The following is a 287,636-nucleotide window of genomic DNA, read 5'->3' as shown; positions in this document are numbered from 1 at the left end:
ACCAGAAGTCTGTGCCTGGAAACATGTTTGTAATGATTGCAGGGAGCGTATGCTTGGGTGCTGTTTCTTGGATGTGTATGGAATGAATCCGATATGAATCGGTCAAACAAACCGAATCTTATATGAGCCGATCGCATGAAATTAATCTGACAAAACCCGTTTTAGAGTGTATGAATTTAATCTAATATATAAGAGACTGTGGAGAGTACGGGATGAACCCGGTGCGACTCAATTTGCCGCTGGGGCGACTGGAATTGAAACGGGTTGTAGCGTGTATGAAAATGAAACTGACACGAATCTTTGTAACTATATGTAACAAATCCTGATAGGAACCGATCGTAAGATGTATGAAAGGAAACCAAGATGCATTGGATTGTGCGACTATCAGGGGGAGTAGTAGTGCGGTGAAGGTTTTAACAAACGAATCGAGACCCTTGGCTGAAATTCGAAGCACGAAGGATCGATCTATAGTGAGTGTCGGACTTGGAGGAATGACAGGCAACATGCGAACGATACCTGTAATGCTGACGTGACGGGTGCGAACCAATGTATTGTTGGTATGAGTGGATTAGACTCAAGTGACAAGAGTGTGCAGTGAATGAGTGAAATGTTTGCTGTGACATAGGCTGATTGCGATAACCGACGTTTCAGACGAAAAGTGATGAGATGAACTGTGGAGCATGTAACGAAATGCGACCGAGCCAATTCGGAACAAAACAATTGGAGCACACCGGAACAAATCGGTGCCTCACGGATGCGACTGACTCGAATCGGGGCACGGTATATGACGGTCAAATTAATGAAATATGTGTTATGACAGAAGCATAAGTCGAACGTGCCGCGACTGCGACTGATGAGGTACCGGACCCTGGAGTATGCACTGAAATTAGGTTAAAGCACTGGGGCACACCGTAACGAATCGGTGCATTACGTATGCAACCGGATTCGAAACGGAGTGCGGTACGTGGCGGCGAAATTATTTTGATTGCCATGACAGAGGCACGAATCGATCATGCCGCTGTTGCGACTGACCGTTAACCGTGTACGCTCTGGAGCATGTACTGAAATGTGGCTGAAATACCTGGGGCGCGCCGAGACGAATTAGCGCACGATGCGACTGGATTCGTATCGGAAGCGTGATACGTGACAGTGAACCGATTTCCCATGACAGAGACATGAATCAGAGAACCGAAACCTACAACCAACAATGAATCCTGACTCTGGAGCATGTACTGAAATGAGGCCGTAACAACTGGGGCACATCGGAACGAATCGGTGCATCATAGATGTGACTAGATTCGAATCGGAGCGCGGTAGGTGACAGTGAAATGAGTGACAAAAGTTTGCCATGACAGAGGCCCGAACCGGTCGTGCCGCGATTGCGACTGACAACGAACGGGACTCTGGAGCATGTACTGAAATGAGGCCGAAAAATACCTGGGGCCGTCCGGACGAATCGATGCACGGGGATGCGACCGGATTCGAACTGAACGTACTATGTGACAATGAAATGTTTCCCATGATAGAGCTACGAATCGGAGAGGACGCAACCTGCGACCGTCAACGAACGGGCTCTAGAGCATGTACCGAAATGAGGCCAACGCAACTGGGAAACGTCGATCGAACCTGTGCGTTTTGAGAAAAGCGACTGGTTTCGATTCGAACGTAATAGGTGAGGTGAAATGACTCCCATGACAGAGACCCGGGTCGTTTTAACAACGAGCGGGCTCTGGAGCATGTACCGAAATGAGGCCGAGCAAGTTAGGGGCACACCAGAACGAAACGGCGCATTTAGTGGATGCGACTGGCTTCGAATCGGAGCGCCGTGCGTGACAGAAATGAGTGAAATGATGAAATGACCTACGTGAGCCAGCTATGGCAGAGGTACGAGTCGTTGTGCCGTGAGACACGACTGGCAACGATTTTGACTGTGGAACACGGTAACGAGACTATATAACAAGTACTAAAACAGTGCAGTTTTTTCCTACCAGCAATATCTACCGAAATGATGCCCGTGAAATGAAGGGCGCTGCGAAATTAGAGCGTATTGAGTGATAACAACCGTTATCTTAACGAGCGATTCGATATTTCAGGTTTTAACGACACTAAAAATAGTACAGGAAGGTCAATCGAGACCCTTACCTGCGGCAGTCGAGCTGGCGACGTTGTACAGAGCCGGCGACGTTGTACAAAACGAACGGGAAAGAAAACCACGAGAGAGACGTTTGTCCGAATGGAAACGAAACACGAGCCGTCGGCCTAGTGACGTAGTGCCGCGCACCGGAAACCGACAAAGACCACAGGCGAGCGGGCTGGTTAAATGCCCTCCGGGCTCCTCCCATAAATTCAGGCCACCATACTGGCCTTCCTACATATATATATATATATATATATAAATCACTTTTGGTATTTAAAGCGGTAGTAAACCCGCTGAAAAAAATGTTTTTTCAGTCCTGTAAGGGAAAAGGCATAATGAGCTAGTATGCACTGCATACTAACTCATTATGAAATACTTACCTTAGCACGAGGCCCAGACATCTTACCCAATACACGCCAAGGGAGCTGACATGTTCCCTCGGCGTGTCTTCCGGATATCGTGGCTCCGGCGCTGTGATTGGCCCGAGCAGTGATATCGTCACTCCAGCGCGTGCACGCGGGAGATTTCTTTCCAGCAGGGTCTGGCGCCTGCTGGGCTGCAGTCAGCGGCTCATTGCGAGGGGAATATCTCCTAAACCATACAGGTAAGCCTTATTATAGGCATACCTGTAGGTAAAAGTAAAAAAGAAAGACTATACAACCGCTTTAAAGTAATGGCAACGTTATGGCCAAATAATTGGTTCAAATATGTAACGGGTTACAAATGGTACTATCCTTAAAATAAAAGAATATTATTTTCTTTGTAACAGGAAGAAAATTTCTATTCAAATAAGACACCTAAGAAAACAAATGTAAAGGCTCATCAATAAAATGACAATCAGTCTGCAAATGTACTTAGCAGAACAGCCAATAACCAGCAGGACACTATGCTAACAAGTAAACCCTGCTTTAAAAGGTGACTAAAATCACACTGAGAAGTAGTTCCTGGAGCACTGTCTCGACAGAGTATAATATTCAATATAGATTTTTTACAGGCCAAGCATTATTTGTTCTAAAACTTGTAACTCAAATTGTTACATAATTTCTGTATTTCTGTGCAGCACAGAACAAGAATCCTGAAGCTAAATTGTGATTTTATGGGATTGTTCTCCATACAGTAATTAAAACAATTCTCTGCACAGGATTTAGCTATGTCTCGAACCAAAAAAGATTTTTCAGAGATTCTAAAAATCAAATTTTTAAAATTGACTTCAAAAGGGCTATTTGATTTAAAAGAAACATGCCAATGGTTAAAAATGGTGACTGTTCTTGCTGAGCTCTCTTTCTGAAAATATTAGCTGCCTGACTTCAGTATTTGGCATCACTGACCTGAAACAAGTATACTGACAAGGTATTGACTTTTCTCCAACTTTCTTGATGTGCGTTAGGGATGGTCCCGATGTTCGGCCGTTCGGCAAAGACCGAGCATTATGAGGCTTTTGCGACCAAATTCGAGTGCCGTGGAATGCTACATAATGCACTGTGAGATTGCAGTGCATTGATGTCTGATGATTTGTCAAAGCATGCACCTGAGCTGCATGCTTTGGCCAATCACAGCACACTCGGCTGTAAGAGCCATGATTGGCTAAAGGCACCCTGCCTTTAGCCAATCATGGCTCTCACAGGGGGGCTAAGTCCACACTATATAAGGCTACTTACACAGTGGCCATATATAGTGTTATGAATGAGAAAAGTTAGAGGCAGGTTAGTTAGTGGGGGGGTGCCTTGGGGAAGGGGGGGCCGTGTGGCCCCCCACCCCAAAGCACCTTGTCCCCATGTTGATGAGGACAAGGGCCTCTTCCCGACAACCCTGGCCGTTGGTTGTTGGGGTCTGTGGGTGGGGGGCTTATCGGAATCCGGGGGCACCCTTTAATAAGGGGGCCCCCAGATCCCGGCCCCCCACCCTATGTGAATGAGTATGGGGTACAATGTACCCCTACCCATTCACCTGTGAAAAAAAAGTAAAAAAAAAAACACAACACACAAGGGTTAAAATAGTTTATTGCACAGCTCCGGGGGTCTTCTTCCGTCTTCGGGGGTCCTCTCGCTGGACCCCTCCGCTATCTTCTGCTCTTTTGCTAGCTCTTTCACTAGCGGAGGAGCCCGGCTTTCTTCTTCGCCGCCGCCCTCTTCTTCCGACTTCAGGGGTCTTGTCCCCCTCTTCGGTTCTTCTTGCCGGGCCACCGCGCCTTCTTCTAGCCATTTTACAAGCGGTGGCCCGGTCTTCTGTCGCTGCTGTCTTCTGTTCTTCTCTTCTGTTCTTCTCTTCTGGAGATGTTGCCTCGTCGCTGTCTTCAGTCACAATGGCAGGGACGCGGCGTGCGGCGACTTATATAGGGACATCACCGGATGATGTCCCTGTCCATTATGATGTCACAGTCCCAGAGGATGCTAAGGGCCTGGTATGCTCTCGGAGGGGGAACCCGTGCTGTTTTTTTTTTTTTTTTTTGGCGTGGAGTTACCCTTTGAGAGCTCATTCTCTGATTGGCCATGGCAAAAGTCACCTGGCCTGGGGCAACTTAAAGTCGTGTTGTAAGCCGTGTTGCCCCTGTGTGAACCAAGCCTTACTATTGCTTTTTCAAGGCAGGGATTGAGGGGAAATCTCTCTAGACACAGACAGCAAACAAAATGCCCTGACCAAGGTTTCGACCCTCCTTTTCTCTGCCAGACAAAACAAAGAAAAATGACTGGCTATACATAAACTTTAAATGACAGCCATTTCAATAGAATCATGTTCATTTTTATGAGCTGCAAATGACATGACTGCCAACTAGTGGTTAAATCTCTCAGTTGCAAAGAGCTCTAATTGCCTATGTAGCTCTGGCCTAAAGCTGGCCATACATGTTCTTTTCTTCATTTACCCGTCACTGCCAGAATACACTAATCAGTGGCTGCAGCTGCTGATCAATGTAAATAAATTCCAGCGATTGAAATTGTGTTTCTATTTATATCAATACCTTCCCAAGACACATGTACCACCAGAGTGTTTATGGCCATATGAATACACTCTGGTACAAGTGTCACAGAAATATCTTGATATGAACAATAAAAAACAATACATATACAGTATATATATATATATATATATATATATATATATATACAGTGGCGGTGCGTCTATAAAGGGCGCAGGAGCGCCGCCCCCTCTCCTGTCACTCTCTAATCATCATAGATAGATTCATGCATTTCATGAATCTATCTATGGTTGCTGCTGACACCCCCTATTCAGGTGCCCGGCCCCTTTTCAGTCACCGGGCACCTGAATTACAGCGGTGGGGGTGTTTTTTGGAATCACCTGATTAGAGCTGTAAGCTCTAATAGGCGTCCAAAACAGTGACAAGCGGGTGCAACGCTGTGCGTTCCTTGTCACTCAGCTCAATGTTAGCAAAGCCGAGGGAATTCGCTTTGCTAACATTGACTTGCCTCTCAGCCAATCAGATGGCCAGGTCTGTTACTGGTTGCCTGATTGGCTGAAACGTCAGGCGCTGTGATTGGATGCCTATCAGGCATCCAATCATAGGAGAGGACTGAAGGAGAGGATAACAGGAGAAGACACATGGAGGGGAGAAGACGCATGAAGGACAACACTCGCTGTCACCAGCTGCCCCGCCGAGACAGGGTAAGTGCCCAGCAGGGGCAAAGGGGGATCACATTGGCAGCATTGGATGGCACAGTGGCAGCATTGGATAGGACAGTGGCAGCATTGGATGGCACAGTGGGAACATTTGATGGCACAGTGGCATTACTGGGAGCATTTGATGGCACAGTGACAGCATTGGATGGCACAGTGGGAGCATTTTATGGCACAGTAGCAGCATTGGGAGCATTTGATGGCACAGTGGCAACATTGGATGACACGGTGGCAGTGTTTGATGGCACAGTGGCACCGTTTGATGGTTACAGTGGCTGCAACTGAGCGGCACAGTGGCTGCGTTTGATGGCACAGTGGCAGTATTTGATGGGCACAGTGGCTGCATTTGATGGCACAGTGGCTGCATTTGGTGGCACAGTGGTACCGTTTGATGGGCACAGGCACAGTGGCGGTATTTGATGGCACAGTGGCAGTATTTGATGGCACAGTGAGGCTGCAATTGATGTTTTTTTGTTTTTTTTTAGAATTTTTTAATTTGTTTGCGCCCCCAAAAAAAATTGGAGCACCAGCTGCCACTGGTGGTGACAGGTTTTCACTTAAACCAAGATATTTTTCTTCCTTCTTACTTCCCAGAGCCTCGATCTAGGGAAGAAAAGGCACTACATTGCCTTGATATAGTGAGAGCGGACAGAGTGTATTCAAAGGTGACCGCTCAGGTTCGTAAAACAGATGTTTTATTTGTACTGCCAGATGGTCCAAAGAGAGGACAGGCAGCGTCAAAATCCACTATTTCCAAGTGGATTCTTCAAGTCGTTATTCAGGCTTATGGTTTAAAGAAGAAAATTCTTCCTTGTCATGTTAAAGCACACTCAACCATTAAGGCTGCGATTTGGTCTTCAGTTCATACGTTTACCAGATTTTATCAAATCAATGTTAAAGGTCATGAGGATATTGCCTTCGGGCGCAGTGTGCTGCAGGCTGCAGTATGAGTCCTCTGACTTCCTTTCTTTTTGTTGCGTCTCCCCCCCTTCAGTTGCTATTGCTATGGGACATCCCACATAGTAATTACTATGGCTCTGTGTCCCCTGATGTAAGAAAAGAAAATAGGATTTTTAAAAACAGCTTACCTGTAAAATCCTTTTCTTTGATGTACATCATCGGACACAGAGGACCCTCCCTTCTTGGTATACACTTGTATTGCTTGACTACAAAACTGAGGACTTCCAGTAATTGGAGGGGTTATATAGGGGGGTACATGCCTTAGGGGCGTGCCAGTGTCCAGCACCTGTCGGTTCAATATAACCCACATAGTAATTACAGTGGCTCTGTGTCCCCTGATGTACATCAAAGAAAAGGATTTTACAGGTAAGCTGTTTTTAAAAATCCTATTTTTGATATGTGTTTTTTTTTGGTTTTTATATTGTATAGATGCTATGTACTTGAATTGCTTTGCAGGGCTATGGGATTTATGGGGGCAGTAACATCAGTGTTAGATGTGCTTCACCTGCAGCCTCAGAGCTATAAGCCGGCATGTAACCCTCAGTTAATCATCAATGACTAAGCACAGGTATGTGAAACGCGTTTGCTGAACTTTTTGAGCTGGCTGCATGTCATGTCCTAGTTTTTAATGGAATTTCAATAAAATAACTATTTTATGCTGGAAATGCCGCCACCCTTTTTCATCATTCTGCATATTTTGGCTCTGGACCAAGGCTGGCACCCAGCTTGCTTTATAGTAGTGGAGACCTTATGATTTGCCTGGAGCAATACAATCCCTTTGTTTAACTATGTTTTACACTATGTATTGGACTTAATTTGATACTACGGTGGTACCTTGGATTACGAACATAATTAGTTCCAGAAGAATGTTTATAATCCAAAGCACTTGTATATCAAAGCGAATTTTAGCATAGGAGTCAATGGAAACTCAGATAATTTGTTCCACAGTGACTGCTATTGTATGCAGTACCACATGTGGCCAGAGGTGGGGGGGGCACTGGAGACACTCGGAAACACTGGGAAACCATTCGGAGCCACTCGGATTCACGCGGAGACACTAGGGAACTGAGTGTTTCCGAGTATCTCAGAGCAGCTCTGTGCGACGCTGAGTATCACCAGCACCCCGCACCTCTGGCCAAATGCGGTACTGCACACCCCAGAGGTCTTGTGAGACAACGCTCACAAACAGTTAGGATTTTTTTTAAATAATGGCTTGTATTGCGAAACGCTTGTAAACTGCGCTACTCGAAATTCGAGGTATTACTGTACTTTAATATCTTGATCAATACATAATATTATTGTGTCTGTCTGAAACCTTAAAAAGTTTGTCAAGAGACACGTATATCTGTTTGCTTTTCAAAGATAAGTGGGCTGTTTGGTCTCTAGATTTACATATTGCTGTACTGCCTATAAGTAGTTTAGAGGACTGTGACATATTGGGGGTTATTTACAAAAGGCAAATCCACTTTGCACTACAAGTGCAAAGTGTACTTTAAATTGGACTGAAAGTGCACTTGGAAGTGCAGTCGCTGTAGATCTGAGGGTGACATGCAAGGAAAATAAAAAAACTGCATTTTAGCTGGCACATGATTGGATGATAAAATCAGCAGAGCTTCCCCTCATTTCAGATTTACTCCTCAGATTTACAGCGACTGCAATTCCAAGTGCACTTTCAGTGCAATTTCAAGTGTACTTTGCACTTGTAGTTTGCACTTGTAGTGCAAAGTGGATTTGAATTTCGTAAATAACCCCCCATTGTGTCGTGAACATGACTCCAATTAATGCTCAACCTGCTACTAGCTGTACCTTTTGGACACTTAATGACAACCCTCTTAGAAATAATGATGTGCTGTGGACTAACAATGAAGACAATGGAGTTGATTTACTAAAGGCAAATCCACTTTGCACTACAAGTGCACTGAAAGTGCAATCGCTGTAGATTGATGTAGATCTGATGGTAAGCTCTAAAATTGATTTTATCATCTAATCATGTGCAAGCAAAAATAATGTTTTTTATTTTCCTTGCACAACTTTGAATTGCCTGATGAGGCATTGAGGAAAAAATGGACTGACACTTTATCTGAGTGCTCATTCAATTTAATGCGCATTGTAATCGAATATAAAACTACGGAGATTGACAGATTGCAGAATGAAATTCAAACACTACAACAGGACATTTTACCTCTTAAAGTCCTTGTGCAATTTGAGGATTTGGACAAAGAAACTGGATGGTGAGATGACACAATTGGATAAAAAAAAGAGAACATGACGAGAGATAAACTAGATTATGAGACGAATAAAGTATACATTTGGAAAAGAAACCACTCTTGGGGGTCGTGGCTCCTATACCCCTAAAAAAAGAGTCAGTTTCTCTGACACTGAAACTGAGTTTATTGATGAGATCACAATGTCGGGGTCTCATAATTCCAACGGGTTCTTACCTCTGAAGAGGCATCTTTACTATCCAGGGGATTGAATCTGTGCCCTTTGATCTTTTTGGTACCTTGCTTGACATCAATAGATTTATATGTAATGTTACCATTAGTGACTCCCTACTGTAACCCCAATAGCTTGAAATTTTCTTTTCAGGAACACTGTATTTCCATGGATTTGACTAATTTAGCAGAGGAAAGTTCACATATTTCTTTCAGGGTCAACTTTAACACACGTTCTGAGTTTTACCCTGTTCGATCACGGCCCCCAGGATGGACAGGTTTCAGAAATGTGTTGAACGTGACCTATTCAGTCTAGCAAGATGTTCTATGGCTTTCAACATTGATATACACAATCTTAATGCACAAGAGAGGTCTGCTTTGCGTGATCTCCAGAGTGATACTTCTATTGTGATACGGAATGCAGACAAGGGGGGTCTAGTGGTAGTTATTGATGGTAATGGTTATAGGGAGGAAGCCCTCAGACAATTGTCCAACAGTAATACATATTGTACACTTAGGGGTGACCCCACTAAGTTGTACAGGGGTACTTTGTGGAATTTGGTACAGAAGGGGGTTTATTTGAGAGTTTTCAGCATCATGGAAGCACAGACATTAATTCCTGAGCACCCAGTATTGCCCACCTTTCATCACCTTCCTAAGATGCAAAATGGTCTACAGGGCAGACCAATTATCACTGGCATAGGGTCACTCAATTAGCGCCTGGGACAGTGGTTAGAGGGCCAACTACAGCCCCTGGTACAGTTTTTGCCTAGACACCTCAAGGATACTAACCATCTTTTGAATTTAATGGAAGATGTGTGGAAGTCAGAATTTTGTGAGTTAAGTGTGACGTCACTAGTCTTTATTTCAATATTTCACATAATCTGGCAAAAGAGGCAGTGTCATTCTTTCTAGAATTCCACATGGATCTACCATCTGTTCAACATGCTTACATCCTTGAAGTATTAGACTATGTACTTACACACAATTTTTCCATTTTGATGGTATCTACTACCTCCAACGATGTGGGGCCGTGATGGGGGCCAAAATTTCACCATTTCTCGCCAACCTCTTCATGGGTTGGTGGGAGTTGTCCCTCATTTATGGCATTTCCATCCATTTAGACCTTACATACATTTCTTCTGTCGCTACTCGCTACATAGACAATTCATTGTTCATTTGTGACATGAGGATGGGGGAATTTGTCCTTTTTGAATTTTAATACCTGCAATTTGTTATTTACAGGTCAAATTGATTATCAGGAGATTCCCTTTTTGGATGTTTTACCAGTAGCATCAGGAAATTGGGTTATAACATGACTATATCGTAAACCGGAGGAGAATCTATAGTGAAGATGCAGACTTTGAGAAGGAGTCAGTCTGGCTATTCAACAGATTCAGAAAACGGGGTTACCGTTTGAGTAATTGCTCAAATGTAGTGAGTCATTATAATGAGTGTCATGATGGAGACATAGAGTTTGTGTCAGTTCAAATTATTGAGAGTCAAACTCACTGTCGGGGGGGGGGGGGGTGATTTGTTTTGGTTATTATGCAGCAGGGAGGTGTTTTGGATCTTCCATTTATAGACCCGAATACCTGACAGTTTGAATTTTTAGTGATCCTACACCTACCGTACTTTCTGCATATTTTTGTTCCCGTGGATGGGTCTAATATTATTCCCTAGGTAGACATATATGCAGCTGGGACTTTGATGCACATTATGCAATATGATAGGGCTAAATTCACCCATATTTCTGATGATTTGGATGGCTGGGTTAAGCTGGGACCCCCAACAAACAAATAAATAGCAAATGGTCTTGTTGTTTATGAAGGATAGGGTAAATTTTACTCCGTTTAGTGACATTGTATATGTATGTGTATATATATATATATATATATATCATTTTATTTTTTTTCCATCTTTTTTCCAGTGATAGCCTTTTTCTATTCCTCCTTGTCATCTAATATAATGTCTTTATTGTTAATCTTTACAGGGAGTCTGCATTACGTGGAGGGTATAATTCTAAGATATATAAATATTTGATTAGTACTAAAACGGTGGGATTAAGGGCCGGTTCACACAGGGGGCGACACGAGGCGACACGACTTGCCTCGCCGCGACCTGCCGCGACCTCAGCGGCGACTTGCAAATGACTTCTGTATAGAAGTCAATGCAAGTCGCCCCGAGGTCGCTCAAAAGTAGTACAGGAACCTTTTTTCTTAGTCGGAGCGACTCGAGTCGCTCCTCTTAGAACGGTTCCATTGTACAGAACGGGGGCGACTTGTCAGGTCGCGGCACGGCAAGTCGTGTCGCCTCGTGTCGCCCCCTGTGTGAACCGGCCCTAAAAAAAAAATTTTTTCTCTTTTAGATACATTGAAAAGTTACTCTCTTTTATATTTTAGGGAAGTAATAAAATTCCTGTGAGCCTCAATCAACCCAGCCTAAAGCCTAATAGATATCACTAACCAGCTGCAAGCGTTACACAAGTCCCATAAGCTGGTGCAGATAGAAAAATATAGTAAATTATACGCTGCGCTTTAGAATATTACACAATAAATGCGTGCTGCAAATTGAAACAAACACATGTAGTGTTAACGTGATGTAAGTGACATATGTGACATAGATGTGATATGACAAAAATAAACAATAACTATGTCAATTAAAACATTAATAATAAAGCTTTCATGTGCATCCACGTGCACATGAGTGTACCATTCCAAAACCAGCCACTGTAATATTTCATGCCATACACATAATTGTGCACTGTCGCACCTGGTATATGTGAGTACCCTGTTGGGGGATTGTTCTTATTTGTTTAAATAAAACGTTTAAAGCGATATCACACTATCGAGGCTTTTTATTCCCCATTATGCCCGAGATACTGCATGGGAAGCCCAGGATCCTCTTACCATTGTAGAACCCAGGGGTGGTTCACAAGCGTGTATTGACTGAGCGTAATTGCTAAGTCACACCCTCCAAGGTGAGCATTCAATACCTAGGGAGTCACTGGAATAAGTGTACAAATGCATGATCTGCAACACCTGTCAATTTTTTCTAGATGCATGGATTTATAAGCATGTCATTAGTGCTGTTACTGGATACCACGCATATGCACTTTTTTCAACAGGACTGTCAAGCATTGTTTTATAAAAAGACTTTTTTTTTGCACAATAGCACTTTTTGCTATTTAAAGTGGGACTAGTGTTGTTCCCTATATACCACCGGACACTTATATCTGTGTTACAAAGCACTTGGATGCACATGAGCACTTTATTATTAATGTTTTAATTGACATATTTACTGTTTTATTTTTGTCATATCACATCTATGTCACTTTCAGCACACATTTATTGTGTAATATTCTAAAGTGCAGCGTTTAATTTACAATTTTTTTATTTTATATTTTGTATCTTACAATTAGTATCCACATATAATGTATACATGTCTATGGAATTTTTTTAACACATAGGATTGTTTAATCGGTTGGATCTGCCTGTGTGTAGTGCTGCATGTGGGTGGGGGTTAGTTTTCCTTTCCTTCTCCCTGCAGCTCCCCTCACGGGTATTCCGTTTGTTTAATTTGAAGCTTTTCTATTGTGGATATTTTTCATTTTTCTAGCAATATATACACATTTGGTTTATATATTAAACAGGAAGTAAACAGTGATGGGTTTTAATTCCTCTTTTGCTCCCTGTATAGCCTGCAAATGAAAAGCATAATGGGCTTACCTGCAAAAGAATCCAGCGATGTCCCCTGTGTAGGCAGCATCCATCTTCAAGCCCCTCTTCCTTCTGGGTTGCGGACTCCGGCTCTGTGATTCCCCAGAGCCGTGTGACGTCACTCCCACGCATGCGCACAGTAACGGCACACGCTAGGGAAGAAACGGCATGGAGTTTCGTTTCTTCCCCGCACATGCACCATTCACTTTTTCAGTGGACTACAAGTCAAATATCTCCTAAACGGCACACGTTTAGGAGATATTCCCACTACATATAGGTAAGCCTTATTCTAGGCTTACCTATAGGTAGAAGTCCCAAAAAAGGGTTTACAACCACTTTAATGGTTATATACACTTGATCTATTCATGTATTGGTATACACATTATATTTTTTCTTTGATATTTTCTTTTGATATGTGTTTGGTTTTTATATTGTTTAGATGCTATGTACCTGAATTGCCTTGCGGGCTATGAGGTTTATGGGGCAGTAACATCAGTGTGCTTCCCCTGCAGCCTCAGAGCTATAAGCCGGCATGTAACCCTGAGTTAATCATCAATGACTAAGCACAGGTGTGTGAAACGTGCTTGCTGAACTTTTTGAGCTGGCTGCATGTCATGTCATTGTCTATTTTTTAAAGGAATTTCAATAAAGTAATTATTTTATGCTGGAAGTGCCACCACCATTTTCTCCATCATTCCAGACCTAAGAGAGGCTCCCAAGGAGGGCGGAGAATTCAAAGGAAAAAGGAGAACATGGCCTGTCAAGGAATGTTTAACCTTAGTAACAAAGAATTAAACAAAGATGAAAAGATGATTCTGGATAAGGGTCTTAAATTTGCTCCTTTTAAGAAATTGTACAAGTTTATACATAAATATATCAGAAAGATTAACATTCAATGCTATCTGATCACCAACCCTTTAAGGGATCATCAAGAACTGCTCCTTCTAGAACAGTTCATTCTGGTCTGTTAAACCCATCTCTTTTTAATCCACCAGTTCCTATGGCTCCCACCATTAACCACTTGCCGACCAGCTGATGTCATTATACTGTGGCAGGTCGGCACGTTCCTACGACGGTCCCTTTAGGTGGGATAGCAGGCGCGCACACGCCTGCTGCTTTTCTGGGGTGCTGATACGCGTGATGACCACTGGCCACGTGATTATATGCGTGATGACTGCCGGACGCGCGTATTCGCGAGCACGAGAGCCATAACAGGGACATGTGTGTGTAAACATGCAAATCCCTGTTCTGTGAGGAGAGGAGAGACAGTTTGTGAGTTCCTCTAGTCAGTCCCATTCCCCTAAAGTTAGAACACACACAAGGGAACACAGTTAACCCCTTGAACGCCCCCTAGTGTTAACCTCTTCCCTGGCAGTGACATTTACAAAGTAATCAGTGCATTTGTAGAGCACTGATCACTGTATAAATGACAATGGTCCCAAAAATGTGTCAAAAGTGTCCGATCTGTCTGCCATAATGTCACAGTCCCGATAAAAATCACTGATCATCGCCATTACTAGTGAAAAATAAATATAATAATAAAAATGCCATAAATCTTTCCCCTATTTTGTAGACGCTATAACTTTTGCATAAACCAATCAATATACACTTATTGAGATTTTTATTACCAAACAAATGTAGAAGAATACATATCGGCCTAAACTGAGGAAAAAATTTCCTTTTTTAAAAAAAAAAATTGGGGATATTTATTATAGCAAAAAGTACAAAATATTGAGTTTTTTCAAAATAGTTTTTCGTTTATAGCGCTAAAAAAAACGCAGAGATGATCAAATACCATCAAAAGAAAGCTCTAATTGTGTGAAAAAAGGACATAAATTTTGTTTGGGTACAACGTCGCACGACCGTGCAATTGTCAGTTAAAGTGACATTGGTCATTGAGCAGCCAAATCTTCCGGGGTTGAAGTGGTTAATGTATATAGGGACTTGGTTCTTAACCACTTCCCGCCTAAGGTACGTCCAGGGACATCCTTGACTTTCCGGGGGTATATCTGAACGATGCCTGAGGCCACAGACATCATTCAGATATCGGCGTTTTCAGCCGGCGATTCCCTGCACCATAAGAACGATCATAGCGGCTGTTCCCGCCGCTTGATCGTTCTTACGGGAGGCGCCCGCCCTCCGGTGCTTCTACCGACTCACTGCTTCCATCGGCAAGCCGGTCACAGGATCCGCCGGCCCCCAGATAATACCATAGAGATTTCCGGCAGACCAGATCGTCCCCGGAGTCTCTATGATCGTTCGGAGGCCGGTCACGATGTTATGACGTCACGCCCGGCCTCTGCATTCAAAATAACGGCGCCGATTTGGCTAGGAAGCCAGGATCATTTTTTTTATTTTTTTTATTTTAGGCTTCCCAGCCTAGAGGTGAGATATGGGGTCTTATTGACCCCATATCTCACTGTATATAGGTCCGATCATGCCATATTTCTATTACAAGGGATGTTTACATATGTTTTCATATAAGCCCAATTTAAATACAGAACAAATGCTGTCTAAGTGTGGTTTAACCGTTATTGGTTTCACCCCCTTTCTTTTTTTTAATTTGAGGGTTGGTAATATAATTTCTGGGTGTTTATTGATGAAATGGGCCAGTAACATTGCGGATGTACATGTCAGCCCAATTTTCAGAACAAGGCTTGACCCGCACATGTTCGAGCCATTTTTCCATCCAGGAAGCAAGGTGCCGATGATGTGACAGATGTAGCTTGATTTTCAGAATGAGGCTTGATCTGTACGCGTCCACGCCATCTTGCTATCCATGAAGCAATTGTATAATTACACACACACAGTGTCACAGGTTGGTAATCTATCTGGGGGCCATATTTTCTATTTAAGCGCAATGACCATGACATCACATCCTAGATGATGTCTGTTGAGACAAAACGCGGCAGATTGAGACATTGGGTTCTACTAGTTGCTACATGAAAGATTATTTGTCAAGGGCTTTTTATCTATGGAAATGTGGGTGTTCTGGATTTTATTTCTGTAATAAATGTTATACCCTACAGTTTTACATGTGGAGCATTTTGTCTCTTTTGGAAATACTGTTTGAGTGGTTTAAGGAAGACACTGCCCAGCCTTTGGTCTGAGGTTGCCAGTCCTATACAGTTGTCTCATGACTGAGCCATGGAACGGATGGAGGGCTCATCCCCTATAGTGACCAGGAAGAAGTGGTGTGTAAGCTCCATCTCATTGGTGTATTTACACCTCCTGCATGTGTTGGGTCATTGGGCATAAGCCTGACTGATTCCACACGTTACGGTAAGCCTCCTCATAGCTGCTGGTGGTTGAATCTTCTGCAGTGGTGATTCTTACTGTTGCCATTGGGACTCATCTTCCTTCCTTCTGGATCACTTATTTGAACATTTGTTTTTCACTTTATTTGGACCTAATAGGACTCTTTCTCTCTTGCTATTGCACTTTTTTTGTCATTTCTTATGTATGTTTATTTAACTCTCAAGATCACATGTTTGAAAATGTATGAATATGAGGTTATATACTATTCATGACATTGTTTATATGTTTATCACATCACTGATTTTTATTGATTGGTTTACACTTTAGCTTACCTTGTAGCATTACAGGTACTTCTCATTTAGATTAGCGTTGCACATACCTTATCAGATCTATGTACATTGCAAGGATTTCAACAAACTTTTTTGCAGATTCCTACCTTTTGTTATTCAGAAGCTATCCCTGTGTGTTTGTCTGTGTCCATGTTTTAAATTAATTTAATGGGAGTGGTTTCATAATCATCAATCAGCTTCTGCACCTGCAGGGCTCTATTCAGGAAAATTGCAGGGTGTGCATCCCTTTAGACATGATTTCCTATTGGGAGTATCTCACTTTTTTGCAGAGGATGCCTGAAATTTGACTTATATTTGAGTGCAGATTTCTAGGAAAATCAGTAAGCCAATCACACAAGCAGAAAATGATATTTCTGGGGGGTGTTCTGTACATATTTGGTGCACAGAACATCTCCAGGTAGCCATATTGCATGCATTTTACAGAAAAGTACCATGCATTTTACAGAAAATTACAGTGGCTGCAGATTGAAAAGGAAAGGTAATTTTTAATAACATTCAATTACAATATGACTTGTGTCGCAATTGTATACGCTGTATATATATATATATATTTTTTTATTTGCTGTTTTTTTTCTCCCACGAAAGTGGAGTTACCCTTTAAGGGATGTCTATGTTTCTATTCACCTTTCACATGAAAAAATTCCCATTAAATCTATAAGCAGTTTAAATTTAGCAGATGATCAGCTAGGGGAATTATCATTAACAGCAACATCTCTGACTAAAAAATTCTGTGTGCCAGGCTGTACAAAAGCAAATCATGTCAAATGTATCTCTTTATTGAATCTATGTTAATAATTTAGCCATGATCAATCTTTTTTTTATTAGGTGTATGTTTACCGTTCCCTCACACGGTGTAGCATGCACTTAGGGAACATTTTTTTTCCCTTTAAAATACAATATGTTAACAATATATGATTTTAAGCACAAAGCCCTGTGCCCCTTTCTCAAATAGAGAGAAACAGAGGAGACGAGTGAGGGCATAGAATACAAAGAAAGCGAACCGCCTCCTCAATTTTATGGTTGCTATAGCAACAGCACAATTTCTGAGCCCTACTAAATTTATAAATATTTATAGTTGTCTGATTTTAAAAGGTAATCGTCATGATTACACTTATAATGTCATTTCATAGAAACAGACCCACCTGAACGCAGCCCGGGAGGCAGCTAATCACTTGTTCTTTCTAGAATGTCCAACGGAAATGATTAATGTAAAACAAAAAAATAAAAAAGCGTGTGTGTGCGTGGAGGGGGCAGTATTTTATATGGCTTACAATGCCAGAAATAATGTTGGAGTAGGTCCCAGGTAGCAAAAAAAAAAAAATTATGTAGAAATGTATAGATTAAGCTTTGCTTGATATACTGTTTACAGAACTGCATTTTCTCTATGACGTTTGCTGTCAGAAAAATGTGAAGCTGACTTGAATCTTGGAGAAGAGTTGACTGTTGCATTTAGAGCTGTCAGCTACCCTCCAATTCAAGAGACACTGACAGTTTTTGGAGGATTAGGCCACGTTTTTTAGCTTGTCCCTGAAATGCTTTTGGTTTAGGAAAACTACTTTCCTCTCTGAAGATGAAGTTGTCACTACAGTGTCAAAATAGAAAAAAAAGACATGCCTGAAAAAATAAGTGGCATTATACCTACCCTTCTGGTGGCTAGGCATTCACACAGCTGGAGATATGGAATGCCTGTAGTGGCTGAAGAGCAGCGGCGCTTCAAGACACAGGCCAAAGGAAAGGTAAGCATAGTGTTTTTATTTTATTTTTTATTTTATGTTTTATTTTTTGTGATTTTAATTACAGGTGTAGTGCTACCCCCCAGGAGCTGGATAGGATGGGTCCTCTGTTCTTTGCCTGGACCTTCTCAGGAACCTCAACCCCTCTGACACAACAGGTTGATTGTACAAACTTGCAATATCATAGGGAGTCACCAAATGTAATACTTAGTACCCAATAGTAGTGCTAAATCGAAGAAAATAGGCACCAAAACAGGGTAGTAAGGACAAACTTAATATATTGTCACCCAATATGGTTAGTAACTAGGCAAGAGCGTTGATGTGCTTAACCTGCATTGATGTCCCAGTTAACCTGCATGCAGTATAGGTACAGTATAGTCTTGGCACAGGTATGTGGTAGATGCATGGTTCAGATGCAGTAAAGGTGCGGTATTGTCAGGGGACTAACCAAAAGAGGAATGAGCAAAGACCTGGCATATGTACCAATCTCCAACATGGTCGTTATAATCTGCGCAGGAACGTGTGTGCACGCTGTGTGCGTTAAAATAGTTTTTAACTAGTAAACACAGAGTCTGAAAAAGAGGCCCACCCGGCTGACTTCTCAGGAGATCTCCCATGCCTCCGGGAAGGGGATCCTTCCAGCACCCGATCCCAGGCCAAAGTTACCCCCCCCCCCCCCAGACTACGGGATGCCATGTGGGCCTCAGACAGATTCCTCAGCACTCTATCTCCATCTTCCACCCAACTGCCCCTGCTGACATGACTCATTCCTATTTCTGAGGTGGCCCTCATAAATATGCCAAGCAGCTCAGACTAGCCTCCTCCCACTACATCTGGAGCTTCTCCAATGTTCCAGAACAGGGAGAGGCACCAAAGATTCTGCTTTCTGAGTCATTCAGCCTGCCCGAATCACTCAACCCTGACCCTGATTCAGCCCAGGCCTGTCTCTCAGCCAAGCCAATTTACTTACACTAACAGCTAACTATTTACCCCTATCACACCAGCTAGAGGGTGCTACATCTTTTAATGCACAACTTTTTCTCCTTTAATGGGGATTCCTACCTCTAGAGGTGCCTGTTTTTCCACCTCTCGCCCAACTATATATGGGTTGGTGCGAAAGGGGCCGCATCTTTGGAGGTATAAATCCTTTGATGAAACCATTCACCTAATTTTATTGTTGCTACAATAATGACCTATTGTTATACTGTATATTCTTGTAGATAGGCTAGAAAGTCTTCAAAATTGCCCAATTTGAATAAAAATCACTTGAATCTGAAATTTAGTGTACAAATGAGTCAGGATTCAGTCTCCTTTCTTGATGTTATACTTTGGGGTGGAGAGGGATGGATTATGTCTGGCCTTTACAGGAAACCTATTTCTAGCAATACAGTTTTACCTGCCAAATCTGGGCATACCATTCATAGCATAAGGGGGATACCAGTAGGCCAATTAGAAACATAGAAAAGTGACGGCAGAACAAGGACTGAGCAGTCCATTGAGTTTGCCCATTTTTCTTGTTTGTTTGTTTGTTTTTTGTGTTAACTTTTATGTCTATACATAGATCTAAGTTTTTTCCCAAACATGTTTGAAGCAATGTACTGTTGACTGTCTCACTACCTCTGCAGAAGTTTATTCTAAGCATCAACTACCCTTTCAGTAAAATAATTATTTCTAAAATTTCATATTGAAAAAACTGCCCTCCTGAACCTTATTCACCTGATATATTTAAAGGCTTCAATCATGTCTCCCCTTTCCCTTTTTTCCTCCGTCTGTACATGGTGAACACAATATACAGGGATATGGGAAATAATTGTCGACATGAACACACACCCACACAGGTTTAAATGCCATCTTCCAAACTATCAAACTACATATTAACCACGTCAGTCCCGGAAGGCTTACCCCCGCTTCATGACCAGGCCATGTTTTGCGATATGGCACTGTGTACTGTAACTAGGGATGAGCTTCGTGTTCGAGTCGAACATACGTTCGAGTTGAACATCGGCTGTTCGCCCGTTCGGCGAATTCCGAGCGTTATGGGCCGTTCGCGCCAAATTCGTGTGGCGCTCACGGCCCACAATGCACTGCGATGGCGCAGTGCATTGCTGGCTCCTGATTGGCCAAGCATGCACTGTGACCCCGCATGCTTGGCCAATCACAGCGCCGGCAGCGAGGAGAGCCATGATTGGCCACAGGCAGAATGCCTATGGCCAATCATAGCTCAGGCTGTGTAGTACACGCCCCACACTATATAAGGCCGCCAGCGCGGCGGCCTTGTGTAGTGTGTTGGCGTCTGAAGCAGTTAGTGGGTGTTCTGTGTACCTTCAACACAGTATATACCGATCGTTATCGGCCGATTTTTCGATCTTGCTCTTCTGTAGTGGTTGTTGTCTACGTGCCCTGACCGCAGTATACACCGCTATATTCACCTCACCAATATAGATAGCGATATATCTATCTATTACAATAGAGCTTGCAGTCAGTGTTAGGAGCTTGTGCGTGCTGTCTGCGTGCTCTGTACCCAGTACACACTATATCCACCTACATAGCTCTTCTCTATTTGAGCCATCTGCAGGAGTTATTGGAAGTTGTGTGTGCCTCCAGCACAGCACAGTATACATCTGTATTTACCCTTTATTGCTGGTGTTCTATAATAAAGGCATCTGCAGGAGTTAGTGGGTGTTGTGTGCCTCCAGCACAATATACACCTGTATCTACCCTTTATTGCTGTTCTCTAATAGAGCCATCTGCAGGGCTTAGTGGGTGTTGTGTGCCTCCAGTACAGTATACCCCTTTATCTACCCTTTATTGCTGGTGTTCTATAATAAAGACATCTGCAGGAGTTAGTGGGTGTTGTGTGCCTCCAGCACAATATACACTACCCAATTGCTGTTTTACCCAACTCCCTTCAGGCCATTACCATGTCTGGAAGGCCAGCAAGGAGAGGCAGACAGGCGCAAGCCGATAAAAGAGGGCAAGCAGGCTCTGTGTCTAGAGACAACAGTGCTGGTCGTGGACGCGGTGCATCGTCATCATCAGCACGTGGCCATGGGACACGCTTGTCCTTCTTTTCGGCAGCTGGACATGTTGAGCCGCAACATGCCAACGACTTGGTAGAGTGGATGACCAAGCCCTCTTCATCCTCCTCATCCTCTCTCACCCAGTCTCAGGGTACTAGCAAAGCAGCTGCCAAAGCATCGTCTTCCCTCGTCTCAATGTCATCATCAGTGACTCCTTCCCTAGACCCACCACGTCCTCCTGAGGAGTCTCCTGAACTCTTTGAGCACAGTGTTGGGTACATGCTCCAGGAGGATGCCCAGGGTTTTGTAAGCTCTGATGATGATACTCAGCTAGAGGAAGGCAGTAGCGTGAATGCAGAGAGAGGGGATGCTCAAGAAGGACAGCAATCTGGCAGTCATGTTTCACAAGCTGCAGCATACTGCCAGGTTTGCTACAGTGATGAAGAGGGAGGGGATGATGAGGGCACTGACTCCACGTGGGTGCCTGGTAGGAGAGAGGAGGAGGAGGAGGAGGCACATGTCCAACGAGGCAGGATGCCCTCCGGGGGCCAGGTTAGGGGCAGCACACTGGCTGAATCACACCGCAGAGCTCCGCCTGTGCAGGGCGCTGCCTCTGCGCGTTATTCTAAAAGTTCTTTGGTGTGGGCCTTTTTTGAGACAAGTGCATCAGATCGCACCGCTGCTATTTGCAACATATGTCTCAACCGCTTGGGCACCACATGCTTGACCAGACATATGTTGACCTGCCATGCAGCTCGTTGGCAAGCGTACCTCAAAGACCCACACCAAAGAACAAAGCGGACCTCTCCTTGCTCCTCATCAGCTGGCATCTCCAACCCCACTAGACCTTCAGTCCTCTCTGAAACCTGCTCTGAGAGGAATGAAGGTGTAGAATTAGGTGTGTCACAGCCAAGTGCTTCCGGGCACTCTGCTAGCAGTACACCCACGTACGATTATAGCAGGCAAATGTCCCTGCCCCAGCTGCTGGACCGGCGAAAGAAGTTCACTCCCAGCCATCCACATGCTCAGCGGTTGAATGCTAGCTTGGCTAAATTGCTAGCACTTCAACTGCTGCCTTTTCAGTTGGTAGACTCGGCCCCCTTCCGTGAGTTTGTACAATGTGCGGTTCCTCAGTGGCAGGTCCCCAAACGCCACTTTTTCTCACAGAAGGCGATTCCGGCTCTCTACCGGCATGTGGAAGGCAATGTCCTTGCCTCGCTGGACAGGGCGGTCAGCGGTAAGGTGCATATTACCGCTGACTCATGGTCCAGCAGGCATGGACAGGGACGTTACCTGTCTTTCACGGCCCATTGGGTCACTCTTCTGGCAGCTGGGAAGGATGCAGGACAAGGTGCAGAAGTGTTGGAGGTTGTTCCGCCACCACGCCTCCAAAATGCTGACACACCTCTCTCCTCCACCCCCTCCTCTTCTTCTTCCTCCATGGCCTCTTCCAGTGCTCTGTCCTCAGAACCAGCAGTGCCATGTCAGCGTTCCAGGGGCTACGCAAGTACGCAGGCAAAACGATGCCATGCCGTGCTTGCGCTGGTTTGTTTGGGGGACAGGAGCCACACTGGGGTGGATGTTTTGTCAGCTTTGCAGGGGCAGGCCGAGAGGTGGTTGACGCCACGCCAGCTTAAGCCAGGAATGGTGGTTTGCGACAATGGCACCAACCTCCTCTCCGCCCTCCGACAGGGACAACTGACCCATGTGCCCTGTGTAGCTCACGTCCTTAACCTGGTGATGCAGCGGTTCTTGGGCAGGTACCCGGCCTTACAGGATGTCCTGAAGCAGGCCAGGAAAGTCTGTGTGCATTTCCGCCGATCATTTAATGCCTGTGCTCGGCTGGCTGAGCTCCAAAAGGAGTTGAACCTGCCCAAGAACCGCCTTATATGTGACATGCCCACCAGATGGAACTCAACGTTGGCCATGCTGCAGCGGCTGCACACGCAGCAGAGGGCCATCAATGAGTACCTGTGCGACTACGGCACCAGGACAGGGTCAGGGGAGCTCGGCTTTTTCTCACCACGCCAGTGGGGCATGATCAGGGATGCATGCACTGTCCTGTCACCGTTGGAGGAGGAGGCCACAAGGATGGTGAGCAGTGACAGTGCATGCATCAGTGACACTGTACCTCTTGTCCACCTCTTGGAGCATACGCTGCGTGGAATAATGGACAGGGCACTTGAGGCAGAACAGAGGCAGGAAGAGGAGGACTTCCTTGCCTCTCAAGGCCCCATTTATCCAGACAGTATTCCTGCTGTGCCACCCATCACACAGGAAGAGGATGAGGAGGAGGAAGAGGAGGAGGAGGATGATGATGATTGTGTCAGCATGGAGGTGGAGGCTGGCACTCAGCATCAGCAGCAGCAGCAGTCTTGTAGGGATGATTTACAGTCCCAAGAAACCCGTGGACTTGTACGTGGCTGGGAGGAGGTAGCTGCGGATCATGTTGTCCTTAGTGACCCAGAGGACTCCGGACCGAATGCCTCAGCTAACCTACGCTGCATGGCCTCCCTGATCCTGCAAAGCCTGCGGAAGGATCCTCGTATTCTTCGGATCAAGGAGAGGGACCATTACTGGCTGGCCACTCTCCTTGATCCACGGTACAAGGGTAAGGTTGCCAACCTTATCTTGCCGTCGCAGAGGGAGCAGAGGATGAGACATCTCCGGGAAGGCCTTGCAGAAAGGTCTGTGCAACGCGTTCCCAGAGACTGGGAGGTTACAAACTCCTGGTCCTGGACAACATGTTGCTGAGGCATCGGTCAGAAGGAGCGGTGGAGAAGGTGGCCGTCTGACTGATGCCTTCAGACAATTTTTTAGTCCGCAGCCCCAAGGTATGATCGGTTCCAGCAACCATCGCCAGCGTCTGATTTACATGGGGCAGGAATACCTAGGGGCAAGGTCAGACTTGGACACCTTTCCCACCGAAAATGCTCTGGCTTACTAGGTCTTGAGGATGGATCACTGGCCAGAGCTTGCACAGTATGCAATTGAGCTACTGGCCTGTCCTGCATCCAGCGTTCTTTCGGAACGCACCTTCAGTGCTGCTGGTGGCTTTGTTACCGATCACAGGGTGCGCCTGTCCACCGAATCAGTTGATCGACTGACCTTCATCAAGATGAATCAGTCTTGGATAACCCACAGCTACCAAGCACCTGAAGCTGATGTAACCGAATAATTTATTTTGAAATATCACATCCCTTCAAGACTGCCTATGCTGATGCTGAGTGATTGTCCTGTTATGTTGATTGTCTATCCTCTTCCTCCTCCGCTGATATGTTGGAAGAACATTTCTGGTTCTGGGTGATGCCATCAGCCCAATTTTTCTGCCCCTGTTTAACAGGGGCGTTTAATTACAATTTTTGATGCAATGCTTTGCAGCAGGGCTAATTCCTGCAATAAAACTAGAGTATATGGGAGAGGTTGCAGTGTCGTGGCACCAGCACCTAAGGCCCAATTTTTCTGCCCCTGTTTAACAGGGGCATTTAATTACAATTTTTGATGCAATGCTTTGCAGCAGGGCTAATTCCTGTAATAAGACTAGAGTATATGGGAGAGGTTGCAGTGTCGTGGCACCAGCACCTAAGGCCCAATTTTTCTGCCCCTGTTTAACAGGGGCATTTAATTACAATTTTTGATGCAATGCTTTGCAGCAGGGCTAATTCCTGCAATAAGACTAGAGTATATGGGAGAGGTTGCAGTGTTGTGGCACCAGCACCTGTGCCTAAGGCCCAATTTTTCTGACCCTGTTTAACAGGGACATGTAATTACAATTCTTGATATAATATTTCACAGGAGGGCCCGTTCCTGTGCCCACCCAGAGTAACTGTGAGGACTTATAGTGTTGTGGCACCAGCACCACAACCACCAAAGGTAAATTTTTCTACCACTGTTCAACAATGGCATGTAATTACAATTCTTGATATAATCGTTCACAGCAGGGCGCTCCAGCGCCCACCAAGAGTCACTTTGAGGGCTTACAATGTTGTGGCAAAACCAACACCTTGTTCCGCCATTTCTGCAGAGCATATAGGGCAGGCCCCTACTTTCAAACATCCAACTTACAAACATATCCTACTTGCAAACGGAAGGAGACAACAGCAAGTGAGATGAAAAAAGATGGACGACAAAACAAATTATACAGGGGTGTTAACCCTTCCCTATGTTTTCCAAAAAGCTTAAAAATAGTTTTTTTGACTGGAGCTACACTTTAATAATGTACCAGTTGAAAATTACAAACAGATTCAACTTAACACAACAAACCTACACAGTCCCTGTCTTGTTTGCACCACTTGTATACTGCTGCGTATATAGGGCCTGGGGGCCACACGCATTTCCTTTTTTTAATATGGGTACGGGGTTCCCCTTAATATGCGTACAAGACCCAAAGGGGCTGGTAATGGGCAGGGAGGGCTACCCATGCCATTTTTCTCAATGATTTTCAACCATATTGCAGGAACCAGATATAACATTAAAACCGCAAGCAGTTTTAAATGATGTTATTTCCGTTTAATGTCATTTTGTGCAGGGACTGTTCTAAACACGGGAAACACGTGGCACTTCACAGGCATACTACAGACACCCCCAGGCACGATATTTAACCACTTCCCGACCAGCGCACGACGATGTACGTCGACAGAATGGCACGGGCAGGCATATTGGCGTACAGGTACGTCCAATATTCAATGCCGCCCTGCCATCGGGAGCGCGCCGGCGGCGGCGCGCTCCCGCGCTGGTCGGGACCCCCGTGAGTCCGGTCGCGGGTCCCGCGGACTCGATCGCCGCGGGCATCCCCGCGATCGTCTCACGGAGCGGCCGAATGGAGGAAATGCCGAGTAAACAGCATTTCTCCATTCTGCCTAGCAACTAGTGACGCTGATCTCTGCTCCATGTGATTGGAGCAGAGATCAGTGTTCACTAAATGAAAGTCCAACCCCCCCACAGTTAGTAACACACCCCTAGGAACACTTAACCCCTACACTGCCACCCACTGGTTAACCCCTTCACTGCCAGTGTCATTTACACAGGAATCACTGCATTTATATAGCAGTGATTACTGTATAAATAACAATGGTCCCAAAAATGTGTCAAAAATGTCCGATGGGTCCCCCACAATGTCGCAGTCACAATAAAAATCGCTGATCGCCACCATTACTAGTAAAAAAAAAAATAATAAAAAGTTATTAATAAAAATGCTATAAAACTATCCCTATTTTGTAAACGCTATAACTTTTGCGCAAACCAATCAATAATCGCTTATTGCGATTTTTTTTTTACAAAAAATATGTAGAAGAATACGTATCGGCCTAAACTGAGGGAAAAAATGTTTTTTTATATATTTTTGGGGGATATTTATTATAACAAAAAGTAAAAAATAATGCGTTTTTTTCAAAATTGTCGCTCTATTTTTGTTTATAGCGCAAAAAATAAAAAACGCAGGGGTGATCAAATACCACCAAAAGAAAGCTCTATTTGTGGGAAAAAAAGGACATCAATTTTGTTTGGGAGACACGTTGCACGTCCGTGCAATTGTCAGTTAAAGCGACGCAGTGCCGAATCGCAAAAAGTGGTCTGGTCTTTGACCAGCAAATTGGTCCGGTCTGAAAGTGGTTAAAGGAATATTTCACTTTTTTTTTCACTTTAATCATCATTAAAATCAGTGCTCCCGCCAAAACGGCCATTTTTAAAACATTTTAGGCATTGACCCATGTCCCCTGGGGCAGGAGCCAGGTCCCCAAACCATTTTTAGGACAGCATCTTGCATATTAGCCGTTAAAATTAGCACTTTTAATTTCGAACGTTCGAGTCCCATAGACTTCAATGGGGTTCTAAAGTTCGTACGAATTTGGGGTCCGTTCGAAAGTTCTGGTGCAAACCGAACCGGGGGTGTTCAGCTCATCCCTAACTGTAACTAACAATTGTGTGGTTGTGCAAAGTTGTACCCAAATAAAATTGATGTCTTTTTTTCCCCCACAAATAGAGCTTTTTTTATGGTATTTGATCACCTCTGCGGTTATTTTTTGCGCTATAAACAAAAAAAAATGACATTTTGGGAAAAACACAATATTTTTTACTTTCTGCTATAAAAAAAAAACACCCCAAAAATTTATAAAAATCTAATTTCATCAGTTTAGGCCAATATGTATTCTGCTACATGTTTTTGGTAAAAAAAATAAAAAATCCCAGTAAGAGTATATTGATTGGTTTGCGCAAAAGTTATAGCGTCTACAAAATATGGGATATTTTTCTGGAATTTTTATTTATTTATTTTTTCTAGTAATGGCAGCAATCAGCAACTTATAGTGGGACTGCGACATTGTGGCAGACAAATCAGACACTAAGTGACACTTTTTGAGGACCAGTGACACCAATACAGTTATTAGTGCTAAAAAATATGCACTGTCACTATACTAATGACATTGTCTGGAAGGGGTTAACATCAGGGGCAATCAAAGGATTATATGTGTCCCTAGAAAGTGCTTTCTGTGTGGGGGTGCTTGTACTGTCTCTGTCTTCCCTTGTGACAGAATAGCGATCTGCCTTGTTTACATAGGCAGACCAGCCACTCTGCCTCTGTCGGGAATGATCAATGGATCCCGATGGACATCGGGTACGTCGGACCCACTGTGTCCAATTATTACTATCTTTTTGTAAGTGAGGTCTCCAGAACTGGACACAGTATTCTAAATTAGGTCTCACTAAAGATCCACATGGGGGATCAGAACCTCCTTCTTCCTGCTGGTGATCCCTCTAGTAATGCTTCCTATAATTCTACTGTATTTTCCCACTGCCTGGTCACACTGTTTGCTCATTATGCAATCATCTGTAATAAGTACCCCCAAATCATTTTCTTCTGTAGTGCTGGCTAACACTGTACCCCCAGTGTTGTACTCTCTAAAGGGATTCTTTTTCCCTAGGGGCATTATTTTACATTTAAAAACATTGAACTGCAGTCTCCGCTGCTTTGACCAATCATCCAGCAATGCCAGGTCATGTTCCATGTTACAGACATCTCCAGGGATATCAACCCTATTACACACCTTTGTATCATTAGCAAAAAGACATAGCTTGTTCAACAAACCTTCAATTATATCACTTACATAAAGATTAAATAGAACAGGACCAAGTACAGAGCCTTGTGGTACACCATTAGTGACTGGTAGAGTTAGACCGAACACCACCCGCCCCCCCCCCCTCCCCCCCGGTTTGCGCCAGAACTCTTGAACATCACAAAAGTTCGGAGCCATACCTCTAACTCCTGACCCCATCAGAAGTCTCCATTTTAGAGGCTTATATGCAAGTTATTGGCCATAAAAAGGGTATGGGGGCCTGAATATGTATCAATGCATACAATAGGATTTTTGTACTCACCGTAAAATCCTTTTCTCTGAAGCTCACTGACTGACACAGCTCCATTAATCTTGACCGTAGAGTTATTAAGCCACCTTCAGGAGAGGACTAGAGAGGACTAGGCAGAACATGTCATACATGTGAAAAAAACAGAGCTTTACAGTTCTGCCCAGGGGACAGTCCCTCTGGTAATAACCCCTCAGCCTGCTTCCTGCAGCTCAGTATGGCAACAAGCAGTATAACGTAAACCAATAGGAGGGGAGGGTGCTGTGTCAGTCAGTGAACTTCAAAGAAAAGGATTTTACGGCGAGTACAAAAATCATATTTTCTCTATCGTTTACTGACTGACACAGCTCCATTAATCTTGACCATAGGGACGTCCCAAAGCAGTCTCATATCAAGGGGTGGGAACAGCATAAAACTTCACCCACAACCAACAGTGCTCCCTAACAGGGGAGTCACCATCTTAACTAACTGCATCAGAACTTGTGGTCAACAAATGCAACAGTGCATTAATACTCAAAGTAACTGTATTTTGTAAAACAAAGAAAAGAGTGCAGAATTGCAACATTACACGGCCGCCTGCAAAACTTTGCGGCCAAAGCAGGCATCAGACGATTCGCTTACATCCACTGTGTAGAATTTGGTAAAAGTGTGAATGGATGACAAGTCGCCGCCTTACACACTTGAGTGACTGACGCTTAATGTCGGAAAGCCCAAGAGGTTCCAATTGCCCTGGTGGAATGGGCCGTGACAGGAAAGAGGGCCACCTGCCACTTTAAGGCATAGGCCTGTGCCACAATCTATTTTAGATAAGTGTGCTAAAAAATGTGTAAACAACCAGCCCTAATGGCACACTGCTCAGCGCTTATGGATAAATAAATAAATTAATAAATGAATATAAATAAGTAAATAAAAAATTAGCAATCATTCAATTTTAAACCAATTATATAACGAAAGCAGCTGCTTTTTTGCCAATGTTTAAAAATATATATATAAAAAATTTAAATCTTAACACGAAGAGTCCACTTTTTATATATAGCAGCACATAGACACTTCCATCCAAAGTGAATAATTATTAATATCTTCCGGTGTTCAGAAAATAATGGTGCTCGATGAAACAGTTCTTATTGTGATCTAAAGTAGAGGAAAACAGCTTCCACCACACGATACACCGCTTGTGATTCAATCGATCCCCCTTTGGGGATGGACTCACCAAATGCCTGTAATAATGAGCCTTCAATGTACCAATTAACCAACTCTTCTTTGGCCACTAGATGTCTCTGCTATCGGTATGGGGGTCCAGTTTATCACATAAAAGGAATAAAACATGCAGACATAGCGTAATCCTGCTTTCCACCATTTATTATAAAAAAAGTCCCCAAACCAATATGCGTACCAAATAAAAAGTATAACAACAGCGTTAAAATGTGTGTACTGTGCCTTATTTCTGGATCCCAGGATGTTAGAGGAACAACGGTCATCTGCTGTGTACAGCAGCGGTTCACTTCCTACTTCCTCGGCTTACTGGAACGCAGAGTCTGGAGCGCACGCATCACTTCCGGTACGATTACTCCCTGTCACGTTTCGTAATTTCCGACTTCGTCTGAGGGCGTAATCAATAATACCGGAAGTGTTCTTTTATCTATGTCTAGCTAAGTTCAATCCGCATCAACCGCAGCGTGATGGAAAGGGCATCTCTTCAATCGTAACCAATGCCTACAAACATCTATGTTTAATATACCGCAGCGGTTGTAAACAATGCGAACCTTCTCCTAAACAGTCGAGCTATACAGGATGTATGATGTTATCTATAATCCTTAAAGATATGTTTTATATTCATGTCACTATATTTCAATGTAATAGTGTTTAGATTAACTATTTCCAAACACAACCCAGGATGACATAAAACAATTCAATACAATAAAACCATTATTCAGTACAATAAACACTAAAAGAACGAGAAAAGTCTGATTCTTTTATATTTGTGCAAAAAGTGTTGCGCTAGAAAACATGTACAATGTGAAAGTGTACTAATAGTGACTAAATGTCTTACCCATTCAAATTTTTAAAAATAATAAACATCTGAAACAATACCTAATACAAAGTAACTATAGACAAATAAGTATAAACAGAAGAAAGTCCTTTTCTAGAAGATCAAAATTGTGCTCGCCCTTGGTGCAAACATGGAGAGATGAAAATATTCATTCAGTCCATAGAATGTTTGATCAAAAAACACCCTGGTGCTGACACCGCCACACACAGAAGAAGGATGTAAGCTTACCGACTCCAAATGACCCCGGCGAGCATACGCTCCAAGGGTCAAATACGCTTTTCTGTCATACAGGTAAGAAATCCTCAGGTCATAGAAGATGAGCCCTCAATGATGAAGGTCACTCCACACTTGTTCAAACTGAATTGGACACGGAGCCAATGCTCACGGAAAAGATCCCACTCCCCTCAAGGAACCATGCGGAATAAAAAGATTGGGCCAAATAGCGTAATTCCGTAAAGTAAACAAATTTATTAAAAATTAAATCACACTTACATTTAAGCAGTGAATTAAGCGCTTCTCAGATAAAAAGGCAGCAGTAGAGTTCTCCCGATGCGTTTTGTCTCCTTGGACATCGTCTGGGGTCTTATATTACCTTATCTTATAAACATTTATTCCTAATTTATTGTGTATATATATATTATCATTTACCCCTGGAATGTTAATTTTCATGGCTTATGATTTTTAAAAAACAGTGATAATATTTGATCGATCAATCTGATTGTTCGTGTATGGGGAAAATACTAGATATTTTTATTTTTTTGGAATCATATTTAATCCAGCAATTTAAAATAAATCTAAAATGATAGAGCTATTTAGTAAATAGGGAATGATTGTCAAATTCTAAAAATTAAATAATAAAATAGGGCGCTCGTTTGAAATTTTCTATTATTTGTTTATGAAAATTATAGACCTAATCTATATCAAGATTCTATATAAAAATATATATTTATATTATGCACAAATGGATATGTGCAAAGGACCTATATGAAACTGAAATGATTAAAAAATTCAAAAATATAGATTAAAAAACATGGGGACAAAATTTTATAAAAAATATTATGTTAAAATATGTTATATATAGACACATACACATAATTAGAGCCAGCAAAATTATCCCTATTTATTCTTAACTTGCAATTAGGTGTCACTTATAAAGCAATTTATGTCTAGCTCTATATTAAGGCCTTTAGGGCTTAAAACATCAATTAAGTATATCCATTGAGTTTCGTGTTTTGATAGCTCGCGTACCAAGTTGATACCCCTCCAATGAGGTTTAATTTGTTCTATTCCCCAAAATTGGAGCCCTGTGGCGTCCATATTGTGTTTGAGTTTAAAATGCAGCGACACGTTATGATCTTTATATCCAATCTTGATGTTGTGTATGTGTTCAGCAATTCTTACTCTCAGTTTTCTCTATGTTCTTCCAATGTACATCAAGCCGCAGGGGCATGTTAAAGCATATACAACGTGAGTACTATTACACGTAATGAACTGTTTGATGGTGAACACACAATTATTTGATGGCGAAGAGAAATTTTCCAAAAATCTGACAGGTCTCGACATGCTTTACATTTGCGACAGGCAAAAAAAAACATTTAGATCCCAAAAAGTGGGAGGAGGCCCCGGGGGATCAATGACATTTTTTATGATTTTGTCACCAACACTTGGTGCTTTTCTATAAATGAATTGAGGTTGGGATGGTAGTGCCAGATTTAACTTTTTATCAAGTAACAGGATAGGCCAATGTTTGAAAATATCTTCCACCTCCTTGTACTGTATGTGGAAGTCGGAGATGAATCCCCATTCCTTATCCCTTTTGGTCGCACCCTGATCCTCTGATACTGTAATGTTTTTTTTTAGCTTTTTGTCTTGTAGGCACACTGATCTGGAGGTGTTACCCACATCATCAATCACTTTTTTCAGTTCCTGATGGTTATACCCTCTAGCAGAAAATCTATCAGCTTCAAACAACATTGACCTATCCTGTTACTTGATAAAAAAGTTAAATCCGGCACTACCATACCATTACTGGAATCCCCTCGGCCTCCACTCCGTGGAGCAGACGTGGTAACAGTTTTAGCAGAGGAAAGGCATAGATCAGTTGGTACTGACCCCACGGAGCCACCAGCACATCTGCCCAAGGATCTCTTGTCCTGGATACAAATCTCAGCACCTTCCAATTGAGATGTGAGGCCAGGAGATCCACGTCTGGTGTGCCCCACCACAGGCACAGTAGCCTGAACACCTCTGGATGCAACGCCCATTCTCCTGGGTCCAGCATCTAGCGACTTAGATAGTCCACCTGCCAGTTTTATACTCCCGGGATGTAAATGGCCGGCAAAGCCGGTACATGCCACTCTGCTCACTGAAGGATGTGAGCGACCTCCCGTGCTGCAGCCGAGCTTCTTGTTCCTCCTTGATGGTTGACATATGCCACCGCCATGGCGTTGTCTGACTGGATCCTGATCGGATGCCCTCTTAGTCTCATCGACCATGTGGAGAGGCATAGCCTGATCGCTCGGAGCTCGAGCACATTGATCGGCAACTTGGATTCCACCCCTGACCAGAGGCCCTGGGTCGACTGTACTCCCATTACTCCACCCCAGCTGGTCAGGCTGGCGTCTGTTGTGATCACTGTCCAATATATATTGGTAGGAACGACTTCCCGGACTGAAGTGCTGGGGACCTCAGCCACCAGAGTAGGGAGTCCCTGACTGACTGGCTCACCCGAATCTGCCAATCCAGGGATAACAGAGATTTGTCCCATTTTGTCAATATCTCCTTCTGCAAAACTCTGGTGTGAAACTGGGCGTACGGTACCGCCTCGAAGGAGGCCACCACGAGGCCCAGAACTCGCATGCAGAAGCACAGCGACGACCACCTGCAGTTCATCAATAGTTTTACCGCAGCTCTGAGAGTCAGTAGTTTGTCTGAAGGGAGAAAACCTCTCGCTTCCATGGAGTCCAGCAGTAAGCCTAGGTACTCCAAGCGCTGAGTCAGTATGAACACCGACTTTTTTAAGTTCAACAGCCTCCCAAATTCCTGCAGGGTTTGCATGGTGATCGCCACATCCTCCTTTAATTCTGAGGTGGAAGACACTCTCAGGAGGAGATAGTTTAGGTAACCTACAATTGCGATCCCAAGTTGTTGAAACAACGCCAAAATTGGAGCCAATACCTTGGTAAAGACTCGGGGTGCTGATGCCAAGCCAAAAGAGAGAGCCACAAACTGGTAGTGTGCTTCCCCAACTACAAATCACAGAAACCTCTGATGCCCGAGGCATATGGGTATGTGCAGGTACGCATCCTGGATGTCCAAAGGTGCCAGGGATTTGCCTTGATGGAGTGCAGCAACTACTAAGCGATCCGATTCCATTCTGAACCTCTGTACAAAGCAATTGAGCGCTTTCAGGTCCAAGATTAGATGTACCCCTTCCTTTTTTGGGGACTACAAACAGATTGGAGTAGAACCCCTGGAACCTTTCCGACTCCGGAACAGGCACTATCACCCCGTGGCTTAGTAGGTCCCTTACTGCCCCCAATAGGGCCTCCCGGTGAGCCGGGAGTAAGGGTATGCTGGAGAGGAACTCTATCTTGAAGCAAGAGGAAATCAGTTCGCAAGACCCATTGGTTAGACAGCCGAGAGGCCCACCAGGTTGCAAACTCCCGAAGGCTACCCCCCACCCAAGAGACGGCTGGGGGCAAACCTTCATGTGGTAGCACTTTTGCTCGCAGGCTTGTGGTTCCAGGGAAGCTTTTGTCTCTCTGAGGTCGTCCTGTCAGACTGAGAGCGTTTAGCCAAAGTCCCGGATGGACGAAAAAGCCACACACTGTGACAAGGACATCGGTAGTCCGGTCATATGTGTGCCCCGGAGCGTTGCGCTCACCGGCTGCTCCTGGAGCCTGAGGGGCATGTCGTGGCTGACCCAGCGCGATGGCCAGGCTGGGGAGACAACAACGATCTAGATTATCCAGCCTGTTACCCACCCGGCTGTTGATAGCAGATCACAGGATCTTAATATCTAGCGCAAAAGGCAAAATTCAACAAAAAAATCCCGCAGGGAGCCTAGGTCCATCTCTTTCACTAGGCAGAGAAAAAAACTGAGCTGCAGGAAGCAGGCTGAGGGGTTATTACCAGAGGGACCGCCCCCCGGGCGGAACTGTAAAGTTCAGTTTTTTTCACATGTATAACATGTTCTGCCTCTCCTGAAGGTGGCGTAATAACCCTACGGTCAAGATTAATGGAGCTGTGTCAGTCAGTGAACGAAATATATATATTTTTAAAGATCGTTTTTACAGCAGTGATTTTAATGATGCTTAATATGAAACAATAAAAATGAAAAATTTCTTTAACCACTTGCCGACCAGCGCACGACGATGTACGTCGACAGAATGGCACGGGCAGGCAAATGGGCGTACATGTACGTCCCTTTAAATTTGCCGCCCTGCCATCGGGAGCGCGCCGCCGGCGGCGCACTCCCGCGCTAGTCGGGACCCCCGTGAGTCCGGTCGCGGGACCCGCGGACTCGATCGCCGCGGGCATCCCCGCGATCGTCTCACGGAGCGGTCGAATGGAGAAGTGCCGTTGTAAACAACATTTCTCCATTCTGCCTAGCAACTAGTGACGCTGATCTCTGCTCCATGTAATTGGAGCAGAGATCATTGTTCACTAAATGAAAGCCCAACCCCCCCACAGTTAGTAACACACCCCTAGGAACACTTAACCCCTACACTGCCACCCACTGGTTAACCCCTTCACTGCCAGTGTCATTTACACAGGAATCACTGCATTTATATAGCAGTGATTACTGAATAAATGACAATGGTCCCAAAAATGTGTCAAAAATGTCCGATGGGTCCCCCACAATGTCGCAGTCACAATAAAAAATCGCTGATCGCCGCCATTACTAGTAAAAATAGTTATTATAATAACTATAACTATAACTATAAAATAATAAAATAAATTATTAATAAAATTGCTATAAAACTATCCCTATTTTGTAAACGCTATAACTTTTGCGCAAACCAATCAATCGCTTATCACGTTTTTTTTTACCAAAAATATGTAGAAGAATACGTATCGGCCTAAACTGAGGGAAAAAAAATTTTTTTTATATATTTTTGGGGGATATTTATTATAACAAAAAGTAAAAAATAATGCGTTTTTTTCAGAATTGTCGCTCTATTTTTGTTTATAGCGCAAAAAATAAAAACCGCAGGGGTGATCAAATACCACCAAAAGAAAGCTCTATTTGTGGGGAAAAAAAGGACGTCAATTTTGTTTGGGAGCCACGTCGCACGACCGCGCAATTGTCAGTTAAAATGACGCAGTGCCGAATCGCAAAAAGTGGTCTGGTCTTTGACCAGCAAATTGGTCCGGTCTGAAAGTGGTTAAATATAGTGCCTGGGAGGTCCCCTTATTCTGCCTATAAAGTGGCACATCTGTACCGTGTATAGAACCTGCTCCTGTAAAACTGACATTTATAAAGAAAAAATTTTTTAATTTAAATTGCCAGCAATACAATTATTTATTTATTTTTTAAATGGCATATGCAAGGTACAGATGCACTTTACATGCAGACTATGAGGAGCCCCCCAGACACTATATTTAACCGCTTGAGATCAGCGCTATAGCCGAATGACGGCTACAGCGCGGACCTGCTTTGCCGGGACTACGCCTATTGACGTCTTCCCGCGCACGAGGGGGCCCATGCGACGGCGCTCTGTGATCAGCGAGTCTATGAGACTCGTCTGATCACGGATCAGAGCAAGGGGTCGATCCTGACCCCTTACCACGTGATCAGCTGTCAGCCAATGACAGCTGATCATGTGATCACAACAGAGCCAGTAATCGGCTATTTTTACGATCACCGGCGGCCGTGAGAGGGACTTCAGTCCCGATCACGGCCAAGTCATCAGTGCCCACCTGCCCCCTGCCAGTGCAACCTACTTATAGTAAAAGTGCCACCCATCAGTACCACCTCTTAGTGCCCATAGTGCCACCTATCAGTGCCCACAGTGCCACCTATCAGTGCCCACAATCTGCCTCAACAACAGTGCTGCACCTCATATGCCACATATCTCTGCCCATCAGTGTCATCTACCAGTGCCCATCAGTGTCGCCCATCAGTGCTACCTATCAGTGCCCATCAGTCCCATCTATCAGTGGTACCTATCCGTGCCACCCATCCGTGCCATCTCATCTGTGCCCATCTTTGCCGCCTTATCTGTGCCCATCAGTGCTGCCTTATCTGTGCCTATCAGTACCGCCTTATCTGTGCCTATTAGTGCCCACCAGTGCCGCCTCATCAGCGCATTTCAATGGAGAAAAATGACCTGTTTGCAAAATTGTTTTGTTTGTTTAGCAAAAAATAAAACTCCCAGATGTAATTAAATACCACCAAAAGAAAGCTCTATTTGTGGGGAAAAAATTATAAAAATTTAATTTGGGTACGGTGTTGTATGACCGCGCAATTGTCATTCAAAGTGCATCAGCGCTGAAAGCTGAAAATTGGTCTGGGCAGGAGGGGGGTTTAAGTGCCCAGTGAGCAAGTGGTTAAAGTGGTGCACCTGTTCCATGTATAGAAATTGCTGCAGCAAAACTGACATACATACACACACATATATATATATATAAAAAAAAAAAAAAAAAAAATAAATATATATATATATATATATATATATATATATATATATATATATATATATATATATATATATATATATAAAAATACATTTAGTTTGTCGGCAATACAATACCATTGCCACCAATAGAAAAATGTGAATTGTTTTTTTAAATACCCCAAAGGACCTTGTCCCCATTGACAATTGCGCGGTCATGCTACACTGTACCCAAACAGAATTTTTATCATTTTGTTTCCACAAATAGAGATTTAATTTGGTGGTATTTGATCACTTCTGCATTTTTTTATTTTTTTGCTAAACAAATAAAAAGACCTAAAATTTTGACAAAAAAAAGTTTTTCTTTTGTTTGTTATAAAATTTTGTAAATAAGTAAGTTTTCACCTTCACTGATGGGCACTGAAAGGCTGCACTGATGGGTACTTATGGGTGGCACTGATAGGCAGCACTGCTAGGCACGGATACATGGCACTGATAGATGGCATTGTTAGGTATCACTGATGGCACTGGCAGGCATTGGGGATGAACACTGATTGGCATTTCCCTGGTGGTCTAGGGTGGCATACTTGGTGGTCCAGTGTGGAGGACCATCTCTGGTGGTCCTGGCGGCATCCTGGTGTTCCTGGGTGGGCATCCAAGGGAGGCTGCACTGATAAACAATCAGCAGACCCCCCGTCAGGAGAACAGCCGATCAGCTCTCCTCTACACGTGTCTGTCAGAAGCAGTGATTGGACACGGCTGAACACGTGGTAAAGAGCCTCCGTCTTTACTGAGATCAGTGTAGCAGTATGTCAGACTGACGCACCTGGTCACAGATTGCTGTGATGCGTGCGAGAGTGGTCGTTTTGACGGCCGGTGGGTGGGAAGCAGTTAAAGAAAACACCTTCCCAGAAATGTTGCGAGCCCTGAGAAAGAAAACTATTTCTTTACACAAGAAAGGTGAAGGCTACAAGAGGATCATCAAAGTTTTACTTATCAGCCACATACTGTAGCAAAATTAATGCAAAAATTTAACAAAGATGGAACTGCAACCATCTCACAGAGACGTCCAGCCCATCCACAGAAGTTACCACCTCGACAGGAGTATCTTCTGATAAGAAGGGTTGAAGAAACTCACCATACAAGTTCACTACAGTTAAAGAAGTAGAAAGCCAAACTGGGGTGATTGTTTCCCATGGCATAATACGGCTTATACTGCAGAGGAATGGCATGCATGGGTGTCCTCAACAAAGGAAGACCCACCCATGCAGAAAAAAAATCCTGTCTAGAATTTGCCAGGGCTCATGCTGAAAAAGAAGAATATTGGCACTCTGTACTTTGTAGCGATACAAACAAGATAAATGTTCTTGGAACTAATGGCTTCAAAACTGTATGGCGTTGCAAAGGCTACGAGTACAAAGAAAAATGCATGGTACCTACAGTGAAACATAGTGGTGGCAGTGTCCTTCTGTGGGGCTGCATGAGTGCTGCTGGTGTAAGGGAGCTGCATTTCATTTATGCCATCATGAATTCACAGATGCACTGCTCTATATTGAAATAGAAGATGCTACCATCACTCCATGCCTTTGGTCGTCGTGCACTTTTCCAACATGACAATGATCCAAAACACACTAAGGCCATTGTTGCAATTCTGAAGAAGAACAGGGTGAAAGTGGGTTCAGATCAGGAGACATACTTGGCCACTGAATCAAACACCTATGGGGAATTCTGAAGACAAGTTTAGCATCACTCTCCACCCAGGCTCTAAAAGAGGTCATTCTTGAAGAATGGAAAAAGATAGATGTTGCCAACTTGTTCATTTCATGCCTAGAAGACTTGGTGCTATCCCTATAAATCATGGAGGTCATACAAAATACTAGATGTAGTAGTTTTTGTTGTGGGGTGTATTCATTTTTGCATCGACTGAGTAAAACTGAAGGTTTTGTAATCTAAGGTATATTAGTAGAGAATGGAGAAAGGGAGGTGGGATTTTGAATGAAGCACATAAGTGTAGAACAACAAAATGTAATAATTATATCAGTACTATGGGACATAATAGTAGTCATGATACATAGCCAGCTTATCAGGTCTCTGACTCACACAAAGTCCCAAATTGTTCTTTTCTTTATAATAAGGTATATTAACCTTACTTTCATGTAATGAGCTGAACAAATGCTCTATAAAACTCAAGTCTACTTACAGGACAGAAGCAACATCAAGACATATAAAAATCTGCGGTTCACATGTTTATGTCTTGATGTTGCTTCTGTCGTCCTGAAAGTAGACTATAATAAATTCTCAAGTGTTTTACCCTTTTGGGCTTCACTATTGCTGCTTTTTTTTCTTTATTGCGGTTTACATTCTGATGATGATTTCCTAATCCATTTTCTGGTGTGAGTCCTGATACTCCTGATATTGAAGGTATCAGGTTAACTTTATGATTCATCTATCAAGTTTGGAGTGTGCCATCCAAGTTCCCTATTCACCATTTGCATTGTACGATTACATGCCTGTTTTCATATTATTCTGGTAAGCAGATTGAGAGCACGTGGGTGTGGTGTGCTTTTTTTATATGCACATTGAAACTTGGTGGAGGATCTACATCATCTTGATTTTTATATGGACAAAAACGTTTAATATTCAATTGAATTTTTTCACATTTGTTTCACATGGACAATCACATTTAATTTTTTTATTTATTTCAGCGCTGCACTTTGGACTTTTTTTTTTTTTTTGAGAGTATGAGTTTACAAAGCACGAGACAATGATCTGACGATAGACAGTACATACAGGAGAGGAGTGTATGATGGTGGCCAATATGGGCAGAAGAGGAGTGCAGAGGGTTTGAGGATGGACAGGAGTGCAGAGTATATGACTGGGCAGTGTATTTAGGAGAGCAATGCAAACGGTATGACAGCAGATAGTATGTAAAGTTTATGACAATATAGAGGAGAGGAGTGCACAGGGTATGACATGGAGCACTGTGGTCAGACGTGTGTGTGAAGGGTATGACATGGAGCACTAAGTTTAGGAGAGGTTTGTGAAGGTATGATAGAGAGCAGTATGTGCAGGAGAAGTGTGGAGAGTATGACATAAAGCAGTACAGTGGGAAAAATTATTATTTGATCCCCTGCAGATTTTGTAAGTTTTCTCACTGATAGACCCTTCATTTATTTGTATCAGAGGTGCATTTTAAATGCTAGAGATAGACTAGCAACCAAAAATCCAGAAAACAAAAAAAAAAAAAAAAAACACAATACAAATGTTATAAAGGGAGTTGCAGTTCAGTGAGTAAGTATTTGATCCCCAAGCAAAACATGACTTGTGGTGTTCTTAGGGTCATGGTCAGCATTTTTCTTCCTCCAAAACACGGAGAGTAAGTTCATGCCAAAGAGCTCAATTTTGACCACAGCACACTCTCCCAATCATTTAGATGTCCATTGCCTAACTTTAGACGGGCCTGTACATGTGCCTTCTTGAGGAGGGGGACCTTGCGGGCACTGCAGGATTTCAATCCATGGCAGCGTATTGTGTTACCAATGGTTGGTTTGTTGATTGTGGTCCCAACTGCCTTCAGATCATTCACAAGCTCTTCCCGTGTGCTGGGCTGACCTCTCACTTTTCTCATAATCATCCTTACCCCATGAGGCAAAATCTTGCATGGAGCTCAAGACCGAGGACAATTGATGGTTATTTTGTATTTCTTCCATTTGCAAATAATCGCTCTAGCAGTTGTCTCCTTCTCACCAAGCTTCTTGCTGATGGTCTTGTAACCCATTGCAGCCTTGTGCATGTCTACAATCCTGTTTCTGATGTCATTTGACAGCTCTTTGTTCTTGCCCATGATGGTGAGGTTTTAAAGGAAGAAAGATTCTATGGACAGGTGTCTTTTATACATGTAATGAGTTGTTGTTCGGAGCACCTTCTTAAACTGACAGTACTCATCTGTATACCACATGTGCACACTGTAGCCAGTCTGTGGGAGTCAGAATTATTGCTGGTTGGTAGGGGATCAAATACTTATTTTACTCACTAAACTGCAACTTAATTTATAACATTGGTATCCTGTGGTTTTTTTTTCTGGATTTTTGGTTGATATTCTGTCTCTATCATTTAAAATACACCTATGATAACAATCAGTCCTTTAATTTTTTTGTGGGCAACCTTACTAAAACTGCAGGGGATCAATTATTTTTGCCACTGTATGTTCAGAAAAGAAGTACAGTGAGTACTTGATGGTGATGGTATGATGGTGGGTAGCAGGACTGCTGATAAGGGGGTATACCACCGGCCCCCCTGTATGGGGCCTGGGTCCCATCAGTTGATCAAGAGGCCCAGGCAGCTGACCAGCAGAAAGGAGGAAAACCTAGACAGGAGGGGTGGCATGGACTGAAACCGATCCCCTGTAGCAGATGAAAGCTCTCCCTCCTAGCTGGTTTCAGCTTCTGCAGGGAGAGACTACAGGAAATCTGTACTAGTAAATGCTTCCTTCCTTCTACTACAGGAGAGTGGGTGGGGGAGGGGGCTAGTGAATAGGTTATATATCTCTGTTTAGAAAGTGAGACATCAGGAATTTGTTTAAACCCCTGATATTTCCCCAAAGACCCCCAAAAAATTGTAAAAAATAAAAATAAAAAAATAAAATGAAAAACCGTGTAATTAAGGGCTTATTCACAGGTTCTCTGGCCCATACATCGTGAATGAGCCGCCAGTTACTCAATGGGGACACAGTGGCTGTATGAACAATTCGACAGGTGTGCAGATGTGGGGTGATTGGCACTGAATGCACACTGTCCGTGTTCAGGGCCATACATTTGCATCCACACACCTGTCAATTTAAGACCTGTGGCTGTGTTCATACAGTTGCTGTGTCCCCACAGTATAACATAGGCTGCCTGAACACTGCTCCAGTCAATCAAAAAAAAGCCAATTCATGCTGTACAGGCCACAGTGCCCATGTGAATGACCCTCAAGAACTCACACCACAGAGCTATTATTTATTAACTCAATACAGTTTTATCTTTTAGATTTGGCAGGAATTTTGTAAGTTATGTTGTATTTGTGTACACCATTAATGATTTTAGCAAAAAACTTTTGTGTGTGTGTGTGATGTTACTATCAGGGGTAGGCTTTATGGGGCTCCGATTTCTAAAAGGGGCCTTGGTGGATAGTATGTACATAAGACCGTGGTGATGGGTACGATAGAAGACAGTATGTGTAGGAGGGGAGTGCATAGGGTAGCATATGATAGGACAGTTTGTGCAGTGGTTCCTTCAGCGGACCTGCTTGCCACTGCTGTACTCTTATGCACAAAGGGCAGCAGTAGGAACCAGCGAGAGCTGTGGGAGGGACTAAATCTCTTATATACTGTATATTCGTCAAAATTAGGACATAAAATAACTGAACTAAAAAGGCAGACACAATAGAAAAGAGCTAGACATTTTGGAATGAAAAGCCTATCCAGTCTCAGGCATAGGCTACCTTGTAAGTAAAACAGTCCATGCAGACACAGAGCCCCAGTATATTAACATGCACGGTCTCTTTTTGCAAAGTATGTGATTAGCATATGTGCTTAGCATATGTGCTTAGCATACTCGTAGGCCTCTGTTGGCACCCCTGAAGCCTGGCCGATGTACCCCAATAATGTTTACCTTTATGTGTCCCTAATATAATAGCTTCCAGGAAACAGCAGAGCTTGGATGTTCGTCCTTAGTGTCACAACAGCACATGGTGCTTATTCAAAAGTGGGTGTGTGCTTTTGGAGAGACGTGCGGTGTCATAATGCTGAGAATGAGTATTGGATAGGCTTTGGAGAATGCCAGCATAGACCTACAAGTATCCCAAGCACATTACACTGTTGTGCAAAAAGGCACAGTGCACTGTAATATAACTGGGGCCCCTTGTTTGCGTGGGCTGTTTTACTCAACCCTTGAAAAAAAATACTTACCTTGCTTTAAATATCAGTCCAACATTATTTCCAGAATTAATGCAATGTGACCTTGTAAAGTTATTTGCGGTACTGTGACTGTGGTCACTTGCATTATACATTGTATAATCCCCTAGAGATTTACCAACTATTAATGCAGCGGTCTTTCTAAACAACCCATTCAATTTACATCAGGTTATCTTTATACTTACAGCTGCTGATAAAGCTGAGGAAGATTGCAATATGTGTGGCCAGCTTATGTCAACAATCACATGATATTAAAAAAACTTGAATATATATTTTTAAAAATGTGTTAATTTTTATATTTCATGTTCATACTCCTTCATGACTGTAGAGCTTTTAGTCATTCATGACTGTGGATTCTGTCCATGATGCTCTATACTTTTTTTGCTTTTAACCACTTAATAACCGCCCTATAGCCGAATGACGGCTTTAGGGCGGTTTCTTAACTGTGGGAGGCCGTCATATGACGTCCTCCCAGAATTCCGCTCTCGCGCGCCCCCTGGGGCGCACACTCGAGAGCATCCGTGACCGCCGGGTCCACAGGACCCGGCGCATCACGGATCACGGTAAACGGCCGCTCGTCGCGGCCGTTTACCACGTGATCACTCCGTCAAATGACGGAGTGATCACTTGTAAACAAACCGGCGTCATGTTATGACGCCGGTTCCTCCCTCCCCCTCTCTGTACCGATCGGAACAGCGGAGGGGGAGGAGATCGGCATCAGCAGCGATGTGGGCTGCATCTGCAGTGCCCACATCGCTGCTCACCGAAAATTAACCCCTCAATTCCCTGCAATACCCTGCAATACCCTGCAATACCCTGCAATACCCTGCAATACCCTGCAATACCCTGCAATACTCTGCAATACTCTGCAACACCCTGCAACGCTCTGCAACGCTCTGCAACGCTCTGCAACACTCTGCAACACTCTGCAACACTCTGCAACACTCTGCAACGCTCTGCAACACTCTGCAACGCTCTGCAATGCTCTGCAACACTCTGCAATGCTCTGCAACACTCTGCAATGCTCTGCAACACTCTGCAATGCTCTGCAACACTCTGCAACGCTCTGCAATGCTCTGCAACACCCGCCAATACCGTGCAACACTCTGCAATGCTCTGCAACACCCTCCAATATCCTGCAATGCTCTGCAACACCCGCCAATACCCTGCAACACTCTGCAATGCTCTGCAACACGCTGCAACACTCTGCAATGCTCTGCAACACCCACCAATACCCTGCAATGCTCTGCAACACCCGCCAATACCGTGCAACACTGCAATGCTCTGCAACACCCTCCAATATCCTGCAATGCTCTGCAACGCAATACTCTGCAACGCCATACTCTGAGATACCCAGCCATACTCTGATATACCCAGCCATACCCAGCCATAGTCGGTGATACCCTGCAATACCCAGCCATAGACACCCCCCCCCCCCCTCCTCCCGCCGCCCTCCGGTGCTTCTACCGACTCGCCAATACTATCAAATCCAGAATCTTTTTTTTTTTTTTTCAGGCTTCCCAGCTTAGAGGTGAGATGCGGGGTCTTATTGACCCCACATCTCACTGTAAAGAGGACCTGTCATGCCATATTCCTATTACAAGGGATGTTTACATTCCTTGTAATAGGAATAAAAGTGATCAAAAAATTTATTTTTGGGGAAAAAAATGTCAAACTAAAATAAATAAAGTAAAATGAACAATAAAATATATATATTTTTTTTAAAGCGCCCCTGTCCCCATGTGCTCGCATGCAGAAGCGAACGCATACGTAAGTCCCGCCCACATATGAAAACGGTGTTCAAACCACACATGTGAGGTATCGCTGCGTACGTTGGAGCGAGAGCAATAATTCTAGCCCTAGACCTCCTCTGTAACTCAAAACATATAACCAGTAAAAAAAAAAAAAAATCGTCGCCTATGGGGATTTTTAAGTAGCGACGTTTGGCGCCATTCCACGAGCCTGTGCAATTTTGAAGAGTGACATGTTAGGTATCGGTTTACTCGGTGTAACCTCATCTTTCACATTATGCAAAAATTGGGCTAACTTTACTGTGCTTTTTTTTTTTTTTTAAGCACAAAACAGTTTCCAAAAAAAAGCATTCGAAAAATTGCTGCGCAAATACTGTGCGAGATAAAAAGTTGCAACGACCACCATTGTATTCTCCAGGGTGTTTGCTAAAAAAACATATATAATGTTTTGGGATTCGATGTAATTTTCTAGCAAATAAATGATGATTTTTACATGTAGGAGAGAAATGTCAGAATTGTCCTGGGTGCTCCAGAACGCCTGATGGCGCTCCCTGCATGTTGGGCCTCTGTATGTGGCCGCACTGTGTAAAAGTCTCACACATGTGGTATCGCCGTACACGGGAGTAATAGCAGAATGTGTTTTGGGGTGTAATTTGTGGTATGCATATGCTGTGTGAGAAATAAACTGATAATATGACAATTTTGTGAAAAAAAAAAAAAAAAAAAAAGTAAAAAAAAATCTTGATTTTGCAAAGAATTGTGGGAAAAAATGACAACTTCAAAAAACTCATCATGCCTCTTACTAAATACCTTGGAATGTCTTCTTTCCAAAAAGGGGTCATTTGGGGGGTATTTGTACTTTTCTGGCATGTTAGGGTCTCAAGAATTGAAATAGGCCGTCAGTACTTCAGGTGTGATCAATTTTCAGATATTGGCACCATAGCTTGTGGACTCTATAACTTTCACAAAGACCAAATAATATCCACCAATTTGTACTTATTTTTACCAAAGATATGTAGTGGTATAAATTTTGGCCAAAATTTATGAAGAAAAAATTACTAATCTGCTAAATTTTATAACAGAAATGAAGAAAAATTCATTTTTTTACAGAATTTTCTGTATTTTTTCTTTTATAGCACAAAAAATAAAAAACCCAGCGGTGATTAAATACCACCAAAAGAAAGCTCCATTTGTGTGAAAAAAAGGACAAAAATTTCATATAGGTCCAGTGTTGCATGACTGAGTAATTGTCATTCAAAATGTGAGCACCGAAAGCTGAAAATTGGTCTGGTTATTAAGGGTGTTTAAGTGCCCAGTGGTCAAGTGGTTAAATAAAAGGGCTTGGGTTGTCTGATGCACTGCTTAACCACAGATAATGGTAGAAGCGGACCTTCAAAATCAATACTTCGGGTATATTCATAAAGCAGTAAATATGACATTCACCAAAAATTACTGCAGGTATATTTTCCTGGTGCATTCCTAGTTATTGTAAGAAAACAGGAAGCAAAATGGCCTTTTAGAGCCCGTTTACACTGATCTGTAACCCGCACAGCTATTTGGGCTTCAGAGCAGTGTGGCAGGGGGTGGTTTGATTTGTGTTTTATTGTGAAATCGAATTCAGGCCTCATTCACACCATTTGTGCAGAAAAGCTGTTGAAGAAAAAACATGCAGATTTCCCTTTTAGAGACACAAGTTTACAAGAGTTTTCATGTGCGTTTCAGTGAGTTTTTATGCACATTGACAGTTTTTTTTTTTCATGCGCATTTTCTTTATGTACAGATTCACACCACATCCTGTGTCATTTTCTCTTCCCTTTTGTGGATAGAGAAGAGGACAGTTTTGATTGTTTACTGCCAGTATTATTGCAGAGCCTTGCTTTACATTATAGTCCCTAACAGATCATCCCTTTACATTAGAGTCCTCATCAAACTCCTTCAAAGTCCTCCTCATTAATAACCTCATTCATTAGAGCCCCCTCATCAGTGTCCACCTTCATCAGAGCTTCCTCTACAGTGTCCCCTTTCTCACAGCCCTCCATCAGTGTCCCTCTTCATCAGAGCCCACTCTGTGTCCCCTGTTTATCATAGACACTCCCCTCCCCATTAGTATCCATCAGAGCCCCATTCTTCAGTGTCCCCTTCCTCACAACCCCCCCCCCCCCTCCATCAGAGCCCCCACGGTGTCCCCTGTTTATCAGAGCCCCCCCCATTAGTGTCCATCAGAGCCCCCTCATCAATGTCCCCATTCCTCTGAGCCCTCATCAGGGTCCCCTTCCTCAAAGCCCCCTCAACAGGTTCTGCCTTAATCTGAACATCCCCTTCATCAGAGACCCCTCATTAACTGCTTGCTGACTCAAGGCAAATCAAGTTTCAAGTATGCATCATCGAGTTCAATGTAGTTGACATTATACAAACACATATGCAAAATTAGGTTTTCCCATATGGAATGAATAACACAAAACCAACAATATTAAATGGTTGGATCCAGACTCCTTTATTAACACACGAGCACAGTCTGTACAGTGTTGTGCTTTCAGAACAGTACTAAACATGAAAAAAAAGAAAAGAAAGCTTTGTGGCAAGTAATGAAAAGATGGGCACAAGGAGTCGAAGTAGTGAGCAACAGAATAAAAAAAGTAATCTGTGTGCACACAACCTTCCCTCTTACTCCATCAACCTACCAGCAGGAGCTTATGATCCAAGAACAAGGCATGTCACCCCCACATCCAGGGAATAAATAGGAGCACAAAGCAACTTAATAATATGAAGGGGAGGAGAGTGCTACAGAGGAAAATATGCCCGCCTGCCCTGTGGGGTTGTGCAGGGGTACTTAGGGTTAATTATTGCCATAAGTTTCTATTTTTGTTTCCTCAAAAAAAAAAAAAAAAAAAAAAAAAAAAAGCTGCAGGAACAAGTTACAAAGATATAACTACAACAAGAAATCCTTTCTGCATCCTCTCTGCAATCCGAACGCAAAAGGCAGTCGGCACAGGCTGGTCAAAAAAAAAAGAAAAAAAGAAAAAAAAAAAAAGTTATATTTATATATATACTTTTAAAAAATCCATCCAGTAACACTGATGGAGCCAGGCATCAGGCTGTGGCTCCTGGCTCTGATACATGAGTTCTGCTCAATCTACGGGGGTAATTGCACTTCCCCATGTATTTGTCAAACAAAGCAGAGAGGTGCCAGCAATGCTGGTTTATTAGAATATATAGAAAAAGAATAACTGAAAGGTGGGGGAGTGACAGCCTGTCTCCCACCCTCAAAATTCTCAAATGGCGGTAAAGTGTGGGGGGAAACAGGCAGGGTCTTATTAGCATGGCTCCAGCAGGGGCAAAAGCCTCAGCCATTACTACAATACTTTGCTGTTACACGGCTGTGTCACATTTTTTTTTCTTGATCACGTGTTCTGGGCACGTGTGAGAAAGACAAAATTTACTAAGCACTTTCACCGAAACCACCTCCTTCTTCATCATCATCTTCTTCCATCACAGGGTCAGAGTCCCAACATGTAATATCAATTTCTGAAAAACATGAAGCACAGGCACATGATTACAGCTGCAAACGAATAAAGATTCACTATAGTTATCAAGGCCCTGATCCATCAAACTATGACAGCACTGAAATCATGATAAACAGACTTCCTAAAATTCTCCCAGAGAGGTCACCCTAAGGGCCGGTTCACACAGGGGGCGACATGAGGCGACACGACTTGCCGTGCCGCGACCTGACAAGTCGCCCCCGTTCTGTACAATGGAACCGTTCTAAGAGGAGCGACTCGAGTCGCTCCGACTCAGAAAAAAGGTTCCTGTACTACTTTTGGGCGACCTCGGGGCGACTTGCATTGACTTCTATACAGAAGTCATTTGCAAGTCGCCGCTGAGGTCGCGGCGAGGCAAGTCGTGTCGCCTCGCATCGCCCCCTGTGTGAACCGGCCCTAAGTGCCCTTACAACTTAATGGATCAGGTCCAACATGTCAGATAGGAACTGTCTGAAATTTCATCTGTACAGTGAAATGACAGCTGTAACGTGAATGACTGATGGATCCAGTACAGCAAAGTTTTTATTCGGGCAAAACAAAATAAACAAAAAAAAAAAAAAAAAAAAACCAACTCATTTGTGCACAAAGCAAACACGCAAATGTGGTGCCAGGGGACTTTCACAAAGCCACTCCTGTTGACTGATGCATGGAAAAGATTTCTGCCATGAGCATTACAGCTAAGCATTCCTACTCTGCCAATCCTTTACAAACACCCACGACGACTGTTAAAGGGCAAGTGGGGATGATGCAATATGGAAGTTGCACTACTCCGAGGCAAGTAAATATATATACACATGAAAAAAAATCTCCATAAACACAAAAACCGATAAGTACCACATTTGGATTCTTAAAGCTCAACTGTGCTTTCATATAAAGAAAATTTATCCTGCCCATGGTCCCATACAGCCTACCTGACAGCCACCCCCAATAAAAAAATATAAAAACAGTGCCTTGAAAAAGTATTCATACCCTTTGAAATGTTCCACATTTTGTTACAACCAAAAACGTAAATGTATTTTATTGGAATTTTATGTGATAGACCAACATAAAGTGGCACATAATTGTGAAGTGGAAGGAAGACGATAAATGGTTTTAATTTTTTTTTTTACAAATAAATATGTTAAAAGTGTGGTGTGCATTTGTATTCAGCCCTCGAGTCAATATTTTGTAGAACCACCTTTCACTGCAATTACAGCTGCACGTCTTTTTGGGTATGACTCTACCAACTTTGCACATCTAGAGTGACATTTTTGCACATTCTTCTTTGAAAAATAGCAAAAGCTTTGTCAAATTGGATGGAGAGCATCTGAACAGCAATTTTCAAATCTTGCCACAGATTCTCAATTGGATTTAGGTCTGGACTTTGACTGGGCCATTGCAACACATGAATATGCTTGGATCTAAACTGGGGGTTGGCAACCCATCGACCCTGGGTAGGCGACAGGTAGACCAGGAACAGGCGTGCGCCCTTGACCCCCACCCCCAACTGCAATCAACCTCCTCCACTATGCCTTTGGTCCTCCTTCCTCCCTACCCTCCTGCCTCCTCTGCCACTGTCATCAGTAAACAGCAGAGAGCGAGAGGCAGCACAGCACAGGACGCAGGGTGGGCAGAGGAGCTGGCCAAGTTAACCCGCAGGCGATTGGTTGCTAGGTCCTATGCAACCAACCACCAGCATATTAATATGAAAAGGAATTCGACCAGCTCCTCCTCCCTCTGTCCAGATTAGTGCTGCTTCTCAGTTTCATGTGCAGAGGTAGGATGTAATGGAACACTTTAATGGGGGGGGGGGGGATGTGTCCTTTAGATTTTGTTTTATATTTTTATATTTATTTATTTTTTTCCACAATGGAATTGGGGTGGGGGGGGGCTTTGGTAAAATAAATAGTCCCTTGATGTCTCACTTGGGACTTTTTCTGCAGCCGCAATGGACAGTGAATGAGCAGAAAGTGCTCCTGTTCATTCACAAACTGAAGCATAGTAAACACAGTTTACTTAAGTACTGATCATGTATTGCATTCATTAACAAAAGAAAGGGGCTGGTGGTAGAGGGGAGGAGGGAAGCAAGCAGTGTTGTAGGGTGAGGGGGCACACAGACATGGAGGGTGATCGGTTTAGTGGGGAGGGGCAGTTACAGGAACCAATCCCCTGTGGGTCTTTTACTGTGTAGCTAAAAGTAAACAGGAGGGTAAAACACAGGAACAGATCGATCCCCTACGCGTCTCTTTCTGTGTGGCTAAAAGACAGTGGGAGGACAGAAAAACAGGGCATCTGTTCCTGTAATTACTCCAACCACTCCCCCTTTTCCTTACTGCAAACATCCTATTCCCCTGTTGGCCTGGTACAGGACGTCTGGTGCTACCCCTTCATTGGTGGCTCTGATCCTGCCTAGCACTCTTATGTAGGTGCCTTCCTTTGCTCCAGATGCATACTTATCGGAATCCACAACCTCAGCCTTCCCACAGGTTTAAAGCTGGAATTGTAATGCTGCTGCCTGTTCTGTGGGTCCCCAGACATCTATGGGTTCATCTCCTGTTGGATTTAAACACTAGGCCATGGAATTCAGGTTTAAATAAATATGCATCTGGGGCATAGAAGGGTGGTAATGTTACTTATGAAATGATCAGTAGTCAAATCCTCATGTTTTTGGCTTTAAGCAGATCACCAGCCAAACGTCCAAAAACATCCCCTGATAGAAGACTAAAGCGTCCAGAGGCTGAACACAAATATATAGAGAGTGATCTTCTAGTAAAAGTCTATGTTCCCCCAATACTCATTTCATCTAAAAAAGTGATCATTAGAAAAAAACGGACATTGATCCTGTATATATTACCTGGTGGCTTGTTGTAAAACACTGGTGCAGTAGCTTTTGCTGACACATCATCGGTCTGAGCAAAGTCTTCATCTTGAGATTGGCTGAAATATCCTTCACTTGCCTAAAAAGTAAGAAAAAACAAACTCATTTAATACAGAAGTATTTTTCCCACATTATTAAAATGGTATTCTTCCTAATGTCAAACTATAAAATGTGTTAACCAAAACACAGAGAACTTGTGTACTTTAACTAGGCCATACAAGGTAAGAATAGTCAGTTTAAACAATCATGAAATATGAAGTCATCAGATAAGACACTATCTCTATGAACTTTATTCACCCCCCCTCCCCATGTTTGTGTGGGTTCCCACTTGGTGTCTGCATTTCTGACACTCCATCATGAAACACCAGTTTGACGCAGACCGTCATGTAGGCTGGAATAGATGGGGGCAGCAGGCTCATTGGCCCTTTATTTATAGTGTGCCGCTTCTTGGGGTAATGTGCAAAGCAAAATAAGTATTCAAACTCAAAAATACTCTAATGACAAATGGTAAATTACTCCATAGCTTACTTTCAGCAAGCACATATTTAGGGTTGTTACTGTGATGTTTACCGAGCAGACCTTTAAGTGCATTTTGCAAATCCACCCTCCGATCCACCTCCACCCTACTAAATATAAGCACGTAGCTCAGATGCACTAAAGAGCTACTTTTACACTACCTGCTTTATGATGTGGTAGGAGAAGCTAAAAAACAATAGTGCTCTCTGTGGTTTATCATGGGAGAGGAATGGCCATTTTGGATTTCAAAAACTAAAAAAGTCCATGTCCACAGAATGTATACCTATATCCTATTTGCTCCACAACCTAGCTGCACACTAACCAGGCCCTCAAAAGCATAGGACTTCTATAGAGCAATCTGCTACCTAGGAAGATGGTCCCATAGGAATTCATGGGGGGGGGGGGGGGATTTACTGAGAAAACAAGGGCAGGGGAAAAAGCCCAGACTGGTAGTAGCAAACTTTACACCAGGCTATAGTTGCCTAAAACCAGTAGGCATGGAGCTAGGGTGGAGAACGCAGATTTAAGCCTGGTTCACACTAGCGTGATTTCAGATGCAACGCGAGTTGCACAGAACCGCATGCCAATGGAAATCACATTACAAAGAATGAAGCGTCCCATAAGCCACACATCACAACAAAACTCTGTATCTAGAACGTGAAAGACTCTGTATCTAGAAAGTGTGTGGTCTGGGCTCCATCCAGGCCACACATCCCAATGCGTTTCATCCTGCCCAGGGGGCTTAATCATAGGGCATGGTGAAAATCATTGGAAGCGTGGCCTAGATGGAGCCCGGGCTGAGGCTCTTTTCACTGTCTACATACAGGGTTTTGTTGCGATGTACAGCTTATGTTACGCTTCTTTCTTCATATCGGTATCCACGGAGCCTGCATTCAAGTGGCTGATAATAGAAGGGAACCTGTTGGAGCCTAGAGCAGCACGCTTACCCTTAGTGTTGGGATTGGTTCACAAGGGAACGTGTATTGTTTTCAATGGTGTCCATTCATATCAATGTGACACAGCACAGAGAAATTTTGGAAAAGGTTTCTGTATTACTTTGGTGCAATTCCAGCACCATTTTGGCCCCATAGAATATGCAAACCACATCAAAGTAGCGTGCAAATAGCATCCACAAGTAGCACTACATAAATCGCACTAAAAGTCAGATGAAAATCACGTTACAGTAGTGTAAACCTAGCCCAAGTTAAAGTCAGGTGGGGGGTTAAGCAAAATGGGCAAGTATACTGGGTAATTGTACCCTGTAAAGCGCAACTGTTGGAACTGCCTGTGCGGCCAAACATCAGCCATATGGAGACTACATTGTTTTCACTCGTGGTTCAACCACAAGTTTATTTGGATGGACTGGTGTCTTTTTTCCCACCTTACCGACTATAACTGTGTGATTTGTAAACTTTTGTTTTGAGAGACTGAATCCATATGGGTTGTAGGTGAGGCATTTTGACAGAATACCAACCACCCTCCTGAAGAGCAATTTATTGACATGGCACTAGCATAACTGCTGCAAACATCATACTGTCAGTTTTCCCACATTGTCACTGCTGCTTAGAGGAGTACTTGGCCATTAATACACTGAATTAGACCTTAGACCTGTTTACAAGACACTTACTGGAGGACCCTTTTACAGCAATTATGAACCCAGGCTACAGCACAACAACTAAGCAGCAATTACTAAAATCAAATATGGCTGCCCACACATATATGTATATCTGATGCTACCAAAATCACATTTTTCAACACGACCAAGCATTAATATTTACATCATGACTTTTTTTCAAAAATAAATAAAAAAAAAAAAGCTTAGTTTTCCTTTTAAACGTTGAGCACCGTTGCACATGACAGGAGCGACCTGACTGAAGGACCAGTATGATGTTAAACACGTAAATCTGTTTTTTCACTTGGAGCAAACACTGACAAATAGGGAAAACATCTGACTTTTATAACATCTAGGTGACAATTTTCAGTTTAGGAACGCCAGACACCTTCCCTCTAACAAAACACGTGGTATTTTCACATTGCAGGCACCTGCACTTTAGATGAGAACAGTAAACAGGACAAATAGAGATGAAATCTTCTTAAGGCCCCTTTCACACTTATGCAACATGTCCTGCGACTTGGGAATGCAAAGTCACATGACAAGTTGTACCCCATGATTTCCAATGAGTACCGTTCATATCTGTGCGACTTGAAGTCCCTGCACTACTTTGGTCTGACTTTGATGCAACTTGAGGCCCATAAACCTCAATATTACACAAGCATTGCTTCAAGTCGTGTCAAAGTTGCATGACTTTCAGATCTTACAAGGGTACAGACCACAACAAAAACTGACAGTTATTCCAACCCCTCTCCAGTCTGTCCAAAAAACATTTGCCTTTAGTTACACTTGAATTCTATCAGACCTAATGGAATTGTGCACTGCTACTGCAACCCGCAGCTACAAACTAAATAATTATTTTTGAATTGGAGAGCAAAAAAAGTCTACATTCATTTAATGGTTTCTCATTATCAGTTACAGAGCATTTTACGCATCTGCACCATTAAAAAAAATATACTGAAAAATATTCAGAACTGACAGTAGACTGTCGCAATGCGTGTAAAATGATGTGTTCCAACATCTGACTGATCTACATTTGAGTATTGGATTAATGGAACAGAAAATCAGGCCGCAAGATGTTCATGTATGCGGTAATCAAAAGACACCATTATTTTGTCTCCAAATTACACAAGAGCTGACCATACACTATACAATTTGATTGCAAAATGTCCTTTAGATCTAACAAGAACTATGTAATGTAAGGGCCTGCACATTGAATTCAAACTGAATGTATGGTTTATGTTTGCCCTCATATTACATAGTTTGAGAAAGGTACAATAATTGTTATGTGTGTGGTCACTTACAGTTGCAGCCCTGTTATTAAGATAAAAAAAAAAAAAAGTAATCATATGCAGTTGTGTATGAAATCATTGTAGAATCACTGTTACTTTTGCCTTCAAAGGATTCTATTTGTTACAGCCATACTATGCCATTCAGACTGATCTCCACAATTCCCAGGACTGGCGCATCTGTCTGAATTAGGTGTCGGCCTTACTGATTGCAATGGACAATCATGTCACACAGACAGGAAGGAACAGAGAAATTCATATAAGGCGGCTACATTACCTGACAAAGCTTGACTTCCTAAAAAACTGGAATCTGATAAGACTGACAACAAAGCCTTTTTCTGCACATATGAAATAAGTCCAGACTAAGGCTTCATTCCCATGTGGTGGATCCGCTGCCTTGCAGTCCGCCAGCTCAGCGGGAGATCTCTCCATTGATCTCTGCTGAGCCGGCGGGAGGACAGGTCCCCCTCTGCTCACTGAGCGGGGAGGGGCTAGTCGAGCGCTGCTGGTTTCTACAGAGATCAGATGAAAATGGACAGCATGTCCGTTTTCATCCGATCTAACCCGATCCAATAGTGACCGATCCGAACGTAGGGCCATCAGTCTGCTTTTGGCGGATCGGATGTCAGCAGACATGTCACTGCTGACATCCGTCGCTCCACAGACCAGCATGGAGCGCCCGTTCAGGTCTGCCGTCAAAACTGACAGATGGACCTGAACAATCCAACAGTGTGAAACTTCTACCCGCAAGACCCCTTTCAGATGGTGCAGACTCCAGCAGCGGATCCACCTGCTGATCCCCACTGAGCAGGCAGATGACCAGTCCATGCCTGCTACGCTTATCCAGAGCAGACATGGACACAGCCCGCTGTTGTCTATGGGTGGTCAGATAGAAATGGGCTGCATGTTCATTACATAGCTTCCAACTGTCCCTGATATGGAGGAACTGTCCCCGATTTGGAGCAATGTCCCTCTGTCCCTCATTCTTCCTCATTTTGATCTGATCTATATAGATGTATATAAAATGCACTTTATCTTTCAAAAAGTGTTTTCCAGTTCTAAACCTTTCATCCAAATTATAAATGGCTGCATTTGTAAATTTTAAAGGCCAATATAAAGGAATAGTAGTGTTTAAAAAAAAAAAAAAAAAAAAAAAACAAGGGTCCCTTGTGGATTTAATTAACTTTTTTTTGGTTATTTCTCCTTTAAGGGGGCATGGCAGGGGGGTGTACCCTATGCCTACATACAGTTGCTAGTAGGTGTCCCTCATTCCCATCTCAAAATGTTGGGAGGTATGTCATTACCCTCTGATCCGCCAGACAGATGGGAAACAGATTCCCATTTGTCTGTTTTTAGCGGACAAGATGGAATGCTCCAATCAGGGCAATGGAGGGTCTGCCTAAAGAACCAACAGTGGAACCGATCAATCCGCTCGTGTGAAAGGGGCCCAACAGTATTGTTGCACCGATTTGCTGCTGGAAGTTGATTTTAAAGTACATCTAATTAAGGATTTGAGAAAGCTGCTTGAAAACTGCTTTGCAAAAGGTTGCCGAGTTTCAAAGCAATGCTCATTAATGCGCCTATAGCATTTATGATGCGTTTATGAAGCATTGACAATGCTTTAAGAATACTTGATAAATGACCATGAAGGTGTTGCTTTTCTAGTGGCAAGTGCTTAAAGGGGAAGTGATGTAGAGGAAATTATCTACTTGAGGTGGGGGATAGGTTGTGGTGTGATAGCAGACATTTTTATTAATTCTCTGCAAGATGGATTTATATACTTTGATCTTTAGGACACTTGGCTTGATCAAGCTCAACTTTTCTGAAACAAAAAGCTTTGCCTCTGCTCCTACCTGGCACTGTCAGCATTGCTGGCTGGTTGACACATTTACCTTCCAATAGAAGCAAATGGCGTTACCACATGGCAGCCCTTAACCAAGAGAAAGTGGCTGCTGCTGCTCTGTGCTAGTTCTCCATTATTTCCCAGTGCATTCTGGGATAGTGGAACCTCCACTGTCTCTCCCCCAGAGCATAGATAACAGTTTACAAATGTTTCACCAACGCACCATAAATGCGGTGTTGTTAAAGTGCGGTTACAGAGCGTTTCCATTGAAATGACAAGCTGGTGACAAGTGTTGATGCCTCATTAAAGTGACATGCTGCTTAAAGTGCTCCTAAACACTTAAAAAAAATAAAGTAAAAAGTAAACAAACATGTTTATACCTACCTTCTCTGCGCAATGGAAGTACCCCTATAGAAAGCTGCTTGCTCATGCAAACTCGCTTCTGAGTCTCACGGTCTGCGTCTAAAGACACAGACAGCAGGGCTCAAGCCCTACCCCCAACTCCCTCATCACTGATTTTGATTGGCAGCAGTGGGAGCCATTTGCCCCCACTGCCTCAGCAAAGCCAGTGAGATCAGGAAGTAATGGGAGAGAAGAGCTACAGATGGGCACACCACTGGATCGATGAGGGCTCAGGTAAGTATGGGGGGGGGAGCGTTTATGATGTCTAAACATTTAAAGAAATGCATTAAGGTGAAAAATGTTTAGGCTTTATTTTTACATCCATATCTGCCGTCTTCAGCTTTATATACAGTTTAGAAAGTGCATGTGTTCTGAGACTCTCTCTTCCTGTTCAGCACTGCAGTGAAGTCTGGGCATACAGCCAAGACAGCTGATTGGAGGAAAGGCACACGCCCCCTCTCCTCAAAAGGTAGAGACATTCAGAGCGGATCTTTGAATAGTTGGGGGGGGTCTGCATCCTCCCCAACACAAAAACTTGCAAACTAGTCAGGAATTATCAGGCTGATAGAAGAATGGAGCAGGAGACTGCTACAGGACAGTGCTTTGAAGAGAGATAAGAAATCACTACAAATATATGTGCCCTACTCAAATTGAATGAATCGGGTTTACATCCACTTTAACGCAACGCTATGCTACTGCTCCTGTGTGAACAGCATTGTGTGGTGCCCATTGTAATATTTTTAGGCAGGCATTGAAGTCAAATTATAAAGCTTTAAAAAAAAAAAATGCTGAATAGATGCCATGTGTGGGTTTTGGCAGGCATGTGAACGCGCCATTATACAAGCTGAAGCCCATGTGAAACAGACCATACACTAAACTATATTACATTTTTGCTTTTGGATTTATACATAGTAAAACCAGCTGTTTAAGCTGCTCAGTGCTCTTGTGGGAAGAGCAACCAAGTCCACACTGTTGTCACGGTTCAAAAAACAATTTTGAAATTAAATAAATAAAACCACCCAAGGTTGAAAGTTACTCTGAATCCCCAAACTACTAATTTTTCAGACTCCAGTGGTAGGATTTCAACATCCCTCACCCCTCTGGCTGCTGCAAAGCCAAACTATTCCTCCTGTCTCCTTATTTACCTGCTAGCAAAAGTAAGGCAATACATTATGCAATTTTATGGTTGGAGCTACCAAAACCATGTAATACGAGGTCAAACCTAAACACTTAAAAAAAAAAAAAAAAAAAAAGTGGTGGAGCCTGGAAAGTATCGCACCTGCGATCAGCAGATTATGAGTGCCATGCAGGACTCTGGCAGACTTGTCTGTGTATCTGTCTGCTTATACAGGCAGATACACACTGACAAGAGGAGAGAATGAACTACCAAAGCAATCAACAGTACCCACGGTAGTTCATTGACACTACAAGCCAACGCTGGCAAAGGCTGTCGGTACTTGTAGTTTCCCCATTCATAGAGAACTGTGAATGAATGACTTGGACAGGCAGGTGGAGGCCCACATGGTTAAATTATTTTCAAATAGTGACAGAGGGCACCCAGAAAAGATGCGTACTCGCTGTCTCTGAGGAGGGGCTGCAGCTGCTGGAACATGTTACATGTTCCACCATAAATATGGGTGGAACATGTAACATGTTCCAAAAGGTGAGCGCTTGTGACCCCTTTTCAGCAGACAGCGGGCTGACATCACAGAGCTGGTCCAGGCTTGGGCAAGATCGCTAAAATAAATCCCTCCACCTCCACAGCCCAGCGCTCCAGTGAGTGGTGTTGGGGGGGGGGGGGGGGGCAGAACAGAGAGAAGTGACAGTCAACAGCTCGCTGCTCACGGAGCTCTGAGAACCGAGCGACCAGCAGTGTTTGATCACTCGTTTCTTAGTCTTAGAGCCGGCGGGGGAACAATGCTGCATCCACCTAGGTAAGTGTGATTTTGAAAAAACAAACAAGGCAGCAACTATTGAGTGCCGTATGATTCGCTATTAGACAATAATAATAATAATAATAATAATAAAAAAAGGCACCCTCACCTGGTTATTTTTTTGTTTCCCTTTGTTGTTACTGCTTACACCATGTTAGAGGCATATTAGTTTGTGGTATATATGTTGTCATTCTTATACCACTCAGCTATTGGACTAGGCGTTTGTTCACTGGTTTTGAGAGTTTGTCTTAATTAAATAAAAATATTGTGAAAGAAAAAACAAACCCAAACGTCTCTTTAGGCATCATGCACATATGGATGTTTAAAAAAACAGCAGCACTGCTGCCAGTAAAAAGCAGCATTAAAAACACACTGTTAGCTCAGTTTCTGAATAATGCTGTACAAAAAGTGGGGTCAGTGGTGCTATCTATGATATGGGCATATGTATTAGTTCCCACCGGGCATACCGTATATGTATACCCTAGGATTCTCATGCAACAACCCTATATATACTCTCATGAAAGGTGGTAACAAGACTGTAGTGAGCCCCCCAGACAGCTCAATGTCCTCCAACTCTCCCCTATTAGGAGTGGCTATATTAATACTATATGGATATAGGTGTATATTAATTCTCCATAGCAGTGTGACCTATCTAGGTGAATTCATATCAATATCAGATATGCAATGTTACAAAAGTTGAAACAGTGCACAAAAGTTTATACGTGATATGATGTGTGTCAGTGCATATAAACATCCAGAAAACAAAAATCACATCCCAATGAAAATTGAAAGTCAATTGAAGTGATCAAATAATCAAAAAAAAAAAAATCAAAAAATCAATCAGTCAAAAAAAACACAAGAAAAAAGAAACACCAGGGCAAACTATATGCGACCTATATGTAATATGGTCAACTTATGCAGTGACTTGCGTGCATACACCCATAAAAATGTTATGTAGTTTCTGAATAATGTTTACAGGCTTTTTTTCCAGTAAAAACTCTCCCTACAATGTAAAAAAGTCTAAAAACGCCAAACGCGGCTAAATGCGGCTAACAGTTTGTTACAGTGTTTAGGGGCGTTTTTCATTTTTACAGTTTAGCAGCCTCTGCTCCTGGATGCACAAGCTGTTTTTTTTTCTACTGCCCCTAAACGCTTTTGCCTCGAAACGCCTCTGACAGTTTATGTGTGCATGGACACATAGGCCAACATGGAGGGGCATTGAAGGGCAGTTAAAAAAAAAAAAAAATGTCAGATTCTCTTAACAGCAGCTCTAAAAATGCCCTGTGTGCATGAGCCCTTAAAGAGGAAGTAAACCCTGATGGGTGTTACTTCCTCTTTGATTCCCTGCAAAGGCAAAGCATAATGGACTACTATGCATTGCATAGTAGTCCATTATGTGTCACTTACCTGACACAGGAGCCAGCGATGTCACCGCTGTCCCCTGTAGTTCTGAGCGTCCATCTTCTTGGTGGGTCTCGCTGCTCCGGCGCTGTGATTCGCTGGAGAAGCGATTACGTCACTCCCACGCATGTCGCCGCGATCTGCGGCCTGCCCAGTGCACCTGCTCGCCATAGACAGTGGTGGCTGTCTTCGGGTAAATATCTCCTAAACCGTATAGGTTTAGGAGATATTTCTTGGACCTACAGGTAAGCCTTAATCTAGGCTTACCTGTAGGTCAAAGTGGTTTGTAAGGGTTTACAACCACTTTAAGATCTTGCACAATTTAAAAATCAAAATATTGGTCCTCGGGAAGTTGTAAAAAAATGTCCAGGGCAGCCATTACCAAGTTTGTCACATGGGAAAAAGAAAATCTATTTGACAAGGGTAGATTTTGGATGTAAAAAAGTAACCTCTCAAAGACCATTATTTAGATATAACTCTCAATGACCACATAGTATATAAATTCCCATTTGGAGCACCAACTGTGACATCACTGTGCAAAGAGCAGAGCTGTAGGTGGGACCCAGCAGGCACTTCTTTTACAGGATGCCTGAAAATAACTAACTACAGGATAGGGATAAAAGACCCATCATGCTGCACGGGAGAGAGAGCAGCCATATCCATGCTTTATTACAGTACATTAGTATTGCACAGAGGCAAACTACAGATGTTTTTAATGCTGGATTTTTGCACACATATGGAAGAAACACAGATGGGACACCAAGATTCAAATATTATTGTCAGGCCTTTCATATTCTGGCAATATTTGTTTAGCCTAGATTGCAGTTTTAAAGCTGAAGTTTAGGCTGGAGAAAGTTCCACTGCTTACTCATTTTTCCCAGGGGCAAAAAGCGATTCTCTTTGTTGCCCGACTTGTCTTTGCCCTTCAGCCCCATCGTATACAATACAGAAGTTCGATTAGACCGCAACATTGTACGTGAGGACACGCTGACATCCCTGGAGCATCCTTACAGTGTGTAGTGTAAATCAATGCATAGGAAAGTTTGTCTTCAGCTTCAAATGAGAAGTCCAGCCTGAGCTTGTTTGGTTGGGCTTCTCCTATGGGTCTGAAGTCCGCTCTCTGCTGACATCAAATAAGTCCAGCCAACGCGTCATACCTACTCTGGGAGTCTGGATCCGCCAGGCGCCTGGACTGATAGCCACCTCAGCCTCTCAGCGAGCCGCCGAGATGGCCACTCCACGCCCCTCCACAGCTCAGCGCTCCAGTGAGTGTGGAGGAGCCGAGAGGAGAGATGCTGATCGACAGGCAGCAGCCCTCTGCTCCGGGAGCCGAGAGAACTGAGCCATCGGCGGTGTTCCATGGCTCAGTTCTCAGTGCAGAGAGATGCCGGGGGACAGATGCAACATCGGACCAATGCTGCATCCACCTAGGCAAGTATAATGGGGGAAAAAAATAAAATAAAAAAACAGATTCCCATACTTCTCCTTTAATATAAATATCTACCTTGTTTTTTACATTGAACATACTTTTAACCTTTTTGCGTGAGGTTTTCAACCACTTATTTATTTAGCTGCCCGTCTTTGAATCCTCTTCAAAGCTTCTATGCCCTTTTGACAGTATGGTGCCAACAACTGGACCAAATATACACTGCTCCTTCTAGCTGTCACAGCAACTTTAAAGAGGCTGAATTTGACAGACACCAGTCTTTTCCAACCTGACTATATAACTTAGCAAGATAAAAAAGTTAATGTATGATCCAGGAAACTGGTATACACTGACATCCAATCAAAAGGTAATTATTATTTCTGACTCCTTATCACAAATAACAGAATATTGGCACACCTGAGTTCCTTCTCTCTGTGAAGTTTCACCATTTGTCAGAAGAGAGTCTGTTAGCTCTGGCTGGTGGCAAGAGGCTTCTTGTAGTGCATGTTGATAGCTCAAAGTCATCTGATGAGGACCCTCAATGTGAATGATGCTTTGGGGATCCTCCTCTGCTTCCATGTCACAGAATGTGGGTGGTGGTTGTGGTAGCTCCTCAAAGTTCAGGAGGTTTTCTTCAGGGACATGATGGCAGGCCTCCATTTCTGAGGGTTTTTGCTCTGTTTGGACGTCCTCATGTGAAGTCATGGTGTTTCCATCTGTCCAGGTAGTTTCTTGGGGCCCGCTGTTTTGCCATAGATCTAGCAGGTCTGAAGCTTCCTGTGGTGGCTCTGGATGTGCGTCTGGCATCAGGCTGGCCTCCCCCATTTCCATAACAGCTTCATCTTCGCACCCAGTCAACTGAGGAGCATCAGGGAAGCCTGCATCCTCATCACGTGTCTCCATAAAAACATCTTCTGTGAGCCCCTGTTGTGCCCATGTACCATCTTGGACAGGTTGGTCTAAATTTAAGCCCTTGTTCCAATCTTCACCTAGACTGCTACGACGTTCTTTATCAGGAGTACGAGGAGGACCTGCTTCTGAAGAGCTTCTCACTGCTGCAAGAGTAAGTATGAAGGCATTATAAGCAACTCAAACTGAAATAAATAATACAGATTATTATGCTACACTTATTAAGGTAATAACTAATGTCTTGAAATGGAAGGAAAACTCTCTGGGAAGGGTTAGAAATTGAGGTTTTTATTGAAGATGTCCTTTTTTGGGAAAGTATCACCTAATTATATAGATGAATGCCACTAGAGGGATCCAAAATCAAGCTGACTGGTCACACATAGGCAGATACAAGTCTTGCAAGGGCTGTGGAGCAGCCAAGTGATTACCAAACACCTCTAAGATTCCTCGAGCCATTCTGTGAGCTAGATTTCTTGCATTATCTTATTTCTGACTGCAGCACACCCCCAACTTATATACACAACTTAGGGTTGCATGCCATGACCTGAACTTTGTCAGCTGACTGGTCTGATACACAACCATACATACTACACAAACATCCCTATTGAAAGATCTGTTAACACATACAGAGTGACAGTAATCTGCATGCAATTCACAGAAACACAATACAATTTGATATAGAACAAATGACCTACTGTATGCAGACTCTGGTAAGATATTGCAAAGGTATAAAAAAAAAAAAAAAAAAAAAAAAAAAAAAAACACATGGTATAATGATAAAATGACAAAGATGTGGGCTACTTGGTATGAAAATAAAAAAAGGGAGAAAAAAAACCTTTACCATTTTGCACAGTATAGCCTACTGGTGGAAGCTCTTTGAGAAAGTTTCAGCAATCAGCCTTGTTCAAAACAGGCTCTATATGAATTACTCATTCTCATTGTTAATCATTAGTCATTTTTTATGCTGCTCAGTTTAAATATGGATGTGGGCTGGAGCTTGGACAATCATCTTTGAAGATGTTAATTCACCTGGGGTTAAGGTTCTGGTCTTAAAATTAATGGACCAGCCAGTACTGATGGCTGGGTCAGGATGCAGTCCACGCATCATATGGCAGGTGCGAGCATATAGCCATTTCAATGGTCCTAGGTTCTGTACAACCAGGGCTAGCCCTACATACTAATACGTGCTATCGGAAGTAGTAGTTTTCATCTATTTGTGTAATATTTTGGATTCTATTAGAGATTCTACATAGTGCTTCTAATCTTTAGCAAAATAACAATTGTTTGAAGACAGCTCGGAGACTAAGTTTGTACAGCCCTCTTCTCCCCTGCTGAGTTTTGTAGCCAACAAGTCTAAAGATTCTTTCAGGACTGGCTAGGTGACAGCTGGTTTTCCCTTATCCATGACCATAAGCCTGCAGGATCTGGTCACAGATTCGTTAGCATGAGGTTATATAGGCTGCTCCAATGCCCAGACCTGAGCAACCTTTTCAAAGGTTAACAAATGAACTCACTTCTCTATTTTAATGCCACACTCTCTTTCCTCTGCTTTGTAAGGGAATCTCCCCAACAAGCAACAAGGACAAAAACTGGATCCAACTTCCTACCCTTTAAAAAAAAAAAAATTGCCTACAGTGCCAGCTTAAAAGTCCTTATTAAGGAAGATATCTGGATGACACTGTGACATCACTCATCCAGTGTGCTCTCACTTGTGTACAATAATTAAAAGTATGGATTCAAGGTTTGCTTAATTCTAAAGGAAAGTGTTTAGGACTTCACAGTGTGTCCAGAAAAACAAAACAGTAGATACCCTATATGTCCTTAGTAGCCCATGAAATTGCATAATGCAAACTAAGATGCACACAAATATGAATGTACACACATACCTGTCCGAGGAGTCAGCAATGAGGTATTGACATCTGATGAGGCTTTCTCTTGCTGTTTGAAGAATTCCCGTGGGTTCTCTGTACGCTGTGCAATGATGGCAGCAGCCTCCTGTTGAGAAGAAATCTATTCAGCATTGTTAAATATTGTAGTAATATACACATATACAAATATGGCTGCATTCTGTTAGTTGTTAGTCTGTCTATGCATCTGCAAGTATAATGCAATGAATAGAACCATTACAACGTACTAGAACTAGGCATGTTACTTAAAAGTGATTATCTATAAAGATGGTTCCTCAACCTTTTTATGCAGGGACACAGAGGATATGTACATCTCTCAATTATGTGGTTTGTTTCCTAGTGGATTCAAGTATGTTTATATAGAAAAGGGCAGTGTTGCCAGTTTATATCAGAGGACAGGGTGCAGAAAAATTAGACCAGGGACATCTTGGGCTACCACACTGGCTACACACAAGGTTCTAAAACATCTGGGGCAGTTTTATGTTAGATCTGTATTTTTTTTTTTTTCAGGCCACACTGAAAACCAAAACAATATTGTTAGATATTATCGGCTTCCAGACTGCTGAAGTAGCAACTCACAAAAGGCCCCTTTCACCTTAGCAGACAAAATAAAGTTTTTCTTGATTTAAAAGGATAAGTTCACCTGTAACATGTTTCACCCCTAATTTAGGGTGTTATATGTAACAATACAGCACCTGCCTGAATTGGCCACGCCATTCATTCACAGAGTTCTATGGGTGAATAAAATTACAAGTACTATCAGCCGCTGTGGCAGACAGCTTGTAGTTCTCAATGGCTACTACAAGGGCACTGGTGAGCATGCTTATAGTTCATTGTTTCTTCCTGCAGTTCAATAACTGCTTGCCCGTATGGGAGGTACAGGTATACAGCTGACAGTTTTCCTGACCCGGGCATTGTACCCACGATCTGCTGGTCGCAGATACAATGCTTCACAGGCTGCAGTATAAAAATAAAATACACTTTTTTTTTACCTGCAAAAAGATGTGCATTTTTTTATAAAAGGTGAACCTGTCCTTAAAAAAATAAAAATAAAAATCTTCAACATAAGATAAGGCAACACCAAAAGGGACTTTTACAGGTTTAAAGAACCAATGATAACAATTTAAAGCATCCTCAGTGTTGTCTGACTAGACAACATTAACTGAAATCTGGTTGACTGCATAAATTATGGAATTTCACACATTACAGATTTTTACATTAAAGTGGAAAACAATCTCTTTAAAAGATATATCCAGTTTGCCAGCTGACCTATATACCGTGGTTGACCAGGTAGCTATATGGCAAACGAGGTTTCAGTATTAATACATGTAAAAAGGGCAAAGTGACAGCTGTTCTACATCTCATTCAGGCTAAGCTTACTCATGTTAGTCATTTAGTTCAGAACGTATATTCTTTTAACTTTAAAAACAAAACACTTCATTACAAAGTAAAAACACAGGACTATTTTCTAACAGATTACATGCAAAATTATCTAACGAACAATTAGGACCCATGCACACTGCAGCTCTTCTAAATGGCTTTCTTCTGGCAGGAGAAAGCAGTGTTAAAAACGTGCCAAAACCTATATTTTTCAAACGCATTTAGACACGTTCAGGCGCATCAAGCGTTTTGGCAAGCATCTATTTCAGTGGCCAGAATATTCATTTATTCAGTATAGCAATACATACAGTATCGCAACTAAGAAATACTGAAAATAAAATTCATAGGAATACATTTATCACATTGCATTTTATTTTCAGTATGTCTTAGTTGCTTTAATGCAGAGAGAGGAAACCTTTGAGAGGTGGAGATCTAACTGAACAACATGAAAGATCAAAGATCAGCTCTATTTGTTTTTTTAAAGAAATGAACTAGCAAGGCCTAACTAAATAGTAAAGAAAACCTAGAAAAAAAATATCTAATAATACAAATGTCACTGTAAAAATATAAACGTTCACTACCTTACAAGTGGATAGTGTCCGTGGAGCAGTGGACAGTGTGTGTGAAGGCAGTCAGTAGGGTAGGGGATGCAATCAGTAGGGAAGACAAAAACTAGCTAATCACAGGCCCATGTACACTGAAATCTGATTGGATGCTATGGATTCCTGTACTTTGCATGTCATCAACACTTTAAACTGTGATACTATCGGGTAAGAATTTACCTCCACTTCACTTTCTGTCCTCTTCTGCTCGACTGCCTCATCCTCATCTCTCTGGTCCATCTGGCAGGGTATAAACAGACAGTTCTATTAACAATAATAAAGCACTGCTGGCCACATACAGGAGATGAAAAAGGTGGGACACTCAAAAGACTGACTCACAAATATTGAGTTGCTCTGTAAGCGCTTTTTTGCCTCCTCTGCCTCTTCATCTTGAAGCTTCTTTCTGTCAGTAAAACAGACAACACAATATTATACTATTGTAAGATAAAACGATCCTCTAAAAAAAGTTCTAAGTGACCAGGTTTTATACAGTGCCTTGAAAATTTCCACATTTTGTCATGTTACAACCAAAAACGTAGATGTATTTTATTGGGATTTTATGTGATAGACTAACACAAAGTGGCACATAATTGTGAAAGGAAAATGATTAATGGCTTTCAAAATATTTCCAGCTCTGTCAGATTGTCTGAACAGAATTGTCAAGTCTTGCCACAGATTCTCAATTAGATTTAGGTCTGGACTTTGACTGGGATATTCTAACATATGAATATGCTTTGATCTAAACCATTCCATTGTAACTCTGGCTGCATGTTTCTGGTCATTGTCCGGCTGGAAGGTGAACCTCTGCCACAGTCTCAAGTCTTTTCTAAGATTGCCCTGTATTTGGCCCCATCCATCTTCCCATCAACTTTGACCAGCTTCCCTATCCCTGCTGAAGAAAAGCATCCCCACAACACGATGCTTCCACCACCATGTTTCACGGTGGGGATGGTATGTTCAGGGTGATGTGCAGTGTCCATTTACCGCCACACAGAACATTTTGTCTTTCAGCCAAAAAGTTAAATTTTGGTCTCATCTAACCAGGGCACCACCTTCCCCATGTTTACTGTGTCCTCCCCATGGCTTCTCGCAAACTGTAAACAGGAAATCTTATGGCTTATATTCAAACAATGACTTTCTACTTGCCACTCTTCCATAAAGGCCAGATTTGTGGAGTGCACAACTAATAGTTGTCCTGTGGACAGATTCTCCCACCTGAGCTGTGGATCTCTGGAACTCTTCCAGGGGTACCATGGGCCTGTTGGCTGCTTCTCTAATGCTCTACTTGCCCAGCCTGTCAGTTTAGGTGGACGGCCATGTCTTTGTAGGTTTGCAATTGTGCCAGACTCTTTCCATTTTCAAATGATGGATTCAACAGTGCTCCATGAGATGTTTAAAGCTTGGGATATTTTTTTTTTTTATAACCTAACCCTGCTTTAACAGCTTCAGCCCTGGAAGATTTTACCCCCTTCCTGACCAGAGCACTTTTTGCGATTTGGCACTGCATCGCTTTAACTGACAATTGCGTGGTCGTGCAACATGGTTCCCAAACAAAATTGACGTCGTCCTTTTTTTCCCCACAAATAGGGCTATCTTTTGGTGGTATTTGATCAGCACTGCGGTTTTTATTTTTTGCGCTATAAACAAAAAAAAGAGCCACAATGTTTTTTTGTTTTGTTTTTTCCCCCAAAACACATTTTGCTATAAATATCCCCAAAAATATATATATAAAAAAAAAATTTCCCCTCGGTTTAGGCCGATATGTATTCTTCTACATATTTTTGGGAAAAAAAAAAAAATCACAATAAACGTTTGTTGATTGGTTTGCGCAAAAGTTATAGCGTTTACAACATAGGGGATAGTTTTATGGCTTTTTTCTTTTTTACTAGTAATAGCGGTGATCTGCGATTTTTATCATGACTGCAACATTATGATGGACACGTCGGACACATTTTTGGGCCCACTGTCATTTATACAGCAATCAGTGCTATACAAATGGACTGTTTCCTGTGTAAATGACACTGCCAGTGAAGGGGTTAACCACTAGGGGGAAGGGTAAGGGTTAAGTGTGTCCTAGGGCGTGGCTACGTGAGACACGTCACTGATCTCTGCTCCCGATCACAGAGAGTAGAGATCAGCGACACGGTCACTAGGCAGAATGGGAAGATGCTCATTTACATTAGCATCTTCCAGTTCTTCCTCCCTGTGAGGCGATTGCAGGTATCGGACTCACGGAAGTCCCGGGTGCCACGAGCACTGCCGGCACGCATGCGATAGCACGGCGGCAAATTTAAAAGGGACGTACCTGTACGGCCATTCGCCAGTGTCCGTGCCATTCTGCCGATGTACCTCGGCGTGCGCCAGTTAAACTTCTCCACAGCTTTTTCCCTGACCTTTCTGGTGTGTTCCTTGGCCTTCATGATGCTGTCTGTTCACTAAGGCTGCTTTCACACTGGGGCGGTATTCAGGCGTTACAGCGCAAAAAATAGCGCCTGTGTAACGCCTGAAAAAAACCGGCCCCTTTAACTCCAGTGTGAAAGCCGGAGGGCTTTCACACTGGAGCGATGCGCTGGCAGGACGGTGAAAAAAGTCCTGCCAGCCGCATCTTTGCAGCGGTGAAGGAGCGGTGTATTCACCGCTCCTATACCGCTGCTACCCATTGAAATCAATGGGACACCGCGGCAATACCGCCGGCAAAGCGCCGCTGCAGCGGCGCTTTGCGGGCGGGTTTAACCCCTTTTCGGCCGCTAGCGGGGGTTAAAACCACCCCGCTAGCGCCCGCGCACCGCCGCTAAAACGACGGTAAAGCGCCGCTAAAAATAGCGGCGCTTTACCGCCGACGCTGCTCTCGCCCCAGTGTGAAAGCAGCCTTAGGTTCTCTAACAAACCTCTGAGGGCTTCACAGAACAGCTGTATTTATACTGAGACTAAAATTACACACAGGTAGACTTGATTTACTAATTAGGCGACTTCTGAAGGCAATTGGTTCCACTAAATTTTAGTTTGGGGTATCAGAGTAAAAGGGGGCTGAATACATGAAAGCGCACCGCACTTTTCCAATATTTCGTTGTTAAAAAAAATTGATAAAACTACATTTATCATTTTCCTTTCACTTAACAATTATGTGCCACTTTGTGTTGGTCTATCACATAAAATAAATTTATGTTTTTTGAAAAACTTTGGAAAATGTCTAGAGGTATGAATACTTTCAAGGCACTGTATAGAAACACACTAAATTAATTTAAAAAATGCCTTTTAAAAAAAAAAAAATCCTACCCAAAATATACTGACCCTTACCTTGACACTGGCCTAGATCAAGCTGTGATCTAGCTATTTTTTTCTTATTTTTTTTTAAATTTTATACACCTTTGCCTGTTTACATCCCTCTCTCCTTGCCAGGGGAGAAAGATGCAATGTACCTCTCTCTAGTCTAGAAGAAAAAAAAAAAAACACATGGGCAGGCTGCACAGTGACTGATCACTGTGGTGGCCAATTAGAGGCTATGATAGCAATCGGGAACAGGAAGTCCCAGATCCCGATCATTAGTGTGAGACCTGGGGTTCTCAATGAGAACCTGGTCTCTAGGCTGGGAATGATTTGTACAGAGTGCTTCCAGCACAAACAATGGTTTGTACAAGCCGCGGTAAGGGGTTAAAAAAAATCCAAATCCCCAGCCACTTCCGCTCCTCTATCCTGGGGCCCTAAGGCAGATGCCTAGGCAGCCTTAAGCTCATGCAGGCCCTGGTTCTCAGATTAGTGTCTCAAAGTACTGCACCCAGAAACAGCCAAATACTGAATGCAGAGAGAATTTTTCCCTCCCTTTCCTGATGGGAAGGCCCTGCAGCTCTGGTGAAAATCACGGCACTTCGGAGTACATGTTCTCACTGTCCCAAACTCAGCCGTAAAACAATGCTCAGTCCCTGTGTAATCAAAAGCCTGTCTGGGGCAGGTTACATGGCGACCAAGAGACTAACCTAGCGGAGTCGCAACAGTCAAGGCAAGTAAAGCACTGGGGTGGCTTAAAATGTTATTGTGAAATTAACCCTTTCACTGCCAGAGTTTTCTGGAGTCTTTATTGCACGTTTAAAAAACTACTTTAGGTCTGAAGCCAAAACATATTTTCCAAAAGCAGACACCCTAGAGCAGCCCTCAAAAATTCCACTCGCCTGCTCGTATTTTGCGAGTGGATTTTGAGGGCTGGCGAGCTATGGCTGCCTGGGAGCGGGGGAGGGGCTGTATTTGACGATGCGTGGCTGAAAACACACAGCTATTGAAATGAAAGCGGTTATGTTGCTGGCGCTCTGATCATCCAGGCGGCGGCTCTCCTCTCTCCCCCTGCACGGGCAGGCTGCATTGGTGGGCACGGGCAGGCTGCATCGGTGGACACGGATAAAGTTGTTAATATTTTTATAACCCAATTCTGCATAAAACATTTAAGTTTCCCTTTATGAGATAATTTATGAGGGTGTATTTAGGGGCGTAATTAGGGGCGTGGTAGGGGATGGGCGTGGCAACTGGTGGAAAGTAACCATTCAAGGCGTGGATAGTAGCTCAGGACTTGAAATTTTGAGCCCTGCCTTAGAGAATGAAACAGTTGTAATGCCACTTTTTAATGTCACACAATATTTAGTGCAATGGTTTATCAAGTACCAAATTCCATAAAAAAAAAAAAAAAAAACACAAACACACCAACATTAATTTTAAGGCATACAATTGCAAAAAATATTCCTCAATTTTTGATAAAAATATAAATGATGAGGTTGCATTGGGTAAATGGATACCCAGCACGTGAAGCCTTAAAACTGTGCATGTTCTTCAAACAGTAAACTTCAGTACCCTACATTTTTCATAGGCAACACTTTAAAACCACCTGTGAATAGTACTGAATCAAAGTACTGACGTGCGGGTACGGCAATTTGCGTGAAGTGGTTAATAAGACCTCAGGGGTTTATTAGAGCCTCAATGTCATACCTGACTTCAAACAAAGCCAACGGAGTGCAGATCGCAAGTTGCAGCCTGACCCAGAAGCGTAATTTTACATGTCACTTCTGGGTTCTTAGTAGGAAGGGGAGATCAGGGAACGGAGAACAATGTTTCATATACATCAGTGGCAGGAAAAGGGTCAATATATCAAATGTTGCCTACAATAGCCCTGTACTGGTGCAGTTAAAGCATCCATCTACATGCTAGGACAAGATGAGCAACTGCCAGTTACCTGTGTTCCTCTATTTGCTGCTCTCTTTCCTGGTAACGTTTCTCTCGCTCTTCTTGCTCTTTACGCTCCTGTTCCATGCGCTCTTGCTCAAAACGAAGCCTCTCCTCCACGGCTTTCTGCCTCTCCTCCTCCTTCCTTTCCTCTTCCTCTCTCTGACAAGCAGGAGACAGTAACAGTGGTTAGTGACCAGGAAATAACATGGCAATGAAAGTACAAAACAAAATGGAGAGCAAGCAGTGGAATGACCTATATCATACAACATACGGTATGCATATTATCTACCTGAAATACGCACTGGTACGTTAAAATAATTTACCCAATGTTTTAATGACCCAATTCCTAATTCCAGTGGTTTTGCACAGAGCAGCCCCGATCCTCCACTTCTCTGGTCCCTCGCTGGTGCTCTTGGCCCCTCCCTCCTGCTGAGGAGGCCAAGAGCAAGCAGCTTGCAATGGGGGCACCCTAGCAGGCTCATTTATGAGCCATGGCTCTGCCTGTCCATTCACACACAGAGCCATGGCTTGGCCCTAACCCCTCTCTCTCCTCATTGGCTGTGATTGACAGCAGCAGGAGAGCCCTTGGAGAGCCGAGGCACTCTTGCACATCGCTGTATCGAGATGGGGCTCAGGTAAGTAATAGTGGGGCATAGAATGTATAAACATTTTCTGAAAACAAAGGCCTGAGGGGGGAATAAATAAATATTGGTTGTTGCAATTTTAGGTTACACGATATTTGTGCATTTTTTTTTATTATTTTTTTATTTTTTAGAAAAATTACACTTTCATTTACTGCACACAAACAATATAATGCCCTATTGTTTTTCAACATCTATAAGATGAGGTTATGCTGATTAAATCGATACCCAACACGTCACGCTTTAAAATTACATGTGCCCGTGGAAAGATGACATACTACGGTACTTAAAATTGTTCATAAGCAATGCTTTACAAGCCCACTGGTTACCAGAGTTTAGAGTCGCTATAAATTATTGCTCTCACTGAGATGTTCATGGCAATACTGCACGTGTGGTGTGATTGCTGTTTACATGTGTGCCGGACCAGCGCACGCATTCACATTTGTGCATGAGCACAAGGGGATGGAGGTGCTTGCTTTTTTTTTTTTTTTTCATTTAAATGTATTTTTTTTTTTTTTACAGGATTTCTATTTTTTTTTTTTTTTTTATTTATTGCTATCACAAGGGATGACCCAGGTCTCGCCTCTACTCTCAAAAGCATCTGATCAAACCAAGATTGATTTGATCTGATGCTTTCACAACTGGTAATGGCTTGTAAAGCACAAACCGAAAGTGACTAAATGCTTGTCGCTTCTGTGCTTTCATAGACCATGGAGATGATCAAAGAAGGCTTGCACCAGAATACTAGGTTTGCTTGGATTATAGGAACTGGGGCTGCTATAGGTGACACTACACTGAGCTATATTCCCTGGCTACTCGTTTAGAGGCGACCATTACAGTACATTGGCTTGAACACAATTGGTTGATTTCCATACGCTAATAAAGTCTCACACACGTGGTACCCTCATACTCAGGGAGTAGCAGCAGAATCTGTTTTGGGGTGTGATTCTAAGTACGCCCATGCTGTGTGTGAGAAATATCTTATTAAAATTGCCAATTTTGCATTAAAAATAAAGTGTGTGTGTATAATATATTATATTATATATATATAGCCACATACATACAGTGCCTTGAAAACGTATTCAACCCTTTGGCATTTTGTTCGTGTTTTGTTGCCTCAAAACCTGGATTGTTTGAGGATTTGCATCATTTAATTTACAGAACATGCCCACAACTTTGAAGATTGTTTTTATTTTCATTGTGAAGCAAACAAATAGCACAAAATAACAGGAAAAAAAACAATGTGCATAACTATTCACCCCCCTAAAGTGAATACTTTGTAGAGCCACCTATCACAGTTCCAAGTCGCTTTGGATAAGTCTCTATGATCTTGCCACATCTTACCACTGGGATTTTTGCCCATTACTCCTTACCAAACTGCTCCAGCTCCTTTAAGTTGGATGGTTTGCACTTGTGAACAGCAATCTAAGTTTGACCACAGATTTTCTATTGGATTGAGGTCTGGGCTTTGACTAGGCCATGCCAACTTATTTACATGTTTCCCTTTAAACCACTCAAGTGTTGCTTTAGCAATGTGTTTGTGGTCTGTCTTGCTGGAAGGTGAACCTCTGTCCTCGTCTCAAATCACACAGAGTGGTACAGGTTTTGCTCAAGAATATCCCTGTATTTAGCACCATCCATCTTTCCCTCAACTCTGAGCAGTTTCCCAGTCCCGACTGCTGCAAAACATCCCCACAGCATGATGCTGCCACCACCATGTTTCACTGTGGGGATGGTGTTCTTTGGGTGATGTGATGTGTTGGGTTTGCGCCAGACATAGCGTTTTCTTTGATGGCCACAAGTTACATTTTAGCCTCATCAGACCAGAGCACCCTCTTCCATACATTTTGGGAATCTCCCAGATGCCTTTTCGCAAACTCAAAATGTGACAATTAGTTTTTTTCTGAAAGTAATGGCTTTTTCTGGCCACTCTGCCATAAAGCCCAACTCTATGGAATGTACGGCCTATTATCGTCCTATGTACAGATAATCCAGTCTCTGCTGTGGAACTCTGCAGGTCCTACAGGGTTACCTTAGGTCTCTGTGCTGCCTCTCTGATTAATGCCCTCCTTGCCCGGTCTGAGTTTTGGTGTGCGGCCGTCTCTTGGCAGGTTTGCTGTTGTGTCATGTTCTTTGCATTTGGTTATGATAGATTTGATGGTGCTCCTAGGGATCATCAAAGATTTGGATATTTTTTTTATAACCTAACCATGACTTGTACTTCTCAACATTTTCCCTTACTTGTTTGGAGAGTTTCTTGGTCTTCATGGCAGTGTTTGGTTAGTGGTGCCTCTTGCTTAGGTGCTGCAGCCTCTGGGGCCTTTCAAAAAAAGGTGTGTATATGTAATGACAGATCATGCGACACTTAGATTGCACACAGGTGGACATCATTTCACTAAATTATGTGACTGGTTGCACCAGAGATTTTTTATGGGCTTCATAATAAAGGGCATGAATACATACGCACATGCCAATTATCAGTTTATTTCAGAAAAATTGTTTTATGTATATATTTCTCAAATTTTACTTCATCAACTTACACTATTGTGATCCATCACATAGAACTCAGATTAAAAAAACATTGAACTAAAGGCTGTAATGTAACAAAATAGGTAAAAAGCCAAGGGGGTGAATACTTTTGCAAGGCACTGTATAGTTGCACATTTTCCAAAAGCTTGTGGTCATTTTGTGGGTTTGCTTAGCAAAATGTTTTCTTTCCAAAATGTGGTAATTTGTGGGTGTTTTCATTGTTCTGGTGCTCCAGGGAATCCAAAAATGCAGTAAGTAGTCAGGAAATTAGATGTGCCTGGAAGGCCTGAAGGTGCTCCTTGGATTGTGGGCCCCTCTATGCATCTACAGTAGGTTGTGAAAAAGTCTCACATATGTGGTATCTTTGGGGTGTAATTGTAAGTATGTCAATCCTGTGTGTGAGAAAAAACTTCTACAACTTTGTGAAAAAACAAAAAAAACATTTTATTTAATTCCACAAAATTTAATGACAGAAATTTACAACTTCAAAAAAAAACTCACTATGCCTCTTAATACATTGGACAGTCTACCTTTCAAAAGGAGGTAATTTGTACTGTCTTGGCATGTCACTACATCAGGATTGATCAATTTTCATATCGGTCTCAAAAAAATTATAAAAAAACTTAAATTTGGTACAGTGTTGCATGCCTGAGTAATTGGCATTCTAATTGTGACAGTGCTGAAAGCTGAAAATTGCCCTGGACTGGAAAGGGGGTGAAAGTGTCTGGATGTGTGGTTAAAATTAGTCACTGTTGATTGAGGGAGTGAAGTTCTGCTTTACATAGCCTACCAGTTCTCTTTTCCTGGATAATGGCTTCCGCAGCGTTTTACTTTTAACATTGTAAAGCCTACACCTCAATTTAATCAAGTGTCATTAGGGAACGATGAAAAATATTAAATAAATTAGTGGAAATACTTCTTACAGTAAACCTATACCTCTTCTCCCAGGCAAGGAAAATTGAAAAATGTTTAATTTAATAGTAACAGAATTACCGCAGCAGCAAAAGTAACAGTTCCGCACTTCCATTCCCCATAAATAAATTAAAAAGTAACAATCCGACAGACTGGGTCCCCTCCCCACAACAGGTGTGCAGACCTGGGTACTCCATTGCAGTGCTCTCAATAGTGGAGACCTGAGATATACAAGAACTTAAGTGATCCTACTCTAGTATTTATCAAAACTGTTCTGGGAGAAGATTCCACATCCACCGCAATGTCTTGATAGCAGAAGACACACTGTAACTTGGCACATGTTGACAAATTGAGCCTGACATTTCAAATACACCAAGTAATATAGCCCCATTACAAGAGCCACTAGTTACCAGGTGCTAAAGCATGCATGAAGAAATGTCATTACATTTTATACAATACTGCAATTGCCAGAGCTGCCCTGAGTGATACGATCATGTAGGAGAGTTCTGTATGAGTAGGTCAGCATCCGAGTGAATATACAAGAATATTTAACGAACAGTGTGACATTTAAACTAGAACACCAAATGAAACACACTAATGCAAAGCATTTTCTTTTAGTTTTCGAGAGGGTCCAGGCTTGGAATGGTGGTGTTTTTACATACATTTTTTGTTGCTGTAGATGTGCTATACAGAGATCATGTGGGCATCACAGTGGCTGCCACCTAACAGCACTAGGGTTGTTGGTTTGAATCCCAACCATGGCACTACCTGCATGGAGTTTGCATGATCTCACTGTGCCTGCGTGGATTTCCTCCAGGTACTCTGGTTTCCTCCCACACTCCAAAGACATGCTAAATAGGTTAATTGACTCCTGTCTAAATTGGCCCCGATATATGAATAAATGTGGGTTAAGCTGGTCATACATGGATTGAATCTCACTTCAGCAGGGACCATCCAAGATTCGATCAATGTATAGGCAGGCTGGTTATACTAAAGTCGATCGATGGATCAACTTCAATACAACCAGCCTGTCGGATTTTTGGTATGCAATTACTGCCTGCGGCGCTAGCAGTAATCACTGAGCTGTGCCAACCGAGAAGGCTCCCTGTGACACCCATCCCCGCCAGCAGGACACACCATTTCATTTATTTATTTCAGGTACTTCTATAGCGCTGTCAACGTATGCAGCACTTCCCATATATATTGCATATTTACACAAACACTTTCCCCAATCAACACTGTGTTAATGGGGGAAATTAAGTGGTTTTCTTTCCTGCAATCCCATGGTGGCAGACAGGACTTAAAATTACTGTAAAGGCTAGTTTTTTTTCCTATAAAAAAAAACCAAACACATTATACCTACCTGCTCTGTTGCAGTGGATTTGCACAGAGCAGCCCAGATCCTCCTCTTCTAGGATCCCTCTTCTGTGATCCTGGCCCCTCCCTTCTGTCCACGTACAGCGGTCCGTGCATGTGAAACCGTGGGAGTGTGCCCAGGGGCCCCGCGGACTCGATGTCCGCCGGCAACTCGCGATCGTGGTACACAGAGGCAGAACAGGGATCTGCCTATGTAAATACAGCAGATCCCCATTCTGACAGGGGGCATTTTAGAGATCTGCTGTTCCCAGTGATCTGGAACAGCGATTTCGGTCATGTCCATGGCAGCCCATCCTCCCTACAGTTATAACACCCAGTGAACAGTTAACCCCTTGATCGCTCCCCCCCCCAGTGTTAACCCCTTCCCTGTCAGTGTCATTTATACATTGATCAGTGCATTTTTATAGCACTGATCAATGTAATAATGTCACTGGTCCCCAAAAAGCGTCATAGGGCCAGATTTGTCCGCTGCAATGCCGCAGTCCCATTACAAATCGCAGATCGCCGCTATTACTAGCAAAAACATTAAAAAACGTAAATATAAAAGTCCATAAATCTATCCCCTATTTTGTAGATGCTATAAAACTTTTGTGCAAACAAATATACGCTCATTGCGATTTTTTTTTACCAGAAATATGTAGAATACATATTGGCCTAAACTGATGAATAAATTCTTTTTTTTATATATATATATATATATATATATATATATATATATATATATATATATAAATCTCTTTTTTGCATATGTAAACATTGTCTTTTTTTTTTTTTTAAATTGTCCCTCTTTTGTTTATATTTACCCAAGCCCTGTGTTTCCCACAACGAGGACGAGCACACCAGCTCCAGTGTCCCATGTCTTCATTGGATAGATTGATAGCAGAGCAGCGATTGGCTCCCGCTGCTGTCAATCAATTCCAATGACGTGGCTGTCGGGGCAGAGTCCGGCTTTCTGTGTCAATAGACATAGAAGCAGGACAAGGGAGCGCACAGGCACGGGTGTCCCCAAGAAGAGTACTTCTCTGAAGAGGCACTCGTGAAGAGGAGGAGCCAGTAGCGCCACTGAGGGACCCAAGTAGAGTAGGATCGGGGCCACTCTGTGCAAAACCAACTACACATTGGAGGCAAGTATGTGTATATTTTTAAAAACCCTGAAACTTTATAACCCCTGTAAGACACTAGCACAAAACTGAAGACTCATGGAGTGGGGCAGGGTTATAACGGAGGTGTCCAGGGGCCACGTCCTCAAAAGCTTTGCCAGTGTCCAATCACCTGAATGTATAAGCTTATAACTCAGGGTCTCTTGCCATGGCTTTGCTTGTTCCCTGTGCTGTAGAATTAAGGTAGCATATTTTTCAAGTAAGCTTCTATTGGGTTGTCAAAAAAACAAAACAAGAAAAACTATGGTTTGTTTCTCTATTACAATGCTGATGTTATGTTATAAAATGAAACTGTATGCTGTGACCATCGATCTTCTTTAACATGTGCCCCACTGATTTATCTGAAAAGTGATAGAATAGACCCAATTGAAATTCCTATATCCACTAGATGACAAATTAAAGTGGTTTTAAAGGCTCAAGATGTTTTACCTTCATGCATTGTGTGTATGAAGGTAAAAAACCTCTGTGCAGCAGTCCGCCCAGCCCCCCCCCCCCCCTCCCCAATACTAACGGAGCCCAAAATCATGATCCAGTGATTTGCATGAGAGCCTTGGCTCTCTGGGGACAATCGCAGCTAGTGAGCAAATGGAGGGAGGGGGCGGGGTTGATTTTCAGCTGTTTGAGTCAATGGACAGAGTCTTGGCTCGGGTATGAGCCTAACTGGGTGCCCCCATTGCAAGCAGCTTGTTCTGGGGGCACTTGACAGACTGGAGGAGACAAGAGCACTGGCGATGGACCTGGGAAGGAGGAGGATCGGGGCCGCTCTATCCAAACCACTGCATGGAGCAGGTGAGCATGACCTGTTTTTTATTTTAAAAAAAATAAAAAAATTGAATAATCCAAGGGTCAACATTTTCATTCATAAAAAGACAAAGGTAAATTGAAGTAAAAAAACTGGTTTACTTTTGCTTGCTCCCAGAACTGTTCCCTGTTGAGCCGTTTCATTTCCACGGCAGCGTCGGTCTTCTGGTAATTGGTTCCCTGTGGAGGAGTTAAAATGTGACATTTCTAGTTGCGATACACCCACACACAAGTGCACATTGTGCATGCAGCCCTCTACTCACCACAGAATCAGTATCTTCCCGGAGCTGCAGTCGCTGCAGAACTGGGCTAGCAAGATGCCCAGAACCATTGGATAGACGTTGGCCTATAGCCATAGGATCTATATCCTCCACGCTGCTTGCATTCACTGTGACATCAACCCCCTAAAATACAAAAAGTAATGGTAGGTTAAATATACTAACAATCAAGGGGCTCTTCTTGGAAAAATAAATACCACAAAGAAGATGACACATACAAAGTCCGTAAAGCAGATACAGTATAAATCCTGCTCACAACAATCAAGCAGGAGGTAGTGTAGGCAAAAACAAAGCACAATGCGTGGAATTTGCCTACTGGAGAAGACAGAATCTGGAACAACTATGCATAACAGTGACAACAATACAACAGCATTGGGAGCTGGTGGTTCAAAGTTGTCACCCTAGAACAGGAAGTCAAAGTCTCTGCAAAAACTGGCATGAGCCATCAGGTGATTACAAGAAAGCAAAGAAAAATTAACCGTTAGGCCTCATACACACGGACGTTGTAAAAAAAACGGCCTGTTAAGCTAGTTACGTTTGGAAAAAAATCAGCGTAAAAACTGGATTTTATTAGCTTTTTGATCTGGCATCAATGCACGTTTAACAGCGTTTGTAAGCGTTAATGCTAAGGAGCGTTTTAAAAAAAATATATATCCCATCACATTATAAACATTTTTACAGCTCAAAAACGCTGACGCAAAAAAACGTCGGTATAGCTTTAATGCGCGTTAAAGCGGGAGTCCACCGGGAGTTCCGCCGTTTTTTTTTTTAAAAGCCAGCAGCTACAAATACTGCAGCTGCTGACTTTTAAAATAAGGACACTTACCCGCCCAGCGCGCCCACGATGTCGGCACCCGAAGCCGATCTCTCGATCGTCTCTCGGGTGCTGCCGCCGCCATCTTGGGTATGGGAATCAGGAAGTGGAGCCTTTCAGCTTCATTTCCCGGTTCCCTACTGCGCATGCGCGAGTCGCGCTGCGCAATAAGGATAGTCCCGCTGCCTCTGGAATCTGTGTGTTTCCCAGCAGGCAGCGGGGGACTTTCGGAAAGGGGCGTAGATCTACGCCCCTTTCCGCAGATAGCTATGCCGGAAGTGGGTGCAGATACCTGTACTGTACAGGTACCTGCACCCCCCTCCCCCCTGAAAGGTGCCAATTGTGGCGCCGGAGGGGGGGAGGATTCCAATGAGCGGAAGGTCCACTTTAGGGTGGACCTCCGCTTTAATGCGCATTAGCGTCAAAACTGCTCAAACGCTGGAGCCTCCGAAGGCGCTGGTCCTTGGTTTTTTTTGGAGCTTAAAAACGGCCATGCTCGTTACAGCTCAAAAACGCTATGGTGTGTATGAGCCCATTGAATAACATGGAGTTGCCTTCTTAAGCAGCAAAAAAAGCTCAAAAAAGCCTCTAAAAACGTCAGTGTGTATGAGGCCTAAGGGTCAATAGTAAGTTGCAGCTATATAGCCAAAAAAAAAAAAACGTAAGGTTTACAAATTAGGTATCAAATTTAGCACACAGAAAAAAAAAAAAAAAAAAAAAAACATGCAATTGCACATTCCAAGACTTTACTTTTTAACAAGATCATTTGCACTTTTGACATTTGTGACTTAAGAGTGGCAGAATCACAGAGGGCTTTTTAATACGACAAAGATTGTGAGTGAAAATGTCTGTGAAGCAGATTTATAAATCAGTGAATGTTATATGCACCAAACATTCACTGAAGTGGAATCAATAGCCAATTTAAGAGAGATGTATAGAGTACAGAAAAAAAGAAAACATACATACTCTCCTCTATGCCTAAGCATCGGTGTGAGGCTTCAGCTTTCCCACATTAGCTCCAAGACCGAGAACTGAGATCACATGACTGCTCAGATCTCAGACTGCTCAGAGTGGAGAGTAGGGACGGTAAGTCACCGGTCTCTGCTTTGCTCCTCCAGCGCTTACTGCAACGTCAGGTTGGAAAGGGGGCAGGCGCAGCGAGCCCCGACTCAGCTGCATGCTGAGAGGGGGCCAGCTGTTAAGCAGCTGGGTGGATCCAAACAATATGGTCAGGATCCTTCCAGACCCTAGAGCAGGCTTTCTCAACCTTTTAACTCTAGAGGAATCCCAAAAAATGATTTTCATATGTCGAGGAACCCCTACTAAAATCAAATTATCAGGGCTCAATAGAAACAATGCTCCCGAGTCCTGATATTGGTGGAGTTGATACTGGAAGAATGTCCCCCTTAAATTGGTGTTCAGAACGCCACCCTTGAAGACAGCTGAAAAAAAATATTTGGTGTCATGCTGCTGGCTTTGCCAAGTGGTGGTGAACCTTGAACTCTGTAGGCATTATCAAATAGATGGTTCATCAGCCACTGCTCAAGGAACTCCTAGCAACGTCTGGAGGAACCCTGGTCGAGAATGGCTGGCCTAGAGCAACTTTGATGTCAGCCAACAGTGGGCTTTATGGTGTTATTTCAAACTGATCTGTATGTTTAACGGGGGGGATCAGTAAAACTATGTACACAAAGCTCAGGGAGCTGGCAGTAAACAACCTGGTAGTTGATTTAACATACAGTGGCTTCAAAAAGTATTCACACCCCTTGAAATTTTTCACATTTTGTCATGTTACAACCAAAAATGTAAATGTAATGTAATTAGTAGTGGCACATAATTGTGAAGTGGAAGGAAAACGATAAATTGTTCTCAAAAAACTTAAAAAAAAATTAAACATGTGAAAAGTGTGGTATGCATTTGTAGTCAGCCCCCTTTACTCTGATACCCCTTAACTAAGATCTAGTGGAACTAATTGCCTTCAGAAGTCACCTGATTAGTGTCCACCTGTGTGCAATTTAATCTCTGTATAAATACAGCTATTCTATGAAGCCCTCAGAGGTTTGTTAGAGAACCTTAGTGAACAAGCAGCATCAGGAAGGCCAAGGAACACACCAGACAGGTCAGGGATAAAGTTGTGGAGAAGTTTAAAGCAGGGTTGGGTTATACAAAAATACCTCAAACTTTGACCATCTCACAGAGCACTGTTTAATGAATCCACCATCCAAAAATGGAAAGAGTATGGAAAAACTTCAAACATACCAAGACATGGCCATCCACCTACACTGACAGGCCAGGCAAGGAGAGCATTAATGCAAGAGGCAGCCAAGAGGCCCATGGTAATTCTGGAGGCGTTGCAGAGATCCACAGATCATGTGAGAGAATCTGTCTACAGGACAACGATTAGTCATGCACTCCACAAATCTGGCCTTTATGGAAGAGTAGCAAAAAGAAAGCCATGGTTGAAAAAAGCTATAAGTCATCCCATTTTCAGTTTGCAAGAAGCCATGTGGGGGACACAGCAAACATGTGGAACAGGATGCTCTGATCAGAGGAGAACAAAATTGAACTTTTTTGGCCTAAAAGCAAAAAAACGTTACGTTACGTGTGTCAGAAAACGAACACTGCACATTACGCTGAACACACTATCCCCACTGTAAAACACGGTGGTGACATCATGTTGTGGGGATGCTTTTCTTCAGCAGGGACAGGGAAGCTGGTCAGAGTTGATGGGAAGAAGGATGGAGTCAAATACAGGGCAATCTTAGAAGAAAACATGTTAGAGTCTGCAAAAGACTTGCGACTGGGGAGGAGGTTCATCTTCTAGCAGTGCAACGACCCTAAACATACAGCCAGAGCTACAATGGAATGTTTTAGATCAAAGCATATTCATGTGTTAGAATGATCTAGTCAAACTCCAGACCTAAATCCAATTGAGAATCTGTGGCAAGACTTGAAAATTGCTGTTCACAGATGCTCTCCATCCAGTCTGGTAGAGCTTCAGCTATTTTGCAAAGAAGAACGGGCAAAAACGTCACTCTAGATGTGCTAAGCTGGTAGAGACAATTGCAGTGAAAAGTGGTACAAAGTATTGACTCAGGGAGGGTGAAAATAAATGCAATATCACTTTTTCTTCCATTTCACAATTATGTGCCACTTTGTGTTGGTCCATCACATAAAATCCCAATAAAATACATTTACATTTTTGGTTGTAACATGACAAATTGTGGAAAATGTCAAGGGGTATGAATACTTTTTCAAGGCACTGTACACTTTTACAAGCTTCATTGAGATTGTATTTGTCAAACAGTCTATTTGGTCCCATGGATGTTACATGTAAGTTACAGTGACAATGAGCAGTTCAGTTCATCAAGTATACAAATAATAATTGTCACCTGGAAAAAGTCTGCAACTTGTGCTACATGACTGGCACAAGCACATTTTCTGGCATCTGGAACATCTTCACCAACCTAAGAAATGAAGAACATATATTAGCCCACAACAGATCATTGTCAAAATGTACACAACGTAGTATTCTGCTACAAGGTGGTTTTGTATGGTGCGAGTATACTCTCCATAATGTTTTCAAAACCTACAGTACAGCACCTTCTGGCATAATCTTGTATAGCTGAATCACCTATGTTTTTATTTCAGCAAGACTGAAATTCAGTAATGCGAGTATCCCTATGACCCTAAATCTTTTGCAATCACACAGCTCTATAATCTCACCTAATACAAATAGGTATAATCCATATGAAAAGACATGAATATTCCCCATTTGGTTTCTTGAAGAGCTGAACAACAAGGCAATTTGATGAGCGCAGCCTGCAGTGCATATTTTTCCCATAGGTGAAAACCACTGTTGCATTACAGCTTTGACTATTCATTAAAATGTGTCCCCTTAAACCACGATCCTTACTTTTGACAATGCTTCTACCATGGGCTCTACACATTACTCTCTTGAGAAGCTACCTTTACAGGCGCTATATAATAGAATGTTTATTATGTTTATTAATACTACTTTGTCCAGCCTAGATAGCAGGACAAACCGACCATTGGATGCACATTCCCAACACCTCACAAACAAGCATTCTACTAAACTAGAAACTTGCCTAACCACATAATGCAGCAACTGGTTGAGCTCAGAGCTCTGTGAGAGAGCCGTCTGCAAGTGCAGTTAGGGAAACAGAGTGCTAGGTTTTGAGGTGCTGGGGCTCAGCATCCAGCAGGATGGAGAGGGGGCGCCAATAGTAATCCTGGACTCTGACCTCTCCTTCAGCCCCCATATCCAATCACTGGCTAAATCCTGCCGCCTTCGCCTCTGCAATAATCGCCAGAATGCGAATGCAACCCTTCCTGACTAATGACACCACAAAGAAACTCATTCACTCCTTGATTATTTCCCGGCTTGACTACTGCAACTCTCTCCTTAATGGCCTACCCTTATGCAGGCTATCCCCCCTTCAGTCTATTATGAATGCTGCTGCTAGACTAATACACCTCCCTAATTGTTCCGTGACTGCTGCCCCTCTCTGCCAATCCCTTCACTGGCTTCCCCTACCCCACCGTGTAAAATTCAAAATGCTAACCATAACATACAAAGCCATCCACAACATCGCTCCCATCTACATCACCAACCTCATCTGCAGATATCACCCAAATCATCCCCTTCGCTCCTCCCAGGACCTCCTGCTCTCTAGCTACCTCCGTAATGCCTCCCATGATTGCCTTCAGGACATCTCCAGAGTCACTCCCATCCTCTGGAACTCCCTGCCCCAGTCTGTTCGATCAGCCCCTACCCTGTCCACCTTTAGGAGATCCCTGAAAACTAAAAATTTATTCAGGGAAGCCTATTCCACACCCACCTAACAACTGTCCCAGAGCCACCCCCATCAAATCATTCTCTGCAGCTATTACCTTTTGTACCACCACCCCCTCCGTTTAGAATGTAAGCTCTACAAGCAGGACCCTACTTTTGTAGTGAACTGTATTGTAATTGTAAACATTGTATACATTGTAAAGCTTTACGTAAACTGTTGTTGCTATATAAATCATGTATAATAATAAAAACAGTAGAAGCAGCCTTTAAAGTAAGGATAATTAAAAAAAATAAAAAAAAATAAAAAAAGTTATCAAAAAGGTGAACTAACCCTTTAAAACAAGCCCCTACCCCCAGAGCCACATCTCCCAAGAGCCTTTTACACACACACACACACACACACACACACACACACACACACACACACACACACACACACACACACAGCCTGTGAGAGGGTCTGCAAGCTGAGACAAGGCAGCAAGCTCTGTTTAGCTGCCAAAGAAATTGATTAATGCATGTGAAGTAGGAGAGAAGGGTGGAATTCTGTAGTCCAGCAAGCATTGCTGACAATGCTGCTTCGGATTTCAGTGTAGCAACAGTACTGTGTTGTCATCTGAAAACAGGAATTTTTGTAAACCTCCATGCAGTATTTGTACATATAGGTACTGTAAATATCTCCTAAACGTTTAGGAGATAATTACTGTATACTGCGCTGATAATGTTATCGGCACATGCACTCGGAAGGAACGGCCGCTCTGTGATGTTTCTTCAGGAACAAGTACCGTGACTGGAGGCCCCCGCATGCATGCTGCTCCAGCCAGTCACACAGCCTGAGTCCGCAGCCCCCGGAAGGAAGACAGTCGAAAATGGATGCAGCCTGCAGCGGGAATTAGCAGGCATAATTCGCAGGCAAGTACTCATAATGTGCTAGTATGCGATGCATACTAGCACATTATGCCTTTACTTTGCAGGGAAAGGGGGAAACTATTTATTTTTTTTGGAAGAGTTTACTTCCTCTTTAAGAGCACATTGGATTTCTGTAAATAAACAGATATTCTGTGCATGCAGCATTTTAAAAGGGTATGAAAGACAGAAATGTGAATGTACTTTTTAGTTTATTTTTTTTATGTTGAACAGACACCTTCTTTGAAAGACTGAAGGGACCTGTGATAAACATATTACAAGCAGCAACATCAGATTTCTCAAAGCTGTCACCACTAGGGGGAAACATTGCTACCATAAACTCAAATGTGCAAGCCTGTATCATCCCCAATGTTTTTATTTATTTTTTTTTTTTTTTAAAGAAATGTCAGATGCGATAAGACAGCCATTCAATGTAAAAGTTGTCAAAGCAAAAATAAAATTAGGCTTTATAATCCAAACATTTGTGAAGAGATGAGATCTAAAAATATACTAGGAGAGCAATGAATTTAGTGCAGTAGGTCTAAGTCTACACACCCTTGTTAAAATGTCAGGTTTCTGTGATGTAAAAAATATGAGACAAAGATAAAGCATGTCAGAATTTTTTCCACCTTTACCTATAAACTGTATAACTCAATTGAAAAACAAACTGAAATCTTTTAGAAGGGGGTGGGGGGGGGGGGGGGGGGGACTAATGTGAAAAATACGTGTGCACTCCCTCTTATAACTGGGGAGTTCAGAATTAAGCAATCACATTCAAATCAATGTTAAATAGCGGTCAGTACACACCTGCCTCATTTAAAGTGCCTCCGATTGACCCCAAATAGTTAGAGCTGTTCTAGTAGGTCTTTCCTGACAATTTCTTAGTCTCATCCTACAGCAAAAGCCATGAGCTTACAAAGCATCAGGGGGATCTAATTTTTCAAAAGTTATCAGGGTACAAAAGATTTTTCAAAGCATTGGATATACCAGGGAACACAGTAAATACAGTCATCACATGGAGAAAATATGGCACAACAGTGACATTACCAAGAACTGGAGAGCCCTCCAAAATTGATTAAAAGACAAGAAGAAAACTGGTCAGGGAGGCTGCCAAGAGGCCTACAGCAACATTAAATGAGCTATATAGAATATATAAGGAGTGGCAGGAATATCTGGAAAGTACTGGCTGTGTGGTACATGTCACAATAATTTACCGTATTCTTCATATGTCAGGGCTATGGGGTAGAGCGGCAAGATGGAAGCATTTTCATACGAAGAAAAACATCCAAGCCCCACTACATTTTGCAAAAACACATCTGAGGTCTCCCAAAATCATGAGGGAAAATGTGTTCTGGTTCTGAAACCAAGGTTGAACTTTTTGTCCATGATTCCAAAAGATACGTTTGGCGCAAAAACAACACTGCACATCACCAAAAGCACACCATACCCACAGTGAAGCATGGTGGTGGCAGCATCATGCTTTGTTTGTTTTTCTTCAGCTGGAACAGGGGCCTTAGTCAAGGAACAGGGAATAGGGAATTATGTACAGTTAAAAATACCAGTCAATATTGGCACAAAACCTTCAGGCTTCTGCTACAAAGTTGAACTTCATCTTTCAGAATGACAACGAACCAAAGCATACATCCAAATCAAAAAGGAATGGCCTCACCAGAAGAAGATTAAAGTTTTGGAATGGCCCAGCCAGAGCTCAGACCTGAATCCGATTGAAAATCTGTGGGGTGATCTGAAGAGGGCTGTGCACAGGAGATGCCCTCACAATCTGACAGCTTTGGAGTGCTTTTGCAAAGAAGAGTGGGTAACTATTGCCATGTCTAAATGTGCCATGCTGATAGACTCATACCCAAAATGACTGAGTGCTGTAATAAAATCAAAAGGTGATTTAACAAAGTATTCGTTTTAAGGGTGTGCACACTTATGCAACCATATTACAGATTTTTTTGTTTTAATGTCCCTCAACCTAAAAGATTTCAGTTTGTAGTTCAACCGAGTTGTACAGTTTATAGGTCACATTAAAAAAAGGTGGAAAAAGTATCTTTGTCTAATTTTTTTACATTTTAACAGGAGTGTGTAGACTTTTCCACTGTATATGATAGAAAGTTAAATGGTCACTATAATACCCCATACACACTATTGGATTTTCTGCAGATTTTTGTCTTCAGATTTACCAAAACCATATAATATGGAGGGCAAACCTTAAGAGTTTCAATTTGTATGCAATCAGGCAGGCCATTGCACGACATGGTTTTGGTAAATCTGAAGAAAATCTAATAGTGTGTATGGGGTCTGTCACAACCTAACCTTGTATGGTCAAGAAATCACTGCACAGGGTATCAGTCAGACAAGCTGAAAAATGTTAAGCCTATTCCTCTGTTCCCTGATGAGTAAGAATGAGCTCTGGCATGTTCGCACACTCCACATGCAGAGCCTGCCAGGAATGTGCCGATGTACTGGCTCCTTTCCTGACCGCAGACCCCCAACAAGCGTACTGTGACTTGGCCCCGGAATCAGCATGCGATTATAAGCTCCTGCCGGCAGAAATCCTAGCAAGGCTGGAAGTGACAGTCACTTTAAGGGCAAACCGAGTCCATGGCTGGCGCTTTGACAAGGCTAAGCCTGCCCGTGCGTAGCTCTACCACCTGATGCACTTGTTCCAAGATTGGCTGAAACCTGAGGAAAAGACACCCACTCAGATTGTGGAAAGAGTCGCACTCGATCGTTTCCTGCATGGACTACCTAAGGAGCTCCATCGATGGGTGGCTCAGTCCGAGCCTCAGTCACTGGATGAGATGTCTACAGCTGTTGAGCGCTACAGTTGTGCGGAAAAGTTCCAGGAGAGTCCCTCTGTCACAAGAGATCTGGCCCATTTCAAAGAAGTGCGTTCCAACACCAGTGTGCCTCCCGGTGATCACATAGTGGCTACTCGGAGGGATAATACAACTACCAAGAGCACCAAAGGACCTAAGCTTCCAGGGAACCGACAGGGGGAACCCTGTGAGGTTCGCTGTTGGTCCTGCCATCAACTGGGCCATCTGGCGGCCCACTGCCCAAGTCGGGAAGAACCAGTGGAGTGTGACATGGGTCGCCGTCGCTCCATGTATATCCATGCATTATGTGCTGCAACCAACCTAAAACCACGAGTGTGTGGTGCGGGTCAATGGACAGGAGGTGGTAGCACTCCTCGACTCTGGGAGTTCCGTTACCCTGCTCCGATCGGACGTGTTGCCAAGAAAGCTGGTACAAAGGGAACAGGTTGGGGGTCATCTGTGTGCATGGTGATGTTAAAAACTATCCGGTGGCACGTGTGACCCTGTGTACACCAGCAGGAACAGCTAAACTAAAAGTGGGGGTGGTCCCGGGACTACCTCACGATTTACTAATCGGGCGAGACTGCCCCATGTTTTGGGACTTGCATGAGCAAAGGCTCAAAGGTTTGGGGGTTTCCCCCAAAAAGCAATAACCCACAGAGGTGGGGAATAATACCGTGTTGCAGGAGGTTGTTACTAAGGATCAGTACCAGGTTGCTGAACCTGCAGAAAGTGAGCCCGGCCCCCTGGAGGTGTTTGCGGGATTGGAAGCGGAAAGTACCTCCTCTGAGCCAGACATGTCAGATCTTGGGGGCTCCCGGGAAGATTTCCTTAGTGCTCAGATGAGGGACCCCACTTTGATTCCCGCCAGGCTACAGTCTTAAACGGTGAACCACAGCATCCTGGGGCGGATGTGAAGTTCCCCCATTTTGCTGTGACTCATGACTTGTTGTACCGAGTAACTAAGGTCAATCAAGAAGTGTTGGAACAACTGGTGGCACCCAAACCTTTTAGGTCCAAGGTGTTGAATTTGGCTCATAGTCATGTACTTGGGGGTCACCTTGGAGCGATTAAAACTCAGGAACGGATTTTACAGCGTTTTTTTTTGGCCCGGTGTATATCGAGAAATTAAGGACTACTGTGAGTCTTGCCCTACCTGTCAAAGAACCGCTCCAATACCCCATTTTCGCAGTCCGCTGGTACCGCTTCCAATTATCGAGGTTCCCTTTGATCACATAGCCATGGACTTGGAGGGTCCGTTACCCAAGTCAGCTAGGGGACACCAATACATTTTAGTTGTCCTGAACTATGCCACCAGGTATCCGGAAGCGGTCCCTTTAAGAAATTGCTCCTCCAAGGTCATAGCACGGGAGTGGTTTCAGATGTTCATGAGAACAGGGCTGCGATTCGAGATCTTGACAGACCAAGGTACCCCGTTCATGTCAAAAGTGATGAAGGAACTCTAACCTGTTTAAAATTAAACACTTACGGACTTCAGTGTATCACCCACAAACTGATGGGTTAGTGGAGCGGTTCAACAAAACCTTAAAGGGAATATTAAAGAAAGCAGTTGAGGAGGATGGTCAGGATTGGGACTGTTTGCTGCCTCCCTTGTTGTTTGCCATAAGAGAGGTAACCCAGGCCTCCACGGGGTTCTCCCCCTTTGAGCTGGTTTATGGGAGTCACCCCAGTGGACTACTGGATATAATGAAAGACGTGGGAACAAGAAGCTTCCCCGTATGGGAGTGTGGTCGAACACAGGTCTCAAATGCAGGACCGAATAACAAAAGTTATGCCCATAGTACAGGAACATTTGCAGGCTGTGCAAAACGCCCAGAGTCGGATATACAACCGATCTGCCAAGATTAGAGAGTTTAAACCTGGGGATCGGGTGCTGGTCTTAGTGCCTACCATCGAAAATAAGTTTCTCGCCAAGTGGCAAGAACCCTTTATAGTTGCCCTTGCCCACCCTCTCAACTATCTCAAAGTCCATCAGCCCAAACGTAAACCCTACCAGATTTACCACGTCAACTTGATCAAACCATGGAAAGATAGACCGGTTTTGACAGTCAGTCTGAAAGTCCCAGAAGATCCTGATGCTCAGATTAAGAAGGTAGAGATTGCAGAGGCTCTCTCCTCTTCTCAAAAACAGGAGTCCTTGGAATTTTTGCAGAGGAATCGAGACATTTTTTCAAACCTACCGGGCCTAACCTCAGTAATAGAACATAATGTCATTACAGACCCTGGCGTTTGAGTAAACCTCAAACCCTACCGCATACCCGAAGCTCGCCGGAATATTGTCTCGGCCGAGCTTAAGAGCATGTTGGACCTTGGGGTCATTGAGGAGTCTTCAAGTAGCTGGTCTAGTCCTATAGTCCTTGTACCCAAGCTGAATGGACCCTGGCGGTTCTGCAATGACTTTCATAAGTTAAATGAAGTCTCCAAGCCAGACGCGTATCCCATGCCCAGGGTCGATGAATTAATCGAGAGATTGGGACCGGCCAAGTACATCACTCTTGACTTGACCAAGGGATACTGGCAGATCCCACTTTCCCCAGAGGCTAAAGAAAAAAAACTGCATTTGCCACACCCGAGGGCTTATGGCAGTATGCCCGAATGCCATTTGGGTTACATGGGGCCCCAGCCACTTTCCAGAGGGCCATGGACTTCGTCCTGAGACCTCATAAGGATTTCTCAGGAGCCTATCTTGATGACATTGTCATCTTTAGTAAGGACTGGGGGAGTCACTTACCGAAGGTCCAGTTGGTCTTGGATGCCCTCCGAAGGGCGGGGTTCCGAGTGAACCCGGAAAAGAGTAAAGGTTGGGTTGGAGGAGGCCCGCTACCTGGAGTATGTTGTCGGCAGGGGTGTGATTAAGCCCCAACTAAACAAGGTGGAGGCTATTCACTCACATAGAAACAAGTGCGTTCTTTCCTTGGCATTGTGGGCTATTATAGCAGGTTTATCCCCAACTTTGCCAGTCTAGCAGCACCTCTGACTGATCTCACCAAGTGAAAGAATGCAACTGTTGTTCAGTGGAGAGCAGAAGCAGCGTTCTGCTGATTGAAGCAAGCTTTGTGCCAGAAACCAGTGTTGGTAGCTCCCAACTTCCAAAAAGAATTCCTGGTACAAACAGATGCCTCATAATTGGGTCTAGGTGCAGTACTGTCCCAGATGATTGGGGGCAATGAGCACCCTGTTGTGTACTTGAGCCGGAAGCTCACACCAGCTGAGAGGAACTATTACATTGTGGAAAGGGAGTGTCTCACAATAAAATGGGCTTTGGAGACACTCCGCTACTACTTGTTGGGCCGACCCTTCAAGTTAGTTTCAGATCATGCGCCCCTTAAGTGGATGGCCCAAAATAAAGATAAAAACTCCAGAATCACCCGGTGGTTCCTTCCTCTACAAGACTTCAGGTTTGTAGTGGTACATAGACCGGGAAAGGTACATCAGAATGCGGATGCCCTTTCCCGGGTCTACTGCCACTGGAGTCGTGGTGTCCAGACCCCTGGCCTGGAACAGAGGGGGGGGGGGGATATGTAGAGGGTCAGCCTGGGGCAGGGTTAAGAGAGGGTTAATTGAAGAAGGCAAGTACTTCCCCTTCAGACCTGCTTATTATCAGGTGTGCTGAAAGTGTCAGCGTGGAGTTGTTGAGAAGGAGAGAAGGACACAGCAGCACGCTGTGTGGAGACGTCCATTGCTGGAAGGTGTACCTGCTGGGTGAGCTTAAACCGCAAAAAGACTTTAGCTGTGTTTGGAGCTATAAACTGTTACCTCTAAGCCTGTGGGCCGATGAACTGTGAGCTGTACCTGTGTGCACATCCATGTGACCAGAAAAGTCTGTCTGATCTTGTGTTTTGCTGAATAAAAGGCAATTTTATTTTACCGAACTGCCTCTGAGCCAGCTCTTCACCCCCGATCCCATATAATATAATATAATATAATATATATAGGCAGCCGATTAGTTTGCCTGCATGCAGAATGCATCATTTGTTTACATATCTGCTATTACAGTGCAGCACACATACAGCTCAATACACTCCATACATGCCTCATCTGACATGTAGTCCTGGGAAGGAAATTAATAGTTCTAAAGGCAAAGTTTTTTTTTTACCTTGCTATAGTGGGCGCTCTATACTATACTTTGGAGCTTGATATTGGGGCACTCTAAAGGCAGGAGGAGTCAGAAGTGTCGGTGAGGGAGGGAACCCAGAAGAGGAGGATCCAGGCTGCTCTGTGCAAAACCATTACACATACCAGGCAAGTATAACTTGTTTGTCGTTTTTAATAATAAAAAAAAAAAGACGACTCAGCGAAGATCAGCATCTGAACCCAGAGAAGTTGGAGGCTGATAGACTGGAGGTAATAGAAGGGATTACAATTACATTTAACGTTAACTTTTACCAGTATTGTGGATTATATGCAATATGATCATATCCATGAAAAAAGAAAATAGTCTCAGCTTTTAGTACTACTTTAACCACTTCAGCCCCAGAAGATTTGGCTGCTCAATGACCAGAGCGCAATATGGCACTGCGTCGCTTTAACTGGCAATTGCGCGAACGTGCGACCCTGCATCCAAACAAATAGAGCTTTCTTTTGGTGGTAGTTGATCATCTCTGCGGTTTTTATTTTTTGCGCTATAAACAAAAAAAAAAAAAGCATACATTTTTGAAAAAAAACTAAATATTTTGTACGTTTTGCTATAATAAATATCTCCAATTTTTTTTCTCTCTCAGTTAAGACCGATATGTATGCTACATAACTTTGGTAATAAAAATCACAATAAGTGTATATTGATTGGTTTTCACAAAAAGTTTTAGCGTTTACAAAATAGGAAATAGATTTAGGGCATTTTTATTATTTTTTTTTTTTTTACTAGTAATGGCGGCGATCTGCGATTTTTATTGTGACTGCAACATTATGGCGGACACATTTTCGTGAAAACTGACAATTATACAGCGATCAGTGCTATAAAAATGCACCGATTACTGTATACATGTCACTGGCAGGGAAGGAGTTAACACTAGGGGCAATTAAGGGGTTAACTGTGTTCCTTGACTGTGCGTTCTAACTGTAGGGAGAGGGGACTGACTATAGATTACAGATAGTGGTTCGTCTGCTATCCTGCTTAAAAAGGAGCCGACGTACAGCTACGACACGGGATCGTGCCAACCTGCCACAGTATAATGACGGCGACTGGTCGGTATGTGGTTAATACAAAAGCATTACATCTCCCTTCCACCCTTCATATCTGACTAGTTAAAATGCCCATATATCCTACTTGTGGGTGTAAAAAAAAAAAAAAAAAAAAAAATTATATTATATTATATTATATTATATAATATTATATAATATTATATAATATTATATAATATTATATAATATAATATAATATAATATAATATAATATAATATATATATATTTTGTAATTTTGTTTAACCCTATGACATGCGATACAAAAAACAAAACAAAAAAAAACCCACAGGGGCAACCCGACTTACAGCGCAACTTAACAAGGCGATTTGGAGGCAACTTTAGCATGACACTGAGCAACTTACAATGCAACTTAAAGTCACCTCCAGGACAGGCAACTTTGGTTGTGGTCAATCACAGAATAATCAGCTCTGTGGGAGGGGGTTGCCTGGGTAAACGTGGGGAGTAACTGGGTAAATTATTTTTCCTGCAAAATCGCTTCAGTATAGATGGAGATCTGACTTGTATGGGTACAAGTCGCCTTGAAGTAGTACAGGAACCTTTTCTGAAGTCGAAGCGACTTCAGTAGTGTACATTAAGATGGCTCTCATTCACTTCTATGGCATTTCTTATGTCCAGCGACTTAGGGCGACTTGAGGACTTACAAGTCTGATCCCAAGCTGTTGTAGTGTGAACTGGCAATTAAGCCTGGTTCTTGTTTTTTTTTGGCGCTTTTTGCAGAAACACTCTACAGTTCATTTAACATGGTTTCCTATGGGACATGTTCACATCTATGCTTTTTTCAGCTGCTGCGTATTTGGAAAAGGTGAAGGACTTTTTACAACGGTGCTTTTTTGGTTCAATATACTTCAATGGAGAAGCTGCAGAAATGCATGTAATGCTTTTTTGCACCAATTTGTGTTTTTTGAATCTGCTCAACAACAAATTGGCCTAAAAAAAAAAAAAAAAAGATAAAATGCTAAAAACGTAAAGCGCAGCAAAAACACATAGCAAAAAGCACTGCAGAAACAGATTGAAAGCAAACTGTATAGGTGTGCACTGAGCCTTATGCTGTCCATATGGATCAACTTTCAGAAAAAAAAAAAAAAACATACAAAAAAATGTGTACATTCGCTGAATGAAAGAATGTTGTTTGAAATTTTTAATTGTTTTTAAGTCTGTTTTAAAATGAATGCAATGTCTGAATGAAAACTACATACACTGTCTGAAAATTACTTTGACATTGTTTTTGTATGGCCGGCATATAATATATTACAGTTCAGTTTGAAAATCTGCAAAAAAGTCTAACTTTTTTTTTTCTTCAAATAAAAGAAATTTGATCTGAGTCTGATGATGATGATATTTACCATATTCAAACTAATAGTATAACCAGTATATCGCTTCTGTCTGTTATCCTCAGAACGGATTAGAGATTTTGCTGCCTAACCATATAGTTGGTTATTTATATTTACCACTACATAGAGATATTCAAGTATAAAGTACCTTTTTCTTTTAAACGTTACATAATTAACTAGCACACTGTTTTTAAGGTTATTAACCGATTGATCGAAACAATAAATCAGCCAACTAATTGCTTTGCTACAATGTAGTGTGTGTACAGCTTGTATAACAGTATACATTTTCTGTCCCCTCAAAATAACTCACACAGCCATTCATGTCTAAACCGCTGGCAAGAAAAGTGAGTACACCCCTAAGTGAAAATGTCCAAATTCCCTCCCTGGTGTCATGTGACTCCTTAGTATTACAAGGTCTCAGGTGTGAATGGGGAGCAGGCGAGTTAAACTTGGTGTTATCGCTCTCTGTCTCATACTGGTCACTGGAAATTCAGCATGGCACCTCATGGTGAAAAAAACTCTGAGGATCTGAAAAAAAGAATTGTTGCTCTACATAAAGATGGCCTAGGCTATAAGAAGATTGCCAAGACCCTCAAAATGAGCTGCAGCAATGGCCAAGGCCATACAGCGATTTAACAGGACAGGTTCCACTTGAGTGCACGTGCACGTCATATCCAGAGGTTATCTTTGGAAAAGAGAGGTATGAGTGCTGCCAGCATTGCTGCAGAAGTTGAAGGGCTCAGCCCAACAGTGCTAAGACCATACGCTGTATTAAATTGAGCTGCATGGCTCTCGTCCCAGAAGGAAGCCTCTTCTAAAGATGATGCACAAGAAAGCCCACAAACAGTTTGCTGAAGACAAGCAGACTAAGGACGTGGATTACTGGAACCATGTCCTGTGGTCTGATGAGACCAAGATAAACCTATTTGGTTTAGATGGGCTGCAGGGCAGTTTTCCAACAGAACGACCCCAAACACTCCGAGACGAGGAGTGGAAGAGGGCTCCAGTGGAAACCTGTGAAGCTCTGGTGAACTCCATGCCCAAGAGGGTTAAGGCAGTGCTGGAAAATAATGGTGACCACACAAAATATTGACACTTTGGGCACAAGTTGGACATTTTCCCTTAGGAGTGACCTCACTTTTGTTGCCAGCGGTTTAGACAGTAATGGATGTGGGTTAAATTTATTTTGAGGGGACAACACATTCACACTGTTATACAAGCTGTACACTCACCAATTTATATTGTAGCAAAGTGTAATTTCTTCAGTGTTGTCACATTAAAAAGGTATAATACTATAAAAAAATGTGAACGGTGTATTCACTTTTGTGAGAATATTTTATTTATATATTATATATATATATATATATACATATACACATATATATATATATATATATATACACACACACACACACACACACACACACACACACACACACACACAAAAGGTGACACTGCATGACAACACTAATGTCCTACCCAGTTTATAAGGACATATCGAGCAAGCATGGCATGGGGCTCTTTTACGCTGCAGAATCCATACATCACTTTCTGGTTCTCAAAGTGGCTAGAAAGGTCGGGCAAACCTCCACCTGAAAAAAAAACATAACAGAAAAACATACCACATTGACCAAGATTATATAAGAACGTAGACTGAACATGTTTCATGGGTGTAAGTAGCAGAACCTTTATCTAACAGAACAACTAACTTTCAAACCGGCAGCAGCAAAGCTTAGGAACCCATTGCCCTCGTCTCATCTTCCCATACTACAGTTTACCTTTCCATGTTCCAGTAATATTTTCACTGTGTTGCCTTACCATTTAAAGTTGATCATTTTAAATGCTTATATTGCATAAGCCTCTAGGGTATAAAAAGAGGTATTCCCACAAGTTACCTACAAAGCAAATAAAAAAATAAAAAAAGGAAGGAGGATGGGACCCAATATGCAGTATGTTCCAGGATGGGAGCATAGATATTTACCATCAGGGTTACCCAAAGTGCTCAATTTGAACCCCCAGAAATTGATGGAAATATCCAAGGGGTAGCTAAAAATGACAGTGGGTCAGAAGAGGGTCAGTAAATGAATGGGGGTCAGTAGGTGGTCAGATTATAGAAGGTCAAGTCATCTTTTGAGGTCCCTGTAGAGCTCCATGCCAGTACCCAGTTCTGAAGGTGAGGTGGCTATTGGTGAGACGGTGTTACCCAGGATTGGACGGTCAGCTAACAATGACATGAGCCTTGAGTTACTTCAGCTTGTTTACCAGTGTGCTTTGCACTGTGCATTTGTGATCCTTCCACCCTCTGTCTTCTGGGAAGCATATACATGTGTTTACTTTCAATACCAGGTGTACTTATCTCTGTTGGACAGCCAGCACACATACACTCATAGCATTAGGAGTGGTGCCAAAGTCAACTAGTGGCTGGCATCAGCATTCAAAACTTCCTGGCGTGTTAGATGTTTTCTTTCCCGTCGAGTACTATGGTTACATCTGCAACCACCAGGTGACTCCCGAGTCATGTAGAGGGTGGACACGGCATCGGACATTCCAGGAAGTGTCAAATGCTGAAAAAAGACTGAAGGAGGCTGTAGTAGTGTAATAAGGTAAAAAAGATAGGGGCTGCAGAAGAGGTAAGCATAACGGGAATTTATCTGCAGGAAATTGCTCCTGCCAGAAATTTGTTGCGACAACAAAGTCGTTTCAATGAATAAAATAAAGAATAAAGTTCAGTACATGGAAAAAAAATAATCCTTTTCTGGTCTGCGTTAAAGTGGTTTTAAACCCTTACACATACCCAGTGAAGTGAGTGGCTTCAGGTGATACACAGATAAAATAAATCCTCCTACATAAGTTGTACCTGTTTAGCTGCAGCTCACTCTTCTCCACATTCATTCAAAATGCTGAATTTATAGAGCAAAAAGGGAGGTGGAGAGCTGAAGTTACTCTGCAGAGATCAGTGAGGAGAGCTCTGACAGCTGATTGGGCGGAAGGGACACTCCCCCTCTACACAGCACACAGGAACAAAGCTGAGGCTGTCAATAAGCTGGCGATCCATCACTTTTTTTCTCTTGGTGTCAGGAAAACCTGTCAGACATAATTCATGCTGATAGAGGAACAAAGCAGCATGCAAAAAGTGACAATTTGTTATCTTAATTGAGACAAGTGCACACTATAGAGAGATACAGTGCATCCGGAAAGTATTCATAGCGCTTCACTTTTTCCATTCTTGTTATGTTACAGCCTTATTCCAAAATGGATTCAATTCATTCATTGTTCTCAAAATTCTAAAAACAATATCCCATAATGACACGTAAAAGAAGTTTGTTTGAAATCTTTGAAAACGTATTAAAAATAACACACACACACACACAATAAATCCCATGTACATAAGTATTCACAGCCTTTGCTCAATACTTTGGTGAAGCACATTTGGCACTAATTACAGCCTCAAGTCTTTTTTAAATATGATGCTACAAGCTTGGCACACCTATTTTTGGGAAGTTTCTCCCATTCTTCTTTGCGGGACCTCTCCAGCACCACCAGGCTGGATGGGAGCGTTGGTGCACAGCCAATTTCAGATCTCTTCAATCAGGTTCAAGTCTGGGCTTGGCCACTCAAGGACATTCACATAGTTGTCCCATAGCCACTCCTGTGTGCTTGGTGTCGTCCTGAAAATGAACCTTCGCCCCAGTCTGAGGTTCAGCACACTCTGGAGCAGGTTTTCATCAGGGATGTCTCTGTACATTTCTGTATTCATCTTTCCCTCGATCCTGACTAGTCTCCCAGTTCATGCCTCTGAAAAACCTCCCCACAGCATGATGCTTCCACCACCATAGTATCATAGGAGTGATGGTATTGGCCAGGTGATGAGCGGTGCCTTGTTTCCTCCAGAAACGATACTTGCCATTCAGGCCAAAGAGTTCAATCTTTGTTTCATCAGACCAGAGAATTTTGTTTCTCATGGTCTGAGTCCTTCAGGTGACTCCAGGGGGGCTGTCCTTTTACTGTGGAGTGGTTTGCCTCTGGCCACGCTACCTTACAGGCCTGATTGGTGGAGTCCTGCAGAGATAGTTTTTCTTCTGCAACGTTCTCCTCTCTCCACAGAGAAATGCTGAAACTCTGTCAAGAGCAACCATCAGGTTTTTTGGTCCCCTGATCGCTCAGTTTGGCCTGGGCAGGTGGCTCTAGGAAGAGTTCTGGTGGTTTCAAACTTCTTCCATTTAAGGATGATGGAGGCCACTGTACTCATTGGGACCTTCAAAGCTGCAGAAATTTTTCTGTATCCTTCCCCAGATCTGTGCCTCAATACAATCGTGTCTCTGAGGTCTACAGACAATTCCTTAGACTTCATGGCTTGGTTTGTGCTCTGACATGCACTGTTAACGGTGGAACCTTATATAGACAAGCGCGTGCCTTCCCAAATTATGTCCAATCAACTTAATTTACCACAGGTGGACTCCAATCAAGTTGCAGAAACATCCCAAGGATGAGCAGTGGAAACGAGATGCACCCAAGTTCAATTTTGAAAGGCTGTGAATACATGTGATTTTTTTTTTAGTTTTTTTTTTATAAATTTGCAAAGATTTCAAGTTTCTTTCACGTTGTCATTATGGGGTATTGTGTGTAGAATTTTGAGGAATATAATTAATTTAAGCCATTTTGGAATAAGGCTGTAACATAACAAAATGTGGAAAAAGTGAAGCGCTGTGAATACTTTCCAGATGCACTGTATGCTTGGTTCATATTTCATGTCTGGGGTTTACAACCACTTCAAGCAAAGTGACTGTCCTTGCACTTTGCTTCTTGTAGTTCACTGAAGAAGTCTGATAGTGAACATGTTAAAGCAGATTGGCTGATCAAAACTGAATGTATTCCTTACATCTATTAGACTCAGAACTCTCCAGCAATCAATAGGGAAGAAGCAGTAAAAGGAAGAACACGGCACAGAATGGAACATAAACTGTACATTTTGTATTGGTACTTACCCCCTGTTGTTGCCAACATGAGATTATCTGTGCCATCCTCATATGTGTAGAGAGCCCTGTAAGAAAACAGAACAATGACTGAAACATCACTTGCCTAGACATCAAAACAATAGAAAATCAGGATACAGTTGTGAATAGGGGAACAGAGCACCTCATTTAACTTTTTTTAACCTGTAGCTAGCTAGAGATTTTTTTGGGCATATAGGGTGGTTTATTTTTAATTTACATTATGCCACCCTTTTAAATGCCAACAGCACTAAGCGTTGACATGTGCAGAACGAAATTTGTTTTGTTGCGTTATTTACATAAATTTGTTTAGTTAATTTTTTTTCATTTAAAATTTGAATCCCATTCGAATCGAATTCCATACAAAAAATAATAAAAATATTCTATTTGAAATGGAATTTCGGAAGATGATTATATTCTCTCTCTTTCTGTTCCATTCTTATCCGTTATTTTTTTCTATTCTATGATTTTCTGTTATATTCTATGCTTTTCCATTCTATTCAAAAGGTATTCTATTCGAAATTCAAATTTCATAAAACAGTGATATTGTTAAATTCTATTTTCTATTGTTTATTCTAGTCTGTTTTTTTATTTTTTTTATTCATATTTATTCTATTTGAATTTCAGAAAACGTTTTTTTCTATTTTATTAAATTATTATTTTTTTATTGCATTCAAATTCGAACGTATTCTATTCGAAATTTCGAATTTCAGAATATGGTTATATTCTATTCTTTTATTCTATATTTTTCTATTCTATTCTCTTTGGCAATTTGAATTTGATTCAAATTCTATGCGATTTGAAAAATCATGAGAATTTGATTCAAATTGAAAACCATTCGAATTTCATACAAAAGTTTAGTTATTTTGGATTTGTTTAAAATTTGTTACCATTGTAATTCGGAAATTTGGATACATCGCAATTTCCAAATAGCAAAAAATGTGTCTGAAGTTCAATTCAAGACGAAACAAACCGCACATGTCTAACCAAGAGTATTTGTTTTATGTCATACTTAAAAATTTTTGCCTTTTCAAAACTTTTAATCATATGGTTTAAACCTTCTTGAAACTCCTCAGTTTGTCCCAAACCCTTGTAACTGTCATTTCCACTAAACAGTTTGGTGCATGTGCAAATATGGAGAAAATATAAACAATGGCATGTAAAAGAGGAAAAAAATAAATAAAAAGGAATTCATATATAGTTAATATCACATTGTCTGAAAACATTCAGCCATCAGAATGCAAAACCTTTAGGATGCTGGGAAGAGGAAATGTCTTGGCATGTTTTACGCACCCAGTCTTCCCTGGTTTCTGACAACAAGTACTAAAATTCTGGAGGACAAATGATTTATCTAGAGAGCCAAGGCAGTGACTAGGTTGAATAAACAGAAATGACATCAACCGACACAGAATTAGACTCAGCAATTTCAAAGTAGGACATTGTCAACATTTCAGCGCAGCCCAACCACACATTGATGCCATCAAAAAAATACTTTTTCTGGAAACCAAATACTTGTTTCATTGTAGTTCTATAATTTGTGCTGTGACACTGTATTTACAGTCATAAGAATTCCAAAAAAACAGGCATTGGAACTAAACTGGATCTCTTTCATGTGTGCAGAGCTGTAGTAAAATCCAGAGTCATTTACATCTACCCCATTCTCTGAACAATGTTTACAGCATTTGCATCAAAATGCAAACTATTTGGTTCATAAACAACTCGGAAAACAAAAAAAGTGCTCCAATCTGCCATCTGAGCCCTATCTTTCATCTTTGGGTGGCAGAAGGAAAAAGGTAAAAAACTTGGCTTTCAGTCTCAGCCCACATGTTGAAACGTCAGGCCTTCCTGTGACTGTCATGTGTCAGTGCTCTCTAAGGTAGTATGTGTCAACAATGACAAAGCTGCAAATTGTTTGCAGAGGAGTAGTGTTACTGAGATGATGACAAACTAAAAAAAATGTCAACCCTGCTCTCCAGAGACAAACACTGATACAGACTGTGCACCTTATTTCCTAAGGTGTTTGTGGGTTATTTCTTAAAATGTATTACGTTGTCAAGGTTGCCAAACTCATCTTGAAACCATAGTTTGGTAGCGAGACAGTGTCAGATTTATCAGGGGCAAAAGGGGCAACTGCCCCTGCCTCCCCCCCGCCATAGGGGGCCCCAGACTTCCAATATAAAAAATGGAACTTATTTTCCGTCCAGACTTCAGTAGTGTGTACGGTGAGAGAATTGTCCAGTTTGCAGCCCTTGCCAAACTCCAGTCATGTCTCACTCCATCTCAGCAGGTAGTTTTGTTACATGAAGGTGTGCCAATCCCTTTCCAGGTGTTATTGCAGCTCTTAGAATGTATTCGAGCATGATGGTCACTAAGGCTTCATGCACACGAGACGCAGATGCAAACGCTGCTGGACACATGTTGAAACCGGCGTTTAGAAACGCGCGTTTTGCCGCGATTTTTACCGCGATTTAGCGGCGTTTTACCGCGTTTGCGTCTAGAAGCGTTTAGTTAAGCTAACATCATAGACCCTCCCCAGCTCAAAAATTAACTATTTCAGCAATTTTGTGAGACCAGAGTGAGTAGCAGCAGCTGTGAGAGCTGCAGTGTACTTGTATTTAGCGTGTCACTTGCCACGGCACCTGCCACAAGTTGTGGATTGTCCACTTGCCACGTGACTTGCCACATCACCTGCCACGTCACTTGCCACGTCACCTGCCACAAGTTTTGGATTGTCCACTTGCCAGTTGCCACGTCACTTGCCACATCACTTGCCACAAGTTGGGGATTGTCCACTTGCCACATCACCTGCCACGTCACCTGTCACAAGTTGTGGATTGTCCACTTGCCACATCACTTGCCACCTGCCATGTCACTTGCCACAAGCTGTGGATTGTCCACTTGCCACGTCACTTGCCACGTCACCTGCCACAAGTTTTGGATTGTCCACTTGCCACGTCAGCTGCCACGTCACTTGCCACAAGATGTGGATTGTCCACTTGTCACATCACCTGCCACATCACTTGCCACATCACCTGCCACGTCACCTGCCACAAGTTGTGGATTGTCCACTTGCCACATCACTTGCCACATCACCTGCCACGTCACTTGCCACGAGATGTGGATTGTCCACTTGCCACGTCACCTGCCACGTCACCTGCCACGTCACTTGCCACGTCACTTGCCACGTCACTTGCCACGTCACCTGCCACAAGTTTTGGATTGTCCACTTGCCACGTCACTTGCCACGTCACTTGCCACAAGATGTGGATTGTCCACTTGTCACATCACCTGCCACATCACTTGCCACATCACCTGCCACGTCACCTGCCACAAGTTGTGGATTCTCCAATTGCCACATCACTTGCCACATCACCTGCCACGCCACTTGCCACGAGATGTGGATTGTCCACTTGCCACGTTACTTGCCACGTCACTTGCCACGCCACCTGCCACAAGTTTTGGATTGTCCACTTGCCACGTCACTTGCCACGTCAGCTGCCACATCACTTGCCACAAGATGTGGATTGTCCACTTTCCACGTCACCTGCCATGCCACCTGCCACAAGTTGTGGATTGTCCACTTGCCACGTCACCAGCCACATCACCTGCCACAAGTTGTGGATTGTCCACTTGCCACACCACTTTCCACGTCACCTGCCACGTCACCTGCCACAAGATGTGGATTGTCCACTTGCCACGTCACCAGCCACATCACCTGCCACAAGTTGTGGATTGTCCACTTGCCACATCACTTTCCACGTCACCTGCCACAAGTTGTGGATTGTCCACTTGCCACGTCCCTTGCCACGTCCCCTGCCACGTCACTTGCCACAAGTGGATTGTCCACTTGCCACATCACTTGCCACATCACCTGCCACAAGTTGTGGATTGTCCACTTGCCACGTCACCTGACACAAGTTGTGGATTGTCCACTCGCCACGTCACTTGCCACATCCCCCGCCACAAGTGGATTGTCCACTTGCCACATCACTTGCCAAGTCCCCTGCCACAAGTGGATTGTCCACTTGCCACGTCACCTGCCACAAGTTATGGATTGTCCACTTGCCACGTCACATGCCAGTCACCTGCCACAAGTTGTTGATTTTCCACTTGCCACGTCACCTGCCAGGTCACTTGCCGCGTCACCTGCCAGGTCACTTGCCACGTCACCTGCCACAAGTTGTGGATTGTCCACTTTCCACGTCACTTGCCACGCCACTTGCCACAAGTTGTGGATTGTCCACTTGCCACATCACTTGCCACCTGCCATGTCACTTGCCACAAGTTGTGGATTGTCCACTTGCCACGTCACTTGCCACCTGCCATGTCACTTGCCACAAGTTGTGGATTGTTCACTTGCGATTGCAATTGTTTAAAATATTTTTCTACTGGTTTTTCATCATTTGCAATCATTTTTGAGATTTTTAATGTAAAAAAAAAAGGTCACCTTTAAAAACGCATATAAACGCAAACGCGGCAAAACGCGGTAGCGGCGTTTTGCCGCGTTTTGCGTCTGAAACGTGGAAATTTTTGCTTTTGAACGCATTTTTTTGCTTCTGGAAAAACGAGATTAAACGCAACTGCATAAAAACGGAAAAAAACGAGACTGTGTGCATGGACACATAGGATAACATTGAATGAGTTCAGGGGCAGTTGAAAAAACTGTCCAACTGCATCTGAACGCGCGTTTAACTGCGTCTCGTGTGCATGAGGCCTAAATGTTCGGCAGAAAGGTTTTTCGGCAAATTGGCACTGATAAAGAATTATCTGAGAACCACAATGACCCATGAAAGACTAAGGCAGCCCCATACACAGTGCAAAATGACTTTCTTGCAACACTCAATTCCTCCAAACACAGTAATGATAGGGGAATCCCTCCCACTGATCCATTGTATTCTCCCAGGGCGGCAGGGGAGAAAGCCATCCCCACCCCAGGAGAAGACAGTGATTATTACCAATGGCTATACAAGCCACTAGTGATAATCAGATGTAAAATCTAGCAGGCTGGCTGTACCCAAGTTGATCAACTTGGTACTATCAGCTTGCCCATACATGGTTTAAATCTCAGCCAGTTCCTGCTGAACCAGCCAAAATTTGAACAGTCTATGGCTGGCCTAAATACTCCGTATCTACTGGTTGTCGAGAGCAGTGAACGCAAGAGTATGATGAGTTTGTAAAAGATTTTGCAGATTCTAAGTGTAGGAAGACTTTGTAAATATTGTAGTGTGATGGATTACTGATGTATGACTTGCTAGTTCCAGTTACCTGTGTAATGTGTATTCTTACAGTCAATATAATTGAGAAAAATCAAAAATCAGACAAGTGTCTTCTGTAGAACCTAACTTTTTTTTTTTTTTTTTTTTTAGAATGAGGTTTATCATTCCTTTCAGTTCACTTTTTTATTTGTCATAATTTGATGTCTATGTTGAAGAGCCCCCAAACTTGAAGCGCACTGGCCCCCCCAGGTCTAAATCCGTCACTGCATACGGAACCCTATCTTTGCAAGTGATATGACAGATTTAGAGATCGAACGCAACAGCTGGCCCAGATAACAGTTTTCTAGTGATTGCAAGTGCTTCCAAGCATAAGATGTGATCACCCACACAGTTTTACAAAATGTTGCCAATTTATTACATTTTTCATAAAGAGAGAGTCCCATTAGCCCAGCTGATGATGATCAGAGCTCACACTATGTTAGAGGAGACCCCTTATCTTCAAAAGACAGATGTAAGCCGCATTATGTGCTTTAACACTGTGGGGTTGATTTGCTAAAACTGGAGAATGCAAAATCTGGTGCAGCTCTGCATAGAAACCAATCGGCTTCCAGTTTTCTTTTTTTCCCTTTTTTGTCAAATCTTAATTGAAAAAGATGAAGTTAGAAGCAGATTGGCTACCATGCACAGCTGCACCAGATTTTGCACTCTTCAGTTTTAGCAAACCAACCCAAAACTTCTCCAGGATTTATACTACTAGAGACTCCCACACATAGGTTCTCATAAAGCAATCAGAACAATGTAATGCCTAGTACACACAATGAGAAATTCCAACAAAAAAACACTTCTTGGAGCCATTGTCTGAAAATCTGATTGTTAGTACACAGATTGAGAGCCGATAACGACAGTTCATGGGAAATTATCAGAAAGGACAAGCACAACATTTTTTCTTTTTCCTTTTTTATTTTCATTTAGCCACTTAAGGACCGCCTCACGCCGATATACATTGGCAGAATGGCATGGCTGGGCACAATCACGTACCTGTACATGGCTCTTTAAGTGCCCAGCCGTGGGTCGGGAGCTCCGTGACCGTGGCACCAGCGGACCCGATCGCCGCTGGTGTCCCACGATCGGGTCAGTGCTGAAGAACGAGGAGAGGTCTGTGTAAACAAACCTCTCCCCGTGCTTCCTACTGTGGCTGTCACTGATTGTCTGTTCCCTTTTATAGGAAAAGACAGATTAGTGATGTCACATGCCAGGCCACGCCCCCTACAATAATAAAAAAAAAAAGACACAACGTCACACATAACCCCTACACTGCCCCCTAGTCATTAACTCCTTCACTGCCAGTGTCATTTACACAGGAATCAGTGCATTTAAATAGCACAGATTGCTGTATAAACGACAATGGTCCCAAAAATGTGTCAAAAATGTCCGATGTGTCCGCCATAATGTCGCAGTCACACTAAAAATCCAATGGTTTTCGACAATCGAATCCATTCATTAAAAAAAAAAAAATAATAATAATAATAATAATAATAATATCTCAAATACGAGACCATTCTTTTTTTGAGTTTGAGGGACTATATTATATTACCTCAATTATTCAACGTTTAAAAATAAAATGTTAGCTGTATCAGACAAAATAATGAATAAGGGCACCTGTTAGTGTGTAAAACACATCTATCATTTGAACTGTCTAACACTTGAGATGTTTGTTATTAAATAAGAATTTTGTTGGATCTTGGAGTGCAGCCATTTCTTCAGTGTTGTTCAGACAAAATATTGACCGCCTATGGTGATATAGACTTGCTACAGACAACTAGACTGTTATGACTAAAAGCTTTTTCATAAACATATCCATACACGTGGAAATGATTATTCATTATGCATCAATTAGTCCAGGGATAGGCAACCTGGGGCCCTCCAGCTGTTCCAGAACTACAAGTCCCATCATGCCTCTAGGAGTAATTGTAATTGCCAGCCTTGCAATGCCGCATGGGAAATGTAGTTCAACAGCTGGAGGGCCCCAGGTTGCCTACGCCTGAATTAGACCATCATACCACATTTGATTTTTTTTTTTTTGTGATATACTAGAACAACACTTGCCCACTTGAGTCCAACATAGGCAGATAAAGATACAGATGTTCTCTTCTCCCATTTTCCCAGCACAAGCAAATTTCCAGAAAAGATCACCATAAAGATGAATGAATAAAAAAAAGTGGAAACAAGGCTATTCATTCATTTACCAGATAATCTCAATTCAATAAGAAAGATATACCGCAGTTCTCACCAAGCGTGGGTTGCACGTTTGTTGAGTTCAAAAGCTTCTGCACAAAATATTCTTAACCCTCAATGTCCTTGGGATGAAGAAAAAGTAGAATGATTTTGCCCTCATTACGTTTATCTATAGAATACGTATTACTACTAATTTCCTGTTTTCAGAGGCTTCTTGCTCAGCTCTATAACATGTTTGTAGAATAAATAAGAGGCATCCTACAGACAGAGGGTAGAAAGAGGAAGTGCTGCCAAACATTTCAAAAGCAGGTTTAAAAATATTAGGAATAATTTGTGTTGCTATTGGAAACCCCCCCCCCCCCCTTTCTTTTGCCTTTCCTATACTTTTGTAGACTATCTGTAGACACCAGAAAATAGTTCTGCTAGGTATCAATTTTAACTGCCTATCGGCACAATCCCGCATAATTTTAGAGCAAAACAATTGAATACTGGGAGAAGTTACCGTTTTAAGAAGTTTTAGTCCCGTGTCAAATAATGAGGGAGTGTACACAAAATATGTATTAGGCCAAACTAAAAGATTTTGTACAAGTCTAACATTAAAAAAGTGTCGTTACCTCCATTTCTCTTTTTATTCTCTTGTTGCTTGTGTACTGTCATCTGTTGGCCTGTTACAAAACTAGTCTCGAAACTATTTGATATCTTTTTGTATGTAAAGCGCAGTGCAAAATAGAAAGAAAAAAAATATATATATATATAATTTTCTCGATTCAACTCCCCTCACAATCTTAATCCTGCATTTCCATGATTCATTCATGGAACTGAGTGCAGAGCTGTCAAAGAAAAAATAAAAAACACAAACATCTGGCAAACATCAACATTGCTCAGTGCTGAGAGATAAAGGGAAACCATGGGGTAGATTTACTAAAGCCGGAGCACTCAGAATCTGGTTCAGCTGTGCAAGGGGTAGCTGATCAGCTTCTAACCTCAGCTGGTTCAGTTTGGGTTTGGTAATAAAACCTGGAAGCGGATTGGTTTCTATGCAGAAGTGAGCCTGATTTTGCACTCGCCAGCTTTAGTAAATAAACCCCACTGTAACATTTTAGTTCTTTTAAATCAAAGGGATTAACTTCGGTCTGCAAATTAAGTCAGTTTAACCACTTAAAAAGTCTAAGGCCCCTTTCACACAGGCTTTCTGACCAGGACCGCTTGTCAGTTTTTCAGGCGGACCAATCCAGTCCTGTCCATGAAATACAGACTGACGGAAACCCCATTTTCCATCCGTCTGGCAGATCAGATGAAAAACAGACAGGTGGTCCGTTTTCATCCGATCTCCCCATAGGAGGATAACGGGGGGCTCTGAAAGGTTCGCCTCTGCACAGTGAGCGGAGACGGACCTGTTATCCTCCTGCTCAGCAGATTGATCCCCCACTGAGCAAAGAAACCCTAAAGAATAAAATGCAATTTATTGCAATATTTAATGTCACTATTTTTTGGGTAAAAATGAATGAAAAAAAAATAAAAAATAAAAAAAAACAGTAAAAAGTTAGCCCTTTTTTTGGATAATGTGGAAGATGTTTAATCAAGAATCGTTATCTTTATTCCAAGCAAAAAAAAAAAAAAAAAATTGCGATTCTCATTTTTTCCAGAATCGCGCAGCTCTAGTATAGTGGGTAAAATTTCTCCAAAAGATTTACTGAACAGCAAAAAACATTTTTTCATAAACAAAGTCTACTTCTAACCAACAAAAGAACTGCCATTATTTAAAATGTAAATGTAACTAGAACAGCAAGTACTTAATATGCAAGTTAGCCAAGGCCAGGCACATGTGCCAAGACAAAAGAGAAACACCTACAAAGCATTTACGATGGTCTTAAAACTGAACATTAAACAAGAAAAATATTCTATCAAATAATTCACATGTATACAATCTGCACAGCGGTCACATCCAAAGCCCAACAACTTTTGTACTGTGCCAATATAGCAAACCATTTTAACATTCATTTGCATCAAATTAAGAGCGGCCTGACATAAAAGAAGGGCTTTGCACAATTCATATCCATTCTGATAACACTTATAAATAATGCATAACCTTATCTTTTGATAGACCTGGTTTACTTCTCTATTCATACTGTAAACAGTACACACTGTAGGTGTATAAGAAACAGAATTTATATTTCTATTATATAGCATGTTCGCTTAGCTCATTAGAAAATTTGATTAATGTCTGTGAAATTGCATCATGGATACTTTAACTAATAAAAAGGACTAATATAAAATATAATCTGCCTTATTTGAGAAATGAACTAGAACTCCAAAGTGAAGAAGAATAAACAGAATTTGCTAGCTCCAGTCGATAAAGAGAATTGCTTGAAATGGATTAGCACACTTATCAAATATAAATCCCAAGTAATCAAATAAGTAGTCAACTACAGCCAAGTGTTTTTCTTTAATATAATTTTGGGTAGAGCAGAAAAGAATTTAAATTCATGTGAGATTTTTATCTGTGACCCATTTGGAATGATTTTTCTTCACTTCCTGTCTCCCGTACAAGATTTGTGGGGAGTGGTTGTTATTGGGCAGGAAGGCACAATAAACATTTTTAGGAGATCTCTTTCCTCCACTGTATAGAGCAAACAAAGTGCACAAGTATCACGTGACACCTTCATAAAAACCTTTATTGAAAAAACTTAAAACTGGTACCCAAAACATTTAAAAAAAAAAAAAAAACTGCTTTGTAGTACAAAATAATATTGAAGAAGAGACCTGATCAACCCTGCATAGGAGTAGATCCTGTTAGAGAGCATGCAGCTGCTTTCTCTAGCATGGATCATCTCTGGCCGGTTTCCAGGGTGGACTCCATCAGAGCTCAGATAAGAGAATGTGACTTTAACCAGCTCTTGAGGTACTAATCTGCTTACTGACAGCAACAATATGGCATTATTCCAGCCACTGACACAAACAACGAGGGACTATTGCCACCACCGACAACGAGGGACTATTGCCGCCACCGACAACGAGGGACTATTGCCGCCACCGACAACGAGGGACTATTGCCGCCACCGACAACGAGGGACTATTGCCGCCACCGACAACGAGGGACTATTGCCGCCACCGACAACGAGGGACTATTGCCGCCACCGACAACGAGGGACTATTGCCGCCACCGACAACGAGGGACTATTGCCGCCACAGACAACGAGGGACTATTGCCGCCACCGACAACGAGGGACTATTGCCGCCACAGACAACGAGGGACTATTGCCGCCACAGACAACGAGGGACTATTGCCGCCACTGACAAGAAAGATGAGGCAATATTGCCCCCACTAAAACAACAATGGGGCATTTTCCTCTTAGTTATGTGTTTAATGATTGCTTTTTCAACACACACATTTGTTTGATCAATCGGAAGCAACTGACTAAAGCAAGCCATGAATGCAATCCAGCAGGTACCAACCAAATGTCTATAAAATTATTATTATTTTAGAATATATTAGGGCGGTTACTGATTAAAATTTTCGTGTTCGATTAATCAATTTATCGACTTATTTTGATTAATTATAAACGCACAGAGATCCAACTACTTTTAGCTGATCTCCTTGCTTTACAGCTCTGCATTAGTCAGTGGTAAATGTGGTATACACTATATACAAATCACCCGACACTAGTTAGTTTCCACAATCCATGACTTAACTTCACACAAATACGTTTTAAATTCAAACTGTAGCACTGACGCAAGTAATTTTATTAAACTAAGAAAAACATAGAAAGTTCTTTTAACTTTAATTATAAAATGTATCTAGTATATTGACTATCAGTCACTTTATAGTAGGAAAGTAGGCATCACTTTAGCCAGTCACGCAGACATACCAGAGTGTTTACTTTTTTTTTTCTACAACAATGTTAAAAAAAAAATTTAGGTTATCAAAATTTGCCTATACTCAGCTCACTGAATGATCCCAGTTAACCACATCCATATTTACCATTACTGTCTAGGCTGTCCGATGACATCATGGAGATCGACGTCACCGGACTGCTCCCCCTTTTCCTTCGTTAGATGGAAGCACTTGGGGAAGGGGGAGGAGTCCGGTGACGTCACTGGATCTCCAACTGAACTCCCTGAAGTCGGCGGAGAGGTGAGTAGCGATCAAAAGAATGAGAGATATCGATTTAAAAATAATAATATTATTATTAATATATATATATATATATATATATATATATATATATATATATAATTATTTTTAAATCGATATCTATCTCTCATTCTTTTGATCGCTACTCACCTCTCCGCCGGCATATATATATATATAAAAAAAATGTTATGCACATAAATATGAACGATCTGCCACTGAATTAAGTACCCAGATCACCTGATGTATCACTAGTTTAAGTAAAAACACAAGTACTGTCCATTTTTCTCAGAAATAGCAGGGGCCATCTTCTCCCCGCTCACATGCCCTCACTTGCACACAAACAAGGTTGCATATGAGAGCACTTCCAAGAGAAGTGAAATAAAAAAGGAGCAATATAAACAATCTGATCCTTTCATAGTTTGGGCACAAGTGCAATTGCTGTGACAGATGGTGTTATTACAGGAAAGACTATTGGATTCTTAGCTTAGATTTGTTCTAATGGCGTGTACACACGACCGGACTTTCCGGCAGACTAGGTCCGACAGTCTTCCCGACGGACCTAGCCCGACAGACTTTTGGCAGAGTTCCGACAGACTTTCCAAATGAACGGACTTGGCCACACACAATCACACCAAAGTCCGACGGATTCTAAGGTGATGACATACGACTGGACTAGAATAAGGAAGCTCATAGCCAGTAGCTGCCCTAGCGTCGGTTTTTGTCCCTCGGACTAGCATACAGACGAGCGGATTTCTCCATAGGAACTGGGTCCGGCAGAAAAATTTGAAATATGTTCTATTTCTAAAGTCCATCAGATTTTTGCACAGCAAAGGTCCGATGGAGCCCATACACAATCGAATTGTCCGACGGATTCATTCCGTCTGACCTTTGCTGTCGAAAAGTCCGATCGTGTGTATGCGGCATTAGAGGTTTCTTTTTTCTTATGGTACACATGAACTAGTGTTGGAATATAAGGCAAAAACGATTGTTTCATTATAGTGAAATAGCAGGTGAAAATTACTCCAATTAGCAGGAAACCAATTTAGGCATTAACAGATTTATACCTGGAGCAAATAAAAAAAGTAGAATATCATTTAAAAATGAGAAGCTGTTAAAATCACTCAAAAATACCAAGTAGCACTTTTAGGTACTTATCTTGGAATATTAGAGCAACTCATAATACCAGCACCCTAGTGCCCACAGCTTCATAATGAGTGTCTGTATCATCCTATTTTCAAGATCCTGCTGACTGACAACTCACGCAGAAGGTTCTTTCATGTGGTTATACAATTCATATCTAAAGATGCCAATCAAAAGGAGGTAGTTATGAGATCGTATGTGGTTATAGCTTGTGCTAGGACAGTCCGTAAAAAGCTCCCAGTAAATCTTGGTAGCAGAGACATTTTTTTCCAAGCATAACCAGGCCATACATTATGCAACCTCACATGGAAGAAAAGAAAATTGCTTCATTCCCCCCCCCCCCCCATCAACTCAGTCAGTGTTGGAGGAACCCCTCACACAGTGCTATTGTGTTCTGCCAGCAGGGAGCCTTCTTGGAAGTATTTAGTTAACGTGCTGAAGACAAATAGTGGTTGCTCGTAATACAAAATAGCAGCAAACCTAAAAAATTGTCACTTTAAACTTACAAGTAGTGCTCCAATTAAGATAAAAGATTAAGGCCGGCCATAGCCAGATCGCAATTAAGCCGGTTCAGTAGGAACCAGACAAGTTTAAATCCGTCCACTGGGCAGGCTGATTGCAACCAGCCTGTCAGGGATTTTTTTCCTTTTGTGTGCGATTGCCAGTGGCTTTAGCTGCCAGCAGTGATCATTGCATTCTGATGGCAAGGAAAACTTCCACTGTGAGATAATAGCACAACAGAAGGGATTCCCTGATCAACACTGACTGTGTTGTAGAAGGAGGGATCAAGAAATTTTCTTTCCTTAACCTCATGTCCTTTTCCAAAGGTGCTGCACAACAAACTAATGTACTAAAGCAGAGATATGCAATTAGCGGACCTCCAGCTGTTGCAGAACTACAAGTCCCATGAGGCATAGCAAGACTGACAGCCACAAGCATGACACCCAGAGGCAGAGGCATGATGGGACTTGTAGTTTTGCAACAACTGGAGGTCCGCTAATTGCATATCCCTGTACTAAAAGCAAATAGACTGTGCACTTTGCAAAAGTGTTTGGTAAATGATGGCAAGCCCTGTTGACGTCCAATCATGTGCAAGCAGAAATGCTGTTTTTTTCCTTGCATGTGATTGGGTATTCTTTGCAAAGTGAAGCTTAAAGAGGAAGTAAACCCTGATGAGTTTACTTCCTCTTTCATTCCCTGCAAAGGCAAAGCATAATGGACTACTATGCATCGCATAGTAGTCCATTATGTGTCACTTACCTGACACAGGAGCCAGCGAAGTCGCCGCTGTCCCCTGTAGTCCACCGCATCCATCTTCTTGGTGGGGTCTCGCAGCTCTGCCGCTGTCATTCGGCGAAGCCGCGATGACGTCACTGCCGCGCATGCGCACGGGAGCCGACACACGCGGCAGCTCCGTCGCTGAGAATGCCACGCTCAGTGCGCCTGTTTTCGGGCAAATATCTCCTAAACCATATAGGTTTAGGAGATATTTCTTGGACCTACAGGTAAGCCTTAATCTAGGCTTACCTGTAGGTCAAAGTGGTTTGTAAGGGTTTACGACCACTTTAAAGTGTTATGAAACCCAGGACCCTGCATTCACTATATTTGGTCTCCCACAGCACATGGAAATGCAATTATTCTAATATAAACTGCTAAACACCTTTCTCATCGGTAGTATATAGCGCTCTTGTTACCATCAATGTCTGGTTAAAGCTGGTAGGAGGAGTTTTCCTTCTACTCTTGACTGTCCTATGAGGCTGCATGATCCCTGAACCTCTGTCTGTGATTGGCAGAGGGCCAATCGGCACTGTCCATGTACCCTCCCAAGAAAAAAAAAAAAAAACTCTAGCAATACACACCAAACTGAGCCTGTACAGAGGTGCCCCCAAGGTTCTGTACCATCAGGAGATGGATTGGGGACTGTCGAAGGGGGGGGGGGAATCAGGGAAGACCGGATCCAGCAGCCTTTTTACACATTTCAGAGGATTAACCCCTTCGGTTCCACAATGAGTATAACAAGCATGCTTTACTGCATATACAGACCAATTTTCCTGTTGTGGGATTAGTAACACTTTAACCTAAACTCTGAAGCAATGGCTCCTGCAAAGTGCACAGTCCATTTGCCTTAAGGAAATCAATCCCATAGTGTTGGAAAGAATAAGTGCTACAAAAACAATTTCGGCTCCTTTGCTAAGAATTTGCTTGCTCAGTGGGGGATTTCCACTCTATGAAGCAATCGGATGGAAATGGACCACCTGTCCGTTCCTATCGGATTCATTGGACGGACAGGGAATAGGACCACATCTGTCCGTTTTTGCTATAGAAGAACTGGAGGTTCCGATCAGGTTCACCTGAAAAAACTGACTGATGGGCCTGATCAGACAGCCCGTGTGAAAGGGGCCTTTACAGTGACAATTACAAACAGAAAGATTGCCGGCACTTTTAAAGCTTGAGTAGGATTGATATATGTCCATTTTAGGTTTAGTAGAGCGTTATGATTTATTTATTTTTATTTTTTTGAAGCAAGCTAAATATTACTTCTCTAATTCCTGAAAAAACATTTCATGCTAGGTTATTTAATTGCTAAGGATTATTTAATTTTATTTTCAGTTTGCTGCACTACTCTGGTAGTGGAGCTCAGCAGCCTTCCTGTGCAATTATTCTGGCAGACCCTCTAGCTATGAACTATAATCCAATGCCAGACACACAAGTACATTTGTTGACACAAAGCTCTCTCTGCAGCAGCACAGCCACTTAACACGCAGCCCTGGACTAGCAGATCGCTTTACCATCACAGATGCCCAAGGGCATTAGCAGCACCAGCCAGTATTGCGGGACATAAGTTCGTTGTCAATGCATCACATCAGCTGTACTGGAATGAGAGCACGACCTCCCAGCAACACGCTGCAAATGAAGATACAGAGAAACTCACAGCAGTAGATTATTTCAGCAGAGAAAAACACCATTCACTCCTTCAAGGTTCTGTTTATCATACCACAGCCAATGCAGGCATCCTTTTCATTTTTGCAAAGCATATCAGTGTTTGAAGGACTATTAGCTAAATCAACTATGCTAAAAGATAGCATCAATGCCATTGCCGACATACATATCTTTGCAAAAAAAAAGAATGCTCACGTAAGAACTGTGGGTGAAATTCAATAAAGTCCTTATGACACTTTTCTGGTGGTATGGCTCTTTAAAACCTGTGCCAGATTCAAAAAGCCCTGCTGCCAGTTTGGTAACTTTACTGGCACCTGCAGCAGAATCCAAAGACAAAGATCTCTAGCTTTCAGAAAATGAAACTGGAGTTAATTAGGACCAACCTAAAACGTGGCTTACAGAGACAGGCAGAGGGCCTGTCTCTATACTCTGTAGTAGAATGACATGTTTGACCCCCTCCCCACCTGTAAAATGAGGGACTAGTTCTCTATCACATTGTTCTCTCCTTGTAACTGAAAGCAGGCAGTGTGTGGGTTCTATAGCCAATTCCCACTGCCTGTTAATCAGGAGGAGAGAGGACCCAATGGGGAACTAGCGCCTCCGAATCCCCATATGGCTCCCCCCTCACCCAGGTACAAAACTCCTTGGGTCACTGCTTTCTGCGTGAGACCTGCAGCAGTGGGGAGGGAGCCAAGCTGCACTGAGGGTTGGTTCACACTAGATGTGGCGGTACTGTGTTGGGCAGTCCCGCCTCATCTCCTATGTGCCCGATTCACGCGACGGGGCTGAAAAAGAATACTGCATGCAAATACTTTTTCCCAGCGCAATGCAGTAAGGACAGGTCACTGAGTGACCAGAAGAAAAAAAAAAAAAAAAAGGGAAACTGATCTGCTGAGCTCAGTGCATAATCACTGCACTGATCTCAGCCAGGTCGCACTGCACACGAGCCGCTATGCAGCTGGTGGGAACCAGCCCTTACAACGGATTGTTCAAATGGACAGATCAACCCGAGTGCACCTCTGCATGTGATGCTCAAATTAATGTAATGATTTCATCCTATTCAGAAAGCCATCTCAGAACAGTAAGAAAAATCTTCCAATGGGGACATTAGGTCTGGTGACCTGGGAGTCTCCATGGATTTCCCCTAATTTGCAGGGATTTCCTCTCACTTCCTGTTTGGCTATGAGACAGGAAGTGAAGGGAAATCATCCCAATGGGACACAGATGGCAAAAATAAACAGGCATTATGGCCCTTCCTTGCTCTATCCAAAATGGAAAAAAAATAAAATGTTTTGCCTAAAGTTCTACTTTGAAGGAATATTAAAGGCTTTTTTTTTTTTCTTAAAAACAATAATGTCATACTTACCTTCTGTGTGCAGTGGTTTTGCACAGACAGCCCAGATCATCATCTTCGCCCTCGCTAGCGCTCTTGTCCCCTCCTTCACGCAGCTTGCAATGGGGGCACCCAAGCAGGCTTGTTTACGAGCCACGCCTCTGTGTGCATTCATGCACACAGCCATGGCTGGGCTCAGCGCCCTCTTCCCCCATTGGCTCACTGGCTGCGATTGACAGAAGCGGGAGGCTGTCTCGGTCACTGAGGAGAGTCCCCGAAGAGCTGAGGCTCTTGCTCATATCACTGGAGGGAGTTCGGATGGAGGCAAGTATTAAGGGGCTACTCGACAAAAGGTAATTTCTTTTTTTTTTTACTTTCATGCATAGAATGCATGAAGGTAAAAACCTTGATTTTTTACAACCACTTTAATCAATGCCAGTATGGATAGTGTTAGGCTGCATTCAAACTAGCCTTGTGTGGGTTTTATTTGTTTGTTTTTTTAAATGGAGAGAAATTTTATGGGAAATGTAAACTCACTTTATGCTCCAAGATCAAGTTGTCCTACATTTAGGCCTCATGCACACTGGATGTAAAAATAATGTTATAAAAACGGCAGTCGCTTTAGTAGTGAGTTTTTCATTGTTTTTCCAATAGCGTTTTTTCGCATTTTTATTTTATTTTTAAATTAATCAAAAACCACAGGCGAGACACATTTTTGAGTTTATCAGCGGTTGCTGTTAGAACATTTTTACAGCTGAAAAACTCCTCTCAGAACCCACTAGTTTTAGGGCGTTTTTTTTTTTTTTTTTAAAGCCAACAAAATGCCCCAACAAAAGCTGCTAACAACAGCCTATGTGTGCATGGATAACATGAGGGGGAGTTTGGAGTTTCACTGTAGAAAAAAATAAAAATAAAAAAAAAAAAAAAAAAAAAAAACACACATCTGAAGCCAAAAACAACTGCTGTAAAAATGTCCAAAAACGTCCAGTGTGCATGAGGCCTTAAAGTGGGGTGCCCCCTAAAAAAATAAAAATTAAAATTAAAAGTCAGCAGCTACAAATACTGCAGCTGCTGACTTAATAAAATCGGACACTTGCCTGTCCCAGGGTCCAGCGATGCGGGGGAACGAAGCCCTCTCCACTCGCGGCGCCGGCATTCTTACTGTGGGCACAGCCACAGCCGGGCACCCAACACGCATGCGCGAGCGGCGCGCCGTGATACGCCGCAGTCACCTGGGACACGTGACAGGTCCCAGATGACTGTGCGGCGCCGAGGGAAAGTGATGTCACCAGCCCAGGCAATGAAGGGGTCAGACTACGAGGGACCCCCTAGCAACAGGCATTTATAGGTGAATAAAATGGAAAATTTATATCAAATACTTACCGTAATTTTCCTTTCCTGATGGGCTCCATGGCAGCATACGTGTGGGTTAGCCCCGCCTCCATAATTACCCAATAGGACCTCTACTCCCATAAATCTTTGCTCCAAGCTGCTATCCGTGTTCCGTAACTAGCCTACTCCAACATTTGGGAGGGAACTCCTGCTGCCATGGAGCCCATCAGGAAAGGAAAATTACGGTAAGTATTTGATATAAATTTTCCATTTTCCTGACAGGCTCCATGGCAGCATACGTGTGGGAAATAACTCGCCAAACACACCCGGGTGGGCTAAAAATGTTGAGCAAAGAAACTAGAATTTTATTTTTCATTGTCCACTGACAATACTTGTAAACCAAAATTAACAGAAGAAAGCGCAGCTGGCTCTACACAATAATGGGAAACAAAGGTATTAATTGAAGACCAGGAAGCTGCTCTACAGATAACTTCTGGTGCGACATGTCGAACTGCTGCCCAAGAGGTCGAGATGCCCCGAGTTGAATGAGCCGTCACTGCCTCAGGAGGAACCATGCCCTTTGCCTTGTATGCCCTTTTAATCGTTTGGACCACCCAAGATGAGATTGATCTTACTGATGCTCGCATCCCTTTATTTTTGCCATGAAGAAGGACAAAAAGAAAGTCTGTTCGTCTGAACGAGGCTGTAGCGTCCAGATATTGTTTCAAGGTGCGACCAACATCCAGGGGATGAATCTCTTGGTTGTCTGACATTCTAAACGTAGGTAGCACGATCTCCTGATTTTCGTGAAATACTGATGTGACTTTTGGAATTGATCCAAGCATAGGGATCAGGACCACTCTGTCCGGAAAGAAAGTTAGAAATGGTTCAACTTGACCCAAGATTCCTAATTTCCGACACTCTTTTGGCTGAAGTTATTGCCACCAGAAACACCGTCTTGATAGTGAGATCTCCTAAAGACAGGGGAGCATCCAAACCTTTCCAAAGATCAGAAAGAAAGTCCAATACTAACGGAAGGTCCCATTTGGGAAACCTGGGCCTCTTTTGAGGCCTAAGCCTGATGGCTCCTTTAAAGAATTGTTGAATTAAGGTGTGATTCGCCCACGAAACTCCTGTAAAGGCTGAAATGGCAGAAACTTGTACTCTAAGAGTGCTAACTGCCAGAGACAAGTCTAACCCTGACTGAAGGAAAGACAAGATATCTTGAACTGCTGGAGAATTATATGAATTTGACCTAGAAGACATGTGGCCCATAAACCTGGCCCATACACTTTATTGGTACTCTTCCGTCTGGCACTAAGAAGGGTTGGAATCGCTTCTTCTGGGCAACCTAGAGCTTCTAGCCTTCCCCTCTCAAGAACCATGCCCTGAGGTGTAGACAGGATGGGCACGGGTGTAACAGCGTGCCTTGAGACAGTAGATCTGGCCTGAGAGGCAGGGGAACTGGGTCCTGATAGCTGAGGAGCAACAGCAGAGGAAACCAAGGCCTGTTGGGCCAGAATGGTATTATCGCAATGATTTCCACCTTCTCCCCTCTGAGCCTCCGAAGGAACTGTAGGATTACAGGAACTGGAGGGAAGGCATAGGCTCTCTGGAACTTCCAACAATCCGTGAGAGCATCTATCCCGAACGCCTGAGGATCCCTGAACCTCAAGTAGTATCTGTGCATCTTGCGATTGTACGGCGAAGCGAACAGATCGACCTCTGGAGACTCCCAGAGTCAGAAGCCACTCGAAGACATCCCTGTGAAGGGACCACTCGTTGTTGTCTATTTTGACCCTTGACAGAAAATCTGCTTGAACATTCTGGACTCCTGGGATGTATACAGCAGAAATGTTGACCACATTCTTCTGAGCCCAGTTCATTATCGGTTCTACTGACGACCCTGCCACCAGATGGCGAAATGCTATGAGTGCTCGAAAGGCTGCTCTCAACTCCAGGATGTTGGAGACCACATACCGCGACGGGAACGACCACCTTCCTTGAGCTACTTCCGTAAAGCAATGGGCGCCCCAACCTTTGTTGCTGGCATCTGAGGTTACTATTATCCAGGAAATGGGGACTATCGAATGATGGTTGCGTAGATTCTTCCCTTGAAGCCACCAGAGGAGAGACATCCTCATCGCTGGTGTAAGGCGTATGCGCTGTGTTTGATTGGACGAGTCCCACTGTTGCAGAAACCCTTTCTGGAAGGGACGAGTGTGCCACTGGGCCCACTTCACCATAGGGATGGTGGCCGTCATTGTGCCGATCACTTTCAAGCATTGTAGAGCCGAAAGATGAGATGATTCCCAAGCCTTGTGAATCCTGTCCCGGATCACACTGATTTTTTCCTCCGGCAGGGAGATAGTGCCTTTTAATGTGTCGAACTGAGCCCCTAGAAACACGATCACTTGAGTTGGAACCAGATGGCTCTTCTCTAGGTTTAGGAGCCAACCAAACGTCTGCAGAGTGGAGATGACTAAACTCTTGTGTTCCAGAATTTGATCTCTGTCCTGAGATAATAGGAGCAAATCGTCCAGATAATGATGGAGACGAACTCCTTTTGACTCGTAAAAGAGCTACTATCGCTAGGAGTACCTTGGAGAAGACCCGAGGAGATGTCATCAACCCGAATGGGAGACAGGTAAACTGGAGGTGTTGATCGCCAACTGCGAAACTGAGAAATTGCTGGAAATCCCTTGCTACTGGCACATGAAAGTATGCGTCCTTCAAATCGATTGAGATTAACCAATCCCCTAGCTGCACTGACTGTTGGATTGTAAGAAGAGACTCCATCTTGAACTTTTCCTTGCGAATGAAGGAATTGAGGTGGGTCAAATCTATCACCGGCCTCCATGCGCCATTTCTTTTCTGAACCATAAACAGAGGAGAATACATGCCTTCGCCATGTTCGTCTTCTGGCACGGGCACGGCTGCACCTTGATCCAGCAAACAACTTACGTAGGTCAATAGGACCTGTTTCTTTTCCTCTGAGCCTGGAATTGTTGTGGGAATGAACCTTAACCTCGGAGTGTTGATGAAAGTCCACTTGTGACCCGAGGAAACCGTCTTGACGGTCCAATAATCTTGATTACCTGCGGAAGCCCCCTTTGAGGTTTTCTTAAGGGAGGATTGTCTGGACCTCCAAGATCTAGAGAACTCCCTGCCGGGCCTATAACTGCGCGCTTCTCTAGCGCGATCCGAGGTCTGCCTTCTTGAGAAAATACGTTTTTGGTTTTGAAGACGTCTGTCTTGAGGGAGGAACCCAGACCTCCCACCCGTGGCCCGGGATATGGAGCTATCTAGTTTATTACCAAACAAGGAGGTACCCTCAAATGGTCTACGACACCATGCCTGCTTAGATGTTGGATCCGCCAACCAGGGACGGAGCCACAAAGCACGGCGTGCCGAGACTGCTGCCAACATAGCCCGAGACAGAAGGCGGGTAATGTCAATAGATGCCTCCCCCAAAAAAGCTGATGCCATTCTGATCTCCTGAATAGGAGAGTCTTTAGCCGTATTCACTGAGATACCTCTCAAGAACTCTTCAACATTGTCGGCCCATGTTTCAATAGCCTATGAGACTGCGGCTAAAGCCAAAGTTGGTTTACAAGCCATCCCTGAAGTTAGATAAATTCTTTTCAGATCTGAGTCAATTCTTCTCTCTAACGGATCTTTGAAAGATACCGTGTCTTCCAAAGGGAGAGTCACGTATTTAACTAAACGCATAAGTGCTGCGTCTACCAGAGGAGCTGATTCAAGGTGCTTCACATCATCCTCCTTAAAGGGGTACAATTTAGACACCTTTGATTGCATGGAGCTCTTCCTATCAATCTTGCTCCACTCTTCAGTAATGATTTCTCCCAATTCAGATAGGAAAGGAAAATGTTGCCGTTCCTTTTTGAGTTGTTTGAAAAACTTTCTTTGTTTGGGGAGGGGGGAAGAAGTGGGTTCTTCCCATTTTAAAGCTTCTTTCACTGCCTTGACAAGAGCAGGTACTAAAGCATAATCAAATCCTACTCCTGGATCCTCTGGATCCGATTTGCTGTCAGACAAGAGCACAGAGTGGTGGCTTGGTTGAGAAGATTCCCCAGTCTCTTGTAAGAGCCCTTCACCTCCTGAAGGACATAATGGGTCTGAGGGGGATTCCATAGCGTGATGAGCTTCCCTCTGCTGCAGGGATTCCTTTACCACTCTTCTCACCATAGATTCCAAGCGTTGATCCGCACCATCTCTTTCATCTGCGACTTTAGAGAAGCAATGATCACAGAGCGATTTGTCTGATGAAATGGGCATCTTACAGCCCCAACATTAATTATCTGGTCCTCTGCTTGAGTGCAAGTGACCACTGCGTTGTCCAGATCTGGAAGACCTGCGGTAACCAGACTTTGACGATGATTTGCGGTGGTGCGATTTTGACGATCCACTGCGACTATGCGCACTGTAATGCGCTTCAGACCTAGAAGGGCTATAAGGAAATATACAAGAAAGAGAGAGAGATACAGACCAGGCTGGTATCAAACGCTAAGGAATACTCCACATATACACAGCAATCCAGCCATGCACATACCTGTTACAAGCGGGCAGATCACTAGTAGGCAGGGAGGCATCCATGACTAAGAACGCTGACTGTAACAACAATAGACCCTCATAAGCAGCCATACAAAACACAGGAGCAATAATACATCAGAGCAGATCATAACCTACCTTACACCAACCAGAGAATGGCCCCGGGAAGTCGCTGAATTTCCTGCAATCATTCCCAAATTCTGACATCTCTCACTGTGTTTTAAATATGGCGCCCATGACGTCATCAGCGGCGTCAGACGCGAGATGCCCGCGCGCATGCGCGGGAACCAAGCCTCGCTTTGGATTTGGGTCCGCGCATGCGCAGAACGCAGCGCTGGACCCGGAAACAGGGGGAGAAAGGCTGCTGGAACGCGGAAGCGTCAGCGCCTATGCACAAGAACCAGCTGGCATATGAAAAGACACAGATAGAAAAAAGAAAAACACATAAACACTGCTGCCATGAAAAACGGAATTTTTACAGCTCACCACTCCACCAACGATCGTCTGGCCGAACAGGTTCAAGCACACACCACCGATCCACCGGGCAGATAATGGCCACCTTACATAGCAGGTAATAAGCCGTGCGCACTTTATCTTCGGACAAACCAAGCCTTCAGCGCTACTCTGCCATACACTCCATACCCATGCTTAACAGACAGGGCCTATCGGAGGAACAAAAGCTTGATAGTCGGCCGACTTGATCGTAGTGAAGATCTCTTCAGATAGGAAACACCTGTCCTATGGAGGAGGACAAAAAAGGAACACGGATAGCAGCTTGGAGCAAAGATTTATGGGAGTAGAGGTCCTATTGGGTAATTATGGAGGCGGGGCTAACCCACACGTATGCTGCCATGGAGCCTGTCAGGAAAAACATTTTTTTTCCCAATTATTTTTATTTTTTTTAATACATTTAAACCTTTTTTTTTTTTTTTTTTGGTGGCACCACTTTAAAAGGAACTTGTGTTTATATGTGTCAAGATACATTCTGGATACTTCATTTGCCCCTGGACACACACATTTCTATTTTGTCTAAAAAGTAGCCAACTGAATGCACCTAAAAAATGTTCGGTATGGATTATAGCAATAAAAATGATTACATGTATTTACATGCACTGTTATTTTTGCCAGTGTGAATGAAGCCTTACATGGAGCTATGTTCCAGAAGAGAATTCAAAAACCCCAAGAATACAGTCAATTTTGTTTACACAAAAGAACTTGAGGACGTACTTCAATGTGGTGCGTCATTTGTTTTTAAATGTCACTTGCAGCATAGGTTTCTAAACCTTTAACTTCTTTCATCTCTCACAAACCTGTGTTGCTAAAATGAATGCGCTGTCAGCACAGCGTCTGCATACAAATGTATTTGTCACATCTTAAAAGGGAACATGTTTTTGGAAATGAATGCAAGAATAAAATCAGATAAATGCAGCCAATCTTAATCAGAAAACTGTGCATAGTTTATAATTCTATAGATTTTCAATGGCAGCAATCATGCATTTTCATTACATAAACAGCTTCTGCTTCATCCTGATCCTTTTTGATCACTAAGGCATGACTGAAAACATCTGACTACAGTCTCTCATAATGTCAAACACCCACAATGATGGTTCTACTTTTACTTGGTCCTCCATAAAGCCCAATCCCTCTTTCTCTGATGAGCCACAATGTCACTCCCTAAGGCAGCACTCGTATCTGACTGTTTTCTCATTTTAGGTTTAGAGTTTTTTTCCCCCCAAATAGAGATTGTTGGTGGTATTTGATCACCCCTTTGGTTTTTATTTTTTGCGCTATAAACAAAAAAATAGCGTAAATTTAAAAAAAAAAAAAAAAAAAAAAAAAAAAAACACAAAACAAAAATGCTTTTTGCTATAAACATCCCCAAAAAGTATATATAAAAAAAAGTTTTATCCTCAATTTAGACCGATATGTATTCATCTACAGATTTTTGGTTAAAAAAAAAAAAAATTTATATATATGAATATAAATGAATTTTTAATATACTTTTTGGGGATGTTTATAGCAAAACACATTTTTTTTTCAAGACTGACATATACATACACACACAATCGCAAAAGTTATAGTGTCTACAAAATAGGGGATAGTTTATGGCATTTTTATCAATAATTTTTTTATTTTTACTAGTAATGGCGGCGATCAGCGTTTATTATCGTTACTGCGACATTATGGTGGACACAGCGGACACTTTTGGAGCTATTTTTGACTAGCAGTGAAGGGGTTAACACTAGGTGGCGCTGTAAGGGTTATGTGTGTCCTAGGGAGTGATTCTAACTGTGGGGGGATGGGGGGGATGGCCTACGTGTGACACATCGCTGATCACTGCTCCCAATTACAGAGAGCAGTGACACTCTCACTAGGCAGAATGGGGAAATGCTTCTTTACATTAGCATTTCCCTGTTCTTCCTCTCTGTGAGTCGATAGCGGGTATCCCTGTGGACGGAGTTCACAGGACCCGTGGTCTGACTCACGGAGCGCGCGCACCCCCTGCTATGCAGGCCTAGCGAGATCACGTACATTAACGCAATTTCGCGCAGTGGAGCCAATCTAATGCAGTAAAGCTGTGACGGCTGGTCTGCAAGCGGTTAATTTAGGCTTGCACCTTGTACAGTAAAGGATTCCATGTCATCTGTGCCCAGTCTTGCCACGAAGAGTTAATACAGCTCTGAGCAGTCCTCTTGTCTTTTTCAGTGCAATAAGAATGGAACGCTACATGGAAACTTGCAAATACTTGTAACCGGAAAAACGCTATGTCAGGTGTGAATGGGGCCTTAGAGTCTAAGACGGCTGCTCCCCACCCCAGCACTCCATTGGGCATGGAGTGAGCAGAGCAGAGAGCTGACAGTCTACAGCTCTCTGCTCACAGATCTGTGAAAACCGAGTGATAGGCGGTGTTCAATCACTCGGTTCTCAGAGCAGAGGCAGCAGGGGACAGATGCATCTGACCAATGCTGCATCCACCTAGGCAAGTATGATTTAAAAAAAAAAAAAAAAAAAAAAAAAGAAGTACTTCTCTTTTAATATGTTGGTTTAGATTTTAAAATTGTAACATTGTAATAATTGTAGTTTAAGTTCAGTGTGTATACGAGTAGGAAAAGATATGCGGCATCCAGTATGCCCCTTAAAGACATCAATTAGACGAAATGCGTGGGGAAGGGTCTATTGGATATGACGTTCTCACGCACGCCCGTTTCCGAGCTCAGCCAGGGTACTGTGGGTGGAGCCAGCTCGGCTTGAAGTGATATACAAACTTTCCTGCTTTTAGGCTAGGTTCACATTGCTGCGATGCGGGAACGCCGCGAATCCGCGGCGTTTTCCCGCATCGCATACCTCCCGCCGGCAGTTCACACTGCCCTATGCGGACGGCTGGGGGTGTCAATGTTATGTTAATGACACCCCCAGATCCGTCGGCATATCGCAGTGCGATCTGCCGACTCGCACAGGAATCGGATCGCATGGTGTGAACCCCCATGCGATCCGATTCCGTTGCGGACCCAAAAAAGGGTCCCGTGCGAGTTTGCTGCGGGACCGCTGCGAGTTCAGCCATACTATCTGTATGGCTGAACTCGCAGCGCTACGGAGATCGGATGTGATTTGCTGTGCGAATCACATCCGGTTCTCCCCCCGCAGCGGTGTGAACCCAGCCTTAGGGTCGGCTGTGACACATTGATACGCAAGCTAAATTTATGTTTTTTACAATAAAGTGTGTGTGTGGGGGGGTTTATATGATGGAGATCTTCTTCATTTGGGTTTTGCACTGGGGCATTGAATAATTACTGGTATTTCTTTAAAGAGGGAGAGATTAGTTGGAGTGGATCGGATCTAGCGATGAGAGATTAAAGGCCGACGTTAGTATTCCTCTGGTGAGTTGATAGAGTGAACACGGTGGTGACGTTGGCCAGACTGGAGGTTTGCACAGGGGTTGGCTATAGGAGGAGTGGCGATATATTGAAAATACAAGCATTCTTTTTGGAACAATTTATGGAACACTTTGAATGGTTTTGAAACCACTTGCATTTGTTATATTATGATGAACTGCACATAGTGATGATTTGATATTCACTTACAGCACAAGACACTTTATTGATTTTTTCTTTTAGAAACTTTTACCAATTATGGATTATTGATTAACATATGAGATGAATTATTTTTGATTTCAAATGAGTATGCACATTTTTTTCAGTTGATGAATTTGTCTTTTTTAGATATTTTATCCAGTTATAGCTCAGTTTATGCTGGTAGTGCTGTCATTATTAAGGTTTATCTATTCGGCAGTAAGCCTTTCCCACTCAAAATGTGTGTTTATATATTTGCATCTCCACTAGTGATCTTATTTCCTGTCCTGACAAAAAGTGAGGGAGAATCCCGCCAATAGGGATACAAACAGTTCCCTCACCGAGACTCGAACCCTTTCCAAAACAAGGCCAATTTCTGGTTAGAGTTGAGCTTTAAAACAATAATGCACCATAAGAAGAAATGTAGAGGTATTCAATGTCTTATAAAAGCACTGGGCCGCCTCCTCCTCTCTATATTCCAGGTGATCAATAGAGAGTTGGGTTTTCCTTCCAGCATCCAACGTTCCATATTTATGTACAGCCTGGCCAATGGGACTCCCAATGGCTTTAATCTTGTATTTCTCTATGCTGCCACTCTGCAAATACGTCTTTGAACAACAACAAAGCACAATTGATTTTTGACTTGGCTGCAAATAAATTGCATCTGGGAGTTACAGAACAATTATTTTGACGACTCTAATGAACATACTGTATCATTTATAATAAAGACTTCTTATTCTCCGAGTAACTGGTTAACCCTAAACATATAGTATAGTAGTGTGCCTCCCCACCACTTTCCTGCAGTATTAGTTCACCTTTACAGAACAAATGTAAACATGAACTACCACCGGACACCCTCCCCACCCCTCTGGCCCCTGCTGTACTGCCCCCAAGCTTGCTGAGCCGTTATTCCCACAGCATCTCCAGTCGTCTGGGGTTTAAAAACCTGGATCTTCTCCATCAGCGCTTTCAGGACAGACCAAATTCATTTTAAATTGGTTAACGCCGTCTCATTGACAGCACTGACCAATCAGAATGAATCTGGTCCATCCTGGAAACTGACAGAAGTAGAAATGCAAAAATTTCAAATCCCCAGAGCGCTGGAGCGGTTGTGGGATGCTGACAGCGGGGACCAGAGGCTGTGGGGAGCGTGCCTGCTGTTAGTTATGTAAAGGTGAACTAACCTTTTCATTATTACAGGACCCCAAGTCCCAACTGATTAACCCAATGTGTCCCCATACCCTCTTCATCAAACTGCACAAATCCTCATCATAAGCAGTCCTATGGAGTACCAGTTGTCCTTATCAATAGTTTGATGGATAGCTAGAAACAGAACAGCTGAAAGAAAACCATAGGGATCCTATTATATCTACGGTATTTCTTTACATAATATAAAAACAGAAAATCCGAATATACAGGTTAGCTAGAACTAGCAAACTGTGTGTTGGTTTTGTTATTCCATGGTTTTATGCAGTTACTATCATTGTTAGGCCGCGTACACATGAGAGGATTGTCCGTCCAACTTAGTCCGCTGAAACGTGTTTCAGCGGACAATCCGCTCGTGTGTGGGCTTCAGCTGACTTTTTCGGCGGACAGTCTGGCGGACTAAGTCTTTCGGAATTTCCGCAATATTGTCCGTCCAAACTTGGTTTCAGCGGACAATCCGCTCGTGAGTAGGCTAGTTCGACAGACTAAGTATGGCGCATGCTCAGAAAGGATTTACACGGCCGAAGGTTGCATTGCAGTGTATTGGACGTCGAATTTCTAGTCCCGTCGTACACGTCATCGCGCAAGCTTTCGGCGGACTGTCTGTTCATCGTGTGTGGTCAAGTCCGTTCAATCGAAAGTAGGACGGACTGTCTGCCGGATTGTCTGACGAACTTAGTTGGCCAGACAATCCGCCTGTGTGTACGCGGCCTTACTTTCATATCATCAAGTTTATAATAGAAAATATTAGATCTCACGAGCTCGGCTCTCCTAACTTTCTTGTCTTGCATTGTATTGTAATGCGGTCTCACTTTATTTTGTAAAATCGCTGTACAAAATTTTGATGCTATATAAATCCTGAATAATAAATTAGTTACATTCTAACTTTTTTTTAATATATAAATTGAGAGATCCAATCCCATTCACCTATACAGGTGGTCCTCGGGTTACAAACAAGATATGATCTGTAGGTTTGTTCTTAAGTTGAATCTGTGCGTAATTCAGAACAGGTACATTTTACCAGTGTAGCTCCAGCCAAAAAAACGATTTTTAAAGCTGGATTATAGAAAAGGGTTAACACCCCTGTAACATTTTTGCCGTTTGTGCCCCTGTTCAGAAGATTTCACCTCACTTTGTCCCAATGGCAATTGGATTTTGAAAATTTTGGGTTGTTGTGAAAACAAGGATTGGTAAAAAAGCTCCAGTGGTGGTACCTTTTTGCATTAAACCTGTTATGCCGCGTACACAAGATCGGAATTCCAGACAGAAAAAGACAGATGAGAGCTTTTCATCGGAATATGCGACCGTGTGCATGCTCCATCGGAATTTAGCTGTACAAATTTCCACCAGCCAAAAATTGATAGCATGTTCTCAATTTTCCCGACGTAAAAACTTTCTATCGAAAATTCGGATCGTGTGTATGCAATTCCGACACGCCAAAAATCACGCATGCTCAGATTCAACAATGAGACGGAAGCTATTATCTACTGGCTATTGAACTTCCTTTTTCTAGTCCCGTCGTATGTGTTGTACGTCACCGCGTTCTAAACGATCGTAATTTGGTGTGACCGTGTGTAGGCAAGACAGCTTGAGTGGAATTCCGTCAGGAAAACCAGAATTTTTTCCAACGAGAATTCCGATCGTGTACGCGGCATTACAGGAGAGAATTTCCCTTCCCGGGGGTAGATTTCCTCTCACTTCCTGTTGTCTCCCTCCATTTGCAAGTAGGATGTTTGTAACTAGGGGACCACCTGTATTTGGTTCATAAGCCCATAGGATACTCCCAGTTAAGAATCCAATCCCTGCTTTACACAATGCCTAGCAAACGTGTGCCTGTTCCTTAAACAGTGTGGTGGAAGTCCCCAAAAAAAATTACTTAATCTTTATTTACTTAATTTATAAACTTAATAACGATATGATGATTATTGGTATGAAGAATGTTACACTCAGCTTAGCGTAAAAAAAAAAAAAAAGAGTAAAGTGGTATGGTACAGAAAGGAGGGGTACTATAACATTGTGACAATGTACAGGACTGCAGTCCACAGCATTCAGTGTACAGTGCAATGTAAGAAACATTGTACAGGACTGCAGTCCACAGCATTCCGTGTACAGTGCAATGTAAGAAACATTGTACAGGACTGCAGTCCACAGCATTCCGTGTACAGTGCAATGTAAGAAACATTGTACAGGACTGCAGTCCACAGCATTCCGTGTACAGTGCAATGTAAGAAACATTATGGTTCAAAGTTAAATGCAGCACAGCATATGGATTATTGTGGCCCATAGTATGTCTTCTATAGCACAGCATATAGGATGGTGTCCAGTGTAGGTAATGCACAGTAAAATATGCAACATATAGCACAGCATAGACTAAGGTGATCTCAAACATGTAACCACAGTGCAGTTCTTGGTGTACAACATACAGTGAGCTTGAAACAAACAGTGCAGCCTGTAGCATGTATGCAATGTATAGCACGACTATCAGATTCTGTAGGTCCAGTACATGTAACGTATCAGTGCAGATTATAGAGGATAGTGATCCTCATTATGCTACACACAGGGGGGTTATTTACTAAAGGAAAACCCACTTTGCACTGCACAGAAGTAAAGTTGCTGTAGATCCGAGGGGGGACATGCAAGGAAAATAAAAAACAGTATTTTAGCTAGAACATGATTGGATGATAAAAATCAGCAGAGCTTGCACTCATTTCAGATCTACCCCTCAGATTTACAGTGACTGCACTTCCAAGTGCACTTGCAGTGAAAAGCGGATTTGCCTTTCGTAAATAACCCCCACAGTGTAGCGTCTGGTGAATTATTCACAGCCCCCCTACACACGCACACCTCCGCTCACCATACTGGTCTAAACATACCCAGAGGGCTTCACATCTAAGGGAAAGACATATTGATCCACACACTAGCTATAAACCATATGAAGATCTATATAGAAGAGGAAATCATTTACATTTTAGTATCTAAAAAATGTCAGAAACATATACAATCTGCTTCTGTTAATGAGTCATACCAGAGTGATAGATATATAGTACGCAGAGGAAATGTAGCCCCCTATTATTCAGCTGTGCCATTTCTATGATGAAAGCTGTAACATTCACAGCCACCTTCCCTCAAAGATCCCTAATCCGCCTGCTACGTACATAGCAGTTAGAAGGCTGGGGGATGGGAGTCTGGAAGCAATGCTGTGTGAGAAATAAACACATAAAGAGGTGCAGGAGATTTTGGGGCAGTGCCCAGAATGCCTTGCATCCCCTCCTCTCTCATACAGCACACAGACAAAAGCAGACCCCACAGCTTGCAGATATAAACAGGGGGCTTGAGGATGTTGCCATGGAAGCAGACGGAGGAACCTAGTGATGGAACAAATTTGTGAAGCTTGGTGATTAACAGAAAGCTACCTGTTAATAAACATGTCAAATACTGCTGATGTCTACTGAGTTAGTGTGACACCGAGAACGCCACATACACCAAACATGATTTGCAAACAAATACCAATAAAGCAATATTAAAAACTCTTATTTTTTATTGCCATTTCTGCAGCTGATGTGAACACTTACCTTCTGTGCTACTTCTCATCGTACAGAAGTCATTTGTGTCCCCCCCAAGTCACGTGGTGCCCACAGCACTGGCCCTGCTTTCCTGTCTTCGCCTAATTAGTGGACCTCCAGCTGTTGCAAAACTACAAGTCCCATCATGCCTCTGCCTCTGGGTGTCATGCTTATTGCTGTCAGAGTCTTGCTATACCTCATGGGACTTGAAGTTCTGCAACAGCTGGACGTCCGCTAATTGCAGATCCCTGGCCTAAAGGATTCTATGGAGCCACCTGTAGGTGTATGCTCCCCAGAAATACGACAGGGCGACCCAATTACATGCCCAGGCTAAAGCGACCCGAGAGCATTGTGTACAGTGGTTTTTGCACCCTACATATGCATGATGGCACTATGGGTTTTGGGACAGAGGGCGATCAGAATGTTGTAAAGAAGTAATGAGGAAGCAGCTCATCTACACTGCTTCTGGTAAACTGACGTTTAGGAGCAGTTGGGTATTTTTTTCAGCTGCCCCTGAACTTTCCTCTGTTATCTTATCAGTACATGTACTCAGGGTCGTTTATAGGCAGTTGTGTTTAGAAGCATTTTTTTGGAACGCATAAAAAAAAAAAAAAAAAAAAAAAAAATGGGTTCAGGACGGGTGTTCAGAGGTATCTGAAACGCCAAATGCCCATAAACGCTGCTAAATGCGAGTTACGAGGCTTATTTTTACAAACTCTTCTAGACGCAAACGCGGCTAAACAGACATTATTAGATGCCAGTTTTTAGCTGTCATGTTAAATCTTTCAGGAGAGGTTAAACAACTATGGGATGATGAAAAATTATTTCTTGCAGCAGGGCTGCTCATTTAGTCTAGGGGAGAGGAGACATTGTTCTATACTTACCTGACCCTCTGCTCCCCTGGCAGATAGCAGCTCCCCCATGATCCAATAATGTACCACCTGCTCTGGCCTTGATGACGTGGACTCTAGTTCTAGAGTTCTAGAGAGTGAGGGTATAGAAGCTGTGGGAACCAGTCTAGCAAAGGGGAGGAACAGAGAATTGGGTAAGTATATCTCCTTTTATTGTTCCTCTTGACCAGTGGGTCACCAAACGTTCTAAACAAAAAGGGCCAGTTTACTGTCCTTCAGACTTTAGGGGGGCAGACTGTGGCCAATCGGAACAGAAAATGTCATGGCATCAGTAGGAGTAAATCATGGCCATCGTTGGTGACCCTGCCGGGAAACTGTGCCCCCCCATCATTGGTGGTGTCCCTGCCGGGGAACTGTGCCCCCCATCATTGGTGGTGTCCCTGCAAGGAACTGTGCCCCCCATCATTGGTGGTGTCCCTGCAAGGAACTGTGCCCCCCATCATTGGTGGTGTCCCTGCAAGGAACTGTGCCCCCCCTCACCCCATCGATGGTGTCCTTGGTAGGAACTGTGCCCCCCCTCCCCATTGTTGGCCTCCTTGGGAGGAATCGTAGCCCAAGAGCCAGATAAAAGCTGGAGCTTGGAGACCACAGTTCTAGGACATAAATGAGCAATTAACCCTTGCAGTGCAGCAGCCCAGCTACAATTTTTATTTCCCCAGAGTTGGACATTAATACTGATTTATTACAGAGAAAAAAAAAAACAAACAAACAGAGCCTTTACTACTACTTTAAACTTTAGGATATCTGCAGTGACCACTCAAGGCATAGCAGCGCCAACTCTTCCACCGTGCTGGATATACTAGCACTGACCAAAAAACAAAGGATTTTATCTTTAAAATGTGGTAATGAGGTCATCCCATGAGAATTTACCATCAATAATAAAAACAGAGCTCTAAAAATGGGAATACAAAAATATAAGCAATATTTCATATTTTCACAATTAAAAACACATTCCCTTTTACTGAACTGTAAGAAGCCAGCATTTACAGGAAGAACATTTCATAAACAACCTAACCTTGGGAAGCTGTGGGGTCACAAGAAGCTTTGCAGACAATCCCCCTTTGTTTTCTCTGCACCATCAGAGATAAATCACAGGCTCTGTACGGTATAGTGCTGAGGGAATCTCATCTGAAATCTCATCCAAGGTCTACTGTGTGCAGTCATATTCTATGGAGATGAACTGATTGTTGACGTTTGTTTTGGAGCAATTTAAAGCAAGCAAGGTGACCAAGAGCAAGTTCATTGGCGAGACAGTTTTGCACTTTTTAGAAACTATAATAAACCCAAGACAAATATGTAATATAGTGCAGAATACCAATCCTTTAAAGGAGAAGTATGGGTTTGGGTTTTTCCCCCCAATCATACTTACCTACCCCCGGAGTCATCGAACATCACTGATGGCTCGGTTCTCTCAGCTCCCCAAGAGGAGAGATGCTGACTGGCAATCAGCAGCTCTCCTACTCTGCTCCTCCATGCTCACTGGAGAGCTGAGCTGTGGAGGGGCGGGGAGCAGCTGTCTCATCGGCTCGCTGAGAGGCTGAGATTGCCATCAGTCCAGGTCATGATGAGGTGCCTGGACTAAAAACTTGACGATGTCAGTAGAGAGCAGATTTCAGTCCGCTTTGCTGAAAATGGGTCACAGGAGTGCAAAAGGAATTGCACTCCTGTGACCCTTAGAAGAAGCCCAGCCAAACAAGGGCAGGCTGGACCTCTCCTTTAACCACTTTCAGACCGGACCAATTTGCTGGTCAAAGACCAGACCACTTTTTGCGATTCGGCACTGCGCCGCTTTAACTGACAATTGCGCGGTCGTGCGACGTGGCTCCCAAACAAAATTGACGTCCTTTTTTTCCCACAAATAGAGCTTTTTGGTGGTATTTGATCACCCCTGCGGTTTTTATTTTTTGCGCTATAAACAAAAATAGAGCGACAATTTTGAAAAAAAAGCATTATTTTTTACTTTTTGTTATAATAAATATCCCCCAAAGATATATAAAAAAACATTTTTTTCCCTCAGTTTAGGCCGATGCGTATTCTTCTACATATTTTTGGTAAAAAAAAAAAAAATCGCAATAAGCGATTATTGATTGGTTTGCGCAAAAGTTATAGCGTTTACAGAATAGGGATAGTTTTATAGCATTTTTATTAATAATTTTTTATTACTTTTTTTTTTTACTAGTAATGGCAGCGATCAGCGATTTTTATTGTGACTGTGACATTGTGGGGGACCCATCAGACATTTTTGACACATTTTTGGGACCATTGTCATTTATACAGTAATCACTGCTATATAAATGTAGTGATTCCTGTGTAAATGACACTGGCAGTGAAGGGGTTAACCAGTGGGTGGCAGTGTAGGGGTTAAGTGTTCCTAGGGGCGTGTTACTAACTGTGGGGGGGTTGGGCTTTCATTTAGTGAACACTGATCTCTGCTCCAATCACATGGAGCAGAGACCAGCGTCACTAGTTGCTAGGCAGAATGGAGAAATGTTGTTTACAACGGCACTTCCTCCATTCGGCCGCTCCGTGAGACGATCGCGGGGATGCCCGCGGCGATCGAGTCCGTGGGTCCCACGACCAGACTCACGGGGGTCCCGACCAGCGCGGGAGCGCGCCGCTGGCGGCGCGCTCCCGATGGCAGGGCGGCAAATTTAAAGGGACGTACATGTACGCCCATTTGCCTGCCCGTGCCATTCTGTTGACGTACATCGTCGTGCGCTGGTCGGCAAGTGGTTAAAGCGGAACTAAACTCTCTCAGCAACAACTACATTTGATACTTTTGCTGCTAGCTTGTAAATAGATAAGATATATTATGTTTTCTTGTTTTGACTTTTTTTTGTTTTTTTTTTTACATTTCTTCAGTTGCTTCCTGGTTTCTGGTCTAGACCAAATGAGGTCACACATCCCAGAAGTCTTCATAAATCTTTTTGTTCCTTTTTTATCTGGAGAAGGGGAGGAGCAGCTTTCTCAGCTAGGCACATCCTCTTGCCTGCATGAGCTAAGGACAGATGGATTTCAGAAACGAAATGCTACATCAATCATCTACCCTTAACTCAAGATGGCCATGGTTAGAAATGCTAGGGGGTTGTTTTTCAATGTTTCTCAGCAAAGTAAAGCATGAAGACATGAATGGATAAGCAAGTTTGCTTTGAATAACAAATAAAAAATGAATTAAAACAGCATTTTCAGTTAGTGGTGCGCATATACAGTGGAGTTCCGCTTTAGGCCTCATTGGATGTTTTGTTATCTCTCCAGGACATGTTTCCACCTGGCAGCAGCGTTTTGGTAGGAAAACGACTGATGCTTGCAAGTGTGTGTAGGCACATCAATCGCTTGGGCTTAATAAACGCCATTGGCCACAATAATAATTTATTCTGCCTATTGAGCTAAGCCTAACGTTAACGCGCATTTAGATGTATTACACGCATCAAGCTTTTTTTTTTCTGCCAAAATTCTGCTGCTCTTGAACATGGCTGTGGATTTTTGTTTCTGTCTCTAAACGCCCATATTTGCATGCAGGGGCATTTTGAGGCAGAAAGGAAAAAAATGGCAAACGCCCCTAACAGTCACGGTAAAATTGTCCAGTGTGCATAAGGCCAAAATGTGCAATTAAAGTCCGATATTAAAAAAACTGGAGTATGTGATGACTTAAATCTACCTACCAGCTCACAGTCTCCTGTAGAATAGACCCTGAGGCTGCGGGAACATGCAAGAGAGATAGAGCTATAGATATAGATATAGATATAGATATCATGCTTTCCCACAACTCTCAAAAACGTGCAGCCTTTTTGCAGATGTGTGGCATTGATGGTTTCATTTTTAATGGAACCCCCACGCATCTTGCCAACATGGGCTAACAAAGTACCACGCAGTTTGGTGCGCCAAAAAGCTTGGTCACTTATGCATTTCTCACGCGTAGGGAAGTCTCTTGAAAACAGTTGCACTAAACGCACTGTGCATAACGCATGCATTCTGTCCCACCTGCATAAGTGTGAATGGAGCCTGTGTTGCACATGTGCAGCTCTGTTAATAGTCTGGCACACTGACTGTATGCCAGGAAAACTGCACTCCTGCGCATGCATGAGAATGATGTCAACCCGCGCCATTCAACCAAGATTGGCCTGAAGACCAGCCACAGTATGAAGCTGGGAAAAATTGTTGAGGTGGGTGTCAGAATGCCGATGCCAAAAGAGTTTAGTAACGGTTTAAAATATGGTGGCTGCCTTCCTTTCTTTGGGGGGGGGGGGGGGGGGGGGCGGCGGGTTTCTTTATTTTCACCTGATGATCTGGCCAGTAAATCTGTTATTTTTCAACATGACTTAACAGAACAAGCCATCGAGCAAAAGTGGCAGTTAAAGAGTTGAGATAAACCATGTATTAGACAGGGGTGCTTAGAATTGACAGTGTTTATTATCATGTAAAACCTTTATCCTCCCACCCTAAAAAAAAAAAAAAAAAAAATGCATCATACATACATACATACATACATACATACATACATACATACATACGTGTCATCCTCGCTAGAACACAGGTGAAAATAAAAAAAATATATATAAAAAAAATAAAATTCAATACAGTCACTAGATTTATGGATTTGTAAAACTGCAATTTATTAAAATTTAAATACTACTTTAAATGAACAATAACCTTTTGTTTTAAGACTTCTGCAGTCAGGTCACCAACAATTCAAATATGCAATAATTTGCTCCATATGTCTAACAAGTCATTTAAAAAGGAGAAGTAAAACAAAGAACAGGGTAATATAGAATAAATACATTCAATAACCAGAGGCTGTCTGTAAAATCATTTTACAGCGATACAGTATTAAACATGTACTTGAATAACAGAAATAAAAACTACTGATGAAAGCAGTTATTTCAGACTGTCTACCAGTCCATAGACCACTGTTCACATAGCAACTGTGTTGCCACAAAGTAGTGCTCTAATTATTTATAAATGTAAAATTATAAAACATTTTTCAAGCTTTTCACTAAAGTATTCTTTGTGATCAAAATGAAAGGTTATATTTCGCCTCTTATTTAGAGAGTCTTATTTAAAGCCTTCAATGCTAGGAACAATACAATTTCTAGATTGCAAGCTTTAACGCGCAGGGCCCTCTAGTCCTTCCTGTATTGGTTTGTATTGAAAGTGTACTGTCCGTCCTCATGTTGTAAAGTGCTGTGCAAACTGTTGGCGCTATATAAATCCTGAATAATAATAATAATAATAATAATAATAAATGATCAGCTCTCTGCAGCAAATGCCTAGTGTGGAGTGCCACAAAACATATTACACAGAACCGAAGAGATTTTAGACCCCTTTCACACCACACCGCACCTTGCGTCGGCGGTAAAACGCCAATATTTTTAGCGGCGTTTTACCGCCGGATTTGCGGCGCATTTCGGCCGATAGCGGGGCGCTTTTACCCCCGCTAGCGGCCGCAAAAGGGTTAAAACCGCCGGCAATACGCCGCAATAGCGGCGTTTTGCCGGCGGCATTACAGCGCTGCCCCATTGATTTCAATGGGCAGCAGCGGTAAACACACCGCTCCTTCACCGCTCCAAAGAAGCTGCTGGCAGGACTTTTTTCTGACGTCCTGCCAGCGCACCGCTGTAGTGTGAAAGCCCTCTGGGCTTTCACACTAGAAACAATGGTGCAGCATCTTTAGGGCGTTTTGCAGGCGCTATTTCTAACGCTATAGCGCATGCAAAACGCCCTGGTGTGAAAGGGGTCTTAGAAGCACACATCTGTAGGTATACTGAAGCTGGTCATACATTATACAATTTTCTTCTAATTTACCTTCAACTATGTAGTGCAAGGGCCTGTATGTTTGCATACAAATTGAAAAAGTGTTTAGATTTACCAAAACCATATGATATGAAGTCAAACCTAAAGGAAAATTGTACAGGAAAATTACATGCATGTATGGCCAGCCTTATGTTATGATTTGGAGCAATGTCCCTCTGTCCCTCTTTCCTCCTCATTCTGACCTGATCTATATAGCTGTCTATAAAATGCACTTTGTATCTTTCAAAAAGTATTTCCCAGTGCTAAACATTTCATCCAAATTCTAAATTGCTGCATATTAAATTTAAAAGCCAATATAAAAAAGGAATAGTAGTGGTAAAAAACAAAACAAAAAAAAAAAAAAAAAAACACCTTAACCTTTTTTTGGGGTTAATTCTCCTTTAAGGGGGTGTGGCAGGGGGCATGTCCTATGTTTAGATACATTTGCTTGTGGGCACCCCTCATTCCAGTCTCAAAATTTTGGAAGGTATGGATTAAAGTATATGTAAATGATCACTTTGTAAAACAACCTATTCAATTAAAAAAATAAAAAAAAAAATAATAAAATGCACAGCAAGACATTTGTTTATAGACATAAAAACCATTAGAAATACCCTTTCCCCCCCCGCTTATTTATAAGTGAACGCATACCCTCTTACCAGCTGCATAGGGGCTTGGAGAGGTGGGGGGAGGAGACACAGCAGTACACGGATCTTCCCGGTGAATGGCTGTGTAGGGGCACAAGTCTGGTCTGCGTCCAGCACAGCCAGAAAACTGACCACACTGAGGTGGATGTGCTCTCATGCCTAGTGTGGCCAGTTTGAAATAGGAAAGCAGGGGGACTCGCAAGATCACCAGGACTTTCACACAAAAGAAGCAATACAAAGAGAACAGGATACTTAAAGCGGAGGTCCACCCTAAAGTGGAGCTTCAGCTCATTGGAACCCTCCCCCCCTCCGGCGCCACAATTGGCACCTTTCAGGGGGGAGGGGGGGTGCAGGTACCTGTACGGTACAGGTATCTGCACCCACTTCCGGCGTAGATTCTGCAGAAGGTACGCCCCTTTCCGAAGGTCCCCCGCTGCCTGCTGGGAAACACACGGATCTCAGAGACAGCGGGGACCATCCTTATTGCGCAGCGCGTCTCGCGCATGCGCAGTAGGGAACCGGGAAATGAAGCCGCAAGGCTCCACTTCCTGATTCCCATACCCAAGATGGCGGTGGCAGCACCCGAGAGACGATCGAGAGATCGGCTTCGGGTGCCGACAACGCGGGCGCGCTGGGCGGGTAAGTGTCATTATTTTAAAAGTCAGCAGCTGCAGTATTTGTAGCTGCTGGCTTTAAAAAAATAAAAAAAATTTAAAAAATTTAAAAAAAAATAAACGGCGGACTCCCGCTTTAACACAAGTACATGTTACAAAAGGCACATATCAGGAATATGAAATGTTGGGGCAACATATACTTTAAACTAAATAAAAGGAAAACTGAACTGACTGGACCTCTGATGACAATACAGGAAACAAAAAAGGAAAAAACAAATGTTATAGTTTGCTTTATTTCTCTGGCTGTACTAAACGAGTTAGGGTCCTTTCACACGGGGCGGATCAGTTCTGATCCGCCCCGTGGATATCCGTTTGCTCAGCGGGGATCACTCCGCCGATCCCCGCTGAGCAGGGAGATGACAGCTCCGTCTCTGCACACTGCGCAGGGACGGACCTGTCACAACGCCGCTCTCCCCTATGGGAGATCGGATGATGACGGACCGCAGTGCCCGTCGTCACCCGATCCGATCCGCAGACGGATGGAAAAATAGCTTTTTCCTCCGTCACACTTTTTCGGATTGGAGCGGGTCCGATGTCAGCGGACATGTCACCGCTGACATCCGACGCTCCATAGACCTCTATGGAGCACCCGTTCAGGTCCGCCTGAAAAACTGACAGGCGGGCCTGAACGGATCGTCAGTGTGAAAGGGGCCTTAGTGTGTTATAATTGTGCTGCATTCTCTAGCAGATTCCTATAAAGACGATTCCTATGTCATTACATTTAGTAGGGAATTCCTGCCATGAAAACATTTGAGATCCATTGATTTATACTAGTTGTACATGGTAAGCAACTGGACTTGGGTTACTCAACCTAAGTTCAGCTACCAGATCTGCCACACCCCAAATGACCTGGACATTTACTACCTGATTTTGACGCAGAACTCTGGAGAAATGTAGGCTCCATGCACACTGAAGCTCATAAACGGCCGTTTTTGGGTGTTTCGTTTTTTGTTTTTGTTTTTAAACAGCCCAGAAACTCCCCTCTATGTTATCCTATGTGTCCATGCACACATGGGCATGTATGGGCTGTTGTCTGAACGCCCTAAAATCGCGTTCAGGAGCTGTTTTTCTGACCACAAAAAAATGATTAAAAATTTTAAAATGTGCGTAAACACAAATGTAGATAAACGCTCAAAAACATGGCTCACCAGGGTTTAACATTTTTGATCCATTGAAAAAAAATAAAAAATAAAAAAAATACGCCAACGCTGAAAAACAGCTAAAAAAAATAAAACAAACACTAATGCCATTGCAAAAAAAAAAAAAAAAAATGTTAAAAGACTCACTGCATTGCTACTGACATTTTAAGAACGTTATTTTATGTCCAGTGTGCATGGAGCCTAAATGTTTCCCTTGCAGTGAGGCTCCTCACAATAACATTCGAGCTGTAGACAGGCCCCTCGGTGACCGTGTCTTCACTTCCAATCCAAGACTGCTGGTCTTACATTGAATGTGATGATCCGAGTTCCTGCAAACAATGAAGTGGTGATAGGTTAGGAAGAGGCTTCAGGGGACCAGTAGTACAGCTGTAAGGAAGCCTGCAGGAGCGAGAGATATGCAAAACTATTTATTTTAATGTTCCCATGTTTTCAATGCAGGGGGAGCCACACTACAAATTACTGACAATTTTAGAAGCTTGATTAGGCTACTAAAATGGTCTGTATGCTGCTCCTTACACACAGATCTCTTACATCTTCGTCATCTGTATTTATATATGGGATCTGCTGCTCTTACAAGTAATGTGCGTGCACAACAGTCTGTTTACCATCGAGTGAATAGGGACATCCTATCACTGACCGTGCAGAAGAGACATTAAGGTCAGCCATACATGGTTTGAATCTCGGCTGGTTCAGTAGGAACTAAACCACTAGACCCCTTTCAAACCAATGGACAGATCCGTTTTTTACGTGAACTCAATTGGACCACCCATTGTTCTCTATGGAGCAACAGATGTTAGCGGACATGTGTCCACTGACACCCACCAGCATCCGATCCAATCCGCTAAAAACAGATGGGGATACGTTTGCCATCCGCACGGTGGATAGGATGGGATGACAGTCAGATGGAAACAGATAGGGAGTCTGTTTCCATCCGACCACCCCATAGAGAACAGCGGGGCTGTGTCCGTGTCCCCTCTGCATAGCGGAGGGGACACGGACCTGTCATCTGCCTGCTCAGAGAAGATCAGCAGAGAGATCCCCCGCTAAGCAGGCAGATTCACTTGAAAGATTCCACTTCATCTGAAAGATGCCTTCATGGGCAGGCTGAATGTACAAAAGTTGATCGATTGATAACTTGGGTACAACCAGCCTGTTGGGACTTTCTTACAATTATCACAAGTGGCTGCTATAGCCGCTAGCGATAATCAGTCTTCTCCCGTCAATGATGGCTTCCCCTGCAAGCCACCCCCCCCCCCCAAGGAGAAGACTGTTGCTCGGGAGAGTGATTTCCCTGTCATTGTCTGTATTGATAAGGGAATCATGCAGGAAAGAAAATTCACACCATCTTTGGCCAGTTTAAGGCTGCATTCACACTGAAACAGGAAAGTGGTTAGAAACGCACATTTCTGCCTGCATTACCAAAAATGCGTGGGAAAATATAGAAAAGGGTGCATCATAATTGCGGGGCCATTATTTCCCAATGGCACCCCAAATGTGGACAACACCAAAAAGCGCACATCACAAACTGCTCTTAGCTCACTGATAAAGGTATATAAGCTACTTTGGCGTGTTCGTTGCATGTAAGGCACCCTATTCAAGTGAATGGGCTGCCCTATGATGTTGCACTACAGACATGCCAAAAAAAGTGGTAAAATAAAGTTGCACGGGTGTGAATGTGGTCTTAGTACACCCAAATAAGTGCTAGTTTCATGAACCATTTCTGAAAAAAACCTGGATCAATTTAAGAAAATCCATCACAAACATGAGCAATGCAAACCAAGTATATGATGAAAATTGTATTAACAGAGATTATGGTCAATCCAGCGATAGACGTCTAAAAATTAGACGCAAATTTCCATTTTTTCCTGTAAAACCCATGCTTGGCCCCACTCTCCAGAGTCTCAGCTTTCATTTTTTGGCCAGTCTCTGGGGATGGACAAATAAGGGATCATGGTCAATGAAGTCAAGATTAGAATATCACAATAGCTAGATATTAGGATGCCAGCGTTCTTACTGCAAGTATTCTTTGCTCATGCATCTCTATCATGTGCCTTCTATTATTTGCCAAGGCTTGTGACAACTACTAATATAACAAAAACATCAGCAGATGAATTTGCATCTTAAACATCCCAGCTAAATCTTCCTTTGTGCAAATGGGGATTGCCCCTTTGCATACTGTATCATCACCAGTGTGACGGGCACTGGTCTTCTAGCTGGGTACTCAAATGTGTTTTTTGTAAAATGTATAAATTGCAGCATATTGAGGCGAGCGGCATCCCTCCGTTACCATGGCGATACTGCGGCTGCTAAGCTGGGCAGCTGACAGATTTTAGTATGGAAGAAACAAAACGCCTCGACCCATCTTTCTCCTTGCAAGATATTCAAGCCTTGAAGACACCCTTTCCTCCCCCCAATAATTACAGACTATCCAGAGCAGCTGGGGATAGGAGGAGGGGGCTCTCTATTGTCTGAAAAGAGTCTGATGTGAAATACATCTATCTCCTGCAGCAGCCCTAATGTGTCATCAGACACTCATAAGGGAAGCAGATATGACAATTCATGTTGGATTGGGACAAGCAAGGCAATACTGAGGAAGGGGGGAGCAGACATGAAATGAGTGATGGACCAATGAGGTCATTTCCTGACTCTGGAATATACTGAAATGTGACCTTGCTAAGAACAAAGAGCTTCCAATTCAAGCAGAGGCAGAAATGAGCTAAAGCCCTGCAAGCATTTGAGGTCTTCAAAATTCAAAACCTCTTTACTACCTGCTAACAAAGAAGCACCCTTTAGACATTATGCTGGTCATATACCACCCAGCTTTTGTTAGCATGACTAATCTGAGCCTTGGTATAACACCGGCAAAAAATGAATCAAGGGCATTGGAAACTGGTTAAAGTGATTGTAAAACAACCCATTAAGTTTTAAATAGAAATGAAAAGGCAAAACATTTTTGTATAGATACAAAAAACAAACAAATACCCTTTCTCCTTTTCTATAAGTGATCATATTTCCTCTGTTCTCAGCTGCATAAGAGCTAGGAGAGGAGAAACACAAGTGCATTGAGCTTACCAGTGAATGTTAATGCATCAGGGGCACGTCAGGACAAGTCTGATCATTGGGGAAGAGTATACCGAGTTCCCAGCATGCCTAGAGAACTGACTAGTGTGCTCTCCTGCCTAGCGTGGTCAGTGTTTAATAGGAAAGCAAAAGGGGACTGTCAGGAGTACCAGGGATGTCACATAAAGCAGTGGTCAGAAACCCTGTCCTCAGGGCCCACTAACAGGTCAGGTTTGCAAGATAACTGAAATACATCACAGGTGATATCATTTGCTGCTCAGTGACTGCAGTATTCTAGTCTGCATCTACCCAAGGTAATACATAAAACCTGGCCTGTTAGTGGGCCCTGAAGGACACTGACAAAGTCAGTAAAGAAGTGTTGGGGTAACAAACGCTTTAACTTTAAATTCACCCGATTATTGGCATGCAGACCTGTCTGCTTGGATTTCTGCACTGTGTGAATTTCTACACATCAATCAAGACCCCTGAAGTGCAGGAATCTGCAGAGATGGGACAAATGTATACATTTAAGCAAAGAATACTCAAAGCCTTTTAAAAAAAAAATTATATATATATATATATATATATATATATATATATATATATATATATATATATATATATATATATATATATATATATATATATATATATATATATATATATATATATATATATATATATATATATATATATATATATATATATATATATAAAATTTATTTTTTTCTCCCTCACGATAGGTTTTCCAACTCCAGGAAATCTAAAAACCTTGCTTGCAGTGCATTGGGTTGAATGCTTGTTTCTGTGTAGGCAAAATGAAAAGCACTAATACTTACCCAATCTTCTGCTCATGTTCTAGAGTTGAACTGTTTCCCAGCCCTATCACGTTGAATGCTGTGGTCCCTGCATTGGTCTTGATGACATCAGAGAACCTTAGACTACCAAAGCTTAGGAGAAAAGAGACTGCAGGGACCAGCCTATGAGCGTAGATTACAGCAATGGTTCTCAACCTTAGTCCTCAACTTCCCCCAACAGGCCATATTTGCAGGTTTTCCTTTATCTTGCACAGGTGTTTTAAATCAGAGTCAATAGCTTGATATTTTGGACAGCTATTTTATCTACGAGAAATTCCCAAACATGGCCTGTTGGGGGTACTTGAGGATTGAGGTCAAGAACCACTGGACTAGAGTGGAGGATCAGGTAAGTAAAAGTGCTTTACCAAGTCCCCCGTAGCTCTGCTTTCAATATATTTCACCATAGATAAGGTTTGTAAAAAAAACACAGAGGTTGAGAAAAAGCAAGAACATGGAGAAACCTTCAACACCACTAAAATCCAAAAGGACATATAGGAGCATATCCACTATATGTGCTATAATACATTTAGATAAATGATAAGAAGGGGTGAGGATTACAGTAACGGGAGCGTACCATGTGCCACTGAATAGCTTGCACAATGTATATATTGTTTAGGTGGTATAAACTGAAAACTGCTACTATCAAACATGGATTGTATATTTTAGTCATAGGCGAAAATATTCATACCAATACCACAAGAATCTGCCTGTGTATCATCATAGGTATTATCTTATTCTTCTCCTATGGGATACCACTCATTTATTCTCCTAAAAGCATCCCCAAATCTTTGTAGTTCTAATTCACGTTGTCTGGGAATTTTCAATTGTCAAGTGGCACAGTTATCATTGAGGGAAGTGCTTACACCCATACAATCCTGTCACTGTCACAAAAAAGGAGGAGGCAGGAAATGTGCACTACACAAGCGAGCAGAATCTGGTAGCAGACAGAGGGGAAGCAATGCTTTAGGGGAAATGAAAGGATACTTGGCAACAAGACGCGAACGCACAGCTGGGAACTGGCAGCTAGTACTGAATGTTTCTGCACTGTATGCGATTGCAGGGAAGATAGAATACAGCGGTAGGAATCAAGGCATTCAAGTTTGCTATGCCCTGGCAGCACAGGGGGCAAATAGTGTACAGCAGGTTATTAGAACTGCCATTTGTAAACAACATTTTTTTTTTCTGCTGCATTTTGATAACCAACAACCAAAGTAGAAGACAGGAATGTACTTAAACCAAGAACAAACCAAGCAAGTTTCGATACCACTGAACAGTCCTTCATAGTCCCCTTACAGCCTCGCCCCGTGGCTACCACAGCGTATCGCGGTAGTGGTGCAAGCAGCTCACTTTAGATAGGACAACATGCAACAGACATGGGATTTGTTCCAAGCTGGGAGATCTACTTTATAAAATCGGCCCAAACATTGACTCTGTTCTGTCTAGACTATACTGACCCCCCCAAAAAAAAAGCCTCTATATGCAGTAGTTATGGTTATGGCAATACACCCTAAGAAAATCTATAGGGAGCACTCCCAGTCTGGAGCCGAGGTTGCCTGAAATGAAACGTGTTACTTTTACAGGTATGTAAAAATATATCTCCCCAAGCTTAGGTTCTCACTGGTGAGTGGAAATCACTGCATGTGATTCACACAGGAAATCGCGCCACATTCCTGTGCACATTACATGTGATGTCTGTGCCCTGCACTTTTTTTTTTATATTGCCGAAATTACATACGCACCAATACTTCCCCCCCCCCCCCCATACCTGAATCACATCGCATGGGTTTCTGGCAATCGTACTGCATTTCGCAATCTGTTTCAGGGTCGCCAAGAGAACACCGACACCAACAGCAGAAACTTGTGCATTTCATTCGTGTGAACCAGGACTAAAATGTTAGAATGCAAAACCTCAGTATAAAAAAAAAAAAAAAAAAAAAAAAAAAAAAAAAAAAAAAAAAAAACACAAAACACACAACATCTACATCTATTACATACAGATGTGCTCATAAGTTGACATAATTTCTTGCCCATTTTTCAGAGAATATGAATGATAACAAAAAACTTTCACTCATTGTTAATAAATGGCTTCAGCCAAATGCTATCAATCAACTGTGCATACTCTTTAAAATCATAATCACAACAGAAACTACCCAATTGACCCTAATCAAAAGTTTACATACCCCAGTTCTTAATACCGTGTATTGCCCCCTTTAACATCAATGACAGCTTGAAGTCTTTTGTGATATTTGTGGATGAGGCTATTTATCTTCTTAGAAGGTAAAGCTGCCCATTCCTCTTGGCAAAAAGCCTCCAGTTCCTGTAAATTCTTGGGCTGTCTTGCATGAACTGTACGTTTGAGATCTCCCCAGAGTGGCTCAATGATATTGAGGTCAAGAGACGGAGATGGACACTCCAGAACCTTCACTTTATTCTGCTGTAGCCACTGACAGGTTGACTTGGCCATGTGTTTTGGATCATTGTCATGTCGAAATGTCCAAGTATGTCCTGGCTGATGAATGCAAATGTTCCTCCAGTATTTTATGATAACATACTGCGTTCATCTTGCCATCAATTTTGACCAAATTTCCGGTGCCTTTGTAGCCAACACATCAATGATCCGTGTTTCACAGGAGGAATGGTGTACCTTTCAGCATAGGCCTTGTTGGCTCCTCTTCAAATGAATTGTTTAGGTTTGTGGCTAAAAAGCTCAATTTTGGTCTCATCACTCCAAATGACTTTGTGCCAGAAGGCTTGAGGGTTGTCTCTGTGCTGTTTGGCATATTGTAAGCGGGATACTTTGTGGCATTTGCGTAGTAATGACTTTCTTCTGGCGACTCAACCAACCATGCAGCCCATCTTTCTTCAAGATGAAGTAAACCCTAGTGGGTTTTACTTCCTTTATGCCCCTGCAAAGTACAAGCATAATGGGCTAGTATGCATCGCACTTACTTGCAAACGAAGCCTGCGATGTCCCCACTGGTGGAAGCATCCATCTTCTCCCGTCTTCCTTCGGGGGCTGCGGACTCCGGATCTGCGACTGGCCAGAGCTGCGTGATGTCACTCATGTACATCTGTGCAGGAGCGGCCAGTCATGGCACACACTGGGGAATTACATCATCAGTGTACTACAAGGCAAATATCTCCTAAAAGGCGCATGTTTAGGAGATATTTTCAGAACATATAGATAAGCCTTATTATAGGCTTACCTTTATGTAAAAAGGTGTAGGTCGGGGGGGTATATTCATTTTCATATCATTCTGCCTCCCTATGGTGCATCTTGAAACAGCCACACCACGTTTTCAGAAAGTTCTGTATTTCACCTGAAGTTATTTGTGGCTTTTTCTTTGCATCCCAAACAGTTTTCCTGGCAGTTGTGGCTGAAATTCTAGTTGGGCTACCCGACTGTGGTTTGGTTTCAACAGAACCCCTAATTTTCCACTTCTTGATTAGAGTTTGAACACTGCCGACTGACATTCTCAATTCCTTGGATATCTTTTTATATCCCTTTCCTGTTTTAAACAGTTCAACTACCTTTTCCCACAGATCCTTTGGCAATTCTTTTTCTTTCCCCATGACTCAGAATCCAGAAATGTCATTGCAGCACTGGATGAAAGATGCAAGGGTCTGTCAGGAGTCCAGAAACTCTTTGACCTTTTATACACACACACACTAAATTACATGTAAACAGGTCACAGGCGAAGATGGTTACATTTAATAGCCATTCAAACCCCTTTGTGTCAACTTGTATCCATGTTATCAGGCCAAAATCACCAGGGTATGTAAACTTTTGATCCGGGTCAATTGGGTAGTTTCTGTTATAATTTAAAAAGAGTAAATACAGTTGATTGATAATAAATGGCTTCATCCAAACACTAACCGTGAGTGAAAGAAATGTTTGTGTTTTATTCATATTGTCTGAAAAACGGCCAAGAAAGCATAAATTCTGCCAGGGTATTTAAACTTATGAGCACAACTAAGTCTTCAAGTTCCAGGTAAATTACTTTGTTTAAAGCGGAACTTAACCCCAAAAGGGAAGTTCCCGGTTTTGATTGGTACCCTCTCCCACTTCTGAAGTTTGGCAGGTCCTAAAAGGCTGCAGGACCATTCACAAAAGTGCAGCGTGGCTCATGCATGCGCAATGGGGAGCCGCAGGGAGTCACAGCCAGCTTCCCACGGATGCCGATGCTGGGGACCGAAAGCTGGTGAAGAGCAGGCCAGGTGAGCAAAGAGCTATATCCTTAGACAGGCAAGTGTCCTTTTATTAAGGCTGGGTCCACACTGGTGCGAATTGGATGCAGATTTTGCCGCATGAAATTCGCATAGCATATGGAGCCAATTCACACATCTCTGCAGTGACTCCGGTGAGAATTGCACAGGAGTCCTGTGCGTCTTTTGGTCTGTTTCAGGCCTAATAATTTCAGCTAAAAATTCAGGCTAAAAATCAGATCTGAAATGGTGAACCAGGATGCACCGGACCCCTGATGTGAGCCAGAGCGTGCTGCAGTGTGAACCCAGCCTAAAAGTCAGCAGCTACAGGATTTGCTCCTAGGGTAAAGATCCTCTTTAAGCCTGACAAGTGTACCTTGAAAGAATGACAACATCTGTATACTGCACACAGGAGGAAGCATTTTCTTCCTGATCACTGAGATTGTATTATATTGTAATGTCCTGACAGCTCACTGGGTCAAAAAGGCAACAAGCTGTGACCTGTGCGAGCCAACTTATGTGACACTGCCAAGAAAACAAACAATACAGGCATGGATTTTTACAGGAGTGTGTGCTACATGAGTGTACATGAGCTGGCACCTCAGTTGGCAAAACATTGGTAGCATTTCGAACAAATGCCAATTCAAAAAAAAAATCCAACCAATACATTTGATAACGCACACAGAGACTTGACGTTTGTACAGACAACAGACATGCCAAAAACACCGAGATGCAAAATATTCTTCCTTTCCTAAATAACCAGCAGGAACAAGTTATATTTTGACATGTTTGGGCCAAGGCACAGCACGCTATTTCAAATCCTCATTTGCCTTGAGCATCTGATTTTGACACCAATAGAATTTCCTGTACGATAATGACATGCACTGTTCATTTTATATGTTCAAGAAAAAAAATTCCATCCTGCATCTTTGAATAACATTGTCAATACAGTTAAAAAATTCCCATCAATTTGACCCACCCTAACAAAAAAAAAAAAAAAAAATTGAACAAAAAGGTCTCAACAACAAAGATTATCAAATTAAATTCTACCAGTGTATAGCCATTGGCCAGCTTTTGTCCACAAAGGACATACTAACCCCTGGATGAATCTGGGTTAAAAAGGGTGCAGTCCTAGTAAAAAAAAAAAAAAAAAAAAAAAAAAAAAACGGACATCAATACCAGTAGTGTCAAGCTGGCCAATAACACTGATAAATTCTAGAAAATGAATAGTGTATGGCCAGCTTTACACTCACACATTGCTTAGCAAACATGAATTTCGGAGCACTTTGGTCGCAGTAAGTTGCAGTCACTGATGGGAATGTGCCCTTAGGCGGCCATACACTGTTCAGCAGGAACCGGCCAAGATTCGAACTGTTAATGGGCAGGCTTAATGTACCAAGTTGATTGATCAATCAACTTGAGTACAACCAGCCTGACGGATTCTCTTGCAATTATTGCTAACGGCTGCTATAGCCGCTAGCAATAAATCGCTGTCTTCCCCCAGCCCTCCCACCAAGAAGAAAATTGCTGAATCCCCTCTCGACACGGTCTGTGTTGATGGGGGAATCGTGCAAATTTCAATTTGCACCATGTACAGCCAGCCTTAGGCATTCTTAACCACTTTCAAAATGACTGGAATTGATCAAAGTGGTTTCCTGAAAACAATCTACCACCCATGAGTTTGAACGATCACCTGAATGTGATTGTTTGAACTGGGCTATGATCTAAACCCCTTCAATACAGGAATAAAAAGAAAAAAATAGCAATTTCGTCAAAAGTGATTTGTTTTTTTTGCCAGGTTGGATCAAAGCAATTTTGGTCCCATCAGTAGGTGGCTTCAAGAAAGCAGCTAGCTGCATAATTTGTAAATCTGTTCCTCTGCAGTCAAGCTTCACTTGATGAATGGTAATATGTATAAAACAACAATGACCACAATTCAAACTGTATACATTTTACTTACATTCCTCGCAATGGTAATGCATTTAAAACGTAGTCCATTATCTAAAACTCTCCTAAAATGCGTCTGTGCACACTCCCAACTATCTATTATTATTTGGCTGACCACTCTGCGAATGCTGGAGCAGAGCAGGGAAACTCTCCAACTGCATCAATGGAGCTGCCTTTTACCTGCACAATATATTTTAAGCTGTGCCATTAAAGGTGCGGTGACACAGAAGACCAAAAAATGAAATTTTATATATATATATATATATATATATATATATATATATATATATATATATATATATATATACACACATATATATACATATACATACATATATATAATCTCAATCACACATAAAAAGCAGTTTTCCTGATATAAAATAAACACAGTCGGGATCCAAATAGAATAATATACAGTACCTGGAACCAACCAGAACAAGGAAATCAAGCCCTCATATCACTGGTAAAAGTGGGCTACTGGATAAAATGGACAACTAAAGAAAGCTACACATTAATATACAAAGAAAATGTTATTAAACCTTCCATTTTGCAGTTGAGTTATTTTCTGATGGGGGGGGGGGCAAGTATTTATACAGTAGAAAAAAAATAAAATAAAAGCTAGGCTATATTTGTCACAAAGAATCTGCTTGAGTGCTTTATAGACAAGTGTTAATATAGGGAATAATTATTCTATGTAGGTGGGTTATATTGTTGCTTTATACAAGGAAAAAATTGCTGCCACCATTCCATTCCTTTACCTTGCATGTGATCCTGGCTGTGACAGCCCACATTGGCGCTCTACAGAGAATTTCTGCATTGCCAGCAATCCTATTATCACCAGTGCGCTTGGCACAAACCTTGATAATCGGACAGACTGTCAGCATCAAAAACACTGCCAAAAGGAAAGGTGGGAGGCTTACTCAGCTCTCCCTATACATTCTTCATGGATGGCAAAAAAGCTCAATTATAATACGAACGCAAAAAATGAATAACATTTCTAAACTGTACCTACAGCTAAATGAAGCCTATCTGTGCACTTCATTGTTACAAGCTATTGAGAGCTACAGAAAATACAAATCGGCTGGCATGCATTCAGGGCTCTGTGTAATGAATCAGTACAGTGGCACATGCTGCCCCCCTGTCATCACCCACCCATGCAATTATCACATCCAAAGTGTGAGCAGAGGGTGGAGCAAGATACGTTCTTAACATCTGAGCCATCCTACTGGAGAGATACCAACATGTCTTATATTTTAAGACAATTCTCTCATCTTTATTCCAAAGAATAATTTATCAACATTAGAGGTCGGGGACAAACATACTTAATAAAAAAATAATATTTCATCTGAGAGGGTGTTTCCCTGCAGACAATATCTTCACCATGCTGACTGTATATTTTATAAAATGTCAATGCAAAGAATAGCAGAGCATCCCTAAAAGATACCACATTGGTAGTCTCATTTGTATCAGGAATCCCACTCTGATAGATGCCAGATATACAGATAATTGGTCCAGGAAGGCTCTTGTGTGTCACATTGGCTTAGTGAAGGGATTTTTGGTTCCTTTTAATCTGTCCAAAAAAAAAAACTCAATAAAAGTGACATAAAAGATTAAAGAAATAATAATGAAAAAAGAAAAAAAAAAGACTTAACAAAAAAAAGCCCTTGTGCCTAATTCACATCTGAGACACTTCTAGATAATTATCATCTGCTTTATTGGGATGCGCTGATTACTCTATGTTAAAGGCTGACAAATTAAACACATTCACTGTACAGACAAAGCAGCAATAGAAAGAACAAGGAGTTGCTAATTAACATGGCTTTCACTAGGAAACCCTGAATAGATGGGTCTCTACACACGGTCAGATTTTCCGATGGGATATGTTCGATGTGAGCTTATTGTCGGAAAGTCCAACCGTGTGTGTATGCTCCAGCGAACATTTGCTGTCGGAATTTCAGCACACGAATGTTTGAGAGCAGGTTCTCAAATGTTCTGACAAGTCCGACCGTGTGTACACAAGTCCGTCGCACCAAAGTTCACACATGCTCTGAATCGAGCAGAAGGAGCCGCACTGGCTTTTGAACTTTTTTTCTCGGGTCGTTGTACATCACCAAGTTCTCACATTCAGGATTTTTGGCCAACATTTGTGTGACCATGTGTATGCAAGTCAAGTTTGAGCCAATATCCTTCAGAAAAGAAAAAAAACAGACGGTTTTGTTGTCCGATGAAAATCCGATCGAGTGTACGGGGCATAAGTCCCCAGGACACAATTAGACCCCCATACACACTATTACATTTTCTGCAGATTTTTTGTCTTATGGTTTTGGTAAATCTGAAGACAAAAATCTGCAGAAAATATAATACACTGCAATAGCTTTCCAGAGGTTACCTACCTTTGAGAAGAACTAATCTCATCCTCAAAAAACCTAGGCTTCTGTTTACGTTGGGTTAGATCAGCCTTTCTCAACCTTTTCAACACAGAGGAACCCTTGAAATAGTTCTCCGGTCTCAGGGAACCCCTGCTAAATATTTGTGATCTACAACTCATGATACATTAGTGTGATGGACAGTGGGAAGAAAGGTCCTTACACTTGTGGTCATTGGGAAGAATTAGCGCCTTACAGATAGTTAAAAAGATCAATGGCGTCAGTGGGAACTTATCTGTGAGGAAGAAATTGCCCAATGCTTAAGGAACACCTAGCAACCTCTGGAGGAACCCTGGTTGAGAATCACTGGGTTAGAGGTTCGATTCAAGATTTGCCTATGCTGTGAAAGAACTAAGGCTGGGTTCACACTGGCGCTAACACAAAAATCGCGTGTGATTCGCACCGCATTGCATTGTGCAATGCGAATTCAATCATACCATTTGTATGGCTGAATTTGCATTGCATTCGGACCAAAATGGTACAGGACCATTTTTTTTTTTTTTTTTTTTTTTGGTCCGCACTGGAATCTCACCCATGCGATCCAATTCCTGTACCATTTAACAGTTCACACGGCAATCTGATCTGGGGATGTTGTTAACGTTACATGGACACCGGCAGCGGTGCGCAGAGGGCATTGTGAGCTGCCTGCGAGTGACATTAGATGCGGGAACCTGCACTGGTTCCTGCATAGCACAAGTGTGAACCCAGCCTAAGTTGCCATTCACACCTGAGCGTAGTGATTTACCGCCATTTTTCTGGCTTTTTTTTTTTTTTTATTTAAATTTTTTTTAAGTGTTTATGCAGCTTTTTACAATCGTTTTTAAAGCATTTTAGAAGCATAGTCCTCAACTCATCAGCGGGACAGCATCTGCTCCATTGTGCAAGCAGGAACAAGAATGGCACTGCCAGATCCCTACAAAATGACCTCCAGCAGAGGCCACTGGTGTGAATGTCTCTGGCCAAATAATCAGAAACAGATTTTATGAGGGTGACCTGAGGGCCCGACATCCTCTAGTGGGCCCTGTGCTCACTGCCCAGCACCGTGGAGCTCGATTGGCACTTGCATTGAAATCAATGGCCAGTGTTGCCTTAGCGCCTGCAAAGGACCTAGATTATATGGTACCAACAACTGGGTCGGCTGTTACAAGGGTTTGCAATTCAGTGGGCACCAATGATGGCTCCTTTTTTTTAAAGTTTTATCAAAAGTTGTCAAATGTTTACCCCCCCTGGTCCCCTTTACGCCCTTTTGGGCTGCGTCCCTGTCAGTCATTTTGATGCATTATTGTGCATCCTTTACCTCCCCCCTTACTTTATGGGGATAATCATCCTGTGTCTTTATTTGATGTATGTTATTTTACTTAATAAATATATTTGAAGAATAATATTAAAGAACTGTTATCTGGAGTGCAAAGACTGTAATGAGGACATATTTGAAATAAACAAACAATGTAAAGAGTACAGAGGTTGGGCCATAGATTACAAGGAGTTAAATTATGTATACTTGTGGAGGAGCATCACTTTTTAAAGTAGAAGTTCACCCTAAAGCTAAAATCTGTAACTCTACACAATCTAAGACTAACCCATCTAGCCCTATAAAGAAGAAATCAATATACATCCCTTTTCCGATGCCGCTCCGGTCTGGTCCCATGCTGAGCTGTCAGCAGCGTCTTCTCTGTGTAGGCATGTGCAGAGGAGGTAGCCGACAATGGAGGCCCCATAGTAACTATATTCAACGTCACTTCCCTGGCATTTCATAGCCACTGTTGGCCATCTCCTGCACAGAGCCTCTGCCACTGGAGACCGGATCGGCTTCAGAAAAAGGGATGTATAGCGATTTCTTCTTTGCAGGGATAAATAGGTTTGTCTTAGATTGTGGATGCCTGTAGACTTACAGATTTTTGTTTTAGGGTGAATTTCTACAATGAGGGAGTGCTAGTCCTTAGCCTAGCGTTGTTCGGCAGCCTCAGCCTGCCTGTTGGGGGCACTAGTGAGCATTCTCTCGGGGTCACCACTTGGATGCAGTAAGCCTTGCCCACAACTATTTTAAGCAAATGTACATATCTGAATGACCTAATGGTTTTTTGCCTTTAGTTTCCATTTACCATTACTGTCTGACTATACAAGGAGTTAACATAGTAACCTCTGCAAGTCCTCTGCTGTACCAGCTGATGTCAGATGTTAGCCATTACAGCACCAATTGTGTTTTCCAAAGCTAAAGCAGCATAATAAGTTATTTATTAACAAATATTAGGCAAAGCATTTACTATTTGTACTCATACAGTCAGGTGTTTCTGCTGCTCTGCGACCTACGTAAGGTATTTTTGTTATCATGATATTTAAATCTGAACTTCAGACAATAAAATACAAAGCTAAAGCACATACTGGACTAGTGCTGTCTTAACTGCCAACAAAAAAAAATTCTAATTTAGTTCAGCCAGTTATATAATCCAGCCAACCCACCAGGCAGCATGATCACTACAGTTAAAGTATAATGCCAAGTCACTAGACAAGCCCCCAAATCTGGGCATGGATGGTGCATCAGCACACAGAAAAGGCCATCACTTTGCCCACTCTGCTCTCACTCCTGTCTGCAACCATGCAGGGATAAACACTGTGCAATATAGTTTAGTCAGACTGGTTCTCTTCCATACGATTAGTCTCCCGCACAAGATATGGCTGCTACTACCTAACATCTCTTATTTTAACACGAAGACCCACCAACTGCCATGCCCCTTATACCACTTTAATTGGTCACCAAGATCCTCTTATTGGATTGAGCAATGGCACTGAATGGGGTTTCACTAAAAGGTTGGACCACAGCCACAAAAAGTTTCCAAGGAAAGTTTCCCAGCAAAAAAAGTTAAATCAAGCAAACTTAGGGTTTTCCATTAGGCGGGACATGTACCGTATATACTCGAGTATAAGCCGAGATTTTCAGCCTCTTTTTTGAGGCTGAAAGTGCCCCCCTCGGCTTATACTCGAGTCATCGCCGTCTGACTGCTCGATCAGCGTATCGAGCAGACAGACGGCGGACATACTACAATTTGAAAGCCGCGCCTCCTTCTCCGCCTCCGCCTGTGATAGGCGGAACACTGAATTTCCCAGCAGCCTGTGTTCCGCCTATCACGGACATCGTCTCATCCTCGTCCGTAGTACGAGGATGAGACGATATCGGTGATAGGCGGAACACAGGCTGCTGGGAAATTCAGTGTTCCGCCTATCACAGGCGGAGGCGGAGGCGGGGCTTTTGAATTTTAGAATGGCCGCCGAGGCGATCCTGGCAAGGCACGGGACGGAGGCAAGGCAAGGCACGGCACGGGACGGGACGGAGGCAAGGCACGACACGACACGGGACGGAGGCAAGGAGGCAAGGCACGGCACGGGACGGAGGCAAGGAGGCAAGGCACGGGACGGAGGCTCGGGACACAGGTAGGCTGGACACACACACACACACACAGGGATGGATGGATGGAGACACACACACACAGGGATGGATGGATGGATGGAGACACACACACACAGGGATGGATGGATGGAGACACACACACACAGGGATGGATGGATGGAATGACACACACACACACACACACAGGGATGGACGGACACACACACAGGGATGGACAGGCATATCTCACCCTCGGCTTATACACGAGTCAATAAGTTTGCCAGTTTTTTTGGGGGTAAATTGGGGGCCTCGGCTTATATTCGGGTCGGCCTATACTCGAGTATATACGGTACTTCTTTGGAATTATGAACAGAACCTGACCATACAACGACTTTGTTTTAATTAAATCAAGTAGTGTGGCACTAAATTAATACAGCATGATAGAAAAATATACCATACTCGATATGTATAAAACTTGAATATAAACAATAATTTCAAATCATAAAACGTGCAAAAATGTGAAATGCAAAAATGTATATTTTATAAAAAGTTCAACATAATAAAATCAATATTCAAATCCTACAAACAAAGAAGTCTCAATTCATGACTTAAAAAATAAAAATGTAATCGAAAAAAAAAAAATCGGAATTTTTTTTTTTTAGAAAATTCATGTGCAACATCCAAACATGAGGTGCATAGTCCCTTATCCAGGTGAATGCCGCTCTTACCCATTAAATAGAAGCAATCCAAGAAATAGATCGTTTGGCCTATTCCCCTGAAGACGTCATTCTTTGACAAAACGTGCGACAGGCAGGGCCTACACGTGGCGCCTTTAGGCTATCTGACTGCTATAACACCGGTGTTATTTTAAAAGGTGTTGAGCATTTAATACGGTCCACACTATCTGGTAAAGGAGCCAACCGTATCTTATACCATAGGTGATATCACTGTGGTAAACAGCATTGGATGTAACAACTATATTTCTTGGATAAGAGCAGCATTCACTTGCATTTGGATATGAGACTATACACCTTATATTTGTTTGGATGTTGTACATGAATTATACTTTTTTTTTTTTTTTAACTCATGAATTGGGACTTATATGTTTATAGGATTTGAATATTGATTTTTATTACGGTATGTTGATTTTTTTAATTAAAATTTAATTAACATTTCAAATTTTTGCATTTTGTGACTTATATTAAGAGTTTTAAGCACATTAAGTACGGTATATTTTCTATCATGATGTATTAATTTAGCGACAAACTATTCAATTTATTTTTGCACAAATTTGGCATCACAGATTTTGGTGTAGGTAGAGTTTAAATCTTCCCCAGCGCAGATTTGTTTTTGTTTTTATAGTTACTGAATTTTTTTGTTCAATCTGCAGGGGGAAAAAAAATAAAAATCAGATTCCGCCAGCTACACTATACAGTGCTAATGGATAAATCTACAGTGCCAGCTATTTTCTGACAGCCAACACTGGCAGCTGCCAGAATACCTAAACAGCAGCTGCATCTGATTGGATGCAGCTGCTGTTTGCCCGAAAATTGTGTCAGCACAAGTCTGATCATTGGAGAACAGCCAGGCTGTTCTCCCAGCACAGCCAGAAAACTAACTACGCTGGGCAAGCTGTGCTTTTATGTCAAGCATGGTCAGTTTAATTTGGGAGAGCAGGGAAACTGGCTAGATCACCAGGTGTTTCCCACAAAGGAAGCCATGCAAAGAGAACAGGTTACTTTTTAACTTTTAAAGTGGTTGCCTAGATTAAGGCTTACCTGTAGGTCCTACGGTTTAGGAGATATTTGCCAAAAGAGAGGCACCGCTGTCTACGGCACACTGAGCGCGCCACAGTTAACGGCGATATGCCGCGAGTGGCGGCTCCCGTGCTCATGCGCTGAAGTGACGTCATCGCGGCTCCGACGAATGACAGTGCCAGAGCAGCGAGACCCACCAAGAAGATGGAGGCTCCGAACTACAGGGGACAGCGGTGACTTCGCTGGCTCCTGTGTTCACAACACATGCAGTCCAGTACGTATTTTTTTTTTCTGCATCAAAAACGCATGGAAACTAGGTTATATGGTTTCCAGTGGCATAGTTCATACCAGTGCAGTGAGTTCCAGGGAAAAAAATAAAAAATACTACTATTCATCAACAGGCTGCAAAGCTTACCTTCCAAAAATAAAAACTAGAAGAATTCACATACATGGCCGCACAGGCTGCGTAAAGCACCCTGCGTGGACGCATGCTCCAAATGCAGGCCACCTGCGCTTGGAGTATACTGTATGTCTGTGCAACGTGTGGGCAATTTGCACAACTGCTTATAGCCACATCTTCCAGTGCATCTCAATGGGCGGCTTGTCTGCAGAAGTTGTGGGTCCCTGGAGAGTACCTGTACAGGCTCTGCATGCTATACAGCCATGTGCATGAGCCCATGAAGTACACAGTATCTTGTTCATCAGCATCCATGCATTCCCTTTAACAGCTGTACAACACACAGCTTCTTCTGAACATTTTACCTCTGTGTTCTGTGTCTAATCAACCTTAAGGAGTGTATATATATAGTAACCTTCACTTCTATGCACTGTATAGCATGACGCACTTGGCAATCAATCTCTAATATTAATGTATATACACTAGGAAAATATTTTACAGGATCGTCCAAATGTTCAGCATTGGAAATTTGTGGATCTCCAAACTAGAACGGTCGTGTTAGCAGGTTTCTCAATTACAGACTTGTCATACAAGCCCCTAGTAGTCTAGTAATGGAAAAATGTTGCATGTAAAATTCAGCGCTACCCCCACAGGAGCTGCTGGTAATTTGGGCCTAGTTCCCCCACTCACAGCATTCACAGCCAGATACACAGCACTTTCAGCAATCAGTAACCAAGTAGCTTTCAGTAACTTGGATAGGAATGCGGGGCATGGGATACCCCGGAACTTTAAAAATACACAACTTCAGAAATACTAGGCTTCTGGCTGCTCTGTACAAAAATGCAGGTTGTATTGCACAACCTCTGGCTGCACTCCATGTGCTTGGGAGAACAAAGAGAACAAACCACCACAGTCACTTCTCTTCTGTATAGCAGGATAAATTATGCATTCAGTCCTAGAGCTGCACGATTCTGGCCAAAATGAGAATCACAATTTCTTTGCTTAGAATAAAGATCATGATTCTCGTGGCATAACATTTTTCACAGTATACAAAAAAATTGAGCTAACTTTGCTTATTTTTTTTTACTTTTATTCATTAGAGTGTATTTTTTTTTTCCCAAAAAAATTGCATTTGAAAGGCCGCTGTGTAACAACAGTGCGACATAAAATATTGCAGCAACCACCATTGTATTCTCTAGGGTCTCAGCTAAAACATACACAAAATATTATATATATATATATATATATCTATCTCAATTAGCGGACCTCCAACTGTTGCAGAACTAACAAGTCCCATGAGGCATAGCAATACTTTGGCAGCCAGAAGCATGACACCCAGAGGCATGATGGGACTTGTAGTTTTGCAACAGCTGGAGGTCCGCTAATTGCTTATCCCTGAGATAGATGTATATAAAAAAAAAATAATAAAATTGTCAGCTTGAGCAGAGAATTCTCTGCATATAAAGAATTGGGAAAATGCTTTGTTAAGATTGTGGGGGGGGGGGGGATTTCAAACTTGATTCTTAACTATTAATCTTGCAGCTCTAATCAGTCCCAGAATGGGATCTCAATGGCTCCCCAAGCTTCCCCTGTCTCTCTCTGCCCCAGGGGTCTCCTCCTGAAGAACTTGACCCAGGGCACTCTGCACACTGGCTGCAAGGTCTTAGAATATTTATGAGCTGTCCCTCCACATTCTGGGCACACTGTCCCAGGGATTGGTTGGAGTGCAAAAAATATTCAGACTCCCTGTCCTGCTCTCCCTCCCACAATACTTCTAGAAGCCTCTAGAAGACAGGGGGAGTAGCAGAACTGAAATTCAATTTTTGCACAGTGCTAGTCATGCCAGTACAGCTGTGGAGTAGGGGTATAGGAGGTGCGTTAGACGGCGGAGCATGCACCTTGTGGAAAATATCAGCATTTTCTGATAGCATTCTGAGCTGGCCCATTTCCTCCTGTGACTCCCAGCTAGGCAATCATTGTTATGGGCACTCTTGCTGGCCAACAGGAAGGTGCCGTGGGAGGGGGGAAGACTATCGTAAAAGAAGTCAAGTTTTGTATTTGAGAAGTATTTGAGCTCACAAAGATGTTTGATGCCCTCAAACATCATTTATTTGACCATTACAGCGAGCACTGCCACTTTTTAAATATTGAAGTGGAACTAAAACCCCCTATGGTTTTCAGTAGGGATCAACCAATTATCTGCGGCCAATATTTACTTTTTCAGAAGTATTGGTCAAAAAAAAAAAAAAAAACCCACACCTGATCGATATTACTTCAAGGGGCTTTGCTTTATTGTAATAACCGATGCAGCTCAGCAGCCGCTCAGCTATTACTACAAGCAGCGGGAGGCGACATTGCGCCCCCCCTCCTCCCACTCACCTGGGCTCTCCCATCCCACCGGGAGGCACAAGCAACCAGCTGGCACATCCGCTGGCTGGCTGAAGACCTGAACACAGCCGATGCTTTGTTCGGGTCCCGGATCGAGTAACCAGGAAGCGATGTGATGACATCACTTCACAGATTACTGGCATCTTAAAAGGCGCCAGTTTTAAAAAATAAAGTATTCAAAAATGCCGATCCTGACATTTTTAATACTTTCAAGTGCAGAGAAGTGGTTTGGGGTCTCCCAATCTCTCCATAAAAAAAAGAGTACCTGTCAATGCCTATTACCGTCACAAGGGAAAAAAAGAATTCATAAAAGTAGAAAAAAAAAAGTCAAAGGGGCAGTGTGTCTTCTTCCTTCATTATAGTTGTATCACCAATCATATAACAAGCATTATTCTGACTGGAGGCAGTTAGAAACATTATATCGCTTGTACTTTCATACAGTGCATCAAGCCTTCTGTATGTGACGTGCAGCCTGCAATGGACATTCATGGACAGATGCAAAATTTATGGATTTTACAAACAGTTCATAAATTTACTGAAAGTTGACAACCTTGGTGATAGATGGAAAACAGCTTACAGTGGGTATGATTGATAATACATCTGCTGTACAAAAAGAACAGGTAAGCAAATTGGATCATTAAGATTGGTTGTGATGCACCAGTAGAGCATCTAAATGAAGTTCTTCTGACACTGGGATCTCAGCAGTGCTGTATGATTTTTAAACCAGGGCCATGCAAGCTCAGCTCTGATACCAGCACAGAAATCCAGTATGGCCGCTGTTCTGCTCAGTGTAGCTTCAATGTAGAGACTTATTCTCTGTGCCCCCAGCACCAAGTGCCTTGTATCCAGATCAAACAGCACTGAGATCTCAGTGATGGAACCTCACATACCACACGGCCACATTGCCTACACAACCAAGAGCTGAGTTTTTTGTTGCAGTGCAGCACTTAATTTTCAAATTTTGATTGGAGTGTGCCTTAATGAATATAATAAAGATTATTTTAAAACATACACAGCAACATAAGTGGTTCTTACCTCACAATGGCACAGTATGTCTTAGTGCCTGAACATCAAATGCACATTTTGCAGATGTTAGATAGAGTGTTAGTACAAACATAATAGTATACATTTATGCAATTTACTAAGCTACATGTTAGTACAGACCAAAGCCTTTGAGAAACTTAAGCTATGTCCTTCAACCTAAACTGTTATGCCATGTACACACGACCGGACTTTCCAGCAGACTAGGTCCGACGGTCTTCCCAACTGACTTTTGGCAGAGATCCTATGGACTTTCCGAACGGACTTGGCCCCACACAATCACACCAAAGTCCGACAGATTCGAGCATGATGACATAGAACAAGGGAGTTCATAGCCAGTAGCCAATAGCTGCCATAGTGTCGGTTTTTGTCCATCGGACTAGCATACAGATGAGCGGATTTCTCCATAAGAACTGGGTCCGGCGGGAAAAAAAATTGAAGCATGTTCTATTTCTAAAACCTGTCAGATTTTTGGACAGCAAAGGTCCGATGGAGTCCACACACGATCGAATTGTCCGACGGATTTGTTCCGTCTGACCTTTGCTGTCAAAGTCCAGTCGTGTGTACACGGCATAAGTAAAAGCTGTATAATGATTATCTATTAGCATTTATAGATTCCATCCATCTGCGAGCACCCAAATACTACTGCTGGGGGAACGAGGTCGAATAGAATACACATTGCCTATCAAATGGTGGTTCTGGAAAAGACTCTGGTCCCATCTGAATGTCACCCTTTGACAGGCCTTTTACAGTCCTCTGCAGCAGTTGTACCTGGGTGCCATCAGCCAGATGGAGCCTAGAGGTACAAATCAGCAAGCATCACAAGGCTTTCATTAGTTTAGGTTATAGGACTGCGGGGGGTTGTAAAACAGGTTGCTTTTAAACGTATAGACTTAATAACTGAGGATTCTATTTACTGTTCCCCCACTCCTCCGGATAATCAGGCAAAATTGCTCAGCAGTTGCTGCATAGAACCTTGGGGTTTGTATACAAGTCATTATAATGCGTGGCTGGGGAGCTGAAACTGGCAGGAAAATAAGGAGAGAATTTCTTCTACATCAGTTTTTGCAGCAGACAAAGAAATAATGAGGAAAAAACAAACAAACCATCACTTGTACGACACAACATAATGTCTGTAAAATAGGCGATTTCAAAGGAAACATCCTTACAGGAAGAAAAGGCTAGCTACAGGTGTATACAGTCAGAATTGGGGAGGTGATGACAGATGTCTAAAGATTAGCAGATGTCCAAACGTCAATTAAAGAGAGCATTAGCATGTCAATAGGAAACCATCATCTGTGCGAAAACCTCATTCCCTAAAGACCCCCAAATTATCAATGTGTGATCCATTAATACATGAAGGTCTTTCAGGAAAAAGCCAACAGGACTTGACATGGCTAACATTTTCAACAGCAGATGACAACTTGTTAGAATTATACCCCACATAAATTTTAACCAATCAGGGCTCAAAGAAACCGAAGTGGCTTTTCTTTGACCATCTACACAGTGTACAGAGCCAAACCAAGCAGCTCTGTACCTTGTGATCGCTGTGACTGACCAATCACAAAATGTAAACACTGTAGTGTTTACATCTGTGAGTCTTTTCCTTTCTCTTGCAATGAAGGAAAGAGGAATTTATGAATTAAAAGATAATTCGTTAGTTCCAGATTAGTATCAACAATTTAAGGTGGAGGGGGTTTGATCCCTTGTATCCTTTACCACTTAGCTCCATCCTATCCCATATTAGGGCTGTATTTTAAATTCCTCACCTCCTTTATTCTGCAAATCAACCCCCTCATCAATATCCTCTCACTGTATGCGACAAGTACATTAACACCTTCACCACCACCTCCCTCTGTGTATGACCTTTACATTAATAAAGTATTGTATCTACTGTACCAAACTCCAGATTTTAACCATTTCAATACTAGCATGTTCCTTCATTTACAAACAATTATGGATCCTCTTGGGGTGGTCTACTTTACAAAAAGGGGTCATATACAGGCATGAGCGCAAACTATGCCTAAAGGCACTTCTCCAGCTTTAGGGCATTTTCTATTTATGCTTCTGTACACTGTGCACATATATGCATAAATGCTGGCATGTGCATGACTAAACTAAACATGTAGCTGCGTTCATGGACATAAAAAAAATGCCAGACGCCCCTAGCAGCAGCATTTTGGCCAGTCAGTTCAATAGAAACCGGCCGACTATCGACCTGTGTGTATGGCAGCCGGTTAGTCGAAGGGGCATGAACAAAAAAGGTCAAGGCCAAGCCTAAATCAAAAAACAGATTTTACATTCATTCTTCCTCAGGCAACAATTATATTTAAATCTGAAGTGCAAACGAATACAATAGGCAATAAAATCTTCTACATTCAATACATAACAGTCACATTCATAGTATAAATGAAGTAGCATGCATTGTATAAATTGTACTGCTTCTTGAATTTACACCGGCTAATGTGATAAAGTAAATTTAGTATGGTTTGGAAAAAGTCGTGATGGATTTCTGCATTCCAATGCACCTTGCCAACAGATGCACTGCAGAACGACGCTTGGAAAGCGCTGCAGGAAAGGCAATATTCACCTTTTGGGTACACTTTTGTTATGCAACCCTATTGAAGAAATGGGCTGCCCTAATGAAACTTGCATTAAACACGTGTATAAGATGGCTTTCACACTGCCGCGCCCATAGCGTCGGCGGTAAAACTACGCTATTGTTAGCGGCATTTTACCTTCGGATTTGCAGCGTATTTTGGGCGCTTTTACCCCCCTAGCGGCCGAGAAAGGGTTAAAACCGCCCGCAATAGCGGCGTTTTGCCAGCGGTATTACAGCTCTGCCCCATTGATTTTAATGGGGAGCAGCGGTGGAGGAGCGGTAAACACACCGCTCCAAAGAAGCTGCTGGCAGGACTTTTCCTGACGTCCTGCCAGCGCACCGCTCCAGTGTGAAAGCACTCGGGCTTTCACACTGGAGACAATGGTGCAGCAGTTTGAGGGCGGATTGCAGGCGATATTTCTAACGATATAGCGCCTGCAAAACGCCCTCGGTGTGAAAGGGGTCTTAATATAGTGTGAATGGGCTCCTAATCCCACTCAGGTGTCAATCATGTAGAGCAGAAAAATTAACCCTCTGTGGTGGTGACAGATTTGTTCTGGAACAGTCATTCGGAAGGTACTGAAGCCATAGGGTCAGCATACCAGTCTGGCTATATCTTAAGAGAGAGGAGAAAGAGGAGACAATTGCAGCCATCATATTTCTTTAAGGCTACATTCACACTTGATATAAAACAAAGACCATTCCATAGCTCAACTCACCAACCAGTCTGCTGACCAACCAAATTAACCTGTAACCGGCTGTTAAAAGCTGGGGTTTAGTTAGCACACATTTGCAAACGCATGTGAAAGCTGCAAGGCCTCATCATGGCACCCTGCGTTGCTTGCAGTCCTAACACTCCAATTTATAAGTGTCTCCACAGTGGAAGCACATGCATGAAATGGATAGATGTGGGTCTGCTGAGCCTTGAGGCTGCCCAAGCCCCCTTAAAAGGAACAGGAGCACACTGGACACCCAGCAAGAGCACAATGGCAGCGAAGGTGCCCAGTGTGTCCCCGGACCATATAGACAAACAGTAACAAAAAAATGGCCTCTGCCTACACCCATAACTTCATGGTGAGGAGCCCATGGAGGGCATGTGCTTCCACTGTGGAGACACTTATAAATTGGAGTGTTAGGACTGCAAGCAGCACAGGGTGCCGTGATGAGGCCTTGCAGCTTTCACATGAGTTTGCAAATGTGTGCTAGCTAAACCCCTGCTTCTAACAGAGAGTTTGGCAGGTTAATTTGGTTGGCGAGTTGAGCTATGGAATTGCCTTTGTTTTATATGTATATGCCCTCCATGGGCTCCTCACTGTGAAGACCAGTTATGGGTGTGGGCAGTGGCCAGTTTTTTGTTACATTCACACTTGAGCTGAGCAATTTGAAGCGTTGGTGAGCAGATTTGCAAATATAGGCATTTTTTTTTTAGGCATTTTTAATCTAGGCATTTTGCTGTGGCCAACGGAAACCTGCGTAAGGTGTGAAGTGATGCAAAAAAGTGTGTGTGTGTGTGTGTGTGTGTGTGTTTACAACACATAACGCCGCTGCGGCGAGGTACGTTATCTCCGCATCTGGATCGCCTGTGTGTCCCAGGAGACAACAGGGCCATTCAGAAAAGCACAGTGCGACTCACGCTTGCACAGTAGTAAACCAGCTGTGAAGCCTGAAGGCTTCCACTGCCCGTTTCCCTTAATTGCAGTGGCGGCAACTGCACCCCAGCCGATAGCTGCGGAGAGCAGACATCATGGGATCCCTGGACAGGTAAATGTCCTCATATTACATTTTTTATTTTGGGAGACTTTTTAGAGGCTGGAACTCGCTTTCACAAAAAATAAAAATATTAAAAAAAATAACCCTGCATATAACTGATCAGAATCAGACTTCTAGTCTCTGTTGCTTAAGATATGTATCCATGAACTTAAAGCAGAGTTCCAGTGGCGATCTCACCAGGAAGTGGGATCGGAGACCTGTCAAAACCAGGTCCTCGCTCCCCCCCCCAAAAAAGTGCACAATGTGGACGGTGCGAACAAGCGGGGCGTCCCTTTTTGGGTGGAGCTTCGCTTTAACTGTCAACACTGTATGTAAAGAATACATTATCTATCAAACATATATCACTTGCACCAGTGAGACAATCAGGCCTCCGATATCCTGAGCAGTCAGTATTCAGACTCTGAAAAGCAAAAACAAAGGCAGTTACTTTTTTTTTTTTTTTTTTGTATTCCCTATTTGGCTTAGTCCTCTACAATGCACCCTTTGGGAGTTGCTTTGTTTTCTTCAAGGATGTAGAGGGGACCCATCAATCGATTTAAATTTAACAGATGGTGTAAAAGGACAACGGACTGTAAAAGGAAATGTACATCCTCCTGCTCTTTCAACTAAAAACTACCCCACAGCCTGAAGTCAATGGCTAAACAGATGTTAGGAGATATCAAAAGAAGCATGGAACATGATCAGTGCATTTCAGCCATGCAATCAGGTTTCTCTTCGGGAGTTTAAATAATAACACACAAAATCAGTCTGATGTGTACATGTTTAAAACGAGTATTCAAATACCAAGATCAAAATCAATCCAGCATTGCAAACACTGTACATTCAAGCCTCGTACACATGATAAGATTATCGGACGAATGGCGGTTCGCAGTTTTCATTTTTGTGTGCTAGTCTGATGTGATGTCATATTGTATTGTATTTGTATTTTTGGACGAAGACTACTGATTAAAAAACGAAAATCATACAAGAAGTATGTTCCCTTTAAATAATAACCAGATGAACTGTCATGATTGGCTCTCGAAAGCTGTGTCCTAACCATAAAATTATCATATGATTGTTTTGAAAACGGTATTTGTGTGTTAGATTTTATGATCGTGTGTACGAGCCTTTTAGAAACACGCACCTAGTTAATGGAATATTGATCAGTTATTCAGAACGCTGATCATAAAATGATATAATTCAACTTTAGGATCTAAAAAATGATATAATTCAACTTTAGGATCTAAATCCAATGTTTATTGTACAGAGATTAGAGAATCAAATTAAACCTTGTATTGTAAAGTCAGATTGAACCGCGTATGGTGAGCTGATGAAAGTTCTTCATGCAGCATGTGGTCATTATTTGAATTTGTGGGAAAAAAAATAAAAAAAATACAGGTCCCATCTTCCACTGCAGCAAAGTAACTGGTAATACTTCACAGAGCACAAGTTAGGCGACATTGCTCACTTAATGTCCACTGATATTTCCTCAGCCCCATAAGTGGGAGGTCCACAACGAGGTATGAATAGCCAGTAAGAAGCCTATGCACTGCACCCATGATCCACTAATGGAAAGAGATATAAAAAGGGAGAAAGACTAAGGGCTCATTTACACTAGCAAGGAATGCCACTCTTCTGAAAAGCAATTCACACTTAGATCACTTTTCACAGGCGTTTGACAGGATGTGAGGAGGCAATAGGTTACATCCTCACTGCCTGTTTTAAACCCCCCCCCCCCCTTAATGTCGCACTACTGTGCTGCAACCACAAGCCTTGAACACAGCTGCAGCACAGCCTCATTCACTTGAACACAACAGGGGGTACAATCCCTGCTGCAAAGCAAAACAACGCAGCCGGGGCATGTGTACACCCCTAGTCTATGCAGCTAAAGGGGGGGGGGGGGGTGGTTGAGGGCCAGTAAAAGCATGAGCTGTGTGGTTTTACTGCCTCCCAAATCTTAGGGTTCATTTACACTAACACCTTAAAGTACAGTATATATAAACCCAATCACTAAAATCGTTTATAAACTTTAAAAGGAGACCTGAATTCAAAAAGTAAATCTTTGCTATTTTATAGGAAATATGCCCAGATATAAAACTTTTCCCAAATCAGTACTCAAAGACTTACCTTTTTAAAAAAAAAAAAAAAAAAAAAGGATTGGTAAATTAAATTTGAAACTTAAAATGTAAAGTGCTAGTGCATGAAAAGTGCATAACATACAGGCAATGTCAGCAAACGATTTCATATAAACCAAAAAATAAAATGTCCATAAATAACAAAATCTAGCGAATGTCCAAAAAATATTCAATTCTGTGAATGTGAATCTTCTTAATTCTGGTGAACAATAAGGAGTGACTGTAGATCTTCCATCACCTGCTACACATCCTACTCATGACCCCCATTCCAGGTAGTCAAAAGCGCTGAAAATATTATGCCAATAGAAGGACGCTCCTGACCGCAACACCAGTCCAACAGGCGTCCAATCATCAGTGGAGAAATGAAAGGAAGAAGAGGACTCCCATAGTGAAGTATATCACGATTTATTTCAAAAACGTTAAAGTAAAAACAAGCGTCTATCACAGCCAAATATCCATGTGTGGAGGAACGCCATTTACGCTCCAGCTGCATTAAAAGGGGCGGAAGTGACATCACGCTCAAGGTACCCTTAAGGACATAATCTTTTCAGCGCTTCTGATATTCACTAATTTTGTTATTTATGGAATATTTATTTTTTGGTTTATTTGAAATCGTTTGCTGCCATTGTCTGATATGCACTTTTCAAGCACTAGCAAACCGCACTGTGTTCTGGGTTCGAGCCGAGGCTTCCTGTCTTATACCCGGAACACAGTAGAGTATCACAGTTGCGTTCAGCCATTCAGAGTAAGCAATGTATTTTATCAATTTGTACAAAGCTTCCTCTGATTGAGTCAGGAGGTTGTGACATCATCAGCCCACCACTCCGACACAGCCAGTCAGAGGAAGCTTTGTAGTCATTATTAGAATACATTGCTTTCTCTGAACTGCTGAGCGCTGCTGTGATAGACTGTTTTCTGGGTATGAGACTGGAAGTTTCAGCTTGGACCCAGAACACTGTCCGGTATGCTTGCACATCTAGCAACCTCATGTTAGTGAGGGACATAATTAGTTTGGCCCAAATTAACTAATGTAAAGTGCATGAAAAGATGGGACTTCAGCTTTAAGTTCATCTAAAAGGCACAGTTGCCTTGCTGTTATGGTGGCCATATACAGTTTAAATTTCACCTAATTCATGTTAAATCAGCTGAAATTCAAGCCATGGTAGCCCTATCAGCACTCTCCACTCTTTGAAAGTCGACTCTTCAATCCAAATGGCCAAAGAAGCCGGTCAGAAAACTTTGTGCCAAACAGTGCCAATCGGATGCAGGTACTACATGGGTATTCAGCAGCCATTGTCGAATACAATAGCCAAAAGCAGAGATTCCGCAAACCATGCTGAATGTGTATGGCCCATTTAAGTCTCACGAGATCTGGAGTATTTAGTGAGGAAACTACTCTGCTCCTCACTATTTTTCAGACTGGAGAAGAAGCTGCACCTAAGGAGCTGTGCTCAAGGATATCCCTGCTTTTGGTACATTCATTCTGTGAATTTGTGCTAATTTTGAAAATATCTTAAAAACATATGGTTCCTCCTCCAGTGTTCAGAGCCGGTATAGCTGAATAACAACCACACCCTCTAAAGAAGTGCCATCACAAAGACTTGTATTGCAGAGAAGAGAGGGTGGGTGTCTGATCAGGTGCTCATTACCGATAGCAATAGGTGCTCTTGGACTGCAGATTCATAGACACCCTGCACAGCTGTTGCAACAAGAAAGAGGTGGTAAAGCTGGCCATACACAATTTTGTTTCTCTTGTGCAGCAGGAATGGACGAATCCACTGCTGCAGATGTTGCATTTCAACAGCCAGCTGACTGTCAAAATACCCTAAAGCCAGCCATAGAGTGATTCTTTCCTGCACCCTCGATTTCCCCCCTCCCTCCCCCATCAACATAGACACTGTTGACAGGGCAATCCCTCCCGCAGAGCCATTGTGTTTGGCTTTCCCCACACCCCAACTTCTGTCCAATGAGATTGTTGGAAAAAATTCTCTCGATTAGCCGGCTGCAGACACTGATCAGTCTATTCTATCAGTGGAGAGTGCTGCTGACAAAATACAATATCACAGCGGGAAGGATTTCACCATCCACCAAGTGTAGATGGAGGACTCTGTTCATTTTGGATTTCATTCAGCCCACTGGCTAATAAATAAAAATAATCATATGTTCCCAAGCTAAGAAGTCTGACACTTTATACTCATCTCTCCAGCAATCCCCTGCTGCTCCTTATTCCACCACAGCTGCCATTAAAATACTTGGTGTCTGTCAGCTGGCGTTGGGGAGAAGCTGATGTCAAGTCTTCCATGGTTGTGTCATGGCTTGTCCTCGAGATTGGTAAGGGATGTAACCGCTTTATACCTCTACCTAGATTTCAACCATATTCATGTAAATGTGACATTTAACCCAGAGGCCTGTAGACGATACTGACTACCTCTTCTATATGAATAGCATATTCACTTCAGTAGCTCCGACATAGCAGGAGAATCAATAGGCTAAAAGCATTCTACCAACAAAAGAAAAACGTGTACATGTTCTGATTCAGGCAGGAAATGTATGTCACCATAAAGGATTGTCAAGTATGTCAGCAAACAGAATCAGTAGTAACATGGACCTCTCTCCCGCCCCCCTGCAAAGCACCTGCACTGCCTGATGTGGGTGGTTGTGAAACGGATTGCTCCCATCTGGATATAATGGACCTCCCGGGATCACAAAGGAACTGCAGATGGTCGGGACTCCTCAGTCTCTAGGGTGTCATAATCATCAACATTTATCTTATTTTAAAGGGCAACATATCCACAACTCCAAATTTGTACCTTGCATAGATTTTACAAGACAAAATTGCACTAATAATCCCTCACATGATCCAAATGATTCTAATCAAAGTGTAATCTGACTAATAGGACTGTACCATATCAGCATTAACTGCCAGAATGAAGAACGGGTAGGTTGAAAAAGTTTAGAAGAGTTCTCTTGATCTGATGCATGGTTACATAATCACGGTTACACAATCAGTGTGTCAGAAATTCAGCCTCTCATTGCACATCATAATGTGTAGGTTTTCATCAAGCTGTGATGCGAGAGACCACCTATGCCCAATGACATCACCGCACACTGCCTGGTAGCATCACATAGCAAAAGGTTCAAAACGTCAGGATTTCTGTCAAACTACAATATTTGAAGGCCCAATATTTTTAAACTTCAACAAGATGAGCAAATGTCCTTAGTCAAGAATTCCACTACACCCTCTGGTAGTGTATAAAAATCTTCTTATATACAAAATGATGAGTATTTAAAGTACAGCACTACCCCAAATAAAAAAAAGTCCTACAGCTGCACCGAATGGTGCTAGATTGTACCTGCAGCACCCCAATGCTCACTCCTTGAGTCTATTGAAGTATCCCCACTTCAGGGGGACGGGAAGAATAATCCTCTCTATGCTCCACAAGGCAGTGCTCAGTGCCTGAACAGCCAAGGCCCAAACACTTTCATATATCAATAGGATCCTCCCAGGATTTCTACAAAGCTTCACATACAATCGAATACTGGTTTTTCTCTTGCTGCCTACATCAAAGTAGCACTTTTGAAGGCTTGCTGATGGCAGAAACTTGGGATAGCAATCCATGGCACAATATGGCATGGCATAATATACAAAGATCTGAATTTAAAGATGGAGTATATTCCGATTACAATTAGTCTTTCCTGGTTTTCCCTTCATTAACATGTCAATGATTCATTAAAAATAAAACCCATTTCCGATACAAACCTTGTCCAAACACAGTGAGGTAATTTCTGGGTCCCTGTGCTTCTATATGCAATGCAGTTAGATCATGGATGTTGGGCGGGCTGGTAGGGTGCTCTACATAGGGTTGCCACCTCATCCCTTTAAAACCGAACACATTAATTGCACAGTTTCTGTGGCTGATTAAGGTGATAATTAAACTCACTTGGTGCCTTATCTGCATGAAATCAGCCACAGAACCTGTGTAATTCATATGTGTTTGGGTTTAAAGGGATGAGGTGGCAATTCTAGCTCTACATAGCTTCCTCAAAACATAGCACCCTGCCTCAGTACTTGTCTCTCAATGGCAGTGGGGAGGTTCTCGGAAGGAGTTATGCCAAAATCAATATGCCTTGATGGGTAGTTATCAGCCTGAAAAAGTGTTGCATTTTCCAAGCAGACTACCCCACAACAACAATATACGATACTGAGCCTCTATGAAGGGCTAGCCAGGACTATCAGGCTAGAGACAAAAGGACCAGATGATGCTGAAGTCCACCACCCAGGAAATGAGGCAGGCTCTGCAGTTTCTAATGCACACTGAGAAGCTCACAGTGTGCAGTGAAATCAGAGTAAGCAATTTCAGTACAGGACAACTGTGCAAAAATGAAGGTAGTTACAATAAACTTGGAACAATTTGTTGTTTTTCTCCAGACAGCGACCAGCTGTAGAGCTTACCAATCACTTTTACTCCACTCCGAATCACCCCACACCTACCATCATTTTATTCTACAGGGTTTCTGCTTTCAGAAAACATAAAAATTGTTTTGGTTTTAACTAGTTAATACAATTCTCCCACAGCACATTCATAATGACGAATGAACCATTAAAAAATAAAGAATTCTAGGCAGAAGAGCAATTCTCACAAAAGCGGCCACTCCTTAGGATCAGTTGATTTTCCCATAATATTTTATCAGAGTCGTGTGAGAAAAATGTCCACACCTAATAGGACACAAGGCCAGGGTGGGCTGAACAGAAAAAATAAAAAAGTTATCATTTCAAGATGTTCTCTTTTCTTTAGGGTTATAGAGCAGGCATTGAGATTTCTCATCACTACAGTAACATTCTGGGGAAAAAAAAAAAAGGCATAATGAGCATCCTTGTACTTCAAATACATATACCTTGGATTTCATGAACAATGTTTCAGCACATACACGCGACCCAGCCAGAGGCCTTAACAAAGATAAATCCAATTAGCTTGAGCAGTAATGTTCTTTTTAAACAAGAATTGTCTGTCTGGCTAAGATTGGCGAGTTTTTTTTTTTTTTTAAACGAATAATGGCAATTGAAACATGCAAGTTTGCTGCCAATCTTCACTATATTGAAAAACTAAGCTTGTTGCAGAATTGTCTTCCAACGCCTTTCCACTAGCCATTGTGGTTCCCTCTGCCAGCTCCTATGTCACTGCTGTATCCTGTAATGACACTGGGTACAGAGGACGTAGTCACCGAGCACAGCAGAGGACAGGCATCTGACATTGCTGGAAGGTTCTTCAGCAACCTTAGTGCTTCAAGATTGTTTTTTTTTTCTGGTTTTAATTCTTCATTTAATGAAAAGGCACAAGGAACACAGACTGCTTTAACAACATTAGTGCAGCTCTTCAAAATTGAAGATTGGTGGTATGAAAAAGTATTAAAGTGTTTGTAGCCCCAAAAAATAAAAGGAAAAATGAATAAATTATAGATGGAGCACCTATTCCCTTATAGCATATTAAAAAGCACAGTGCTTTCTAACCTGCCCCTCTCTAAACTAAAAAATAAATAAAAAATAAAACCTTGGCTGATTCTGCCACTTCCTGTTTTCCCCTCTGTGTGTTGACCATGATAATCAGGGCTGCTGAGCCCTGACTAGAGAGGTCAGCTGCTGTGCTTCCGATGTTTGCTCTCACCTCTGTCCTCACCCCCTCCCTGCCCATTAGCTCCCTCGTTTGTGTCTCTGTCTCCAGCTCCCCCCTCCCCCCCCTCATGTCGCTATTCGTATTAGAAAAAAAAAAAATCCTTTATCCGGCGATAACTCACTCTGTACGTGTCCATTTAAAAAGGTGCCTCTATACACCTTTTTCCCCAGTTATCTTCAGGCCGGGCACATGACTCCCGGCTGCTCTTCTACTATGATCCAGGGCTATAGTGGGAGGTGCCGAGCAGCCAACATAGCAGGCACATGACTACCAGCCGACAGAGGGAGATCTCAGCTCCTCCCACTCTAGCCCAGGATCATAGCAGCAGAGCGGCTTGGAGTCACGTGACCGGCCTGAAGGTAACTGGAAAAAAAGGTATTTAGAGACATCATTTTTAAACACTTACAGGAGTGTGTTAATCATAGATAAAAGGAGAGGGGCTGCCAGTGAAAGGCTCTTTTAGCGTTACAACCACATTAAAGCTTTGTTTTACAGGGTGCACATTTTTTATTTACACAGCAATTTATATATACTGTGCACTTAGGGCAGCTTCACACATGGACCAAGTATCTGTGCAAGTCCTATGTTACTCAGTGTGGTGCAATCCTCAGCCCATTCATCTGAATAGGTTGAAATCACACAAAAAGTAGTGCATGCACCATTTTTTTTTAAATGCACTGCACCCAATTACATGGTACCGTGCGATCTGGTGCAGGTAAAACGCACTGTGTTTGCAGCAGATCAAACACCTAGTGTGTTTTGAACACGATGCAGAAAATGTACATGGAACATGTTCTGATGTGAAGGAGCCCTCCCTTCAGTCCCTTTATAGTGTAGGGTCCCTACTATACATGCATACATACTAGGGCCAATTTAGATGGGAGCCAATTATTTATATCAAAAAGTATTTGGACTTTGGGACCAAACTGAAGTGCCCAAAGGGCAAGGAGGACATATAAACTCCATCCAGATAGTGTTGTGACTGGGATTCAAACCAATGACCCTAGAGCTGTAAGGCCCCTTTCAGATGGGTGGACTCTGGCAGCGGACCCACCTGCTCAATGGGGAATCTGTCCGCTGATGCCCGCCAAGCAGGAGGATGATACCAATTACTGATACCCATTTATAGTGTCACATGACAGCTCTTTTAGGGCTCGTTCACACCATACATGAAAACTGCACAGATTTCCCTTGCAGAGACAGCTTCACATCAGTTTTCATGTGGCTTTCAGTGAGTTTTTACAGCCTCTGCACAGGCCAGCCGCAGTGCAATTTGAAAAATGAGTCCTGTGCAATTTCACTCCGATTCAGGTGCACTTTCTAATCTTTTTTGTAAATTCTATATTTTATTTTTAACAAATTTTTATACATTAACACAAATACAATTCCATTGCATGCATATAACCAAACATATTTTGCATATACAACTTTTCATTTTATCTGGTTATACCTAAACAAAAAGATTTCTAATCTCATAAACTACAATTTGCATTGGAATTGCCCCTGAACAAAAATAAATAAATCACACTGCAAAGAGGCCTGCACATATATGATCCAACTATTTGCCTTAGTATCAGCACTGATATCGATATTTGTGAAACGCAGGTTTCAGCGTATGCTAAAAGCTTTGCCAGTGTCTAATCACCTGAAGGCAGCAGCCCAAAAACCCAAGCCTATGAATAACAAAGGTCTTGCAAGCTACCAGAACCAGTATAAATAAATATCGAAAATTGATGATAGAGATAATATAATATATATACACACACACACACACTGATGATTTTACAAAATAAAAAAAAACTGAACAGGAAATCTGTGCCCATTGTACCCAATTGAATGTTAAAATATGCATGGCATACATACACATATTAGAAATATATATAACAGAACTCAGCTTATTCATGCAGCACTTTGTACCAGATCTTACTACCTTGGGCTATGTTGCTTAGATCCGATATGTGAAGTACCTTTGAGCAAAATAAATGTATTTTCTCCAAGAGGCATAATAAAACGATATAGCAGCTAAGTTCAAGGCTTTAATGCAGAGGCATTATACCATGCAGCATTCATGACTAGACACCAGCTGTTGCTGCCACTGATCAGGTATATAGACAATGCAGAGGTACAGGACACAGCTGTAACCCCTCCTCGGCGTAAGCAGAATGTGTAATGCAGTGGAATGACACTCTAAACCAAATCTCAGCACCAACTGGATAGAGTGCTCATATTTCAGAAGTGAAGCATAACAAAAAGAAACAATGCCAGCTAATGGATTTCTGCACTAATGGCTTCATAACACTGAGAAACACGTTGAGATGACAAACATGACAAGTACATAAAATAGAAAGTCACAATACCCTAATGCAGGGGTTTAAAAAATAAAAACACTGTACCTAAACCGTGGTAAGAGATGGAACATGTGATTGAAAGTAAAGAAAAAATTGCTATTCAGTGTTATGCAACCGTTCATAGTCTGCATCCCAAGGGTGCCATTTCCAGGACACAATCCTTCAACTGCAATTGTTAAGCAAACCCAAAAGTGTCTGCCTAGATCAGTCATGTCCAAAGTCCGGCCCGCGGTCCGGTTTTGTATGGCCCCCACCTTGCCCCCAGCCTCTCCTGCATTATGGCCCGCCTGGCTCCGCACACCCCAAGCGCCTCTCTAACAAGCTGAGGCGTGTGCGGCAGGTCCGGAGCCTGTGATTCCGACGGGGATTGGTGGCGGTGATTGGCTGCTAGTGCCTCTCACCCCGCCTCCCACTGACGGTCAGATGCTGGGGGCGGTCCAAGGCCTCCGGGAAGCTGACAGCACACGCCGCCAATAGCTGACACTGAGCTGTCCCTGCAGCAGCTGCAGATCTCTCAGTGCCTGTGATTGGCGGCGCGGATTGTTTGCGGCGGCGCCGCACGCTGTCAGCTGCCTGAAAGCCAGAACGGAGGAGAAAAAAGGTAAAGATAATTACCGATAAAGAGAATTAAAGCGAATTAAAGAGGGAGAATATTAAAGAGAGAATATTAAAGAGAGAGAGGAATAAAGAGAATTAAAGAGAATTAGAGAGAGAAATAAAGAGAATTAAAGAGAGAGAGAAAGAGAGAGAGAAATAAAGAGAGAGAGAAATAAAGCGAGAGAGAATTAAAGAGAGAGAGAGAGAATAAGGCTGGGTTCACACTGCTGCGGGGGGAGATCCGGATGTGATTCGCACCGCACTGCAGTGCAAATCATATTCGATCTCCGTAGCGATGCGAGTTCAGCCATACAGGTAGTATGGCTGAATTCGCATCGCTCCCGCAGCAAACTCGCACGGGACCCTTTTTTTGGTCCGCAGCAGAATCAGATCGCATGGGTGTTCACACCATGCGATCCGATTCCTGTGTGTGTGCGCAGATCGCACTGCGATATGCGGACGGATCTGGGGGTGTCATATATGAAAGGCAGAGTGATTTAACACCTGTGTAGATTTGTCATCCATGTGACGAAATGAAAAGTATGCCGTTTGCAATAAACTTTGGTTAAAAATTTAATTTGCATTTCATTTTAACGGTTCAAAAAAAGTCAGGCAAAATGGTCGGCCCTCATGCATGTTCACTTCATGAAATCCGGCCCTCTTTGAAAAAAGTTTGGACACCCCTGGCCTAGATGCATTACATTTCTGAGGATAACCAAGACATTGTTGGAGCACGTCTGAGGCTCGGTTCACACTGGTGCGATGCGGGAACCCTGCGATTTTTGTACTCACGCTGTAGAGCATTTCTATATGGAGCCCCTTTTATAATCTTTACTCCTCTGAGCTCAGGTTCCACTTTTCTATATCCAGGGTTCCCTCATCACACCTGACTCGCAAGGCAGAACCGCTGGGAGTGTCAATACAAAGTTAACAACATCCCCCAGATCGGTTCACACATTGCAGTGCGAAGTGTCATTTCGGACATGAATCGGATCGCATAGGTATGAACACCCATGCGATCCAATTCTGGTGCGGACCAAAAAAAAAAAAGGGTCCTGTGTGAGTTTGGTCCGAATGCGATGCAAATATATCCATACTATCTTTATGGCTGAAATCGCATCACACAGATCGCTTGTGCAATGCACAACTGTAGTGAGGTGCGAATCGCATGCAATATCGCACACCGCATCAGCGTGAGCCGTGTCACTCAACCCACCTTTAGATTAGAGAATGAAAAGAAATGTGGGAAAAAAAGAAAACGATAGCAGAAAAATGCAAGGTAGTTGTCAAAGCAAAGACACTTGGGATAACAAAAAGATACTTGTCTAAAAGTGTGCCTCTAAGGCCTGGTTCACACCTATGCATTTTCCAGTGAGTTTCATTTTTGCAGAAACACGCTATAGTCCATTTAACATGATTTCCTATAGGTCACGTTCACATCTCTGCATTTTCCACCGGTGCGTTTTTTGAAAAGGGTCAGGGACTTTTTCCCCCCACAGCAAGTTGTGTTTTTGGTTCTATAGACTTCAACGGAAACAAGTTAAAAATTCAGTGCTTGCAGTTTATTTTTTTAATGCGTTTCTGCTGCATGACAAAAGACACCTTCCAAAAACACACAATGCATAAAATAAAAAAAATAAAAAATATGCATGTGGAAAAACGCAAAACGCACCAGAAACCACATCAACTGCAACCTGCACAGGTGTGAACCAGGCCTTAGGCTGCACTGACACCTAGGCGTTTTGAATTACAGGCAGAATCGCCGCAATTCTGCCTGCAATTTCAAAAAAAATAAATGACAAAATCGCACAACAAATTTCAGATGCCATTCATTTTAATGGCACTTAAAAATGTGGTGCAGTTCTGGCATGATAAATTGTGCAGCAAACCGCTACGCGCAAAGCTTGTTGCCAGAAAGCAGCTCTGTGTAATGTGGTTTGCGTCAATTTATTTACCGCACTGCTTTTTAGGTGCCATTAAAACAAAAGGCATCTGAAATTCGCATTGTTTGATTTGTGATTTTAGCAGAGCGTTTTAAAGTCGCTAGTATAATGGCGGCAATTCAAAAGGCCCAGGCATGAATGCAGCCTAAAACTTTTTGGATTACAAAGGGGAAAAGGTTAGAAGGGCAGGTCACGTTTTTCTTACGGTCTGTGTCTCCTATGGGGAGATTTGCTCATCTCAATTACATGTGTGTGTAATAAGTGGTTGAGCCACTACCAGTTATTTTACTACCAGTCGCAATCAGCAGGATGAACCGTTGCCAGATGCAAACCATTTAATGAATTGAGGTCACCCTGCAGCCGTGTTTAATGCAGGGTGCTGCCAATTTTCAAAATTTAAAACAGGCATCCGGGAGGTGACATATCTCCAAGCTGCCTGTCAAATGCCTCTGAATAGTGATCTACCGCTGTTGCTTTACAGAGGGGTGGCAAAGGTGGCTGCAAGTGTATATAAGCCCTGTTTGTCTCGATGGCAGAACGTGATATGAAAATCCAAAATGTTAGATGTCACAAGTAGTGGGAGGATACCCTTTAATTGGGACAACTATCTAAAAATGGCCATAGATGACATTTTGGATATTTCCTGCTGAATAGGTGGAAGTTCATCATGTGGGTGACCCTGTCAGCACTTCCCGGCCCAAAAAATTAAAAATAAAAACACACACACACACACACACACACACACACACACACACACACACACACACACACCTTTGATCTGAAGATTGAGGAGCCACGTTGAAAAGTGTCAGCTGAACAGCGACTGCAGCCAATCACTGCTCAGGCATTCTGACAGGTGCAAGTGCCGGCTGTCAGAATACAACAGCAAGCAGGGGAAATTCGTTTATGATCAACGGAGGAGTCTGATGCGTTCCATTTGTTTAGCTTGCAGGCTAAACAAAATAAATCTCTGCAAGTGTGGACCATTTAAAAGAGGACTTCCCTTCACTGTAGAGTCTCCTAACCTTCATTCCCTACTCAAAAATCATAACAAAAAGGTTTGGCTATAGCAGGGGTCTCCAAACCTTTCAACACAAGGGCCACATTGTAGATTTTAAAAGTATGCAGGGCTGAAAAATTCTGCGTGTTTGTGTCCCCATCAGAGTCTCCCCATATCAGCGTCCCAGCCAGCATAGATGTGCCCATTATCAGCGTCCCAGCCAGCATAGATGTGCCCATTATCAGCGTCCCAGCCAGCATAGATGTGCCCATTATCAGCGTCCCAGCCAGCATAGATGTCCCCATTATCAGCGTCCCAGCCAGCATAGATGTCCCCATTATCAGCGTCCCAGCCAGCATAGATGTCCCCATTATCAGCGTCCCAGCCAGCATAGATGTCCCCATTATCAGCGTCCCAGCCAGCATAGATGTCCCCATTATCAGCGTCCCAGCCAGCATAGATGTCCCCATTATCAGCGTCCCAGCCAGCATAGATGTCCCCATTATCAGTGTCCCCAGCATAGATGTATGTGTGCAGATTTTTTTGGCACTTGCCTGTACAAGCCGACTTCTTCACTGTAGGAGCCAACTTCAGCTCTCCTGCACCTCCCAACTCCCGCCCACTGCTACACGCGCATGCTGTAAGGTGGAAGGATTTGCAATGCAAATAATGGGCGGGAAGTCGGGAGGTGCTGCGCTGATGACATCACCTCCTAGCAGCCAACCCTCAGCTCAGCACAGCAGCCAATCCTCTGGCAGCACGGGAGGGTTTGCGGGGGAGCGGCTTTTTGTCCTGAACCTGCCAGACATTTACTGCCGATAGCAGATGCTTTTAAATGCCAGCAGATCGGCAGTGCTGTGTTGGCAGAGTCTGGGCAAGCTGGGGGCCAGACAAAACACACCCACGGGCCGGATGTGGCCCGCGAGCCAGGGTTTGGAGACCCCTGGGCTATAGTAACAGGTTAATAAAGGAAAGGGCCAATACAAGGCCTGATGTCAAGAAGTGATAGATTGAAGAACTTGCTTTTGAATAACAAAAGAGAAAACAACAATGCCATCATGTAATGGCCGAATTTTGAACTATAAATTGTTTAATGGACATAAACGAATCAGTTTTTCATCCGTTGTCACATATGGGTAGTGCAAACAGTTAAATTTTTAATGGGCTAGAAACACATTAATCTTTCAATTTATCCTTCATTTATCAGAAGTTTCCAATCTGTTCCTGTGATTTTTTTGGCCCTGAAAAGTCAAAAAAACTATTTGCTATTTGTGCCCCTTTAACTGGACGAAAAACGAACGAATGGTCCACATGACGGATTTTCAAACGATTTTTCGTCTAGTGTATGGGGACCATAAACTGGACACATGGGAGAAGTCTATTTAAGAGATGGGGACTTAAGGCGGGTCATAGGTGACCATCTTACAAGCAAATGAATTTAACTACACCTGATATAGCTTTCTGGCGATTTGCCCCATTGTTAATGCTGCCGGTGTGACCTCACATACGGCTACCCTTCATTTGCTTCCCGCTGGAATGCACATGCGCAACGCCACCATATGCATTCCAACACAGGGCCCTTTGCAGGCTCGCTTCGCTCGCCACGTTACAGACACGGCCTCGCTTTGCTCTGCATTATTATAATTTGACTCTACATCCACTTGGCTGGTGGGGCTTGAACCTGGCACTCAGAGGTGGAACGCATATAGCGGCGTCACGCATGCACAGTCCAGCAGGTAGCCAAATGTGATGGATGGGTCGCCATATGTGACGAAACACTGGAAAACAGAAATAAGCTTATTGGTGGGGCTGGTACCTGGCATCCATGTGTAGGACTGTTAGGGCTCATTCACACATAGCTATTATTGCTACAACTGCTGAACCTGACTTGTTCATAGGAGGAACCCTGCTGTTGCAGCATGGTTGTTCAGCCATTTAATGAGGAAGCAACATATTGCCTCCAATTCACCTGTCAACCACCCTCTGAAAAACAATCCACCAAGGGCCGCTTTTCAGGGGGGCGACAAGGGCTACCATATGTTTAAGCGAGCCCTTAATGTAATTTTACTGTTTGTGTTCAAAGGCTGCCGTTGCTGATCTATCCTTATCAAAACGGTAAGCTACTTGGCTTTCCTTAGCCTAAACATTTTAGTAATTGACCTGGAACCACTGCAGGCAAGAAAGTCAGAGCAAAGTTAGAACTCTCGATCTACAGACTAGTTTCTGATCAGTGATTCAAAGCATTAAAGCCTGTGGATCAGCATAATAACCCAAGCAAGGCAAGTAACTTAAAAAGCGAATTGGGCAAGATATCTATGTATTCCTCTTAGTGAGTGCAGATTTTATATAGGGGTTTAAAGCGGTAGTAAACCCTGTATTACCCCACTTTTAACTACAGGTAAGCCTAGAATACGGCTTACCTGTAGGTACCGTGAATTTCTCCTAAACTTGCACCATTTAGGAGATATTCACTGTATCCGCATGTGCTGACGTCATCAGCACATTCGCACTGAAGAAACAGCTCGCTCGTGCCATTTCTTCGGTAGCTGTGCCGTGACTGGTGGCTCCCACACGAATGCGCAATGTTATTGCGGTTTCAGCGCCGGAGCCCACAAACCCTGAAATAACTCCAGGAGACAGGTCACCAGCCAAAAGTGGGCTACGTGGACCGCAGTAACAGCTTCGATCCAAGATAAGTATTTCATAGTGAGTTAGTATGCTATGCATTACTAGCTCATTATGCCTTTTACTTTATAAAAAAAGTTTACAACCACTTTTAAAAGAGAAGTAAAGAAGATGAGGAGCACAAAGACTCCATAGCAAAGTACAAAGAGGAAGAAGAAAAAAAAAAAAGAAAAAAAAAAGGGGGGGTGTGGCTGAGATACGGCATCTGCTAGCTGTAGGAATGAACCAATACTAGGTGGTTGGACACAAACTACAGTAAGTGATCATAGGTCACACCCCTTATGAATGAAGAGCATCAGGAAAAAAAAAAAAAAAAAAAAAAAACCACAACAAAAAAACAGAACACAGGGCAATTTTTAGAATGCAATACTACATTCACATTAAACTGTATGCTTACCAAGAACATTCAGTACACATTCACTTTTCTGTAATCCATTTTCAATGAAACTATTTCTGACTATGTCTTTTAGCCTCTTCATAACATCCTCCATGAGCCCTCATCTTCTTCTCCTCCTCACTTCTGTTTGTTTGGAACGAGCAGTTCCTTTTATTTGCAGTCATGTGCACTGCTCTATGCACACACACTACAACTCCCATAGGCCCTAGTTCATCCCGGGTGTCAGCAAGAGAGGGTGACTATGTTCCAACATACAGTGGGACTATGAAGAACAAACGTAACCACCTTCTAGGCTCGGTTCACACTAAGTTGCATGAAATGTGAAATCCCATGTTAATGTATGAGAGCGGCCTTAATTAGCCCTACTGAAGTCCCTCCAACTTTAGAAAAAAGGTTCCTGTACTACTTCAAGTTGACTTCTGACTTGTGCCCATAGACTTTAATGGAAGCCGCCTCCAAGTCAAATCCTTATCTATATTGATGGGATTTGAATCCAACATTACAGGAAGATTACCCAGGCATTCCCTGAAAGTTTCCAGGAAGTCGCTTGGCAGTCACACTAATAAGTTGCAGTAGTGTGAACGAAGCCTTAAAGCAACACTAAAAAGGTAATATTTTTTAAAGAACAAAACAGATCATACTTGCCTCCACCGTGCAGCTCGTTTTGCACACAGTGGCCCCAATCCTGGTCTTCTGGGGTCCCTTAGTGGCTGTCTTGTCTCCTCCCCACATTAGATAGCACTCTCCCGGGTGGGATTCTTGAATCGGGCACGTTCCTGAGTCCAGCATTCTGTGTCCACAGATGCCGAATGCAGGATTCGGCCCGCCCCCGGCAGCCACATCAATTGGCTATCAATCTATCCAATCAACAGTCAAGAACCCCCTAGCAGAGAGAAGGCTCGTCCCCGTGGGAGGCTGAGAGCAACAGAAGGTACTTTTTTGAGCCAAGCATACTTTTTTTTTTTTTTCCTAAACCAGAGTTTGTCACTTTAAAGAGGTATTAAACCCAAAAATGTAATATTTCAGCTTACCACTACTTATTTGTAGCGGCTGCATTCATTTTTAGGCTTTTTTTCTCCCGGTGATCTGTATTAGAGAGACACCACTCTGATCCAAGGAGCACAGGAAGCACAGCAGACAACAGCATTGTCAGTCTGGGGTGGGGGGGGTTGTTTTTTTTTTTCCTTTTGGGATAAAGGTTTTACATGAATAAAATAAAAAATTATCATTGTAAGCACCCCTGCCAGTGTTAAATGGTTTGTCTCTTCCTTGTAAGCCAATAAGTCTGGAGGAAAAACTTGTTCTCGTGAAAAAAAAAAAAAAAAAAAAAAACAGATTTGAGAAAGAGGCAAGACCTCAAAACATGTCATCTTGGAGACCCTGTATGCTTACTGGCACTGTGGACTCCGGTAATATGGCCACCTGAGGACTTCCTGTTAGCAGTGATGCATTTCCAGTCCTACAGAGCAGCTCTAGCATCCCCGCTGGTTTGAATGCGGCAGCTTCCCTCCAATCTCACCTTCCAGGGAGCACGGATCTTGCCACATTATACCCACTGGTCGGGTAGTTTGTGAGAGTGCGCCTCAGACAAGAGTCCTACCATGGTTCATCCACTGCACACCAGTGTACGTACCAATTATGATTGCTGCTTTTATGTGGATACCATTTTCTCACTGAGGACTTTGTTTTTAACCTGTATTGATGCAATTGGATTGCGTGTCAATTGGATTTTATATGAGATTGAAACATTAAAGCAACTCCACCGCAAGATAGTGATTATTGCTTGGCATGTAGTTGAGCATTTGATGTGTGGCATTAGAATGTCTACAATTGGCACTCACAGCCAAGTAATTTATAAAAACATCAGCACCATCATCTAGGTTGTTTTATTAGATAGATATAGATAGGACACGGCCTCGCTCTGTTCCTGAAAAACAGACTTACTGGCTAGATCACAAGGGGAAATAAGGCCTAAAAAGGAAACTAATGCAGACATCACATTTAAGAATTGGTAAGCTGCAATATAACATACGTTTGATGTTGGGTTTAATATTGATTTAACTCCATATATTGACGATTCTGCTCTAAGACTGGCCATACGCTATAACATTTTCTTGTTGAAATTGCCTTTAGATTTACCAAAGCCATATAATATGATGTCAAACCTAAACCTGTTCAATTAGTATGCAATCAGGCAGGCCTTTGCACTACTTAGTTGAAGGTAAATCTAAAAAGGAAATTACAATTCTGTAGTCCAGCCTCCAATTGTATAGGCCAGCCTTAACCACAAAAGGACATCTGTAGAGGAGAACCATCACAATGCACACCAGAAAAGTCACAAGAGCGATGACATTTTGGGCATATATCAGTCTCTCATTGACAACAGGACCTCTGTACCAAGACACTGTGGTTGGCAAAGGGAGGTCATTCCGCCATAAACACACAATGGGACCTCTGTACCAAGACACTGTGGTTGGCAAAGGAGGTCATTCCGCCATAACACACAATGGGAAATCTGTACCAAGACACTGTGGTTGGCAAAGGAGGTCATTCCACCATAAACACACAATGGGACCTCTGTACCAAGACACTGTTGTTGGCAAAGGAGGTCATTCCGCCATAACACACAATGGGAAATCTGTACCAAGACACTGTGGTTGGCAAAGGAGGTCATTCCACCATAAACACACAATGGGAAATCTGTACCAAGACACTGTGGTTGGCAAAGGAGGTCATTCCGCCGTAAACACACAATGTGACCTCTGTACCAAGACACTGTGGTTGGCAAAGGAGGTCATTCCGCCATAAACACACAATGGGACCTCTGTACCAAGACACTGTGGTTGGCAAAGGAGGTCATTCCGCCATAACACACAATGGGACCTCTGTACCAAGACACTGTGGTTGGCAAAGGAGGTCATTCCGCCATAAACACACAATGGGACCTCTGTACCAAGACACTGTGGTTGGCAAAGGAGGTCATTCCGCCATAACACACAATGGGACCTCTGTACCAAGACACTGTGGTTGGCAAAGGAGGTCATTCCGCCATAACACACGAGACCTCTGTACCAAGACACTGTGGTTGGCAAAGGAGGTCATTCTGCCATAACACACATGGGATCTCTGTACCAGGACACAGTGGTTGACAAAGAAGGTCATTGTGCCATAACACACAATGGAACCTCTATACCAAGACACTGTGGTTGGCAAAGGTCTTTCTGTCATAACACTCTGGGGCAACCCTTCAAATGTGTGCCTGCTATCTGGTAAAGTCAGGAAGCATCCGTGTTGCTCATGGCAAGAATGCTTCATTCGTTTTCAAAACCTAAAGTAGGACAATTCTAAAAACTGGATGCTCCAGGCTCCAAAAATCATTTCCAAGAGCAGAGGGTAACTGGCTAATGGAGAAGACAAAATACAATCCTGTAAGTAGTGTTCACATAGCACCAGACAAAAGCAACAGCACGTGGAACAGTGCAGAGATGAACAATTACATATATACACACAAGAACCTGAAGCATGTAAACGTTATTCCAAAAGGTTATGATCCTCCCAGTCCAGTTTCGAAGTCACCCCTTCCATGATTAAATTGGCTATGGTTTCTAGAAACCGTAGAATTGCATGGAGGTGACGGTACGTCATTAGGGTTACAGCCGCTGAGACGTTCTTTGACACTGGACAGGGTTACAGAATGGCTGAGCATTTCTAATAAAGGTGGAAGGAGATGGATAAAGTGGGAGGAGCAGGAGAAATACTGTACAGTGGACCAGAAACAAAGAACAAGTAAAGAAAAGGGTTGCTACAAGAAAGAAGAAAAAAAAAAAAAAAAGGGGGGGGGGGGGGTTTTGGGGAATGAGGTAATACACAGTCTGAGTGAGGAATGTGAGCCAAGAGCACAATTCACCGGACAGAGCTGGCCGTATACTTTGGTAACCAGAGCTGCATCATCCCATCAGCTAACACCCACTGATTTCTTCCAGAGAACTCATCTATTTCATGTCGCTCCCCCATTCCCAGCTCACCTCCAAAAAAGGTGAATGAAGCCCATAAGTCCTAACATTCCATTGGAAGTTCAAACAAACCCAAAAGGCTGATCTCAACCATTTTTTTCTCATGCTGTAATCGTCTTGTCTGATCTCACCCCCACCAAGCCTCCTAGATCCTGGACAGACCCACCCAAATGGAGGTTCTCAATGTCTCCCCAAGGTCTCCTCCCACACGAATCCCCCCTAAATCATCTCAGATAACAAAAAATAAATAAAAAATTGGGCTCTCTCCTATCCATGACCCACCCTCCCTTGCTAATAATGTCCTCCAATTCCCTTTTTTTTTTTTTTTGCAGCTCAGCAGACACAAAGGATCTGATCTAACCCAGCAGCCCCCATTCGGCCCCTCTGCACAGCTCAGCATCCTAGCCAGTCTGGGCATTGTGTGCATCATCCCATCCGCCTGCCTGTGCAACACCCTCCTGATCTTATTGACGTCTCCCATACAGGAATGGGGAGAACAATGAGAATAATAAATAGACAAATGCCCGCACTGCCACTAAATTGTGCGACCAGGCTGATGGATGCTTCAGGATATGCTGGTCTATTATCAGACCCCATCTTGCCTACTGCAGCACAGAGCCTGGCTGATTGATGGAAGAGAACAATGAGCTCCTCTTTATTGGGCCAGAGAACTGTCATGTTTGGTGCATATGTGAGCATGGTGTCCAGTATTATGGGGGTCAGCCATGCAATCATGTCCCCTCCATTGTGATAACACACCCCTGTACTCCTCTGTCACCAAGCGGTGCCCTATATTCCATACACCCAGCGGGCACCCCAATCCCTGCACTGCTCTGTCTATGGCCCCTCCTACCACAACCCTGCCTTGCTCCTCCACATTACCTGATCTACTGCACCATCTAATCATATGCACCCCCATTCCCCAGCACCCCATCCCTGCTGCATTGTAATGGAGGCTTTACTGCAAGGTGACCACCCCCCACCCTCCAGCGTCCTGCACCCCAATTCTGCACCATAATGCAGAGTCCACACACGTGCACCCCCCACCACACTGACATGGACCTGCACCCACCACTCTCACACCTACTCACCAGTCTATGGAGTTCTGGTCATGGATGACATCCTGATAGGCAGCCAGCAGCTCCACACGGTGGGTTTTGAAGCTAACGGAGGACATACCGGCTGCAGGCTGACTGTGTGCCGGGGGATGGAGAGACAAGGCAGCGGACTGAGAAGGAGAGAGATGGAGGGGGCTGGGACTGCAGCTGGGGAGGGGCGGGGAGTGGGGGAGCTGCCGGGTCCTAGTGCACGCCCTTCACCATCGCTCAGGAGCAGCACTCCACCTCGTATAACGGGACCGTCCGCCACTGAGGAGGAGCACTCCGCCTCGTATAACGGGACCGCTGAGGAGGAGCACTCCGCCTCGTATAACGGGACCGTCCGCCACTCAGGAGGAGCACTCCGCCTCATATAACGGGACCGTCCGCCAGTCAGGAGGAGCACTCCTCCTCATATAACGGGACCGTCCACCACTCAGGAGGAGTACTCCGCCTCATGTAACGGGACCGTCCGCCACTGAGGAGGAGCACTCCGCCTCATATAACGGGACCGTCCACCACTGAGGAGGAGCACTCCGCCTCGTATAACGGGACCGTCCGCCACTCAGAAGGAGCACTCCGCCTCGTATAACGGGACCGTCCGCCGCTCAGGAGGAGCACTCCACCTCGTATAACGGGACCGTCCACCACTCAGGAGGAGTACTCCGCCTCATGTAACGGGACCGTCCGCCACTGAGGAGGAGCACTCCGCCTCATATAACGGGACCGACCACCACTGAGGAGGAGCACTCCGCCTCGTATAACGGGACCGTCCGCCACTCAGAAGGAGCACTCCGCCTCGTATAACGGGACCGTCCGCCGCTCAGGAGGAGCACTCCGCCTCGTATTTTAAAAATGGGTGTTTTTTCGGGAGCAGTGATTTTAATAATGCTTAAAGTGAAATAATAAAAGTGAAATATTCTTTTAAATTTCCTACCTGGGGGGTGTCTATAGTATGCCTGTAAAGGGGCGAATGTTTCCCATGGTTAGAACAGTCTGACAGCAAAATTACATTTCTAAAGGAAAAAAAGTCATTTAAAACTATTCGCGGCTATAATGAATTGTCGGTCCGCAATACACATAAAAGTCTTTGATAAAAACTGCATGGAATTCCCCCACAGGGGAACCCCGAACCGAAATAAAGTGGATAAGCCATAGGGAAGTCCCCGTGCGCCAGAGGGGGGCGGGGTCACCGGGTGGCCCCGCCCTCCATTATATAAGAACTGTCACCTCAACAGAAGCGTCACGCAGCGGAAGACTCCCACTGAGGTGGATCGTGCAGAGAACGAAGTGGAGAAGATGCCGAACGAGAAGACCGGAGGAAGAAGCAGGGGAAGAAGAAGATGGAGGAAGAAGTATTACACTTTTATTGTTTCACTTTAAGCATTATTAAAATCAGTGCTCCCGAAAACACAGCCATTTTTAAAACTTTTTTTTGCATTGATACATGTCCCCTGGGGCAGGACCCAGGTCCCCAAACACTTTTTATGACAATAACTTGCATATTAACCTTTAAAATTAGCACTTTTGATTTCTCCCATAGACTTTTAAAGGGTGTTCCGCAGCTTTTGAATTTGCCACGAACACCCCAAATTGTTTGATATTCGGCGAACGGGCGCACAGCTAATGTTCGAGTCGAACTAATCTTTCGACCCAAACATAAAGCCCATCCCTATTCGGGAGTACTCCACCTCATACAATGTAACCATCCACCACTCAGGAGCACTCTGCTTCATACAATGTAACCATCTACTACAACTCCCTCTGCCTCATACAGTGTAACCCATAACAACTTACTCTGTCTCATACTATGCCACCTTCCACAACAACTCATTTTGCCTCATACAATGTAACCATCCACCACAACTCACTCTCCTACAATGTTGCATCCCACAACTCACTCTGCCTCATGCTATGCCACTTTACACCACAACTCACTCTATCTCATGCTGTGCCATCTTCCACTACAACTCAGTCTGCCTCATGCTATGTCACCTTCCATCATAACTGATTCTGCCTCATGCTATGCCATTTTCCAGCACAGCTCTCTGTCTCATAAAATATTACCTTCAACCGCAGCTCACTTTTCCTCATGCTATGCCACCTTCGACCGCAGCTCCCTCTGCCTCATGCTATGCCACTTAAAACTACAACTCTCTGCCTCATGCTATGCCACCTTACACCACAGTTCACTCTCTCTCATACAATGTAACCATCCACTACAACTCACTCTGCCTCATACAATCTTACCTTCCACTACTCAGGAGAACTCTGCCTCATACATGTAACCACTTACCATTCACAACTCTTTCTCATACAATGTTACCTTCCACCACAGCTCACGCTGTCTTATACTATGCTACCTTCCCCCACTAGTGATGGACGAATTTCCAACGGGACGTTACGCAAACGCAGCCAAAAGTTCGCAAACCGCAAAGTTCGCGGCGGGCCCCATTGACTTTAATGGCAGGCAAACCTTAAAAACCTACAGGTCATATTTTCAGCCACAAAATACTTACTAGCTGTGCACACATAGTCCCACCACATGGACAATTTTGACATAACAAAAGTATTAAGTGAATCTGGGATCGACAACGACAAGCATTCTTTGTTTATCTGTGAAATTTTGACAATTCAGGAGTGCATGAAGGCCATGGAGGAGAGGCAAGGTCAGGGCAGGCTATGAAGGGGTTGCAGAACTTGATCAGTGCCACAGTCAGGGCAGCGCAGTCCTGTGCCAGTGTCTCAGTGTGCCAACCTGTGCTTGAGCCCCTCCCTCTGCCCGGCCCTTACCTCCACCTATGCAGGGCTCCACTGCGGTGGTCCGGAGGTGCCAGTCCAGTGCTGATCCTCAGCCATGGTGCTGACACTGGCTGCTGATTGGCTTCTCTGCTGCTATCTCCCTCGCTGTCTGAAACCAGGACTGCGATAGAGACTGAGCACTGACACCAGCACCGTGATAGAGAGCACTGACACCAGCACCGAGATAGAGAGCACTGACACCAGCACCGAGATAGAGAGCACTGACACCACACCAGCACCGAAATAGAGAGCACTGACACCACACCAGCACCAAGATAGAGAGCACTGACACCAGCACTGTGATAGAGAGCACTGAAACCACACCAGCACTGTGATAGAGAGCACTGACACCAGCACCATGATAGAGAGCACTGACACCACACCAGCACTGAGATAGAGAGCATGGACACCAGCACCGTGATAGAGAGCACGGACACCAGCACCGTGATAGAGAGCACGGACACCACCACCGTGATAGAGAGCACTGATACCAGCACCGTGATATAGAGCACTGACACCAGCACTGCGATAGAGAGCACAGACACCAGCACCAAGATAGAGAACACTGACACCACACCAGCACCATGATAGAGAGCACTGAGACCACACCAACACCGAAATAGAGAGAGAGAGCACTGACAGCAGCACCGAGATAGAGAGCACTGACAGCAGCACTGATACCAGCAACTCGCTGCGGGACCCAAAAATATGACACCGCTCAACCTCTTCAAAAAGGAGGGTACGGGCATTTAGTACGACGTGCTTTTTTTGTACAAGGAAGTGAGCCAAAGGTAGAAAAAAGGTCTGTGTGCTCGATTAAATAAATCGTTTATAGAGTTATCCATATACATGGTCTACTGGTCACATGTGTTGAATTCCTCCAAGATCCATGACTCATTAATTTTTCTAAATGTCAGGTAGTCAACACTGTCGTGAGCTAGGCGAGTGCGCTTATTGGTCACGATCCCCCCTGCTGCGCTGAACGTTCTTTCGGACAGGACACTGGACGAGGGGCAAGCCAATAGTTCCATTGCAAATTGGGCAAGCTCTGGCCAGAGGTCAAGCCTGCCCACACAGTAGTCGAGGGGTTCATCACTCCTCAGAGCGTCCACATCGGCCGTTAACCCGATGTAGTCGGACACCTGTCGGTCTAGGTGTTCCCTGATGCTGGATCCAGATGACACCTGTCGATGGGTCGGCTGAAAGAATGACCTCATATCCGAAGTCACCAACACATCTTCAAACCGGCCTCTTCTTGCAGGCGCTGTTGGATTGGTACTCGCAACTCTTTCTCTGGGAGTGGGAATTCCTCCTCTGCTAGCGCACGCAAAAGCAGAATGCAGCATTTCTCAAAGCAAGGCCTGGAAGTGCTCCATTCTGACAGCCCTCTGTGACGGTGGTAACATTTCCGCCATTTTGTGTTTGTACCGGGGGTCTAAGTACGTTGCCACCCATTACTGGTCCTTGACCCTTTTTATACGGGGGTCCCTGTTAAAACACTGGAGCATGAAGGCCCCCATTTGCACTAAACTGGAAGCAGTGTGCTGGCCTGGATCCCAGAAAGGTTTAAAGCATGCTCTTCTTGCTCCTCCTCATCTGCCCCAGCACCATCCTCCTCTGACTCCTCTTCAGACTCCTGTTGTTGACTTGTCTCAGATAGAGTAGCCCCCCCTGGGAATTCATCCAGCATTGCGACTTCCTCATCTTCCTGCTCCTGCTCCTCCATGGCTTCATCAATGACACGACGCAATGCATGCTCCATAAAGAAGGCATAAGGTATCATGTCACTGATGTCGCCATGGCTGCAACTGACCAGTTTGGTGATCTCATCAAATGGCCACAGAAGTCTGAATGCGTCGCGCATGAGCGGCCACTTGCGCCGTGAAAAAAACCAAGCTCCCCAGAACCTGTTCTGCCACAGAGTTCGTACAGGTAGTCGTTAACTGCATGTTTCTGCTGGAGCAGCCTATCAAGCATATAGAAGGTTGAGTTCCATCGCTTCAGGCAATCACAAATAAGACGTCTGGCCGGCAGATTGTGTCGTCGCTGAATGTCAGCAAGGCGAGTCATAGCCGTGTAAGATCTTCTGAAATGGGCCGAGATTTTCCTTGCCTGCCGCAAGATGTACTGAACCCCAAGGTATTGGACAACGAATCACTGCACGACCAAGTTTAAGACGTGTGCCATGCATGGCACATGTGTAATTTTGCCCTGTTTCAATGCGCTAAGCAGATTGGCTCCATTGTCACACACCACTTTACCAACTGTCAAATTGAGCGGTGTTAGCCACTGATCTGCCTGTGAACGCAAAGCTGAGAGGAGTGCTGGGCCAGTGTGGCTCTTGGCTTCCAGGCACAACAGACGCAGCACAGCATGGCAACGTCTCACCTGGCATGTCGAATAGGTTCTGGGGAGCTTTGGCGGCGCAGCGGAAGAGACGCTATCAGCGGAAAAGTAGGAGTCAGCCAGGGAGGAGGATGGAGTAGGAGGAGTAGAAGAAGAGCCAGGCCTGCATGCAATCCGTGGCGGTAAAACCAAATCTACACAGGTGCCACGGGTTACATGCTTGATGGCCGTCAGAAGGTTCACCCAGTGGGCAGTAAAAGTTATATACCTTCCCTGCCCGTGTTTGATAGACCACGTGTCTGTGGTCAGATGTATCTTGGCACCGACACTGTGTGCCGGAGATACATTCACTTGCCGCTGAACATGGCCATATAGCTCTGGGATGCCCTTATATGAGAAATACTTCCTTCCTGGGACCTTCCATTGTGGTGTTCCAATGGCCACAAATTTTCGAAAGGCCTCCAAGTCCACCAGTTTATATGGCAGTAGTTGGCGGGCTATCAGTTCTGACAAGCCAGCCGTCAACCATTGGGCAAGAGGGTTATCCGGCGTCATCATTTTTTTACGCTCGAACATTTGGCCCATGGAAGCCTGCCTTTTTGCAGAAAAATGTGAGGATGGCATGATGGAAGGTGGAGTGGAGGGCAATTGTGAGGAGAGAGAAGGAAAAGTAGAAGACGAGGCTGGACGGTGGGAGCCTGGAGTGTGGCTTTGTGGTTCCGTTGCTCCCACTGGGCTCGGTGATGGCAGCTCATGTGCCTTCTTAAGAGATGAGAGCTCGGAGTAGGCAGCAACAGCGGGGACCAACCTCCTTGGGCTGATCTGGGTACTGTCGTCAGACTGCTGAGTGGCGGTTGTTGCTACTTCCTCTTCCTGATCCAATGCCAAGAGTGGCTGCGCATCGGCAATGTCTTGTGATGGATCGGAAAATAATTCCTGTGACTCAAGCGGAAGGTATATGGTGGTGTTGGTGGTAGTGTCTTTGGAGGTGCACACAGCAGAGAGTGAAGAAGAGGGTGCAGATTGAGAGGATGAGGAGGGTGGAGAAGAATAAGCCCTTGTACACACGGTCGGAGATTCCGACGGAATGTGTCCGATCGGACCATTTTGTCGGATATTCCAACTTTGTGTGGTCTCCATCGGACTGTTTCCGTCGGAGTATCCGACGGACCAAGTTTTCCAACTTGTTGGTAACATTTTCTGACAAAATGCTCCGATCGGACATACTCCGATCATGTGTAGAGAATTGCCACGCATGCTCAGATCAAATTTCCACACCAAAGCTATTGGCTAGTAGCGTGAATGTAGTCCTGTCGTAACGAAATAACGCCATCACGTTATGAACGATCGGATTTTCCGACAACTTTGTCCGACCGTGTGTATGCAACAGTTTCGGACAAAATCCGACGGATTTGGCTGTCGGAATGTCCGACCGTGTGTACAAGGGCTTAGGCTTAGGGATGGCCGAACGGTTCGCCCGGCGGTCGTTTCGCAGTGAATTTCGGCTGTACGCGGTCCGCCCGATCGGCGGACTATTGCCGCCGTTCGCTCGTTTACTGTGTAAAAGAACTTTGACCTATGATGACACATCCATCATGGGGTACAGGACAGCCAATTGAGACATTACAGCACATGGACACTTGGACATTCCCCCTAACTTATAAATACACCCGATCCACCGGCCATTTTACATTCTTTCATCTGTCACTATAGGGAGAGGTTGCTGTGTGGAGCAGGGAGAGATTGCAGTGACCCAAATCGCTAGCTATTTGGTACACAAAAGTTCTTTTCAGGACTGGTATAGGTGTTAGGTGTAGTTCAGGATATAGGTTTGAGGCAGTGCTGTGCTACTGATTGTTGCAGTAGCCTGAGTGTCTTTTGTCAGTGTAGAGAAAGGGACAGGACGGTGTGTGCTGCAGGAACATTCAGTTTAATCATTAGCTGTTACTATCAGGTCCACAAAAGTGCTATTGCAGTTATTGTTCCAGCAGCCTCTGTTTTGTCAGTTTATATAGGGACAGGCAGGAAGCTGTGTGTGAGGCAGTGAGGGTCAGTTTAATCAGTAGCTGTTACTATATTAGGTCCACAAAGGTTCTTTTCAGGACTGGTATCAGTGGTATGGTAATAGGCTTGTACACGTATAATAGTCTTTCTTTCAAATATAGAAAGAATATTATACTTGACTGCTGCCCCTTTGCTGCAGTCTGCTAATCAGTCACAACCTACTTGTTCCACAAAGGTCCTTATAAAGACTGGTAACCTGGTGTAGGGTGCTACAGTACATAGGGTTGAGTGAGGTACAGTCTGCTATTCCGTAAGGACTGGTATAGGTCCACAATACATAGGGTTGAGGTGCACTACTGCTGACCGCTGCCCTTTACTGCAGCAGTCCTTCATCAGTATAGGGACTGACGTACAGTCTGCTAATCAGTCACACACAACCTACTTGTTCCACAAAGGTCCTTATAAGGACTGGTAACCTGGTGTAGGGTGCTATAGTACATAGGGTTGAGTGAGGTCTGGCTGACAGTTGGTAAAGTGGTGTGTGACAACGGTGCCAATCTGCTTAGCGCATTGAAACAGGGCAAAATGACGCACGTGCCATGCATGGCACATGTCTTAAACTTGGTCGTGCAGCGATTCCTTGTCAAATACTCTGGGGTCCAGGACATCTTGCGGCAGGCAAGGAAAATCTCGGCCCATTTCAGAAGATCTTACACGGCCATGGCTTGCCTTGCTGACATTCAACGGTGACACAATCTGCCGGTCAGACGTCTTATTTGCGATTGCCCGACGCGATGGAACTCAACCTTCTATATGCTTGATAGGCTGCTCCAGCAGAAACGTGCAGTTAACGTCTACCTGTATGAACTCTGCGGCAGAACAGGTTCTGGGGAGCTGTTTTTTTTTTCACCGCCCCTGTGGCTGCTCATGCGCGACGCATGCAGACTTCTGCGGCCATTTGAGGAGATCACCAAACTGGTCAGTCGCAGCCATGGCGCCATCAGTGACATGGTACCTTATGCCTTCTTTATGGAGCATGCATTGCATCGTCTCATTGATCAAGCTGTGGAGGAGCAGGAGCGGGAAGATGAGGAAGTCGCAATGCTGGATGAATTCCCAGGGGGGGCACTCTATCTGAGACAAGTCAACAACAGGAGTCTGAAGAGGAGTCAGAGGTGGATGGTGCCGGGGCGGATGAGGAGGAGCAAGAAGAGCATGCTTTAAACCTTTCTGGGACCCCTGTTGTTGTGCGTGGATGGGGAGAGGAGAATGAAGAGGACGACATTATCCTGGATGATGAGCAGGAGCCAGGCCACCACACCGCTTCCAGTTTAGTGCAAATGGGGGCCTTCATGCTCCAGTGTTTTAATAGGGACCCCCGTATAAAAAGCATAAGGGTCAAGGACCAGTACTGGGTGGCAACATACTTAGACCCCCGATACAATCACAAAGCGGCAGAAATGCTACCGCCGTCACAGAGGGCTGTCAGAATGCAGCACTTCCAGGCCTTGCTTCGAGAAATGCTGCATTCTGCTTTTGCGTGCGCTGGCAGAGGAGCAATTCACACTCCCAGAGACGGAGTTGCGGGTACCAATCCAACAGCGCCTGCAAGAAGAGGCCAGTTTGAAGATGTGTTGGTGACTTCGGATATGAGGTCATTCTTTCAGCCGACCTATCGACAGGTGTCATCCGGATCCAGCATCAGGGAACGCCTAGACCGTCAGGTGTCCGACTACATAGGGTTAACGGCCGATGTGGACGCTCTGAGGAGTGATGAACCCCTGGACTACTGGGTGAGCAGGCTTGACCTCTGGCCAGAGCTTGCCCAATTTGCAATCAAACTGTTGGCTTGCCCCTTGTCCAGTGTCCTGTCCGAAAGGACGTTCAGCGCAGCAGGGGGGATCGTGACCGATAAGCGTACTCGCCTAGCTCACGACAGTGTTAACTACCTCACATTTCTAAAAATTAATGAGGCATGGATCTCGGAGGAATTCAACACATGTGACCAGTAGACCATGTACAGTATATGTCTATAAACAATTTTTTAAATCGAGCATCCCACCATCCCTGTGCTATGCTGACATCCTCCTGGGGCTGCTTATTATGAGGGACTCCCACCATCCCTGTGCTGTGCTGACTTCCTCCTGGGGCTGTACCTCTGCTGTGCATATTATAAGGGGCTCCCACCATCCCTGTGCTATGCTCATTATGAGGGGCTCCCACTATCCCTGTGCTATGCTCATTATGAGGGGCTCCCACCATCCCTGTGCTATGCTGACTTCCTCCTGGGGCTGCTTATTATGAGGGGCTCCCACCATCCCTGTGCTATGCTGACATCCTCCTGGGGCTGCTTATTATGAGGGGCTCCCACCATCCCTGTGCTGTGCTGACTTCCTCCTGGGGCTGTACCTCTGCTGTGCATATTATGAGGGGCTCCCACCATCCCTGTGCTATGCTCATTGTTAGGGGCTCCCACCATCCCTGTGCTATGCTCATTATGAGGGGCTCCCACCATCCCTGTGCTATGCTCATTATGAGGGGCTCCCACCATCCCTGTGCTATGCTGCCTTCCTCTGGGGCTGCTTACAGTGCAGGTGTCAGTGCTGTATATCGCGGTGCTGATGTCAGTACTCTCTATCACGGTGCTGCTGTCAGTGCTGTATATAACGGTGATGGTGTTAGTGCTTTATGTCACGCTGCTGATGTCAGTGCTCTCTATCACGGTGCTGCTGTCAGTGCTGTATATCACGGTGCTGGTGTTAGTGCTTTATGTCACGCTGTTGATGTCAGTGCTCTCTATCACGGTGCTGTTGTCAGATCACTCTATCACGGTGCAGGTGTCATTGCTGTATGTCACGCTGCTGATGTCAGTGCTCTCTATCACGGTGCTGGTGTCAAATGACTCTATCACGGTGCAGGTGTCATTGCTGTATGTCACGCTGCTGTCGATCATCTCCTGCACCCTCTTCTTTGCCTACCCTGACCTTCCCTCTCCTCCATTGCCTTCATGCACTCCACAGTCCTGAATTGTCACAACAATTTCCTATATAAAAAGGATGCTTGTGGTTGTCGATCCCAGATTCACCTCATACATGTGTTATGTCATTGGCCATGTGGTGGGACTATGTTTGCACAGCTATTAATTATTTTGTTGCTGTAAATTTGACCTGTAGGTTTTCAAAGAGTGCCTCCCATTGAAGTCAATGGGGCCCGCCGCGATCTATCGGCCACGTTCGCGGTCCGCGTTCGCGAAACGTCCCGTCAGAAGTTCGTCCATCACTACTTAGGCTGAGTAAACCCACTCAACCAAGTCTGGTGCGTCCTTTGACGTAATCGCACGCACCTTCTGCAATTTGCCACTTTGGCTCAAGTTTGTTGCTCCTGCGGAAGGGCCTGCCTCTTCCTCTGCCTGTCATTTTTTAAATGACCCTGTGACAAAAGTCTCTAGAGAAGTGCAGTATGTATGTGGAAGAAGGTATATAACACCTTGCTTCAATCTGTCGTTTTTAGGGGCCACTGGTCTCTTTTTTTTTAATTGCGTTTGTCACTCTTTGTAGTATCACTGCTGAAACGCTCAGCAGTCACAATGCTGCACGGTGGAAATGCACTATACTATGCTTTCTACATGTGCAAGTATTTTATACGTGCATTACACCCCTATGTACTGCAAATAGTATACCTATACCAGTCCTTAAAAGGACCTTTGTGGACCTAGTAGCTAGTGATTTGCAGACTGTCCCTCAGTCCCTACACTGATAAAAGACAGCTGCAGAATCGGTCAGCAGTGCACTCAGCAATCACCAACACAGCAGTCAGCAGCAGTGCACCATAACCCAATATACTGTACACCTATACCAGTCTTTAAAAGGACTTTTGTGGACCTAATAGCTAGTGATTTGTGTCACTACAGTCTGTCCCTGCTCCACACAGCAACCTCTCCCTACACTGACATAAGACAGAATGTAAAATGGCCGCCAGATCAGGTCTAATTATAAGGTAGGGGGAATGTCCAATTGTCCATGTGCTGAAATGTCTCAATTGGCTGTCCTGTACCCCATGATGAATGTGTCATCATGGGTCAAAGTTCTTTCACAATGTAAACACATATGTCCGTCGGGCAAACAGCGCCAGAAGTCCGCCGGTTTGGCGAATTGTGAACACGCAAAATTTGCCGCAAACCGACCGCCGGGTGAACCGCAAGGCCATCTCTATCCACCACAACTCACTCTGCCTCATGCTATGCCACCTTCCATCACAACTGACTCTGCCTTATCCTTTGCCACCTTACACTACAGCTCATTCTGCCTAATGCTGTGCCACCTTCCATCACAAATGAATCTGCCTTATACTATGCCACCTTACAGCACAGATTATTCTGTCTCATGCTATGCCACCTTACAGCACAGTTCACTCTGTCTCATGCTATGCCACCTTCCATCACAGCTGTCTCTGCCTTATACTATGCCACCTTACATTACAGCTTACTCTGACTCATGCTATACCACCTTCCATCAAAACTGACTCTGCCTTATGCTATGCCCCCTTCCATCACAAGATGACTCTGCCTCATGCTATGCCACCTTCCACCACAACTCACTCTGCCTCATGCTATGCCACCTTCCATCACCACTGATTCCAGCACGGCTCTCTGTCTCATAAGATATTACCTTCGACAGCAGCTCACTATACCTCATTATTATTATTATACAGAATTTATATAGTGCCAACAGTTTATGCAGTGCTTTACAGTATAAAAGGGGGACAATACAGTTACACTACAATAAAATGCAAGAGCATGGCGCATAGCATAAGGGGTTGCAGGGGTCACAATCACAACCCTGCCCCTAGCTCCAGGGGGCCCCTTCAGCCTCCCTGTCATATTATCATATCCTCCACAAAATCCAGCGCTGATCTGCCCTAGGGCCCCACAGCCATGCTCCAGTACTGGGCTTCTACTTTGCCTTCCACAGTCCGGGGAGAAGCTGTAAGACATTTCCTGAATGGAGAGGAGCACGGGGTGAGAACAGCCCAGGATGGGGAAGTGTCTGGGCTGTGTGCTGGCAATATGGAATGGTAACCTAGCTCAGCGAGGCAAGAGGTGGAGAGTGCCGTCCTGTAGCCACGATGGGACCGATGTCACTGGTGAGGTATGACACCGCTCAGTGTCTCCTAGTCACCAGCTGGGATTCTCTGTACTCTCCCACCCGGGGATGTCTACTTAACCCACTTCCCTGACAACTGGAGGAAAGACACACACCTCCGGGAGGTGACCTTCCCCCAACACCTGCCAACACTGACAGAGAAACCTTCAGAAATTAAATAAAACAAATCCCTTAACACCTCCTTGAGGGGCCCCTGAAGGGCTGCAGGCTCCAAATTTTGTGTCACATGGCTTTGCCCTCCCAGATCTAAGTTGTCTCCCAAAGCCTCTTGATCACCCCCTCCACCCTGCATGCTATGCACAGCTGCTGAGCTCCTTTCCCATTACAGCACTCTATACTGTTCCTCCTTCGCACGGCTGAAATCGCATTCCTTTACCACACAACCAGTTAGCCATGATCTGCACAGGGTGTATCTGCCTACTGCAACTACACTGCCGTTCCAACCAGTGAATTTCACAGGTCAGAAGGGCAACATAAAAGTCAGATACACCCTGTGAAGTCTATGCCCTTGTACACACGGTCGGATAATCTGTCAGATTGCGTCTTATCGGACCGTGTTGTCGGATAATCCGACTGTGTGTGGTATGCATCGGACTGATTTCGTCCGAATCTCCGTCCGACCCAATTTTCCAACATGTTGGAAATATTTCCCGACCAACTGGGCCGGACGGACCTAATCCGATCATGTGTAGAGCATTTTCATCGGACCAAGTGCCACGCATGCTCAGATCAAATTCCTACATCAAAGCTATTGGCTACTAGCCTGAATGTAGTCCCATCGTAACGAAATTACGTCATCACGTTCTGAAAGATCGGATTTTTCGCCAACTTGGCCCGACCGTGTGTATGCAACAGTTTCGGACAAGATCCGACGGACAAAATCCGACAGGCAAAATCCGACGGATTTGGTTGTGGAAATCTCCGACCGTGTGTACAGGGGCTGACAGAATGTGTGTAAAGGAATGTGATTTCAGCCCTGTGTAGTGTGTGGGGGGAGCTGTATACAGTGCTGGGATGGAAAAGGAGCTCTGTCAAGTGACCCGACAGGGGTTCCTGTCCTCTGATTCTCCAGCGGTAAGCCCTATCCTTTGATTCTCCAGTGGTAATCCCTGTCCTCTGATGTAAAGGGGAACTCTGGGAACTCAAAACTCTTAAGACACTTTGAGTATCTTGGCGTTTGGCGGATGTATCTGCAGGCATGTTGGAAGTAGTGGGGGGGGGGGCCCATGCCAACTTTTGCATTGGGGCCCACAAGCTTCAAGCTACCCCTGTGTACAAGAGGATTAAGAGGGCCCTGCTCAGAAGAGCTTCCAATCTAATAGGGTGGTACAGGTGGTACAAAAGGTTGTAACTGTGGGGAATGAGCTGATGGAAGTGGTAAAAGATTAGTTGGAGACGTGATAGGCTTCCCTGAAGAGATGAGTTTTCAGGGATCGCCTGAAGGTAGCAAAAGTAGGGGATAGCCAGACAGGTTGAGGTAGCCAGTTCCAGAGGATGGGAGAAGCTCTGGAGAAATCCTGGCGATGAGTATGGGAGGAGGAGACAAGAGAGCTTGAGAGTAGGAGGTCTTGAGAAGAGCGGAGAGGATGATTTGGGTGATATTTGCAGACAAGATTGGTGATGTATCTCGGGGTAGAGTTGTGAATAGCTTTGTATGTTGTGGTTAGTATTTTGAATTTAATTTGCTGGGTGATTGGGAGCCAGTGTAAGGATTGTAGGAGAGGGTTGACAGACACTGATCGGTTGGTAAGGTGGATAAGTCTGGCAGTAGCATTTATGATAGACTGAATAGGGGATAGCCTATTGAGAGGCAGGACAATGAGAAGCAATAGTCAAGGCGAGAGATAACAAGGGAGTGAATGGGGAGCTTGGTGGCTTAATTTGTTAAAAAGGGGCAAATTTTAGAGATGTTATTGAGGTGAATTCTACAATCTTTTGAAAACGATTGGACTTGAGGTGAAAATTACAAGTCAGAGTCTAGGATTACACATCCTTGTTTAAGGAAGTGGTGTGACATCCATGCTGATATGTCTGTTAGTAAGTTAGAAATGCGAGAGGAGACTGAAGGAGTGAGGTGAGGAGTAGACAGATAGATTTGGGTGTCATCGGCGTAGGAAGCTGTGGGCAGTTATCAAGTGACCAAGGGAGGAGGTGTAGATAGGGAAGGGGTCCAAGAACAGAGCCTTGGGGGACCTCCACAGAAAGGGGCAATAGAGAGGAGGAGACAGAGTTGTAGGTAACACTGAAGGAGTGCTGTGATAGATAGGCAGAGAACCAGGATAGAGTAGAATCATGGAGGCACAGGGAATATAGTTTATTGAGAAGGAGCGGGTGGTCAACAGTATCAAAGGCTGTTGGTTTTAGCAGTTAGTAAATCGTTAGTGAGTTTTAGTAAGGCGGTTTCCGTGGAGTGCTGCGAGCGAAAGCCAGACTGTAAGGGGTCAATAAGGTTATTTTCACTGAGGTAGGAGTTAAGGCGGTTGTAGACTAAGCTTTCTAGAAGTTTAAAGGTGAATGGGAGCAATGAGAGTTGTCCAGGTTGGTGGGGTCCAGTGATGTTTTTTTTAAGTATGGGAGTGATGTGCACGTTTTAGAGGGGAGGGGAAGATGCCACTAGAGAGGGAGAGATTGAAGATGTGAGGGAGCATAGGATAGAAGAAGAGGGTGACCGTAGTAGTTGTGAGGGAACAGGATCCAAGGTACAATTGGTTAGGTGGGAACCTGAGAAAAGTTTTGTAACCTCTTCAGTAGTAGCCAATTCAAAATAGGAGAGTGTTGAATGTGCTGTCAGGCAAGGTACTGTATGTTGGGTGGGGAAGATGTACGCACAGTGGAGGTGTCCTCACTAATTGCATCAATCTTTTCTTTAAAGTGATTGGCAATCTCTTGGGCAGTGAGTGAGTTAGTGGGTAGAGGGGTGGGGGACAAAGCAGAGAGTTAAAGTTTGAGAAGAGCCAACGGGGACTGGATGACAAGGTATTAATAAGAGTCTCATGGTTTTGATTCTTGATTCAACAAAGTATGTACGTGATCACCTGCACACATATATACATGATCATTTGCGTACATATGTCCATGATCACACAAACCAATTATTATACACTTAACGGAATATTTTTAACCAAAAACATGTAGCAGAATACATTTTGGCTTAAATTTAATTTTATTGGATTTATTTTAAAATAGAAAAAAGAAAATATATTTTTTTTTCCAAATTTCCGCTTTTTTTGCGCTTATATCGCAAAAAATAAAAAACGAAGTCGTGAATAAATACCACCAAAATAAAGCTCTATTTGTGCAAACAAAATTATAAAAATTTAATTTGGGTACAGTGTAGCATGACCACGCAAGTCATTGAAATTGCGAGAGCGATGAAAGCTGAAAATTGGGCTGGGAAGGTAGGGGGCGAAAGTGCCCTGTATTGAAGTGGTTAACCACTTGAACAAAATTTCAAAGATAGAGCTTTCTTTTGGTGGTATTTAATTGTCACTGGGTTTTTGCTAAACAAACAAAAAAAGACAGAAAAAAAAATCTTAGTTCCTGTTATAATATGTTGTAAATAAGTAATTTTTCTTCTTCGCCGATATGTGATGATGAGACTGCACTGATGGGCACTGATATGCGCCACTAATGGGCACTGATAGGCGGTACTGGTAGATGGCAATGATAGGCAGCACTGGCAGTAATGTTGGACACTGTTGGTGCTGCACTGATTATCAGGACACTTGCAGGCTCTTACCAGCTCTCCTCTTCTCATGCGCTGTTATGCCACGTACACATGATCGGAATTCTCGTCGGAAAAAGCTCTGAAGGTTTTCCCGACGGAATTCCGCTCAAGCTGTTTTGCCTATACACTGTATTTTTTACTTTCTGCTATAAATCATATCCAATAAAAAAAAAATTTAAACCAAATTTCTTCATAAGGTTTGGTCAAAATGTGTTCTGCTTTGTCTTTGATAAAAAACAAAACTAAATTTTGTTTGGTTTGCATGAAAGTTATAGCGTCTACAAACTATAGCACATGTTAATATACAGTGCCTTGAAAAAGTATTCATACCCCTTGAAATTTTTGTTCATGTTACAACCAAAGACATAAATGTATTTTATTGGGATTTTATGTGATAGACCAACACCAAGTGGCACATAATTCTGAAGTGGAAGGAAAATGCTAAATGGTTTTTATCCCATGTAATGTCCCCTGTCATGTCCCGTGTCTCATGTAATGTCCCCTGTAATGTACTCTGCCCCATGTAATGTGTCTTATCCCATGTAATGTCCCCTGTCATATGCTCTGCCCCATGTAATGTCCCCTGAATGGATCAGCTCTGCAGGAAAAGAAAACACAAGTTTCACATTAAATAGGTAAGTTTTAATATGTATTCTTTTATTTAATGCTATTTCTACAGATTTTTTTTTTTTATTTCAATGTTTTTATTAAGATTTATCAATAGAACATACAAACGATGGACAGTATCAGCTATAAAGTTACATAAGTACATGAATAGTCAAAAGAATGGTTACAGGCAGAATCAGAAATACAATCACACTGCGAGTACTTAATGTAGGAAGATGTGTACCACATCGCATATACCTGAGGGTCATATGATGACAAGCTCGGGGCCTACGACCCCATACCGACCCCCCCAGACACCCCCTGGGAACAAACTGTGTCCTGGGGGAAGCGTGAAACCGCCTGCCCCGTTCTCCCATCGACCCATTAGAGATAAGACAATATATCAGGCGGTGAGGATTTGTAATATCAGGCTGAGTGGTTTCGAGGAATATACTAGGCGGTTTTCACTGCTGGCTCTGTCCGGCCTTGTGTCAGTTCAAAGAGCGTTCAAGTTGATTTTAAGCTGCTAGGATGTGCTAGCCAAGGTGACCATTGCTTGCTGAATCTGTGACCTGTCAAATTCGTTTTGGAAAAGAGATATTCCATATGATAGTGTTCATTGAGTGTGTTAATGAGAGACCTGGTGGTTGGGGGAAGTGGGTTTTTCCAGGCGTGAGCTATTACTAAGCGTGCTGCAATTAAAATATGATGTACACGTGGCAAGCTGGCTGTAGGCCAGTGTTGGGGATCCATCCTGAAGAGAGCCATCCGCGGAGTCAATTGCTGGGAAGTATTAGTCGTAGCCTTAATTAGAGCAAAGACTTGTTTCCAAAATGTAGCTATGACTGGGCAGTCCCACCAAATGTGAAATATGTCTCCTATTTCATCACAGTTTCTCCTTCATTTTGGGGATTGAGTTGGGAAGATGGTTGCCAGTCTGGCAGGTGTGTAGTACCATTTATGGTATATCTTCATAAGGGTTTCCCAGTGGGCTACATTTTAGGAGATGGTGGCTGGTATGTGAAGCGCTCGTGCCACTCCTCCTATGGGGAATAAGGATTTCAATTTTGACTCCCAGTAGGTTACATTTGTTGGTTTATGCGTTGAGGTTGGTTGAGAGAGGAGAGCATAAATGTAAGAAATACCTTGGATTTTGCCGGTCTGGAGAGTGTAGTATGTGAGCAGGCCCCTGGAGGTTTTTTCTGTAGAGGTAGGTATCTTTGAGAGTATATGTCGGATCCTAAGATAGATGTAAAAGTCTTTGTTTGATATGCCAAATTCCATGGCCAGTTGTTGGTAGGTTTTGAGGTTCGATTGGAGGTATAAATCTTCAATGGTCTTAATTCCAGCTTCAAGCCAGTGTTGGATGTTTAAATTTGGAGACAGGAGTTGCAGTGTTAGAATCTGTAGTTTTTTCAAGGTGTCTCCATGTACCCCTTGGTGGGCATGGCTAACAGCTTTCCGTTGTGCCATATATGCGTTCACTGTAGGGAGGTATGCGTGTGGGACATGGTGGTTCATTGAAGTTGCTGATAGTTGTAGGGTGCTTGGTAATGCCATTGACTCTATTTGGCGCCACCTAGTGTTAGAATGCTGAGACCACCATTGCTTTCCTTGGTCCAAGACCGTAGCTTTATATTACCGATTGACATCGGTCCGTAAATGTGGCTTACGGGCTGCCCAGATAAAGGAGTTGAGAGTGTGTTGTAGTTTGGCTAGCTCTGTTGGCAGTATTGGTAAGGGGAGAGTCCTAAAGTAGTACAGGACATGTGGGAGAAGAAAGATTTTAGTCAGGGCTATCCTTCCAGCCCATAATGCTTTGATGGATGACATATCCGAGATTAGGGTATTCAATTTCTGATTCAGGGAGGTTAAGTTAGTACAACGAAGTGTGGAGGGGGGGGGTTACTAATTGAATGCCTAAGTACTTAATTGTGGAACCGGGGAGCCCAGGAGAAGGGGGAGACTTTTGAAATCTCTGATTTGAGTGTGGGTGATACGCTAATGCCAATCATGGATGATTTAGAGTGGTTTAATTTATACATTGAAATTTCACTAAAGTTATCTAGTACTTGTGTTAGAATGGGGAGTGAGTTTACTGGGTCAGTGAGCGAAATTATGACATCATCCGGATAGAGGCTTATTTTGTGGTAGGTATCACCTACTAAGATTTGTGCAAATGGTCTGTACTAGGGGCTCCATCACTAAGGTAAAGATCAGGGGTGAGAGTGGACACCCCTGACGTGTGTCATTGGTGATTGTGAAGGAGTCGGAGAGATGCCCAAAGTTCGGATTTAAGTGCTAGGTGAAGAGTATAGGCCTAGATTGGCTTGCAAGAATTCTCCCTCTATGACAAATTTCCTTAATACCCCCTCTAGATAGCCCCAATGGACTCTGTCAAACGCCTTCTCTGCATCTTGGGAGATCAACAGAGAAGGCGTCTGGTGATGTTCTGCCCCATGCATAAGATCTACGAATCTGCGGGTGCCATCTGAGGCCTGGCGTTGGGGGATGAATCCCACTTGATCTGGGTGTATGAGGTGGGTCATGTGCTGTGACAATCACGTGAATAACAATTTGGCATATATTTTTAGATCGGTATTGGGAAGCGAAATGGGGCGATAGTTGCTGGGTCATGGGGGGTCTTTCCTGGCTTATGGATGGTGGAGATAGTAGCTTCTAAGGATTCAGTTGGGATTTCTCCAGTTGCAAGGAATCTCTTAAATGAGTTGCACAGATGTGCTATCAATTGTTCACAATATGTTTTACAATATTCATTTCCAAAGCCATCCGGGCCTGGAGCTTTGTGCAGCAGTAGTGCCTTGATCGCGTCTCGGATTTCCTGAATCGAGAATGGTTGGGCAAGTTCTGCAGCTTGTGTGGGAGTTAAGGAGGGGAGGCTCAGGTTGGAGAGGAAACTCAGGATATTTGTGTCAGTAGGTTGTGTCTCAGTGGGAGAATCTTTTAGGTTGTATAATTTGTAATAGAATGAGCTAAAACAGTCGGCTATGTCTTTGGGGTTAGTTAATCTGTTCCCATTAGGCCGCGTACACACGGGCGGACTGTCTGCCGAAACTAAGTTCGTCAAACAGTCCGCTCAAACTTTTGAATGAACGAACTTGCCCACACACGGCACTTTTTGAGCGGACTAAGTTCGTCGTACTAAGTCCGTGCAACTTTTGAAATGAACGGACTCGCCCACACACGAGGAGGACAGTCCGCTCATTTCGAGCGCGTGTCAAGGTAGGCGGGGCCCGCGACGGAGACGTCGCGGGCTCCGCCGCCTGGAATGGACTTAAAGGGGAACCCCAACGCCGAAGAAAATCGGCGTGGGGGTTCCCCCAAAGTCCACAACAGACCCTTGTCCGAGCACGCTACCAGGCTGGCCAGGAAAGGGGGGCGAGCGAGCGCCCCCCCTCCTGAGACATACCAGGCCCTCAACATGGGGGGTGCCTTGGGGAAGGGGGGCCGCGCGGCCCCCCCACCCCAAAGCACCTTGTCCCCATGTTGATGAGGACAAGGGCCTCTTCCCGACAACCCTGGCCGTTGGTTGTCGGGGTCTGCGGGCGGGGGGCTTATCGGAATCCGGAACCCGGTCTTCTGTCGCCGCTGTCGCCGTCGCCTTCCGTTCTTCTTCTTCTTCTTCTTCTTCTTCTTCTTCTTCTTCTTCTTCTTCTTCTTCTTCTTCTTCTTCGTCACATGGTGACCCCGCCCCCTTACGATGTCATAGTCCCCATGTGACATCAGGGGTCGTATAGTTCTTCTAGGCGTGTCATAGAGGAGAGGGCCATGGATCGTCTCCTCCGAGGTGTGGAAGAACCAAGTGAGTGAATAATTTTGTCTCTCGGGTAATGTTGTATTTTGCGCATGATAGATTTAAAAAAGGATTTTTGGTGAGTGTTTGGGCCATACAAATTAACTATTACTAAAGGTCTGTTATTGAAGTTTGCTGAGAGTATTAGGTATCTGCCTGCAGGGTCATGTTCTATGTTGGAGACCGAGAGCTATACGGTAGAACGCACCGCTATCAGTACTCCTCTTACCTTTTTGTTAGTTTGGGAGTAAAAAACATTTTTTTTTTTTTGTGGGTGCACAGTGGTGGGTTGATTGAGGAAAGATGCGTTTCTTGAACGCATAGTATATCAGAGCGTTGAGAGATCACTTCCCTCCATAACAAGGATCTTTTGAATGGCCTATTTAACCACTTGCCGCCCGCCCTATAGCAGAAGCACGGCGTCATAGTGGTTTCAAAATCCTGACCGGACGTCATATGACGTGATCAGGATTTTGAGCCACTGCGCGCCCCCGTGTCGTGCATCGCGGCAATCGTTGTTGCAGGGTGTCAGTCTGACACCCCGCAACTACGATCTCCGTAAAGAGTCTCCGACGGAGACACTTTACCACGTGTCCAATCACAGCTGATCACAGTGTAAATAGGAAGAGCCAGTGATCGGCTTTTCCTCACTCACGTCTGTCAGACGCGAGAAGAGGAGAGCCGATCGGCTGCTCCTCTGACGGGGGGGTCTGTGCTGATCGATTATCAGTGCAGCCTTCCCGTGGATGCCCACCCTGGACCACTAGGGATGCCACCAGAACACCAGGGATGTCCAGCACCAGGTATGCCACCCTAGACCACCAGGGATGCCAGTCAGTGCCCACAATGGATGCCAATCAGTGATTGGCATGCATTATTGTTTGGCACTGATTGGCATCCATCAGTACAGTATAATACAATATAATTCTGCCTATCAGTGCCCATCCGTGCCGCCTATCAGTGCCAATTCGTGCCACCTATCAGTGCCCATCCATGCTCATCTGTGCCACCTATCCATGCCCATCTGTGCTGCCTATCCATGGCCATCCATGCCGCCTATCCATGCCAATCTGTTCCAGCTATCAGTGCCAATTTGGGCCACCTATCACTGCCCATCCGTGTCACCCATCAGTGCCACCTATCAGTGCCCATCAGTGCCACCTATCAGTGCCCATCAGTGCCACATATCAGTGTCCATAAATGCCACCTCACCAGTGCCACTTCATCGGTACCCATCAGTGCCACCTTATCAGTGCCTGTCAGTGCAGCCTCATCAGCGCCCATCAGTGAAGGAGAAAACGTACTTATTTACAAAGTTTCGAAACTGAAACAAAAAAAACATTTTTTTTCAAAATTTTCGGTCTTTTTTTATTTGTTTAGCAAAAAATAAAAACCACAGAGGTGATCAAATACCACCAAAAGAAAGATCTATTTGTGGGAAAAAAAATGATAAAAATTTCATTTGGGTACAGTTTAGCATGACCGCGCAATTGTCATTCAAAGTGCGACAGCGCTGAAAGCTCAAAATTAGTCTGGGCAGGAAGGTGTTTAAGTGCCCTGTATTGAAGTGGTTAAGCCCTTGACTTTAAGGGAGGTGATTTTGAGTGACATGAGAGATGAGTAGCAGGTGTCAAGGTGGTACTGAGGTTGACTGTATCCTGTAGTGAGAAATGCAGTGGTGAATTAAACTCTTTAAAGCTTATAATTCGTTTACCATTAGCTGTAGTTAACAGAAATAAAAATCAAACTTCTATATCACAATCAAAGCTCAAATAGACACTCTAAATACATAGTTGAGTAGATCAGTTACAAACAGAAAATAGTTTAATAGTATTAATAGTATTAATCGCAAAAGTAATGTAGTAACTTGAGAGAATGCTGTGTGCTTTGCACACTATAGCAATATGGCGTGGGAAGTTCAATGGCGAAGAGATGCTTGTCCACAATTTTATGGCAAGTAAGATCCAGCAGAATGAGGGGACATCCTAAGGGGTTGTACTAATGTATTCAGAGAATTAGGTTTTATCCTTTGTTACCCACTTATTGGGGATCCTGGAGGCCCTCTTGTTCAAGGGGGTCGTTGGGGGCAGATTTGGGGCAATGCCCCAGTTGTGTAACTGCTTAATCCCATCTTTAGGTGTCAGAATTGAAACTTGCTGGAGTTGGTAAGTGACAATGAGTCTAGTGGAGAATCCTCATTTGTATGCGATTTTGTGCTCCATAAGGATCGATGTCACTTGCGCAAAGGCTTTGCGCGCCTGTGAAGTGGCTGCTGAGATGTCATTATAAAGTTGTATTTTGGAGAACGATTCAGGGAGGTTGCGCAAAGACCTAGCGGCTCTCATGATTTGCTCTTTCGAGTGAAAAAAGTGGATCCTAGCTCGGATATCCCTGGGTAGTGATTTGGGCAGGTGTTGTGGCTTATGGATAAACAGAAGAAAAAACAGCGCCAATCTAAGTGCAGTATTGTTGAATCAAAGACATTTAATTTGTGAAGTTATGCACTCACACTCTACCAGAAGGTTTCAGGCACATCATGTATCTAGAGGGCATCGCAGGGCTCTCGAGGAGAAGCGGTAACTCGTTCGGCTGTATCTCTCGTCCGGTGGCGCCGGTGGTTCCCAGCGTCGCACGGCTTGGTGTAACAGCGTCAGGGAGGTCCGTTCGTCCGTTCGTTGTTATGTTGAGGGGCGCACTGCGATGACGTTTCGTTGTGGTTTACGTTGCACGCGTTCGGAGCATGCGTGCTCCTTCATCAGGCATCTGGGTTACTATGTTTGGAGTGGTTTAAATAGGGAAAGGGGGCAGTTCTAATTAGTCGTTTAGGTTCCACCTTATGGGGCGGAGCTGTTCCGACCAAAGCATGGTGTTGATTGCTCATGTGTTGCAGGCTGGTTGTATGTGATTATTGTGTGTGTGTCCATCAATGTATGTGGATACAAGTTGGATAGTGTGGACAAGATGTGGGAAAAAGTGATAAGAGTTGGAACTTTTTTATTTATTTAATTGTTTTAAAAATTGTTTTAAAAAATTATGAAAATACTTGTTAGAAGTATAAAATAGAAGTGGATTTTGCAAGAATTAAAAGAAGGTTGTTAAAAATTGAAAAAATACATAGAAAATACATATAAAGAATATATATATATATATATATATATATAAAAAAGAAATTTTTTATATATAAAAAATATATAAAGAATCAATAAAAATAGAAGTAAAAATAAGGATAAAATTACAATAGGAATAAAAATAACAATAAAAAAAACAATAAAAATAAAAATAAAGATAAAAATAAAAATAAAAATAGAACTAGGAATAAAAATAAAATTAAAATGAAAAAGGGGCAAAAAATTGTTAATTAAATTGCTGAAGGTATATTTCTATGGTGGGTATTATGACATAACATGGTGAGAGACATGTATATTGATAGGATTTGATATTGTGAGAATTTGGTACTGTAAAATACAATAAAATGGTGTTAAAATGAGACGTGGATGTTAGAGCAGAACATACACATACATATATATATATATATATATACATACACATACACACACATACATATATATATATATATATATATATATATATATATATATATATATATATATATATACATACACATACATACATACATACGCATGCACACGCACTCGTACGTGTGTGAACCCACTTATAGTGGGATCAGAAAAAGGCGTGTGGATACTGATTTGTGGAGGTGAGGGCGGGGGGGGAAGGGGAGGGGGGAGGGGGGGGTGCGGGGGCGGCTAAGCAATTTTAAGTCTCATTAAAAAATCTCATGGAAAAAGTGTGATGGGTAAAAATTAGACAACTGAGTTGATTTCTATGTCCTCGTTGAGGCCTCCAGGCGTGAGGGTGTCTAACGTATATATCCAAAAAGTTTCCCTCTCGCAGAGACGTTTGAAACGTTCTGCGAGGGGGAAGGATCCAGGTATCTGTTCAAGGGCCCATACTTGCATGCCCTCTGTGGACCCTTGATGGTGTTCTTTAAAGTGTCGTGGGATAGTGAGATTGGAGTCCCCTTCTACTGATCGGCGATGTTCGCCAAACCTTTTTCTTAGGGTACGAATGGTACGCCCTATATAAAGTAGATTGCAAGGGCAGCGGATTGCATATATTACAAACTCAGAGGAGCAGTTGTAGAACTCTTTTAGTTGGTATGTGTTGCCCTTTGTCGTAAAAGATTTTTGGCGGTGTTGGACAAATTTACAGGTGAGACATTTTTGTTTCTTGCATTGGTACATGCCCTTCAGGGTGAGGAATGTCCTGAGTGGCTTTGGTTTGTTATCGGTTTTTAATTTGCTCGGGGCGATAAAACTTTTTATGTTGCGTGCTCTACGATATGTTATCTTGGGGGTATCTGTTATGGAGGTTTTTAACAGAGGGTCTTCTAGAAGGATACTCCAATGGTTTTTGAAGATTTTTTCCATTTTTTTGTGTTGGGAGTGATATTGAGTAATGAATCTGGTGCTGTGAGTTTGGGAATGGACAGTCGGTTTGTTCGGTGTGGTTTCATGTGGTTGGGGTGTGACCGGGTGTGTTACTGGCTGGGTGTCCAGGAATTTGGTGAAGGCTTCATCTACTAGGGTGGGGGGATAGCCTTTGTCTTCAAATTTTCTTTTAAACAGAGTGCCCTGCTCGATATAATCTGAGTTGTGAGTACAATTTCGTTTTAAACGATTAAATTGACTCTTTGGGATATTGGTGATCCACCTTGGGTGGTGGCAACTTTGGAAGTGTAAATATGAATTTCCTGCAGTGGGTTTTATGTGGTTTCTTGCGAAGATGGTTTTATTGATATGACAGAGTTCAAGATCTAAAAAGGGTAAGGTATCTGGACTGGATTCAAAAGTGAAAGATAGGCCTAGATCATTAGCGTTACAGTGTGAGACGAAGTGGTCTATGGGTGGTCCGGTGTTGTCCCATATGATGATAATATCATCTATATAGCGACCTATGTATATAATATGCTCTGTATATGGATTGTTGTTCCAAATGTAAAGAGTTTCCCAGAAGCCCATTGTCAGGTTTGCATAGCTAGGTGCAAAATTGGCACCCATAGCTGTCCCTTGGGTTTGTAAGTAGAATTTTTTATTGAAGGAGAAGTAGTTGTGGGTGAGGCAGAACTTTGTGGAATCTAAGATAAACTCTGCTTGTGCAGTTTTTAGGGATGGGTCTAGGGCTAAGAAGTGTTTTACTGCCTGAAGGCCAACAGCATGGGGAATTGAAGTATAGAGGGAATTGACATCTAAGGACACCCATTGGTAGGTGGGCTCCCAGGAGTAGGTTTTTAGGATCTCTAATAGGTGTGTACCATCTCGTATGTAAGTTTGGAGATTCTGTGCCAGTGGTTGCAGGAAATGGTCAATGTAGATAGAAAAGGGGCTGGTTATACTTTCCATTGCGGCAACAATTGGTCTCCCCGGGGGATTCTCTGAATTTTTATGTATTTTGGGAAGGTGATAGAAATAGGGAGTGTTATAATATGTTTTGGATAGAAAGGAAGCTTCTGCTTTTGTAATAATATTATCTCCAAGGGCTCGTTTTATGAGTGCTTCAGCTTCTATAGAGAAGAGGGGGAGCGGGTCACTTTTTAAGGGCTTGTATGTGTTGTTATCGGAGAGTAGTCTGTTGGCCTCATTTAGATAGTCTTCCGAATTCTGGATTACTATGCCACCTCCTTTGTCTGCTGTTTTGATGACAATAGAGTTATTTTTTGCTAGACTTTGGAGAGCCCGGGCTTCTTGTGGGGTGAGGTTGTTCCTGTGGTGATGCAGGGGGGAGGGGGGTGGCCTTAATTTACAAAGTCGTTTGATATCTGCATACACAACCTAGTAGAAACTTTGTATGTAAGGGCCTTTTGCCTGGCTGGGGTTGAAGATGGATTTTGGCCTAAGAGAAGTGTGTTTTATTGGGGGGGAATCTGGTTGATAATAAATGCAAGAAGTGTCTGAGAGACTAATGGTGGTGACGGCGGGGTCTTCATTTATATTGTATAATTCTTCCAAAATGGCTAGGCAGGGATCATCTTGGTATATATTTTTTGTACATAAAGGAGAGGTATTGTACATACTGGGTATTGTGGTATTGTTGGGATTTTCCTTATTGGATTTGATATTGAAAAAGCGTTTCACTGTGAGATTACGTATAAATTTGTTTAGATCCACAAATAAAGTGAAAGGGTTGGGCTGGCTGGTGGGTGCGAAGTTGAGTCCTTTATTAAGTAGAGAGATTTCATCTGGGACCAGGGTATGTGAAGAAAGGTTGTAGATTTTTATAGTTTGGCAAACTTTTCTTTGGGTTTTGTTTCTTCTCCCCCCTCTTCTGCCTCTTCTAGTTTTCTTTTTTGTGCAGGTTGAGGGGTTAGGACTAAAAAAGACTGGTCGTCTGTCTGTGTGGGAAACTCGAGAGGGCAATTTTGGACTATTTGTGAATAGGTTTTATATTGACCCATTGCAATGTTAGTATCATGTGTGCTTTGGAGAGACTGTTTTACAGGAACATCCGGAGTGGTTGTATTGGAGGTAGCCTGATTACTCTTTTTTGTGTGTCCTGGAGGGGTATTATCACCTCTATTGGTATTATTTTTATTACTATTTTTGTGTTGGTTGGGGGTGTTTGTTGGTTTGTTATTAATTGCACTGTCAACAGGAGTAGTGGTATATTTTCTATTTTGTAGGGTTTCTATATTTCTTTTTGGTTTTCTATACCGTTTAGGTTTTGGTTGTGAGGTGTGGGGGCTGTTCTCCCTTATGGGTTCTGGATTGTAGGACGATATGTGTTGTGTTGGTTGGTTGGTGTGTTTTGAGTATGGATGTTGGGAGGGATATTGGGAGGGAAGTATAGGAGGGTGGTGGGTTTTGAAGGGCCGAAAGGACGGTGGAAATTGGATCTGCATTAGAGGCACTGGAGCAGAGTTATTGGTTTTCCATTGGAAGACCCTTTTGTTGTTGTAGTCATCCACATCTCGTCTCATTTTTTGGAGTTTTGCCTTAATTAGTTTATCTTCATCTAATTTTGTTTTTTTCTTTAGTAGATCTAGCCATGTGCTGGGAAGGTTTGGTGTCTCCTTAGTGAGGTTTAGTATCTGATTTTTTAGTTTTTCTGAAAGAGACGTGCTTTTGAGGTCACGCTGTTTCAAAATGATGTTTATCCATTTTTGGGAACAAAATTCAGAGATATGTTCCCATTCGGTTTGGAGATCGGGTGAGAGGAAGGCACATCTAGTTTTTATTCTGAGGCCCCTCGGGGTAATTTTGGAGGAAAGGTAGTTTTCAAGAAAAAACTTGTCCCATTTTTGGTGATTAAGTGTTATGATTGAATCCTCAATTTTTCTAAATAGTGTGCATAATTTCATATATACATTCTCTCCTATTTTGAAATGTACCTTGAAAAAGTCTTTTGGGAATTGCGAAAATAATTCATCTAAAAAAACGTATTTGGAATGCTCTACTGATTGAAGCATGTCCATTGTAGAAAGAAAAAAAAAAAAAAAAAAAAAAAAAAAAGGGAAAACTGGAAAAATTGGAAAGAATAATAATGAGAAGTATAAAAAATATATATAAAAAAATATATATAAAAAAATATATATACAAAATAATAATAATAGTGGATAAAAGATAAAAGAGATATATAAAAAAATATAAAAGATATATGTATATATATATAAAATAAAAACAACAAATTGATTGATTGTTAGGGGAGGGGGATGTGGATGTGTGTATGTGGTATTGTTATAGGAGTATCTGGGCAGGTCGATGCGCTTGTGTAACTCTTCTGATGTGAGTGGTATGTGTATACACACGTGGGCGCATGTGTGTATGTTTTTTTGTCCATAAAGCAGAGCTGCAGGCACAAACTTCTAGTGAAAGTACAGAGTAAGAAAAAATTGTTTTTTTGTGCGTTGCGCTGCTGGATTATATATGTCCTGGATGGGGGGAGTGAGGAAGGAAAAAAGAGGGGGTTTTTTATGGGGGAGGGGAAAAAGGTTTGGGGGAAAAAAAACGCTGAAGTTGATAAATTGGTGTGGCGGATTTAGGGATGTCAAGTCTGCTTATCACAGAGTTTTGCAATCCTTGCTCTGTATGTCAGTAAATGCAGCAGAAGTAATGGATAGCTGGCAGGATCACAAATTATAGTCCACAGTTACTGGTTGTGGAAAATAGTCATAGAAAGGGGATGATTTCTTTAGCACAGGCAGGTAGGCAGCATGTTCAAGGATAGAAGGTACCTTGTAAAAGACATATAAACAGAAGAAAAAACAGCGCCAATCTAAGTGCAGTATTGTTGAATCAAAGACATTTAATTTGTGAAGTTATGCACTCACACTCTCCTTCCCCCCCCGCCCTCACCTCCACAAATCAGTATCCACACGCCTTTTTCTGATCCCACTATAAGTGGGTTCACACACGTACGAGTGCGTGTGCATGCGTATGTATGTATGTATGTGTATGTATATATATATATATATATATATATATATATATATATATATATATATATGTATGTGTGTGTATGTGTATGTATATATATATATATATATATGTATGTGTATGTTCTGCTCTAACATCCACGTCTCATTTTAACACCATTTTATTGTATTTTACAGTACCAAATTCTCACAATATCAAATCCTATCAATATACATGTCTCTCACCATGTTATGTCATAATACCCACCATAGAAATATACCTTCAGCAATTTAATTAACAATTTTTTGCCCCTTTTTCATTTTAATTTTATTTTTATTCCTAGTTCTATTTTTATTTTTATTTTTATCTTTATTTTTATTTTTATTGTTTTTTTTATTGTTATTTTTATTCCTATTGTAATTTTATCCTTATTTTTACTTCTATTTTTATTGATTCTTTATATATTTTTTATATATATAAAAAATTTCTTTTTTATATATATATATATATATATATATATATATATATTCTTTATATGTATTTTCTATGTATTTTTTCAATTTTTAACAACCTTCTTTTAATTCTTGCAAAATCCACTTCTATTTTATACTTCTAACAAGTATTTTCATAATTTTTTAAAACAATTTTTAAAACAATTAAATAAATAAAAAAGTTCCAACTCTTATCACTTTTTCCCACATCTTGTCCACACTATCCAACTTGTATCCACATACATTGATGGACACACACACAATAATCACATACAACCAGCCTGCAACACATGAGCAATCAACACCATGCTTTGGTCGGAACAGCTCCGCCCCATAAGGTGGAACCTAAACGACTAATTAGAACTGCCCCCTTTCCCTATTTAAACCACTCCAAACATAGTAACCCAGATGCCTGATGAAGGAGCACGCATGCTCCGAACGCGTGCAACGTAAACCACAACGAAACGTCATCGCAGTGCGCCCCTCAACATAACAACGAACGGACGAACGGACCTCCCTGACGCTGTTACACCAAGCCGTGCGACGCTGGGAACCACCGGCGCCACCGGACGAGAGATACAGCCGAACGAGTTACCGCTTCTCCTCGAGAGCCCTGCGATGCCCTCTAGATACATGATGTGCCTGAAACCTTCTGGTAGAGTGTGAGTGCATAACTTCACAAATTAAATGTCTTTGATTCAACAATACTGCACTTAGATTGGCGCTGTTTTTTCTTCTGTTTATATGTCTTTTACAAGGTACCTTCTATCCTTGAACATGCTGCCTACCTGCCTGTGCTAAAGAAATCATCCCCTTTCTATGACTATTTTCCACAACCAGTAACTGTGGACTATAATTTGTGATCCTGCCAGCTATCCATTACTTCTGCTGCATTTACTGACATACAGAGCAAGGATTGCAAAACTCTGTGATAAGCAGACTTGACATCCCTAAATCCGCCACACCAATTTATCAACTTCAGCGTTTTTTTTCCCCCAAACCTTTTTCCCCTCCCCCATAAAAAACCCCCTCTTTTTTCCTTCCTCACTCCCCCCATCCAGGACATATATAATCCAGCAGCGCAACGCACAAAAAAACAATTTTTTCTTACTCTGTACTTTCACTAGAAGTTTGTGCCTGCAGCTCTGCTTTATGGACAAAAAAACATACACACATGCGCCCACGTGTGTATACACATACCACTCACATCAGAAGAGTTACACAAGCGCATCGACCTGCCCAGATACTCCTATAACAATACCACATACACACATCCACATCCCCCTCCCCTAACAATCAATCAATTTGTTGTTTTTATTTTATATATATATACATATATCTTTTATATTTTTTTATATATCTCTTTTATCTTTTATCCACTATTATTATTATTTTGTATATATATTTTTTTATATATATTTTTTTATATATATTTTTTATACTTCTCATTATTATTCTTTCCAATTTTTCCAGTTTTCCCTTTTTTTTTTTTTTTTTTTTTTTTTTTTTTCTACAATGGACATGCTTCAATCAGTAGAGCATTCCAAATACGTTTTTTTAGATGAATTATTTTCGCAATTCCCAAAAGACTTTTTCAAGGTACATTTCAAAATAGGAGAGAATGTATATATGAAATTATGCACACTATTTAGAAAAATTGAGGATTCAATCATAACACTTAATCACCAAAAATGGGACAAGTTTTTTCTTGAAAACTACCTTTCCTCCAAAATTACCCCGAGGGGCCTCAGAATAAAAACTAGATGTGCCTTCCTCTCACCCGATCTCCAAACCGAATGGGAACATATCTCTGAATTTTGTTCCCAAAAATGGATAAACATCATTTTGAAACAGCGTGACCTCAAAAGCACGTCTCTTTCAGAAAAACTAAAAAATCAGATACTAAACCTCACTAAGGAGACACCAAACCTTCCCAGCACATGGCTAGATCTACTAAAGAAAAAAACAAAATTAGATGAAGATAAACTAATTAAGGCAAAACTCCAAAAAATGAGACGAGATGTGGATGACTACAACAACAAAAGGGTCTTCCAATGGAAAACCAATAACTCTGCTCCAGTGCCTCTAATGCAGATCCAATTTCCACCGTCCTTTCGGCCCTTCAAAACCCACCACCCTCCTATACTTCCCTCCCAATATCCCTCCCAACATCCATACTCAAAACACACCAACCAACCAACACAACACATATCGTCCTACAATCCAGAACCCATAAGGGAGAACAGCCCCCACACCTCACAACCAAAACCTAAACGGTATAGAAAACCAAAAAGAAATATAGAAACCCTACAAAATAGAAAATATACCACTACTCCTATTGACAGTGCAATTAATAACAAACCAACAAACACCCCCAACCAACACAAAAATAGTAATAAAAATAATACCAATAGAGGTGATAATACCCCTCCAGGACACACAAAAAAGAGTAATCAGGCTACCTCCAATACAACCACTCCGGATGTTCCTGTAAAACAGTCTCTCCAAAGCACACATGATACTAACATTGCAATGGGTCAATATAAAACCTATTCACAAATAGTCCAAAATTGCCCTCTCGAGTTTCCCACACAGACAGACGACCAGTCTTTTTTAGTCCTAACCCCTCAACCTGCACAAAAAAGAAAACTAGAAGAGGCAGAAGAGGGGGGAGAAGAAACAAAACCCAAAGAAAAGTTTGCCAAACTATAAAAATCTACAACCTTTCTTCACATACCCTGGTCCCAGATGAAATCTCTCTACTTAATAAAGGACTCAACTTCGCACCCACCAGCCAGCCCAACCCTTTCACTTTATTTGTGGATCTAAACAAATTTATACGTAATCTCACAGTGAAACGCTTTTTCAATATCAAATCCAATAAGGAAAATCCCAACAATACCACAATACCCAGTATGTACAATACCTCTCCTTTATGTACAAAAAATATATACCAAGATGATCCCTGCCTAGCCATTTTGGAAGAATTATACAATATGAATGAAGACCCCGCCGTCACCACCATTAGTCTCTCAGACACTTCTTGCATTTATTATCAACCAGATTCCCCCCCAATAAAACACACTTCTCTTAGGCCAAAATCCATCTTCAACCCCAGCCAGGCAAAAGGCCCTTACATACAAAGTTTCTACCAGGTTGTGTATGCAGATATCAAACGACTTTGTAAATTAAGGCCACCCCCCTCCCCCCTGCATCACCACAGGAACAACCTCACCCCACAAGAAGCCCGGGCTCTCCAAAGTCTAGCAAAAAATAACTCTATTGTCATCAAAACAGCAGACAAAGGAGGTGGCATAGTAATCCAGAATTCGGAAGACTATCTAAATGAGGCCAACAGACTACTCTCCGATAACAACACATACAAGCCCTTAAAAAGTGACCCGCTCCCCCTCTTCTCTATAGAAGCTGAAGCACTCATAAAACGAGCCCTTGGAGATAATATTATTACAAAAGCAGAAGCTTCCTTTCTATCCAAAACATATTATAACACTCCCTATTTCTATCACCTTCCCAAAATACATAAAAATTCAGAGAATCCCCCGGGGAGACCAATTGTTGCCGCAATGGAAAGTATAACCAGCCCCTTTTCTATCTACATTGACCATTTCCTGCAACCACTGGCACAGAATCTCCAAACTTACATACGAGATGGTACACACCTATTAGAGATCCTAAAAACCTACTCCTGGGAGCCCACCTACCAATGGGTGTCCTTAGATGTCAATTCCCTCTATACTTCAATTCCCCATGCTGTTGGCCTTCAGGCAGTAAAACACTTCTTAGCCCTAGACCCATCCCTAAAAACTGCACAAGCAGAGTTTATCTTAGATTCCACAAAGTTCTGCCTCACCCACAACTACTTCTCCTTCAATAAAAAATTCTACTTACAAACCCAAGGGACAGCTATGGGTGCCAATTTTGCACCTAGCTATGCAAACCTGACAATGGGCTTCTGGGAAACTCTTTACATTTGGAACAACAATCCATATACAGAGCATATTATATACATAGGTCGCTATATAGATGATATTATCATCATATGGGACAACACCGGACCACCCATAGACCACTTCGTCTCACACTGTAACGCTAATGATCTAGGCCTATCTTTCACTTTTGAATCCAGTCCAGATACCTTACCCTTTTTAGATCTTGAACTCTGTCATATCAATAAAACCATCTTCGCAAGAAACCACATAAAACCCACTGCAGGAAATTCATATTTACACTTCCAAAGTTGCCACCACCCAAGGTGGATCACCAATATCCCAAAGAGTCAATTTAATCGTTTAAAACGAAATTGTACTCACAACTCAGATTATATCGAGCAGGGCACTCTGTTTAAAAGAAAATTTGAAGACAAAGGCTATCCCCCCACCCTAGTAGATGAAGCCTTCACCAAATTCCTGGACACCCAGCCAGTAACACACCCGGTCACACCCCAACCACATGAAACCACACCGAACAAACCGACTGTCCATTCCCAAACTCACAGCACCAGATTCATTACTCAATATCACTCCCAACACAAAAAAATGGAAAAAATCTTCAAAAACCATTGGAGTATCCTTCTAGAAGACCCTCTGTTAAAAACCTCCATAACAGATACCCCCAAGATAACATATCGTAGAGCACGCAACATAAAAAGTTTTATCGCCCCGAGCAAATTAAAAACCGATAACAAACCAAAGCCACTCAGGACATTCCTCACCCTGAAGGGCATGTACCAATGCAAGAAACAAAAATGTCTCACCTGTAAATTTGTCCAACACCGCCAAAAATCTTTTACGACAAAGGGCAACACATACCAACTAAAAGAGTTCTACAACTGCTCCTCTGAGTTTGTAATATATGCAATCCGCTGCCCTTGCAATCTACTTTATATAGGGCGTACCATTCGTACCCTAAGAAAAAGGTTTGGCGAACATCGCCGATCAGTAGAAGGGGACTCCAATCTCACTATCCCACGACACTTTAAAGAACACCATCAAGGGTCCACAGAGGGCATGCAAGTATGGGCCCTTGAACAGATACCTGGATCCTTCCCCCTCGCAGAACGTTTCAAACGTCTCTGCGAGAGGGAAACTTTTTGGATATATACGTTAGACACCCTCACGCCTGGAGGCCTCAACGAGGACATAGAAATCAACTCAGTTGTCTAATTTTTACCCATCACACTTTTTCCATGAGATTTTTTAATGAGACTTAAAATTGCTTAGCCGCCCCCGCACCCCCCCCTCCCCCCTCCCCTTCCCCCCCCGCCCTCACCTCCACAAATCAGTATCCACACGCCTTTTTCTGATCCCACTATAAGTGGGTTCACACACGTACGAGTGCGTGTGCATGCGTATGTATGTATGTATGTGTATGTATATATATATATATATATATATATATATATATATATATATATATATGTATGTGTGTGTATGTGTATGTATATATATATATATATATATGTATGTGTATGTTCTGCTCTAACATCCACGTCTCATTTTAACACCATTTTATTGTATTTTACAGTACCAAATTCTCACAATATCAAATCCTATCAATATACATGTCTCTCACCATGTTATGTCATAATACCCACCATAGAAATATACCTTCAGCAATTTAATTAACAATTTTTTGCCCCTTTTTCATTTTAATTTTATTTTTATTCCTAGTTCTATTTTTATTTTTATTTTTATCTTTATTTTTATTTTTATTGTTTTTTTTATTGTTATTTTTATTCCTATTGTAATTTTATCCTTATTTTTACTTCTATTTTTATTGATTCTTTATATATTTTTTATATATAAAAAATTTCTTTTTTATATATATATATATATATATATATATTCTTTATATGTATTTTCTATGTATTTTTTCAATTTTTAACAACCTTCTTTTAATTCTTGCAAAATCCACTTCTATTTTATACTTCTAACAAGTATTTTCATAATTTTTTAAAACAATTTTTAAAACAATTAAATAAATAAAAAAGTTCCAACTCTTATCACTTTTTCCCACATCTTGTCCACACTATCCAACTTGTATCCACATACATTGATGGACACACACACAATAATCACATACAACCAGCCTGCAACACATGAGCAATCAACACCATGCTTTGGTCGGAACAGCTCCGCCCCATAAGGTGGAACCTAAACGACTAATTAGAACTGCCCCCTTTCCCTATTTAAACCACTCCAAACATAGTAACCCAGATGCCTGATGAAGGAGCACGCATGCTCCGAACGCGTGCAACGTAAACCACAACGAAACGTCATCGCAGTGCGCCCCTCAACATAACAACGAACGGACGAACGGACCTCCCTGACGCTGTTACACCAAGCCGTGCGACGCTGGGAACCACCGGCGCCACCGGACGAGAGATACAGCCGAACGAGTTACCGCTTCTCCTCGAGAGCCCTGCGATGCCCTCTAGATACATGATGTGCCTGAAACCTTCTGGTAGAGTGTGAGTGCATAACTTCACAAATTAAATGTCTTTGATTCAACAATACTGCACTTAGATTGGCGCTGTTTTTTCTTCTGTTTATATGTCTTTTACAAGGTACCTTCTATCCTTGAACATGCTGCCTACCTGCCTGTGCTAAAGAAATCATCCCCTTTCTATGACTATTTTCCACAACCAGTAACTGTGGACTATAATTTGTGATCCTGCCAGCTATCCATTACTTCTGCTGCATTTACTGACATACAGAGCAAGGATTGCAAAACTCTGTGATAAGCAGACTTGACATCCCTAAATCCGCCACACCAATTTATCAACTTCAGCGTTTTTTTTCCCCCAAACCTTTTTCCCCTCCCCCATAAAAAACCCCCTCTTTTTTCCTTCCTCACTCCCCCCATCCAGGACATATATAATCCAGCAGCGCAACGCACAAAAAAACAATTTTTTCTTGTTGTGGCTTATGGATCCTATGAGCTCTGTCTATGAGGAGGTCTTTCGGTGTCAATGTCGGTATGATTTTAACAGTTGGTGGAGGTATGGGGTTATTTCAGGGGGTGTTATGGCTTCCGGTACTCCCCTGATTTTGATATTATTCCACCTAGAGCGGTCTTCGAGGTCAGCGATTTTAAGGCGCAGCTGATGTATAGCCTCTGAGTGCCCATCTTGGTCAATGGTCGTCAATGGTTAATTGATGACCTGTACTCTCTTTACATGTCAGCTTGCAGGGAGAGCAGCATGGCTTTGAGCATGTGTTCTGAGGCAGGATTGTCTGTGGTAGTGTATGTGGCCAGGGAGGCAATGGATTCATCTGCTGCTGTGGCACCACAGGTCTCAGCGCCATTCTGCCTTTTCACAAGGGGAGGCTTTGTGGGGGAGTGCGCTGGAGAGACAGCAGATCTCTTACCTCTGTCTGCTGGAGAGGGATTGGACTGTTGCTGGTGGTCCCCGAGGTCCTCCATATCTGAGACAGGCTCCTCTGGCAGCGCTGGTGTTGTTTGCAATGCCTGTGGTGCGGGATCTCCATCCCGGTCGGTGGCATCTTGGGCAGGGGTCCTGGCAGGCTGCATATAAAAATCGTTCAGTTTCCACGCTCTGTGGGCTTCGGATCTGCCGCGGGTCATGTCCCTGAGGATGTGGGGAGTTAAGTGTCCCTCCGTGAGGTGGGGAGAGCTGTGTGTTGGCGCTGGATGCTGCAGGGTTGCTCTGTGGACGAGCGGAGCTCTGCATTCAAGCGGCCATCTCCGTGTGCGGCCAGGCCACGCCCCCCTCTACAGATAATTTTTATCAGCAGCTCACTGATCATACCAATGTTCCGTGAGCTGTAGATGTGAACATTATTTCAGGGGTTCCTCGAGATCTCACACTTTTTGCCAGGGGTTCCTCCAAGGTAAAAAGGTTGGGAAACACTGCTTTAGAGATTCAGCTGCAATATGAACTAGCGTTGCACCGATACAGATACCAGTATCAATGTCGATATTAAGAATTTGCACGAGTACTTGTACTCGTGCAAATGCTCCGATACTAAAACTGATACCTTGAGACTTAGTTCACATTTATGCGGTCTGAATCGAATTTGTTCAGCAGTTCAGGTGCTATTCCAATGTGAATTGTAGTGTATGAGATTAGAAATCGCACCTGAACCAGACTGAAATCGCACAGGAGTTTTTCAAATCACATTGCAGCCTCCCTGCACAAATGTGAAGAGGCTGTAAAAACTCACTGAAATGCCCAGGAAGACTGATGTGAAACTGATGTCTCTGCAAGTAAAATCTGTGCTGTTTTCCCATCAACTTTCATGCATGTATGGTGTGAACGATCCTTAAAAAAAACTGTCACATGAAAATAGGTATCGGTAACTTTTATCGGCGAGTACTTGAGAAAAAAGTATCGGTACTTGTACTCTGTCTTAAAAAAAATGGTATCATGCAACCCTAATATGAACAGCTGCAGTCAGTGGCATAGTTTGGTTGTAAAGAGTCAACAGTGCAATCCTGTAGTCCACCCTTCTTAGCCCCATAACATAAAGTAACCTAGAAACTCTTATCCAGGTGCTCACTTTCCTCAGAATGGTAACTTATGCCGCGTACAAACGACCGCACTTTCTGACAGACTAGGTCCGACGGGATCCGTCCGTCGGACAATCCGATCGTGTGTAGGCTAGTCCGATCGTTTTTTGGGAAAAAAATTAGACGAACTTAGAAATAGAACATGTTTCAAATCTATCCAACGGACTCAATTCCGACAGACTAAAAATCGGGAAAACCGTTCGTCTGTGTGCTAGTCTGACGGACCAAATACGACGCAAGGACAGCTATTGGCTACTGGCTATTGAACTTCCTTGTTTAGTCCCGTTTACGTCATCACGTTCAAAACTAACAGACTTTCGAACGGACTTAGTCCATTTGTGTGTGGCCAAGTCCATTAGTTCAGAAAGTCCGTTGAACCTCCGCCAAAAGTCCATCGGGAAGACCGTCGGACCTAGTCCGTCAAAAAGTCTGGTCATGTGTACGCAGCATTAGTCTTCCTCCACTTCTATCCTTTCAGGCCAAAATCTTCCTGAGTGCTAGCTGCACCTCATAGACTTGATTAATGCCATACTCCAGATGTCTTCAGTCAAATGTTGAGGTATGCTGGGTGGGATGTTTTCTAGATTAGGTTAATGACCAGAAATATGCCTGTTCAGGGGAAGAATGACATGATTGGTAACATCATGAGAAGTAACCTGGCTACAACCTCGGAGAACAGACTACTTGTATAAATGAGATGGTGCGAACAGGGTTTTGGCAGAAAATATAGGCAATCAGTGTGCCTAGGGAAAATTTGCAGATGTCAGGATAACCAGGAAAGATTTTTTGACAATGTTAGGTGACACCAGCGTTAAGTAGGCTCATATGTGGAAGACAACAATGCATTGAAAAAATGCCTTACCGACTTCTCTGCACAGGAGCATCCTACACACAAACTAATCAGATACATGCTCTCTGAACTAGAAAAATAAACGGACTGCTACAACATTACAGGCACTTCTCTTTCCTCCCATTGTTACAGTCCAGCAAAACATACCGATTGTAGGACATTTTAAAGCAAGTGGCTCATGTAACTTCAAATCATTGTCTAAACAAAAATATAATGGTAGAGCTGTTTACATCTTTTAATACAGTGCCTTGGAAAAGTATTCACTCCCTTGGCTTTTTTACCTATTTTGTTACATTACAGCCTTTAGTTCAATGTTTTTTTAATCTGAATTATATGTGATGGATCAGAACACAATAGTCTAAGTTGGTGAAGTAAAATTAGAAAAATATATACATAAAACTATTTTTCAGAAATAAGAACTGATAATTGGCATGTGCGTATGTATTCACCCCCTTTGTTATGAAGCCTATAAAAAGCTCTGATGAAGTGTCACATGATCTGTCATTACATATACACACCTTTTTGAAAGGCCCCAGAGGCTGCAACAGGCACCACTAACTAAACACTGCCATGAAGACCAAGGAACTCTCCAAACAAGTAAGGGACAATGTTGTTGAGAAGTACAAGTCAGGGTTAGGTTAGGTTATATCCATAGGACCCATAGGAGCACCATCAAATCTATCATAGCAAAATGGAAAGAACATGGCACAACAGCAAACCTGCCAAGAGACAGCCGCACACCAAAACTCATGGACCGTGCAAGGAGGGCATTAATCAGAGAGGCAGCACAGAGACCTAAGATAACCCTGGAGGAGCTGCAGAGTTCCACAGCAGAGACTGAAGTATCTGTACATAGGACAACAATAAGCCGTACGCTCCATAGAGTTGGGCTTTATGGCAGAGTGGCCAGAAGAAAGCCATTACTTTCAGCAAAGAACAAAATGGCACGTTTTGAGTTTGCAAAAAGGCATGTGGGAGACTCCTAAATTGTATGGAGGAAGGTGCTCTGGTCTGATGATACTAAAATAAAAATTTTTGGCCATCAAAGAAAATGCTATGTCTGGCGCAAACCCAACACATCACATCACCCAAAGAACACCATCCCCACAGTGAAACATGGTGGTGGCAGCATCATGCTGTAGGGATGTTTTTCAGCAGTCGGGACTGGGAAATGGGTGTTGAGGGAAAGATGAATGGTGCTAAATACAGGGATATTCTTAAGAAAAACCTGTACCACTCTGTGTGTGATTTGAGGCTAGGATGGAGGTTCACCTTCCATCAGGACAATGACCCCAAACACACTGCTAAAGCAACACTTGAGTAGTTTAAGGGGAAACATGTAAATGTGTTGGAATGGCCTAGTCAAAAACCAGACCTCATTCCAATAGAAAATCTGTGGTCAGACTTAAAGATTGCTGTTTACAAGCGCAAACCATCCAACTTGAAGGAGCTGGAGCAGTTTTGCAAGGAGGAATGGCCAAAAATCCCAATGGTAAGATTTGGCAAGCTCATAGAGACATCCAAAGCGACTTGGAGCTGTGATACCCGCAAAAGGTGGCTCTACAAAGTATTGACTTTGGGGGGTTAATAGTTATGCACATTTACTTTTTCTGTTATTTTGTCCTATTTGTTGTTTGCTTCACAATAAAAAAAAAACAAAGTTGTGGACATGTTCTGTAAATGAAATCCTCAAACAATCCATGTTAATTCCAGGTTGTGAGGCAACAAAACACGAAAAAATGCCAAGGGGGTGAATACTTTTGCAAGGCACTGTATATAATTATAGCACCCTCCCAGATAGACTGCTAGGGTAATAGGTAAATTTAGTTATTTTTGGATACTCTGTAGTCATTAAAGTGGCTGCTGATTTCTTTAGGCTGTTCTGGGTCTCACAGGCTGCAGATTTGACTATCCCCCCCTGCTTTCTAGAAGCTTCTGAAACATAGGGAGGGGAGAGTCAAATAAGTAGGTTAATATTTATTGAGTACCAGCCAACCTCTTGGGGGTGGCCCAGTAGGGGGCTGAACAGCAAATTCTTCTTGTTGACGGGAACCGCAGAAAGTTCTACTAAATTCAGTTGCTGTTCATCGAAGTCCCAGCTGTGGCAGAACTGGTTGCCTTCACTTAAGGTTATCTTCAACACCCTGAGACTTCAGCTGAGGGATTCAGTCTGCAAAACTGCACTAGAAGACATCTGGAGGAAGTTTAATGGGCACAGCTGCTCCTGGCTGTTTTACAAGATCCTGGTGTCAGGATTCAATGGCAGAGATTACCAGATCTGTGTGGCTACACTCATAAAACTGGGACCCAATTTTAAGTGAGATTAATTTACAATGAAACAAAATCCTTACAAGCACCAGTGGACAAGGGGGATTGTAGTGACATTCTCCCGCCCCCCTCTTCTCTCCCTCTCCCCCCCCTTTCCTCCCCCTTCCCTTGTTTCTCTTCCTTCCCCTCTTCTTCTCCATTTTTTCCCCCTCCCTTTCGGTCACATGGCGGCACTACCTGGTTTTCCTCCACTACTGTAATATTTGCTTTACATAACATCATCTCCTAATGAATGAATGAATGAATGAAATACTTATATAGCGCACAATGCAAACTGAATCGCCTCTAGGCGCTGTGGCAAGCTTTGATCATCTGCTAAAAGGTCTTGAGTTTTTTCCTAAAAGCCAGGTGATTTTCTTCCAGGCGGATGTTGATTGGTAGAGCATTCCATAGCCGAGGCCCTTGGACAGCGAATCTCCGATCACCCTTGGATTTATACCGGGCTTTGGGCACGAGGAGGAGGTTTTTGTTGGCTGATCGAAGACTGCGGTTTGGTGTGTAATGATTTATTTTCTCCATTAGGTTTTGCGGAGCTTCTCTATGCACGCATTTGTGGGTGAGGCAAAGGGTCTTGAACGTGATCCGATTTTTTACGGTTAGCCAATGTAAGCTCCTCAGTGAAGGAGAAATGGATTCCCAGGGTTTTTTTCCTGTTATCAGCCTCGCCGCCGTGTTTTGGATCAGTTGTAATCGCGCAAGTTGATATTGTGGTAATCCTATGTAAAGCGAGTTTGCGTAGTCCAGTCGTGAATTAATGATTGTTCCAACTACCACAGTATGCATTATTACCTGTTAATCGGAGACTGTCACTACAATCCCCCTTGTCTGCCGCGGGGGGAACTGTTTTGGGTCCTGTTGCTGCTCAAGTTGGTCCAGTTGGGTGAGCAGGTTTTCCTTTCTCAATATTGTCCGTAATTTTTTCTACTTAAAGTGGTGTTGCCACCAAAAAATAAAAAGTTGCTTAAAATTCTTAAAAAAAAGAAAAAAAAAATAATTGGCAAAAACAAAATTTTTTTTACTCACCTCTAAATACCTGTTGCTAGGGGGTCCCTCGTAGTCTGCCTTCTTCCTTGCCCAGGCAGGTGACATCACTTCCCCTTTTTTTTAAGGGGGTACCCCACTTTAAGCTGAATTTTGCCTTGTATGTATACTGTATATCTTTACTGCATTATCTGCTCTACAGACCTGAAGAAGCGGTTTATTTATACTACACTTCAATAAACAATTGTCGCTAGTCGCTAGTTTTTTGTGGTGTATTATTAGTTTTTATAATGAACAATCTGTATGTTTGTATGTTTTATATGTATTAAAATTCAGATTTTTATTTTATGTACGTGTTATTGTATCAGTACTGAGATTTAGGTGGTTATATATGTTGGTCAGTGTCAGCAACTGTCCACATATTTCCACCTTCCCAATGTTTCTTTCAACAATAGTTTTCTTCTTGCTACTCTTCCATAAATGCCAGATTTGTGGAGTGCAGGACTAATAGTTGTCCTGTGGACAGATTCTCCCACCTGAGCTGTGGATCTCTGCAGCTCCTCTTGGCCTCTTCTCTAAATAATGCTCTCCTTGCCCCGCCTATAAGTTTAGGTGGACGGCCATGTCTTGGTAGGTTTGCAGTTGTGCCATACTCTTTCCATTTTCCAATGATGGATTGAACAGTGCTCCGTGAGATGTTCAAAGCTTGCAATATTTTTTTATAACCTAACCCTGCTTTAAACATCTCCACAACTTTATAACTAAGCTGTCTGGTGTGTTCTTTGTCCTTCATGATGCTGTTTGTTCACTAAAGTTCCCTAACAAACCTCTGAGAGCTTCACAGAACAGCTGTATTTATACTAAGATTAAATTACACACAGGTGGACTCTATTTTCGAAGTGCCTTCTGAAGGCAGTTAGTTCCACTAGACTTTAGTTAAGGGTATCAGAGTAAGGGGGCCTAAATACAAAATGTATGCCAAACTTTTAAGATATTTATTTGTAAAAAAATGTTGAAAACCATTTATAATTTTCCTTCCACTTCACAATTATGTGCCACTTTGTGTTGGTCTATCACATAAAATCCTAATAAAATACATTTACGTTTTTTGGTTGTAACATGACACAATGTGGAAAATTTGAATGGGTATGAATACTTTTTCAAGGCACTGTACATAAAAAATAGAATCCAGTGTAATAGTAATGGACACATGAAATTCCTGAATACTATGCCCACCCTGCTTTAAGGCCATACAGGTGCGGTCATATCTGATTTCACTTTGTTAATGATAGTTGACTGACTGCCATGCTACAGTGGTGTGAAAAAGTGTTTGCCCCCTTCCTCATTTCCTGTTTCTTTGCATGTTTGTCACACTTAAAGCGGTTCTTCACCCTAAAGGGGAAGTTCCGCTAGTATTATCCCTCCCCCCCTCCGGTGCCACAATCGGCACCTTTCGGGGGGGGAGGGGGGTGCAGTTACCTGGATAATCCAGGTAACTGCACCCACTTCCGGCCAGACCGCCGCATGGCTCCGCCCACCGCCGCATGGCTCCGCCCCCCCGTTGTGTTCTGGGAAACACACAGTTCCCAGAGACACAGCGGGGAACCAGCGCAGCGCGACTCGCGCATGCGCAGTAGGGAACCGGGCAGTGAAGCCCTCTTGCTTCACTTCCCGATTCCCTGACAGAGGATCGCTCGTCATCTGCCGCCGACATCGCTGGAACCTGGGACAGGTAAGTGTGATATTATTAAAAGTCAGCAGCTGCAATATTAGTAGCTGCTGGCTTTTAATATTTTTTTTTTTGTGCAGCTCCTCTTTAAGTGTTTCGGAACATCAAACCAATTTAAACAATAGTCAAGGACAACACAAGTAAACACAAAATGCAATTTGTAAATGAAGGTGTTTATTATTAAGGCTGGGTTCACACTGCTGCGGGGGGAGATCCGGATGTGATTCGCACCGCAAATCACATCCGATCTCCGTAGCGATGCGAGTACAGCCATACAGATAGTATGGCTGAATTCGCATCGGTCCCGCAGCAAACTCGCACGGGACCCTTTTTTTGGTCCGCAACAGAATCGGATCGCATGGGGGTTCACACCATGCGATCCGATTCCTGTGCGAGTCGGCAGATCGCACTGCGATATGCGGACGGATCTAGGGGTGTCATTAACATATCATTGACACTCCCAGCCGTCCGCATAGGGCAGTGTGAACTGCCGGCGGGAGTAATGCGATGCGGGAAAACGCCGCGGATTCGCGGCGTTCCCGCATCGCAGCGGTGTGAACCCGGCCTAAAGGTGAAAAAAAATCCAAACCATCATGGCCCTGTGTGAAAAAGTGATTGCCCCCCTTGTTAAAACATACTATAACTGTGGTTGTCCACACCTGAGTTCAATTTCTCTAGCCACACCCAGGCCTGATTATTGCCACACCTGTTCACAATCAAGGCATCACTTAAATAGGAGCTGCTTGACACAGTAAGGTCCACCAGAAGATCCTTAAAAGCTACACATCATGCCGAGACCCAAAGAAATTCAGGAACAATTTAGAAAGAAAGTAATTGAGATCTATCAGTCTGGAAAGGGTTATAAAGCAAAGGAACATGCAAAGGAACAGGAAATGAGGAAGGGGGCAAACACTTTTTCACACCACTGTAAATGTCTGGCTTAATGTTTTCTAAGATACTAACCAAAAGAAGTATTCAAATCAGACGTTTTGATTGTCAAGTAGAATATTCCCTTTGCACACGTAGATGGGAACCATTATCAGAACAAGTCAGAGCATATATTGCCAGCACACACTGCATCACATGTTTGAGGAAGGGATCCTCCATGGCCCCTGAAACAGCAAAATTTACAGCTGTGTGAGCATATTTATACATTTTTGGATGCTATTTTGAAGCTCCATGGTGTGCTGGCGATATATGCTTTGACTTGATTAAATGATCTACTTGTTTCTTCCTGGTGTTCCAGTGTTGAAGTCAGAGATTACTTCCAAGCAACCAAGTGAGCAGTGGCAGCCCCTACCTTTCTCTCATGAAAGGTTGCTTTAAGATCGTTGGAATTAGTGGAATGCATGTTCCATCACTAATGGTTATAACACAGTGAGGCCATTAACTCCGTATTTATTAATAACAGATGTCATGGACCTGTAAATAATTGTCACCCAATGCAGACATTTTCTGGCAAATGGAGAATAATCTCAAACGTGTAGGAGGCCTCCAACCAATCAGGCTGGCCATTGTTTGATGAACCAAGCCCTGGTGATAACTGGTGCTGCTAGCGTACGCTAGTACTCTTCACCCTTTCCCCTTCCTCTCCATTGACATAAACAGGAAAGTTCACCTGAGCAGTTCCTGGTGCCTTAGTATGGTTAGATTATAAATGCACACCCATCTGGAGTCATTTGTCTTTGGCAGATTTCAAAGCAAGGTATTCCCGTGCCTCCAGCAGTATGACTTTTTGAATTTCTGTAGATTTTCATTGAGATTATGTTACAGGGCCAGTTGAGATACAATGAGTATATGTGTTAATTAGAAACTGTGGTCACCACAGGTGTGCTTCTCCTGCGGCTATTCATGGCATCGGTCTCATTCAGGGTGCTATGTTAATTTAGAAAGCAAAGTTCCTGCAACTGTACTGTAATATAAAACATAGTAATACTTTTATATGCTGTCGATTTTACAACAATAATACCAAATAGTTATGCTAATTTAGCATGTGCTGCTACACACTCTTTGGTCTTTGGTGCGCAATAACCAGTGACAACTAATCAGATGCCTTTCAATAGCAAGAACTATAAAAAAAATCATGGAGGTGATTTCTGATTTCCTGAATGCTTGCTTATATGCTCTAAGGCCCATATCCATCTATTTTAAATACAAAAACCATTGGTCAGCCTTTGTTAAAATGAAACATCGCAACTTGCACTGCAACATTCATCACCTCTTTGGCACTGTTCCCACAGACTCACCACTCATTTGCCCAGTGTGGCTACTCTTTTTGGGTTGAAGGATGCCAAGGCAGTTGGGCTTTTAGATATTAGATATTACTTTTACTTCATCAATCTACATCAGTGTAACACCCTCTAATGTGTTAGGGTTATTCGTGTAGGTTTTTAGTTTACAGCTGTTAGTGTAGGTAAATTTAATTTAGCTCAGGGTTAAGCCTGAGCAGTAAATTTGGGTCAGGTTTCAGTGACTCAGGGCTGGATGACTCATCCTATTAGCCTATCTGGTGTCTCCCCCTGTTTTCTGGGACATTGGAGAATGTTCTGGACATAGTGGGTGGATGTTAGTAGAAGCTGCTTGGAATATTTATGAGGACCTCAGCCAATCCCCAGTAAAAGGGCTGGCAGGGGGCAGGCTACCTTATAAATGGCCATGAGTCATGACAGCAGGGACAGTCGGGTGGAAGATGGAGATGGAGTGCTGAGGAGGCTGTCAGTGGCCCTTGAGTGTGCCCCCTAGCCGGGGGGGGGGGGGGGGGGGTGAACTTGGCCTGAGGCTCAGATGCTGAAAGGATCCTGGCAAAATACACAGAGGAAGCCCTTTCTGGAGGCAAGGAGAGAGGACAGCAGGAGCAAGTCAGCACTACTGGGAGATCCCCTGAGAGTAAGCCGAGTGGGCTGGTGAGTGTCAGTCTGAAGGACTGTGGGGAGAAGTTAGCCTGGAGGGCTAGTGAAAGGGGCAGCTGCAGCCAGGCAGGTTGGCAGTGCCTGAAGAGGTTGTGCTGGGATCAGTAGCCACAGGAGTGAGACAAGCTGCACACTGTTTTTTTGCTATACATACAAGGATCTTCGGGTTCCTGCCTGTAATGAGCCAATGCTTTAAGTCTGACTAAGGACCTGTCAGATCTTTACGTGATCCAGCCGGATTCTGCAAGCAAGTGAACGCTGGAGGAAGAAGTGGAGCTGTATATAGAGACTGTATATAGGAGGAGTTGTCCCTAAAGATGTTGTTGAAGTCAATGGGCATCCAATAACCTCCCATCCCTATCTAATTTATTACCCTCAATAAATAACAAAAAAACTAAGTCACGGACTGTTCTCTGCCTCAAGAGTGCAACTTTAGTGTGCCTGGCTGTGCAGGGTGGGGGATCCCAGTTTACTTGCGGCTCCTTAGGGGTGTTCTATATCAGTTACATGCATTCACTACAAAATAAATATATGAAAAAGACATGCATTTTCTGTTTTGTATACTGCAAGTAAATGACTTGCATGTAGAAGTCTGACATTGTTAACCATGTGAATAGCGCTAGAGGCAGACGTGGCTCTAGGCTTTGTGAGGCCTTGGGCAAAGCTTAGACATGAGGCCCCACTCAAGCCCATAATTGGAAAAATAATTTAAGCGGTACAAGTTAACTGTATAAGGAGGGTGCAATACAGGGAGGCGCTGGAGGGCACAGAACAGTGGGAGGGTAAGTGGGCACAGTACAGGGGCAGGAGGGCACAGTACAATGGGAGGGTAAGTGGGCACAATACAGGGGGCAGGAGGGTACAGTACAGTGTGAGGGTAAGTGAGCACAGTACAGAGGGCAGGTGAGGAATAGCACCAAAGATAGAAAGAAAGAGCGGGAGTGCCCCCTTACATCAGAATTCAACACATTGTCCCCGATGTCAGAATACAGCACAGTGCCCCCTTACATCAGAATATGACACAGTGCCTCCTTATATCAGAATACGGCACAGTGCCCCCTTACATCAGAATATAGCACAGTGCCCCCTATCATCAGAATACAGCACAGTGCCCCCCTGATGTCAGGATACAGCATAGTGCCCCCTTATATCAGAATACAGCACAGTGCCCCCCTGATGTCAGAATACGGCAAAGTGCCCGCTTACATCAGAATACGGCACAGTGCCCCCTTACATCAGAAAATAACACAGTGCCCCCTTACATCAGAATACGGCACAGTAACCCCCTTACATCAGAATACGGCACAGTGCCCCCTTACATCAGAAAATAACACAGTGCCCCCTTACATCAGAATATGGCACAGTGCCCCCTTACATCAGAATATGGCACAGTGTCCCCTTACATCAGAAAACAACACAGTGCTCCCTTACATAGTTACATAGTTAGGTTGAAAAAAGACACAAGTCCATCCAGTTCAACCACAAAAAAAAGCAAAAAAAAAAAAAATATATATATATATATATATATATATATATATATATATATATATATATATATATATATGTATAATAATATCATACAATCCCATATACCCAATTCTATACCCACAGTTCATCCAGAGGAAGGCAAAAAAAAAACAGTAGTGTATGATCCAATTTGCTAAAGCAGGGGAAAAAATTCCTTCCTGATCCCCTGAGAGGCAATCGGTTTTTCCCCGGATCAACTTTACCTATAAATGTTAATACCCAGTTATATTATGTACACTTAGGAAATAATCCAGGCCTTTCTTAAAGCAATCCACTGAGCTGGCTAGAACCCCCTCTGCAGTGAGTCTATTCCACATTTTCACAGCTCTTACTGTGAAGAAACCTTTTTCGTATTTGAAGATGAAATCTCTTTTCCTCTAGACGTAAAGAGTGCCCCCTTGTCCTCTTTGTTGACTGTAAAGTGAATAACTCAACACCAAGTTCACTATATAGACCACTTATATATTTGTACATGTTGATCATATCCCCCCTTAATCTCCTCTTATCAAGAGTGAATAAATCCAGTTCCTCTAATCTTTCCTCATAGCTGAGTTCCTCCATGCCTCTTATCAGTTTGGTTGCCCTTCTCTGCACTTTCTCCAGTTCCCCCATATCCTTTTTGAGAACTGGTGCCCAAAACTGAACTGCATATTCCAGATGAGGTCTTACTAATGATTTGTACAGGGGCAAAATGATATCTCTCTCTCTGGAGTCAATACCTCTCTTAATACAGGAAAGGACTTTGCTCGCTTTGGAAACCGCAGCTTGGCATTGCATGCTATTATTGAGCTTATGATCTACCAAAACCCCCAGATCCTTCTCCACTATGGATCCCCCCAGTTGTACTCCCCCTAAGATGTATGATGCATGCATATTCTTAGCCCCTAAGTGCATAACTTTACATCAGAATACGGCACAGTGTCCCCTTACATCAGAATACGGCACAGTGTCCCCTTACATCAGAATACAACACAGTGCCCCCTTGCATCAGAATACGGCACAGTGTCCCCTTACATCAGAATATGCCACAGTGTCCCCTTATGTCAGCACCTGGTGGTGTGCCCCCTTATGTCAGTATCTGGCAGAGTGCCCCCTTATGTCAGCACCTGGCAGAGTGTTCCCTTATGTCAGCACCTGGCGCAGTGCCCCCTTATGTCAGTACCTGGCGGAGTGCCCCCTTATGTCAGCACCTGGTGGAGTGCCCCCTTATGTCAGTACCTGGGGGAGTGCCCCCTTATGTCAGCACCTGGCAGAGTGTTCCCTTATGTCAGCACCTGGCGCAGTGCCCCCTTATGTCAGTACCTGGCGGAGTGCCCCCTTATGTCAGCACCTGGCGCAGTGGCCCCTTATGTCAGAACCTGGCGGAGTGCCCCCTTATGTCAGAACCTGGCAGAGTGCCCCCCTTATGTCAGAATCTGGCAGAGTGCCCCATTATGTCAGAACCTGGATGAGTGCCCCCTTACTTCAGAGATTAGTTGTCCCTAAGTTCTAGATGGGGAGAGTCCAGTGGTAGTGTAGAGCTCACTCACCCCAGGCTGGTCTCTGCAGGCTCAGACAGCAGCAATCATACAGTCAGATGTATCTGCCGCCCGCAATGCTTCAAAATGGCACAGTGAATGTAGGGAGGCCAGACAATTAGTATTATCAGAGGTGAGATCAGCAGAGACAGCTTCCATATTTTTTTTATTTTTTGTTATTAAATAAATCAGCTTGCTCTGGGAAAGTACCATGTCTTTATCAGGTACATTGTTCTAATAAGTAACATTCTCATCTGACTCATCACTGAGTACAATTCTTCATATGCTGACAAAAAACAGGGAATGCAGCATGCAGAGTGCTCTGAATGTACACCACATTGTCTCATATCCTTCTAAATTAGCTACCACTAAATCATACAGCTCAGATTAGGATAAAGACGGATAAATATCCAAAAAATGACATCTGTGAGTAGAAGGAGACTGGAAGGAATTAGATTTACCAGTAAATGTTACACTGAAGTAAGAGGGGTCAATATCAAAGGAAGAAATATTCTTCAGTATCTTTTATGGCTTACATTTCATACTAGATAATGATTGTAAAGGAAAATATTTTATTACAAAAAACAAGAAACATATCATACCTACCTGCTCTGTGGTTTTGCACAGAGCAGTCCCGATCCTCCAATTCTGCGTACCCCCCCCCCCCCCGCTGCCACTCTGGCCCCTCCTCCTTGCTGAGTGCCCCCCATAGCAAGCTATTTTCCTATGGTGGCACTTGTGCGTGCTTGCTTCCGAGCCAGATTCAAAAAGATACAGAGAGTGTGGCTCAGCCCCGCCCCCACTCTGGCTGTGATTGACAGCAGCAGGTGCCAATGGCTTCTGCTGCTGCATTTTAGCCAATCAGGAGGGAGAGAACCAGGAGAGTCTCGGGTCTCGTGCACATCGCTGGATCGAGATCGGGCTCAGGTAAGTATTAGGGGAGGCTAAGGGGGGAGCTGCAAGGTTTTTTACCTTCATACATAGACTGCATGAAGGTGAAAACCCTTCACGCTTTAAAACCCCTTTAAGCAGGGCAAATCTTTCAACAATGATGACCCCAGTTACTAATAACTACAATGCATTTATAAGGTTCTTTTAGGTACCGTGCAGGTGTCATTTCCTGTATGACACTCACATTTTCACCTTTGTCCTGCAGTCCTAGTGTACAGAGGCTTTGCATTACTCCATTATATGCTAACAGCCGAGCAGGACCTGCAGAAGTGTGAACATCCAGCACAGCCAGGGATTGGTGGGCAAGACAGCTAGGGTAGAGAGTGCAGCTGTCAAATCCAACCTGTGATGTCGGGGATGGACGGGGCTGATATGCATTTCAGGGGCTCCACCGCTTTGTCTAGCAACCGATGCATAAACAAACAGCCAGAATTTATATTTTGCTGGCTGGGGAAGAAGAGGGCAAGGGGCAGGACCAATTGGAACTATGCATGTGCACCCACAGTGGTGTATAATAAACTGTTTTATGCATTCTAGATTTCCAGATTCTGCAATCTGCTTTTAAATTACCCTTTACATTTCCTGCACACAAAACATTCACATATTTCTTGTTGTAGGTCACTGTTTTTATTCCTATTTCTCATCTTTAAAGTCACTACTAATGCTTTCTGTTTAATGTTTGTATTCATCTACAAGCTTGCCCTTAACACATAAGCATTTCATAACTTTCTGGTAAGCCTCTGAGTAATAGTGCCGCAACATGAAAATCTTGTCTTTATTCTCCTATACCTCTCAGGTGTTCAACCATTTCCAAGATGTGCCTTATGTAATCCTGCATATCCTGGCTTTTGATCAACTTGGTTTGGTATAGCTGTCTAATCAAATACAGTTTATTGGTGAGATTAGGTCTTTCATGCACCTTTTATAATCCTTCCCACATTTCTTTAGCAGTTTCACACTTAGATATATGTATGATTTGGTCATCTTCTACGCTAAGAGAGATTATGCTCAGATGTTTTTGGTCTTTGTTCATCCACTTATATGAAGGCTGTTCTGGCCTAACTTCATTTATACATTTATACATATTACATTTCCAAATACTTTTTCTTATTGGCAGCATTTTCATCTTGAATTTTAAAGACTGGTAGTTCTGGTTTGTCAGATTTGCAAATGAAAACACTTTTATTTCTGTTGCTGTATCTTGCACTTTTGTTTTTGCTATAGCTGGCTATGACTGAGTTCTCAGATTTTCTCTGGGTGGGTGTCTGGGCTATGCCTGGACCCAAATATAATATTTTTTTTTGGACTCGTAACCTGTTAGAAATGTTGTACATAGCCCTCCAGAACAGACAGTGCACAGTCCACATGGGCTTTTCTGCTTAAAGCGGAGGTCCACCCTAAAATGGACCTCCGCTCATCGGAATCCCCCCCCCTCCGGCGCCACAATCGGCACCTTTCAGGGGGGAGGGGGGTGCAGTTACCTGGATAATCCAGGTAACTGCACCCACTTCCGGGCTAGCTCTCTGCGGAACGAGCGTAGGTTACGCCCCCGTTCCACAAGCGCCCGCCCCCTTCAGCAAGTGCCCCGCTGCCTGCTGGGAAACACACAGCTCCCAGAGGCAGCGGGGACCGTCCGGATTGCGCCGCGCGGCTCGCGCATGCGCAGTAGGGAACCGGGAAATGAAGCCGAAAGGCTCCATTTCCTGATTCCCATACCCAAGATGGCGGCGGGACCCGGCAGCCGAGCGAGCGATCGGCTTCGGGTGCCGACATCGCGGGCGCGCTGGACAGGTAAGTGTCACTATTTAAAAGTCAGCAGCTGCAGTATTTGTAGCTGCTGGCTTTTAAAAAAAAAAAAAAAAAAACGCGGAGTCCCAGTGGACTCCCGCTTTAAAGGAGTTGTATACCCTGCTTGGTGATTCTTACCTACAGTTAAGCCTATAATAAGGCTTATCTGTAGGTAAAAGAATATCTCTCAAACCTACATGGTTTAGGACAGTGGTCATCAACCCTGTCCTGAGGGCCCACTAACAGGCCAGGTTTTCAAGATAACTGAAATACATCACAGGTGATATAATTTGCTGCTCATTGATTTGCAGTATTCTAGTCTGGATCTCCCCAAGGTAATACATAAAACCTGGCCTGTTAGTGGGCCCTGAGGAGAGGGTTGATGACCATTGGTTTAGGAGACAATGACCCTGCATGCAGCCCCTTATCTCAGCAGCGCATGTGCTCTGCAGGTCCGGCGTATTCTGCCGGAACTTGCCGGAACGGGGGGCCACTGACAGCGCCAGGGCCAGTGATCCCGAGAGAAACATTAAGGGAACATGTCAGCTCCCTCAGCGGTGATGGGGCGTCATTGCAGGACTTAGTTCAAAAGTATTTCAAAATGTGCTAGTATGCGATGCATACTAGCGCATTATGCTATTGTCTTGCAGGTTTTTTTTGTTTTTTTTTTACTACCGCTTTAACTGCAGACAGGGAACATGAACTGTATTCATGGAAAATGACATAGAGCATACCATAGATGCAGCTGCAAAGGTATAAACACTGCCAATCTATTGATTGATATCTCTACTAAACATTGATGTACAGTAGTTGTTGCACAAAATACAGTTCTGTATTCCAACAGCATCCAACTATCATCCCAGTCACGAGATGATTCTTGTCGCAGGAATCTGCTGTATGCATGTAATCGCCTATATGAAGGAGGCCTAAGTTAACCAACATGTGTCAGTTAGGTATTAATGACCTTGATGTCTCTCACCTATTTGGTTAAGCAGTGTTGAAAATGTGTGTAAATCACAAGACTTGCTGTACAGATTTACAAATAAACAAGAAACATTTATTAGTATTTAAGATGCACATTTTGCTGTTTGCCAGGAGTTTCAAATCAAATCATGTCTGAATTAACAGGGGATATTTCCCCGCAGAAATATAATAAACATATGTCTAGGCATGTTTAAATGTCTAGCAGGGTCTCCGTTTGCTATTTTCTAATAGCATATGTTTCCAATTTTTCATAATTAGATCTGGATAGAGAAAATCAATTTACATTTAAGTTGGACTAGAGGCAAACGAGGTAGAGATTTTACTGACTTATCCCTTTTGTTGCAGGTTAACAGGAAAAAAATGTGTCATTATAACCAAATAGGGGAGGGGATCTTTTTTCCCAGGGGAGTGCAGGACTGGAGAGGAAGCCTGATTTCTCTGCTATAATTAACTTGCTGGCTAAATGTGGGAGCTGTGAAGACACCTCTGTGGTGGGGTGACAATACACTCCTCATACATATGCAGACAGACTTCACACTGCTTAAATTTCCCTGTTCTTGTCCATACCAACCACCCTGCACTCAGGGGAAGGTTAATTTCTACTTAAATATTAAGTATTAATAAATTAAGTATTAATTGCAATCAATGTAAAGAAAATGTCTTTTCTTTCTGTCCAGAGCCATAGAATAACACAGCGTGAAGTGGTATATTGTGTAGGATGCAGGCATTCATTTGTCAGTTCTTATCGAGGTCATAACAACAGGAAGACTATTGTTTCACGCACTCTAGAAATCTTTAAGAATACAGTTCCTTATTTCACAACCAGCAATAATGGTGGTCCATGGGGGTCACCGATAATACCTCATGTAATAACCCCTAAAACAATCCCACAAACTCAATACTTTTAAAAAAAAATCAGAAACAAATTTTATTTTGTTTTTCATAGTGCAAAATACATGTCATTCAAGATATTGCTTTTATTCATAAGACTCTCCTATAAGATTTATTTCAACAGATATTGATGCCTATATTGCCTATAACTTACCTTCCCCTTTTCTTTTTAATTATACATTCTATGTAATGCTTTTATCCCTATGTTTGTACCTCATTTTCTTTAATAAACTTTATTGTGATAAAAAAAAAAGATATTGCAGGAGAAGAAGTAAAATAATTGTTATTGCATATTGTGTTGTCAAACAGTATAATGTATACAATCTGTATGTGGTTCAATCATCATAAATGACATACAATGACACATATGAAAAGAATAGAAAAATAAACTGAGTAAGAAGGAACCAACTCAAAGAAGAAATAATAAAATAAAAATAAAAAATGAATGGTCATAACTGACTCTACATGCCCTCAGGGCCCTGAGGACACGTAGTTCCCAAACGTTCTTCACGACCCACCAAGGTCACCAATACCACTTAGGGTTACATGCTACATAAGGTCTTCTCAGACAATAATGTAGCACCTTTTGACCCCTATCCTTGTAGGTGTCTGTCTTTGATCAATTAGTGTGGTGCCAACCCAGGGACATGCAACCAAGCCTGCCACATTACATAAAATGTGCGTGATGCGTTTCTATGCTGATATGTTAGTTTTTCTCTTATTAGTAGTTTGTTTACCTGTTCAACCTATTGTCGCCTGATGGGAACCCTGGGGGTTATCCAAAATTGTGCAATCAGCTTACGTGCAACATACAGAAGATGCAGGACCGCTGTATAGGCTGATGGAGTTAGTGTCTCCTCATCCAGGGCACCCAGCATATATACCTTAGGGTTTTGTGGAATAATAATAGTATAAACCTGGGATATTATGTGAAGAACTTCCTTCCAATAGCGGTTTGGGACATTTCCAGAGCATGTGTATGAGGTCACCATGATCCCTCACACACACAGGTGGCCTATATGCCCGGTGCAGCAGGTACAGGTGAGACAGTTTTTGAGAAGCGGATACTGAGACCAGGGGTCAAAGGCAAGGCAAAGATTCAGCGTCTCCCCATTCATGGCCCCCACATCCTCCTCCCATTTACACCAATGCGGCAGACTGAAGGGATCCTGCGTTGCGTTGAGGATAATGCTATAATATCTAGAGATCATACCTTTTTTTTTATTCTCCATTAGGATCCCCTGTATTAATGTGTGATCGGTCAGTCTAATTGGTGCTTGCCTTGACTTCACTTGTAGGGCATGTCGCAGCTGTAAGAATTTAAAGAAGTTAGTGCATGGTATATCAAATTCTGCTTGTTAGGCCACGTACACACGCGCGGACTGTTCGCCCAACTTTGTCCGTCCAACAGTTTCGGCAAACAGTCCGCTCAAACTTAGCATGGACGGACATGGCCACACACGACGGACGAACAGTTTGCTGAAACCGTGCGCGATGACGTGAACGGCACGTACGACGGGACGAAAAATACGACGTCCTATACACTGCATTATAGCTTTCGGCGTGAAAATCCTTTCTGAGCATGCGCGCAACTTTGTTTGACGAACAAGCCTACACACGGGCGGACTGTTCGCTCAAACAAGGTTTCAGCGGACAGTTTTTCGGAAATTCCGAAAAACCTTGTCCGTCCAACTGTCCGCTGAAACTGTCCGCTGAAAGCCCACACACGAGCGGACTGTCCGCCCAAACACTGTTCAGCGGACAAAGTTAGGCGAACAGTCCGCCCGTGTGTACGCGGCCTAATTCCAAAAAGGACCCGAAACAGCGGAAAAGGCTCCGATAGTTCCCCATTAACCCTGATCCTAGCCGATGTTTGGGCATACAGTAATTTAACCCAGCTAATGAAATTTGCACCTAGGCCTATATGATTCAACACTTTCCACAGGTAAGGCCACTCGAGACGTCGAAGGCCTTAGCTGCGTCCAGCGAGAAAATAGCCCAATTTTCAGTGTTGTCTACTTGGTGCTGCAAGTTTAGGAAGAGTCTCCGAATGTTTTGGGCTGTGGATCTAGTGGGAATGAACCCTGACTGGTCTCTGTGCACCAACTTGTGTATCACTTGGGCTAGTCTGGTTTCCAACACTCCGGCCAGTACTTTGACATCTGTCGTAATCAAGGAAATGGATCTGTATGAGTCTGGTAGAGTAGCATCTTTGCCTGGTTTTAGAAGTACAATGATTGCCTCATTCATGGAGTTGGGAAAGGTTACCTCTTTCAACGCCTCATTATAGACCTGCAATAGCGTGGATAGCAATGTGCCTGCGTTTGTAGACCTCAGACGGAAGGGCATCAGCCCCTGGGGATTTATTATTGTGAGTTTGTGCTATAGCTGTGGCTAATTCTTCCCCTGTTAGCAGGGCATTAAGCAAGGCTGCGTCCGAGTCCGACAGTTGGGGCAGCAAACATTTTTCCAGAAATCCCTCTATTTCCCCTGAATCTGAACCTTAGACGTGTAAAGATCAGCATAGAATGACCTAAAGATTTACACCACTTCAGCAGTCTGGGACTGGGCGACACCTTTAGCATCACAGATGGCCGAAACCATAGAGGTGGATCTCTGTGGCAAGCTAGTAAAGCCAGCATGTGCCCAGTAGATCCCCCCTCCTCAAAATGAGATTGCTGCAGGAAAAATCTTTTGTTTTCAACCAGCTGCAATGCCAGGTGTCTGGACATAGATTGTGCCCCCAGCCAAACTCTGCCTGTGTCCTTTGTAGGATTAGCAATATGTTTATCCTAGGATTCCCTGAACGTTTTGCACACCTCTGTTTCCCAAGCTTTTGTGTTTGTTTTGATCTAGTTGATTGTATTAATAAATTGATCCCTCATATATGCTTTGGTAGTATCCCATACAACATTCAAATTGGCTGAGTTTAGATTATCCTGAATATTTAGTTTCAGATGCTCTCACTAGGGATATGGTTCCAGGAACAGAGAAAGGCAAAAATGGTTAAATTTCCAGCATATACGTTTAGAGGTGGTAGGTAATGAAATAGTAACCCACAGCGAGGAATGATCAGATATGTGTGTTTCACCATATTCAGAAGTAGGGATGAGCTTCGAGTTCCAGTCGAACTCATGTTCGACTCGAACATTGTCTGTTTGCCTGTTCAGCGAACAGTGAAAGATTTGGGCTGTTCGCAGCGAATTCGAAAAGCCGGAACACCCTGTACAAGTCTATGGGAGAAATCTAAAGTGCTAATTTTAAAGGCTAATATGCAAGTTACTGTCCTAAAAAGGGTTTGGGGACCCGGGTCCTGCCCCATGGGACATGGATCAATGCAAAAAAAAAAGTTTTAAAAACGGCCGTTTTTTCAGGAGCAGTGATTTTAATAATGATTAAAGTGAAACAATAAAAGTGTAATATTCCTTTAAATTTACGAAAAGGTACGAAATTTAAAGGAATATTACACTTTTATTGTTTCACTTTAATCATTATTAAAATCACTGCTCCTGAAAAAACGGCCGTTTTTAAAACTTTTTTTTGCATTGATCCATGTCCCCTGGGGCAGAACCCAGGTCCCCAAACACTTTTTAGGACAGTAACTTGCATATTAGCCTTTAAAATTAGCATTTTAGATTGTGAACGTTCGAGTCCCATAGACTTTAATAGGGTTCTAAAGTTCACACGAAGTTTAGGTCTGTTCGCAGGTTCTGGTGCGAACCGAACAGGGGGGTGTTCGGCTCATCCTTATTCAGAAGCCACCACCAGTGGGAGTAATATATTATTACCCAAGCTTCGATCTATCCTGGACAAGCTCCCATGTGCGGCTAAGCAGCACGAGTATTGTTTAGAAGTGGGATGCCCTAATCTCCACACGTCCGTCAGTCCAAGCTCCTCAAGTAAGCTAGCGAAGGAGGTAAGTCCCCCTTTGCTTAAGGATATGTTGGAGGGTATGGGCAATTTGTCCTATTGATTGTTATCTAATTGTAATCGCCCACTGCCAAGAGTGGTACATCTTGAAATTGGGACATAAAGCTTGCCAGGCACCTGAGGATCTCGGACGAATACGGTGGTGGTATATATATCCCAGCCACTATACATAGCAAGCTAGACACTGTACATAGTAAAAATACATATCACTGTTTGCACCGAAAGGCTTGGAATGTCTGGAGGGATGCTCCCTCCTCTGCCCCTACATCTGTCTGCTTGATTGATATAGGTGAGTGCAGTGCTGGAGGTGGGCACAGAGCCAAAAGTTTACATGCACTGTATCTCCACTGGAAAAGGGGGTACTACATGGATGGGATAATGGTGCTGGGGGATATCAAGGGTGTATGGGGGAAAACAATGCTGAGCTGGGATCTGGTGTGTATAGGGGTAGCAATTCTTGGGGTAGCTTGGGTGGCTATAGTGCTAGAGGTATCATGGGTGTAGAGAGGCCACAGTGTAGGGGGTATCAGGGATGTAGTGGGGTCACAATACAAGGGGTATCTGTGCTGGGGAGTAGGGATGAGCCGAACAACCTCCGGTTCAGTTCGCACCAGAACTTTCGAACGGACCCCAAATTTGTACGAACTTTAGAATCCCATTGAAGTCTATGGGACTCGAACGTTCGAAATTAAAAGTGCTAATTTTAACGGCTAATATGCAAGATACTGTCCTAAAAAGGGTTTGGGGACCTGGCTCCTGCCCCAGGGGACATGGGTCAATGCCTAAAATGCTTTTAAAAATGGCCGTTTTGGCGGGAGCACTGATTTTAATGACGATTAAAGTGAAAAAAAAGTGAAATATTCCTTTAAATATGGTGCCTGGGGTGTGTCTGTAGTATGTCTGTGAAGTGCCACGTGTTTCCTGTGTTTAGAACAGTCCCTGCACAAAATGACATTAAACGAAAATAACATCATTTAAAACTGCTTGCGGTTTTAATGTTATATCTGGTTCCTGCAATATGGTTGAAAATCATTGAGAAAAATGGCATGGGTAGCCCTCCCTGCCCATTACCAGCCCCTTTGGGTCTTGTACGCATATTAAGGGGAACCCAGTACCCATATTAAAAAAAGGAAATGCGTGTGGCCCCCAGGCCCTATATACTCAGAACAGCAGTATACAGGCGGTGCAAACAAGACAAGGACTGTGTAGGTTTGTTGTGTTAAGTTGAATCTGTTTGTAATTTTCAACTGGTACATTTTTAAAGTGTAGCTCCAGTCAAAAAAACTATTTTTAAGCTTTTTGGAAAACATAGGGAAGGGTTATCACCCCTGTATAATTTGTTTTGTCGTCCATCTTTTTTCATCTCACTTGCTGTTGTCTCCTTTCGTTTGCAAGTAGGAGATGTTTGTAAGTTGGATGTTTGAAAGTAGGGGCCTGCCTTATATGCTCTGCAGAAATGGCGGAACAAGGTGTTGGTTTTGCCACAACATTGTAAGCCCTGAAAGGGACTCTTGGTGGGCGCTGGAGCGCCCTGCTGTGAACGATTATATCAAGAATTGTAATTACATGCCATTGTTGAACAGTGGTAGAAAAATTGACCTTTGGTGGTTGTGGTGCTGGTGCCACAACACTATAAGTCCTCACAGTTACTCTGGGTGGGCACAGGAACGGGCCCTCCTGTGAAATATTTTATCAAGAATTGTAATTACATGTCCCTGTTAAACAGGGGCAGAAAAATTGAGCCTTAGGCACTGGTGCTGGTGCCACCACACTGCAACCTCTCCCATATACTCTAGTTTTATTGCAGGAATTAGCCCTGCTGCAAAGCATGGCATCAAAAATTGTAATTAAACGCCCTTGTTAAACAGGGGGCGAAAAATTGGGCTGATGGCACTGGTGCTGGTGCCACCACACTGCAACCTCTCCCATATACTCTAGTTTTATTGCAGGAATTAGCCCTGCTGCAAAGCATTGCATCAAAAATTGTAATTAAACGCCCCTGTTAAACAGGGGCAGAAAAATTGGGCTGATGGCACTGGTGCTGGTGCCACCACACTGCAACCTCTCCCATATACTTTAGTTTTATTGCAGGAATTAGCCCTGCTGCAAAGCATTGCATCAAAAATTGTAATTAAACGCCCCTGTTAAACAGGGGCAGAAAAATTGGGCTGATGGCATCACCCAGAACCAGAAATGTTCTTCCAACATATCAGCGGAGGAGGAAGAGGATAGACAATCAACATAACAGGACAGTCACTCAGCATCAGCATAGGCAGTCTTGAAGAGATGTGATATTTCAAAAGAAATTATTCGGTTACATCAGCTTCAGGTGCTTGGTAGCTGTGGGTGATCCAAGACTGATTCATTTTGATGAAGGTCAGTCGATCAACTGATTCGGTGGACAGGCGCACCCTGTGATCGGTAACAAAGCCACCAGCAGCACTGAAGGTGCGTTCCGAAAGAACGCTGGATGCAGGACAGGCCAGTAGCTCAATTGCATACTGTGCAAGCTCTGGCCAGTGATCCATCCTCAAGACCCAGTAAGCCAGAGGATTTTCGGTGGGAAAGGTGTCCAAGTCTGACCTTGCCCCTAGGTATTCCTGCACCATGTAAATCAGACGCTGGCGATGGTTGCTGGAACCGATCATACCTTGGGGCTGCGGACTAAAAAATTGTCTGAAAGCATCAGTCAGACGGCCACCTTCTCCACCACTCCTTCTGACCGATGCCTCAGCAACATGTTGTCCAGGACCAGGAGTTTGTAACCTCCCAGTCTCTGGGAACGCGTTGCCCAGACCTTTCTGCAAGGCCTCCCGGAGATGTCTCATCCTCTGTTCCCTCTGCGATGGCAAGATAAGGTCAGCAACCTTACCCTTGTACCGTGGATCAAGGAGAGTGGCCAGCCAGTAATGGTCCCTCTCCTTGATCCAAAGAATACGAGGATCCTTCCGCAGGCTTTGCAGGATCAGGGAGGCCATGCAGCGTAGGTTAGCTGAGGCATTCGGTCTGGAGTCCTCTGGGTCACTAAGGACAACATGATCCGCAGCTACCTCCTCCCAGCCACGTACAAGTCCACGGGTTTCTTGGGACTGTAAATCATTCCTACAAGACTGCTGCTGCTGCTGATGCTGAGTGCCAGCCTCCACCTCCATGCTGACACAATCATCCTCCTCCTCCTCTTCCTCCTCCTCATCCTCTTCCTGTGTGATGGGTGGCACAGCAGGAACACTGTCTGGATAAAGGGGGCCTTGAGAGGCAAGGAAGTCCTCCTCTTCCTGCCTCTGTTCTGCCTCAAGTGCCCTATCCATTATTCCACGCAGCGTATGCTCCAAGAGGTGGACAAGAGGTACAGTGTCACTGATGCATGCACTGTCACTGCTCACCATCCTTTTGGCCTCCTCAAACGGTGACAGGACAGTGCATGCATCCCTGATCATGCCCCACTGGCGTGGTGAGAAAAAACCGATCTCCCCTGACCCTGTCCTGGTGCTGTAGTCGCACAGGTACTCATTGATGGCCCTCTGCTGCGTGTGCAGCCGCTGCAGCATGGCCAACGTTGAGTTCCACCTGGTGGGCATGTCACATATAAGGCGGTTCTTGGGCAGGTTCAACTCCTTTTGGAGCTCAGCCAGCCGAGCACAGGCATTAAATGATCGGCGGAAATGCACACAGACTTTCCTGGCCTGCTTCAGGACATCCTGTAAGCCCGGGTACCTGCCCAAGAACCGCTGCACCACCAGGTTAAGGACGTGAGCTACACAGGGCACATGGGTCAGTTGTCCCTGTCGGATGGCGGAGAGGAGGTTGGTGCCATTGTCGCAAACCACCATTCCTGGCTTAAGCTGGCGTGGCGTCAACCACCTCTCGGCCTGCCCCTGCAGAGCTGACAAAACATCCGCCCCAGTGTGGCTCCTGTCCCCCAAACAAACCAGCGCAAGCACGGCATGGCATCGTTTTGCCTGCGTACTTGCGTAGCCCCTGGAACGCCTACGGAGCACCGCTGGTTCTGAGGACAGAGCACTGGAAGAGGCCATGGAGGAAGAAGAAGAGGAGGGGGTGGAGGAGAGAGGTGTGTCACAACCAATAGTAGCATTTTGGAGGCGTGGTGGCGGAACAACCTCCAACACTACTGCACCTTGTCCTGCATCCTTCCCAGCTGCCAGAAGAGTGACCCAATGGGCCATGAAAGACAGGTAACGTCCCTGTCCATGCCTGCTGGACCATGAGTCAGCGGTAATATGCACCTTACCGCTGACCGCCCTGTCCAGCGAGGCAAGGACATTGCCTTCCACATGCCGGTAGAGAGCCGGAATCGCCTTCCGTGAGAAAAAGTGGCGTTTGGGGACCTGCCACTGAGGAACCACACATTGTACAAACTCACGGAAGGGGGCCGAGTCTACCTAATGAAAAGGCAGCAGTTGAAGTGCTAGCAATTTAGCCAAGCTAGCATTCAACCGCTGGGCATGTGGATGGCTGGGAGTGAACTTCATTCGCCGGTCCAGCAGCTGGGGCAGGGACATTTGCCTGCTATAATCGGACGTGGGTGTACTGCTAGCAGAGTGCCCGGAAGCACTTGGCCCGGAAGCACCTAATTCTACACCTTCATTCCTCTCAGAGCAGGTTTCAGAGAGGACTGAAGGTCTAGTGGGGTTGGAATTGCCAGCTTTGTTCTTTGATGTGGGTCTTTGAGGTACGCTTGCCAACGAGCTGCATGGCAGGTCAACATATGTCTGGTCAAGCATGTGGTGCCCAAGCGGCTGATGTTTTGGCCACGCGAGATACGCTTGAGACATATGTTGCAAATACCAGCGGTGTGATCTGATGCACTTGTCTCAAAAAAGGCCCACACCAAAGAACTTTTAGAATAATGCGCAGAGGCAGCGCCCTGCACAGGCGGAGCTCTGCGGTGTGATTCAGTCGGTGTGCTGCCCCTAATCTGGCCCCCGGAGGGCATCCTGCCTCGTTGGACATGTGCCTCCTCCTCCTCCTCCTCCTCCTCTCTCCTACCAGGCACCCACGTGGAGTCAGTGCCCTCATCATCCCCTCCCTCTTCATCGCTGTAACAAACCTGGCAGTATGCTGCAGTTTGTGGAACATGACTGCCAGATTGCTGTCCTTCTTGAGCATCCCCTCTCTCTGCATTCACGCTACTGCCTTCCTCTAGCTGAGTGTCATCATCAGAGCCTACAAAACACTGGGCATCCTCCTGGAGCATGTACCCAACACTGTGCTCAAAGAGTTCAGGAGACTCCTCAGGAGGACGTGGTGGGTCTAGGGAAGGAGTCACTGATGATGACATTGAGACGAGGGAAGACGATGCGTTGGCAGCTGCTTTGCTAGTACCCTGAGACTGGGTGAGAGAGGATGAGGAGGATGAAGAGGGCTTGGTCATCCACTCTACCAAGTCATTGGCATGTTGCGGTTCAACATGTCCAGCTGCCGAAAAGAAGGACAAGCGTGTCCCATGGCCACATGCTGATGACAATGCACCGTGTCCACGACCAGCACTGTTGTCTCTAGACACAGAGCCTGCTTGCCCTCTTTTATCGGCTCGCGCCTGTCTGCCTCTCCTTGCTGGCCTTCCAGACATGGTAATGGCCTGAAGGGAGTTGGGTAAAACAGCAGTTGGGTAGTGTATATTGTGCTGGAGGCACACAACACCCACTAACTCCTGCAGATGCCTTTATTATAGAACACCAGAGATAAAGGGGTATACTGTACTGGAGGCACACAACACCCACTAAGCCCTGCAGATGGCTCTATTAGAGAACAGCAATAAAGGGTAGATACAGGTGTATATTGTGCTGGAGGCACAAAACACCCACTAACTCCTGCAGATGCCTTTATTATAGAACACCAGAGATAAAGGGGTATATACAGATGTATACTGTGCTGTGCTGGAGGCACACACAACTTCCAATAACTCCTGCAGATGGCAGATGGCTCAAATAGAGAAGAGCTATGTAGGTGGATATAGCAGTGTGTACTGGGTACAGAGCACGCATACAGCACGCACAAGCTCCTAACACTACTGACTGCAAGCTCTATTATAAAAGATAGATATATCGCTAGCTATATAAGTGAGGTGAATATAGCGGTGTATACTGCGGTCAGGGCACGCAGACAACAACCACTACAGAAGAGCAAGATCGAAAAATCGGCCGATAACGATCAGTGTATACTGTGATGAAGGTACACAGAACACCCACTAACTGCTTCAGATGCCAACACACTACACAAGGCCGCCGCGCTGGAGGCCTTATATAGTGTGGGGCGTGTACTACACAGCCTGAGCTATGATTGGCCACAGGCATCCTGCCTGTGGCCAATCATGGCTCTCCTCGCTGCTGGCGCTGTGATTGGCCAAGCATGCGGGGTCACAGTGCATGCTTGGCCAATCATGAGCCAGCAATGCACTGCGATGATGCAGTGCATTGTGGGCCGTGAGCGCCACACGAATTTGGCGCGAACAGCCCATAATGTTCGGAATTCGCCGAACGGGCGAACAGCCGATGTTCGAGTCGAACGTATGTTCGACTCGAACACGAAGCTCATCCCTACTGGGGAGGATATCTGGGGTGTAGAGGGGTCAGAGTGCTGGGGGGATATCTGAGGCGTAGAGGGGTCAGAGTGCTGAGGGGATATCTGGGATGTAGAGGGGTCAGAGTGCTGGGGGGGGTATCTGGGGATTAGAGGGGTCAGAGTGCTGGGGGGATATCTGGGGTGTAGAGGGCTCAGAGTGCTGGGGGGATATCTGGGGTATAGAGGGGTCAGAGTGCTGGGGGGATATCTGGGGTGTAGAGGGGTCGGAGTGCTGGGGGGATATCTGTGATTTAGAGTGATCAGAGTGATGGGGGATATCTAGGGTGTAGAGGGGTCAGAGTGCTGGGGGGGGGGATATCTAGGGTTTGGAGGGGTCAGAGTGCTGGGGAGGCATCAATCTAGCAGATATATTATATGTACAGGACAGCTTTGTTACTTTATGTATGTGGTATTTTCCCAATGTTTCTTTGCTGTACAGAATGAGTTCATGTAGTTACTGCAGAGCTCCACCCAAAAGGGGAAGCTCCGCTTGTCTGCCTCCTACCTACTTAAAGTGGTGTTCCACACACCAAAAAATGCTTATAATTCATAAAAAATAAATAATAAAATTTGGAAAAAATATATATTTAACTCACCTCTAAATGCCTGTTGCTAGGGGGTCTCTCGTAGTCTGTCTCCTTCAGTGCCCGGGCACCTGACGTCACTTTCCCTCGGTGCAGGAAGGGCTCAGCTCCGCCCCCTCCCTCCTGTCATTCATCAGGGACACGTGACAGGTCCCAGATGACTGCGCGGCCAATCGCGGCGCCGCTCGCGCATGCACAGTGGGTGCCCGGCTGTGGAGCCACAGCTGGGTGCCCACAGTTGCAATGCCGGCACCACCGAGCGTATCAGGGGAAGAGCTGAGCTTTGACCCCCCGCATCGCTGGACCCTGGAACATTTAAGTGTCCGATTATTAAAAGTCAGCAGCTGTAATATTTGTAGCTGCTGACTTTAAATTTTTTTTTTTTTTGTGGATACACCTCTTTAATGTCTGTTTACCTGCGCTGTCTCCATTGTGGCGACCACAGAGAATTACTTTGTCCAGGGACCCATGATGCTATTAAGACGGCCCTATGAGGGGACTAAAGCTGGGTGTGGTGTCAGGTGGGAAATGGTTCTCTTGTAGACACACTATACTTGCTCCACAAATTTGGGGTGCCTAAGGACTGTCAATCATTTCATAGGGCTGCTCAGTCCACAAACATTCCAGGTCAAAATTTTTAAGTTTGGTGTCATGATCAGGAACATGGCCATGCCAGTCTATGCTGCATGGTATATCAAAAAAGCATACATATTTTCCCTTATAATGGTGTTATCTTGAACACATGTGGTCAGTTCGGTAGCGTCCATATTTATGGAGGCCCAGGGCTGGAAGTCTGGTGGGCCTGAGTAAAAGTAATAAACATAACATGAACTGGAGAAATAAAAGAAGAAAGAAACATGTCAATGGTAGTTTAAAGTGTGGAGCGAACTGGGCTCTCAGCCAAACGGGCTGAAGTGTAGGCTTCCCCCAGCCATTTCTGGGGGGGAAGCAATGGAAACTCCCACAGAAAAAAATTCTGGATGGTAGTTGGAGTTTCACTTCCACAGAGTGCGTGGTATGACCCATGATGTAGAAAGTTCCAAAGTTCTCCTTTATCCGCCATGGCTAGGAGGAATGGCTAATGAAAAGGAGGGGGGGAGGACACCTTTATCTTCAGCCCCCTACCAAAATCCTCGGTTAAACAGATTAATGGACCGTGAACATGGGCTGGATGTTGCGGTCTGGCAGCTTTAAGTACTCTGTCCTCACGACCTAACCATTGTGCAGCAGCATTAGGTTGATCAAAAAAATGGATCTCTCCCAGTGCAACCACCCTAAGACGGGCAGGGTATAGCATTGCATATTTCAGGTTGAGCTCTCTGAGCCTTTTTTTCACATCAATTAATTTTGCACGTTGCTTTTGCAGCTCTGCCAAAAAGTCTGGGAATAATGACACTTTTGGGTTATTAATAGCCATAGCCCCGCTCATGGTTCTGGCTTTAGATAGAATCACGTCCCTGTCCTTGCAGTTCAGTAGCTTAAATAGAAAAGGGCGGGGATGGTTGCCCAGTGGTAAAGGGCGTGCTGGTACCCTGTGTGCTCTTTTAACAGAAAATAATGGGGAGAAATCATCTTACCAAACGTGGAGATAAGCCACTGTTCTATAAAAGCAACAGGATTTTTTCACTCTGCCCTCTTAGCCCCTGTACACACGGTCGGAGATTTCGACAACCAAATCCGTCGGATTTTGTCAGTCGGATCTTGTCCGAAACTGTTGCATACACACGGTCGGACTAAGTTGTCGAAAAATACGATCATTCAGAACGTGATGACGTAATTTTGTTACAATGGGACTACGCTCAGGCTAGTAGCCAATAGCTTTGATGTAGGAATTTGATCTGAGCATACGTGTTGGAAAATTGGGTCCGACGGATATTCCGACGGAATCAGTCCGATGCATACCACACACAGTCGGATTATCCGACGACACGGTCCGATAGGACACATTCCGATGGATTCTCCGACCGTGTGTACAAGGGCTTAGGTATGCCCAGGGTGCGCACATTATTGTGTCTCATGTGATTTTCCAAATCATCTAAGCACGTGGCATGTTGTGCTGTAAGATGACAATTATATTTCAGGTCCTTTTGCCATGATTGTCATCCTCCACTGTGCTCATTCTACTTTCCAGGGCAGAAGTCCGCTCCCTGAGTTTCTGCATGTCATGGCACACATATGAGATTTCTGTCTTTACCCCTTTGATTTCATCAGAGAGTGCTGTAATGGACAGATTACATGATGTTACGGCCAAGAAAATATCTCTGAAAATATCATCCTCTACGCTCTGGGAGGTTGCCTGTGGCCCAGTGAAAATGTCTCTAGGGGTACTCACTGTGTTCCACTCAGGGGACAATCCGCCTGCATCCTCCAGTGCAACGGTGTCATCTGCTTCCAAAGGGCCCCCTGGAGTAGGTGCAGCAGGCATAGTGTCTTTGTGGGGTTTTCCTCTAAAAAAGAGCTTCTGTGCAGCCTCCTTGTATTTTTCTTTTGAGAAATGCTGCAACCTGGCTCCATCTTGGCTGGGATCATCCACAGGGCCTTTACAGTCTTTAAACCTTTCAGACATTCCTGTGGCGGCAGTGGAGGATCGTTCATGCAGTTCACCGTTACGGAGGTACTGGCACTGTATGCTATGGATCCGGTTTGATCCGATCATACTGGATATTAGGATTTTAGCATGGAGTATCGGCGGAGAGGGGGACAAACACATCCTTCTACATCCGCTGCTTAGCCACGCCCCACAAACTCAATACTTAAATCCAGGGAGTTGAGACAGCAGCCATATAATGGAAGCAATTGATTCTTCACACTACAGATCCCAATAGGCTCTGTGCAGTAGAAGTTGTGGCGAGATGATTTTTATTAAACTCCCCAGGAAAGTTCTTGGCACAGAGGGAGTTAGAAAGAGAGCACCTTTGTCTTAATATTCACCTGCCAGCGAGACACCATACCAGCAGAGATCCAATGGTGCTTGGCGCCAACCGGCCTATTTAGGTGTTCCCCGGAAGTGTGCTCGGTGCTGTCCGATCTGCAGCTTCTTGTGCTCTAGTACCCATTACCTTGCTTTGAAGCTCCTGTTCTCCTGACTACCCAGCTTGACCTTTGGATTGTCCTGTTTGCTGCCTGCGCTTGACCTAGACCTGTCTGTGAACTTGAACCTGCCTGCTCCACTGTACCGCGCTGCCTGCCTGTTGCCAACCCTGCCTGTGACCTGGACTTTGAACTTGCTTGATCCCTTGTACTGCACCGCCTGTCTGTTGCCAACCTGTCTGTGACTGGACTTGCCTCACCAGCTCTTGCTCTGCATCCGCTGCCAGCATCCAGCTGCCTGGAGACCACCGACCCATCTGCATCAAGCCCTTAGGCCTCTTCTCCTGCAACAATCTGCCAGGCTCTCATACCAATCTGTGCTCCCGTGCCTCCTGTCCATACAACCAGGGGCCGCGAACCAGACACGTAAGGGAGGCCTTCCCCTGCTATCTCGGGTTCATCAATCAGGTACGTGAAGTCTGATAGTATTGGACAGCCATGTCTGAGCCCGAGCAGGAAGTCTCCCCCATGGAGGAACTGTGCAGACACCTGGCGGGTCTCACACAAGCCGTGAAGAACCTTCATGAAGGCTACGCCCGATTGGAAGGTCAAATCCAGGTTCCGTCCACTTCCACACACCAACAAGGTGTTTCTGCTGCCGGACCAGCATCAGCATCCTCTGTAATGCTGCCTCCTGAGCCCAGGGTACCTACCCCTGAGAGATTTTCTGGAGATCGCTGTAAATACCAGTCATTCCGCAACGCTTGCGAGCTCTACTTTGCCTTGCAACCACGCACCTTCTCGTTGGAAGCGACTAAAGTGGGCTTTGTAATTTCTCTCTTGTCCGGAGAACCACAGACCTGGGCCCACCGCCTCATGGAGCAGAAGTCGACCTCCCTTGATAATCTGGATACCTTCTTTGCTGCCATATATCAGCTATATGAGGATCCCCAGTTAAAAGCAACCACTGAGGCCGCCGTGCACACCTTGCAGCAGGGGCGCAGGGCAGTTGAAGATTACGTGGTGGAGTTGAGCGTTGGAGTTCCGATACCGAATGGAACAATGCTGCCCTGCGTTACCAATTCCGCATGGGATTATCCAATTCACTCAAGGAGGAGCTGGGTACTCCCCAGTCCCTGGAACAGCTTATCAATCTCTCTATTCAAATTGACCGACGCCTCAGGAATCGTCGTTCTGAGAAGTCCTCCAGCCAATTTCGGCCCACCTGGGTCCTTCCCAAGGTCCCTAGTGCAACTGGCTCTTTTCAGCCAACCTCTCTTGCCCCTCCAGGTCTGGTTCTCGACACCTCAGAACCTATGCAGCTGGGTGTCATTCGTTCATCCCTCACTCCGGAAGAACGGCAACACCGAATATTCAGTAATCTATGCATGTATTGCGGTGAACCCGGTCACGTGAGATCTTGTCCCAACAAGACACGTAAGTCTTTTCCAATTCCTCCCAAGCAAGCATATACATTGCCTAAATCTGCTTCTCACTTTGCTCTCTCTGTCGTCCTACAGCTTCCTGACAAGGATATACCAGTTCCAGTCATAATTGACTCCGGTGCCTGCAGTTGTTTTATTGATCTAACTTTTGCTGCTAACCATCGCATTCCCCACCGACCAAAACCTCAGAGCCTTGCTGTACACCTTGCTGATGGCTCCATCCTCAGTTATGTCCCTGTCACTCGGGAAACCGTCCCCTTATCACGGATTTTATTAAAGAAAGTTTATACAGTCTACACCCAGAGGCGCCTCTTGTTCTCTTTTATATCCTCTACAGTGCCACCTGGAACCTGGTTTCAGTTTCCACCAGATGGCTGCTGTGCTTGTGGACTGTGTGTATTGTCTAAAGAAAAAAATATTTTTAATTTTTTTCTCCTCTCCTGTCCGTTCCCATCCTTCCCCTCCCCTCCTCCACCCTTTGCCCAGTTCCCATGTGGGTTTTTGGCTATACTTATAGTATTTATTGTCATTTATTTTTTATTTGATCTCTGATATGTATATGTAATTTACCAATAACATATTTTTATGCTTTTAGGTCTACATTTTGAGCACTGTATTATTATCGGTTTTCATTGTGAAAATTACGGTAGATTGTTGTTTTATTTTTTAGTGCCATATACTTGTATATAGTCCCCTTACTGGCCACCATGGGCTCTAATCATCAAGAACACTTATGCCTGGATGCCATCTCATCACCTCTTTTTCCCATTATTCTGGGAATGCCTTGGTTACAGGCCCACAATCCTAATATCAATTGGGCCACGGGGGAAATCAATTTCCTTTCCGGATATTGTCAGCAGCACTGCTTGCACGAAGTCCCTACAAAACCTACTCAGCTCCTTTGCCTGGACACTGACCCCAAATTACAACAGGTGATTCCTGCACCCTATCGGGATTTCCTGGATGTATTCAGCAAGAAAGGAGCAGAGACTTTACCACCGCATAGACCCTACGACTGCCCGATAGAGCTTCTTCCTAGGAACTGAAGTTCCCTTTGGGAGAATTTTCCCATTAACAGAGCAAGAGCTGGAAACCCTAAAGGTATACATAGATGAAAACCTCAAGAAAGGCCCGTCTACCTCTCCGGCCGGGGCTGGCATCTTTTTTGTTGAGAAAAAGGACCACTCTCTACGGCTCTGTATTGACGATCGGGAGCTAAATAAAATAACAATCAAGAATTGCTACCCGTTGCCTCTTGTACCCAAACTCTTCCAAAGGTTGGGATCTGCTGTCATCTTCACCAAGTTAAACCTCCATGGTGCCTACAATTTTATCCGTATTGGAGAGGGGGACGAGTGGAAAACAGCTTTCCGTACTCGATTCGGGCACTTTGAATATCTCGTCTATGCAATGCACCCGCAACGTTCCAACACTTCATAAATGATATCTTCCGTGATCTTCTGGACTTGCACATCATAGTATAGCTGGCTGATATCCTAATCTTTTCCTCGTCAGTTACTGACCATCGCAGGCACGTCCGAAATGTGTTAACTCGACTTAGGCAGCACGGATTTTACGCCAAGTCGGAGAAGTGTGAATTTGAGCTCCAGTGCTTACAGTTTCTTGGCTTGATCATTTCCGTTGATGGTATCAAAATGGACCCCCACAAGATGTCCGCCAACCTGGACTGGCCCACTCCTACTGATAAAAAGCGAGTTCAGAGTTCTATTGGCTTCGCCAATTTTTATCGGAAATTCATTAGGGGCTTCTCTGCGAAAATTGCCCCCATCACTGAACTCACCAAGCAGGGTAATCGTTTCTGTTGGTCCCCTAAGGCCCAAGCCGCCTTCGAAAAACTGAAAGAGCTGTTTACCTCCGCTTTCATCCTGAAGCACCTGGACCCTGCGCTGCCCTTTGTCCTTGAGGTAGGTGCATCGGAGATTGCAGTGGGAGCTGTGCTCTCCCAGCGGCAAGGTGCCAAGGCTGTCACGATCTGGAGTCAGGCTCAGAGACCAATAGCTATAGCAGCAGAGCAGATATTCACACAGGTCACCCTGGCTGATGGCACGGGTTCACCTGAGGTGCGGGGTCTAAGCACTAACCGGTATTCACCAGAGCTCCCAAAGGTGGAGATGGGCTTGGCTGCGTGTTAGTGCCAGGTCGCGGTCCTCAGGATAGCCCCACCAGGAGGTGAGCAAGCCGGGGGTCTGGTAGCAGATATAGCAGGTAGAGATCAGGCAGGAGCGTAGTTGAGAAACAAGCCAAAAGTCGGTAACCAATAGTTGCAGATTGGGATTCAGCGGAAGCGTAGTCCAGGAGCAAGCCAAATGTCGGTAACGAAAGGTAGCAAGGATACGGTCGGCAGCAGGAGAGATAGGAGCAAGATATTGGCTGGTAAAGGCACAATATTCTGGCAACCAGGAAGTGCAGAGACATGGCTTATATAGGAAGTTCATGGGAGGAGCAAAGGGTTCAAGGTTCAAGGCAAACAAGATTCAAGACATGATCACTAAAGGGACTGTCCAAGAGCTGTCCAAGAGCTGTCCAAGAGCTGTCCAAGAGCTGTCCAAGAGCTGTCCAGCATTCCAGGTGGCTCAGCAAGCAGAGCCACCGCCAGACACACCAGAGGTCCCAGGTTCAAGCCCAGGTCCTAACAGTACTCCCCTCCTCCCAGGACGTCCCCTGGACGTCTTAGGGCCAGGTTTCTGAGGAAACCTCTGGTGGAATTCCCTTGTTAATCTAGGGGCATGAACATTCTCCTCAGGCTCCCAAGAATTTTCTTCTGGCCCATATCCTTCCCATTGAACCAAATATTGCAATTTGTTCCTAGAGATCCTGGAGTCAAGAATTTTTCCCACCACAAATTCTTCTTCACCCTGTACCTCGACAGGTGGGGGAGGAGGATGAATTCTTCCAGAAAAAGTATTTTCATGAAATGGTTTGTGTAGTGATATATGAAACACAGGGTGAATCTTCATATTGTCAGGAAGTTTTAGGCGAAAAGTGACCGGGTTGATTTGAGCAGAAATCTCAAAAGGTCCCATAAACTTTTGACCCAACTTAGCACATGGAACTTGAACTTTTAAATTTTTGGTAGATAACCAAACTTTCTCACCTACTTGAAAAGTGGGAATTGACCTACGATGTCTGTCAGCAGCCCTCTTGTAATATTCCTGCGCCTCCTTCAATGTATCAGTCAATTTCTCCTGGATCTCATGTAATGAAGTTAGTCTGTTGGTAACAGCAGGAATTGAAGTTGAGATGGGGAGATCAGGAATAAAAACTGGATGATACCCCGTGTTTAAGAAAAATGGGCTTTGGGATGTGGAACTATGTTTAGAGTTATTATAAGCAAACTCTGCCGTAGGAAGGTAGTCCACCCAGTCATCCTGAAGATAACTCACGAAGCATCGAAGGTATTGCTCCAGAGTTTGATTGGTCCTCTCGGTCTGACCATTAGACTGCGGATGAAAAGCCGAGGACAGATTAACTGTTACACCCAAAGCTGAGCAAAAACTTCTCCAAAATTTTGAGGTAAACTGTACCCCTCTGTCAGACACCACATCATCAGGAATTCCATGAAGTTTAAAAACTTCTCTAACCATTACCTCAGCAGTATGTTCGGCGGAGGGTACCCCTTTAACTGGAATAAAATGAGCCATCTTAGTGAGACGGTCAACGACTACCAGAATGGTGGTCATCCCTTTTGAAAGAGGAAGGTCAACCACAAAGTCCATAGAAATTGACCCCCATGGTCTTGATGGAACAGGTAGTGGTAGAAGTAACCCCAGAGGAGAAGATCGAGGTGTCTTATTGCGAGCACAGGTTAGACATGAAGCCACATAACTCTTAACATCTTTCTTGTACCCAGGCCACCAAAAGGAACGTGATAAGAGTTCTTCTGTTTTAGAAACCCCAAAATGACCAGCAAGCTTAGAGTCATGTACCAACCTGAGGGCTTCTACCCGAACTGATTCAGGTACATAGAGGCAATGCGCTTGAGTCCAAAAACCATTGTTGTACTTGAGGTTAATGTCCTTAGGAGGATTATTAAGAAGTGGGTCATTCTCATACCCCTCCTTGAGAAGATTAAGAAATGTCTTTGAACTCATGGCCCCTAGAAAGTTCTTTTGAGGCAGGATTGTACATTCAGAGGTGCTTTCCTGGAGAGGCCCAGACAACATCCGTGATAGGGCATCAGCCTTACCATTCCTTGACCCAGGGCGGTATGAAATAACAAAATTAAACCTGGAAAAGAAAAGGGTCCAACGTGCTTGTCTAGATGACAACCTTTTAGCAGACCTAATAAATTCTAAATTTTTATGATCGGTGAGAACGGTTACAGGGTGCTTAGCTCCTTCCAGCAGATGCCTCCACTCAGAAAATGCTTCCTTAATTGCCAGCAGCTCCTTGTTTCCAATGTCATAATTCATCTTGGCTGAAGACATCAGTCGAGAGAAATAAGCACAAGGATGAAGCTGCATTTTTTCTCCCATTCGCTGAGAAAGGATAGCTCCTACAGCAGAATTAGAAGCATCAACTTCTACGATGAAAGGTAGTTCTGGATCTGGATGTACCAGGATTGGTGCAGAAGTGAAGAGAGTTTTCAGTTTACTAAAGGCAGCCTGTGCCTCAGGAGACCACAAAAAGGGCACCCCTTTCTTTGTCAACTGTGTGATTGGAGCAATTACCCTAGAGAAATTCCTTATAAATCTTCTGTAAAAGTTGGCAAAACCAACAAATCGCTGTATCTCTTTAACATTCTTAGGGGCGGGCCAATCCACCACAGCTTTGATCTTATCGGGATCCATGCTTACCCCTTCAGAAGAGATTATGTATCCCAAGAACTGAATCTGAGTCTGTTCAAACTCGCATTTCTCTAATTTTATGTAAAGTTGATTTCGCCTTAATCTCTCGAAAACAATACAGACATGCTTGCGGTGTTCTTCCAAGGTATCAGAGAAAATGAGAATGTCATCCAAATATGCTATTACAAACTGATCAAGCAAATCTCGAAAGACATCATTAATAAAATGTTGAAAAGTTGCAGGAGCATTGCAAAGCCCAAAGGGCATGACCAAAGACTCAAAATGTCCATATCTGGTTCTGAAAGCAGTTTTCCATTCATCACTGGAACGAATGCGGACAAGGTTGTATGCCCCCCGTAAATCTAATTTGGTAAAGAGCTTGGCAGAGCGGAGTCTCTCAAGCATTTCTGGAATCAGTGGGAGTGGATAGCGATTCTTAATTGTGATCTTATTTAAATCTCTGTAGTCGATACACGGACGCAGGGTGGAGTCCTTTTTCGTCACGAAGAATAAGGCTGCGCCAGCAGGAGAGGTTGAGTGTCTGATAAAACCCTTCTCAAGATTCTCATTAATCCACTCCCTGAGCACTTTCAGTTCAGGTTCTGATAAAGAATAAAGGCGACCAAATGGTATTTCTGCCCCTGGAAGCAATTCAATGGGACAATCATAAGAGCGATGAGGAGGCAGTTGATCTGCGTTCTTTTTATCACAAACATCCCGAAACTCAAGATATTGTGGAGGTAGCTTGTCATATGACTGGATAGTTGCCAAAACTGCTTGTAAATCTTGGGTTGGTGGAGGGCTTATTTGATAAGATTCTTTGCAATGTTTCTTGCAATGGTCAGATGTAAAGCTTAAAGAACGTGTCTCCCAGTTGATGGAGGGATTATGGATAGAGAACCAAGGAATGCCCAGGATAATAGGGAACTTGGGTGATGTAATCAGCTCAAAGCTGATAGTCTCCTGATGGTCAGTTTCAATTAGGAGTTTAAGTGGGATTGTCTCGTGGGTAACAGGGCCTGAAGTCAAAGGTGAGCCATCCACAGTTTCCATATCAATTGGGGCAAGTTTATTTCTTATTTGAATGTTATTACTTTGGGCAAATTCGATGTCGATGAAGTTTCCCCCAGCCCCTGAGTCCAGCATAGCAGAGCAAGGTATTTCATTGCTTTCAACAATAAGCTTTATAGGGATGACAAAATGAGTTGATAAAGAATTAACTTTATTTGCTTCCTGAATCAAAGGAGAGATGGACTGAGAAATTGAGTTTATTTGTTCAGATACTGTAACATCCATTGCTGCAATTGTTCTTTTAAATTTATTGGGACAATTAACTGCGTAATGTCCAGAGTCTCCACAATAAAGACATAAGTTTTCTGAACGTCGTCTTTCTTTCTCCTGAGTAGTAATAGATCTTTTAATAGCATCCACCTGCATAGGTTCAGGAGTGTCAGAATCAGGAAAAACTCTTGGAACCTTAGGAGGATACTGAGTAGTAGAAAAACGCATGCCACCATTACTGCCTAGGATTCCCAGTCTCTCCTTTCTCCTTTCAGTAAGTCTCTGATCAATTCGAATACATAATTTAATAAAAGCTTCAAGGTCATCAGGACTTTCTACTCTGGCAAGCTCATCTTTTACTTGTTCCGAGAGTCCTTGACGGAACTGACTCTTCTGTGCTGCTGGATTCCAATTGGTATCTGAGATCCAACGTCGGAATTCAGTTGTGTACTCTGCAACAGAGCGTCTTCCCTGACGTAAATTGTGCAATTTTGCCTCAGCAGTAGCACAGCGGTTAGGATCATCGAAAACTTGGTTCATCGCAGTCACAAAAGAATCAAAATTATCCAGGATGACATCATCTTTCTCCACATAAGGGGAGGCCCAGGCTAAGGCTTCCTCAGTCAGGAGGTTGATAATAAACAGCACCTTTTTCCTGTCAAAAGTGAATGCAGCAGGTTGCATCTGAAAGTATATACGACATTGATTAAGGAATCCTCTATAATGGCGGCGGTCTCCGCTAAACTTGAGTGGTAGGGGCATTCGTGCATTAATTTCTATGGCAGCAGTATCTCGGGCATGAAAATCCCGCAATTGTTTGTGTAGATCAAGGATTTCCTCTTGTAGACCTTTCATTTCAATTTGTAACTCAGAAAAATTTTCCTGGTAGTCAACACCAAATGCCTGTAACTCAGCGATTTGAACCCTGAGAGGAGCCACGGCAGCTGCTACAACGGCCTCCATGTTTTTGGCCAGAATATTCTGTCACGATCTGGAGTCAGGCTCAGAGACCAATAGCTATAGCAGCAGAGCAGATATTCACACAGGTCACCCTGGCTGATGGCACGGGTTCACCTGAGGTGCGGGGTCTAAGCACTAACCGGTATTCACCAGAGCTCCCAAAGGTGGAGATGGGCTTGGCTGCGTGTTAGTGCCAGGTCGCGGTCCTCAGGATAGCCCCACCAGGAGGTGAGCAAGCCGGGGGTCTGGTAGCAGATATAGCAGGTAGAGATCAGGCAGGAGCGTAGTTGAGAAACAAGCCAAAAGTCGGTAACCAATAGTTGCAGATTGGGATTCAGCGGAAGCGTAGTCCAGGAGCAAGCCAAATGTCGGTAACGAAAGGTAGCAAGGATACGGTCGGCAGCAGGAGAGATAGGAGCAAGATATTGGCTGGTAAAGGCACAATATTCTGGCAACCAGGAAGTGCAGAGACATGGCTTATATAGGAAGTTCATGGGAGGAGCAAAGGGTTCAAGGTTCAAGGCAAACAAGATTCAAGACATGATCACTAAAGGAACTGTCCAAGAGCTGTCCAAGAGCTGTCCAAGAGCTGTCCAAGAGCTGTCCAAGGAGCTGTCCAGCATTCCAGGTGGCTCAGCAAGCAGAGCCACCGCCAGACACACCAGAGGTCCCAGGTTCAAGCCCAGGTCCTAACAAAGGCCCTCCTCTATCCAGTGACCTTCTTCTCACGCAAGCTCTCCACAGCGGAGAAAAATTACGATGTGGGAGACCGGGAACTACTGGCCATCAAGGCAGCCTTGGAGGAGTGATAAACGTGAAAAAGTCCTGCGCAAATATGCCAAAAAATAGTCCTTAAAACGGCTAAGTGCAAAAAACATATAAAAAAAAAAATGAAATATGTATGAATTAAAAGTCCATATAATCACAAGCACCGATAATGAAAATATGTTGATGAAAACGGTGGTATAAAATCCCAGGAATAAGGGCTCTCAGAACTCTCACCTCAAAAAGAAGAAAACCAAGCACATCACAAAAGGGGTATCCCACTCCACTCCTCGTATCCAGCCACCAAAGGGGTCTTTTACTGTGCCAGACCAAAGATGATGAATTCCATACTGGGCCACAAGAGGGCCATCAGTGGCAAATATACTTATTCTCAATTCTTCTCAAACTACGGTTACCGCCCATCCTTCCTGCCTGGTTCTGTACCTGAGTGTGCCATTCCGAAACAATGGACTTCTTCCTGATTAACAACAAATGGCTACAAGAGACTATGGCTAAAACTCAGGAATACAACAAGAGGATGTTTGACAGGAAGAAGCGGGGAGAACTCAATGTCCTAGTAACTGGCAACCAAGTTTGGCTCTCTACGGCTAACTTAAAGATGGCTTGCCCTGTCTGTGACCTTGAACCTGCCTGCTCCACTGTACCGAGCTGCCCGCTTGTTGCCAACCCTGCCTGTGACCCGGACTTTGAACTTGCTTGAACCCTTGTACTGCACAGCCTGTCTGTTGCTGACCATGCCTGTGACTGGACTTGCCTCACCAGCTTTTGCTCGGCATCCGCTGCCAGCGTCCAGCTGCCTGGAGACCACCGACCCATCTGCATCAAGCCCTTGGCCCTCTTCTCCTGCAACAACCCGCCAGGCTCTCATACCAATCTGTGCTCCCATGCCTCCTGTCCATACTACCAGGGGCCGCGAACCAGATACGTAAGGGAGGCCTTCCCCTGCTATCTCTGGCTCATCAGTCTGGTACGTGAAGTCTGACACACAGGGAGCCTGGAGCACCCACTCACCCTTTGCTTCCCACTGCTGATCACTGGAGGCTTTCAGGGAGAGACCGAGAGCCCCCTTCTACAGATACTGCATCTCAGGGACTGGTGAGAGGGTTATTTGCTCATTGCTGATACTGCTAGCAAGGACTGAGCCACTGGGAGCAGTGTACCAAATGTACCCAATCCATACCACACCTATATTGCACTCTATTCCACACTTATTACAAACCTTGACTGCATCTATACCAACCCTATACCGCATTATACCGAACATAGACTGCATACAAACCACATCTACCTTGCACTTATGCCAAAACTATACTGTAACTATTCTGTACCTATATTGCATGCAGGTTAACTGGGACTGTCGTTAAATGCAAAAGTGTTCTTAAAGGACCCCAACGATAGCCAGCAGAAGAACATCTCAAAGGACTGCCCCTCCTTTATTTCACAAGACCCATTTGTTCCACTGCACACACATACACCCCTATTATCCTCCTTTTGTTTTGAACAGTGCATATCCAGTGGGTCTAGGATTAGCATCGCTGCAGTAAATGTGCTCTGGCCATATAGGTCCAGCACTCAACAGATTGAACTTTACTACTGCTCACTGTCTTTTCTTTTCTCCTAGACAGAAACAAACATTTAATCCGTAGCGCAGACACATTTTTACTTTTCTTGGAGTGGGGCTTTTAAATGATATTAAAAACAAAAATATATATATTGCAGCTTACCAGTCCTTAGATGTTTTGGCTGCATTCGTTTCCTTTTTTCTTTCCCCTCTGTTTTCACCTGGGGATCCTGGTCTATAACACACTTCCTGTATTAGAGTTCCCCCCCTCTGGATGAAGGACCACAGGGGCACCCTTGGACAGCAACATTGTCAGTCTGGGGGGAGAGCAGTGTTAGATGCATAGCTCCCAACTGTCTCTGATTTTGAGGGACTGTCCCTGATTCATAGATCAGTCCCTCTGTCCTTCCTTTCTCCTCATTTGTTCCAAATTTTGGTTTAGTGTTTCCCAGTGCTAAACTTTTCATCCAATTTCTAAATTGCTGCATTTGTAAATTACAAAAGCCAATATAAATGAATTGTAGTGGTAAAAAAGAGCACTTGTGGGTTTGACTAATCATTTTTTTTGTATAATTCTCCTTTAAGGGAGCGTGGCAGGAGGTGTCTCCTATGCCAATGTACATTTGGTAATAGGTGTCCCTTGTTCCCATCTCAAAAAGTTGGGAGTTTTTTTAGATGTACAAGCAGATTTTGATACACTAACAAATTGAAGCCACACTCCAGCTCACATTGCAGTTACGCAAGCAGTTACAGCAACAGTTTTGTTTCTTTAAGAATAAAGGTTGTACATGAATAAATAAAAGCTGATCATTGCTGATCATCAAGCACCCCTGTCAGAGGTAAATGGTTTGTCTCAGCACTCTAATGCCGCGTACACATGATCGGACATTCCGACAACAAAATCCATGGGATTTTTTCTGACGGATGTTGGCTCAAATGTGTCTTGCATACACACAGTTGCGTGGTGACATGCAGTGACGTCACCACACCGTTTGTTTAGGAGGACAGGCTCTGTTCACATATGCTGGCCGGCATTGTTTCTTACGCGCATTATACTTTTATAAGATTGTAAGTGCAACCTTTAATACATTTAATTGATATTTTTTAAATATACTACACTATAGCAGTCATTCTCTTTCTCTTGAGTAATATGTGAAAATATACAGACATCCGGATGGACGGAGGGTATAATTACACCTGGTGTGGACATCTGCAAGCTTAAAGGCCCTAGGCTGGGTTTAGCCAACTGCCTTTAATGCTTGCCATTTGGTAAGCACAATTTACACCTACGGTGATTGGGCACTTTTTGGAGGTCATGCATGTACACTGTGGTGTTCAACAACTAGTGGCTTCAGTAATCCTTTCTTTTCCCTGTGATCATTTGAGCAATATTTTTTCTGGGACTTTATGAGATTATGGACTTTAATAGATTAATTTTATAGCGCAGCTTTTTTTTGATCTTGCAATATAATAAATGTTTGCATTTGAGATTAATACTGCCCTAATCTCTCACTAGTGCTGTCATTATAACAATCAGGGCTTTTTCTCATCAGGAACGCAGGGGAACGGTTTTTGGCACCTCTAGCACATATGCACCCCTGAGCATATTTGAAGTGGCAAGAGGTGCTGGGGTGTGCTGGAGGGTGCTGGCTGCTGGGAAATACATTGTTGCTGGTGGGGGTCTATTGTTGCTGGAGTGAATCTATTGTTACCAGGGGGTATTACGTTGCTTGGGGTATATTGTTGCAAGAGACTATTGTTTCTGATGGATCTATTGTTGGTGGAGGTATCTAATGTTGCTGGGGGATCTATTGTTGCTGATAGGGATCTGTTGTTCCTGGGGGGGGGGGGGGTATATTGTTACTGGCTGCAGGGGATCTATGTTTCTCCTTTCCTATTATAATTAACAAATTCCATACACATTATTTAGCACCACAAAATGATACTTGGTTCTGTATTCTCTAAAAGGGGCAGTACTACGAGTTGGGAAGGGGCGAAACCAAGGGGTGATGCTTGGAGGTAGGTAGGGGGTGATTAGGAAATAGAGTTGCTACTTTTTCTTCAAGCCAAACTTGAACACTTCAGGGGCATACAGACATTTTTTTTTTTAAATATACACTATAGCAGTGGTCATCATCCCTGTCCTCAGGGCCCATTAACAGGCCAGGTTTTATTTATTACCTTGGGGAGATGCAGACTAGAATACTGCAATCACTGAGCAGCAAATTATATCACCTGTGATGTATTTCAGTTATCTTGCAAACCTAGTGGGCCCTGGGGACAGGGTTGATGACCACTGCACTATAGGATTGTAATAGACCTGGGACACCATTGGGCGCTCCAAAGAGAATAGTAATACAGCACACATAGTGCCCCCTTGCCCTCCTGTCGGGCCCTATTCGGAGTAACATTCTTGTCTGAATAATGTGTCAAGATTTCAGGTGGACTGAAACCCAGACACATGATTCAAAACCCGGGGGAATCCTGGACAGGTGGGAACTCCACTAGGAAAGGAGGAGTACCTGCAGCTATTTTCTAAAAAAAAAAGCCCTGATAACAATCCATAATGTAGTATGCATAGCTATATTTGGCGGGATTGTCTGCCTATTGGAGCCAAATCCCTCTGTCCTTCTTTTTGGTCTGTGATTAGATGTCTATTACAAAACACACTTTTTAACTACCAATAGTGTTTTACTAAACCAAACATTTTACCCAACCTTAAATTATTTTATATATATATATATATATATATATATATATATAGTTTTTCACAAAATATTTTTTGTTTTGTAAAGGCATTATAAAAGAACATTAGTGGTAAATAAAATGCAAAAGTCGGTTTACCCAATCATTTTTTGTGCAATAATTCATCATTGTTTGCCTAAATAGGGGTGTGACAGACATGTGCCCTTTGCCTTGGCCCTTTGTGTGACTGTTTCTCATCTCCGAAAGTTAGGGGGTAGGAGTATGTGCAGAGTTCATATCTTCCGGATAAAAAAACAAAACGAAAAGTGAGAATTAGCAATATGTGTTTAGTAAATCATCTCCATAGAGTAGAAATCAGTAATCCCTAAACACCATTTCTTCTGGTTTGCAGTACACTTCTCATATGACGAACCCCAGCTGTCACCAAACCATTAGCATAGGTAAGCAGTCCTAACTGTCATAAAGAAGGATGTCTGCTGAATACCTGGTGACTACATCCTACCAATTATTGGAGTGCTTGGCATATGGGGAGGAAACTACTGGTTTCATCCTTAATGATTTTCTGCCTCTGAACATACCCATGGGAGGAAACACAATACTGGTCACTGCTGGTTTAGATACACAATGTGTATGATGTCTTCTTATCAAAGCAGCAATTTCTTTATTTAACACCGGCACTGAAATAGTCATAATAAAATATGTAGATATGATGCAAATGTAAAAACATTATACAGTATGTACTGTCCTTGGGAAAGTTTGTTCAATCAAGCAGGGCTCTGTTACCCATCACCCAGTTCTCTTATCATGCTCATTTTACAGTGTTCAGATATATATATATATATATATATATATATATATATATATATATACATATACACAACAGAGCAGTCTTGTTCAACTTGAAAAACATATATCTCTGAAAGGCATTTTCCTCAGAAACGTTTAAAAAAAAAGTCCCATTTTCTAGAATCTGTTCTCTGCTGTTAGCTGGAGGGCCGCAAGTTGATAAACCTTAATGAGACACAGAAAAACAGCTTTTAATATCATGCACAGTGTTGGTGGCTTTATTACTAACATTACTTGTATTCATTTATAATCAGGGACAGGAAACGATGGGAAATCTTTGCAATGGGGATAGAAACAAAAGCAAACCCCTGTCTTTTTCTATTGCTGTCGCATATATTGTATACTGTACTTCAATGTGCATACCTCCCAACTTTTGAACTTGACAAAAAGGGACACCTTGGAAAAAAGATGATAGCAGTGTGAATGATGTGCCATCTTGAGTCGTGGGTCTGGTCATATGGGTGAGGTTTAAAGTGATGTAGTCAAAGATAATAAACATATTATTGCACCTAAATAGTCTGCTAACCAAAATCAGCACAGCTCCTCTTTCAGGTGTAGCCAGGAGCTGGCTAATATTACCTGCATTGTCAGGAGACACTATGTAGCCTTGCTACTTTGATGCTGTTGTCTCCCGGTGTTCAGCCTGAACTCTGTGTCATCACATCCTGAAGGTAGAGTGAGTGAGTTCTAAGAGTGAAGCAAAACATCTTGGTACATGTAGTCCATGGAGCTAAAATTTGCATTCAGCTGGACTGTTTTGGACTACAAAATACCAGCCGGCTGAGAGAGGAGAACAAGATGCTGGGGGAGGTGATAGAAAGCCTATGTGCGGTACGGATCGCTTTTTTGGTACCCTGGCCTGGAACTGAAAGCAAGGGACTCTGTGTCAGCGTGTGCTGTGGCCAAGTCGCGGCCTATGCTACAGAGGGAGAGTCATCACATGCGGTTGTAGGAGCATCCACTGCCAGCTACTTATGACCAGGAGGCTGCTCTTCACACGTCCAAGCCAGATCCAGCCAAGCTGCAGCGCGGTGTGTCACAGGGCCACACTATACCTCCAGTTGATCTAGGGCTAAGTTTATTTCCCGGCTTTTCTCAACTATCAGGTTTTAGCAGTCCATGACCAACTTTAGAGCTGATATGTAAGTAATTTTGAGGTGTTTGGTTTTCTCCTCCCCCTACATCCTTATTTAATTTATTGGAGTCATTTGGAATATTTTTTTTATAGCATTCTGCACTTGCTTCTGAAGAAGTGGAACTTTATCCATGATACGCGTCAAGCTTTTAAATGCAGTTTTTTATTCAATCATGCGTTTATATTATACCCTTGACTAGTGTAGTCTGAATGTTCCCCTTATATTATTCCTTACCCATACCTTCCCCTATTAGAAACGAGACCACACCATAGGTTGGAGTAAACTGGCCACAACAGCCTTTATTAAACATAACTCAAAATTCACTCCAATAACTTGTAAATATGAAAATATATAAATATATATAAATATATAAATATAAATAACTTTATTAACATTAAACCACATTAAATAACATTAACTGCCCATTCTGGTGATCTCTGACGGTGACCCCACTTAAGCCAATACCAAATCACTGCGGTACACCTGACCAACTTCCCAAAGGCCTCCACCTGTGACCGGTCGGAGACAACTTCCGCCAGTGAACATAACCGTATTCCCTCCAACGTTCAGGAATACCCAGAGGGGCCGATCATTAGATGAGCCCCCCACACCCTCAGATCCCTTCTGAGTACCTGTCTACCGTCAGAAACCACCAGAAAACACACCGCCAACACATGAAAACCTTCAGCTGCCGTGACAACCGACGAAACCTGCAAAAGAAGAAAAAACCAGCAACAAACGACACAACAAACAAACACATAACATTAGGGCGGGAAAAACTGCCTCCTCTGTGTCACGCTGGGCTCCGAATGATCCCTTAAAGCCACACCCCTCCCTTTTATATGACCCCTCCCCTACACTGAACTTGTTTCCTGCAAACCTTTTTCCTCAGCTCCACCCATAAAGCTTAACCCTCTGTGTCCCTCATCCACACTGTCATGTCCAGCACTCCTTATATCATTGCATTCCTAATCCGTGCTTCTCTTGACTAGTGTAGTCTGAATGTTCCCCTTATATTATTCCTTACCCATACCTTCCCCTATTAGAAACGAGACCACACCATAGGTTGGAGTAAACTGGCCACAACAGCCTTTATTAAACATAACTCAAAATTCACTCCAATAACTTGTAAATATGAAAATATATAAATATATATAAATATATAAATATAAATAACTTTATTAACATTAAACCACATTAAATAACATTAACTGCCCATTCTGGTGATCTCTGACGGTGACCCCACTTAAGCCAATACCAAATCACTGCGGTACACCTGACCAACTTCCCAAAGGCCTCCACCTGTGACCGGTCGGAGACAACTTCCGCCAGTGAACATAACCGTATTCCCTCCAACGTTCAGGAATACCCAGAGGGGCCGATCGTTAGATGAGCCCCCCACACCCTCAGATCCCTTCTGAGTACCTGTCTACCGTCAGAAACCACCAGAAAACACACCGCCACAGCCCGAAAGGGTGACCCCCTCAACCTTGAGGGCCACCCCACACCCGAAGAGCTTTTTGTATCCCCTCCTGTAAGCCCAAGGACCAAAGGTCAATCCCCACATCCGATAGGTGAACGCCATCCTGCCGAAGATAAAGACCCACATTCACCTCCAACTCCCGATGTCGAACCACAATGCCCCCGTTCTGCACCACAAACCGCCCAACCACCTTATTCACCCTTATCCTAGTTTTCTCAATACTGGCTAAAGACCTAGCCCACCGCCACACCGTTCTGGCCACAATGTCCGACCATACCAAAATGATGCCCGGGAAAAGGACTCGCAGGCGCAACACGTCCGCCTTAATGTCCGCCAAAATATCCTTCACCTTTCGAACGCCCAGGTCGTTGCCCCCAGCATGAACAACCAGCACATCCGGGGGCCTGTCTCTCAAAGCGAAGCGCTCCACCTCCCTCATAACACGCTCCCACCGCATGCCCGGGAACCCCAACCACATCACCCTAGCCACCCGCCTGGGGATACCCAGTTGCCTGCCTGCTGGTAGAGAATCACCTCTCCTGGCCCCCCAGCACACGTACGAATGCCTTAGGATCCAAACGAGGCGTGGAGAACCTCCATCTGGAATAAAAAACAAAAGAAATAACACAACAACCAACGTAATGTTACCATCACAGTACTCCCCCCCAGAAAACCCAACAACAACAACACCCCCAGCCGCACCCCAAATTACCCCAGTATCAACTGCGGCCGGACATAGGACCGGAACCTCCGGGACTCCCACCTACCAATCCGGCGAACTACCGCCTCCTCCTGCCCACATCGTGCAGCTTCCGTTGCCGCCCCGATTCGGAAAGAGTGTGACGCGTATTCCCGCTCATCCAAACCCACCGCTCTCAGGCATTGCCGAAAAACTGACACAAACTGAAACCGGGATAGAAAAGAGCCCTCCGCATGCACCAAAAAGGGGCCCGCCCCCGCAGGCCGCACCACCCGGAAGGACCGTACCGCCGCCACCGGGCACACAGCCGAGCCCGGAAGGGCGAGCAGCGTAATCGCCACTCCCTTGCCCCGTTGATCAGTCTTGGACCTACGCAACCGTATACTCACCCGATCCGCAACCACCTGCACATCCTGATCCAACAAACCCCCAGCCACCCGTTTCGAGCGACACACCAACTCCCCTATCCTAAACGCCCCATAAAACACCAACGAAAAAGCTGCCGTAAACAGAACGGTCTCGTAAGCAGACGAGCAAACGTCCACCAGCCGAGAACAAATTGCCACCAAATTGTCAAACGACACTGGCCGGCGCGCATCCCGACCCTTCCGATCTTTCCTGTACCCCTTCAACGTTTGCCGCACCCAAAAATCCTTCGTCCCGTCCGGCTCCCCCCACATCTTAAACAAAAAGGCCAACCCTGCCAGCTTCCGCTCAATAGACGCAGGCGACAGTCCCATCTCTATGTTCCGGGCCACCCAGTACAACACCACCCAGCGCTGGTCGGAGCCCCGACCAGCTACGCCAACCTCCCGCAGTAACGCCCACCATTCCGCCCACACCCTAGAATAAGCGGACCATGTAGCCTCACTCAATGACCTCTTCAACCAACCTGCGGCGATTCCAAGGGCAGCGCCCACATCCACCCGGGGCAGGGTGCCCCCGACTCCTCCGCTCCCGGCGCCAGCTGCCGGAACTTGTCCCACTGAAAACGAGAGAGCGAGTCAGCCAAGGAATTCTCCACCCCAGGTATGTGCACAGCATAAACGTAAACATTGAGCCGCAAACATCGAAAAACCAGCTGCCGTAGCAGCCGGATGACCGGGGGCGAGGAAGCAGTCATCCGATTGATGACCTGAACCACCCCCATGTTGTCGCAATTGATGCGCAACTTCAAATTACGAAACTCCTCCCCCCACAGCTCCAACGCCAACACTACCGGGAATAATTCTAGCAAAACCAAATTGCCCAACAACCCCGCAACCTCCCAGGAGCGCGGCCAAGGTTCAGCACTCCACCGGCCCCGAAAAAATGCCCCATAACCCGTAGACCCAGCCGCGTCAGTAACCAACTCCACATCGAAGTTGCTCACCGGCCCTGACATCCACATGGCCCGCCCGTTATACGACTCCAAAAATTCATGCCACGCCCGCAGGTCCTCCCTGTGTTCCTTCCGTAAACGCACAAAATGGTTAGGTCCGGTCACCCCGGCGGTGGCCCCCGACAGCCGTCGGCAGAACACACTGCCCATAGGGATGATCCGGCAAGCGAAATTCAGCTTGCCCAACAGGGACTGCAGGGCCCTAAGCTGAACCTTCGGCCGGCCCTGCATCCCCGCCAACTCTGCTTGCAGATCCCGTAATTTATTCTCTGGCAATCGACACTCCATTGCCAGCGAATCAATCACTATCCCCAAAAAACTCAATTCCGTAACCGGGCCTTCCGTCTTATCCCCCACCAACGGCACCCCGAACCTGCCCGCAATGTGCTGCAACGTGGACAGAAGAATCGCACACACATTGGAGGCAGGCGGGCCCACGCACAGAAAGTCATCCAAATAGTGGATGACCGACTCCAGGCCCGAAACATCTCTCACCACCCATTCCAAAAACGAGCTAAAAGCTTCAAAATAGGCGCAGGAAATGGAACAACCCATGGGCAGGCACAAATCTACATAGAACTTGCCCCGCCAATGGCACCCCAACAGCCGGAAGCTGTCCGGGTGGACCGGTAGAAGCCGAAACGCTGATTCCACATCCGCCTTGGCCATTAGAGCCCCGCGACCATACCGCCTGACCCACCGAACCGCCGCGTCAAAAGACGTGTAGGAAACCGTACACGCCTCCGGGTCAATGAAATCGTTGACCGACCCCCCTTTCGGAAAAGACAGATGATGAATCAGGCGAAACTTCCCCGGCTCCTTCTTAGGAACTACACCCAAAGGGGAAACCACCAGGTCCCCCCACGGCTGCACTTCGAAAGGCCCGCCCATCCGGCCCAGCGCCACCTCCTTACCCAATTTGTCATCAACCACCCCCGGGTGATCCAAAGCCGAGCGCAAATTCCTGGCTAACGGCGGCACCCCCGCTAAAGAACAGGGAATCCTAAAACCGTCCCGAAAGCCCGAAATCAACCCTCGCGCCGCCTCACCATCCGGATACCTATTTAGGAAAGGAAGCATCCTTCCCAGGTTCACCGGCGTCATCCCTTTTGTGACCGGCATCGCCGGCGCGCTTACCCTTTTTGAAACAGCGGGACAGGGGGTGGGTGCCGCCGCAGCCGGAGCACTCATGTTTGAAACGGCACGCGCCCCTGAATTTACAAGCCCCTTCATTAAAGGGCCAGCACACCCCCCACTTCTTTCCGGCCGGCAGCCCCGAGGACGACGCACTCCCGGCCCCCCCCTGAAGAAACGGAGTGGGCGTCCGCGGCGCAGACATAAGCCTCATCCATAGGCTTATGTCCTTGTGATCCCAGCGCAGTTCCGCCCGCACCGCCTTCCGCTGACGAAACTGCTCATCATAGCGCAGCCACGCCAACCCCCCATACACCCGATGAGCCTCACCAATCGCGTCCAGGTAACAAAATAACGCAGAGCAATGCTCGGGGTTCTTTTCCCCTATCACGCTAGCCAGGATAGCGAACGCCTGAAGCCAATTCGCAAATGTGCGTGGGATCAGCCGATACCTACGTTTCTCCTCGTCGTCCTTCTTGGAACTGTCCGGCTTGACCCTATCCAAGTTAAACTTCTCGAGGGGGAGTAAAGAGAAAATCTCCACATACTCACCCTTGCCGATCTTGTCCCGCACCTCCTGCTTCAAATGCGCCCCCAACGGGCCCTCGAAGCAAACATAAACTTCGCACCGGGCAGCATCCGCGAGCCTAACCAGATCGGACCACGCTCCCGGATCCGCGGTCACCGGGGGGACCCCCGAGCGCCCAGCCCCCGCATCCACGCTCCCCGATGCCACCGCAGGCGGTGCGTCCATCGCAGGCGCAGCCTCCGACCCCCCGGCCCCCCCCCCCCATGACTCAGCCAGGGGCCCACCTGAGGCGACCCCGAGCCCCCAGCAAACTTACCAACTAGGGCCTGCAACCCCTCCAACAGCTCCAGCAGCAGACCCGAGGGCCCCCCCGAGGCTACGGGCCCCGCCCCCCCCAACGGACCAGCCAAAACCCCCCCATGTCGTCCCGGGACCCCGTGGGCCCAGAACCCCCCTGCGACACCCCCATCAGACCACGCAAAGCTTCCGCCAGCAACGCAGACTCACGCAACTTACCTGGCCCCACCGGGGCCCCGCCGACCTGTACCGGTCCGGGCGCAGCAAAGGACACCTCCTCCTCCTGGGACAGCTCGCTCTCGGACCCGACCTCACCAGCGCGCACCGGGGACGCCGCCATCCCCCTGTGCTCCGAGCGGTCCTTCCGGTCCATGCGATCCGGAACAGCAGGCAATGTCCTCCTCCCCCCGCCGCCCCCGGCATGCCGGCGTCTGAAACCGGCCCTGCCAGGCACCTTGGCGGCCCTCTGCGACCCGCCCTCCCCCCCTCGAGTATGCGGCCCCCCCGAGGCACCCCCCGCCCCCCCACCGCGCGGATCACAGCCCCTGAGCCCGCAGGCCTCTGATCCACCGCCGTGTGCACCCCCCCTGAAAACCAGACCCCGAGCCACCCGCACTCCCCCCCTCCTCCACCGGGCCCCGTCCAGGCCCGGAGCCAGTGCCATGCTGGCGCGAAGCCCCGCCCCCCTCCGGTCGGCGGCGCAACGACCGCCCGGACCGGGGAGAGCCGAGTACCGGCCGTTTCGCCGGGGGGACCGAACGGTCCTCCCCCGGGCTCCGGGAGTCACGAGGTGGCCGAGGTGTAGGCCCCGGAGAAAAACGCGTCGGAGGCCGAGACCTCCGCGCGCGCAGCTGCACCTCACCTGTCCCGCCGCCGTCCTCCTCGCCGTCCGCCAGGTCACCCACGCGGTCCCGCAGCCAATCCGCGCCGTGCACCTCCGCCGCCCGTCGCAGCCGCGCGAAGAGTCCCTCCAGGTCAGCCATTGCAGAGGAGCAGCGAAAAACTGCCTCCTCTGTGTCACGCTGGGCTTCGAATGATCCCTTAAAGCCACACCCCTCCCTTTTATATGACCCCTCCCCTACACTGAACTTGTTTCCTGCAAACCTTTTTCCTCAGCTCCACCCATAAAGCTTAACCCTCTGTGTCCCTCATCCACACTGTCATGTCCAGCACTCCTTATATCATTGCATTCCTAATCCGTGCTTCTCTTTTCTTTGATTTTATGTATCATGTGCAATAATGGAATTTTCACATTTGTCTATTATATGCCTATCAGCTTGTCATATCTGCTATATACAATGTCCCATGTGTATTTATATGAATAAACATGCTCAACTGTTTCACTTAAATTGTGTATCTTAATTGTGTACATCTCTAATTATCTTGGTTATCACCAAAAATGTCTGTGTCAGAGGTGTCGGGGGACTTGAAAAGTTCAAGGTCGGTGCAACCAGTGAGGTACAGATTCAATAAGCGGCCCCTTTACAGGGGTAGCGCTACACAGATTTCCGCTGAAAGCCATTCAACCTGGTCCACAGGGGACTGCAGCTGCATGGCGTAGGACGCACTTCGTGTGAGCTCAGGCTGCTATACATCCTTCCTTCTATCCTTGGGGACTAATTTGCTCATCTTTTTCGGGTAACTCACCCCTATCTGCACGGGAGGACACCTCATACCTATGTCGCCGCCGAAGAGGTCTCAGGGTGCGATTGCTAAGCTCGGGAAGTTCCGAGCGGACGGCCCGGACCTCGTGGAGGAAGATAGCGCAGCGCCGGGACCGACCGAGGAGACTCCCCCCTCCGGCGACACTGCTCGCATCCTTGAGGCTGTCACACTCTGCCGCACCTCCCTCACCTCCAGGATCGAGGAGGTTAAGGTGGACATCTCTCTCATTCACCAAGACCTACATAAACTGAGGGAGAGGGTCGGTGAAGCGGAACGCAGGCTGGGGCACGTGGAGGATGACATCCCCCCCCCTTCAGATAACAACTGAACGCCTGCAGCATCAGCTAACTGCCGTCCTAAGTAAGCAGGACGAACTTGAAAACAGAATGCGCCGCTGCAATCTGCGCTTTGTGGGACTGCCAGAGAAGGTGGAGGGCTCCGACCCCCCCGCATTCCTTGAAAACCTGCTGATTGCTAATTTTGGCCGGGAGGCCTTCTCTTCCATATTTGCGGTTGAGCGTGCCTGCCGAGGTCCAGAAGAAGAGGGCCCAGTTCACCGAGGCCAAGCGTCAGCTCCGCATTCGCCATCTAGCCTACGCGATGATGTTCCCTGCTCGGCTCCGCGTTGTGCGAGATGGCAAGACCCACTTCTTTGAAGATCCCGCAGCAGTGCTCTCCTGGCTGGAACAGCGTCCGGATGATGCCCCTGCCTGACTCTGCTAGCCGAAATGCTGTACCTCGCCGGCCCGGATGGCGGCCTTGCCGTATGGGGGGCAGCCATGGAGTGAACTGTGAGTAATCCTGGACCTCTGTTGCCCTCTCCCTCTCTCTGACTCACCTACTGCCCATTTTGCCTCCCACACGCTTATGTATTCTTTTTGATGCCTCTATGCAACTCCCCTCTATGCCACGAACCCCTGGTGTCCTACCCTATTCGGGTCCCCCCTTTCCATGGACAAATTGTGCAGCCAGGAATCCAGATTCTCTTCTTGGCCGAAACTTTCCCATGCCAAGGCTGTCTACGTGGACGCACTGCACAGTTGTACTATGTTCGTCCCCGTTTTCAGTGGGGGGCGCGCCCCGCCACACACATTATTTACATCAGTATGCGCTCATCTTGGCCCTCCTTGGTCGGGTGCATCCCCTACTGCCACTTCAAGTTTGGTTTCCCTGGCCGGCCTCAGCTCCCATGCCCACCATGTGCTGCTGTGTTTGTTTACTGCCCTGCCGGTCCAGTGTGGGCACTGTTCAGCTCTATTTTGCAACTGCAAGACTTTGTTCCATGTTTGAGTTACACAATGTATTCCTGTTTGCTTTTCTTTTAACCTGTCTGACTATTTATTTGCTGCTTACTACTGTTTACCGCGACTCGGCTGCCCTGCCCCTTGCTCGCTTTTTGACTGCGGGAGGGGCTGCTGAGTGCAGGTTCCGGGGGTCCTATATAGTACTATTTGTCTGTCATGTCGACCCTTAAGGTAGTTACCTGGAATGTGCGGGGACTGCGGGACAGGTCCAAGCGGGTGGCGGTGCTTACGCATCTTAAGCAAATGCGGGCGGACATCATGGTTCTGGCTGAAACGCACATCACAGGTCAGCTACAATTGTCCCTTAAAAAACCATGGGTCGGATGGATGTATCACGCCCCTTATACCAATAACTCCAGTGGGGTTGCAGTCCTGGTGGCTAAAACCGCTCAATTTCATCTCCACACTCTGCGTACTGACAGACGGGGGCGATATTTATTTTTACATGTTACGGTGGGGGGTCTGGAATTCCTTCTATTAGCCTTCTATATACCCCCGCCCTTTCAGTTTGAGGCTCTCCGGGATGGGCTGGATTTTATGCTGCAACACCCCACGCTGCCAGTTATGTGGCTGGGGGACTTCAATTCAGTGATATCCCCCGTCTTGGATAGACTCACGCCGTCCCCCGCGCTCGCTCCCCCCCCCCCCTCCGCTGACCAGATTTGGCAAGTTTCTAGCTGAATTTGCCCTTACAGACACTTGGAGGCACAGACACCCTAGCCGGAGGGCGTACTCCTGCTTCACGCCGGCGCATAATGCCATGTTTCGGATAGATATGATCCTGCTCTCCACAACCCTGCTTCCGCATTTACAGGAGGTGGGGTTCGGGACCAGGGTTCTCTCTGATCATTCGCCCTACTGGGTCAGACTCAGTCTGCCCTCCACTTCGGCGCCCCGCCTGTGGAGGCTAAATCCTTTTTGGCTAACAATTCTTCCAGACCTGGAGGCTGTCCGGCGTGAGTGGGAGTACTACTTTAGAGTTAACGCAGACTCGGCCTCGTATGGTTCAGTGTGGGAGGCTTTTAAATTGCATGCCCGCATGTTGATGGCGACGCACATCAACCGCTTTAAGGACTCATCTCGACAGGCTGTACGGTAGGCCGAGCAGGAGCTGGAGGCGCTGGAGAGTGAATTCCTTGTGCGTCCCACACCCTCAAACTCCGCCAAATTACGACTGCAATCCCGACTTACCGACCAACTACACATTGACAGGGCGGGGAGAAAGGTTTTTTACAGTAAACAAAAAGCTTATGAGTATGGCGAACGAGCTGGGAAGTTGTTATCTTATATGGCCCACCTGGACCACCGGCCCCCGGTGGTGGTCCGGCTTGTGTCTGCGGGGGGGGCTCGCACTGTCGGAACCGAGGGAGGTGGCTCGAGAATTTCGGCGTTTTTATGCCGATCTGTACACTTCTGAAGCTAATGGCTCCTTGGACGACTTGCGCGCCCTACTGCAGACGGTGGACTTCCCAAGTTTCGAGGACTCCCAGGTTGAGCTCCTTGAGGCCCCTATTACTGAGGAATGCATAGCGGAGGCTATAGCTTGTCTACCGTCGGCTAAGGCCCCGGGCTCGGATGGCCTTCCCCGAGAGTTCTACACCCAGTTTCAGGAGGTTCTGCTCCCTAAACTCCACTTGCTCTATACCCACATATTCGACACTGGCGTACTTCCCCGCTCTATGAACGAGGCACTTCTGGTCCTCATCCCAAAGCCAGGCAAGGACCCTCTCTACCCCGAGTCCTACCGCCCTATATCACTCCTGCAGCTGGACATCAAAATATTGGCCAAGATCCTCGCCCTTAGACTTAATAAGGTGATACTCCACCTTATCCACGCTGACCAGACCGGCTTCATGCCCGGTAAAAATACGGCCTTTAACCTCAAGAGATTGTTCATGAACATGCAGGCTCCTCATAACAATACCGGATCTAGGGTGGTGGTCAGTTTGGATGCAGCAAAGGCGTTCGACTCGGTGGAGTGGGGTTACCTGTGGGAATGCCTGCACAGGTTTGGCTTCGGCCCTAAATTTGTGCGCTGGATCCAGCTTCTATATCAGGCCCCCACTGCCCGTGTCCTGGTAAATGGCCAGATCTCGGACCCTTTCCCTCTGTCCCGCGGTACACGTCAGGGGTGCCCCATATCACCCCTGCTGTATGCGCTAGCTGTGGAGCCCCTGGCCATTGCCATCAGAGCCCAATCGGACATTCGGGGTCTTCACATGGGTTGCCTGCCGGAGGTTGTAAGTCTTTACGCGGATGACATGCTACTGTATCTGGAGGATGCTGGCCCCTCACTGACGGCGGCTTTGGAACTGATTCGACGATTTGGCACCTTTTCGGGTCTCCGCATTAATTGGTCTAAGTCCCAAATTCTCCCTATCGACGTATCCGTCCCCACGAAAACGCAGGCCCTGTTGCCTCTGGAGCGTACGGATCGGATTAAATACCTGGGTATCCACTGTTCTCGTTCCCCTGCGGACTATGTTAGTCTTAACCTGACACCCATTTTTCCCTTCCTGAAACAGAAGACACAGGTCTGGTCCAGACTCCCTCTCGGGGTTATGGGCCCGCCTGGGTCTTGTCAAAATGATCCTCCTTCCCAAGCTTCTCTATTTGTTTTGGCACGCCCCGATGCATGTACCGCCTCGTTTGTTCCGCGATATGGAATCAATCCTTAATTCGTTCATTTGGGGCTCCTCCAGGCACAAGCTGGCCTGGCGGACTCTCAAGTGCCCACTCCATCTGGGTGGCGCTGCATTACCTGATCTCGAAACATACTATCTGGCTTCCCAGCTCTCCCACCTTCATTACCTCAACACACATGACAAACTGAGATACTCCCTTCTGGTCTGTACCTCGGCGACGGATGTGATTGCGCACCCCTTCCAGATTCTCTTCTGCAGACATAGGGGCCTCTCCTGCCTAGGGCCTGGGCGTGCTATGCTCACACACCACAGTCGAGTTTGGCGAGCATCGCAGCTGCGATCTGGGGCCCCCTCCCTACATGCACATACGCCCCTCTGGGACAACCCTGACTTACCCGAGTTGTTGCGAGTGCCGGACTACAAGGTGTGGATATGCAGGGGGGTTATTTATCTGTCTCACCTTTATTCTCCTCCTGGGGTTAAGACATTTCAGACGCTCAAGGACGAGTTTGGCCTCGTAACGTAAAGGGACTGAATACCCCAACCAAGAGGCATAAGATTTTAGCAGAGCTAAAGCGATATGAGGCTAATGTGGTGGCCCTTCAGGAGACACATATCTCCCTGACATCAAATATTAGACTATATTCGAAAAATTTCCCCAGCTGGTATTACAGCGATACAATCTCTACAAGGAGTAGAGGGGTTGCGATAGGCTTTTAAAAAAAAATGAAATTTCAATTAGTAGATAGGATGAGTGATGGTGAAGGGAGGTTCCTGTTCCTGAAGGGTACACTGGATGAGATGGACTGCACAATAGTGAACATCTATGCCCCTAATACCAACCCTATTGGGTATTAACCAAGTTAACTAACTTTAAGAAGGGATATGTAATATTGTTAGGGGATATAAATTTCTGCCTCAATCCGGGAGTAGATAGCTCGTCCGGGATACAAAGGATGAGAAATGATCAGCTAAGAAATATTCAGCAAAAATTATTTACTGGTCAGCTGGTAGATGCGTGGCGAGTTATGAATCCAAAAAGTCGAGATTATTCGTTCTACTCCCCGGTACACGCGACATACTCCCGCATTGACTATATTTTTATAGATCATGGGTTATTAGACCAGATTGTCGAAGCTAGAATAGAAGCAACTACCCTCTCAGACCATGCCCCTGTCAAGATTAAAATTAACAATATAAGTAATAAGATAAGATCTTCGACATGGCGGATCAATGAAAATCTGCTTTAAGATGAAGAGGATAGAGTCACGATTGGTAAAGAAATCGAACACTACTTTGCACTAAACGATATCCTGGAAACTCCAGGTCAAATAGTGTGGGAAGCACATAAAGCCTATATAAGAGGAATATTGATCGCAGTAGGGTAAAAAAAAAAAAAATGAGAACCATGAAAATTAAAAGATTAACGGAGGAGATTTATAATTTAGAACAAAAGCACAAAAAAAGTCAGCCTGAAAGCGACATAATATATAGAAAACTAGTTAATACCCGTGAGGAATTAAAAGATCTCCTAGAACAAGAAACCAGGAGGGTATTTAACAGCAGAGCTCGCGAACGTTACCTCTGGGGAGATAAAACGGGTAAATATCTAGCTAAGATAGTGCAAAAAGAAAAAACAAAAATTTTTATTGGTAAAATAATGAATAAAAATGGTAACATGGTATTCTCAACGAAAGCAATCGCGGAAACCTTTAGGAAATATTTCGAAGAGACTTATTCAGACAGAGAGCAAAAGGTACAGGGTGAAGTCCGGGAGAAGAACATCTCTGCTTTTCTAAAAAATATTAGACTACCCAAAATTAGCACGCTGGAAAGGGAGACCCTTGACCGACCAATCTCGGTCGAAGAAATAAACAAGGCTTTGACAAAATCAGCCGCGGGAAAATCTCCTGGACCGGACGGGTTCACAACACTCTACTATAAAATATATAGAGAAATTTTGACACCAAAAATATGCCACTACTTTAATGGGTTGGGAGAGAAATATAGCATGAGTAAGGAGGGCCTATCGGCCACAATCACACTAATTCATAAAGTAGGGAAAGATCCAGCCCAATGTACCAGCTATAGGCCCATCTCGCTACTTAATACAGATACTAAACTATACGCGAAGATCCTAGCGGAGCGATTAAGGGTTCTGATGAAAAACCTAGTCCACCCAGACCAGGTGGGGTTCGTACCAGGACGGGAAGGGAGAGACAACGGTTTGAGAACCCTATTGTTGATCCAACAGATGCAAAGGAGGGTAACCCCCAGTCTGCTTCTGTCTACGGACGCACAAAAGGCGTTCGACAGAGTGGACTGGGGGTTTATGTTTCAAACAATGGTTAAGATGGGAATAGGCCCGAAAACAATACAGAGGGTGAGAGCTCTATATAACCAACCCACTGCACGAGTAAAAGTAAATGGACAGGAGTCTGCTAAATTTGAACTAGAACGGGGGACAAGACACGGGTGCCCCCTGTCGCCCCTCCTGTTCGTGATGTCAATGGAACCCCTCCTTGCATCAATTCGAGATAGTCCCGAGATAATGGGGGTAAAAATCGGGAAGGAGGAACATAAATTATCAGCCTTCGCAGATGATATATTATTCTATATATGTAACCCCAAACGGTCTGTCCCTAATTTAATAAGGATATTAGAAAAATATGGAGAATTGTCCAACTTTAAGATAAATCGCTCAAAATCCGAAATATTAAATATAAATACCAAGAAGACAGAGGCGCAAACAATCCAACAGGATTGGTGCTTTCCGTGGAGAAAGGAGCTTAAATACTTGGGCATAAAATTGGCTAATTCTGAGAAGAAACTTTATCGCACTAATTACATACCATTACTAAATGAAATTAAGGCAGAATGTAAAAGATGCAGTAAGGGCTCGATATCTTGGCTGGGGCGAATAAACATCGTGAAGATGATGATATTCCCAAAAATCCTGTACTACTTTCAGATGTTACCGATAGCGCTATCCAATGCATATTTGGTTAAACTTAAATCAGTTTTAAACAAATTTATATGGAAGCATAAAAAATCCAGAATAGCATTTGCAAGCTTGAGACAACCAAAAGATAGAGGTGGGCTGGCGATCCCAGACATCCAGATGTACTATAAAGCGGTGGCCCTGTCTAGGGTGAGCGAATGGACCAAAAGGGATAATATAGAAAAAAAATGGGTAAAACTTGAACATGAAAGCTGTGGAGCACAATTAGGGAAACAAATATGGAACCCCCCACACAAGAGGCAGAAATTAGGTATAGGAAATAATTTAACACGTAACACTTTTCGAATATGGGATATGGTATACAAGCACGTTAATGGCAAATATAACTCACCCCTTATGGCACTTAAGGACAATAAATACTTCTTGCCAGGTTGCACGGAGATAGGAGGCAACTGGGT

The 287,636-nt window shown here is 43.9% G+C and overlaps 1 protein-coding gene across 4 annotated transcripts; it reads right to left on the bottom strand.

Moving 5' to 3' along the window:
* Positions 1 to 47,442: 47,442 nt before the first annotated feature.
* On the bottom strand, positions 47,443 to 189,196 carry DBN1 (drebrin 1). 4 transcript variants are annotated; one of them, XM_077472536.1, is made up of 13 exons: positions 189,026 to 189,196; positions 100,400 to 100,455; positions 96,894 to 97,006; positions 83,705 to 83,779; positions 79,484 to 79,624; positions 79,323 to 79,400; positions 71,808 to 71,959; positions 66,932 to 66,995; positions 66,773 to 66,856; positions 64,590 to 64,713; positions 62,212 to 62,849; positions 51,348 to 51,450; positions 47,443 to 48,497 (listed from the first exon to the last, which is right to left on the bottom strand). In XM_077472536.1, exons 1-13 carry the CDS (start codon positions 189,109 to 189,111, stop codon positions 48,412 to 48,414), a joined length of 1,800 nt encoding a protein of 599 aa, XP_077328662.1. In that variant the 5' UTR covers positions 189,112 to 189,196; the 3' UTR covers positions 47,443 to 48,411. The 4 variants fall into 4 exon arrangements, with proteins under 4 accessions (XP_077328662.1, XP_077328663.1, XP_077328664.1 ...); XM_077472537.1 differs by having other exon boundaries at positions 64,590 to 64,698; XM_077472538.1 differs by having other exon boundaries at positions 66,773 to 66,832.
* Between the last annotated feature and the right edge of the window lie 98,440 nt (positions 189,197 to 287,636).

The sequence above is a fragment of the Lithobates pipiens genome, unplaced genomic scaffold (genome assembly GCF_037356315.1).
Source record: "Lithobates pipiens isolate NorthernLeopardFrog02 unplaced genomic scaffold, aLitPip1_a1.2 Scaffold_8, whole genome shotgun sequence".
Taxonomy (NCBI): domain Eukaryota; kingdom Metazoa; phylum Chordata; class Amphibia; order Anura; family Ranidae; genus Lithobates; species Lithobates pipiens.
The sequence above is the reverse complement of the archived record's forward strand: the minus strand, read 5'-3'. Positions and strand labels throughout refer to the sequence as shown.

Bases quoted from the DNA above. Each gene is read 5' to 3' on its own strand.
- DBN1 (XM_077472536.1), bottom strand. From the start codon at position 189,111: ATGTCCTCCGTTAGCTTCAAAACCCACCGTGTGGAGCTGCTGGCTGCC. The intron at 79,401-79,483 runs GTGAGTAGAGGG...ACTCCTCCACAG, and splicing joins GGGAAGATACTGATTCTGTG to GGAACCAATTACCAGAAGAC. The intron at 48,498-51,347 runs GTAATATATACA...CATGTTTTTCAG, and splicing joins GTTTTACAACAAGCCACCAG to AAATTGATATTACATGTTGG.